Source organism: Erpetoichthys calabaricus, chromosome 6 (genome assembly GCF_900747795.2).
Source record: "Erpetoichthys calabaricus chromosome 6, fErpCal1.3, whole genome shotgun sequence".
NCBI classification, from domain to species: Eukaryota; Metazoa; Chordata; class Cladistia; order Polypteriformes; family Polypteridae; genus Erpetoichthys; species Erpetoichthys calabaricus.
The window spans coordinates 204,782,230-205,033,425 of NC_041399.2; the positions used below are offsets into that span (position 1 = coordinate 204,782,230).

Here is a 251,196-nt window from a genome sequence, read left to right on the forward strand (position 1 = left end):
AAGAGTTGCAGAAGAATGACTTAATGTACAAAGTACAGAAAGAACTGTACAGACATATAAAATGTACTAAAGAGTAGAAGGGAAAAAATGTAGACGGCAAAACACACGAAACATACAGTAGAATTACACATAAACCAGAAGTTCAGAACTGAGGAGAGTTCAGTGACTTTATGACCTGGAGGAGAAGCTGTCCCTGAAGAGGGTGGAGTGTGTGGTGAAGCTCCAGTAGTGCCCACCAGAAGGCAGAATTGAAAACAGGTGATGACCTGGATGGCTGTCCTTAGAGATGATGGATGCAGATCCTCCTCAGACATTGGGTGAAGTAGATGGTATGAAGCTGTGGAGGCTGAATCCCAGTGATTTTAGAAGCAGTATGGAATGTCCTTTGGAGCAACTTGCAATCCTAGGTTACCATACCACAGGATGGCTCTTGAATCCGGTCAGGATACTTTCAATGGTGCAGCAGTAGAGGTTCACCAGAATTTTGATACCCACCACAAAGCTCTTTGGCCTCCTTAGGTTAAAGAACCTTTGCTGAGCCGTTTTAAGGATGCAAGGTGGTATTTACAGACAGTTAAAGGAAATCAATGATCTGGATAGCCAGGAACCTGAAGCTGCTGTAACTGTCTGGACATAGGAGCCATTGATGTGCAATGGCGTGTGACTTTCTTTGTTCTTCCAGAAGTCAACAATGACAATGTCACTAATCCATATGGTCTTAATAGGATCTAGGCCCCCTTGACGTTCCTTTGGAATAAATAGTTCAGTAAATGGCTGTTTGACAGTGGCTTTTTGCTAGACCCAGACTCATTTGCATTGAAGAGGGTACATTAAGACACTCCAGAATTTCCACTTCAGTCTGAACCACAATGCAGGCACCACTCTACTGCCCTTGTAAAAAATAATTGACATTCAAATTGGTGTTAATGCTAAAGGGACAGTGTGTTTTATCTCTGTTCAGCCATCTCTCATTCACTGAACCCCATTAGTCCAATTTCAGGCTCAGGAGAAGGTAAAGCCTATCCCAGTAGATTCAGAGGCAAGACAGGTGGCAAAGCCTTGTATTATATTCTTACTAAAAATCGAAAAAGCATTTTTTTTCTTGCAAAGAATAGTACACAAAGCTTCCACAGAATCTGGTAGGAATTCATTAATGTTGTTCTAAAATAAGCCTGCATTTTTTTTAATATAGTATAAATATATGGCATAGTATAAATAGTATACAGACCCTTTAACTTTTTATACAGTACATTTTGTTATGTTGTAGTTTTATGCTAAAATCATGTCATTTTTTTTGTTATTAAACAGCACTCTGTATCTCAGAATAGCAAAGCAAAAACAGGATTTTAGAAATGTTTTTAAATATAGTATAAACTCGCTTTGCTTGCCAACCTAGGGTCTGCACTACATGCAAGCCACTTTGCATCTCTGGGGCTGAACACACCCCAAGGAGACGCGGTCACTCTTCTGAAAACCCCTCTTAAACGATGATACAATGGGAAACAAATAGTTTTTTTTTTTTTTTTACCTCCTCTTTGCTCGATCAGCTGGTGGCTTGCTGCTGCTGCTGCCGTGCTGTGTGATCTGCATCTCGCGCGGTGCTTCGAACATTTAAAAGCCTGTACAGCAGCTGTCCTACTCTTTGTCTTTTATTTCTGGCCCGGGGTGTGGTTAAATCTCTTGGCACAAAGTCTTGTCTTGCGGGATGTGAGTTCTTGATATTTTTTAGTTTATAATTTAAAATCGGAATAAGAATCTGACAATCTAACAACATCACATTAAAGTTTGATACATTCTGAAAAGAATGATACCAAACATATATATATGTAGGTTTTAAAATAAGCTCAATTTAAAGCGTGGACTTTCAGCACAGACAAAACAATCGACATCATCAGGAGTTAATAATTTTTTTTGCAAAGTAACCAATAAATGCATGTGAGATAAACCCTGTTTTTGAAATTCTCTGACTTAAACTTCAAAGCCTTACAATATTTACATACTTCTGACATATCACCTATGTCCATATATTCGATTTCTATTCGCTTTTTTGTTATTCCATCCATCCATTTTCCAACCCACTGAATCCGAACACAGGGTCATGGGGGTCTGCTGGAGCCAATCCCAGCCAACACAGGGCACAAGGCAGGAATCAATCCCGGGCAGGGTGCCAACCCACCGCAGCCTTTTTGTTATTTTTCCAAGTAGTAATTTCTCTTTGTTTGCACTAATGTGATGTTTACTTTCTTTGTTTTGACACTTTGGTTTTTTTCTGCTTTCATATTCTGTATCTTGCTCTGCATGTGTTTTGCACCTACTTTTTTTTTTTTTAATCTTTTGAATTTCAGTTTTCATGATCTCTAACCTGCTCTGCATGTGTTTGGCCCCCTTTGTTTTTTAACCTCTTTATGACGTTTCACTTTGTTTTCTACTCTTTGTCTTTTATTTCTGACCTCGCTTTGTCCTGCTTTTTTTCAATGACACCTGGTCCGTGGTGACTATTTTCCATTTTTCGAGTAATAATTTCCATTTGTTTGCGCTCCTGCGATCTTTACTTTCTTTTTTTTTATACTTTCTAATTTTCCTACTTTCATATTCTTTAACTTTCTCCACATGTGTATCGCGCCTTTTTTTTTTTGTTGAGCCTTTTGAATTCCACTGCTTTCATAATCTCTAACCTGCTCTGCATGTTGAATAGCGCCAACGTTTATGAACGTCTTTATGAAGTTCTACTTTGTCTTTTAATTCTGAGCCCGATTGGACGTGCTTTTTTTTTCAATTCCACTTGTTCCGGGCTGATAATTACTTTCCTTATTTTCTGAATTTGCACCTTGATTATTCTTTTTCTTTTTTGCTCCTTTTTCTCTCTAACCCTTTTGAGTCTCTTTTCTCCACACTGCTTTCTTCTTTGCTTAGTCATCGACGTTTCATCTATAACGTATGTCTTGCAAGAATCTCATGTTCTACATCATCGCGAGACGGTCCTGGGTCAATCTCTTGGCACAAAGTCTCATGTTTAAGGTCCCCGCAAGATGCTCCGTGGCCCATCTCTTTCGTCTCGCGGGTCTTTTTAGTGTCTTCCGTGATCTTAATATGAAGATCACATCTCGTCTCCTGTCTTTCTTTCCCAGGAATTTTTTTTATAATAGAGAGAAATAGAGATAATAGAAATATAATAGAGGGACCCCAGAAGTGACTTTAGTTCACATTGCTTTAAAACTTTAGGTGCCTACTCTATGAGATGTGTTTTTTAAAACCCCTATGTAGCTGCGGGTGCGTAAGGCAGGATCAAGCACAGGTAAAACGCGTGCTGAAGGAAATCTCTTAGTCCAAAAGTTAGTTTTAAAAGATTTAGTGAAAATTCAAAGCAATAATTCTACACAAGAATAAAGAAAAAGGTTGTTACACATGTAAAATAAAAGGCAAAAACTTTGAAAAAATGCATCTTCTCTAAACTTAGCTTTTCTTGTCAAACTTTAGTTGTTCCTATACTGAAAGATGCTTTACTTCTTTTTCATCATTATGCTTTAAACGTTGCACATTCAATAGAGCATGTTGTCTTTCATGTTACTTGGCACGCACGGCACGGTTTAAAACCGTGTGCCCTCAACACCTTACACATGGCAAGGGAGGCCACTAACTGAGTACAATGTGCAGTCAGAGAGGCTAGAAATAGTTAGAATATACGATTCAATTCAACTTATGGGGGTTGTAGGAACCTCCCATAGACTATGCACTAATATATAGGCAAACATTTAATATAACTTAAGTAACTAGCAAATGACTCTTACATCATACATGTAGTGGTTGAAGAAAATAACATTGATTACCCAGACCTCATTTCTGGCGACAAAGGGGCCCCCATAACAGTTGAAGCTTCAGGGCCCCAAAAATGAAGGTCTGCCATTGCTTGTGAGAGAACTGCAAGAGAAAATGTACTTGTATCACATACACCTGACAAACAGACTTGAACTTGAAAAAATCAAGTCCACTAGGGGGCAATATGCTCTGTTAGCATAAAGGATGCTCAAAAAGATGGAGTACATTTATAAACGGCAAGCAGATGTTCAGTGGATCTTTTTTAAGGACATTTGGAGGCTGCACACGATCTCTGATCATCTTGTCATCAAGTTTCCTCTCATTGTCATCTATACATATAAAAGGCAAAGCCCTCACTGACTCATCACTAATTCTCCCACTTTCCATATAGGTGGGAAGCTGAAATTTCACATGCTCATTCCTTGCAGTGTTCTTACAAAAGTTAGGGATGTTTCATGTCCTATTGCAACACCCAAGGGGGGGGGGGAAACGGTGTACCCCCTAAACCTTATATATAGATAGGGAAAACACCTCCTCACTATTTCTGCGACTTCCAATATACGTAGGAAACCCAGATTTCCCATGCTACATCCTTTACACTGTACTTACAAACGTTAAGTATGTTTCATTTTGTGCCGTACCCTGTAACAAACTTTCAAAAATAACATCTTATTTTTGATGGTTCTCACCATTATGCTGTAAGGAACTTTTGGAACTGACCTCTCCTTTTGGCAGTTTCATTCCTTATTTCTGTTAACAGACAATTTGTTTCATGGCAAAGATGCACAAGGGCTGCCCCCCGGTCCCCCTTCCTTTCTCCGCATGTCCACTGTGTGTGCATCTACCAATTGGTTGGCTATCTTCCTATATACATTAATGACATCCCGCACTCATGTGCCTCCTCACTCGCTTCCTTACTTTCCTCAGCTGTTCTTCATGCTCACTGCTCCCTTCTTCTTTACTCCACCGCTTCAAGCCTGTTATTGTTGGCCTTCCCTCACATCTTCCTGCTGGTGACTCCTGCCTTTTCGTTACAATCATCAAATTCACTCTCAATGCTAAAATAAGCCTACGACAGTTACATTGACAATCATGTTACGTTATTTTTAAAATGTTTCCTTTTCTTTTTCAAAACTTCTTTAACACACTACTTCTCCGCTGCGAAGTGCGGGTATTTTGCTAGTATGTTAACAAATGTGGACCGTTGCTGAGTTTGGCAATTTGTACTTCTACCATCCTCTTGAAGACCAGAAAAGACTTTACAATATGTTTCTAAAGTATTTCTTGCATGGTACCTTTTTGTTATTATATAATTCTATTTCCATCCATCCATCATCCAACCCGCTATATCCTAACTACAGCGTCACGGGGGTCTGCTGGAGCCAATCCCAGCCAACACAGGGCGGAAGGCAGGAAACAAATGAATGCTATTTTAAATTTTATTTTAAGCATTTTTTTTAAATGTTTTTTCCCCTAATCATGCCAAAGATGCACTGGAATACCATTAAGGGCTGGTTCCTGCCTTGCATCTAGTGTTCCAGGAATAGGTTCTGGCACCTGTAATCCTAAATTGAACAAATCAAATAAAGATACTGAATGGATGAATAGCTCTTTGCAAATTTGTACTGTCTTCTGAGCTTGCAAATGGGAATTTCATTATATACAGAAATAAAATAATTTGAATGAAAGTTGTTTTTGAGGCTTACATTTAAATCTTTATGTGTTGGGTAAAAATTACAGTCTTAACTCTAAAAAACATTTTTTTATCACAGACAGACTTAGTTGTCAATACAATGGACTGTTAACTTTTAAGCAAGCCACATGTCCAGCTACCCTTTCCATTGCAGAAGTGTGAACTGTGTAGTTTTGTATAAAAGTGTCAGCTACATAAATATATGTACACGAACTGAAGTCATTGGTGTGTGGTTTGCTACATTTTATCTCTTCCTCATGTTGTTTGTCTGGTCAAAGGTTTGTCTGCCACATCAGTCTGCTTTCTTCTATCTCTACTCCTTTGTTCCCTCTGCACCTCTTGCTTAAGTGACGTAGGCTTCTTATCACAGGCAGTGGCCCTGACTTGTTGATTCTGTGAAAGTATGTAATCTTTTTTTCTGTTAAAGGTTTCTGTATTTCCAGTTTTCTGGAATGTATAAAATCGTGTTTTTTCTTATCCCTTCTAACTTTTTTTGGTACCTACATTATTGACAAAGTCTTCCAATGGTAAAGTTCAAAGGTAGCTGGATTTGAAACCCCAAAAAACTCTGCAAGCTATATTGGACTGTTCAGGACAGGTGCCAGGCTGTAAGGGGTTCTGGCAGGGTGTGAGCAGGCGGTGAAATTCTTGTAGCCATACCAATGGAGGATCTATCTATCTATCTATCTATCTATCTATCTATCTATCTATCTATCTATCTATCTATCTATCTATCTATCTATCTATCTGCTTATTAAGGCACTTATCTGTCTATCTATCTATCTATCTATCTAGGCACGTTTCACAACACTACAAAGCCCATGATGCAACACTGAAGGGCGCACATCTTTTTCCGGGTTAGCGTTGTGTGGGCGAAAGCGAGGCCAGGAATCCCACAATACCGGGCGGAGGAGCGGCTTGTCTTGTGGGGCTGTGCTTGTTTCGCTCTCTCTCTCACTGACTGTGACTGAGCGTGTGTGTTAATCAAAGGGAAGGAGGAGAAGAAGAAATGTAGAGAGGGGATGTAAGATGGCAGAACTGCAAATGTTGTTAGAGGAGGAAATCCCAGCTGGAAAAAGAGCTCTGATCGAGAGCTATCAGAACCTGACGAGGGTAGCTGATTACTGTGAAAACAACTATGTCCAGGTAAGAAAACGAAAACGACGAAAAGGTTGAAGGAATTAAAGCGAGCGAGCCCCTTGGTTACTAGAGATGTGTTGGGGGGAATCCTTGCAGGAAATGTGAAGTCGTACGGGCTTGGCGGCGGTAAGGGGAATTATGAAGGAACGCGAAGGGTGAGCGAGACAGAGCGGCGCTCTGTGTCTTTGTGGACCCGCGAAGACAGCTTACTGGTTTCACTGGGAGAGGCTGCAGCCCGCCCAGCCCCCCTGTTCATTCATAGAATGTGTTGCCGTGTTGAGCTTACTACCGTTTATCTTGTACGAGGGCGTGTCTTTAGAGCGTTGGAGTGGGCCCCCCGCTCTTGTGTACACAACCGCCTGGTTATTGGGGGTGTAGGGGTAACCCCATATTTTGTAGGGGGGAAGGCGATATCGTTGTGCGGTTGGTGTGTTCAAACGTGGTATCTTTTTTTTTTTTTCGTCCGGTTTGGGCGGGGTACCGTTTGTTGCGTGTTTTGAGACAGCGGATGGGTGTGAGTGCTCGCTCGCTCCTACAGGGCGCTTGCTGGCATCGGTGGCAGGGCATCGCTAGGCTGTCACCCTCTGTGTGTGCGTATGGAGGCATAGTTTAACTCTCCTTTTGCTGTGTTCATTTCTGAATTGCCCGAATTTGTGTCCCCGCTATCCTCCCCACCCAGTGACTGAGTGTAGATTTCTCCGCTAACGTGTTGTGCCACATTAAGCCATATACCTGCACATACGTGTCAGCAATCCACCTCCTCTTGTGTGCCTTTAATGTTCACCCGCCAGGTGTGTAAATTGAAGCTCAGCTTGCATCCGAAACGTGTAATTAGATGATCGTTTAAAAGCGAAGCAAAGTGTGCTTTTGCCCGCATCGCAGTCAAATCGTGCTTTTCTAATCTTGTGCTTCTCAATCTCACAGAGTTCCTTCGATTCACAAAACAAGGTCAATTTTCAGTTTGAGAAATTCGTCCCTCTAGTATTTTTCAGAAGTCACGTTTTTCAATTATCAAGGGGCAGTGGATGCCAAATCCTAAACCAAACCCTGGGTCCGAACTCCGGTTCATACACTTCTCCTCGCAAATTTAGAGTCACAAATTAAGTTGACAGCATTTTTTGGACGGTGGGAAGGATCTCCTCTGTAACAATCGATGATCATTTTCAAGGATTGAAATGAATTGTTGAAATTTTTTGAAGGGGGTTTGCGTTGGCCCACTCCCCTCTGAAATTTAACAAGTTGAGCCTTCAGACTGGTGAGGGGGGTTGGTGGTCAAAAATCCACAGTTCAAAAATCACTTTGATAGCCAAATTCCTGGGGACCATGAAAGCAGTTGCAGGGTGACAGCAGCAGATACAAATATACACTACCAGTCAAAAGTTAGGATTCACTCTGAAATGATTGATGTTTAATTTATTTACATATACTTCCAAAGCCCTTTTTCAGCAGCCAGTCCTTTATCTCAACTCCATTCGCTTACCATTAATTAATTAGTCATTTTAAATACCCAGTGGTTATTAGAGAAACCTTTTTAATTGCATTAGCATCACTGACACCCATTATTTAGTTCACTTGGGATGCAAGATATATTTCTAAAGATCTATCTATCTATTACATAGTGCCTTTCTAATCTATCTTATCTATCATATAGTGTGTTTTGCATCTATCTGTCATATTTGAGGAATTATGTCGTTACTTATTCTTTCTGACATTTACAAAAGGTTATACAATTCTGAGTAGATAGTTACCATCCAGACTTTCATATAATTTATTTCCACAGTTTAACTTTACATGCAAAACGAAACAATTTTTTTATTTAATGATTTCCATTCATATTTAGCCAAAAAGCCAGGCTTGCCATGGAAAAATTGTCTCTTTAGAACAATACAAAACAATGTACAAAGTAGGGTGGCACGGTGGCGCAGTGGTAGCGCTGCTGCCTCGCAGTTAGGAGACCTGGGTTCGCTTCCCGGGTCGTCCCTGCGTGGAGTTTGCATGTTCTCCCCGTGTCTGCGTGAGTTTCCTCCCACAGTCCAAAACATGCAGGTTATGTCGATTGACGATTCTAAATTGGCACTAGTGTGTGCTTGTTGTGTGTGTGTGTGTGTCCTGTGGTGGGCTGGCGCCCAGCCCGGGACTGGTTCCCTGCCTTGCGCCCTGTGTTGGCTGGGATTGGCTCCAGCAGACCCTCGTGACCCCGTGTTTGGATTCAACAGGTTGAAAAATGGATAGATGGATGTACAAAGGGTAACACAAAATATGCTAAGGAAAATATTCCTGTTTTCCTGTCACAGTATACATTTCTGCAGCTTTAATACAGTTGAGTAGTCATTTGCCAGTAAATGTGAATGTAGTTAATTTATGAAATTTGACATACAGTGATCCCTCGCTATATCGCACTTCGCCTTTCACGGCTTCACTCCATCGCGGATTTTATATGTAAGCATATTTAAATATATATCGCGGTTTTTTTGCTGGTTCGCGGATTTCTGCAGACAATGGGTCTTTTAATTTCTGGTACATGCTTCCTCAGTTGGTTTGCCCAGTTGATTTCATACAAGGGACGCTATTGGCAGATGGCTGAGAAGCTAGATTGCTTACTCTTTGCTTACTCTTCTCTCTCTCTTGCGCTGACTTTCTGTGATCCTGACGTAGGGGGTGTGAGCAGGGGGGCTGTTCGCACACCTAGACAATAGGGACGCTTGTCTAAAAATGCTGAAAGATTATCTTCACGTTGCTATCTTTTGTGCAGCTGCTTCCTGAAACGACATGCTGCACGGTGCTTCGCATACTTAAAAGCTCGAAGAGCACGTATTGATTTTTGACTGAAAAACAAACTCTCTCTCTCTCTCTCTCTCTCTCTCTCTCTCTCTCTCTCTCTCTCTCTCTCTCTCTCTCTCTCTCTCTCTCTCTCTCTCTCTCTCTCTCTCTCTCTCTCTCTCTCTCTCTCTCTCTCTCTCTCTCTCTCTCTCTCTCTCTCTCTCTCTCTCTCTCTCTCTCTCTCTCTGCTCCTGACGGAGGGGGTGTGAGCTACCGCCTTCAACAGCTTTGTGCCGCCGGTGCTTCGCATACTTAAAAGCCAAACAGCCCTATTGATTTGTTTGCTACAGATTGTTTTCTCTATCTATGTGACATTTTCTGCTCCTGACATGCACTCCTTTGAAGAGGAAGATATGTTTGCATTCTTTTAATTGTGAGACAGAACTGTCACCTCTGTCTTGTCATGGAGCACAGTTTAAACTTTTGAAAAAGAGACAAATGTTTGTTTGCAGTGTTTGAATAACGTTCCTGTCTCTCTACAACCTCCTGTGTTTCTGCGCAAATCTGTGACCCAAGCATGACAATATAAAAATAACCATATAAACATATGGTTTCTACTTTGCGGATTTTCTTATTTCGCAGGTGGCTCTGGAACGCAACCCCCGCGATGGATGAGGGATTACTGTATTTAGTTGAAATGCAGTTAATGTATATGTAGCGTAGGTAGCACAGTAGTGCACAGTGATTAGCACCGCCACTTAACAGATCCAGCATACCAGGCTAAAATCCAGCACCTCATTTTCTGCTTAGAGTTTCCATGTTCTCCATGTGTCTCTGTGCGGTTCTTCTGGGTACTCCAGTTATCCTCCAGGTCTTTCTTTTCAGAGTTAGGTGGCTGCCTTAGTTGTTGGTCTGTCTAACCATTGATTTTCTTGAAAATTTATTCTAGACCTTTCTTCCTTATGTTTTTTTGTGTGTCACTGAATTTACTTTTCAGAATTTTCAAAATCATGACCATATGAAATCAGTTAACTTTACAAAGAGGAACTGTCTAATTGATGGTGTTGGTGAGAAAATGAAAACCAGTCAACATTACTGGAGAAAATAAATCCTAGAGCATGAGTTACGGTTTATTTATATATATATATATATATATATATATATATATATATATAAAGCTCAGGAATAAAATCTACTTTATGATACGTGATTCATTTTTTCTCCCTTTGTGGATCTCCAGCTGCAAATATGCAAACCGTATCACAGACCTTCTCTTCCATTCATATATATATATATATAATATAAAAAAAGGTTCCTAAGTGTGCTACCCATCTAAGACAGTTTGAAGTCTAAGTAATCAATATTGCCCTCAGGATTTAAATTTGCAATGCACTACAGGTTATATGCCACTTGGTATGGGATTTGCAAAAACAGTTTGTGATGCAATGGATTTGTTAACTAAAAATGTTTATGTTGGCACCATCTTTTGGAATGACAGAGACATAGGAACCGGACAGAGACACAGATAGACTGTCGCTTGTCCTTTTGTTAAAGTGGATGATTCTGATGAGCTGGGCCATCTGGCTACTTTTGTTGGAGTGATAATAAAATACAGTACTGGTACCAAAATAATACAAGAGCAAATAATGGATGTCAAATCCTCTGCTGCCACTCCCTGTTGCTTTGTCCCCCCAGCTGGAAAACATACACTACGCTCCGCTCAGAGTTTAGAGCGAACTGATATATGTGTATTATAATGAGGAGTTGGGGGACCCTCCCGTGAACTTCCTACAGATCTGATATTCACACGTGATAGAGCAAGGGAAAGGGGATGCAAATGCTTCGCCCTTTTGAAGTATATACATATATTATAGAGTGGGGGGGGGGGGGGCTTGGTGAGTGGGGAGTGTGAGGCGGCAGCACAAATATTTCCTTAAAAAAAATTATGTCTGGTACTTTAAGTACTGATGTATCACGTGTCACTAATGGGGTGTCTTCCTCCTTGGGTTATAATAGACTGAAGTAGTCAGTTTTTAGTGTGAGCTTAAATGGGGAGAATGAATTGGTATCTCTTACACAGCAGGCAGATCATTCCACAGTTTTGGGGTCCTTTAGCCTCGGGTCACGCGCAGTTGTTTTACTTAACCCGAAACCTTTCGTAGAGTGCCATCTTGAAATTGTAATGTATGCTCCAATATGGAAGCAATGATTTTTATAGATAAATAGGTCTCCATCCATCCATCTGTTATCCAACCCGCTATATCCTAACTACAGGGTCATGGGGGCCTGCTGGAGTCAATCCTAGCCACTAGGAAACTAAAACTAATGCTCTTCAAATAGGGCTTAAGTTGTACTAATGATCTTTGCAACTCCATTTTGAATTATCTGGAAGCAACAAATAAGATGATTTCAACCGCTTGAGACTATCAATTACAGCAGTCTCTTCTATTAGAAACTGATGCATGAATTCCCATCTTTGTAACCAGCATATTAAATAAACATCTTCATTTATCTGTACTTTTTTAGATTGGGGATTAGGGCTACATTTTCATCCAGGTTAGGCTTTTGCCTTTTCTTTAGTGCTGATTGTAGAAACACTGATTTGAAAGAAGTTCAGAAAAACAGACAAATGAGCAGCGGGTTATGTTACAAATGCACGGAGATTACATCTTAGTTTGATTCCCAGTTCACATGAATATTCTCCATGTTATGTGGATTTCCTCATGGTTTTTTATTTTTTTCCATTGTCTGTATTAATTGCTATCTTGAAACTGCCCCATTGTCCTAGAGTAAATTGCTGTTTGTGGTTCTTGAAGGTGCCCCATGTGACATCTAGGGTAGCTCCTTTCCTGGAACTTGATGTTACTGGGATAATCTATTGTGGTCTGTCTTGTTTTTCGGTTTATTCAGCACTTCATATATGAGGCACTGTCAGGTTGAAAGAAGTTAGAAAGCTCAAGGCCATTTTAATTACATTTGTATTATTTACTCCAATGCAGATGGTGAGCCAGTAAGCAGGCAATGAGGGTTTGATTAAGTGCCGATGGCTGCTGATGAGTTGCTAAAATACTTCCAGACACTTACAGCTTTCCTTTTGCAAAGGAATTGTGTTTAAAGACCCTTCACACACACACACACACACATATATATATATATTCATGGCATTCGTAGTCTGAATCACAATCTGATTGTATGGGTGGTTACCTGCCAGGTAAAGCTTGTGATTGGGCTGCCAGTCGGCAAACATCCGCCACGGTGCCCTCTTTCAGTTGCGAGAAGCAGATCATAGAATGGTTGAATAGTTTACTGTCAAGTAATGCAAATATAAATATATATGTATAATATATTGTATGGGTGGTTACCTACCAGGTAATCAGATTGTGATTGAGACTACGAATGCCATGAATGTAATTACCCCGATCAACATGCTGTCAAATGAACGAACCACACGCTGTGGCGCAATGTTAGGGCCTTCGCCTCTAGCGCTGACATCCGAGGTTCGATTCCCCGAGAGGGGGGTGCAGTGAGTGTGTACGCCTGATGAGCCCAGAATTAGGGTGAAACACGTGTCGCGTACTCTTTGCATTATTTGACAGTAAAACTATTTCAACCATTCTATGATCTGCTTCTCACAACTGAAAAAGGGCACCGTGGCAGATGTTAGCCGACTTGTTGACCAACCACAAGCGTTACCTGGTAGATAACCACCCATACAATCAGATTGTGATTTAGACTACGAATGCCTTGTGTATATGTATAGATATATATATATATATATATATATATATATATATATATAGAGATATTAATATAATATAAAATCCAATGTCTGTATATCTGTCCGCTTTTCACGAGAGAACTATTTAACAGATCGGCTTTTTTTCTATAATTTGCTTGAACATTCCGGTTGATTTTGCGACTTCTCTCATGGCATTAAGAATCATAGTTTGCTTGCAGGAGTGATATATTCGCGCTAATCCGAGACAGAGGCTGCGGGCCGAGGGGAGGGGAAAGTGTGACGTCAGGAGTAGGGAGCTGGGTATGCCCTCCTCATCATCCTGTTTCACTTCTATGTGGTTGGTGCCGCGGGACACAGCCAGTACAGTAAATTTATGACATAAAATCATTAGACTATGAACTGATTATGCATCATTATTCACAATTAGACAAATAATCGGTTTCAATATTACTGAGAGACGAGGAGTATTTTTTTTTTCTTTCTTTAACTCAACGATATAGCGCCCTCTTCTAAAGTATTCATCTGGCAGAGTTATCAATAATTAAAATGCCCTTACTTGAATCAATGGACACACAGTTCTGTATACTAAAACATGGATATGGTTTATTTATTTATTTTGATTTTATTACATTTTTTAGTTTCTAATGGAGGAGGTTATCCTTAAGTTTAGTGTATTCACTAAGGCAGCATTTCTAACCTTTGTGGTGTTTTGACCCTCTTTTTTTTTTTTTTTTTCCCATGGTAGTGTTTTCATGACCCGCCAAGGGGACATTGGGCCCCTTTGGTAATTCGAGCATGATCGTCAGAGTGGGCATGGGTTGTTGTTGTTGTTCCCTCTTGATGAATCGAGCATAAACATCAGAGTGGGAATCCAGCACAATTGTCAGAGCAGCAACCTAGTGCACAACCCACTCACGACTACTACCAATAAAAACAATAGTAACTCGCGATCCTCCAGCGGCTTTGGGTCGTGACCAAGTGGTTGAGAAACATTACTCTAAGGTACATTACAGGAATAATGTTTTAATATCTGCCATATTTTGAAATCTGACTCCTACCCATTTCCACATATGCTAAATATCGCAGCTTTTACTGTATATTGAAAAAGGCAAATTGTTTATACTTGAATCACTTAATATATTAAAGAACCAAGATTTAATGTGAATACAGACATTGTAAGTTGTAATGCCATAGTGGAAACTGAGAATTTCAGCAAGTAAATGTTAGTTTATAGAACATTATATAAATTTGGAAGAGAACAGGCCATTCAGCCAAACAAAGCTCGCTCCCCCTATCCAGAATAATATAAAGTTGAGTTTTGAAATTCCCTAAAGTCCTGCTTTCTACCATACTACTAACCTACCCTTAAAGTTGCTAACTGTGTCCCCATGGTCTTGCTGAATTCGTTTTAAAGTTATAGTCTTCCTTCATAAACACTTTGATATTGTCCCCTCTTAATCTTCTTTCTGGACTTTTTTTTTTTTTTTTTTTAAGCCCAAAATTGCACACATTACCCAAGATGAGGTCTAACCAGTGCATTGTAAAGCTTGAGCAGAACCTCCTGTGACTTGTACTCCACACATCAAGGCGCTACATAACCTGACATTCTGTTAGCCTTCTTAATGGCTTCTGAACACTGTCTGCCAGTTGATAGTGCCGAGTCCACTAGGACTCCTAAATTGTTATCATAAGATACAGTATACTTTCAGACATCAAATTGTGTTTTCAAATGTAACATTTTTACTTCCTGTGTGTAATACTTTACATTTACTGACATTAAATTTCATCTGCCACAAGGCTGCCCAAGCCTGTATGCTATCCAAGTCCTTCTGTAATGATGTAACGGATTCCAAATATTCTGCTAATCCACCTATCTTGGTATCACCTGCGAACTTAACTTAAAGTGAAGAGGTCTGAATACTTTCTAGCTGGGAACAAAATCTTGAAGCCTTTGTGGCCCTTCAGGACCAAACTTTAATGCTTCTGGTCTAGTGTAGGGAGTAGGGGAGAAACAATGAAGTTGTCTGGCATAAGGGTATGGTAAATTTCATCTGCCACAAATCTGTCCAAGACCCAGCATGCGTGTTATGAGTTTTTTTTTTTTTTATCCGCATGATGCAAATGCAATTTGTATTGTTGTCTTCATATGGTGATGGACAGGTTGACAGATGAGATTAGACAGGAGTCCCCTTGGACTATCATGTTTGCTGATGACATTGTGATCTGTAGTGAGAGCAGGGAGCAGGTTGAGGAGACAGACCCTGGTGAGGTAGAGATATGCTCTGGAGAGGAGAGGAATGAAGGTCAGTAGGAACAAGACGACAGAATACATTTGTGTGAATGGTGGAATGGTGAGGACGCAGGGAGTGGAGTTGGTGAAGGTGGATGAGTTTAAATACTTGATCAACAGTACAGAGTAATGGGGATTGTGGAAGAGAGGTGAAAAAGAGAGAGTGCAGGCAGGGTGGAGTGGGTGGAGAAGAGTGTCAGGAGTGATTTGTGACAGACGGGTATCAGCAAGAGTGAAAGGGAAGGTCTACAGGACGGTAGTGAGACCAGCTATGTTATATGGGTTGGAGACGTTGGCACTGACCAGAAAGCAGGAGACAGAGCTGGAGGTGGCAGAGTTAAAGATGCTAAGATTTGCATTGGGTGTAACGAGGATGGATAGGATTAGAAATGAGGACATTAGAGTGACAGGTCGGATTGGGAGATTGGATGGCAAAGTATGAAATGATTAATATGTCACACATTTTCTAGGCATTCTATGCAGTGCCAAAAGACAAACCAGAAAAGTATAAAATACTCCAGCTAATGACGTTTCTAATGTCACGTGGCAACAAGTAGGTTCATATTTTATTTTCTCATTTTCCTCAATAAGAAAGTCCTATACATTATTTTCTATTTCTCTCATTTTCATATACGTTTTTTCAATAAAAGCCTTTTCATGACTCTCTTTTAATACTTTGCCTAAATAGCATTTGTCATTCTATTATATATTCTATTCTATTTGTCATTCTATTCAATATTTGGGTGTTGGGGTGGAAAATTCTGTAGGGCTTGCATGTTGGCCTCATTTCGTCCATCCCTCATTTTATAAGCGTAGCAGCTCCATCGCTACACAAAGAAGTCGGGGTTTGCTAGATTGTTAATATTATAAATGCTGCACCCACTTAATTTATTGAGCTTAGGTTCAGAAATTGACCTGGAAAAAGACCTTATAGGTAGGCAGGTAGTGCCTCTGGTATTCTGGGTGAGCCCAAGGGGTGATTTAGCATTACCTTTGTGTTATTGGTCCTGGCAGCAGAACTGTGCATCTTGTAAGGGCACGTGCTGCCTACCAGTGAAAAGATGATGAAAAGCATTAGCTTTGCACAATATATACTGTAGTTGGTGACCATGGCTTGTATATTCCTGTGGGGTTCTTATCAGTTGTGCATTTATTTTTTTTTCTCTGACCTGTCACAGATGAGATTTGTGACTGCCATGTGGTGAATTTCCATTTTCTCTATCCGTTCAATACTAATAATTTTTACAATGTCATATATTTGTCTGACAATTAAGGAAGTTGCTGTCTGTTGACTGATTGAAAGCATTCATAAAAATTTGTGCTGAGCCATTTGGTGTAACTGAGGGAAGGGGGTGGGAGTGGTGATCAGAAGACCTTGACTTGTCCAAATATTTTATATTTAGACGCAGAAGTAAAATTCACCATGAAGTTTTTACATTTATTTTTAATTTCTGAAGCAGCTTGGTTTTTGGCAGTCTTTTCCTTTTTTGCAGCTGGAGAAAAGTTGCAAACCTGTATAACCATCTCTTTGGAGGCATGTATTCAAAATTAAAAGGAAATGTTTTATCCCACTAACATGTAAATACCAACATAGTGTTTTTATTTTTTTCTTTTTTCCTTCTTTATCTATAACCTCTTCATACACCTACTGTTAAGTAAACATATGAAGTATTTTCGTGGGAATGTCTCTCTTTCTCACTCTCACTCTGTATGTGTTTGTGTGTATGTGTACAGTGTGTGTGTGTGTGTGTGTGTGTGTATATATATATTTTGCATAGTTTACTGTCAAATAATGCAAAGAGTACCCACACAATTCAGGTCATCAAGACTCAAGTCTACGAATGCAATAAATGTATATATAATTTACCCTGATCTACATGCTGTCAAATGAACGAACCACACACTGTGGCGCAATGTTAGGGGCTTCGCCGCTAGCACTGACGTCCGAGGTTCGATTCCCGAGAGGGGATGCGGTGAATGTGTATGCCTGATGAGCCCAGAATTAGGGCGAAACATGTGTTGCGTACTCTTTGCATTATTTGACAGTAAAACTGTTTTCAACCATATATTATATATATATATATATATATATATATATATAATATATATATATATCTTAATACATAATTCGCCAGTCTCCTCACTCACTCACTCACGTCTGTCCGAAGCCTTCTGCGCAGTCGCCTTCTGCGCATGTCCGAAGCCGAATGCGCAGTCGCCTTCTGCGCAGCTGCCCGAAAAACCTTACGAAACCGACATCGTGGCAGGAGGTGGATTTACGGGCGCGAAAATTCAAAGAGAAAGGCGACTACAGCTGCGAAAATTCAAAGAGAAAGGCGACTTCGATTAAAGCTCTAGAGGCCTGAAAGGCGATTTCGACTACAGCTCAAGGCCTAATTACGCATTCATTCAATACACCTATATCAGGTTTGTGGTGCTTATACTTATTATATATTATACTATTCCACTCGTGCCTGTTTCATCTTACGTTGTCGAAACGGGCTCTTTGTCTAGTATATAATAATTTTTTTTTTCTTTCCCAAGATAAGCTGCATTTGAGGCACAATAAAACGATTAACATTTTTATAGAATGTACAGCTCTTGGAAAGCTTTTACAATGCTAGTAACTTTTCCAAGTTTCTTTTCGATTTAAAGATTAATTTCAAGAAACATAAGAAATTTGACAAATAAGAAGATGCCATTCAGTCCATCAAGACCGTTTGTTTAGCTAATAGCTAAGCTGTCCTTATACAGTCATATGAAAAAGTTTGGGAACCCCTCTTAGCCTGCATAATAATTGACTCTCCTTTCAACAAAAAAGATAACAGTTGTACGTCTTTCATTTCCTAGGAACATCTGAGTACTGTGGTGTTTTCCGAACAAAGATTTTTAGTGAAGCAGAATTTAGTTGTATGAAATTAAATCAAATGGGAAAAACTGACTGTGCAAAAATGTGGGTCCCCTCGTCAGTTTGATGATTTGAATGCCTGTCACTGCTCAATGCTGATTACCTGCAACACCAAATTGGTTGGATGAGCGCGTTAAGCCTTGAACTTCATAGACAGGTGTGTCCCATCATGAGATATATAAAGGTATGTAAGGAGGTCAATTGCAAGTTGTGCTTCCTTCCCTTTGACTCTCCTCTGAAGAGTGACAGCATGGGATCCTCAAAGCAACTCTCCAAAGATTTGAAAACAAAGATTGTTCAATCTCATGGTTTAGGGGAAGGCTACAAAAAGCTCTCTCAGAGGTTTAAACTGTCAGTTTCAACTGTAAGGAATGGAATCAGGAAATGGAAGGCCACAGGCACAGTTGTTGTTAAACCCAGCAGGTCTGGCAGGCCAAGAAAAATACAGGAGCGGCATATGCGCAGGATTGTGAGAATGGTGACAGACAACCCACAGATCACCTCCAAAGACCTGCAAGAACATCTTGCTGCAGATGGTGTATCTGTACATCGTTCTACAATTCAGCGCAATTTGCACAAAGAACATCTGTATGGCAGGGTGAAGAGAAAGAAGCCCTTTCTGCACTCACGCCACAAACAGAGTCGCTTGTCGAATGCCAATGCTCATTTAGACAAGCCAGATTCATTTTGGAACAAAGTGCTTTGGACTAATGAGACAAAAATTGAGTTATTTGGTCATAACAAAAAGCGTTTTGCATGGCGGAAGAACAACACCACATTCCAAGAAAAACACCTGCTACCTACTGTCAAATTTGATGGAGGTTCCATCATGCTGTGGGGCTGTGTGGCTAGTTCAGGGACTGGGGCCCTTGTTAAAGTCGAGGGTCGGATGAATTCAAATCAATATCAACAAATTCTTCACGATAATGTTCAGGCATCAGTCACAAAGTTGAAGTTACGCAGGGGTTGGATATTCCAACAAGACAATGACCCAAAACACAGTTGGAAATCTACAAAGGCATTCATGCAGAGGGAGAAGTACAATGTTCTGGAATGGCCGTCACAGTCCCCTGACTTGAATATCATTGAAAATCTATGGGATGATTTGAAGCAGGCTGTCCATGCTCGGCAGCCATCAAGTTGAACTGAACTGGAGAGATTTTGTATGAAGAATGGTCAGAAACACCTCCATCCAGAATCCAGACACTCATCAAAGACTATAGGAGGACAGCGTCTAGAGGGTGTTAGATTAGCAAAAGGAAACTCAATTAAGTATTGATGTAAATCTCTGTTGGGGTGCCCAAATTTATGCACCTGTCTAATTTTGTTATGATGCATATTGCATATTTTCTGTTAATCCAATAAACTTAATGTCACTGCTGAAATCCTACTGTTTCCATAAGGCATGTCAGATATTAAAAGGAAGTTGCTACATTGAAAGCTCGGCCAATGAGAAATAGAAATCCAAAGAATTAAGTGGGGTTCCCAAACTTTTTCATATGACTGTGTGTGTGTGTGTATATATATATATATATATATATATATATATATATATATATATATATATATATATATATATATATATATATATATATATATAATATGTGTGTGCGTGTGCATGTGCCCTGCAGTGGAGTCCAGTTTTGGTTTTTGCTATTTTGCGTGTCGCCGCTCAGGACTGAAGCTCTCCGGGCCCCACAATGGAAAAGATCTTCCAAAACTTGAATGTATGCTTGTACCAGCTTGTCTTAGGAATTCTTTGTCAATAGGGACATAGTGATAGAATAGAAATTTTTTAATTATTCTTTTATTTATTTTTAGGGCAGTCATATATTATGGAGCCAATTCACAAAAGCACTAAAGTATAAAGTTGTTATGCACTATATTTTGAATCCATATCCCACAAAAAAAAAAAAAACCTCTAAATTCACTTTGCAGCTGGAATTGTCATTATCTGTCAATATGTGTCATCTTATTTATGTGTTTTAGTAAGTCGACACTAACTGAAGCAATCAGCGTTATGACTCTATTCTTAGCATTTTTATTTTCCTCTGGGAAAATACAGCAAAAAGAAATCCTCATTCAGTAGGGAAAACAAACATTGAAGCAAAACTCTCTCGGGGGGATTAACATCTGTGCTAAGGAGGATTAACTTTTATATTCAGTCAGCAATATCAGTTTGGACAAACCAGCCTCACACGCGAAAAACGTGATGCGCGAGGGGGGCCTGGCTTCTGCTGTCTAAGATGCCAGCAGAAAAGCTCATTTCCTCTTTTCTAATCTCCACTTGACCAATCCTTTTTTAAATACCAGGAAATGTTGCATTCTGCGTTTTACTTTTGTTTTTCTTTTTCTTGCCCCATTAACTGTAAAGTTTTTAGTTTCAGGCTTCTCAAGGAGTGCTCTTTAAATCTCAAAGAGCAAAGTATAAAGATGGTGTTTATTACAGTAATTATCAAAGCATGTTTAGATGTATGACCATATATTCATTTTAGCCTTTTGATTCTAATATTTCTGTTTGAAATGATTAGCTGTAATGTATCTGGCCAGATTTGGCATTAAAAAAGGACCCAAACCTGAATTGGACAGCAGTCCATGTTAGGACACATTCACTCGTCTAAGAGCAAAGTCACTAGTTAACCTAACGGGTGGTTTTTTGAATGTAGGGCTAACCCAGAGAAACCCACTTGTCCACAGTGAGAACATCCAGACACCACACAGAAAGTAACTAGGACGACAACGCAGTATGGGCACCTCTAGCTGTGAGCCAGCAGTGTTGGCATCACCTATTTTTGTGTAGTAGCTTAGTATACATAATAGCAGATGTTAGTTTAACTTTTGTATTGTTATTAAAAGCATACTTTTTGTCATGCATTCACTAACTATTACTACAACAGCTACCACTGCTAAATGTATAAGATTGTGTAGCTGGGAAAATTAAATTCAGCAGTGAATAATGGCTGTTTCATTCACAACCAAATATTAAGTGTAGACCAGTGTGTGTTACAGTCTCTATATATGAAAATCAGGCAGGAGAGACAATACACTTGGCAATAATGATGATTCTTTGCATTTTTATAGTGCTTTTCAAACTACTCCACATGCTTTACATAGTGAGTAGGGAGCCACTTTAACCACCTCCAGTAGAGGATATGATGGCAGCTATATCGCGTCAGTATGCTTTCCAATAAAATTAGCTGTTAAGCAGTGAAAGGGTCAGAGATAGTTGGCCAGTTAGAAACGGGATGATTAGGGGGCCATAGTGACTGGGTTGTGGTGGGTAATTTAGCCTGGACATCGGGATACACCCTACTATTTATGAAGGATACCCAGGGATCTTTTATGACCGCAGAAAGTCAGGACCTCGGCTGTACATCTCATTCAAAGGACAGCACCATTTTTATAGCCCTATTGAGACCACAGGCTAGCTGGCCTTGCTAACGTCGCTTCCAGCTGCAACCAAAGCTTTTCCTGGTTGGTCTCCAATCCAAGGACTGGCCAGACCATAAACATGCTTAGTCTCGCATGGATTACCTGATCTGAAGTGCACATGGTATGGCTGCCGATTATCGTTGCTTAACCCACAATACATTTACGTATATTGTGAATTCATGCTTCACCATGTGTTAAATGATGCATCTTGTGATGTTACGTGGGGTCATAGGGTGTTTTGGGTCTTTTGAACATCATACACCCTGACGTGGGCAACCTAGTTGGGATGGATCAGGCCCCAAATTGTGTCTTAAGCGTGTTGTGCCGTGGTTCATTCTGCTTCTGTCTCCTCTGTGATATTTTTTGATGACTGTCTTCTTAAGAGTGTCTGTTGTGGACAGTTGACTCAAGGGCCATGCTGAGGGATAGCCCAGCAAACCCTCTGCATCCTAACTCTCTGTGATCATACCACCCCTTGAAGTGTCACTCTCCAACCAAGCCATGATACTTGACTCTCTTCCTTTCTTGCACCTCCTTCCATCCGGTCTTCCCAGGGAAATGTCTGAATAATAATGGTAGTAGAGGTCACAGAGATGATCTCAGAAAGTTTAAGCATTTTACTTAGGTGGTTGATCAGCTGCCAGTTTCTGGTAGTTCCCAGAATACCCAGCTGCTTCCATTGGTGATTATGTGCCTTCTCACTTGGTTTAACAAAGGACACGATTGTTCTGCATGGATGGGATTGCTTGCTTTGGGGTATGGCTATACAAATGGTGTCGGCTACTGTTCTGAGCATCTGGTTGTGGCGCCAATGATAACACCCCACTCTCAGGACCTTTTAGCAACATGTGAGAATGTGCTCCAGTAATCCTGGTCTTTGGCATAGTTGACAAGCTGATGATTCAATCATTCCGTAGAAAAAGAGGTTCAATGGCCTTGGAATATTCCTAAAATATGAAATTTTTACAAAAGAAATGTCATGGCTGTTAGTTATTATTAGGCATTCAGTAAACAGAATACTGCAAAAAAAATCAAATTGGTACACAAATACCCATAATTGTAAATATTAACATAAAATATTTGTACTACAGTAAAATAAGGTGTGTTGTATGTTGATTAGCACATCATCTACTTCCTTTTCATCTATTCCCGCACCAGTGTGGGGTTCATGTGCCTGATCAACCGTTTCCATGCAGCTCTGTCCCGCATCTCCTCCCCAGTTAGGCCCTTTTCCTTCAAATTTTGTTTTACTTTATCCATCCACCTCTGCTTTGGCCGCCCTCATTTTCTGTTCCATTTTAATCTGTCCTATTCATTGTATCTCCTCATCACATCACATGTCCATACCATTTCAACCTACTTTCCTGTACTATCTCTCCCATTTTTGTTGTACCCCTGATTGTCTCATTCCTAATTCTGTCCTTCTTTGTAACTTCACACTGTGACGATGCCGGTTCTCTCCACGCTCCCATCCAACTTCGGGGAGCTCTGAACCCGACAACATCGGTAATGTCACCGAGATTAGCTGACATATGAGGACAATTCTCTAATGAAGCCAGGGGATATTTCCAAAAGGTGCCAAAGTGCTTTTTATTAAAACCAACAAAACAGTGTCCAAAGTGCAGTGCATCAGGTTCAATAAATAAATCCATTAAAATCCGAGTTTAAAATGCAGTGTCTCTTATCCCGATCTCAGCACACCTTCTCCCCGGCTCCCCCATTGCACCTGCAGCTGGTGGAGCCCCAACAGCCACAAGCTCCTTTCAGCTGACCTCTGTCTTGGCTTCCATTAAGGACATCACTGCCAGACTGTCCGAGGTTGGCTCTCCTCCTTTCATCCTTCACGCTCATGCAGTCGCTCCTCAGATCCCTCGGGAGGACACCTGCTTTGCTCACCCCACTCCAATAGAACATTCAGTGGGGCGAACTAGCTCCTAGAGCTAGGTGTGACTCGCTCCAACTACCTCATGAACTCCCCGTGGTCGTGCAATCTCGCCCATGGAGAACGAGATGACTATACGAATTTTTTTTTTTTCAAGCCGTGGACCCGCTATACCACACACACATTCATCTCAAAACTTCTCATATGTGCCACATCCAACAACTTCTCCTGCACTCCCTTTACTGCCCGTGTCTCAACTTCATACATTATTGCTGGTTTTTTCACAGTCTTAAAAACCTTATTTTTAATCCCCACCTTTATTTGATTATCACACAATACTCCTGATGCTTTCTTCCAGTTGTTCCATCCATACTGAACTCTATAGGTTATCTTTGTATCCAGTTCTCATCTTGGGCTACCTCTGATCCTGAGTATTTAAACTCATCTAATTTGTTCAGTAACTCTCACTGCAGACTAACTTCTGAATCCTGATCATCGTTAAACCTCAACTATTTTGTGTTCTATTCATTTTCAGTCCCCTATTTTTCTTTTATTCGTCCAACTTCTCCTCCACTTCCGCCTTCCTTGTGCTATACAACACAATGTCATCAGCAGAGAAAACATACCCTGGGTGTTGGTCTTTTGTAATAACCGATGCCTTTTTCCAGACCGGCAACTACACTACCAAGACTTTTGCTTCGGCCAGCCTGAAGACTCTAAAGACGATAACAAGCCGCACTCCTTACAGATTGTCCTTTTTTTTTTTTTTTTTTTCTTTTTCCCCTGACACGACGAAATAACAAGCAAATAGTAGACAGAAATGTAAAATCAAATGTGGTGTCACGCACGAGCGATTAGGGAGCAGCTGAGCGACCCGGTTTGTTGCGTAAAACGTCCCACGAGGGAGCTACGGCAGTGTACTAACCTCTGCTTCTTTAATTCCTCAGAAAGACCGAGGCGGCGGAGCCGTAAAGAGCGCCCGGACATATCAAGAAAACGCACACTTCCGGGTGCATTTGTAAACACGGACGAGCCCTGATGACGTCAGACTCCCAGAAACCACCGCAACACTTCCCTATCATCCCTCACACATTATTTCCTGTCTGCCAATATAACATGTCCATCCTTCCCTGCTGTAATTGTCAAATTTTGAGTTGCTGAACTATTTTTGACCGGTATTTTGATTTACAGTATACGGGGCGTAAAAATCCCAACCCTTAATTTGTTCTTCGTGTGCTTATTTCACATTGGATATATTGTAAGTGATAAGTGTATATGCATACGAGAACAGACGAATATCCAATAATATGTAAGTGCACACAAACCACCACTATCCCAATGACACCTTTGAATATTTATATATATCTATATCTATATATTGATGATTGACCTCCAAGGTTATTCCTCTTTTTATTTTTATTTTATTTTATTATAGAATCAACTCTTGGCAGCGCGCAGTAGAGTGGCCATGCGGCACATGCGTATGGGCACCATTCTCATCCCTACCACCTTCGCCATCACTTCCTCTTCCTCTTCATATCTTAAATCATTGTTGAGGCAGATTGAAGACTTAAGTGCCAGCTTAAGTGAAAAATTAAGCTAAAACTTACTAAGAAATTGCAACACAAGCACTGAATAAATCGGTTTTAACACGAAAAGATGCCGATGAAAGAAGAGATGAAGCAGGCCACTAGGGTGGAGAAAAGAAGAGCTGCTCAGGAAGCAGCAAGCGCATCAACCTCTGAGCAAACGAATGGTAAACGTACAGAGAAAGAGGAGGAAAACTATAAGTCTATTCACTGTACGGTATTGTGCAGTACGCCGTTACTGGTATACAATATTCACAAGCGCACAGATATTCAACAATAATACTATTTACAAAAACCCTCCCTTGCCCCTAAACAAGAAACAAATTTTCACAGCACATAAACATGAACGCAGATTTATAATAAACAGCAGATGAAATGTATATGATAAGTAAGTCAAAAAGCTGTAAAAGTCCGGCGGATATTGATGACTGGCTGATGTGATACCTTGCTTCCTCCCGACAATACAAAAACGACTTCACCGTATATGTCCTCATCAATGGTTGATGTGAATCCAAATCCTGGGGTTTCTCTACACAGGTTGCCAAGCAAGTACTGGAATGGCACAATAAGTGGGATGATGGGTGGAAATGACTGTAAATAATGGCTCCTTCCTTCTCATGAGTGTATTGCTTAAATGTTACGTATACGTTAGTTATTATAAATTATAATATTGTTCTAACGAACTTTTGTCTAGCACACGTAGTGACTGCTGAAAACCATATGCTTTGTTATGAATTGGCTGCAAAGTACACACTTATTGAATTTTTACTCCATTTTTATTTATATATAGTACAGGTATATATAAGTTATAATTACAGTAATACATTGTTGTTATTAATAGTTTAGCATAGAAAAATGCTTATTTCAACATAAAAGTTGTCAAAAACCCATAAAAAATGATCACTATAAAACTGCAGATTTCCGTGATAGAAAATTAGATGTGTTCCACAGAAAAATCCGCGATATAGCAGGGGATCACTGTTTTCAGCAGAGTTCAAACAGACCAGTGAATGCAGTGATGCATTTATGAAACAATGTTGCAATTTACTACATTTGTCTGAGGGAACGACTTACTAAATTAAGTGTGTGTGTGTGCATGTGCACGCAAAAACATCCTGCAATCCTAGCCTACTTTAATATACAATGATGTCTTTGTTGTGTGCCGACTTCTTTCACCTTCACGTCATTTTACAGACACTGAATGGCAGTTCTACCAAATTTACATCAGCCTGAACAAAGATGTAACGTGCCAATCTGATGTTTAAATCCCCTGCTTTCAATGAAAGGTGTTTTCTTTTACCGTTGTGTTTCATTTCAGTCATGAGGGAATGTCATACACAAGATACACGATACAACGAGTGGCGAGAGTGGCAAGGAGATTGTGGGTTCGCTTCCCGGGTCCTCCCTGTGTGTAGAGCGCTTTGAGTAGTGAGAAAAGCGCTATATAAATGTAAAGAATTATTATTATTATTATTATTATTATTCTTGTTGAATTCAGTGGGTTTGATAATGGTTCATTTTGTTTAATGATGTTCTAATCACTTGCAATATTGGCATCAAACTAAAATAGATAGATAGATACTTTATTAATCCCAAAGGGAAATTCACATACTCCAGCAGCAGCATACTGATACAAAAAACAATATTGAATTAAAGATTGATAACAATGCAGGAAAAAACAGACAGTAACTTTTTATAATGTTAACGTTTACCCCCCCCCCGGGTGGAATTGAAAAGTCGTATAATGTGGAGGAGGAACGATCTTCTCAGTCTGTCAGTGGAGCAGGACATTGACAGCAGTCTGTCGCTGAAGCTGCTCTTCTGTCTGGAGATGACATTGTTTAGTGGATGCAGTGGATTCTCAATAATTGATAGGAGCCTGCTGAGCGCCCGTCGCTCTGCCATGGATGTCAGACTGTCCAGCTCCATGCCAACAATAGAGCCTGCCTTCCTCACCAGTTTGTCCAGGCGTGAGGCGTCTTTCTTCTTAATGTTGCCTCCCCAGCACACCAGCGCGTAGAAGAGGGCACTCGCCACAACCGTCTGATAGAACATCTGCAGCATCTTATTGCAGATGTTGAAGGACGCCAGCCTTCTAAGAAAGTATAACCGGCTCTGTCCTTTCTTACACAGAGCCTCAGTATTGGCAGTCCAGTCTAATTTATCATCCAGTTGCACTCCCAGATATTTATAGGTGCCATACAACTGACATTGTCATTGACATGCTATGTTATAGAGGTTAATTTTTTTTTTTTTTTTTTTATTCATACATCACTTCTGGGAATAGCTAATTCATATGTTTATTGGATAATAAAATATTGAGGATTACCACATCCATAAACCTTCTCTTAGGCCTTCCTCTTTTCCTCATACCTGCCAGCTCTATCCTTAGCATCCTTTTCCCAATATACTCGGCATCTCTTCTCTGCACATGTCCAAACCAACGCAATCTCACCTCTCTGGCTTTGTCTCCAAACCGTTCAACCTGAGCTGACCTATAGAAGATACTGAAAGCTGATGGCTGTGTTCTGTTGCTTACGTTTAAACAGGGGTCCATTTTTTTTTTTGTTTTTTTAACATTTCTATTGACAGTTTGATCTGCATTCCACAATAAGGAGTTTCGAGATCCTATCATTGCTTATGTGTATTCCAAGAACCTTTCCCCAGCTTCAGGGCAGGTAATTTAACACAACTTGTTCCTGCATGCATCCTCATATATGAGGATATTAGCTAATGTGTTGACCCAGAAAAGAATACTGCTCTGTCTAATTTATTAAAAGGTAAGTTAACCCAAAAGGAAAAAAAAATACAGTGCCCTTCATAATATTTGGGACAACAAAACATTTACCCCTCTGCTCCACAGTTTAAAATTACAAATCAGACGATTCGGATGTGATTAAAGTGTACATTGCAATGTCTTTGCATACATTTTGGTCACACCATATAGAAATTACAACACTTCTTCTACGTGGGCCCCCATTTCAGGGCACCATAATGTTTAAGACACAGCAATGGCAGGTATATTAAAACCATCATGTTTTGCACTTTGCATGCAAGGGATATACAACAATGACTGGTTGAAGAATGCAGTTCATAGACATCACCAGGTCCGAGTATCTTCTCTGGTGAAGCTCTGCCAAACCTCTCTTGCAGCCATCTTTCCCCCTGGGATTAATAAAGTATCTATCTATCTATCCATCTATCCATCCATCCATCCATCCATCCATCCATCCATCCATCCATCCATCCTGTTTGTTTCAAGAGCTTGTCCCATTGGGTTTTGTCTTCAGCATATTGAAGGCCTGCTTGATTGGATTTCAATTGGGTGACTGGCTTGGCTATTCAAGAAATTTCCATTTGTTAGCTTTGAACAGCTCCTGCGTGGCCTAACAGTATTTTTGGATCATTATCATGTTCTAGGATGAAGCGCCGCCCCAATGAGTTTGGAGGCATTTACTTGAACTTGAGCAGATGAGATGGCTCATTATACCTCTGAATCCATTGTGCAACTGCCGTCTGCAATTACAGTGAAGATAAGTGTGCCAGTACCCTTGGCAGCCGTATATGTATGCCCAAGCTAACACTCCAACCACCATGTTTAAGATATGAGGTGGTGTGCTTTAGATCTTGGCCAGTTCCTTGTCGTCTCCACTCTTTGCTCTTGCCATCACTCTGGTACAGGTTCATCTTCGTTTGTCTGTCCGCAAGACTTTTTTTCCAGAACTCTGAAGGCTCTTTGAAGTCCTTTTTTTTTTTTTTTTTTTCTCGAACTGTAATATGGCCATCTTGTTTTTGTGGCTAACGAGTGGTTTGCATCTTGCACTTTCACCTCTGTATTTCTGTTCATGAAGTCTTCTGTGGATAGTCGTCTCTGACACACCCACATCTGCTTCCTGAAGATTCTTTCTGTTCTGTCAGACAGGTGTTTCAGGCTTTTTCTTTGTCGTAGTGAGGATTCTTCTGTCATCGGCAGTGGCCTACCAGTCCATTTGCGATTACTGAGCTCACCAATAATAATAATTCTTTACATTTATATAGCACTTTTCTCATTACTCAAAGCGCTCTCCACATAGGGAGGACCCGGGATTCAAACCTATGATCTCCTTACAGTGCATTCGTTCTTCTTAATGATATTCTAGACACTTAATTTGGGTCAGCCCAAGGTTTTACTGAGGTCTCTGATGCTTTTATTCCTTTTTTCAGCCTCATAATGGCTTCTTTGATTTTCATTGGTACAGCTGTTGTCCTCGGGTTATACAGTGGCAACTACAGACTCCAAGGGTAGAAGCCATAAGAGATATCTTATAAAGCAAGGAATCAAACACCTGTGACGCCAAGTTTTTTTTGGGGGGGGTTTGGGGGTTAGACACCATGTACAAAAGGTGTTGTCATTTCTATATGTTGTGACCAAAATGTATGCAAATCCCCTTAAATGAAAGTCTGCAATGTGCACTTTAATCTGAATCGTTTGATTTGTAATTTTAAACTGTGGAGCATAGGAGTAAATCTAGGAAAAGCATGTCTTTGATCCAAGCCTTATGGAGGGCACTGTAGATGTGCAAGAGCAGATGGTATACACTCTGCTATTGTGAGGAAGACAGTTTTGACAGATAATTCTTCTGGTAAATTTTGTCATCGTTGTGTCTAATTGCAGCAGTCTATAATTGAGTATGGGGATGTTTGTTGAAAACTAAGATTTTCTATATGAACAGAGTGAGTGAGGCAGTTGAGTGTGAATATTTTCACCTAGTAGGTGGTGAGGTTTTAATTGTCCTCCATGTTTATTGTGGAATTCTTTCTCAAGAGAAACCTCTAAAAAAAAAAAAAAAATTAGACAATAAACCTTCAGAAAAACATTCCTGGTGTATACACTCTTCATTTGCACAGATGTCTTTGAATTGATTGGTTAATCTTTCTTCCCTTTTTTCTGCAGTTGTGTAACCAATTATTTTGGTCAAGGTTCTTTTATAACAGTCTCTGAAGACCTTGAAGATTATTTGTGTCTAATAAATGCATCTGAGCATATGAAAGTTAAGAGATCAAGGCAGCAAATGTTTATTCATATCCAGTGCGAGGCATAACCACATAACAGGCTGGAGGCAGCAAATTCCTTTTAGATGTACGTGAACTTTCAGAGATACAGTGCTGTGTGTAACTTGGTGAATTGTTATAGGCAGGTAGTATGGGGTACGGCCTAATGAATGCCTTGTACTTTAAAACATAAGACTGCTGGATTAATCTCCAGTTCCCTCTCACGGTGTTACCCTGGTCATGTCACTTAACTAGTCTCTGTTCTGTCCTTCTTTCCATCCATTCGTTTTCCATTCCCACTTATCAAGAGTGGGGTCACAGGGAAGGGCGGAGCCTGTCTTTGCAAGGACACACGGTAGGGATAATCCTTGAAACAGACGTTGGTTAATTGCAGGGTGTTTGTGCAGAAATAAATGAGGGTCATTTGATAAGTATGGTAAAAAAGAAAGTTAAACTTTCCATTTTTTTTTTGGGAAAAAATCACTTCAAACTTCTGTAGAACATAAACAGTGCATCACGTCTCTCTGAAATTTGGTCTGACCTAGTTTGAAGAGTGCTAGCCGTAAAGTAACCAAAATTAATTGTGGTGTCATCTCATTGTTAAATTTCTAACATATCAAACGATCCTTTTGTGTGTGTGTAATAAATATATATATATAATCTATCTATTTATTATTAAAAAAAAAAATCCTGGGAGAGAGAATGACTAGGGAGACGAGACGTGATCTTCACGTCAAGATCACGGAAGACACTTAAAAGACACGCGAGACGAAAAAGATTGGCCACAGAGCGTCTCGCGGGGACCTTAAACATGAGACTTTGTGCCAAGAGATTGTCCCAGGACCGTCTTGCGGGGACATAGAACATGAGATTCTTGCAAGACACACCCTACTTCATACGTGATTCCAATTTTTTGCTTCCAAATATGTAAATGTTCTTCGAGTTATGATTTTGGCTCTGATTACATTTAGTGTTACTGCATAAGTAACATCACAAATGCTGACATTCTCTTAGCACAGTTTGAGGGGGTCCACCTTTTAAGGGTGTCCAACCGTGTCATTCTAGCACGTTGATTCTGTGCTTCAAAAGGAATTCCCTTAGAATTCATTGCAGTGAGCACCTATTTAAATGGACAGCCCTTGGGGGGGCCTCACCCACTTCAGGGTCCAAGGCAATTGCCTGCCCTGTCACTGCACCTCTTGCCATGGAGCCCCTGGCAGTCACATTGCTTGCTTATGCCAGGAAACCGCTGTGTATTTACACATTTATGTTAAAGTATTTATTTTGTGTGACTCTGTTTATTTAATTTTACATAGTAAATCTCCCTTCTAACAGTTTTATACACATACATACACATTTATCTATATATGTATAATTCACTAAGCAGCCGACAGGGCACGCGAGACAATCATGGGATACGCACGACATAGACACGCCCGCCAACTCACAGAGCCCCGCCCACCAACTCTAAGACCATGGGACGAGAACGCCTGCTGGCCCGCCCTGTTCACCCATCAATACATAATTATGCGGCGTAGGTTGGCTAGTGTTAATATATTCTGCATTACTGTCTTTCTTACTTCTATACAATAAATCGCCTCTGTTACTTTATGTAACTGTTTACTTCAGTGATTCTCAACTATCAGTCCTCAGGGCCCTTTGGCTTCTGGTTTTTGTTCCAATCAATTTCTCAATCAGTCACCAATTGCTTCCTTTGATTGAACTAATTATTAAATTATTTGGCCCATTTTTTTTCCTTATATTTTGCATGGAGTTAAGATCTTGAACATTGAGACTTCTACATTAATTTGAGTGTTTTGTTAAATTGATGATTTGAGGACTTTCAGGAACTGATGATTGTTATTGTCCTAATATTGTATACGTGAGCCTCAGCAAATCAAATTACTTGCACAAGGCAATACGGAATTCCTTAATTCTAAAATTTGAAATAAATGCGAGAGGTGATGTTGAAATAAAAGGCAGTGAAAGATCTGGGGATGACTTATATCCCTAGAGGCATAAGTACAAGCAGGTAGAAATAAATTGTAGCAAGAAATAGTAGGAAGGCCTAAACTGGCAAGTCTGTTCTTAAGGAATTCCTTAATTCTAAAATTCTAAATAAATGTGAGAGGTGATGAAATAAAAGGCAGTGGGAGATCTGGAGAAGACTTACTATCCCTAGAAATAAAATCCAGCAAGAGATAGTAGGAAGGCATAAACTGGCAGGCCTGTTCTTAGTTCAACAAATAAAAAGGGGCTTTTCTATGTGAGTACCGTATATACTCACGTTTTGTAAGTTCACCCACGGATAAGAGGAGCTTGATTTTACTTTTATTATATAATGTCAGTCGTATAAGTAGAATGCGGAAAACTCGTGATATTGGTCCAAGAGATTGCGATATGCTAACGCCCACCTGAGAGAGTAACCATGGAGCACACTGCCTTTTTTTTTTTTCTTTTTCTATGTATTGTGCCTACGTGACCCACACGGTAATACCCGAACTATTCCGAAGCGACGTTTGCTCTGTTTTGTGTTTTTTTTTTTTTACATCTCACACTCTCATAGACCTTTATCATAAGAGCATCCCTTATCTATGATGGAGTGTTCAATCAGAAGAAAATATGAAGCTGGTTTTAAATTAAAAGATGTTGAAGTGGCAAAAGAAATTGGTAACTGCGCTGCTGCGACAAAATTTGATGTATCTGAGAAACTGGTGCAAGATTGGAGTAAGAAAGATGTTAAAAAAAAAAAAAAAAGTATTGCATTTTTGAATGGGCGTATAAGTCAGGGTCTGATTTTATGATCAATTTTTTTTGGGTTTCAAGACCTGACTTATACGCGAGCATATACGGTACATGTGGCAGTGCAAGAATAACGAAAATCAAGTGATTCATGTGAAATGATTTTTTGCTGTTCCTGTTTAAAGGTAGTAATAACAATAATGTAAATATCACATTTCATAATTAGAATGCAGTTCATTGTCCTTATGCAAAAATACCATGCATATGACCCTAAGATTTATTTTTAAAGATACACATATATATATATATATATATACTAGTAAGGTACAGTATTGAAGCTTATGAATTTCCAAAGTTAGATAACTGATAGTCCAAGGTCTTGGCAATTACAGACATGTAGTTCAAAATGCTGTCCTCTGTTAGACATTCAGTGCTGGAAGAACATTTCTTAGCACAGATGTAAAAGATAGTAAGATGTTTAGAAGATGACTTGGGAGTCGGCATGCAAGCAGGAAATAATATTGGGCTGCCATGGCACTGCAGTCTTCCATAGAGCCTCCTGAGACATTAATAGAGGGCCATGTTATGGCTGGAAAAAAGATAACGCTACAGTCTGTAAAAAAAAAAAAAAAAAAAAATAGCCAAGACCTTGCACACTATCTACATCAGCATTGGTTATATAGCAGGTGTTCTTTCTCCTGTGGCTTAGGCTTCTTTTATGCTAGCTTTTAAAGTTTCTTTGTATCTTGCATTTTTTAGCCCAGGAAATCAACTTGGATTGGTGCTTCATTGCATACTACGTCTTCTGAATGTGCTATTCTGGCTATGGTCTGTCTCTTCTCAATTTTTATATTGAATATTTATTTAAAGAGGCTTGCTAAGTTTCTGTTGACAGCCTGTCATGACTCTTTTTACGAATAAAAGGTGTAACTGTCAGCTGAATCAGTGTTTGAATTGTGTGTACGTTTCTCATGCTCATCATGGCTGCTTGTGTGTAATTTGTCTTGAAAGTGAAGTGATTATTCTGTGACTACTTTATATACAGTATGTACTCTTTTATATATGTACTTATTTACATATAGTTATGTATTTAGATTATACATGTTTTATATATGTAATTATAATTGAATTTAAATTACTTATTTGTCTTCCTTAGTTCCTTGACATCTTTTTTTGGGTCGCTCTAAATGTTGTCTGTCTCGATCTGTGATTTTGGAAATCTGGCAACTCTGTGTGAACTTCCCCTTGGGATTAATAAAGTATCCATCTATCCATCTATCTATCTAGGAACTGTTTCTGAACTCATTAGGTGATCTCATAAGTCAAGTCAAGAGTATTTATTGTCATTTCATCCATATACAATAGTACAGCATACAGTGAAACGAGACAACGTTCCTCCAGGACCATGGTGCTACATAAAACACAGGACAACGAAGAATCCACGACACATAACATAAAGACACATAATACATAACAAGGTGCATGTGAGTCAATTGTGCAACCATGTGCAACACTGCAGAACGGAACACATGAGCTGGATTGATATCTCATATATGAGTGTTCAAGAGTCTGACTGCTTGGGGGAAGAAACTGTTACACATTCTGGTGGTGAGGGCCCGAATGCTTCGGTACCTTTTTCCCAATGGTAGGAGTTGAATGTGAGGGGTGTGTTGGATCATTCACAATGCTAGTGGCTTTGCGGATGCAGCATGTGGTGTAAATGTCCATGATGGAGGGAAGAAAGACACAGATGATCTTTTCTGCTGTCTTCACTGTCTGTTGTAGGGCTTTGCGATCCCTGACTGTGCAATTTCCAAACCAGACAGTGATGCAGTTGCTCATAAACGTTAATATTTAACATTATACATAGTTATTGTCTGTTTTTTTCACCTGTATTGCTATCATTCTTTAATTTAATATTATTTATTGTATCAGTATGCTGCTGCTGAAGAATGTGAATTTCCCATTGGGATTAATAAAGTATCTATCTATCTATCTAGGATGCTCTTATGGTTTGTCTGTAGAATGTTGTTCGAGTAGCTGGTGGAAGATGGGCTTTCCTCAGCCTATGCAGGAAGTAGAGCCGCTGCTGGGCTTTCTTGGCTAAAGAGCTGGTGTTGTGGGGCCAAGTGAGGTTCTCTGCCAGGTGGACACTCAGGAATTTGGTGCTATTGACGACCTCCACAGTTGAGCTGTCAATGTTCAGTGGCAGTGCTGGGGCTGCTGCTGTTTTAATGTACATAAACATTCTGGATAAGGAAGTAAATGACATGCTGATGAAGTTTGCAGATGATGGTGGAATGGCTAATTAAAGTAGAGTCTGATTAATCATTATAGGCAGACCTGAAGAGAATGCAGTTTTGTGGCAGATGATATTTACTGTAATGTAATTAAATGAAAACTGTTACAAGATTGAAGTAAGATGGAAACTTAAATGTACTGTAAATCTTATGACTAGGATCAAGAAGTTTTAGTGGACTCTTACAATTTTTACCTCTTGCCAGTGTGCAGAAGTATTAAGGTGGCTAATAGGATGTTAGGTTATACAGCACCCCGTGTGTGTGTGTGTGGAGTACAACTCAAGAGAGTTATAAGTATGCATTGTAACACACTTATGAAGCCCTTTCTGCTGCACTGTGTCCAGTTTTGGTTCCCATTGTACAAAAAAGACATAACAGTAGAGAAAGTCCAGCGAGAAACAACTAGGCCGAGTCGAGGACTTGAGAGTTATGAGTAAAGATTGAAAGTGTTGACGCTTTTTAGCAAACAGAGATGAGGTAGTGACAAGATTGAACTATTAACAGTTACAAAGGAAATTAGTATGTTGAGTCCCAGAAGTTACTCTAAATGAATACCTCAATAAGAACATGGGGGCACAGATAGAAATTTGTTAAGGGTACATTTCATACAAATGTTAGTTTTTCTTCACACAGAGAACCATAGACTTATGAAATAAGTGACCAAGTAGTGCAGTAGACAGTAGTACTTTGGGGACCTTTAAAGCTCTGCTTGATGTCATTTGTTGAAATTAGGTGGGTAGGATCAATAGGCTGATTGGCTGAATGGCCCGTTCTTGTCAAAACTGTTCAAAAATGTGACAAGGTGAATTTTTGTTTTATCCAAAATGTGAGTTGAAAGAGTTATTTCCAGCATGAGAAAGTAATATTTACTGTGACAAGTAGTGGATGCCACCGTTCCCGTTAACCCCGGGACACAACTTCATGGCACAGTCCTGGGTTGAAACACAAGATGTTTTTATTTTAGAGCACCTTTACAGTCCTTCAAATCATTTTCCATGACGGTATGTTACAATAATGTTTTTTTTGTTTCCCTCCACACCTCCCGCCTAGTCTCATCCACTCTCCTCCCAACTCTGACTACTCTATAGTAGAAGACTCGCCTTTTTCTACTGGACCTGGGAGTACTCCGGGTGCCACAGCATTGCACCTTGGAAGCACTTGTGGGTCATTCTGAAGTCTTTCAAAGAATGGACAAGGTTCCCCGGTCCCTGTCAGGACTGTCCCACTTACTACAGTTCTTAACCTGCCATGCGGGTATTTGTGTGGTAGTTCCCCCAGTGGGATGCTTTCTGTTATCGGAATGACTGGGTAAAAAAACTGCAGCCCTTAGTTAAATACCAAAAATGAGGTAAAGTCATACAACACGACAAACACTAGGAAGCACTCGGTATTGTCACTGTCTGAAATCGGTTGTGTACTTAATGTTTATGGCACCTGCCTTGTAGAATTCAATGTCTAGCTTCTTATTAGATTAACAAAATCTCATTTTTGTGTGTCTGGTGCTTTTCATGGAGTCTTAAACTTTGCTAGGCTGATAATATATTAATTACACTTTCATTTATGTTCTACTAGTTGATTACCCAGTGGCTTCGCTCACTGAGTTCAAGGGAAAAAAATAAAATGTAGTCTATAAGTTATTAAACAGTAAAACATTAACATTTAAGAAGTAAAGATATATTGAGCACTACTGGAGTGGTTTAGGGTAAACTACATTTTAAAGGCGCTATAACACAACAGGTAAGTGGTACTAACAGCTAGAATGTATTTGGATTATCTCTCAGTAGTAGATCCCTTGTGAAAGGTGCTACACGACTGCTGTGGTATAGAAATTACATTTTCTATGTGATTGTCTAAATTTCTGCCTGACAACCTTGCACTACGTGCCTGTGATTTACTTGTTAAAATAATTCATCACAAAAGGAACTTTGAATGTTGCGGGGTTTTAGTGACCCAAACTCACTTTAAGGGACAGTAAGTAATAGTGCGGGGTAATTTACAAACAGAGTCCTGCTTCAATGGTGCCGATTACACTCATTCGCAAAGATTTCCACTCTTCCAGGAGCCAACAGGGCACTTGAAGTGTCACAAATAGTGCAAGAAGAGAGGACACTGCCCCGAAACTGCGAAGCTGTCGACCCCACGGAGCAGCCTGACATTCCGCGCCTCCCAGCGTCCACTTTGTTCTCACGCACATTGTTTACAGCTCGCCGCAGTTAAAAAGTAGAAAGGCGCAAAGCTGTTTTCCTCATCTCTTCTACTATCAAGTACTACCAACTAAAAAAAAGTTACAATGTGGCAGTTTCCGCAACAGTCACGTGGACGAATAAATAAAACTTCTGTCAGAACGCACCTGGCAGCGGACGGGTCAGCGCTGTAGTCCAGAGAGGAGGGCTGGGAGAGGACGACGCGGGGTGTACTTCTGTGGAATAGATCCGCGTGTTTGTGTTTACTTTTTTTCAATATCAGTAAAATAACTCTCACACAAATAATAACAATTCGTAAAGACAATATAAAAATGGTGCCCACAAACTAAGTGATTAGTTCCTGTATTATAATATGTTCTGTGGTCATACGTAATTTCCATATCACGTGGTCATACGTAATTTCCGTTTCAAATGCGAAAAGAATTTTATATATATAGATAGATAACATTGCTATGAATTTGTGGCAGTTGTGAAATGTGCTCTATTACAAAAAATAAGCTTTTTTATTTTAAACATTTCAAGTAGAACAGACTGGGAAGCTTTTAATAACCATATTAAAAATCATTACATTAATAATTCACCATGTTATATATATTCCTTTGAGCTACTTTTATTGAAACATTGCTGCTGTTTGCAAAACTGTATGACAAGTCCAAATATTTATGGGAAAAATGTGTTTAGGTAATTCAGTATAAATAATACATCTAAATCTTGGTGTATGTGTTTTTAATAAGTTGTAATTTCCAGCTACTAATGGAATATTCTTTTCTCAAAAATATAGATTTTTATGTTACCCTATGTGGTCTGAGGTGATAGCTGAGAAAAATTTTTCATCTCAAGTTTTTATGGATAACAAAGATAGCATTTCTGGTAGAATGGGGCCCTATGGTGATCAGTACTGGAGAACTGCAAACAATATCAAATCGTCAATGAAAAAATGTCACATTAGTGATGTCACACAATCTGCAGGTCTAGTCATCCAGTTGTATGCTCATAGCATGTAAGACACATGCATTTTTTACTAATATATTAATAAATAAATTCCTCTGAAAAGTGAAAATAGCCCATGATCAGTAAAGAATAAGATGTTTCAGTTCAGGCACCAAGTTATTAATGTGAATTTGGTCTATATTAATAATTTTTGTCTTTGTAATTTCAGTTTTCATTTTCTAGTGATTGTGAAAATAGTCCTGCCTCATTCTCACACTCTAGCAATGATCTCCATCAGCTTCTATAGAATTCCCTGGTGAATATGAGATTATCAATCCTTTGATGTGTCCAAAGGCCATATCTACTTAAACCAGTACAACTGGCTCTTCTCAGTCCCGAGGCCCACCAGGATCACTGAGCCTTCCACACTGTCACAAAGCGTAATGCTGCAATTCACTGGTTATGGGAATTTTTGTACTTACCACTGATGATGTCTCAACTTCCTACTTTCTTGTATTCACATTTATTTCCAGTCATTGCTTTAGGACAAATTCAAAGGAAGCTTTTAATTTGCTTCTTAAGCACAAAGAGCAAATAAGATTATCAGTACTATTTTATTTATTTATTTATTTATTTATTTACAAAAAAGAAATATAAATGCATTAAGCATTCATTACTTTGCTCAAATGCAGTGTTGTATTGAATTGGGTTAGTGTTTTCTCTCGTTTTCCCACTGGACGCTACCTCTTTAAAGGCCATTCACATAAAATTTTCCACTGGGACTTTCGTATTCAACTCCTGAATGTAGCATTTTTTTGTAGCAGTCTTGTGCAGGACTTCATTTCACTTTCTTCTAACTGATTTTATACGTGCAACCTTTACAGAAGTTTGTGGCCCAAGCCACCTCATCTGACTCCTCTCGATGCGGAGGAGCAGCGGCTGTACTCTGAGCCCCTCCTGGATGACTGAGCTTCTCATCCTATCTTTAAGGGTTAAAGATAGTAAATAGTAAGATAGTTACCCCATTAGTAAAGTTGTTTTATTTAATTAGCTTGCTGTTAACACAACTCTTTCTTTGTAAATACAAGGGGGCTCCGCCCCCTGCTCGCTTCGCTCGCTTACCCCCGGCGTTTTGAACCAGTGCCCACTGGGTATCCACGTGTGAGGATGACGCACGTTCAATACGGAGCGTTCGCTCGTGTCACTCTGGGGACCCCCACTGTTAATACGGAGCTCCGTCCGTACTATTATGCGGTGCATTGTGTACTACTGCGGACCCCGTAGTGTTTCCCGTTTCAGTTTGTATCTCGGTCAGTCGAGGTTTGGTTTTTGAAGCTTTTGAATTCCAGTCTTCATTATCAGTAACTTGCTGTTCATGTGTTTGGCCCCCTCGTTTAACCTGTTTATGACGTCTTACCTTGCTTTCTACTCTTGTCTTTCATTTCTGATCTCGCTTTATTCTGCTTTTGTTTCAATGACACCTGGTCCGTGGTGAATATAATTTCCCTTTTTCGAGTAAAAATTTTCATTTGTTTGCGATACTGTGATGTTTATCGTACTGTTAATAATACATCACTGTAATGTGATTCACCTATGCTGTATAGGTTAGATGTGTGAGGATGACGTATGTTTAATACGCAGCGTTCGCCCGTGTCACTCTGGGTCTCCCCACTGTTACTACGAAGCTCTTTCCGAACTATTATGCGGTGCATTGTGGAGCATTGCGGACTCTGCAGTGTTTCCCGTTTCACTTCGTATCTCGTTTAGTCGAGCTCTTTCTTTTTGGAGCATTGCCTGCCTGGTCTGCGGCATTTCAGACGCACGTTGTAGGCGCCTGTGTTCATTAATTATGTCCAGGCAGGCGCGTGTTTGTATCTCGGTCACTGGAGCTGTGTCGTGTTGAATCCGTGCCTGCTTTGCCTACGCAGTTTGAGACGCGCGTTGTAGGCGTCCACGTTCATTAGATCTGTCCACACGGGCTCAGTGTCGAAGCTGTGTCACTTGTCGAGCTGTTTGGTTTTGGAGTCGAGATAGTTTTGCTTCCGCGGTTTCAGACGCGTGTCCGTACCATCTCGGGTTTGATGTATGAACCTTTGTGGACTCCGTAGGGGGCGTTGTCTCCTCCTGCGATTTCACCACGCATTAGTGGCACTCACAATATGGCGGCGACGCCTGCACGTTCCGTAATAAGTCGGTTTTTACCATGCCGTGTACCTCCGCTGTGTGGTGTGGACGTTTAACTGTCGTTGTTTCTGTCTTTATATTCTGTATCTCGGTGTGCATGTGTTTCGTGCCTATGTTTTTTTGAAGCTGTTGCATTCCAGTTTTCATCATCTGTAACCCACTCTCAATGTGTTCGTCCCCGTTCTTTAATCCCTTTATAAAGTTTTACTTTGTTTCCTACTCTGTGTTTTATTTCTGACCTCGCTTTATCCTGCTTGCGGCATGTCAGACGGTTCGTAGTCTTTCTCGTTTTACTCTGGGCAGGGGGGCTTTGTGTGGCGCATGCGCACGTGCGTAGTCTCTCCCGTTTCATTCTGGGGGGGGGCTTTGTGTGGCTTTTGCGTCCACGGGCAGGTCCCTGCGTCCATATCCGGTTTACCTTTCTCGTTTAGTAATATGGAATATAGTATATAGCTGCCACAGCTTTTGAGGCAATACTGAGCAGTGGCTCTACTCTGAGCCCCTCCCGGATGAACACTTTTTCTACGCGGTCACCCCCATTTTAGGGCCCTATAATGTTTGGGACACAGCCATGTCAGGTCAGTTAAAGCTGTCATATTTAGCACTTTGTCGCATATCCCTTTCATGCAATGACTGCATTAAATCTAAGATGCGTAGCCGTCACCAGCTGCTGAGGATCTCTTCTCTGCCAATGCTCTGCCAAGCCCCTAATGCAGCCATCTTCGGCTCCTGCTTGTTTCTGGGGCTTGTCCCCTTAAGTTTTCTCTTCAGCATATATGCTGAATGCTCAACTGGATTTAAATTGAATGATTAACTTGGCCATTCAAGATTTTGTTTAGCTTTAAAAAAACTCCTTTGTTGCCTTAGAAGTATGTTTGGGATCATGATCTTGTTATTGCATGAAGCTCTATCCAGCGAGTTTGGAGGCATTTACTGATACTCGAGCTGATAAGATTTTTTTGTACACCTCAGAATTAATTTCACAACTGCCACAAGCCATGAAGGTAAGTGTGCCAGTAGCTGTGGCTACCATACATGCCCCAAGCCATAACACCCTCCCCACCATGTTTAACAGATGAGATGGAATGCTTTGGGTCTTGGGCGGTTCCCTTCAGTCTTCTCACTTTGATCTTGCTGTCACTCTGATTCAGGATTCATCTTAGTCTCATCTGTCCACAAGACCTTTTTCCAGAATTCTGCAGGCTATGTGAAGTCCTTTTTTTCAAACTGTAATCTGGCCATCCTCTCTTGGTGGCTAACTAGTGGTTTGCATCTCCCAGTGTGGCCTCGGTATTTCTGTTCGTGAAGTCTCTGACACACACACATCTGCCTCCTGAAGATGATTTCTGATCTCTTGGACAGGCTCTTGGGGCTTTTTCTTTACCATAGTGAGAATTCTTTTGTCATCAGAGGTGGAGGTCTTCCTTGGCCTACCAGTCCTTTTGTGATTATTGAACTCCTCAGTGTGTTCTTTCTTGTTAGTGATATTCCAGACAGTTAATTTAGGTCATCCTAAGGTGTTACCAATGTCTCTAATGATTTTATTCCTGTTTTTCATTGGCATATGTCTTGTCCTCATGTTGAACGATGGCAACTACAGACTCCAAAGGTGGTTTGTAGGTAGAGGCAAGTCGAGGTATCTGAGTGCCTGTGCTAATGAGCCAATGAAATGCATCTGAGTAATCACAGGCACCTATGATGCTTATGGTCCTAAACATTACGGACTGAAGCCAGGAAGCATTTCCTTATGCGAAGAGTTGTATGACTTTGGAACAAACTACTGAGAAATGTAGTTGAAGCAGAAACCTTGACATCTCTGGATGAGATATTAAAACAGCTTAGCTATTAGCTAAACAAATGAGCTTAATGGATGGAGTTTTGTCCTCTGGTTTGTCAAATTCCTTATGTTCTTATGAAGTTTTCACAGCAAAAACTACATTTACATGCTGATTACTATAGAAAAAGATCTTGGCAGCCTTGTTTTTGGTCTTTTCTGATGTTTTGTTGCTGTGAAGTGTTATGTCAGTAATGTTTTGTTTTCGTCATGCTGTGTTTTTAATGGGAGGTGAGGGTAAGGGGGGTTGCTGGGAGAGAGAGAAGCCACATCGGAACTACAGCAGGTGTAAACATTAAGACACCACAAAGAAGCTAATGTAAGTTCAGCTGTGCCGTCTGTTTCATCAAGAATAACAAAGACAAGGAGGCTATGGAGAAAAATGAAGAAATTGTGAAGCTTTGAATACCTATGCTATGGTTTACTTGAATTTATTGTGGGCTTTAAATGTGGTTATGTGCACTATATAATACAGGGTGTCCCAAAAGTCACTACACACTTTTAATAAATTCCTAAAAATTACACAAGAAACTGAGTTTATTAATATTTCTAGCATCAACAAAGGAGTCGTTGCAGTTTTACTTGCTAGGCTTGCCATCACGTTCCAATGCCTTGAAGACTAGTTGTATACCTCCACATGAGCGCCTCCATTTTCGACAACTTTCAGCCACCTTCGGACACCAGCCTGTCTGATGTTTTGCAGCATCTCTTCCCCGACCTCGCTGCAGGCCGTGCGGATTCTTTCCTCAAGCTGTGACAGGCACCTTGCTTTTGATGTAGCCCCACAAAAAAAAAAAGTCACAAGGTGTAAGGTCAGGGGAGCGTCGAGCCCATTCAAGGGGACCCCTTCGACCGATCCATCGGTCAGGAAATTTGATGTTCAGGAAATCTCGGACTAACCTGGCAAAGTGGGGAGGGGCTCCGTCTTGTCGAATGGTTAAGGGAATGATACGCTTACAAAAAATGCAAAGCCTAAGTTGTCATATGCTGATGGCTTAAGTCTCTCCGAATGACACCTGGAACGAAATAGAAAAAAGGAAGTGTATAGTGACTTTTGGGACACCCTGTACTGTATATAAAAACAGAACATAAGTTGAATTGTTACACCACTGCCTTTTTTTGCTCATGGTTTTTATGTGATGGGCTGCATGGTTAGTGATGCTGCTTTACATTTTTAAATCCTAATAAATAAATTAATCTGAGTGGGTTATAAATTGACTTATGAATTAAATGGAGAGTGGGACAGATTCATTAAATATTGTGCTCTGTACTATGTATCTGTCTCTCTGTTGGCCATCAGGGTTGTACGAATATTAGTGCTGTTGCTTAAAGTCCTGGATTCAAATCCTGGACCAGTCACTGTGGTTTTGATGAGGAGATGCTACATGATGATCCCACCCTCCCTCCCTTTTTTTATAGTCAAGTCCCTTATGTCATCAGCATTTTCAGATATTGCAATGTTGTTCCAATAGGATTAATATGTTTAGAGACAAACTCGTTTTGCTTTAAGTGCAATATTGTGCGTCATGGTTTCATAGACTAATTTCTCTAATCAATGTCAGTGTGAACTTGTTTCTGTGTTACTTCTTTTTCATGTGTGTTTTCCTGAGATACTTTGGCTTCATTCTGTGTCTGGAAGTAATGAACGTTAAGGTTGATTGTTGATTAGAAACTGCCCTGGTATGATGGTAGCCAGAATACCTGGGAGTTCCTCAGAAAACGCTGAAATCTGTAGCTGAGGACAGGGAAGTCTTCTTGCTTTGCTGCCATCACGATCCTCACCAGAAGAACCCGTTTCAGAGGGGGAGACTATTTTCATTTAGTGTCTGGAATTCCTGGCATTTTCATGGTTGATTTGTGTCTATTTTTAAATTAATTGCTTAGTGGGTGTGATGTTTATTACTAGTTTGTATATTCTTTGCTTTATTACATTTGCCTATGTTATGCTCCTTGTATTTTGTGTGTGGTTCCCCAAGAGGGAAGGCCACTTGTCCATCACCACAAGGGACTTCTGTCAGCGCTATGAAAGATGGGGAAAATCCACAGTTATGGTTTACTCTGAATGTGCTCGTGTTGGGGTGAGGTCTCTTGAGTTTTTTGAGTGCTTTATGATTTTACTAGATAGTTTGAACCGATTTTCTGTATTTGTGATTGAGACTTGTTTGTTGTTTCAGGCAACTACTTTGGCATCTTATGCTCTTTGAAATTTACTTTGTGGCTCAAGACATTTTTAAACGAATAAATCTTTTTATTTTTAGAGATTCTGGGTGGCCCTTTATGTGTCTAGCTGAGATTTGACAATAAATCTCAACATCACCCCCCTAGGATTTCAGGGAATGAATATTGAAAAGCACTAAGCGCAGCCTGAGAAATGGTTATGGATTTTCATTATTTACACAATTTTGTAGTAGCAGTGGCAGCCTGATGCTAAATTTTCAATCTACGGGAAACACTGAATGTCTTGTTGTCTGTGTGATATTTACACATTCTCCCCATGTCTGCATTTATCTTTAGACACTCGAGTTTTCCTCTTGCATCCTAAAGATGTCCTTGTCTTTGGTTTGCTGGCAACTTTTAAAATAGCAGTTTGTTGAGTGTGTGTGTGTGTGTGTGTGTGTGTGTGTGTGTGTGTGTGTGTGTGAGTGGGACCAATAGGGAACATCTGCTCCATCCAGGATTGGTTTCTTCCTTGCATTTAAAAGCTACAAAGATAGGCCTTTGCTTCACAAACTTTGAATCAGTCAGAAGATGCTATGATTATGCGTGGCTGGGTAGCATTGGAATAACTATTACTATTTATTACTGTAGAGGAATCTTCAAAATGTACTTTTAATTTCCCAAATATAAGAGGACATTTTATTATGACCCTGCTAATCTTGCTATTGGTATCTGAATTTTTCATATTGCTTAAAATTGTCAGTATCAATCTCTAGCTAAAGCCAGAGATATACTTTTCTTGCTGCCTAAGCATTTTGATAGTCGGACAAAGGAAATGACACATGCGTAATAAACTCTGACACAACTTATAGTATGCGGAAGGAAGTTGCAGAGTATGTAACTTCCATTCAGTCTTTTTTTTCCCCTGAAAATGCTGATCCACTACCAGAATTGGAATCTGTCCCGACAGCATCAAACCCGAGATGGACACCAGTGGATGGCACACCAGTCCATTGTAGGACACTTAAACACAAACACACGTTCAAATATGCTTCGACAGTATAGATAACATTTATTTATAGAGCACATTTTCATACAAACAATGTAGTTCAAAGTGCTTTACCTGATGAAGAAAGAGAAAAAAGACAAAATAAAAAATATCGGGAACACTAATTAACATAGAATAAAAGTAAGGTCTGATGTCCGGGGAGGACAGAAAAAACAAACAAATTCCCTGCTCTGCTCTCCAATAAATGAAAGTTATCGCAAATATACTAATAACTCAATTGTGCTTTACTCACTCAGAATATGGAACCAAATTAGAAAGCATTTTAAGATGGAAAATCTTTTATCAGTGGCACCTCTGCAAGAGAACCACCTCTTTCAACCTTCGCAAGTATATCCAGTTTTTAATACCTGGAAAAGTTTTGGGATTAAAATACTCAGAGATCTTTATATAGACAACATATTTACATCTTTTGAACAATTACGTTCAAAATTCAACCTCCCAGCTACACATTTCTTTTACTATCTTCAAATTAGAAATTTTGTTAAATAGAAATTGCCCGATTTCCCCCACCTTGCAGCCTCCACAATGCTGGAAAAAATACTGCTCAATTTCGAGGAAATAAACACTATTTCCGCAGTATATAAAATCTTATTAGAGTCCCTACCTTTCAAAGATCCAAGAGGACATTGGGAAGAAGATCTCTTAATCAATATATCAGAAAAGGAGTGGAAGGTAGCAAAGCAGAGAATTCACTCGAGTTCTATATGCGCAAAGCATAGAATTATTCAACTAAAAATTATATATCGAGCTCATCTGTCTCGCTTAAAACTGTCCAAAATGTTTCCAGGGCAGGATCCAACCTGCGAACGCTGCAACCAAGCTCCTGCCTCACTGGGTCACATGTTCTGGGCCTGCACCAAACTAACATCATTTTGGACAAAAATTTTTAAGTGCCTTTCAGACAGCCTTGGTATCACAATCCCTCCTAACCCATTAACAGCTGTGTTCGGTGTTCTTCCAGATGGATTTGAATTGGAGAAGGACAAGCAAACGGTGATTGCATTCACTACACTTTTGGCACGCAGACTTATCCTGTTAAATTGGAAGAATCCTAATTGCTCCTCTTATAAGTCAGTGGGAAACTGATGTTTTATATTATTTGAAATTGGAAAAAATCAAATTCTCAGTTAGAGGATCTGTACAAAATTTTTTCAAAACCTGGCAGGATTTAATCAATATTATTTTAGAATAAGAGAAATAACTATTACCGCATTTAACTCCCTTCTCCATCTCTTATTTACATAGATATTTACTTCTCCCTTTCTTTTGTTTAATGTTGCCTTATTAAAAAGCCTTAAGCAATTTTCCTTTAGCTAAGCTCTCCTTCTCAGGGGCAGGGTTTGATTTGTCTTCAATTTTGTTGGGTTATAAATTGATCTGTTTGTATGGAATGATTACAATAAAAATTAATAAAATAAAAATATAAAAAAAAAAAGAAAAAACAAACAAACAAAAAAACTCTAGATGGCTGGAGAAAAAAAAAATCAAATCTGTCGGGGTTCAGAGGCCACGAGACCATCCAGCCCACTCTAGGGATTCTACCTAACATCAATGACCTCAATCAGTCCTCATTGTATTCAGAGTTCTCATGGAAGAATTTGATGATGATGGTCATGTGGACTTCTGGTCTTTAATCCATCAATGTAGGGACATCACAGTGCTTGGATTAGGTGATTAATTGAATATACAGAGCATCAGAATTTAACTAAGATGAAGCTATGAGAAAGCCATGTTAAAGTAATGTGTTTTCAGCAGTGTTTTTAAAGGGCTCCACCATATTAGCCTGTCGAATTCCTATCGGTCAGCTATTCCAGATTTTAGGTGCCTAACAGCAGAAGGCCACCTCACCACTTCTTTTAAGTTTAGTTCTTGGAATTCTAAGTAGAAACTCATTTGAAGATCTAAGGTTACAATTTGGAGTGTAAGGTGTAAGACATTCCAAAATATAAGATGGAGCGAGATTATTTAAGGCTTTGTAATCCATAAGCAGTATTTTAACTCTTTTAGGGCTAATTTTTTTTTTGTTTCTTTTCTCCCAGGGCTGAATATTTTTCCAAAAACTAACATTTTTTAAAAAAGAACACAAAGCAATTGTTTAACATATCAAATCAACAAAAAATATTTACTTTTGACAAATGTTACTGTCTTGCATGTTGTATGAGCCTGAATTCTCTATGTGTTGTTTTGATGCCTATTTTTCAATTGTCTGTTGCTGCATTTTCTCACATATATTGTTAGTGTGTACTGTAGAGAGACAAGTCACCCATTTGCCATCGTGCCATGCCACTGCCACCAAGTTTTCTGCCTGCATGAAAACCGTATTGTCACCTCTTTTCATCTTCTGAAACTTTATGAACTTTATGTATGGCATTATAGCCTGGCTCACCCCATGGGATTTGCTTCTGTTTATTACAGAAGTGAATAAAACTTTGCAGCAGCACGTACCTAAGCCACCAGGGGACAAAACACGTTTGGACCAATGCTCCCTGAAGTTATCTCACCAGTTCTGTCCCATCTCTATTTGTAATGCCACAGCGCGCTTCATCTCGTCTTTCGTTGTGGGTTTCCACTTTGAATAACGAGAATGCGATGCAAACGCAGCCTGCGATTCAAAAAAAATCTCTGCCTACCTGTTTGTCTCGTCTGACAGTAGCTGAAAAGCAGCATCAGGAGAGAGCAGCCTGAAGTACAGCAGCTGGTGATCTGTCGTGTCCAAAAGCAAGCCATGCCGTCTTGTAAACTCCGGTAGCCATATCGGCTCTCAACGGATCAATGTATGTGTATTTATCCCATGCGAACCTTGCCGTAGATGCATCGGCTGCGCGAAGGCACTCAACTGGCAGCAGATCCGCTCGCGCGGCATCGGCTGGTGTCTGATCAGCTGATGCCTGCTTCTAACTCTCTTGCTCGATCTCCTGATCACTGCCAATAAAGTCCGATTCTGAAAAATCAAGAGTCCGACTCCGCGGTAATGCGCAAAACAACGTCTGCCAAGTGTTTTCTTTTCTGCACTTGCTTCGCTGCCTTTTCACATGTCGGTGCCATCTTGCCATTGTTTACATTTCGCAACTCACGCACACGCAATTTTTATTTGCCGAGTCAACGAGTCTAGCATTCCTCCAAGCACAGAGGGAATGCCTGTGACGTGACAGTGAGATTTGTCGCCATTAACAGCTGATTGTCGCCCTTTATCCCTGGATGTCGACTTTTGTCGACATTCGCCTTCAACCCCTCCTGTCGACAAAAGTCGACATCCGCCCTAAAAGAGTTAAAGTCAATTGTAAATGACACAGGTAACCAGTGTAGTGACGTCAAAACTGGGGTGATGTGCTCGGATTTTGTTTTTCTAGTTAAGATTCTAGCAGCTGCATTCTGCACTCGTTGCAATCGATTGATGTCTTTTTTTGGGTAGTCCTGAGAGGAGTGCGTTACAGTAATCTAGTCAACTGAAAACAAAAGCGTGAACTGATTTTTCAGCATCTTGCAATGTTATAAGAGGTCTAACTTTTGATATATTTAAGTGGAAAAAATGGGCGGCACGGTGGCGCAGTGGGTAGCGCTGCTGCCTCGCAGTTGGGAGACCTGGGGACCTGGGTTCGCTTCCCGGGTCCTCCCTGCGTGGAGTTTGCGTGTTCTCCCTGTGTCTGCGTGGGTTTCTTCCCACAGTCCAAAGACATGCAGGTTAGGTGGATTGGTGACTCTAAATTGGCCCTAGTGTGTGCTTGGTGTGTGGGTGTATTTGTGTGTGTCCTGCGGTGGGTTGGCAACCTGTCCAGGATTGATTCCTGCCTTGTGCCCAGTGTTGGCTGGGATTGGCTCCAGCAGACCCCCGTGACCCTGTGTTCGGATTCAGCGGGTTGGAAAATGGATGGATGGAAGTGGAAAAAATGTTGTCGTAGTAATCTGATTAATATGTGATTTAAAATAAAATAGATGTGCGAATCAAATGTAATGCTAATCAAGGAACATAAAAATCTTTGAGACTAAGTAGGTTTTAAATAACATTTTTTTTTTCTATTTTACCATTATGATTGGGTGATTTCTGTGGTATCCAAGCCAGAAGCAAATCATCCTCCCAGACGGCCAGTAGACTTATTATTATTTTGTTTATAAAGGCACACTAAATGTATGGTGATTAGATAAACAGTAATATAATATTCTCAAGCCTGTTTTAATCCAGTTCATAGTCGTGGCGGCCTAGAGCCTATTCTGGCGGATCTGGGTGCATATCTGTTGCAGGGCCCATTCATGTACACATCAACATTCACAACAGGGCTCAGTTTGTTTTTGCCAGTTAACTTTAATACACATGTATCCAGGCATATGAAACAAAAACTTAAAGTAGCCAGGGGAAACTCTACACAGGGACATCCTGCAATCTCCACATGGAACACACACAGGTACAGGTTTTGAGACTTAAATGCTGGATCTGTGAGGCTTCAGTGCTGTGCCAAAGTGTCTTCAGAGGAAAAAACTAGTGTAGCATCTGCACTAAATGTCAATATGGATTCTCCCTCTTTTACATGGGCCTTTTCGGTTCCTTGCTGTAATTTACACGATAATCACTGTTGTCCAACAATTTGGAATTTTATTTTGATTTTTACAGGCTCACCTGCAGCACGCGCTGAAGCTGCTTATTTCCATGATGGAATGCTAGCTCATAGTGATGGTGACTCATCTCCAGGATGATGCAACTTGTCAGTGCCGTTACATAGCTCTACCTTTTGAAGTTGTGTTCTCCAGCGACTACTTCCAGCTGCTTGATATGGTGCACAGACTCTTTGAAACAGCAAAGTAGTCTTTGTTTTCACAGTGGTCTTGCAGATCAGTTGGGAACTTGAACTTCGTTGTCAGATAGGTGTAGCAGGGACACTGAATTCTGTGTTTTTCTGTGGTGCAGCAGAGCAAGTAAGCAAGCAAACGTTTCTTGTGTGGAGTTTCATATGTATCTCTAGGCTGTCCTGTTTCACTGAACTGATACTGCAAACAGCGTCCCAAGTCCAGACCTCAGCAGTTGCTCTAAATGCTTCACACTGCTCACCACGGGTCGGGGCAACTCCGTCTGTCACACTTTTCAACATCTGTATGAGCCTGAAGCTCCGCCAGCGACCGCACACCCAGGGCAATGGATCATAGCAGATGGAGAAGCGGTGATGAAGTTGCAGAGGTAGCAGCCTCTCGACTGTCTTACTCTCTGTACTGGTGGCAGATGGCACTCTGGATTTGAGAACTTCTCATTGGGACTGTCCAGCAGAAGAGCCCTGAAAGTCCCATTTTAGGTTTCTGTGGCACTCTGCACTTGCTAAATTGGACAGCAGGTCTTAACCTCATCCCTCTGCTCTGACATCAGTGTAGAGCTGGTCCAGAGTGCAGTATGGACTCTGACTATTTTACATTGCTGTTTTAGGTAGCACACTATCCTTAAAAAGGACCATTTGCTGTTGCCACACACGTTGAAATTCTGTTGTCAACTTTCCTGGCTTTGCCATTTTTATAAGCTCCCTTGTAGCCGGCAGTGAAGATGCTTACTTACCTGATGGAATGCCAGCTCATACTGATGTTGACTCATCCCCAGGAAGACACAACTTGTCTGCGCCATTACAGCAGCAAAGCAAAATGCTTCTGTTTGACACCCATTTTCCTGTTTTCTAATACACCCACCTCTCTTCTACAACTGTGCTTGCACAACTTTCTGCCAGTTCAAATCTACAGGCAGCTTGCATTATTAAAAAGGTGAGGCACATTTGCCTAACCTAAGACGCAGTGAGCCTTCTTAAACATTCACTGACATATTGGCCAGACTACAATGGCATGATTTTGATCTTCTTTCTAGATGAGCAAGAGTTTAATAGTACTTATTAGAGACTGAAATATTCTCTTTATATCACATTAATCCATGATTGAACCTGAGATATTGAACAAACACAGTAATCCCTTGAAAAACCAAGGCAGTGACTGGGATGGAACTTTAACCCAGAATTGTGAAACTGAATGTCCTAAACCATAACCACAGTATCTCTGCCCTCTCATTGCATATCCATGAAGGTGAGACTATTACTTGTTTGCATTATTTGTCCCCTCTTCTGTAGGACTGAATTTTTACAGATTTTTCCACTATCTTTGCATTGTAGCTCACATGGTCATAATGTCCTTCAGGTATGTTTAAGTGGGTTGTCAAAAATGTTCACGCGATCAGATTTACTTTTTCCATCATTTAATTGCTTATAAACTAATAAAACATTTCCAGTTTCTTTTTTAATCTTGCTGCTCTTCTCAGCCATTCACTAAATTCTTAACCCTGAAGCATTACTGCTGCCCCTCCTCTCCTTGCAGAACAAAGAGTCGAGCAACAGCGATTTCAAAAGCAGTGGCAATCCATGGGGAAGAAATTTGTCATCGCATGGGCTTGTCTCATTTCTTGCATGTGAGCTGGCTGCAGTGTGGTTCATGGGTGGGGTTTGAAGCAGAAACCTTGAGGTCACTAGTATAGAAAAACAAGAGCGATGTGTATTTAAAAATATAGATATGTTACAAACCTTTATGGATTACATTTTTGTTAAAGGGCTAGCTCTACTTAAAATCAAGGTCTATAATCTGTCATTTCTCTTTATAGTCAAGATTTTGTTTAGACAGCAGTTAGTGTCTCGAACTTCAATAAATTTAACATAATATTCTTAAACTCACTTGATCCAGATCAGGGTTGTGGGGACAACCCCTATCCTGGCTTCATCAGGCAACAGGCCGACACCAACACTGGATTGGGTACCAGTGCCATAAAACCCACAGAAATGGAGATAATGATCAAAATCCACACGGAAGGCAAACTTTGAAATGGAGATCTCATTAAGTCTTCCCTAATAAATCAAAAGTTCAGGTTGCATGTATTGACTGAAAGCATTTGCTTATTATCTGAATCCCCTATTTTTTTCCCCATTGTACTGTTGAATGAAACTGGAGTAGAAATGGGTGTAAGGCAGTAGCAAACCTGAATAGGAATAACTAATGATTTTAATATGACAGCAGAGACTGGGAAATTATAGTATACCAGTAACGGCGCACTGCACAATACACTTGACTTAACTTGCCAACCTCAGCTCCTTAGGGACAAGCTGACAGAGATGTGACTAGATTCATACCTGGTGGCATGGATCGTGGACTGTCTTACAAACAGACCTCAGTATGTGCGTCTCGGGAACTGCAGGTCTGACATTGTGGTCAGCAACACAGGAGTGCCGCAGGGGACTGTACTTTTGTCCGGTCCTGTTCAGCCTATATACATCGGACTTCCAATATAACTCAGAGTCCTGCCATGTGCAAAAGTTCGCTGACGACACTGCTATCATGGGCTGCAGGAGGAGGACTTTGTTAAATGGTGCGACTCAAACCACCTACACCTGAACACCAGCAAAACCAAGGAGCTGGTGGTGGATTTTAGGAGGACCAGGCCCCTCCTGGACCCCGTGATCATCAGAGGTGACTGTGTGCAGAGGGTACAGACCTATAAGTACCTGGGAGTGCAGCTGGATGATAAATTAGACTGGACTGCCAATACTGATTCTCTGTGCAAGAGAGGACAGAGCCGGCTATACTTCCTTAGAAGGCTGGCGTCCTTCAACATCTGCAATAAGATGCTGCAGATGTTCTATCAGACGGTTGTGGCGAATACCCTCTTCTACTCCGTGGTGTGCTGGGGAGGCAGCATAAAGAAGGACGCCTCATGCCTGGATAAACTGGTGAGGAAGGCAGGCTTTATTGTAGACATGGAGCTGGACAGTTTGACATCCGTGGCAGAGCGACGGGCGCTGAGCAGACTCCTGTCAATCATGGAGAATCCACTGCATCCACTGAACAGGATCATCTCCAGACAGAGGAGCAGCTTCAGCGACAGACTGCTGTCAATGTCCTGCTCCACTGACAGACTGAGGAGATCGTTCCTCCTCCACACTATGTGACTCTTCATTTCCACCCTGGGGGGTAAACGTTAACATTATTCAAAGTTATTGTCTGTTTTTACCTACATTTTTATTACTCTTTAATATTGTTTTTTTTTTTTTGTTTTTTTGTATCCATATGCTGCTGCTGGAGTATGTGAATTTCCCCTTGGGATTAATAAAGTATCTATCTATCTTGACTTGAGCATTACTAGTTTTCATCCTCTTTCTCTGTACGTTTATCATTCGTTTGCTCAGAGGTTGACGCGCTTGCTGCTTTCTGAGCAGCTCTTCGTTTCTCCACCCTAGCGGCCCGCTTCTTCTCTTCTTCAGTTGGCATCTTTTCACGTTAAAACTGATTTAAGTCAGTGCTTGTGTTGCAATTACTTAATAATGTTTCCTTAATTTTTCACTTAAGCTGGCATTTAAGTCTTCAATCTGCCTCAAGAATGATTTAAGATATGAAGAGATAGAGGACGTGACAGTGAAGGTAGTAGGGCCGCTGCAGTTGATTCTACAATAAAATAAAATAAAACTAAAACCAGGAATAACTTTGGAGGTCAATCATCACCCTGAAAGCGGATAGTAGACGTCACGTAGTAAATGTGTACCAAATTTCAGGTCAATAGTTCAAACGGTTTGTGAGCTACAGGTGATTTTAAATCCTGGACTGACAAACGGACAGCCACGGTAGCGTATTACATAAGAAGATTACAGTATATTAGTAATTACAATATTATAGTATATTAGTACTATTAGACTTTAGTTTTTTTTTATTTAAGGGTGATTTTATGTTTTATATAAAATATTTCAACATAGAAATCACTTTCAGCTATTCTTGAGAGGAAAAAAAAACAAAATGAGAAGGTTAGTTCAATTCAAGGTTCAGATGTTATCTCACCAGCACTGAGCCCAAGACCCGTATTGGCCCTGGTTGGGATGACAGTCTATTGTAGGGAACTTAATTTTAGTGAAATTACCCTTCGTTCTATGAACAGAGTGTCACACTCCAGAGTCCTGTCAAGTCCTGTACTGGTTACAAAAGATGCATTTTGCTCATTTGCCTGGAACAATTACTAATCCATGTTCTGCATCTCGGTAGAAGAGTCGTGTACTGTGTTATGTCAGATTGGAAATCCCAGCAACCCTGGTAGCACTGCATCACTGGGCAGCTTCAGCGCTTGCCACAGGGGTTTGCTGGGTGAAAAATGAGGGCGCTGACTTTAAAAGTGAGCCATAACAACCCGGCAGGATCGTAATCGGCGAGTGTCTTTTTGTTTGAATGCTTCACTGCACAACTAGATTACAGTCGCACCCATCAGGGTTAGTTTTCTCCAGAATTATCTTCTTGTCCTGTTTGTGTGAATTTGTCTTGGGTGGGCTACCAGCTTCTACAAATCTTCACATATATCAGCATCATGGTAGGGAAAAACTTTGTATAACTTTCAGGAGGCTGTTCACATGGGATTTCATAACTACACCACTATCATCTGCATCTCGGAAAATGTGTCGTGAGTGCTTATCATTTTGCGCTTAGTGTTTTGTTGAATTTCTTTTGCATTAATCATTTTTGATGTTTACTACCATAAATGTACAGAAATGTATTATAAATTTTTACAGTATAGTATAAAGAACTGTACTTTGTCGAGGGGTCACCACATATCTTTGTCTTGGCAGCCAGTCTCACACACGTGATTTGGTTGAGCAGTGATTGTTCAATTCTGCGTTTCTTGCATCTTATCTAGTGCAGTAAACTTAGAATATACATTAATCATGAGTCTAAAATGTATTTGTGGTGGTCCTGCACCCCCAACCCCCACGAATCACAAGGGATTAATGTAGTTGTAAAGTAACCATACCAGCCTGTGTTGAACTTTTTTGCTTTATTTTTTATCTGTATGAAGAACTACTTTAGATGGGGCTCTCTTATCATGCAGTTCTCATAATAAACTGGTGGTAGAGAGCTGTGTTTAATGGATTGTCTTTGAACATTATTATAGATGGCATAGTTTAAATTGAATTATGTTGTTATTCCATTTTGTTCTTTAAATTAAAAAAGAAAATGAAAAATATGCAAGAATAGGCATTAAGATGCAAGCATAAAATGAAATGTTTGACTATCATATAGTTGACTTTAGCTCAGAATAATTTCTTTTGTTTTAAACAGTTTTTTTTATTGTTTATTCAATTAGCAGGAGCTTGTATTTATTTTCAGCTGTATAATTATTTACACCTTTGTACGAGTGATGCCCTGGCAAATTCCTGAAGATTACGCATTGAGTTGGCGGATGAATGGCAATAGTGTCAAGTCTAACACCATAGCTGCTACACAGCACTGGCAAAGAACACAGTATTTAGCTTCAGAGTGAAAGGTTCTTGAAAAAGGGGGGGCTGTATCTGTGAAGCCAGCAGGCAGAGAAAATTATTTTGTAATTATGTGTTTGCAAAAGCTGTCAATTCCATGCTCCCTTTTACCAATTTCTACGTCTAAAATGGAATGCTAATGTAGCAGAGTGCAAAGTTCTGTATTTCACCTTTTTAAGGTGAATAATATGCTATGCTAAGGATATTTTCTTGTTGTTTTTTCCTATTTTAATGGCGTATTCATTTAATTGCAAGGGGGAGTGGATAGTGGGGGCAACAAAAACTGATATCGGCTCCTTCTCATTTTCAGGCTGTGGTCCTGTAACTGACTGGATCCCTTTTTCAAACGATGGGCTCCTTGTTGGCTCACTCCTCTAGCTCAGCACAGTTTGTTTTCAGCTGGCAGTTGTGTGAATTATGAATAGCTTTTTTGAACTTGCTTGTATTTTCCTGCTTAGGTGAGCGTATTTAGTGGCTTTTGTTCAGACCAGGGTTGCCAGTTGAGGCGAAAACGGGGGCAAAACCAGAAGCGGCCCAAATAGCTCTGACCTATAATCCATTTTATTGCTTGTTTCATTATTAATTTAGCGCAGTAAATAGAATTGCTCAAAAGCTGCTCTCTGTGCCTACATTAGCAACCCCTGCAGAGAGCCCTGCAACCATGGCAGCTTTGATGATGACTAACTTTCTCCATCCGTTTCTTGTTCCTTTTGCCAAGTCTGTACACAATATACAGTATTTCATTGTATTTTTTTTTTTCTTCCTTTGAAGAAAGCGTACCTCTGTCCCGCACAAAATGCATGGATAAAGACTCCAGTCAGGCCTGAATGTGTTGAACAGCTTACAGTTAGTCAATTTCCCAGCATTACACTCTAGTACATCGACCTGTGGTCTAGCAGTGTGTGTCATAATTGAGCTGTAAAATTTTTAAAAGTATCCGCATTTTTGCTTTCAGCTCTGCTGGAGTGATTTTAAGCTACTGTTGTAAAATTTGCCAAATATTTGCTTATACAATCCTATTTTCTTCTAGTCATATAGGGCCATTTTTTTTTTTATTTTATTAAATTGTGTGATGTAAACTCACCCAGTAGACTTGAAGGATTCAGGAAAGCTATACTGTTCTTTAACATTCACTTCAGGAGCATTAATGAAATGGGCCTCTCAAAGGCTGATTAGTCATGTGACATTCTGGTCAGTCCTTAATCGATGGTTAAGCCATGTATGCAAAGTTTAAGTAAGGCCCTGTCGAAGCCCCCAGTTGCTTGGAGGTCTATTTTTAAAAACATCTTTTCCTCCTTTAAAACTCAGCTCAATGTAATTGCTGGCTAAAACTCTCATTTCTCATCCATGTTCTGGCACCTTTCTTCACATGTTCCTACACTTCTTCTTCTAAAGCTTTTCCCACATCCATGTGGAGTTGCTATATTGGACCAGCCTCCTTCACTGTCATCGATTTATATTATCCCTCGCCTGATACCCCTCCATCCACTTTCTTTTTGGTCGTCCTGTTCTCCTCTGACCCTGCACCTCCATATACATGATTTTTTTTTTTTTTGCCCACCTACTTTAGCGCTTTTTCTCTCATCACGTGCCCGTACCAGTTTAACCTTCTTTCCTGGATTTTCGTTGGAATTTTCTCAACTTTAACTCTACCTCAGGTTCTCTCATTCCTTATCTTATCAAGCTTTGCTACTCCACACATTCATCTCCACGTCTTATTTTCTGTAGAACCTATTTTCCTTTCATGCATCTTTTTAACTGCCCAGGTTTCTGATCCATACAACAATACTGTTTAGTACATTTCACCCTTCACTCTTGCACTGATTTTTCTGTCACATACTGTAACACTCCTAATACCTTTCAAGTCTCCTGCTGTCCTTATTACTATATTACAGGACTGCTCTACAACACTACAACTCCCAGCATGCCCTATGAGTGTCAACTGGTGTACCTGCCTCCCAGGTTGCTGCCACCTAGCATGTAGCTTCAATAATCCCACTTTCCTTTCCTTCAAGCTATCCTCCTGGCTGGGTAATTTTCCTCCATCTAGATAGATAGATAGATACTTTATTAATCCCAGGGGGAAATTCACAAACTTCCTGGGATACCAGAGTACCCATTCTTCAGATGGCACTCGAAGGCCAGAACCTTGTATAGGCAGGGAGTCTCCTGCCTGTTTCCATGTCTGATTTTATTCTTTGGTTTATTTCTAAATCTAGCTCTCCATCCTCTGTTATTGTTTACCCTAGATATTTAAGGTTTTCCATCATTTTAAGCCTTTCTCCCAGGAGATTAACTTCTTTGCCTAGTTCTTGTCCCTTAAATCTTAGATATGGGTAGATAGGGATCTGCACTGGCAATCGGAAGGTTGCCAGTTCGAATCCCGTAAATGCCAATAGGGATTCTGCTCGGTTGGGCCCTTGAGCAAGGCCCTTAACCTGCAATTGCTGAGCAGTGAGAAAGTGCTATATAAATGCAAAGAATTATTATTATTACAGTGTTCTTATTCTTGGTAATCTTATCTATATATTCCATGGCTTTCCTCAATATTCTTAGTGTTGTGACAACTGCAAATAGCATGTACCATGGGGCCTTATCTACTACAGTGGACCCTTGACTTACGAACTCAATTCGTTCGCGAGGGCTGGTTGTAACTCAAGTTGGTTGTAAGTCAAGACTATTTTTCCCATAAGAAATAATGGCAATGCCCTTAATGTGTTCCGAACCTCCCACAGCAACACTTAACTTTTTTTAATAAAAAAGGGTTGTATGATGTGCATAATTTACCAAAAACACCAATAATTTTTCTAATGTACTAACCAAAAAGTTATAAAAAGTGCCTAGCCTACCAGAAACAACAATTTCATACTGTACTCGCCATTTAAGTTGACATCTTTGGCTTGCAGGAAGGAAGTTAGGAGGAGAATGAAATGGAAGGTGGTTATTGCTTGGAAGGAACTTCCTTATACAAATCTTTTCTTTGTAAAATTGTCGAGATGGTGGATTTCGACATGCTGTACGTATTAGCGAGATCGGTCACACGAACGCCACTCTCATATTTCCACACATTTTCCTTCTTCATTTCGATTGTGATTGCTTTCTTTACCTTCATCACCATCTCTTCATTCCTTAGCAATTATCGAAATAAATTATATAAATCACTGCACTGACCGAAATTACGTCCACAAACACATGTATCTGGGCTCTGACTGACGCTTACGAACGCTCTCAGCTGTTTGTTTATAATCGCACAAGCGGATACACGTGACCGCATTCGGGTCATAACGCAAGACGTTGGTTGTAATTCAAAACAAAAATTTTGGTCGTAAAGCAAGTTGTTCGCATGTCAGGCCGGTCGTATATCAAGGGTCGACTGTATTGCCCTAGCAATGACATCCATAGAGTAAAGAAATAACGGTGATCCTTGATGCAACCCAACCTTAACTGCAAATCCATCTGTTGTTCCAACTCTGCTTATCACTTGTGTATAGGTACCTTCAGACTTATCCTTAACTATCCTTACATACTTCTCAGGTACTCCGTCCTCTCTTACATCTCCACATATATCTCCATATTTCTTGCCATGGGACTCTCTGGCAAGAAAGTGTAAATACCACATGCCGTCCTTTCGGTTTCTCCCTGTATTTTTTTCCATGAACTGTCTCAAGGTGAAAATCACATCTTCTGTTCCTTTTCCTGGCTTTAATTCAAGCTGTTTTTCCCCTATTGTCACATGTTCTTGCACTGTCCCTCAGTATATTCCTCTGACTCTTTTTCTGTTCTATTAATATTATCTTACATATGTGTTCTTTTGGATGACTCTGCTGTTCCACTTACTTCCCTCCAGCTGAGGGGGTTATCCCTGGGAATAATTGTTCTTCAGCTGTCTTTAACCTCTTGCTTGAAATCTCTGGTTCTGATTCTTTTTAATTTTTGGAAATTTAAATTAGCTCCAGTATCGATGGACAGTCAACAGTGGGGATTGGTTAGGACCTATGCAACCATAGTCAAGTGTTTCAACTCTTGATTCTTAATTTCTGATAAGCCATTTTTTATTGTGTATGTGCATGCGTGTTTTTTATTGTTCTGGGCCTGCTGTGTGTGCCATACATTCCTCTTCCTAGACTGCACAGTTACCTTTGGTGCTGGACAACCTGATGACCTCTTTTCACAAGGGGTTCATTATTCTTTTATAATAACAAAATGGACTGCATTTACTCCTGTTTTTTATTTGATCCTGATCAATATTTGACCACAACAAGGACTTGCAAAGCCTGCAACTGCTAAAGAGTCACCGATTTGCTAAGTTACGGACGCTGTTTTAAAAAGGTTGTGTATACTAAAAGCTTGCCTTTTTTTACTCAGAGATGGTTTTTATCACAAGATGGGTATTGTAAGATGATATTTACAACAAGTTAATGATTATTTTGCTTTGCTTTCCAGTTAGAGCGCATGGATCCATAAATTATAAGTTACAAATTGCAGGATCCTTTAACTTCAGAGTAACATAAGAGCAGTGAGCGGATCAGCCTCATGTAGTAGAGACATTGAGTTACCGTAGTTGCTCTTGTTGCCTTTGTTTTTTGACATTATGCCTCTTTGCCACCAGCTTTGGGTAAAGACCGTTGCAATGATTGGTACAAATCAGTGCACATAATGTATTACGTTCTAGCCATGTGACCTGTTGAAGGCAAATGACATAATAAATTTAAAAATCTTTGATTATCTCTTGCCCTAAGTGTACCTTCTGCACCTTTCCTCGGTATCCTTGTGTGTCTGAACCTGTCTTGACCGGCGCTTCTATTAGGTCTGCTGCTCAATCTCTGTCATTTCGAGGCACCTTGCTTGCCTATCATCTTTTATCTTATTCTTTTGGCTGCTCCCGTTAGGGGTTACCACAGCGGATCATCTTCTTCCATATCTTTCTGTCCTCTCCATCTTGTTATGTTACACCCATCACCTTCATGTCCTCTCTCACCACATCCATAAACCTCCTCTTAGGCCTTCCTCTTTTTCTCTTACTTGGCAGCTCTATCCCTAGCACCCTTCTCCCAATATACTCGGCATCTCTCCTCAGCACATGTCCAAACCAACGCAATCTCGCCCCTATGACTTTGTATCCAAACCATCCAACCTGAGCTGACCCTCTAATGTCCTCCTTTCTAATCCTGTCCATCATCGTCACACCCAATGCAAATCTTAATCTCTTTAACTCTGCCACCTCCAGCTCTGTCTCCTGCTTTCTGGTCAGTGCCACCATCTCCATACAACATAGCTGGTCTCACTACCGTCCTGTAGACCTTCCCTTTCACTCTTGCTGATACCCGTCTGTCACAAATCACTCCTGACACTCTTCTCCACCGACTCCACCCTGCCTGCACTCTCTCTTTTTCACCTCTCTTGCACAATCCCCATTACTCTGTACTATTGATCCCAAGTATTTAAACTCATCCACCGTCACCAACTCTACTCCCTGCATCCTCACCATTCCACTGACCTCCCTCTCATTCATACACTTGTATTCTGTCTTGTTCCTACAGACCTTCATTCCTCTCCTCTCTAGAGAATACCTCCACCTCTCCAGGGTCTCCTCAACCTGCCTTCCTACTCTCGCTACAGGATCACTGTCCACGAAAACTATAGTCAACAGGTTTCTCGGAGGAAATAAAAGTCATAACTCTGATGACCCTGAACATTACAGAATATCATAAGTACACTCTGAGAGTATAACAATTCCTGATAAATCTCAAGGCTTTTATACAAATGTAGTTTGCAGTTTTCCTAGTTTTGCCTAAAGAAATACATGAATACAGTAGTGGTTGTGATAATGTGGATTTCATAATGGAATTGGAAATATTACTTCTAATTAAGAAAATGACTAGAATGAAAAGATATGGAGAATTCTTGATTCATGGTAGTATAGTTTTGTGAGGCTGAAGTATTGAGTGAAGTTGTGGGCATTAATTTATAATCAAAATATACCTGTGTATGAACCTACAGGGAGTTGAGCCACTCCGCATAAATGAATATCAACTGGTATGAGGTTCATTTCTTTACACTGTTGATTTACAAGGAATTAGATGACAAGCAAAGATGAATCGCCTTACAGAAGAGAAGATTTGCATAAAGCAGGATGAAAGAGACTTAGTGACCTGCATACACTAGATTCAGAAAGAATGTATAGCTTGCAAAAATGTCTAAAATCCTGTGTTTGCTTTGTCATTCTGAGTTATTAAATGTTGCTTTATATGGGGAAATTTAAATTATTTTAGCACATGGCTGCAGCACAGCAACATGTGAAAGTAAAGGGGTCCGAATGCTTTCTTAATCCAATGTATGTTTTCCTCAATGAACATATGACTGAACCAAGGCGAAGTTTACAAGATTTAATGATGTCGTTCCTCTATATGAGATTAGAGAGTGTGTGGCAGATCTTGGGAGTTCCTAGTCATTATTTACTTTGGCAAAATTCATTTCCTATTCTAATAGCCCTTCAGAAGCTGAACCGTGCAAGATGTGATATTTGCTCGAGAAGAAAGTTTTCCATGGGCAGGAACACATTTCCTAATGATGTAAGGTACCCAAATCGGCAACATGAAGTGTTTGCCTGGTTTTGGAAGGGGGGTTAGGGGAGGAAATACAGGAGCTGTGCAGAAAACTGTGACAAAGTGAGAGTTTATTGCCCAGCACAACCAGACATCAGCAAAACATCAACTGAAAGTTTCTGTGCATTCTCTGCAGCATCATCTGCATTCCAGATGCGCAGTATTTGGACAAGCCAAGCCATTAAAGTAGTTTTGGATTGATATCTGCTGCACAAGTCTGTAACATGGATTTAGTCCCCATGAACATGATTTTAAAAAGCTTTCTTCTGTAATAAATAACAAACATGCAACATGCATTAGTTCTGTAATACATGCACTGCCTCTCAGTTACGTTCTGTGTTTACTCAAAAAAACTGATTCAGCTGTAGAAGACAATCATGATGGTCTATTACTTGTCAACCATTATATCTCTATTAATGTAAAAATAAATTTAAATAGAGTCATATGAAAAAGTTTGGGAACCCCTCTTAATTCTTTGGATTTTTGTTTATCATTGGCTGAGCTTTCAAAGTAGCAACTTCCTTTTAATATCTGACATGCCTTATAGAAACAGTAGCATTTCAGCACTGACATTAAGTTTATTGGATTAACAGAAAATATGAAATATGCATCATAACAAAATTAGACAGGTGCATAAATTTGGGCACCCCAACAGAGATATGACATCAATACTTAGTTGAGCGTCCTTTTGTAAATCTAACAGCCTCTAGACGCTGTCCTCCTATAGCCTTTGATGAGTGTCTGGATTCTGGATGGAGGTATTTCTGACCATTCTTCCATACAAAACCTCTCCAGTTCAGTTCAATTTGATGGCTGCCGAGCATGGACAGCCTGCTTCAAATCATCCCATAGATTTTCGATGATGTTCAAGTAAGGGAACTGTGACAGCCATTCCAGAACATTGTACTTCTCCCTCTGCATGAATGCCTTTGTAGATTTCAAACTGTGTTTTGGGTCATTGTCTTGTTGGAATATCCAACCCCTGCGTAACTTCAACTTTGTGTCTGATACTTGAACATTATCCTGAAGAATTTGTTGATATTGTGTTGAATTCATCTGACCCTCGACTTTAACAAGGGCCCCAGTCCCTGAACTAGCCACACAGCCCCACAGTATGATGGAACCTCCACCAAATTGGACAGTAGGTAGCAGGTGTTTTTCTTGGAATGCGGTGTTCTTTTTCTGCCATGCAAGCACTTTTTGTTATGACCAAATAACATTCCACAATGAATCTGGCCTGTCTAAAAGTGCATTTGCATACAACAAGCGACTGTCTGTGACATGAGTGCAGAAAGGGCTTCTTTCTCATCACCCTGCCATATAGATGTCCTTTGTACAAATTGTGCTGAATTGTAGAACGATGTACAGATACACCATCTGCAGCAAGATGTTCTGGCAGGTCTTTGGAGGTGATCTGTGGGTTATCTGTAACCATTCTCACAATATTGCGCATATGTCGCTCCTGAATTTTTCTTGGCCTGCCAGACCTGCTGGGTTTAACAGCAACTGTGCCTGTGGCCTTCCATTTCTTGATTCCAATCCTTACAGTTGAAACTGACAGTTTAAACCTCTGAGATAGCTTTTTTGTAGCCTTCCCCTAAACCATGAGACTGAACAATCTTTGTGTTCAGATCTTTTGAGAGTTGCTTTGAGGATCCCATTATATCACTCTTCAGAGGAGAGTCAAAGGGAAGCACAACTTGTAACTGGCCACCTTAAATACCTTTATATCTCATGATTGGACACACCTGTCTAGGAAGTTCAAGGCTTAATGAGCTCATCCAACCAATTTGGTGTTGCCAGTAATCAGAGTTGAGCAGTGACAGGCATTCAAATCAGCAAAACGACAAGGGGACCCACATTTGTGCTCAGCCATTTTTTCACATTTAATTTAATTTCATACGACTAAATACTGCTTCACTAAAAATCTTTGTTCGGAAAACACCGCAGTACTCAGATGTTCCTAGGAAATGAAAGACATACCACTGTTATCTTTTTTTGTTGAATGTAAATTATTATGCAGGCTGAGAGGGGTTCCCAAACTTTTTCATATGCCTGTATATTCTTAAGTCTTTACCACTGCACCACTATGTAATCCTTTATGTCTCACAGATCCTTCATCCTGGGTCCAAATCCCACTTGTGGCCACTGTCCATGTAGATTTTGTATGTTATACTCATATCTGCATAACCTTTAGTCTAGGAACTCCTGTTTCTCTCCCACATTTAGTGAGAAGTCAAGCAAAATGACAGCTTTTATTGGCTAACTAAAAAGATTACAATATGCAAGCTTTCGAGGCAACTCAGGCCCCTTCTTCCGGCATAATGTCATTTACAAAGGCGTCCAGGTTAGGTTAGATGAATTGGTAGGCTTAACCCTTGCAGTATCTTCAAATGCTGCCGTAATGTTGAGCCTTACAGGTCCTTTGTAACCTGATTCTGACACCCATTTTTAAAAGCCATGAACATCACATTTTTCACCTCAACGTTATTTTATATTGACTAATCATCTAAACCTGTTATATTAACAATCCTATCTTTTAATAATTTTAATAATTTTTAATTTTTTGCATTTATATAGCGCTTTTCTCACGACTCAAAGCGCTCAGCAATTGCAGGTTAAGGGCCTTGCTTAAGGGCCCAACAGAGCAGAGTCCCTATTGGCATTGACGGGATTCGAACCGGCAACCTTCCGATTGCCAGTGCAGATCTCTAGCCTCAGAGCCACCACTCCGCCAACAGAACAGATGGCATTTAGAATATTTGTATGGTTTGAACAGATGCCATTTAAGTAGCGTCTTCTGGTTTCAAGCACAAATCTGGGTTACATTTGTCCCAAAAATGTTGTAAAGGTTAAAGTGGTGTGAGTGTGGGTGTGTCACAGAATGGCACCCTGTTCAGAGCTGTTTCTTGTCTTCTATTAAGTGGACAACCTCCTAGTGTCCCTGAATTTGATTAATGTTGCATGGATACACTTGGACTGCCGTGTGCCTGAAGCTGTCAGGATAGATCTTGTATGGTCCTGTGAGATACAAAATAGACAGATGGATTATTTCACTTTTTTTTGTTAAATAAAAAAAAAAAAAAAAAGGTTCTTTTCTTATTGGCCTGCTTGTGATTTCAATCCAAATAATGCAGATTACATAATAAATAAAATACAATCGGAGAAATGGGACCACAAACTGGTACGGATGACTTGATAAGAATCGCACAGGAAGTGAAAACTGCTGGCTGCTTAAGTCATGAAAGCAATTTGCCATTAAAAAAGAAACTAAAAACACTGGGCGTTGCATTGTTTTTGGTAATAATAATATACAGATAAGATCAGACATCAGTTGGCCATGTCATGGACAGCTCCAGTGTATTTTTCCTCCTGCCCCAAACAAGGCATGCTGCCTTCCTAATGTAATCATACTACATTGTTTTTGCTAATAATAATAGTACACAGGTATACACAGATGTCATCAGTCGGCCATGTCATGGACAGATTCAGTATATTCATCTCTCGGACCCAGACAAGTCAAGCTGCCTTTCTAATGTTAGGCGGAGTGGTGGCTCTGAGGCTAGAGATCTGCACTGGCAATCGGAAGGTTGCCGGTTCGAATCCCGTAAATGCCAGTAGGGACTCTGCTCTGTTGGGCCCTTAAGCAAGGCTCTTAACCTGCAATTGCTGAGCGCTTTGAGTAGTGAGAAAAGCGCTATATAAATGCAAAAAATTATTATTAAAAAAATTAATGTTATCACATTTTCTAAGTGGATATATAATAGGGAGTGCACCTTGTGAATTGCCATAGTCTTTTTGCCAACTTTGCATTTTACTTTAGATTGCTGGACATCCGATCTTTTATATGTAAGCCGATTGCAGACAACCGACATAGTGGTACAGCTTTTCTTTGGAACAAGCTCATTTGTAAGAGAAGCAACACTACTTATATTCTTTGTGTTAAGGTTTTAACTGTACAAATGTGACTAGGGTGTATGCTCAACTGTTTAAATGTGCCATTTGGTAATAAAAAAAAAACACTTGCAATGTTCATGTTTGAATAACACTTTCAAGCAGCATTAATTCAACCTAAAAAATTTAATTGAAAAAATCACCCACCCTAAAAACCGGTGATACACTTTCTACTTGGTTGCACTAACTACAGGGGAAGCAAAATCTATCCAGCCATGCTTTCACCCATCAATCCAATTTTTTTAACCTGCTACATGCCATAGAGAGTTATGATGGGAAAAGACGCATTTTACCCAAAAAAGTAATCTTAAGAAGTGGCCAGAGTAGGAATCTGCTGGAAATGGTGATCAAGGCATTGGTGAGGACCATAGTGCTTTATGGGGCTGAAAGTATCAAAACATTTACAGGATATGATGACCACGGTCACATCATTAACGGAAGGCTCCTACATTGCAGAGCCGGCAACGAAGGGACCGCTTCGGGTCCACAGCTGGAGGGGGCCCACTGCGCCCACGGTATCAGTTTGCTTCATGCCCGAAATTGTCTAGGGCTGGCTCTGTACGGTTACGGTTGTCAGTGTCAAACGGAAATCGTCAAAAAGTGATGGTTGTAGATGCTGGGAAAACGCATTTCTGCAAATCAGAATGCAGGAAATCGCTTGGCGCCTGGGGCTCTGCCTCGGACCCCCTTAGCTGCAGGGGTCGGGCCCCTTCCGGGGCCCTCAGTATCAGTTTGCTTCGGGCCTGAAATTGTCTAGGGCCAGCTCTGTACATTGCACATATTGCTGCTAGGATAAGCTCCCAGTGGCCATAAATTTGGACTAAATGGATTGATATATGGCTTGAATGATAGTGAATGAAGGAGGATGAAGAATCGTTCAGACAAGTGAGGCAGAAATACCAGATTGTGCACCTACTATAAAGAGAGACTCGTTTTTTTGGAAATACCATAAATGATCCTCAGAGGTTCAAAAAGACAAATGTGAGATGGAGAGTGATGATGATGGTGCTCAAGGTCGAGAAATACGCAAACTTGACAAATGAGGAAATTAGGAATGTGCGTGCTGAGTAATTTTGATATTTGGGCATCCATAAGATTTTATGGATATTTGCTTAATTCCAAAAAAAAAAAAAGACTTTAGCCAGTAGGAAAGGCAACCACCAAACCTCACTAAACAACCCACCCCGCGAAAGAGTTTTTTTTTTAATTTTTTGTCCTGTGTGTAGTGTTTCGCTATTAGACGATAATGTTATTAATTAATGTTATTAATGTCCACACTTTTCCTCTGCAGTTTTATAATTTTTTTCACAATAACTTACACTGCTCTAGCTACAGAATTAGTACACACAGGCAGACTTGTTTAAACACACAGGAAAACAAAGTTGTTTGAAACTGGTAAGCATCAATGGAGCCCGGCACTGTCTGTCCATTAATTGTTGAACCATGGCATGTTGGAGATGGAGTAGTGGAAGACAAAGGTTTTTCCAGTCCATGGTTAAGATAGGTTTATTTATTGTGTGGATAGTTTTATGTTTTCTGTAAATGTATTAATAGAGAAATGCTGAGGTTTTAAATGCAGCTTTATTAATCTTGTAATTCAGTGGTTTCCAAGGTTATTCATAGGGCCCCACTGTGGCTATAGGTTTTTGGCTTTAACCAGATTCATAATCAGTGCCTCATTTTACCTCTGGCTGACCTCATTTTTTTTAAATTAGATGGTGTTTTTGTCCCTCTTATTCTGCATTTAGAAAAAGTTAGTGTGAAATGTACATTCCTAAAAATGTAAAATATTTGTGTTTTTGCTGTAATTTTTAAGTTTTTAACTCCCTTTTGTATTGTTGTCCTGAGGACATTAGAGGGTCAGCTCAGGTTGGACGGTTGGGAGACAAAAATCAGAGAGGCGAGATTGTAGTAGTCTGGACATGTGCAGAGGAGAGATACTCAGTATATTTTGAGAAGGGTGCTAAGGATAGAGCTGCCAAGGAAGAGGAAAAGAGGAAGGCCTAAGAGAAGGTACATGTATGTGCTGAGAGAGGACATGCAGGTGGTGGGTGTGACAGAGCAAGATGCCGAGGACACAAAGATATGGTAGAAGAAGATCGGCTGTGGCGACCCCTAACTGGAGCAGGTGAAAGAAGAAGAAGAAGAACTCCCTTTTGTCAATTTCCTATTCACTTTTTCTATGCAGTTTATACTCTTCAACATTAGATTGCCATTACAAGGATATAGTGGAAAACACAGAATGATGACAGGCTTGATACCAGAAATTTAAGCAAGGTTTTCAATAAATTCTATTGAAATGTAGCAAGCATTTATTTATGTTACCTGGAGAGAATTTATTTTCTTTTTTTAATCTTGGTTTTGAAGATTTCCATTACCCTCAGCATCATAATGATTTTTATTATGTTTTTTTCAAGTGATCTGGTTATTTAAACTGTTATTTACTAGTTGATCATGTCAGTGTGTCTTTCATTGATGTAGCTTGCAAGCCTTTGGCGTTTCAGTATCATTTGTCCCTTTGTTTACTTCACTCATTTTTACTTGTCATTATTCAAATATAATGAAAGCAAGAAAGTCTACAGAAAAAAGTGAATTAATAATAATTGTTTACATTTATATAGCGCTATTCCCTCTACTTAAAATGCTTTACATATTGAGTGGGGAGCCATTTCAACCACCACCAATGTGCACCACCTGGATGATGCGATGGCAGCTATTTTACACCAGTACACTCCCCACACATTTGCTGTTAGGTGGTTAAGGGATGAGTGATAGAATAGCCAGTTAGAGACAGGAGATGATTAGTGGGCTAAAGGCTGCGATGGACAATTTAGCTAGGACACTGGGATACACCCTGTTCTTTATGAAGGAAGCCCAGGGATCTTTTTATGACCACAGAGATTCAGGACCTTGATTTTACATCTCAACCGAAGGACAGCACCCTTTTTATAGCACAGGTGTCCCCGTTACTGCACTTGGGGCATTGGGATCCACCGGCTGACCTCACCAACACCTCCTCCAGCAGCATCCCAAGCTTTTCCTGCTTGGTCTCTTTTCTAACTACTGGCTGAGCTGGAACATGCTTAGGTTCAGAGGGATAACCTGTTCGGAAGTGCATGTGCTCCGGATGCTGGCTGTTAATAGGAAACATTATAGGGGCAGAATAGCAAAAGAGGGTTGTGTGTGACTGTCAAGTCAGAAATTTTATTTCTTTTTAAATTTTCTTACTACTAACCATTCTTTTATTTGAGTGTTCAGAACATATAATGTGTTTGTGTGTCTATCTGTCTATAATATCTATCTATCTATAATATCTATTTATGTGGTTTTATTTATTTAAAGAGCACTTGTAAAAAGCCAGATTTCCCCCTGAGGACAAATAACATTTTTAAATATTTAAAAATTAAAAATAAATCTCTCTACCTCTGTCTCTGTTTATCTAGTGCTTGGTTGGGCAAAGTCGTTCCTGGAGGGCCGCAGTGGCTGCAGGTTTTTGTTCCAACCCAGTTGCTTAATACGAAGCACTTATTGCTCAAGTAACACTTCTGCTTCACTTTAGTTGTCTCGCTTGTTAAGATTTTGAACATTTACTGCTTAATTTTAGTCTTAAACAGCCGTATTCTCATTTTTTAATTGCTCCTTATTAGCCATAAGATGCAAATGACAAAAGAAACCAGCAGTTCTCTGTTTAGCTTGTTTCCATTTACACCTGTGTGGATGTATTGTGCACTGTTTGGTTTAAATAAATACTTGGAAGGAAAGTGAAGAGAAAAAAGTGAAGGAGTGAGATTTACTCATCCATTTTAGCCTTCAAATCACTTGGATGATATCCTTACAAAGGAAAATGACTTGACATAACAGAGTTAAAGCACTTAAAAAGCCATGAAATTAAATTATTGGCAACAATTGTTTTCTAATTAAGCAATTGGGTTGGAACAAAAACCTGCAACCACTGCGGCCCTCCAGGAATGACTTTGCCCACCCCTGAGGTGCCTTTTATAACATATCTATTATATTATATAGCACCTTTATCTATGTATACGGTGCCTTTCGTAAGTCTCTGTCTCTCACACTAATGCTCTTTTCTAAATGCAGAATAACAGAAAAGGGAACAACCAGCTATTTAAAACTCTTTGAGGGCTGAATATTTTTTCTGAAGTTTTCTGAAAAGCGTGCAAAGCGAGGGTCTCACACATAAATCAGCATAAAACGTGCTGCTGCGTGAGACGCCTGTGTCTCTCGACGGCCAGCAGCGATGCACAGTGGGCCAGCTGCCTTGCTGTCTTTACGTGGATGGTGGGCAATGGTGGCAGTCGCAGTGAGACACAATCTGTCATTGTAAGAGGCTGTCCTGAAGGTGCATCAGCTACATGAAGGTGTTCAGCACCACGATGAGCTGGGGACCGATCAGCTGATGCTGGGACCCCTTTTTGTTTTCATTATCCATCTCCGGATCACTTGCATCAAAATCGATGATACTACGCAGTCGAGGTTTGGAGATTATTACACTTTGGTCGATGTCGTTATAGAGGCTGTTTTCTCCTTGCTATTCTTTTCACGCGCAGGGAATCGAGGTCAAGGCAATGAAGAGAACGTTCCTTCTGACAAAAAGGGTCCAACTAAAATGGTGAGTTTTGTCAAAGCTTACAGCTGAGTACTATCCTCTACCCTGACTTCCGGCCTGAAAGAGTTAAACAGTCGGATCAGTCAGTGATAAACTGATTCCTTGACTTGTTACAACAAAAACCTTACAGCCGGTGGGGTCCTCCAGGACTAAACGTCTAAGCCACTGGTGTAATTGTTTGTGTAGTTTTTCTGGAGTGGCACAGTGGTTAGTGCTGCTGTTTTGCAGTTTGAGTGGAGTGACTTTAAATCTGTCTTAGTTTCTGTAAAGTTCTAATTTTATAGGAATCTGCACAGTGTGCAGGCACAATGCCGTGACAAGCTCTCAGATGAAATGCAATTATAGACTTCACATAATGAGCATGTAAAGACACACCTAAATGGAGCTCATTGCTATGTATTTATCAATTAATTGTTGAATTCTGGCCAGTTGACAACAGAGTAGAGGAAAACAAAAACTCCAATCAGCAGCATCCATGGAGAAAATCTACCTCTGAAGGGCTATAATAGAGAAAGTTAAAGACAAAGTCAGTCACAGTCCTAGGGACCACGGCCAACTGGCTTCCCACCCACTGCTGGCCATTCTAGGATAGAGTCAACCCCGGGCTGTCTAATCTGACAGCAGAATCTTTGTCAGTTGATTCCAGGGCTCCCAGTATTCTCAGGTATCTTTTCCATCAGCAAGATAACAGCTTGGGAGCAGAGCAGTGGCACCAAGTATCATAGCTGAATACTGAGAAAAAGAACAGAAAACAGGAGGGATGTTAATGATTCATAATTATTGTAACGCTTTTATTTTTGTAGCAATGACTAACATACAGGGATGCAGTATGAACATACTTTGCCGAGGTTGAGTGTTTTTTTTTTCTTTGGTAAATATTTCCCTGTAACTACTCCAACTTTCCTCCCGTATTTCAAGAATATGTCTTTTAGGTTAATTGGTGGCTCTAAATGGCCTTGTTGCTATTGAATCCTCTCTACAGTGGGCTGAAGTCCCATCCAGATGGATGTTTTGCATTTCAGCTTCTCACATTTAGAGAATTTTCTCTAGTAATTGACAAAAATAGACTATCAAAGTACAGCCTACGTTCACTGTTAAAGTAAATATGTGTAGGACACTGTAATTTAGAAATGATATTATTGAATTATGACAAAAATAGCTCCTCATTCTCTCCTATTTGTAATTGTGATATGATTACTATGTACTACATTTGTACCACAAGCATATCCTTTAACCAGCGGTACAAACAGAGAGGCATGGTTTGTGATCCACACCCACTTCTTCCTGCCATGCAGGCAATGACTTTTCCAATGTGAAGCTTTTTCGGTTTGTTTGTTTTTCTTTTTTTCAACTTCAAGATGTTTGAAAGGTTGGATTGCATAAAACACCCTTTTACGCTAATCTCCTTGAAATGTTTGTTTTTCCTTGGGTTTGTTGTGCAGACAGGCAGCTCTTTACTGGCTGATGGGGTGAACTAGAAACCACAAGGTTAGTAAATCCAGTGCCAGCTTTGGTATACTGCATGAGTCTGAGCAAGTTGCTTAATCTGTTTATGCTTACATTTGTTTTGTGATTAGATTTTTATAATTATAGCCTATATATAGCTGGAAAGAAACCTATGTTTTTCAAAAATATATATTGTAAATAAGAATATAATAAACTTTCCACCAATGCCCATTCCCCGCACCTACCCTGTGATGAACAGTGTGGTAAGAAGGAGACGTTACATTTTTATAATGCTTTTCTCACTATTCAATATGCTTTACATAGAGAGTGGGAAGCCACTTCAACCATCACTAATGTGCATTATCCACCTGAATGATGCGACCGCAGTCATAATTTTCTCGGTACGCTCACCACACATTAGCTATTAGGTGATGAAATGATGAGAGAGATAGTGAGACAATTAGGGTGCCAGAATGACCAGGCTGTGGTGGGCAATATAGCCAGGACATAAGGAAACACCCTAATCTTTTCAAAAGATGTCCAGGGGTCTTTTATGACCGTAGAAGTCTGGGGTTTGGTTTTACGTCTCATCCAAAGTATGGCATCATTTTTTGCAGCACAGTGTCCCCATCACTGCACTGGGGCATTAGGATCCACATGCAGACCATTGGGTAAGCATCCCCTGCTAGCTTCATCAGTACCTCTTCCAGCGGCAACCCAAGCTTTTTTCCTAGATGGTCTCCCATCAAAATACTGGCCGGGCACAAACATGCTTAGCCTCGGGTGGATTACCTGTTCAGAAATGCAAGTGTTACGGATGCTGGCCTTACTGGGAAAGATGATGGAATTCTAGAGAGCCTGACCAGCTCTAAGAGGGGGCATTGGCTCACAATAAAATAACAAAACAGTTAAAACAAATAAGGAGCTTGGACTTTTGTCAACACTGATCCCTGGACATCCACATACTTGGTAATGATTAACAATTTCTTGATACTGAAACTGGCTAAGCTGTTTATCTACATGTGGTGATAAAGAGTCACTGACATGGTGAAAAGGGTGTAAGGCCTTCTGAAATATTCACAAAGCAGGCCAGGAATTTCTCTAGGCTTGTTTAGAAATGTCCCTACCCCAGGCAGTAAGGCCCAACTACTTCAGGCAGGCTGTGACCTACACAGGCCCAAAAATGGGGAGCTGGATTTAAAAGTTCAAAAATGCCTTTTGATAGAGATGGGCAGTAAAATTTGCTGGCTCAGTGAATCAAGTCCCACAAAGAATCTAGGAGTCGAGATTTCATTTGAATTAAAATGAGAAAGCACAAATATAGCCAAGGCAAAGTAGGACAAGTAGGAGTTGCCGAAGTCCCAATATGTTATCCAGAAAACAGTACGTTATCTCAAAAACAGAATCAACGGTGTCACCTCATATAGTTTCCAGCAAATATTTTCTCTTAACACCAATGAGTGAGGAAAGACTAAAAACACATTGCGATACATTAAGCTACTTCTTCTTCTTTCGGCAACTCCCGTTAGGGGTTGCCACAGCAGGTCGTACAAAATTGTTGTCCACATATTGATTTGGCAAAATTTTGCACCAGCTAAATATAGGAGAAAATAGGGTGAAATTACACCTTTTATTGGCTAACTAAATAGATTACAAATGCAAGCTTTCGAGGCAGCTAAGGCCCCTTCATCAGGCAAGGTGTAACAAAGAAACTGAAAAATACTCTTGCTTATATTGGAACAGCAAAGTGATTTTTTTCTTTCATCGTAACAACCTTTTTTGTTCAAATGTTCAAGAGGCCTTTTTTTGCATTTGGTCAAGAAGAAGATATCGCTGTCCAAGTGGGCTAGCTTCTTCCATTGGGTTTTCAGTTCCATGTCAATATGACATAATAGTCATTGTGAGATGCAATTGCTGTTAATAACTTTGTTTATTTAGGTTAATCAGTATTGTAATGTTGCATAGTTTAATCTGTATAGATTTTGGTAATGTGTTTGGCTATAATGCCAATGTTACTCTCAGATTCAAACAAAAGTCGCCATTTATTAATGTAACCCTGTGTGGCCATTCTGCCTCAATTCTGGACTTGAATGGTGGTTTCCTCCTCTGCTTACAGCTCCTCCAAAACAACAGCATAAATACTTCTATCCACCAAGCTAAAACTTTCAAACCATTTATCCAAAATCCAAATTATTTCCCAGCTTCCAAAATCAGTTTGTCTTCATAAGATAAGACTACTTAAGATTTCCAGGTCGTATGCAGAAATTGTGATAAGAATCTCATTTCTTTTCCTGTTATTTAGACATTTTTTTTTTTTGGAAGAGCTAAAATCACCCTCACCCTCTCGGCAGAGTTCTTGCCACAAGGCTCATACTGTGCTCTTACTTTGAAACAAACGGAAAGCAGCTGTGCCCTATTCTGTCACACAAAGAAGGAGACAAAGAAGAGCTAGACGAATCACGTTGCTGCTTTGTGCTGAAGTGCTGTGCAAACAGACACAGGCACACAGCAGAGGCAGCTGAATGTGTCTGGGTTTTTCTGAGATTTTTTTTTAAATCCATATAATCGTCCATATTCCAGCTTTTTCATGCAGTTTAACCCTGGATAGGGTGTAGCAGCTCATCCAGATTTTTTTTGTTTGTTTAACTAATGCAGTGGTTCTCAAACTGTGGGGTGAAGTAACAAAAAAGGGGGCGCGAAGATGTGAAAAAAAGAAAACAAGAATCGAAAATATGAAAAATACATCTATTGAAACCAAACCAAATTAACTTAAACTACAAACAAATAAGGAGCTTGGAGTTAGATAAATGTCGATAAAAGTTAAGTAGGTATAATAAAATATGCATCTATGATATATCATTAATTAAAAAAGAACAAATTGGTATTAGTGGGCTCCTTTCAAAAAAAAAAGTTAGGGGGGGGGCGCGATTAAAACTGTTATGAAAACTTGGGTTGCAAATAGTTAAAGGTTGAGAAACGCTGAACTAATGTAATAATAGTTGGGCAACTACAAATTGGTGAAGTGTTACATTTGTATTGTATTAAAATTTTGCATATAATAGTCCTACATGTACTTACATGAGTGGTGTAACTGATAATTAACACTGAGCCCTAGTCACAATAGTTCAAGTTTGTAGTTATGTCCTCACAGTACAGTGAAATTAATGACATTAGCATAGATACAGTAATTAGAGGTGCACAATTATAATTGACAGTTAGTGCCTGTGATATTAGAATTGCTATTAATTTTGATTACTACTGCAGTGATATATATATATATATATATGTAATGTTGCTAGCTCCATGTACTGTATTCTGTGTACATACAGTACAATAGAACCTCCATTTAGCAGGGAACCATTTAAAAATTGTTAATGTAAAATTATGAAATGCTGGATTTGTTGAGACATTAAAAATGTAGTGTTCATAATACTCTTATTTACAATAAAGATACAGCACACTTTTTAAAATACTTGTGCCACTCTTTTTGTAATACAGTAAATGCAGTAAATTACTGATGTTCAAATAATTCTCAATAAAAGTGAGATTTGGGTATAACACAAATATTGCTTTATTTCCAAATTTTACTTTCAAAATAGAAAAATAGAACTTGTGTTTCTCCCTAGGTATAAATTTTAGGTATTTACAAAAGCTCTTTAAATAAATAAATACACACACAATGTTTTGAACACACACCAGAATGTCGAAAAAGAATTTAAAAAGAAGGAAAACATCTGTCAGTTATAGTAAGGCACTATACAGGTTTATTGCGGATGACATTGTGATCTGTAGCGATAGTAGGGAGCAGGTTGAGAAGATCCTGGAGAGGTGGAGATCTGCTCTAGAGAGGAGAGGAATGAAGCTCATTAGGAACACACAAACAGAATACATGTGTGTGAATGAGAGGGAGCTCAGTGGAATGGTGAGGATGCAAGGAGTAGAGTTGGCGAAGGTGGATAAGTTTAAATACTTGGGATCAACAGTACAGATTAATGGGGATTGTGGAAGAGAGGTGAAGAAGAGAGTGCAGGCAGGGTGGAGTGGGTGGAGAAGAGTGTCAGGAGTGATTTGTGACAGACGGGTATCAGCAAGAGTGAAAGAGAAGGTCTACAAGACGGTAGTGAGACCAGCCATGTTATGTGGGTTGGAGACGGTGGCACTGACCAGAAAGCAGGAGACAGAGCTGGAGGTGGCAGAGTTAAAGATGCTAAGGTTTGCATTGGGTGTGATGAGGACGGACAGGATTAGAAATGAGGACGTTAGAGGGTCAGCTCAAGTTGGGCGGTTGGGAGACAAAGTCAGAGAGGCGAGATTGCATTGGTTTGGACATGTGCAGAGGAGAGATGCTGGGTATATTGGGAGAAGGATGCTAAGGATAGATCTGCCAGGGAAGAGGAAGGCCTAAAAGAAGGTTTATGGATGTGGTGAGAGAGGACATGCAGGTGATGGGTCTAAAAGAACAAGTTACAGAGGACTGAAAGATATGGAAAAAGATGAACTGCTGTGGCGACCCCTAACGGGAGCAGCTGAAAGAAGACGACGACTATACTGGTTTATTGCTGTTGCTGTAAATGTATGAAAGTGCTAAATATGGGTTTGTTAAATTGGGCTCTGATGTATTAAATCACATGTGTATGTACAGTCAAATAACAGATAATACTGTTTTAAATGACAGGAATGTAAGATTGAAACGTATTGCGTACAGATATATAAAATCAATAACAATATATAGCCAGCTCAAAAAGTATTGTAGATAGAGGCATTGTTACATGCTGCTGTCTTTGTATTATCTATGTAATGGGCTAGAAAATAAACACAGCACTATGAAATGCAAAGATAATATTGCTGTCAAAATACTTTTTCAAGTCAAATGTGTGCTTACATGGTATTTTTACATTATCAGGCAAGCATCTGTTATCTATAAGATTTGTCATTATTGTTACATAGCCATAGGATATGTCATAGGATATTCAGTAATTACTACGTTCAGCCAATGAACAAAGCTCTGGAGTCTGGTCCAGTCTTTGATAGCAGCAGTGTTCGCTGTGTCTCCCCCACAATTATCTGTAATCATGCAAACTTGCTGCTCCTCCTGCAAGCACCAGTTGACCAGTGCGACACTTGGTCCTTTTGTGCGTTTGGTTGTTCTTAAGGAAATTTTGCTGTTCGTAAGCACCTGCTTTTCAGTGTAAATTCTTCATCTATAGTTCTTAATGTCAAATCAGTTGTTTAAGATCCTTTTTAATTTCTGTCCGACATTTGGCATAAAGTAAAGGAAGTGCAACTTCAGGAAAACAACTTGTGAGAGAGGATGACTTATCTCTTACAAAGAGTGCTGGATCATTTTTTTAAAACATTATTTATGCACATTCGTTGACTTTTGATAAATAAAACATGATGACTATTGTTATCTTATTTTGCTTTTAAAGCCCTAGTATAAGCAGGTCATGGCTATCTGGGTCATGAAATCTAATGTTATTGGGCTTGGTATGTATTCCTCTGTTTTTATTCACGTAATGAACTATGTGGTTGAACAGTTTTCACAGTATGCATTTTTGATCAACATCATTGCAATTGAAAACTAAATGATGCCAAATTGTAGGCAGTTCTTTTATTGTGGTAGTAAAACATTTAAACAGTGTAAAGTTATTTAGGGTCATCATTGCTTTTGCTTGTCAGGAGGCTGTTACAAATGCAAGAGAGAGAACAATTCACAATTTTTAAAAATGTGTTCAAAGTATCTCCTGTCTATCTGTCTATCTATCTCTATCTATCTATCAATCACTCGCCTGTAATTGGTCATCTGATTTGCCAATGTGCTGGTGCTTTAGGAGTTCTATCTGGGGTTGCTTACAACACTCCTTTGCTGTTTAGAGAAGTTTGTAACTTGGAAAGCTGAACCTCTGACGGAGGGTGAGAACTGAATGGAATGTAATATTCCCCATTTTTCGTGATTAGCACACCGGGGCAGCTGCAAGTGTAATCATGATTAATTGTGCAGCCCTACATCTAATTCATCAGACAGTGAGTACAAAGCCATTTATTTAATACAGCATCAGATGGCAGACATAGGAAACACACCTCATCTGCACCTCTTAACTGTTCTTAGTATCACTGAGTAGCCTTGTGACTGGAGGATAAAAGATGTCTCTGAATCTAGTTGACCGCACGTTAATAGTCCTGAATAGAAGAAAGAGAAAAATGACGGTGCAGGATGGCTGAGGTCTTTAATATAATAAAGCTGTTTCCTTTCTAAAGAAGCACGTGTTTTATATATACAGTATGTCTGGGACAAAAGGGAATTGTGTACCAGTAATACTCGGTGTTACCTTTACCCAACAGTGTAACACTTGGCTATTCTGAGCTGAGTAGGTGTTCTCCCAGTCCTGTGAATTCAGATGGATGGAACTGGCTGCAAAAAAGAGACATACTCACTGTCTGTCACAAGGGCCACCCAGTTACTCACATGAGCCATTTTGAGTTCTCCTTTAGAACAAATGGCTAAGATGGTTGGTTTCTACACGTCATGCAGGGTTTGGATCCAAATTTGTGTTGCTGAAGACCAGGGTGGGATCTTAATGAAAGGAATGCTGTCTGAGTGAAAAGACCTGGGAACACTAGGATGTTCTGTGCCTAGCGAAGCATTTGTAGAAGTTGAGGAGCATAGATAGAAACTACTGAGCTTTCTGCCAATATCCAAGAAAGTACATTGAAGGCTTCTTATTGTGTTTTAGTTTGGGGAAAACAAACATGCCCATTGGAACCCTGTCTTTCCCTAAACTTAAGTTTATTCAAATCTTGATCCGAAAATTGTCAGTGTGGAGTTTGCACTGAATTCCCATGTCTGTGTGGGGTTGTCTTTTCTCTTCCTCCCACAGAATGTGATTATTAGGTGCTTTTAATACATCTTGCATGAGCATGTCATGCTGTGAACTGGCCTTGGATTCAGGGTTGGTGTCCATTTTTCACTGCCAGCATGAATAAATACAACATATACACAGTGGGAAGTTCAGTTCCAAGATGGGATGCCTACTTCATTCACTATAGTTTTATTAAAAATTTGAAAACAGTTGTATATCAGTAGAGGCCTTGTGTCGTATAATATGAGAAATTGTGTACAGTTAGGCACTTTATTGAATTATTCATCATGACTTGCAAGATGGATGAGCATCGAATCATAATATATTTTTTTGGCATGCAGGCAAAGTGGAAATGGACTTCTAAGCAGTTCATCGCAGACCAATAAGGTTTGGTAAAAATGTGGAAGAATGGTAATTTCCATTAGAATCTTGGTGAGCAGCAATAAATAAGAAAACAGAACAAAATGGGAGCACATAGCTTGCTGTGACCCTTTGACTTTATCCTTCTGGCAGGAAACAGAGGTTTCCTGCCCTTCCTGTTGCCCATATAAGTGACCCATGAGATGCAAATTATACTGACAGATGAAACTCTGTGAGGTGAAATGAGAGTGCTTTCCTTTAACAGCAGAAATAAATGTTTTGACACTTATAATTTAGGTTAAAAAATGTGAAAAACAGTTTACATTTATTCAGTGACTCATCATGCATTGATTGCTTATTGTGGTTTAGCTTGTAAGTTGCTCAGTTTTAAAATTTTTCTAGTATGAGAACTGCATAAAGGCATTTTTTTCCAGAAAGTTGTGATATGAGTGTAGTCTTGTGTGGCTTTAACAATTTTCTAAAGTACAGATAACAATGTAAAGTGCGTTCTGGAGTTCTCGTAAATGTGATAAAATGTAATTTTAAAGTAAAGTTAATGTGCTATGACAACACAGTAAGGGTTTAAAAATCAATTTAGTGACGGAGCCCAATGAACAGTGCAGAATAAAACTGGCCTGTAGGTAACAATAATTGTAGACCCCTGTCTTAATGCCTTCAACATTTAGCAGACTACAAAAAATGTTTTATTTTAAAGAAATAAAAAAACAGACATGTCAACTCTGCTTCAAACTCAACAGTTTAGAGGCTTATACTGATTAATATTTCCATAATTTAGAAATACAAGGCCTGTCTTTTGAAATTATTTGTTTTGACTCGTGTGTCAGTCCTTCAAGTGTTTGGCTAAATTGATTGTGTTAGCACTTTTAATTGTGTGGCAGCAAATCTTATGTAAAAGCTTGCATGTGTTTTTTTTTTTTTTTTTTTGGTCCCCAATTGGCATAAAACCGAAGTATTTCCAGGTTCCACTCTGGCTACCCTGTTTGTCACTTAAGCGTGCTGGTGAAGGGTCCTATGCCAGAGCAAGCTGGAAGTGCATTTTTAATGTAGTCTTTAGACTCAATACCATGAAAAATGAGTGTGGAAACAATTTAAAAAATGTTACAATTAATACTTATTAATAAATAGGGGGCTTCACTCGCCAACCCCTGGGTTTGGTTAACCGGATATATAATTTAAAGAGATTGTTATTTTCATGGGAATTATTACATATGCATTATTATCACTTTTACTTTAAAACGTCAGTTAAAACAAAATTTGTAATTAACTTTTCTTCAAGATCGCATTGAATTTTGATTCCTTGTTCGGATTTACATTGTGACAACACAACGTATAACTGTCTGTGTGTGAATATCGTTTCTTTCTCTCTAATAAATAAACCGACTTTTTCGAATGTTTGTCCCTGTGATTTGTTTGTCATAGAAAGCTATTCAAACAAGAAACTGTAAACATTTTAATACGAATGGCATATCAAGATCTCCTTTGGTGTCTAATATTGTTTACGGAATATGTACTACATTACCTTTCTTGTCGCCTTTTAAAATTTTACATGTTTGAATTGTTCAACCAATTTTTAATACAACTAATCTTATTCCATTGCATAGTTCATCACTCATACATTAATTATGCAATAACATTACAATACATCATTCTTTCAACAGTAATTCGGCCGCTGAAAGATCAGATGATGTTAACGCTTGTAGATATTCTATGGGATATTGTAAATTGATGTTTTCATCTTCCGCACGATCACCACCAACTGCTTCTGTATAGTTTATTGATACGCATTTAATCAATTTGCCATGTAACCGATCGACAATTTTCGCGTTAATTCGTTTGACTTCATCGTTTCTCGCTGCCATATTTAGATGAATGGGTGATTCTAAACTGGATCTTCGTAAGTGTGTGTGTGTGTGTGTGTGTTTGTGTGTATGTGTGTGTTCACAAGTAAGCTCTTTAATGGATTGGTGTCTGTCCAGGTTAACTGCCGGAATGCACCTGATGACCATTGTCTTGTTTGAAAATAGTTATAAGTAGGGCATGACTTGAAAGAATCTCATGGTAAAAGTCTTTGTCTCATGGGGTCTTCCTTCCCTTCAAAAAGGATTAGTCTCGTCTCGTCCTGTCCCAAGATTTTTTTATTATAATAGAGAGATTTGATACTTTTAACAACTCTAGTCATATTATGGTAAGTTGCAAAAAGGCTGCATTTCAGGGAATTTTCTTTTTTTAACACATAAAACCAGTTCCACATACACCTTTGGTGTATCTGTTTGTGGGCACAATTAATTTACAACTTCTTCTTAATCTGGTCAGACATCACAGAGGATTTATTTTGCATTCCATGTATTTTAAAATGGATGCACATTTGCTTACACAAGCAGACTACTTAGTAAAATTTTGACGTTCCCTTGATGGTTATTAAGCACCCAAAACAGCAGACCCTTGATAAGATGGTAAGCTATCCAAAAAATCGGGAGTGATCTCCCCTAGACTTTCTCGTATACAGGGATGGATATTTGAGGAGTTAACCGCAAGACAATTATATTTTTATACTATGTACATTAAAGAATCACCAACAACAAATCAAATCAAATTCATAATCTATTGAACAATTATTATATAAGTAGAATAAATTGGACTCTGCAGCTGCATGAGTAAAAGGTAATGTACCTCTTCCAGTTAATGGAAATAGGCCAAAAGTTGATAGAAATCTACATTATGTACCTAATACTTGTATGCAAAATTTGGTTGACCTAAGTGAAAGCGTACTCAAGTTGTCGTATTTACATACATACACACACAGACAGACATAATTCCTAAAATGATATTTTCAGACTCGGGGAGGTCTAAAACATCGAGATTCATCAAAATCTCGTCATCGAATCTTTGAATGATTACAAAGTATAGGGAAAGTATTGTATACGAGAAAGTAAAAATTGCCAAAATGTCATGGAGTTTTGCAGTTTATTCTAATTACCTGCCCTATGGAAAGGCTGTCAATGTATAGACACTCCACAGTGATACTAGGTGGACCATTATCATCAACTTTCTAGAACCAGATCATTTTCTTTTTCCTTTTTTTTTCCCCACGTTAGTGTATAATTATTTTCATATCTGCACCAAATTTATATTTTATAAGAATTTGCAAGCTAATGTGAAAATTGAACGCTTCAGAACATTTTGTAAATGCGGTATCCTCAGATTTAAGTTTACAGCTAAAATGTACATAAGCTGAACTTCTTGTAATAATGAACACTGCATCTTTTGTTAACAGCCACATTTACACAGCCATCAAAATTTATGTTGTTCTACGTTAGTGTCAACCACAAAGGTCACTCACACACAAATATTATTAGTTATTATTATTATTATTGTTTGTAGTAGTAATGTTAATTATTTTTGTTGTTGTATCACTTCACAAGTGATACTGTTGGCTTTATCAAGTAACAGAGTAACGACCACTGTTAACCTGGACCACTAATATTTATTATTATTATGATTACACTTTTGTTTTTTTAATAATTTTATTGATTTTATTGAAATCACACAACATTCCATACAAATAGATCAATTTTTACAAAAATAGGATCGATCCTATTTATAATTACTCATATTATTATTATAACAACTGCTAGTTAGGGCTTTGTTTATTAAGGAAACAAATCAATTGGTATATCATTCCTATGAAATACCAATGAACTCCAAATCTATGGGCTGCCCTCCAGATTGAGGCATACCTTACTAGTTTTTCAAAATGTAAGCTCATCACGACATACTTGAGGTCATCAATGGCACAAGAACAAATAAGTAGCTTGGCTGTCATCCACATCAACTCAGACCTGGCACAGAAGCTGTCATGTGATGACCCAATAGAGAACTTTGCCATCAGAAAACGTAGCCATGATCTGTTATGATATATAACAAAGAGACTTAAGGAACCTTTAAACATTCACTTTCAAATTTTGACTATTAAAAAAAAATAAAAATTTTTAGTTAAGTTTGTAATGTGTGCTTCTTTGTTTATTTCTTATTTATTTATATATCCATTGTTCAGATTAACAAATTAAATTCAAATCAAAAACAATACTAATGTGGTGGATTCAGATTCTACTTATAGGCCCCATTTTGGCCCAGGAGGCATTGCTTACGCCCATTGCTGCTGGAATAGACTGTGTTCTCCTACAGCGGTGAATTAAATGAGGCTGTTTTGAGGCTGCTATAGCACAAGGCAAATGATCCGTAGGCAAGAACGATTATGTATGTAATATGAAGTGATAAAGAGTAGCCCAGTAAGTGAAATAAAATATATTCTGTTCCTAGTGAGCATTAATCTTTTTAAATTACTGTATCGCTCTTTCCTCTGTTTTTTTATGTTCTTAAATTGTAATGCATGTGGTTAGTTGAATTTCTCATCTGGGGACTCTAAAATTTGCCATGACCTTGCCTTTTTACTGTGCACCCAATGTACAAATAAGTAGTAAGTAATTTATTTGTGCACTTCAAATGTGTTTAATGTTAAAATCACTGGCATACATAATATTTTGAAGCACTTCTTACTTCTTAATGGAAGCACTTGACAGTTTATGCGTAATTGGTCTATTTGCCAATTTAACAAACAGGCACAAGGTACATATTTAAAATTAATGTCAAAATAATTATTAATCCAGGCAGGGAAGCTCTAAATTTTTCAAGAGTCTCTTAATGCAGAGTTTTTTTTTTGGCCTGTAACCTCCATGCCACTCTTAGGCAGTCATTGTAATTAATTCGGGTTGCTATTTATTATTTTTATTTCTATACACATCAAGCAGACTAAATCACGGGAGATTATGGTAAACCTAAATGAACATATCAGCACCCCTGCTGTGATGTCAATTGGTTAACAGCTGTTTTGTTTTGTTTTCCCTCTTTAACCGGCTGCCAGAAATCTGTCATTCTGTTTCATTACTTATTGTAGGCAGTGACCACATGCCACAAGGCAAATGATCCGTAGGTAATAACAATGATGAAGGCTCTCAGTGATATATTGCTCAATATTTTAAGTAATTGCATTAGATGGATGCTTTTGCCCCATTTTAATTTATGCACTAATTTAACATGGTAGACCACACATTGTTTATTTTTACAACTTAATTTGTCAGTGGATATTATGTGCATTATACTATGGGAGTCAATCCAGAAGAGGGCATGCTAACCCGTGTAGGGCCAGTATAGTGTAATCAGCCACCCTAAGATTATGTCTTTGGTGTTATAGGTTTATTGGGTTAGTATTGTCACATGTACACCATACAGTGAAATTCTTACTTGCATGTGCCAATCAACATGCCAACACGTGAAAACACTCTGGTTTTAAGATTAGTCGGAATTACTACCTTACATGGAATCTGTGGTCTTCTTTACCTGAAAATGCTAATCCTAATTTGTATCTCTCTATTATTTAAAAAAATCTTGGGTTGAGATGTGATTTTCTCAGAGACACTTTAACGTCCAGAGAGACAAGGAGGACAGCCGCTGTACAGGCTTTTAATTGTTCAAAGTGTTGCGTGACATGCAGATCACGCAGCATGGCACAAGCAGCAGCAGCAGCAAGCCAGCTGATCGAGCATAGAGGAGGTGAAAAAAACTGTATTTGTTTCCCATTGTATCACCGTTTAAGAGGAGGTTTTGGAGGAGCGATTGTATCTCCTTGACGTGTGTTCAGCCCTCCTCTTCATAGTGTGAGAGGCAGAGATGTGAAGTGGCTGGTGCATAGCGCGCCCTGGGGGGAGGGGTGGGCAAGTGAAGCGAGCAGGGGGCAAAGCCCCCTAGTGTATTTAAAATCTGTCTGCGTGTATGTCTATCCGCTTTTCACGAGAGAACTACTTAACGGATTAATGGATTTAGATCAGGTTTTTTCCTATAATTTGCTTGAACATTTCGGTTGATTTTGCGACCTCTCTCATCATAGTTCGTTTTGCTGTACCAATTTATTTGTGCAAATTAAGCTTTTGATTCCTCCTTCTGTAGAACATTTTTCTATAAGACTGAAATGTATCTAATCAAAGTATTTTATTTCATTCATTTTTTGTGATAGCCATGCGACAAGTGCGTGTTCCATAACTCTTGTTCCTTTCCCTCATCTAAGTTAAATTTTACACTGAATGGGCAGTTAAGGCCATAGTTGAAAACATAAGTCTGTTGACCACATTTATGTGTGCTTCTTGTTAGTGGCAGCTAGCTGCAGGGTTCTCCTTTGACCAAAGAGAAACAGCTAGAAAGGAACAGTCTGCAGTGTTAGTTCTGGTCGCTGCAACTGTCCACTTTGTTTCTTCCTTGTGGAAACAGATGCAATGTTATGTAATGTGAATACTTGATGTATGTGTTTTAAAAAAAATAAATAAGTGGGATCGTGCAAACTTTACTGGTAGTGTCCTTGAATGTATTATCAATTTTTTTGGCAAGGGATAAAGTAGACTTATATGATGTAGATTGTGGTGGGGTGTTCATATGTAATGCCTTGTCCTTCCAGAGATGTACAGATGTGGACAGTTTGTTGGTTCTGTTACAGCTCATTGAAAAAGTGGTGTGTGCCGCCTGAAAAGGGAATAAATTAAAAGCAATTGTGCCATGTATACTTTCAAGCCTTTGATATGTCATTGCGTGAAGCAAAACAAGTGTGAGAAGAGAATCAAGTATTGCTTGTTCTACAAAGATCTTCTAAAATGGCCTTGACACATTTGTTGGTGCCCCTAGAAAAGATCTTAAATAACTGGATTAAAGTGATTTTTCAAACTTTTTTTGAATTCATATCACATATGTCTCCAAATATGCAATCGGTCATTCAGCCAATTTAAACTGAGAAAAGTTGTCACACTGCTGTTTGGTGTCATAGTGTGTCCCACACTAAACATGGACCAGAGAAAGCAAAAGATAGTTGTGTGAGGAGACGAGAAAGAAAATGATAGACAAGCATGTGAAAGGCAAAGACTAGAAGACCATTTCCAAGCAGCTTGATGTTTCTGTGACAATATTATTAAGAAGTTTAAGGTCCCGGAGACCGCAGCTAACCTCCCTAAGAGCGGCCGCAAGAGGAAAATTGACCTTAGAATGGATAGAAGGATAGTGAGACTCATAGACAAAACACCAAGGACATCTTCCAAAGAGACACAAGCTGAACTCCAAGGTCAAGATCCAACAGTGTCTGATCGCACCATCTGTCACGTTTTGAGTGACTGTGGGCTCAATGGAAGAAGAACCAGGAGGACTCCATATAACAAAGCCAGACAGGAATTCGTTAAAATGTATAATGACAAGTCACAATACATCAGGGAGAATGTCCTTTGGACATGCAAGACAAAACTGCAACTTTTTTGTAAGTCATGTCAATTCTGTATCCACAGACAAAAAATGAAGCTTTCAAGTAAAAAAACACCATACGTACTGTGAAACATCAAGGAGGCTCGGGTATGTTTTGGGGCTGCTGTGCCGCACAGGGTACCTTGATGTATAGGGAACAATGAAATCTCAAAACTATCAAGACATTCTGAAGCAAAATGTACTACCCAGTGTAAGAAAGCTCTGTCTGAGTCACAGACCCAAACCACACAGCTAAAAGCAACCAAGAATGGATGTGAACAAAACATTGGATTATTCTGAGTGTCCATCTATGAATCCTGATTTGAATCCTATCAAACATCTATATGGGAACTAAAATATGCAGTCTGGAGAAGACCCCCTTCAAACTTGACACAGCTGGAGCGGTTTGCTTGGAAAGATTTAGCTGAACTACCTGTAGACAAGTGTAGAAGTCTCATGGAGAGCTTCAGGAATTACTTGCTTACAGTAACAGCTTCTAAAGCAGGCGTATTCAGCTAAAATCTAAAGAGGTCCAATTAGAGAAAAATTCTTGAAGCAATGGTCCGGAAGATCATGTTGTCTAACTATGTTCGCTGTCCACTCTCCTTTTTTTTGGAGAGCACCATTTGTTCCTTATTTTTCTGTCTCTTTCTCCGTCTCACCCGTCTTTTTTTCTTTTTCCAGCGCAGTCGTCAGTATCTCTCACTTTCTTCCACCTAGAATCCACAGATTTGATTGGCTGAGTGGTATCACGTGAAATGGTTTAACACGCATACAATTGGTCTGTGCATTTCCTCATCCACTAAAACATTACCGTAAAGACTACAAAAGCTGTGCCGGCTAAAATAGAAGCGCCCCGTCAGGTTTTAAATCATAACCTTCTGTTTTGGCTGTAAGTCTGGGTCCGTATGAGACAGCTTCCGGACCGCGGTCCGCCTGTTAGTGACCTCTGCTCTAAAGGATATGCACAAAATATGAGGTTAAGGGTCCCATCATTTTTGTCCATGCCATTTTCATTTGTTATTTTTTTTTAAATATTCTGTTGAAACAAATAAATATGGAATAAACTAATGGGTGCCAATTACTTTTGTCAGTATCAAGTTATTTCAGAGACAGTTGTGTGTGTTTTTTTTTTTTTTTCACTGAGTGGTACCAAGAAATTTGTCCACATCTGTATGTGTAAACAACAGAAATTTCTTCACTATTAGGAGTGGTGTGACACAGTTTTTGTGACAGTATTGGTTATACATGATGTGGAAATAAAATAGGATTGGAAATTGTAGATGCATGTTATAATTGAGTCGCTTGGTAACCATTGTAATTTCAGTTTTGCAATATTCTTCTGATCTTAGCCCTATTGTGAACAAAACAGGTATTGAGTGCATCAAAAATATGTTTCTGTCTCAAATATATAAAGCTTTACTTGCTTACTTGCATTTGTGTAATGAAACTTGAAGATGCCAAATGCCTATGTCAGTGACGGCCAGCTAGTGCATTTAATTTTGAATGGGTCATGCTGATAGCAGTCTTGCTTCCGTAGAAACTGCAGATCTTCAGCTGTCAAATACAGCCCAATTTCCGGTGACATTCATAGCACGTGATCCAGATATGTGTGGAAGCATAGATGCCACTTTTGAGCTGATTTTATTTTCCTGTAATGGTCCACCATTTAAACACTATAGAATTAGACCCCTGTGTGAGCCTGACCTGGAATAATCAGGTTTAATAATGGATGAATGGATAGTTCATATTTATTTAGACTCGTGTCACCTCCCACTGAAATCTAAAACAGATTACCTGAAATTATTAAAGTATTCATTCTGTCAAACGTTTGATCTAGCCGTATGCCAAATGCAGCTGCCTCAAACAGTGTAGAATTAATTAAGCTTTTTGAAAATTGACCAGTCAATGGACGATATATGCAGTGGATTCTGTAAGTATTCAAGCCCCTTCAATTTCTGCACACTTCATTGTTTTGTACATTTAATTTTAAGTGGGTATGTTTACCATTTTTGCTCATCATTCTACTCTCAATAACACATAATGACAAAGTGAAAACATGTTTTCAGAAGGGTTTGCAAATTTATTAAAAATTAAAACCTGAAAGCTCTTCTTCTTTGCTGTGTCATCTGCTTGAAAGTTAGTGTTATTTTAAGATTGCTGACTGCACACCTTATATGAAGTCTGGCTGCTTACCACCAAATAATCGAAAATTGCTGCACAAAAAGACTGATCAAGTAATTAAGGTGGTGTAACTCCTTGTATGTGTGTGTGGAGTTTGCACTTCTTCCCTGCATCAGTGCGATTTTATCCTGCCACTGCAGTTTTTCCTTCATGTCTCAAAGGTGTTTAGGTTGATTGGCAGCTTGGCATTCTGTGTGATAAGCTGGCATCGTGTCCAGGGTTGGTTTTTGCCTCCTTGCAACTTTGTTATGGAAAATCTGGTTCAGAATAATGGAGGTATGTTCCTCCAAAGAGCTTACCAGCAAGTTTTGTATTTTACTAACTTACTGCCATTTGCTAGTTACATATTATCTCTTAAATATCCTAAATGATAAACAATGACCGATGTTCTGATATATTAGCCAACTGCATTAGCACATAGATGACCTAATTCTAAATACTGACATTTGAAGTTAATCTGTTAATGGTTTACATAAATTTGTAACAGCTGGAGATTGTGTTTTGGCTTTGCACCACTTCAAATGCAAATTTCATTTTGGAAGTTAAAGTTAAAATTAAGCCCAGATTTTCCTTTCTGCAGCTTCAGAGCTGATGTTAAATGACACTAAAAGCATATGAAAGATGTACTGTCGAAGAATAAAAGACATTTACTTAGAGTAGTCGGACAAATAGAGGTGTTTAGGATGTAACATTAGAAAAGAACCAATCTGAAGTGAAAGGGAGTATAAAGAGAGACACGAGAGTGACGGAAAAGAGGCAGAGAAAAGGATGACGATGTTGGATATATAAGAAAAATAAGTAGACAGAAGCAAAGTAGGTACAGTGGAACCTCGGTTCACGACCATAATTCGTTCCAAACCTCTGGTCGTAAACCGAATTGGTCGTGAACCGAAGCAATTTCCCCCATAGGATTGTATGTAAATACAATTAATCCGTTCCAGACCGTACGAACTGTATGTAAATATATTTTTTTAAATATTGTTAAGCACAAATATAGTTAATTACACCATAGAATGCACAGTGTAATAGTAAACTAATGTAAAAACATTGAATAACACATACAAACACCCAGGCTCCCTGCTCAGCTGCATGTACAGGCTCGCTCTCAGCTGCATGCGCGCTCTCTCTCTCTCTCTCTCTCTCTCTCTCTCTCTCTCTCTCTCGCACACGAGCCTGCCTGCTTTCTCTCTCTCTCTCTCTCTTACATTGCAGCAGTTCACGTCTGACCGAGAACAATGCAACACGTGCGGAAATCATCAGCGCGCACATACCGAAAGGGAAAGTTGCTTGTTCGTATACCGAGTGTGTGGTCGTGAACCGAGACAAAAGTTTGGCGAACTTTTTGGTCGTGTACCGAGGCGTTTGTGAACCGAGGTCCGACTGTACAATATATGGCAAAACATTGGAGTTTGTTGGACGCCACATTCCAAATCCATTGCCATTAATAGGGAGTTATCAACCCCTCACTTTGTGGCTAAGATTCCCTCTTTGGGGAGGCTTTCCATAAAATTTTGTAGTGTGCCTATGGGAATTTATTCCCATTGAGCAAAAAAGAGCATTTTTGTGGTTATGTGCTAATATTTGACAAAAAGTCCTAGATCACAGTCAATTAATTTCAGTAATGTCCATTATGTTTGTGACACTCCAGTGGCCTGTACAAAGACCTGACCTCGGAGACAGTCATGCTGAAACAGAAAAGGTACTTCCCTAAAACTATTGCCACAAAGTTTGAAGCACACAATTATCTAAAATGTCTTTGTATGTTTAAACATTAACAGCACACGTCACTGGAACCAAACCCTGCCAGTATCCCTTCTCCACCAAACTCTGTAGTAGGCACTGTGTAGCTCAGAAACTGTTGTTTCCCTGGTTTCTGCCAAACCCAGAATCTCCCATCAGACTTCCAGATAGTGAAGCATGATTTGTCACTCCAAAAACTATCTTCTGTATTTAATAAATAAAAAAAATAACCAGCCCTGTATCGTATTTTATTTAATTTTAATTAATTAAATTTAATTTAATTTAAGAAGGAAATAAAGAAAATGCAAACCATTGTTGTGAGATTCAGCCAGTTCACTTTGCAACTCGTCTTCTTCCACGGCACCCTTTAACCCCAGGAGCGTGGAGTAAACTTGGAAAGTCATTGCTTGATATCAGATATGAATTATTGCCTCTGTTCTATAGACAACTAGACATTAATAACGGAGAAACGTCACACTTAGGATCGCTTGTATTCGTCCCCTATGTAGAGGATTGTTTTGTTATTTTCCAAAGATATTGCTAGCTGCTGCTAGACAGATCATTTTCAATTGTTCTTTGATAATATTGTGCACACGCTTAGCATGCAATTAAGTTATGAGCAGAACATACATTATCCACAAACATCCACCTTTCTAACCTGCTTCTCCAGGGCAGGGTCACAAGGTAGCTGGACCCAATCCCAGCAAGCATCAGGTGCAAGGCAGAGAGAATCCTTAAATGGAGGTACTAGTCTATTGCGGGGTGAACACACAGACACACACACATGCGTGTGTCAATTTAGTAATGCCAGTTTAATCAGATTGCAGTTTACTTACAAGTATTTTAGCATAGACAGAGTGGTAGCACAGAGCTGTCATTTCTGTCTCGTAGCACCACGGTCTGTGCTGTAAAAGTTGCTTCCATCCTTCGGTTAAGATTTATACCAGAGTTTTTGACTCTCTGTGGTCATGAAAGATCCCTGGGCCTAACTCGGCCTAGTCATTCTGGTCTCCTGACTATCCCCCGTCTCTAACTGGCTAACTACTGTATGTCTGTCACCTCTCATTACCACCTAACAGCTAATGTGTGGTTAGTATACTGACACAAAATGTCTGACGTCACATCATCCATTGGTGGTGGTTGAAATGGCTCTGCACTCTCTATGTAAAGTGCTCTGAGTAGTGAGAAAAAAACGTTATATGAATGTAAAGAATTATTATTATTACAGTAATCCCTCGTTATATCTTGAAAGATGCAGTGTTCATTATTATAAGAAGTTCAGTTTATGTACTTTTTAGCTGTAACCTTAAATCTGAGGATACCGCATTTGCAAAATGTTTTGAAGCGTTCAGTTTTCACATTAGCTTGCAGATTCTTATAAAATATAAATTTGGTGCAGATATGAAAATAATTATACACTAACGGGAAAAAAAAGGAAAAAGAAAATGATCTTGTTCTAGAAAGTTGATGATAATGGTCCACCTAGTATCACTGTGGAGTGTCTATACAGTAATCCCTCGCTATATCGCGCTTCGATTTTGGCGGCTTCACTCTATCACGGATTTTATATGTAAGCATATTTAAATATATATCGCGGATTTTTCGCTGGTTCATGGGTTTCAGTGGACACTGGGTCTTTTAATTTCTGGTACATGTTTCCTCAGTTGGTTTGCCCAGTTGATTTCATACAAGGGACGCTATTGGCAGATGGCTGAGAAGCTACCCAATCAGAGTACGTATTACGTATTAAATAAAACTCCTCAAATATATTGTGAGCACGGGGCTGTTCGCACCCCTAGAGGATACGGACCCTCATCTAAAAAATGCTGAAAGACTACCTTCACATTGCTCCCTTCCTTGCTGGGTTTCCTTGCAGCTGCTTTATCAAGCGATATGCTTCCCGCACGGCGCTTCACATACTTAAAAGCTTGAATGGCACCTATCGGTTTTTGATTGTTTGCTTTTTTTCTCTCTCTGACATTCTCTGCTCCTGATGCGCAGTCCTTTGAAGAGGAAGATATGTTTGCATTCTTTTAATTGTGAGACGGAACTGTCATCTCTGTTTTGTCATGGAGCACGTTTAAACTTTTGAAAAAGAGACAAATGTTTGTTGGCAGTGTTTGAATAAAGTTCCTGTCTCTCTACAAACTCCTGTGTTTCTGTGCAAATCTGTGACCCAAGCATGACAATATAAAAATAATCATACAAACATATGGTTTCTAGTTCGTGTATTTTCACCTTTCGCGGGGGGGGGGGGGTTCTGGAACGCAACCCCCATGATCGAAGAGGGATCACTGTATAGGCTATGTAGTGAGAAGTCAAGCAAAATGACCCCTTTTATTGGCTAACTAAAAAGATTACAATATGCAAGCTTTCGAGGCAACTCAGGCCCCTTCTTCAGGCAAGATGTAAACTTTTTAGTTAGCCAATAAAAGGTGTCATTTTGCTTGACTTTTCACTACATTCATAATGGCTAACACAGTACAACACTCTAGTACTACTGATAGGCTATGTAAAATAATAACATGGAATATAACAGATGAAAAGCTGGTGCCATTTAGGAAAAAAATCATATGATTTGAATGTTCATCTATCATTTATTACAAGACATGGCAGAACATAACTGCTGAAGAAACAGAATTGCAATAGCAAAAACGGTGATATGCAGAATTTAGTTTGGTGAGGGTGACGGTGACCTGTGAGGGGATTGTCATAACTCTATCCAGGACGTGTGCTGCTAGCAGACATGCAAGCAAGAAACAAATCCTGTTGACTATAGTACCAAGAATCTCTGATGAAATGTATTTTTTTACAGTTTAGTTTTGTTGTCACAAGAGTGTCTCAGAAACATGGAAGGTATATTTTCTTAAGTCAAAACCTTTGCTGTTTGAAAGTAAGCTGCATTTTAAAATTCAAGAATGGATTAGGTGCTTTTCAAAATTAAAATATGCTTCACTTCAGAATGCAGTTTCATGTGGCAAATTAACTTGTACTTTTATTTTTTGGGGAAAAAATAACTTGAAAATGATTTACAAGTGCACATTTGAGTCATTTTTTGTTTGTTTTTTGATAGTAACATTCAACAAAGCCTTTGAATATATATCTGAGTTGTCAGAGTTGATATTGTATTGTGTTACTGTATGTAAATCCTTGCTTGAAAAGCAACTGAGTTGGCCAATAGTTAATTTTTCACTTTTTTTTAATTTTCCAGGCACAAGATAAAAGGAAAGCTCTTGAAGAAACCAAAGCCTACACAACCCAGTCTCTTGCTAGTGTTGCCTACCAGATCAATGCATTGGCCAATAATGTGCTCCAGCTGCTGGATATCCAAGCATCCCAACTGCGGAGAATGGAATCTTCCATCAACCACATCTCACAGGTATTGTCTGAGTTTCTTTCTCTAAAATTTTTAAATAGTCCATAACATTGCTGCTGTCCCCAGTGATTAGGTCAAACATAGTTCTAGTTTCCATATTTAGGCCATATTTTCCTTCATTACTCAAAAGCTGTTTTTTTAAATAAAATAGTTTAATCTGAAAATTTTTATTTTTAGTAATGAGATAGTTTGGGATTGTCCTGCGGTGGGTTGGCACCCTGCCCAGGATTGGTTCCTGCCTTGTGCCCTGTGTTGGCTGGGATTGGCTCCAGCAGACCCCCGTGACCCTGTGTTCGGATTCAGCGGGTTAGAAAATGGATGGATGGATAGTTTGGGATTATATTTGGATAGGGGATTGTAGAATTGGGCAATCTTCACATGTTGTGACTCAAATCCAATCATTATTATTTTTGTTTTTGCCTTAACTAGGGGGCTTTGCCCCCTGCTCGCTTTGCTTAATAACCCCCCCACCCTGTGCTATGTGCCAGCCACTTCGCATCTCTGCCACTTGCGTATGTGGATTTCACTTTCACCAAAGAACAAATCTTTTAATTCTCGCGGATACGTCTCTTCATTGGGAAGAAACACTACTTTTCCCTGATGGCAACACGAATTAGATGATCTACAAGACTCCAACTTAAAGTTTAAATCCGAACAATATATTCGATCTCTTTCCGCTGTTCCATTATTTCACAGAGTAATAATTTCCGTTTGTTTGCGCTAATGCGATCCTTACTATCATTTTTTTTGAGACTTTCGAATTTTAGTACTTTCATTATCACTAACCTGCTCTGCATGTATATTGCGCCAATGTTTTTGAGTTCTTTACAATGTTCTACTTTGTCAACTACTGTCTTTTATTTTCGGCACCGGGTGTGGTTTAATCTCTTAGCACAAAGTCTCGTCTCTTGGTATGTGAAAGTATCTCTCTGAAAAAGTCTTGTCATGTCCCAGGATTTTTTTTTTTTTATTATAATAGAGAGAGATGACGAAATATCTTTTTTCAGAGCTATGTGGAGACAGAAATCCAGTCTTTTCAAATCAGATTTCAGTTACTTTCGTATGAGGTCCTAGACTGGATGAGTATCCAATTCATGGCTATGCAATAGGAATGAGAATGGTCAGATTGAAATTCATGCAGAATTCATTGCCTCTACACATGGGTTGAGCACTGCTATCATCAGCCAGCATCGGCAGCACAGCAAAACAATAGTTATAGTCCAATTGCTGGCTCATTTGTTTTGTACCGACTCATCTCTTGGTGCAGCAGTGCTAGCAAAAGCTAGCCATCTGGCTTTTTGTTGCCTTCTGCACCTAATCATGTACAGCTTATGAACTGTTTGCCGTCCTCCAGAATAAAATGTGATTCATTCACTATCTACTAGCGCATTTATTTTGTTGGTTTTAATACCACGAGTAGTCTCTCAAATACAAAACTTTTTTTGTTGGTGATGCAGATGACTTGTGCACAAACTTATCAGTATGCACATGTGCCATTATGGACGACAGATTTGTTCCCATTACAGTTAGATAAAGGTCAATTGTGCTTGTGACTGTGAACAGTCAAGATAGACAAATCTTTGAGCAAAAAATTGGAATTGAGCACCGAGGCATGTAATGTGAATGTGGCCTTGATGTACTGACAGTATACATGCATTGTAATTGATGGAAGTAATAAAGATGGAAAAGCTTTAGGTTTATCACTTAACCTCTGTAGTTGTTGCTGGCTTTAAATATTGACCAAAAGAGAGAAGTTTGTGGATACAAGTGGCTGACTTATGGTTTCCTTTCTGGTCTCATTCTGTGTGTCAGGGAGTACTTTGACATAAAATTTCTACTTCTCATTTCCAGTTGAGATCATTTGTACATCTAGTGAGAATTATCCTTCCCATAGCAGCTTATTGGGCAGGGCTAATTGGCAGGGGGTCTAAGACAGACCTAAGGCATTGTTTAGAGATTACATGTTTTGACTGGCCTAGTTGTTTCTTGAAGCCTCCCAAAACAACCAGAATCCACAAAAGTCCTTTGGATAGGGAAGTGTGAGCAAACCAACTTACAGAAGATATTAAAATGAAACGAGAAACATGCCGTACATATGTGGTTATTATTGTGTTATTCATGCTGTCTAATAAATAGAATATAGATATTCCTGACCATCTTTTGGTATGTGCGATCATGAGTTTGAGTTATTACACTGACAATGCTACAAGTGGAAGCTTTTTGATTTCTTCTGTAACATAATTATTTTTATTTAGTTATTCAGAGGCCGCCTGTTGCTTAAAGTGATTATTTTGTCATAATGCAGCTGCAGCTAATTTTCATATTAACCACAACAAATCCTTCTCTCTCCCTAAATACCATTTAAAAAAAAAAAAAAAAAAAAAAAGTTGTAGAAATAAAAAAGCTAGGTAAGGGAGTTGTCAGTGTCTTCATTATGTTGTCATTTAGCATCAATTGTACATTTATTTATTTCTTCATTTCGCCGTACTAGACTGTAAGTGAGGTATAAGAACCTCAAAGGTAAATTGATATTTCAGGAGGAGCTGTGTAAGCCCCAAGTAAGCCCTTAAGTAAGTGAACTTTTCTTTACTTTCAGTGTTAAAAACATGTCAAAGTATGGTGTTACTTCTCAGTATCTGTAAGTCAAGTCAAGTTGGGGAGCTTTTCAAAGACTGGTGGATTGGTGCTGGTTGCCCTCTAGTAATTTAATCTTTAAGTTGCTTTCTCTGCCTGCCTTTCAGTATGCCAGCTTAGTCTTTTTTACTAGCTATGTAGCTGTGAACCAACGCCCATTCCTCTTTTGTGGCTGTCAGATGAAACAGCTGGACTATGCCTGTGCTTGCAAACATTGTACAAGGAGCAACTGATACCAAGACTAGCAGATGGTAAACTCTATTTAAGGAAGTATGTGGTTCTTGCAACAGGGTGTGCCCTCCCAGAGCCTCCTTATTTCTCTGTATACAAAATACCTTTCTTATCTTTATATATTGTGTTATGTTTCAGTATTATGCTTTATATTGTGAAACGTTTAGACACCCTGTACTTGTAGTTGTTGCATAGCACATTGGGCTCTTATGTGGAAGTGTGTTAACTCTTTCAGGGCTGATGCCGACTTTTGTCAAAAGGAGGAGTTGACGATGGTAATCGACTGTAAACTATGACAAAACCAACTTGTTATGTTTTAGTTGGACTCTCGTTGCTAGAAGGAAAGTTAGATTCATTAGTTTGACCGAGATTTCCTGCACTCGTGTGAGTAGCAAGGCGCAAAAATGGCTCTGACATCTGGCAAACAGATCAAAACACAAGCAAAACACTCTGTGGATGACGTTTTGCCTATTATCTCTGAACTGGACTATGACTTGTCGGACTCCGATTTTGATACAAGTGATTGAAAACGAATGTGAGGTTCCAGCTTCAGCTGATTGGTCCCCAGCTAATCGTTGTGCTGACAATGTTCGCCAGGGAGGACTGCCACGTAACAATGAGAAGAGGTAGAAACCAGATTGCAACGCACTGTGACTTTGTTCCAGCCACGCAAAGACAGCCTGGCAGCAAGCCTGCCGCATAATCTTAGGAAACTGGCAGCCACAGCATGCAGCAACAGACGTTTTATGTTGATTTCTGTGTGAAACCCATTGCTTTTCAGAAACTATGTTTTTTGGAAAAATTATTCAGCCCTCAAAGAGTTAATTAAGAATACATTGAATTAAATTTATATGAATTTATAGCAGTCACAGTGTAAAGGATAGCCCAGCCACAGACAGACACGACAACGCAATGTCCACTACAAACACATTTTATTTACCCAAATATTATATTTACAATTATTTACAGTTCAGTCCTTGGTTCTTTTGGCCGCCTCCACTCCTACCACGCAAGCTCCGTCCTTCTTCCACCCGACTCCGGCTCTCTGATTGGAGCGAGGCGGCCCCTTTTATCTCGTCCCCAATGTGCCTGACGATGTACTTCCGGCAGCACTCCCCAGTGTGGCGGAAGTGCTGCCCTTGCACCCGGAAGCACTCTGGGCATGAACCATCCCTGGTCTGTCAGCACTTCCTGGTGTCCCAGAAGTGCTGTCCCCCAGGGAGCAAGGACTGGCCGAGTGCCCAGAGAAAAGAAGCGCCACTCTCCTGGTTCCTCCTTCCTCCAGGCATCACGGCGGGGCAGGGTTCCTGGTCATCTCTCACAATAGTTACATTTTTTTTCACCCTACTCTAAACCGCTCACTGTGCCTAGAAAGAAACACTTGCCACTTCATTGAGCATCACCACACAAATTTGGCTTCTGGTAACATTTTTTGCAAACCTATCATTTTACTTACGCATGCCTTTGTGCAATTCATTTTGACTAATGCTATAAGAAAATCTAACAGGGTCTACTACTCTGAATTAAATCAGAATTTCAGCGGTAAAAGAGTGTAGCATGTCTGTCTCAGATCCCTTTAGCGAAATTTGTAGTGATAGGTCTTTCCTTTGGTGCTTTAGAGAATTTCTTCCACATTGGTATCGATATCCTCGCACCTTCCCTGGCAGAACCCAGCAGGGCAGACTCATGAGACAACAACTCCCATGCTGCCCTGAATGCATCCATACTGGGAGCTTGCCAAAAAGGATGTTGCCACCCAGTGTACTGGGGGACACTCTGCCCATAGCAGGCAGTCTGCCACTGTGCTGATCTTCCAGGTTCCCAAGTCCGTTTGCTCAGTGGTTGTTAGGATGCCACTCCAGCTCTAGCCGTTGTAATGTCCTTCCACTTCCGGGTGCTGACATGGAAAGAAGATATTAATGCTCCCTCCCTGACCTTCCATTATCAAGACCTCCTGGCCAGGTAAGGCAGCAGTGTCCATACTGGCTAAGATGCCTGTTTGCCCGTCACAAAATATAAGCTTACTACAAAGAAATATAGCAGTAAACAGTTATGGTGAGACATTAGTTCAAACATACTACACATAAAAATTAAACCAACAATTTAGGCTTGCCTAATGATTGATGCAAACTATAACTGTTCCTCATGAGTTAAGCCTGTAGATGTTTCTTAAAGTTGAATTTGTTTAGAATAGTAGCAGTTGGGATAAAGGGTATTTGAACTGGTTGCTTTTTGCTCTTGATACCACAAACCTGTGACCTGATGACAACAGCTGAAATTGAGAATATAGTGGGTGAGTCCTGTCTGACAGAATACACAAGAGCATTCCATATTACTTGCTTATTAAAGAGGTCTGTGAAGTTTGACAGTTGCGACCCTGCAATTTTACTGCTTCATTATACAGTTTGATTTGGTTTTGTTGCTGACATTTGGATTTCCAAACAAGGTCAGCAGAGCATAAGTAAAGACTCTGTACATACAAGATTTATAATAGATTGGCATAATGGTGGGACGCAACACTAAAAAGACTCCGCTTTCTTATATGGTGTGAGATGCTGCTGCCCCTTCTATATTTTCACTAAAAATCAGCTTTTCAGTATCTGGTTAACCCCAGATAGTTATAACTGTCTACAGTCTCCACTGCTTAGTTTTTGATGACTGTTAATTGTGGTTGAATGGTGTTTCTTCTAAAATCGTTAATTAGTTCCTTAGTTTTTGTTAATGTTTAGGTGTGGAAAAGACTCATCACACCAGTTAACAAAATTCTACCACTGGGCTGTGACTGGTTTCATTTTGATTCAGTAGGCTCACAATCACGGAGTCATTGGCAGATTTTAAGATGAACTGTGACAACTATTAGTATATGTACAGAAGACATGGAAGAACACACCTCTGAGGGCTCTGTGCATGGGGATCGCATGTCTGATAGACAAATGTTTACTTTCAATCAGCCACCCTACCAAATTGAAGTCCAAATTAAAATCTTTTATAAATCTTTCTGCAAGTAGGTGGGGCTGGATGGCATTAGATAGATGGATAGTTAGATAGATACTTTTTTAATCCCAAGGGGAAATTTTCATACTCCAGCAGCAGCATACTGATAAAAAAAATTATTAAATTAAAGAGAGATAAAAATGCAGGTATACAGACAGACAATAACTTTATATAATGTTAACGTTTACCCCCCTGAGTGGAATTGAAGAGTCGCATAGTGTGGGGGAGGAACGATCTCCTCAGTCTGTCAGTGGAGCAGGACGGTGACAACAGTCTGTCGCTGAAGCTGCTCCTCTGTCTGGAGATGATCCTGTTCAGTGGATGCAGTGGACTCTCCATGATTGACAGGAGCCTGCTCAGTGCCCGTCACTCCGCCACAGATGTCAAACTGTCCAGCTCCATGCCTATAATAGAGCCTGCCTTCCCCACCAGTTTGTCCAGGCGTGAGGCGACCCTCTTCTTTATGCTGCCTCCCCAGCACACCACCGCGTAGAGGAGGGCGCTCGCCACAACCGTCTGATAGAACATCTTCAGCATCTTATTGCAGATGTTGAAGGACGCCAGCCTTCTAAGGAAGTATAGTCAGCTCAGTCCTCTCTTGAACAGAGCATCAGTATTGGCAGTCCAGTCCAGTTTATCATCCAGCTGCACTCCCAGGTATTTATAGGTCTGCACCCTCTGCACACAGTCACCTCTGATGATCACGGGGTCCATGAGGGGCCTGGTCCTCCTAAAATCCACCACCAGCTCCTTGGTTTTGCTGGTGTTCAGTTTTAGGTGGTTTGAGTCTCACCATTTAACAAAGTCTTTGATTAGGTTCCTATACTCCTCCTCCTGTATTAGAAGCTGATGAGAAATCTACAAATGAAGACCTCACATCAGACTTCATGACTTCCAAGTCAATATGTAAAAGATAAAACAAAGTGATAATGGTGTCCTCTGTGCCTCCATTGGACTGTTAGGCAAATTGAAATGGACCTAAAACACCCCTGAGTTTTCTGTCTCAGCTTCCTGTTTATAAGTTTTTCAGATGGTTTCATAACTAGTTATGTGAGAGCCACTGGTCAATATGTATATATCAACAAAACGATCACCAGTGCTATGTGTTGACAAGTGGCATATCGTTGTGAACCATGTAATACGAAATGCTAAACTTTAAATGAAAAATTTTTTAAAGGTAGTATATCAATATGGTACTGGATGTGTATGTAATTCTTTAGGTATACAATTAACTTCTTTGTATTACTGTTTCGTAATGTAAAAAAAAAAAAAAAAAAAGGTAAAAACTACATAAAAATGCCGCCCTGACCAAAGCACAGCCTGAGGTGTTTGCCTTGTTGCCAGCCCTGGAAGTGACCATATATTTTAATACATTACACGGGCTACATTAATTACAAAAATTCTCAAGCCTAACGTTTGTGTGTGTGTGTACAATCCAATACAATTTATTTTTGTATAGCTCAAAATCACACAAGAAGTGCCGCAGTGGGCTTTAACAGGCCCTGCCTCTTGACAGTCCCCCAGCCTTGACTCTCTAAGAAGACAAGGAAAAACTTCCAAAAAAACCCTTGTAGGGAAAAAAATAGAAGAAACCTCAGGAAAGGTAGTTCAAAAAGAGACCCCTTTCCAGGTCATTTGGGTGTGCAGTGGGTGTCAAAAAGAAGGGGGTCAATACAACACAATACGCAGAACAGAACAAATCCTCAATACAGTATAAAAATAAAAATTTTACAAGTATGGAACAGAATTTAACAGTAGATGATATCACATAATATGATTTGGATTTGTTCAGAGTCCTGGAGACCTCATCCATCAAGCTGCCTCCCCCTATTGGCCATTACACAGCTGAGTCAGCGCTGGGCCAGCCGATCTAATGAAAGGACCCCTCTACCCCACAATTCCTGCGATCCTCCATCAGGGATGACTTTACGTTAGGCAGGCAAAACAACTTGGCAGGTGGGCCGTGGCACCAAGTGCCACATTTGAGTACCGAGAAGAGAAACAGAATAGGTGTGTAGAGACAATAGATTTAGACAGATAGATGTAGAGATATGGATTTAGAGAGATACACACACAAAGGGATGGAGAAAAGTAGGTTTATAGTTGTGAGTATACAAAACACAGTTTATTCTTGTATTATTTGTTTGATATTCATAACCTGTATCTTAACATTGTGACATTCTTTTGAGTTAATAAAGCTATTGTAATAATCATAACCTGCATGTCTTTTTCCATACGGACAACTGTAAACCTATTTTTGCCCACCCCTGTATATGTGCGTGTGTTAGTGTATATACATCCATACTTACCGTATATGCTCTTGTTAACAGGTTAGGGACCCTCTTGTGGATTTAGATATTATATGCCCTTAGCTATTCTTTTGAACAAACCTGCTTCATCAAGACTGCATGAAATGAACGAACCATCCTTTTCCTGACCCTTGTTTATAGTGGCCCACAGTTATATGAACAGAAACGGTTGTACTTCATTTTTACTCTTTGACCTCACTGAGTTTGGAAGATCTCTCTGGAACTCCCTTGTGGGAAATGTTCTTTTCCAGACACTTCCATCCCTCTCCCGATTATAAAAGAGAACGTATTTGAGGCCTCTGAAGTTTCTGGCCTCCCTACTTTTTTGATTTGCTCCTCATAGAAAGCCGAACTGTGGTGCTGTAAAATATATAGTTTTTATATGCATAAATAGTATGAGTGTATGTGTGTATATTAAGTTTTTCATTTTGTTTTTCCTATTTTCAAGTTCACACCCTACATTTACATAATTGTAACCCACTGTGTACACTTGATAGTAGAAGGCAGAGATTTAGGTCGCAAGCTGTTGAACTCTCATGCATTTTTGTTTTTCCAGTCTACAGTTGCACTGCTCTTCATTTTTTAGCTCCTTACATTTTTCATTTCCCCCTGATCATCTGCACCTGCAGTGCCTCACATTTTCATTTAGATATATAGCTTGTTTGTGCATGTTTTGAAGTGTGATTGTTTGTTCTTATTTACGTAGCTATGGTAATGGGCCCTGAATGGTGACAAAAGTTTATTTAACGCTGTGCACATTTCTGTTAAGCTAAGAAAATGCTTTATGCAATGTTTGTCTATCGTCAAAAAAGTATTGTTAAACATTACCTTTTGTTGATATTTAATGTTAGAAATTATCAACTTTAGAAAACCTCACTGTGCAGTCATTTGCTGTATATGTGTTTTATGGATTTGCTACAACAGGTTGAATAACTTGTAATGAAAACTGAAATTAGTTTAAAATAGTGTGTATATCATCACATTTATTTTAAGCAAATAAACGTTTCTTTATTTTGGATGCTGCAGTGCTGTACACCCAAAACCTTTCAGGTAACGGGCAGAGTAATGCTTAAATATAAACTGTTTGTTTGTGTATCTAGGCATGACAACCTTGAAAAGTTGTTCGTTTGTGGTCACGAAATTTTTAGCAGCTTCCTTTGATTTTGACAGCTTTTGTTATGCTCAAGAAAAATCGCACAGACACAGCGTCATAGTTTGAACTTTCTTGGTTTCCATCTGCAGGCAGCATTTCTGTCTTTGTACCTAACAGAATTGAATTTTGTAAAGTAAAAGATTTCTGACTGTCTTATGTGACAATTTAATTATCAATTAGAAAATTATGGCTGTAACAAAAAGTTAAGTGAACTGGATTTCTGAATGCATGTCTTCTAAAATGTCAACAATTCTTCACCTCATCCATATTTCCATCCATTATTCAACCCGCTATATCCTAACTACAGGGTCACAGGGGTCAGCTGGAGCCAATACCAGCCAACACAGGGCGCAAGGCAGGAACAAATCCAGGTCACACACACACACGCACACACTAGGGACAATTTAGGATCGCCAGTGCACCTAACCTGCATGTCTTTGGACTGTGGGAGGAAACCCACGCAGACACGGGGAGAACATGCAAACTCCACGCAGGGAGGACCCGGGAAGCGAACCTCAGGTCTCCCTACTGTGAGGCAGCACCGTGCCACCGCCTTCACCTCAGCTGTAGTTTATTCAACAGGAATGCAGTAGTTACCACTTTATTAACTTTTCAATGTATTCCTATAGAAATTCAGTTTCGGAAGAAAAGATTGAGGAGGGTCAAGGCAGTGGCACAGTGCTGTTTTATAGCTGGAAGAACCAGAGTCCGCTTGCCAGATTATTGCTAGTAGAGAGGGGCGTATATTCTGCTTGTGCTCGTGATGAGTTTCCCTGGGAGTGCTGATTAACTCCCATGTGCCAATGATGTGCATTTTATTTTGCTTGCTAACTTTGCTATACATTTTGGGTGTGTTTTGATCTCCATATTACAAAAAAGACATCCCAGCAGAAGAGAACACTCAGAGAAGAGCAACTAGGCTCATTCCAGGACTGAGTGGTTATTAGCTAAAGTATGATGAGGCTAAACCTGTTTAGTTTAAGTAAACCGAGATTAAGAGATGATTGAATTGTTTAAAATGAAGAGCAGAATTAGTATGGTAGATCCTAACTGTTACTTTAAAAGGAGTTCTTCAACAAGAACACAGAGGCACAGTGGGCAACAATAGTGAAAAATGGAAAGATTTTCTTCACACAGTGAAATGCTAGACACATAGGATAAATTACCAAGGAGTGTGGTAGAGAGGAGGACGTAAGGGACTGTCAAAACTTGATAGTTTGGAGAAATTAGGTGAATAGGACTGTCGTGCTTGTTGGGCTAAATAGTTCATTTTTTTTTTTAAATATTCATCTGTTGTTCTAATGATTAACTGGCCTCCGTTTTGGATGGATGTTAGAGACAAGTCATTGCGTCTTTCTTTACCAGCATGACGTTCACGTTTGCAACCATGTGAACACACAGTCTGTAAAAAGTTACTAACATGAGTGATTCAGACAGTACTAAAATTACAGTGATCTTCTTGTAATAAATGTTTTACCCCACTTCCTGGAGTAAAACTTATCTCATCCTAATATAAATGGAAATAGCTGTTCATAGTTTCAGCCAGTAAAGAATATCCATCCATACATCCATCCATCCATTATCCAACCCTCCATATCCTAACCACAGGGTCACGGGGGTCTGCTGGAACCAGTCCCAGCCAACACAGGGTGCAAGGCAGGAAACAAACCCCGGGCAGGGTGCCAGTCCACCGCAGGGCAGTAAAGAATATAGAAATGCAAAATTACACAGAGTAGTATCAAAAAAATTGTGCATTCAGCGGCTTGGATTTGATGTGTGACAGATACGGGTGATTTCCCCACAAAGTAACAACAAATGAGGGGATTTTAATTGCTGGGGGTGGTGTGGGGATTTTACTGGGTTGAGTGGATATCAGTGTAGAATATACAGTGTAAGAAGACGCTGTATAGCACCTGACCCGGCACAGATTGACACGGAGGCACGTGTACAATAAAATAAACTTTTATTTTCTTCCCCTGTGGGTACACGTCTTCCCCGTGACCCACAGGTAATACACAGTCCCAGTACTAGTCACACCAGTACAACAAGCACTTTTCCTCTCCTTGGCACCACCACTCCTCCCAAGCAGCCTTGTCCTCCTCAACCCAACTCTGGCCACTGAGTAGTGGTTGCTGGCTCCTTTTATAGTTCACCCAGAAGTGCTCCAGGTGCTTGATCACCGAGTTCCGGCTGCACTTCTGGGTGTGATGAATCTGCTGCCCACATGGGCTCAGGAGTCCCAAACACAGCACCCCCTGGCGGTGCCTGCGGGACCCAACAGGGCTGCACCCAACTCCAATCCCTAGGGAGCCCTGTGGGAAACAGAGGCACTGTTCCACCCCAGTGGGGCGGCCATCTAGCGTCCAGGGGGAGGTATTGCACTGTCCAGGGCTGCTCCCCCTGAATATTGTGTGCAGGGGCGTCCTGGCTGGGCATGGACCCCAGCCTACAGCCACAACATTTAGGTGCAGAAGTATTTGGACAGTGACACAATTTTCAGAATTTTGGCTCTACAATGGATTTGAAGTGAAGAAATAATTACATGATTGAAGTGTAGGCATTCAGCATTAATTCAAAGGGTTCAACAGAAATATGGTATGAGCTGTTAAGAATGACAGCCAGTTTTAGATATGGTCCCCCCATTTTCAGGGGCTCAAAAGTATTTGGACAGTTGACTGAGAAGCTGTTCTGTAGCCAGGTGTAAGCAGGTCCCTCATTATTTCATAAACAATTAAGCATGTAGAAGGTCTGGAGTTGATTCCAAGTGTAGAATTTACTTTTGGAAATTGTTGCTGTGAACTCTTGGTATGAGATTCAAAGAGCTGTCCATGCAAGTGAAAAGAGTCCATCGTTAGGCAGAGAAAACAACACAGACCCAGTCGAGAGATAGCAGAAACACTAGGAGTGGTCAAGTCAACCCTCTGGTACATTCTTAAAGAGAAAGAACACAGTAGCGAGTTCAGCAACACCAGAAGGCCTGGACAGCCATGGAAGTCAACTGTGCTAGATGGGCGCAGAATTCTTTTTCTTTTTCTTTTCTTGGTGAAGAAAAACCAATTCATGACATTTAGCCAAACCAAGAACACTCTCTGGGAGTTAGGCCTATCATTGCCAAAGTCTAGAATCAAGAGAAGACTTCACGAAAGTAAATGCAGGGGGTTTACCACAAGGTACAAACCATTGGTAATCCTCAAGCATAGGAATAACAGATTAGACTTTTCCAGAAATTTTTTTTTTTTTTTTTTTAAAGTTTTCTTTTGACAAATTAAATTAAGATTAATATGTACCAGAATGATGGATAGAGAAGGAATGGCTCATGATCTGTAGAATACCACATCATTTGTAAAACATGGTGGAGGCAGTGTTAAGGCAGGAGTATGTGTGACTGCCTCCAAGTGGGTCACTGATATGACTGCTGACTGAGCAGACAGTATAGCCTTATACACTTAAATTCAGACAAATGCTGCAAAACTGATAGGATGACAATTCACAGTGAAGATGGACAATGAGCCAAAACATATTGCGACAGCAAAACAAATGCTTTTCAAGGCAAAGAAATGCAATATTCTTCAATGGCCAAGTCAATCAACTGATCTCAACCCAACTGGACATGTATCTCACTTACTGGAAGGCAGAAAGTCCAGCAAACAAGCAGCACCTGAAGACCGCTGCAGTAAAGGCCTGGCAAAGCATCACTAGGGTGGAAACCCAGCACTTGAAGAAGGCAATGGGTTCCAGACTTCGGGCATTCATTTACTATAAAGGATTTTCAACCAAGTATTGAAAATGATTGTTCTATTCGTGATTATGTTAGTTTGCCCAAATGCTTTTGAGCCCCTGAAAATGGGGGAATCATGAAGAAAAATGTGTGTCTTTTCTAAATGGCTCTAAATGTAAATTTCTTACCATATATATTCGTGGATAAGTCGGGGCTTGATTTTACCGTATTATTTCCAGTATTTTATAATGTCGGTTGTATAAGTCGAATGCAGAAAACTCCTGCTATTGGTCCAAGAAATTACGATATGCTAATGCCCACCTGAGAGCATAATCACGGAGCACTCTGCCTTTTTTTCTATGTATTGTTCCTATGTGAACGCATGGTAATACCCGAACTATTCCGAAGCAACCTTTGCACCGTTTTGTTTTTTTTGTACCTCACCCCCTCATACACCTTTATCATAAGAGCATCCCTTATCTACGATGGAGCGTTCGATCAGAAGAGAATATGAAGCTGGTTTTAAATTAAACGTCGTTTAAGTAACAAAAGAAATTGGTAACTGCACTGCTGCAACAAAATTCTAGTCTGTGAAACTGGTGTGAGATTGGAAGAAACAAGAAGATGTCAAACAAAAAAAATGTAAGGGTCGCATTTTTGAAAAGGCGTATAAGTCCGGGTCTTATTTTATCGATTTTTCGTGTTTTAAGACCTGACTTATACATCAGTATACAGTAGACCCCTGTGAAGATGTGGTTTAGGGTTCGCGGCCTCAGTCGTTTGCGGATTTTTTCTTAGAACCTCACTAATAATTGTTAGCGGAAACTGCAAATGTCCACCGCAATTTCTTATGGCTTTTTTCGTGGCAATACTACATTGTAGAGAGAACAGGAAGCAACTGTAGAGGAAAACGCGGCTTGGGATGGTGAAAGTAGCCAATCTGAGAGTTTTTTTCTCAACTAGAATTTGAAACACTAACTCCCAGCAGTCCCTGCAGTGGCTCTGATTGGTCTTCTGCTGAGGGTGCAGGGGCTGTTGGGGTCAAAGGATGTCCGCGTGGCTTTTAAAAAGGGGGCCGGTGACCAAAAGAAGAAACAGTTTTTGTAATCTTGTGTTTCAAGTTCCTGTCTCTCTGCCTGCCTTCTGTTGGGTTACCTGTACTTATTCGTTTTGTCCTGGATCGTTTCGTGTTTGGGGTCTGGATTGTCTGCCATCTGCATGTGTACATGAGGACTGTAAGTGGATTCATGGCCATCCTGCTAAGAAAGGAGCGCTCCTGAACCCATCCACCCATCTTTACCATTTCAGGAACTACCAGTAGGACTATCTTTACATTCCCCTTTTACATACGGATCTCTGGACTATCTATTTTCATCATTACGTTTCATCCGTTGCCGTTTTTCATGGCCTACACCATAAAAATAAATAAATCACTGTCTTCTCAACGGTGTGAATCTTAGCGGCACTGGACTGCTACAGCTTTATTCATTTCTCCTTGCTGCTGATTGACGCATCCCCAGCTGAGTGTTTTCGTGTTTTCCGTTTTGTTGTTCTTAATCTTTAAACCGCCACAACCGTCTATAGTCGTTTCCCAGTGCCATTAGCCAGCACGTAGGAGCCGAGTATATTCGGTGATGTACATTCATTGAATGCCGCAACCGGCTATTGTCGGTTCCCAATGCAATTTACCAGTTTGCTGGAGCTGATCAGTCAGTGCCGTACATTCGTTGAGCAGCCAGCTCATGACCACTGCCGGCCCCTGCAGCACTGCAGCCTCACTGTCTCTGGGATTGAGCCGCTGCACTAGAATAGCCTGCCAGCGTTCGCGTTGGCCTCTGTGTGCTTGTGTGCAGCCAGTTCAAGCGCAGTTGGCTCTGTGATTTACTGAATTTCATCAATGGCGTCAGTTACACCTTGTACATATTGTTCCAGTAGTTTTTTTAAAATAGTTTTTACAGTTCATTAGCAGTGTGTAAAATGATCAGTGTTGCAGTAATTGTGATGCTCTTTGCATGAAAAAAAATGTGTTCCATTAAAATTTCACTTTTCCTTTCTGAATTGTGATGTTTACTTAAAAAGTACAGCAAAAAAGTATTTGGCATTAACCCCCAAGTATGTGGCAGTTTAAGGGTTAAAGCCCCAAGATGCCGTCAAAACGCCCTGCACCATCTAATGCTTCTGACAATGAAAATGCGCTTGCATAAATTACAGTACATATAGCGGTAACATCAGTATTTTACATTCTCACACTGCAGGTGACATATCAGTACAGTGCTGTACAGTATACGGGTTTACCTTTACATTTTTTTTTTGGTAATGTATTAAGCTGAGGTTGAAATGAAATTAAAGTGTTTTGGGGGCATATTTAGGGTTTAAACTATAAAAATAGGCATTTTCTTAACCACATCCACACATTTCACACATCACAATTCGCAAGTGCTCTAGGAACGTAACCCCTGCCAAATTCAGGGGCGTACTGTATACGGTAAATTAAAACTGCAAGTCTACACTTCAGTCACATCTTAATGCTTCATTTCAAATCCATTGTGGTGGTGCACAGAGCCAAAATTATGTAAATTTTATCACTGTCCAAATACTTATGGACCTAACTGTTTAAAGAATAATATGATTATCATGGACTTCTTGATTTATATTAACATATGCACATGCTAAATGCACTCACTGACATGTTCTCTCCAGTAACTGAAAAATCAATACCAAAAATAAAGCTTCAAACATTATTATATCATTACTCATGAATTACTGCATATCAAGATAAATAATAATGTCTTCATTTACACAAATTCATTTGTAATAATATGCTTTTCATAGCATGTTTGTTGAGTTTTATGCTTAGATCAGTACAGTATATGGAGAAGACATTAGCTGTTTAATCAGATGTATGAAGATCAATATTTTCTCAACAATTAAATCATATAGCAAATGTCACACACCTGATGATTTAGTTTTTGAAATCTTTTTTTGTATTTGATTTTGTGTTTGATTTGTCCAAGCTTTAAGGCTACCTGTGAAGTAAAACTTACACACTTTAAACTATATAAATGTTAATTTAAGTTTATAATGTAATAACTCTTAGAAATTTTATTCAGTTTTTTAATCTGCTTTACCCAACTAAGCAGATTTTGCTATTGCTTATGTCTCTATACATTAAATAAAATTGCAGTACCGGTATATCTGTCGTAGCATCGAGTGAGGTTTGTAATTAAAACAGCTAAGTAGTGAGCAACTGTTTGCTAAATTATTTTATCACTGCACAAAATTGGTAAATCATCAACTTTGTATTTTAGGTAGCTGGTAGTTACTAGATAGGAAGTTGTAGAGCCTTCCCTTGCATGGAGATACCCTGTTAAGCTTTTGGATGAATAAGTCACAACCTTAGTATTCCAAAAAGTCCCCTTTTGTCTTTGAGATGAGAAACATCTACAGGAAATGGGTGGTTCTATGATTGTATTATTTATGTCTATTGTAATGTATTTGGCAGTTTGCCCTCTTGCCTCCTAGCAACGGTATGTGACTTAGAAAATATACCATTTTGAACATGAAAAGTTAGCATTTTCATATATTTAAATAGGACCATTTGAGCAATGAACTTAGAAAATCCTACTTATCAATGTGAAAGGTTAGTTCTTCTGAAAAATGTATGCAGCTTTCCTAGTTGAAGATATTAAATCATCTTGCTGTGGAATGCAGTCTGTGTCTGAGTGTATGTTGAAGCAAACTCTCTGTTTCAGTTATTTTATGAGTAGAGTTGTAAAGAAGGGACTGAAATGAAATGCATTTCCAAAAACACTGTTAAATACTGTTTAAATTGCCTTGCATGGTTTTGTGCATGGTCCACCCTGCATGGAGTTTGCATGTTCTCCCCGTGTCTGCGTGGGTTTCCTCCCACAGTCCAAAGACATGCAGGTTAGGTGGATTGGTGATTCTCAATTGGCCCTAGTGTGTGCTTGGTGTGTGGGTGTGTTTGTGTGTGTCCTGCGGTGGGTTGGCACCCTGCTCAGGATTGGTTCCCTGCCTTGTGCCCTGTGTTGGCTGGGATTGGCTCCAGCAGACCCCCGTGACCCTGTGTTCGGATTCAGCGGGTTGGAAAATGGATGGATGGATGGATGGTTTTGTGCATGATGATATAAACTAACTTTATAAACAAACTTTATAAAGTGAGCTAATGAAAGTGACTCTTGCTGCAGCCAGGACATTTGCTCTTGTGCTCCTGGAACACACTTTATCAGTGTAGCACAATAAATAACTGCACGGCTATGAAAGTAATATTTGGAGTGAGGGTGGGGAGAAAAGCAAAAATAAACATATCCCGATATTTTTAGATATTGCCACAATGTGTGTCGCAGTGTTTTGAATTTCATTTTTCGAAGGTTTCCTGGTTCTCCCTGCTTGGAGTTTGCATGTTCTCCCCATGTCTGTGTGGGTTTTGTCCCATAGTCCAGTGACATGCAGGTTGGGTTGATTGGCAGCAGTAAATTGGCCCTTTTGGAGTGTGTTTGCCCTCTGATGGACTGGCACTTTGTCCAGGGATTCTTTCCTTATGATTACTGGCATAGACCTTAGCCCCATGTGACCCTGCTCAGGATTAAACAGGCTTAGAAAATGTTATCTTCTTATATAATACTCTACCGTGGCTGTCCGTTTGTCTGTCCAGGATTTCAAATCACCTGTAGCTTGCAAACCGCTTGACCTATTGACCTGAAATTTGGTACACATATACTACGTGACGTTCTGTTCACTTTCAGGGTGATGATTGACCTCCAAGGTTATACCTCTTTTTATTTTTATTTTATTTTATTGTAGAATCAACTCTCGGCAGCGGCCGTGTGGCGCATGCGTACGGGCACCGTTCTCATTCCCTACCACCTTCGCTGTCACTTCCTCTATCTCTTCATATCTTAAATCATTCTTGAGGCAGGTTGAAGACTTAAGTGCCGGCTTAAGTGAATAATTAAAGAAAACATACTAAGTAATTGCAACACAAACACTGACTTAATCAGTTTTAACTCAAAAAGATGTCGACAAAAGAAGAAAAGAAGTGGGCCGCTAGGGTGGAGAAAAGAAGAGCAAGCGCATCAACCTCTGAGCAAACGAATGATAAACGTACAGAGAGAGTCTAGCTTGCGAGTTCCAGAACAGATTTAATCCAGATGACAATAAAGTAATGTCACATTGGGAAAAGGTGACCAAACCAGCAAATAAAGGCTTTAGAAGCTAGAAAGTAGTATTTTTAAAATATTTACACTGTGTGGAACGAGCCTCGGACACAGACAGGCAGACATGTTTTACTCACCACTACATGTTTATTTACACTACTAATATTTACAGTTCTGTGCCACACAAACCCTAATCTCCCCCAAAGTCCAGGCCAACTACACTATGCCTTCTTCGGACCGCCTCCTTCTCTTTCTCTTCACTGACCTCGTCCGTTTTCCACCCAACTCCAGCCATGGAATGAAGGGAGGCGGCCCCTTTTATCTGCACCCGGATGTGCTCCGGCAATCTCCCACGAACATGCCCCAGTGTGGCGGAAGTGCCAGCTGCGTACCCGGAAGCACTCCGGGTGTCCCCACTCGTCTTCCCCCCAGCACTTCCTGGTGTGGCGGAAGTACTGGGGTCCAGGGTTCTCCAGGGATGGTGGCTCCCCCTAGCGGCGACCACGGGCCCCTACAGTGTTGAGCTTCCCAGCTCTGTACACGTGGCCCCCAAAGGAACCAGGGCGGTCGCCGCCTTGTGGCCTGGAGGAGGCATGAGCTCTCCTCCTGTCTTCCTGGGCGTCCCGGCTGGATGCCACCCCCCGCCCGCATGCCACAACTGTTACAAGAGAAGAAGATCCTATGAGCATTAAGCTATACTCTTTATTTGTATGTGTTGTATGTATAGCATCTCAAATTCTAAGCAAGTGGTTTAAAAAAAAAAAAAAATAAAGCATTCTAATAAAGTCTGTCTCCAGTAGTGACAAAATCTCTCAATTAGTCAAAAGTCCTATAAAATTATTCTTACCCTACCATAAATAGAGAAAATGCAATTTATTAGCCAATGAGTTCTGTCTGACAACACTTTCTGACTTGAGCAATATTGTCATCAGTACTAAATGGCATTTCTAGAGGAGCACTTGCACAAGTACATTTTTGTAAAGTTTAAAGAGTTACCAGGAGCCAAAAAAAAAAAAAATGTCATTTTTGTTTCTTATCTGTGTGGTCAAATTTGCTTTCCCCACTGTAAATGATCGAAAAAATGTTTTAAATTGTAGCTTTAATTTCTGAATTTGAGGCTGTATCTGAGTGGACTTTGTGAACTGCACTTGTCCACCTACGTGTATTCATTCATTTTACTTTGTGAATACCTTTCTCTTTTCTTTAACAGTTTAATCGAATTCTGAGAACCTATATTTTCTATTGCTGAATGGGTTTCATCAACTGCCCTTGCCCACCACCTCTTATTCATAGTCTTTTCTTTTTACACTTTTCTGCATATTGTTCTTATAATCTTTTGTGATTCTGAGAGTCTTTAAGCTATTCTAAACATAAACCTTTCTAACAGTGTTGTATCACATTGGGAACACATTTTGAGTTTTTAGTTTCACGTGCAAATAGACATTTTAATTTTCTGTAACTAATTAATTCTTAAATGACAATTTACAGACAGGTATTTAAATATTAAACAATAATTTGCATTACAGTGGTATAAGCACAGAACTAAATGACATAAGGAATGCCTTCTTGCCCCCTATTCTTGCTGTTCTCTCACAGTAGGACAATGTGCTTAGAGGCCAATCATCAGATACATACTGTAGACGGTAGTTATTCGTTCACTCCATTATTCATTTATTCATCCATTTTCAGAGTCGTCCTGGTAACAGTGTAACTGTCAGCCAAAACCCTTCTGAAAATGCTGGGCACAGACCAGGAGAAAAACAAAACATCGTTTGGCATAGATGGCATCCAAAAGAGTGGTGTAGCATACAGTATATGTCTTTACATAGAGTACACGTTTTGAAAGGTTTTACATAAGCTGCATAATTTACTGAAAAACTAGAAGAAGTGTTAGTGTCTACATAACTAGAATGACCGAACAGTGCTGGAGAAAGCTCAGAGAAGAGCTCCTTTGGAACAGAAGTGTTTGAGGTCAATATTTACTACCGAAACAAAAAAATAACTAAAGGTAAATATACAGTTCCTCCATAATGTTTGGGACAAAGACACATTTTTTTCCTTGGTTTACGGTCTGCTCCACAGTTTAAAATTACAAATTAAACAATTCAGATGTGATATTTGCATACATTTCGGTCACACCGTGTAGAAATGACAACACTTTTTGTTGTACAGCTGTGATGGAAGTGTTTAAAATTTTAATTGGCGGGGGGAAAAAAAACTGAACCTGAAGGAAGCAACATGTTCAAATGCTATATATTTGATTTTATTGCTAGTATTACTGAGATACAGTATGTATTCATATAAATCCATAATTGCTACAAGTTAAAATGGACAAAAACATTAAGTATAAATTAGCACATTTTTATATAATACAGTATAGCAAATATTAATATGCCGTTCCTTCAAAGGTATAAACCGTCTTTAAAACATTCACATTATTGGGATGTAATTCATTGTGTGTTTATATTATATATACAGTGAATATATGTATAGAAAAAAAATTCTTGTAAAAATAATAAAAGTACAACAATGAATGGAATGAGAGTTCACTCCCCTTAATATTTGACAGTGGCAGCTTTTGCTTGAATTACTTTCTTCATTCTATTTACTCAGGTCTGAAAAACACACAGATTTAGCTGTGTTTGCCTGCTCTTGCTAAAGAATTACTCAGTTGATTAGTAATTCAAGTCATTCCACGGATATTCACTAGGATTTAGGTCAGCTCTGACTGTCCCACTCTGTGACATTTGCCTTATTTGTTCTTTAACCAATACCCTGTCGCTTTGGCTGTGTAGTTGTCATCATCATGTTGAGGGGTCCACTTCTTTCATAATTTCAACCTTGATGCAACTAGATTTTTTTTTTTTTTGTTGCTTTTTTTAATTATCCAAATTCCTGCTCCTGAACACAACCTCCAATGTAAAATGCTGCCTCCATCATGCTTTAAAGTATTTACAGTATTGCACCTTTAATGTGCTATAATGTATATGTGCTAAATATAAACTTTTAAATTTAAACATTTAAATGTGCCCAGTAATTTACTGGCATACCCTCCAAAGTTTGTTCATGCACTGTGTCCAAAATTGTCTGGAATGAGGCGCTATAATGGAGAAAGTGATTTCAGAAAATGTATACCAGGGATGCAAATATCATAGTCTAGAGTTGGGCTCCTTTGATCAATTAATAACAATTAATTTTACATGATAATTCAGAAACTAATGCAAGAGTGCATTTCTGCTGAAAGGTTTTATTTGTGCATACAGTAAGTAATATACATGAAGAGGTTGTTTTAACCACTCGCATAGCAGTGAAACAGGACAAATTTTAAAAATCTGTAAACAAATAGGTATCGCTAGCTAAGCGGAGGCAAGGTAAGCTCCATAACGTGGACAGAGGTAGACCGATTCAAACCGAGGCTGACACGTGAGTGAGGAGGGTCCTGCCCAGCTCCCCACTCCTGACGTCACTCTTCCTCCTCCCCTCGGCTCGCAGCCTCTGTCTTGGATTAGCGCAAATATATTACTCCTGCAAGCAAACTATGATACTTAGCACGGTTAGAGAAGTCGCAAAATCAACGGGATAGTTCAAGCAAATTACAGAAAAAAACCTGATCTAAATCCGTTAAGCAGTTCTCTCATGAAAAGCGGACAGACAGACATATATTGGATTTTCTGTTTGTATGTATGTATATATATGTGTGTATATATATATATATATATATATATATATATAGATAGATAGATAGGGTGGTCCAGATCTATCTAACTATGCAACTTTTAATGCAATGTAATAATTGCATAATTAGAACTGGACCACCCTATGTGTGTGTATGTATATATAGTGTGTGTGTGTGTATATATATATATATATATATATATATATATATATATATATATATATATATATATATATATATATATATATACTGTGTATATATATACTGTATATATATATATATATATATATATATATATATATATATATATATATATATACTGTATATATATACTGTATATATAATGAGAGAGAGAGAGATGTGTTACAGACTGTCCCTTTACATTACTGAAATGCATTTTATTAGGAACAGATCCATCTTTATATTTTGGATTCAGCCACATTTTTAGGCTGTTACAATTCATGCAGGTATCAGAGAGTAGCCATTAATAGCACTGATAATCAGATGTATGCTTATATAGACTCTCACACCAGTAAAAATAATATTAAATCTTTCGTTTACTGCAGCTTACACTACCAAGGACCGGTTCACAGTATGGGTAAATTACCAGCCATGGTGTTCAATGAATTATCATGAACACCTGTCTGTAAATACACAGTGAACAGAGGTTAGATAGATAGATAGATACTTTATTAATCCCAAGGGGAAATTCACATACTCCAGCAGCACCTTACTGATACAAAAAACAATATTAAATTAAAGATTGATAATAATGCATGTAAAAACAGACAATAACTTTATATAATATTAAAGTTTGCCCCCCCCCCCGGGTGGAATTGAAAAGTCGCATAGTTTGGGGGAGGAACGATCTCCTCAGTCTGTCAGTGGAGTCTGTCTAGAGATGACACTGTTTAGTGAATGCAGTGGATTTTCAATAATTGATAGGAGCCTGCTGAGCGCCCGTCTCTCTGCCACAGATGTCAAACTGTCCAGCTCCATGCCAACAATAGAGCCTGCCCTCCTCACCAGTTTGTCCAGGCGTGAGGCGTCTTTCTTCTTAATGCTGCCTCCCCAGCACACCACCGCGTAGTAGAGGGCACTCGCCACAACCGTCTGATAGAACATCTGCAGCATCTTATTGCAGATGTTGAAGGACACCAGCCTTCTAAGGAAGTATAACCGGCTCTGTCCTTTCTTACACAGAGCATCAGTATTGGCAGTCCAGTCCAATTTATAATCCAGATGCACTCCCAGGCATTTATAGGTCTGCACCCTCTGCACACAGTCACCTCTGATGATCACGGGGTCCATGAGGGGTCTGGGCCTCCTAAAATCCACCACCAGCTCCTTGGTTTTGCTGGTGTTCAGGTGTAGGTGGTTTGAGTCGCACCATTTAACAAAGTCATTGATTAGGTCCCTATACTCCTCCTCCTGCCCACTCCTGATGCAGCCCACGATAGCAGTGTCATCAGCGAACTTTTGCATATGGCAGGAGTCCGAGTTGTATTAGAAGTCCGATGTATATAGGCTGAACAGGACCGGAGAAAGTACAGTCCCTTGTGGCGCTCCTGTGTTGCTGACCACAATGTCAGACGTGCAGTTCCCAAGACGCACATACTCAGGTTAGCTTCTCAGCAAGACTGTCAAATATGTGTATAGCTGGCACATGTTTGTAATGCCACTGCAATCATTTGTTATGTATTTATATACGGTATGTAATGAATGGCTTGTTATTATGATAGAACTCTTGGTTATTAGCATAGTCCAAAAGTCAGTTTTGGGGGCAAGCTTATCGACGGGATACCTGGGATAATGGCTGTTACATTTTTTTTTTTTTTTTTTTTTAAATAATATATGACTTGTAATGGTGCCTCTAAATGGAATGTAGTACCTTGGGTCAAGACTGTACATTAGCTACTACAAACCTTCCCTGTCCATCAAATTGATTGGTATTATTGTGTACACCCTCTATGTAATATCATTTGACTGCTGGTCATTATATTTTTCCTTGCTTTGTGCTGCTAATTAAATAAGTTGCTACAGTCTAACCTTGAGATTGGCAGGCTTGTTTTGTATGTTATAACACATGATAGATATGCAGTTTTTGTATTTTAGTATATTATTACAGTGGCAGTGAAATTTAGCACAACTTTACTGAAAATTCTTCCAAACCAAACTATATTTAGCACACTTTTTTGCTGTGGGCTTCTGTTCTGCTTCCAAGTGTGAAACAATCTGATTTGTTGCCTTAATACTCCCCTCATGCATATCTTTAAAAGGACAACATGCTTCAAGTAAGTCTGAATCAGGAATCAGCAAGACCATTAAACTAACACAAGTTTAACCTAATGGTACAGTTGATAGGATTTGATTTAAACTCTTAACATTAACTGCAAAATTAACACTGATCTTCACTGACACATTTGTGTAGAATCCCATATTGTGCAGCATTGCACACTTTATTGCACAGATGATAACTTGGTTCTTCATTTCTATCCTCCTGTTAATGTTTGCTGCAAGGGTTAATTCTATGGCCGGTTTTCTCTTGTTAACCTACTTGAGTCCTCAACCATGAAGAGAACCAGCTTGCTCTTACAGTTTAGATTTTGTTTGTCAAGCTCACTTCCCTGTGCTGCAAAGACATATCCTCTTATGTTTTGTTTTTTTTAGGAGCAGAGTTAATTTTCTTTCTTTTTTTTTTTTTTCTTTTAGTTTAAAAGTTCATTGTATCACCACACACTTCGTAAAGGCATATATGCAGAATTGAGAATGTAGTTCTGAAAGCTTGTGGAGAATGTTAAACTCTTGATACTCTGTTAGGAAATCATATCATTTCAGACTTGACTCCATACCATCCTTCATACTTTTTGGAAATAAAACTGTAATGCTAAAGAGGCCAGGGGGCTTTCTACGTTTATTTAGCTGAATGCTTATGCTTGTAAGCTGAGTTTAGGAAGGTCTTCACTGGGAAAGATAGTGGATTAAAGTAAAAATAGCAAGCAGTCATGTGAAAAAGTAAGTACAGGGGGTCCTCGGGTTACAACGTCTTGACATACGACGTTTCGAGTTTACAACGCTCACTCCCATAAAAACTTGAAAAAAAATTGAGACATGAGTGTTTCAGCTTATGCCGTTAGCATCATATTTACAGACTATGTGGGCGAACTAGTTTCGATGCGTGCAGCAGAAGAATACGCAGTAACGCGGCGTATGAGTGAGGGAGTAGGCAAAAAAGTTTGATTGCGCACAGAGGAAATGTTCCGTTTGTGTTGCTTTGTTTGGCAACTTTTTGGCCCTTACCATGGCTCCTAAACGAAAGTCAGAGTCTTCAGATGGTAGTGCTTCAAAGAAGAGGAAAGCCATCACGATGGGAGTGAAATTAGACAATGTAAAGAGATCAGAAGGAATAAAGGTAAGGAATTTTTTATACTCATTTTTTGGTATTTCATCTGTTACTACAGTACAATGTACACTACAGTATAGTATATTTATGCCCCTTTCCTTTTTCTGTGGCTTACTTGTGTTTTTATGTTCTAGATTATGATTTTGCAAATATGTTAGGATAGGTAAGTGACTTAGGTTAGGGTGTGTTTCGACTTACACCAAAATTCAGGTTTCATCACTGCTGTAGGAACGAAACTGTGTCGTAACCTGAGGACCCCCTGTATACTGCCTAGATATATAATGCAAATTTCACATGTGGAAGATGTCCACCCCTACATTTATCACTACTTTAAATTAGACACCATTGCACCAGATCGGGTACAAATGTGTAGAAAGAACATCAGGTGATCTTGTCTGAGCCTGTTCTCTTATTTATTTATTTATTTAAAGGTATTTTATAGATTTTTATTAAAATCAAATAACATTCCATATAAGCAAGTCAAGTTTAACAAAACTAGGTTTGAAACAAATCAACCCCCAGCCATGAGAAAGAGAGCTAGGCCAGCAGAGTAAAACTTTAAACTAGTAAAAAATAAGTAAACAGATAAATTAATAAATAAAAATAAATAGAATTATAAAAGAGGGGAGAGAATCCACTTCCTCAATTTAAATGCTTATTGTAAAATGTTATTTGTCAGATCCGGCCAGGTTTTGAGAAATTTTTGTACAGATCCCATAAGTGATAATTAGATTTTTTCCAATTTTAGATAACATATAACATCAGTTACCTACTGACTTAAAATGGCTGAGTTAGGATTCTTCCAGTTGAGCAAGATAAGTCTCTTATTTTAACCTCAAACATTTACTTTGCTTTGTTCTTTGTTGTTGAAGTGTGTCTTATCACCATGCCTGATCAAACTAGCTCTCTAAGGCCTTCAGAAATGTTACAGATACCTATGAGTCTGGGAAGAGACTTGAAAGATTTTCAAACAATTGGAAATCAAACTTTCCACCTCCCAGAAGATAATCCACAAGTGGAGAAAATGTTTTCAAACAACTGCCAACTTCAACCTCAGCAAGCCTTGTAACATGACAAAGACCCTAAACATACCAGTAAATCCACCAAGGATTGGCTGAACAGAAAAAAATGGAGGGTTCTGGAATGACCAAGTCAAAGTCTGATTCTGAATCCCATTGAGCTGCTTTGTGGAGGGATTTAAAATGGACTGTACACGCAAGACACCCCTCAAACATCACATAGCTGAGTGGGAAAAACTTTCTCCCAATCAATCTGAGAGACTGCTAGACAAAACAAAACGCTTACTTGAGGAGTCTGTACCAGCTATTAGAGCCAAAGGATGACTTCTTTTCTCCACAGATGGAAAATCCATATTTGTTAATTTTTCTGTTGAATAAACTGTTGCAGAGTCAAAATTTCACCCCAAAAATGCTCCCCCAACCCAATCCCCAATTACATACTGTAACCTCTATTTAAAGACACTTTTTAAATAAAGTGCAAATATTGATATGCCTACATATGTTGGAAAAGAGAAAAGATTTTCTGGTTTTTACTTACTTTTTCATGTGACTGAAATTTGGAATTAACGTTTTATTTCCTAATAAGCTGTGTCATATCTATTCTATTGGAAAGAACATTTAGCGCTGTAGCTGCATTTGAGATCACTGTGGCACATAGTGCTTTGAGCTGGAGACTGGTTACTTTGGCAGTGTCTCTCAAGCACTGTAACCAGATGGCAGTGTCCTTTGGGCAGTTAATGTTGTGGAAAGATTAGACACTGAATTTATAATAGTTCACCTCTTGGGGTCTTAGAGTGACAAACCCAATGGTTAGCACAGAAAGAGCAATGAGATAATAATTACAGTAGCATTTACGGCTTCTTTGGTGAACTGTAGCTCTCATACCTATCACATATAACTAATTTTGGAAATGTAACTTACAGTGACATCTTTACTGCCTCACTAACAGAATCAAAGGCTCCAATGTGCTTTCAAAAGTACAACAAGAAAACAGAAGTAAATTATCTCACTGTTAACCAACCATTGGAACTCCCTCCTGTTGTGATGACATGCTTTATGAAAATGGTGCTGGTAGACATTAAACAGAATATACTAGATACTTTTATACCACCTCCTCTTTGCATATCGTGATCACTGGTGCACAGAGGATGCCATATTCCTTACACATTATTGCATCCTGGCATACCTGCATAATAAAATTTGCTCCACTGTATATAATCTATATCTCGGCATTTAATACTGCATTACTGTGAGAAGTGCACCCAAACCGCTAAACCCCTGGGACTTAGTTACTCTGTGGATTTTGAACTCTGTGACTGGAAAATCACCTGTATGTGGAATTGACAGAGGATATCGGAGCATTATTTGCTACAAATATGGCTTGGCAGCTGACAGACCAACTGAGTATGACTCTTATTCATGCAGAATAAGAAGGTGTAGTTAGAGTACACAAAGAAACAGACCTAATGGATGCCAGGCATTACCTGCTCTAATGAATCCTGTTTCTTAGTGACTCATTTCTAGTAGGAGGAACATGATATGGGAAAAAAACCCACCAGTCTGTTAAGTGTTAAGAATGAAAGCTGAATGTTGTACCAGTGTTAATGGTATGCAGTAAATGTTCATGACATGACCAATAATGATTTTATATAGCACCTTTCCCATGCTTAAAGCACCATGCCAAGTTTTGATATAATATTATAGAAATTAAAGCACAGAGAAAGATCACATGAAAAACAAAGGACACAAACTAAAACAATAAATACAAAATAATAAATACATGAAAAACTAAGTTCCAAATGAGTATAAGAAACAATAAACAGGTAAAAAAATTGAAGAAAGTCATTAACAAATAACATTAGGTGGATTGGCGGTTCTAAGTTGTCCAAAGTGTGTAGGTGAGTGTGTGTTTGCCCTGCGATAGACTGGCGCCCTGTCCAGAATTTGTTCCTGCATTGCTGCCTATGCTAGCTGGGATTGGGTCCAGCAGCCCTTGCAACCCTATTGAAAAATAAACGGATTAGAAAATGACAGACTAACAACATGTGTAATGTTACATGTAGGAATATAAATGTAGATGTTACAATCATCTACAACAATTAAGACTTATGATTAGGATAAGACCATATTTTATCAGATTTAGAGCCAAACTCTTAAAGGTCATTTTCTGTATTTTCTTATAGATTTCTCCATTTTTAATTTGTACCTCTGATACTCTCATTTCTGATCTTATCAAGCTTTGTTATTCCATTTATTCCTGTCAATATTCTCGTTTTGGTAGCTTCCAAATTCATTTCGTGCACCTTTTTAACTTGCAAGGTGTCTGATTCATAAAATAATTCTGCTCAGACCACTGTTTTATACCCTGTACATGTTCTATACAGACAACGGATCCACCATAATTATGGCATGCATTGGAACCAACAAAAATGACTAAATATTTAATATGTCAATTTTTGTAAGACTTACTACTACACTCTTAAAGGATTGAAGATTATACTGATTTTCACTCCATACAGTAGACTCCTAGAAAAATCAGTTGATTTTTGTTGAATAAAGTTATTTTTTTCATTGTTAGCATATCTAATGAAATTCAGTACTCTGAGACAGGGTTGTGTGGTATATATATTTTTACTAGAAAAGTACCATAAAACCCCAAATTTTAAACGGTATGGTACCAGCATTTTGGGATTTTCAGTACCCAAAGTAAACATCAGCTTTCCTTTCAATCTACTGCCCTCCCACAGCTCACCATTGCAGTTGTGGAAGAACATCCGTTTTGTAGACTTCATGAAATGAAACTGTGTGCTTCAGTGCAATCGGAACGTCATGGAGGATATTGTCTTGACGCAGTCAGGACTTCTTGGAGGATTCCCCCTTCACCCCAACCCCCCCAAATTACTTTGATGTAATCGGGGCTTCAGGGCTATCAAGAGAGAAGCAATGCTTATTGTGGTGCGTACCACACTCTTGTGGGAGCAATCGTGTGGCTCACCAGGGAGGATAGAATGAGACTTGGGGATTTGGGTTTGGAGTTATGTTAATTGCTTTGAAAAAGCTACCGGTACTAAGGATTGAAATCTGGTATCTGTACCAAAGTCAAACTTTTAGTACTGATCCAACACTACTCTGAGATTGTACATAGTAAAAGTATTGTTTAAGTTGGTGTTTCCCAACCTCGGTCCTGTGGCTGCAGGTTTTTGTTCCAACCAGCTTCTGTTTGTAATTGGACTCCTGGGCTAATTAAGTGATGTGTTATTTCCCAAGTTCTGTGTTTTGGGAACAATATAGAAATTAGAAAACTAAGTTTGGTAAAATATATATATACCAAGCAGTTACATGGGAATAATTTATTTTTTTCTTTTTAACAAGATTGTCTTCTGAGAAGATCACGTCTGGTCTCCCTTCCAAGATTTTTTTTTTTAAGAGAGATTTTCATCTTGATTTTCATTCTACTTTTCTAGGTGTTCTAATTGTTTAATTTATTAATTATTTACTAATTAGTGGGTCTGATGCTAAAGTACTTGCAGACTTGATTATTCAGTGTTGTTTGCCAGCGTGTCTGCTCTGCTCATTTTTAATTGTCATTAATAAGATACAACGAAGGGGAAAAACTGCACAGAGAAAGGGCAAAATATAATGAAATCAACAAAAGAGAGTTAAGCATTTAAATCTATAGCAAATGCAGAAATATTTCTAAATGTCTTATAAATGTAAAAATCATTTCGCTGTGCTTTTCTGAATGTAGAATAAAAGAAAAATAATACCAGCTAATTAAATTAGATCAGCGTTATCAGGTGTTGTCACTGATTAGGAATCTGGTTGGAACAAAAACCTGCAGCCACAGGGGCTCCCCAGGACCGATGTTGGGAAACACTGGTTTAAGTATAAATTAAATTAAATGAAGGATTTGCAAATATACTGCTTTGTTGAGCTTTGTTTTTTTTGAATGCAATAGATATTAGGCAGAATTTAGCCAAAGCTACAAGTGTGTTGACATTTCTTTTACCTTGTGTAGCATGAATAGGGAATGTATAAAGTAGTAAGGATGAAGGTGCATGAGCATATCTCAACTAATAAGCAGAAGTTGTCATTTGCTCAAGAGTTTAAGTCAAATGTTGTGGAGATCCTTAAATAGATACTGTAGGTGGGCTAGTAGGGAGAGCCAGGTGATGGTCTCTTTCATCCGTTCACCATCTAATAGCTAATGTGTGATGAGTGTACTGGTGCCAGAATGGCTACCATTGTATCTTTCAGGTGGATGCTACACAATGATGGTGGTTAAAGTGGTTCCCCACTGCCTATTTCAAGTGCTTTGAGTGGGTTAGAAAGTACTATGTAAATGTACCTAATTATCATTACGATTATTATAGTTATTCTGGATTTGCTAACTTTCCAATTTTTGGAGAGATTAGAGAAACAGGTAAGCATGACACCACCTGCACGCTTTGAGTGTTGGTGTGTGAGAGTTTATCACGTGATGAACTGGTTCCTGCCTTGATCTCCAAACCTGTCAGGATTGACTCCAGTTTTCTGCAGCCTTGACACGGTTGAGTGGTTTTGAGAATATTATGTTTCACTTCAGTGCACATATACTTGTATTTATTTTTATTCTGTATCTTATTTTGTAGAGCTGCTAGGCATATTAAAAATCTCTAACTTGTTTGTTCAATGACATGAATATATTATACTATAATAAGATGGTTATGCTTCATGATGCACGGAAGCTTGACAGTAATAAGATTAGCACTTTTCTCAAATATGAACCTCAAAGCAGGAATTTTCTTGTAAAAGGATGAATTTTAGAATGTCCTCCCAATCAGGAAGGGCCATTATCAACTAATTGCATAATTATAGTGGAGAACATTTGGGGCAAATGCAAAGTGTTTTCTCATATTGCATTTTAATATTTATTTTAATTGGTAAAACATTTTCACAGATTGTGCCTTTTTCAATTACTTTATTCCACTAAAAAAGTGATTTTTTTTTCCAGCAAGCAATAAACTTTGTTTTAATCTCCTTAAAATGATTTAGTACATGTGCAAACAAAACACAGTGTTCTGTAAACAGTCCTCTTACTATTAAAGTACAGCAATAATAAAAATGGAGGAAAATTATATTTACATATATTACATATTTATATTTTTTATTTGCTTGTTTCAGAGGGTCAACATCCGGGACACATACCGGATTCCAAACTCTCCACAAGATCCCCTAGTAGTTTGTAACCAAGATGGGCACAGTGGCGAGTGAAAAACAATAAGTAGGTTCACAGAGCCAAACTGCATAGTTATTACATCTCCAAATACTAAAGTGCAGAGCACAAGTCAATAAATTGTCCAGTTAAAAATCAGTGCTCTTGAGGAGTTTAAAAATGAACAGTAAATACTTTAAAATTACAAAGCAAAATGTTTCAAGGCATCAGGTTGTGCTCCTCTGCAAGTCTGTCGTGACTTTCTCTTCCTCCATGTTCCCAGCTAATCCAAGTGCGTTTCCTGGCTGGCACCAACCTTGTTAGCTGCAGTTGCCATCAGGGCTGTGGAGTCGGAGACAATTTTGTGTACCTGGGGTCGGATTCGGCAAAAATGTAATGACTCCGACTCCTAATAAATTTAAATTGTAATAAAAATAAAATACATCAAGTTCAAATGTCCCATTTCACAGACAATAGTCATAATTAAGCCCTTCTCTGATGTATGAATAAAGCCCAGTGTACAGTTGTGTTACTACTAGTGTGAAGTTCAGCTGAGCTATTATACAACCTGCCATTCACATATTGTTATCTGGATTATGGTATTTTACAAAGTCTTTTCATTTTATTTCAGATATAATGTGTTTAACAAGTTAATTTGAGTTTAAACACGTGTAATGATGTAGGTGGAGGTGTGTGCTATGGCCTAATGTGTGTTCAGGGGTTCTTGTCTTTTGTTTAAAAACTGGCCAATATGGTGGAGAGTCAGCTTCCTAGCCAGTAGTTCTGTGGTTAAATGACGTGTATGTTGCCTTCCTTCAATCAACATGGAAAATACATTAACAAATTAAATACTGGGGAGTCGGAGACTATTTTGGGTACCTGGAGTCGGGGCCGGAGTCAGCAAAAATGTACCGACTCCAACTCCTAATAAATTTAAATTGTAATGTAAAAAAATACAGCAAGTTCAAATGCCCCATTTCATAAACAATAGTCCTAATTAAAAATAAATTTCCCCTTGGGATTAATAAAGTATCTATCTATCTATCTATCTATCTAGCTATCTAGCTAGCTAGCTAGCTAGCTACCCTTTCATATCTCTCTCTCTCTCTGATGTAAGAATAAAGTTCACTGCATACTTGTATGTATTATACAACCTGACATTCACATATTGTAATCTGGATTATGGCACATTACAAAAAGTGTTATCATTTTACTTCAGATATAATATGTTTAACAAGTTGATTTGAGTGTAAACAAGTGTAATGATGTAGGTGGAGGTGTGTGCTATGGCCTGATGTGTGTTCAGGCGTTCTTGTCTTTTGTTTAAAAACTGGCCAATACGGTAGAGAGTCAGCTTCCTAGCCAGTAGTTCTGTGGTTAAATGACGTGTATGTTGCCTTCCTTCAATCGACAATGAAAATACATTAGCAAATTAAATACTGGGGAGTCGGAGTCAGATGTACCGGAAACTAAGGAGTCTGAGTCATCTACCAACTCCACAGCCCTGGTTGCCATCACTGACTCCTGTCCTGCCTGCCCTTTTTCGGCTTCTGCCAGGATGCACCTAGCTTGCCCTCCGTCTTCCCATATGGTACACTGTGCTTCCTGGATCCATGGGAGGGTCAATCCAAGTCTCCACACCTATAGAACTGTTGTTGATGAGATATCTCATCCAGGCAATAATGTCCCATATGTGAAGTTTCCTCTAATGCACATTAGACAGTAATCTTGCTCATCATCAGACATTTGCCAACTACTATAATCTGGACATGACACATTCACCGTCCTCAGTGTCCCTGTCTACATCAATAATTATCCACCAACCATAGATAGTTCTGTATTCTGTACAGCTGTTGGAGAAGCACGTTTAATCAACTGTAAAGAAGTTTCTTTCTGCTTGGATAAACCTCTCACTGTTCTTTTCTTGAAGTGGACTGTAGAGAATAACTGTAGTAGTTTTTAATAGTAGACCAAACAGTGGAAGGAAGATGCAGGAATATTCCATGCAAGAAATGTTGATACGTGCTCTGTTTACAACTCTCCAATTCTGGGAGCCAAGAAGTGCAGCGAATGGCAGACTCTTACAAGCTAGAAGTGGGGGATAATGACAGAGCATTCTTTCTTCTATGATTTAAAGTGTGAAAAAGCCATACGTGTTTCAATGTAGATAATTTATATCATAAGGATATGGTGCACAGTGTGAAAAGAAGATTCAGTCCTCGCATATTTGAATTCCAAGGCTGCTGTTTTCTCTGGTGTTACTTCTAATGGGTAGAAGTTGTTTTTAAAGTTCATTGTCATGTGTACTTGACAGTCTAAAGATAGCACGAAGTCCCAAAACAGGAAACCAAGAAGAGAAACAGTATAGAGAAAGGTCAGTAACGGTTCATACGATTGTGCTGCTTCAGTTATTTTGCGCAAATAACCAACAATCAAAACTTCAGTGTTAACACTTGATTCAGCTGCTGTAATCCGGGCATGCTAAACTAAAGTGGCGAACCTTTGGATCTCTTAGAAAACCACCACCTTTAGGTTCAGAATGTATACTCCAGTATGGACCCATTGATGCATTCTGTTAAGTAAGTTGTGTCTAAGGTGATTAAAGCTTTTCTGGAAAGCCAGCCCCTGGACACAGACAGACAGACACCAGAATGTCCAAAAGCACACTCCTTTATTACGTTAAGCACCACAATGCCTTATCCCAGCAACTCTTCTTTCTCTCTCTGTCTCTCTTTCTCTTCCTTGGACCTCCACTCCCCTCCTCACAAGCTCCGTCTCCTTCCTCCCAACTCCGGCTCCTCTACTGGAGGGAGGCGGCCCCTTTTACAATGACCCGGATGAGCTCCAGGTGCTCTGTCTGACGACACTTCCTGCTGTGGCGGAAGTGTCGGGAGAGCACCCGGATGCACTCCGGGTGCCCCTGGGATTTCTTCCGGCAGCACTTCCTGGTGTGGCGGAAGTGCTGCCATACAGGGTTCCATCACCATGCTGGGCGCCCCCTGGCAGTGGCCACGTCCTTCCATAGGGATGCGCTTCCCAGCTCCGTTCCAGTGTCCCCCAAGCAGACCCGGGCGGCTGCCCTCTCGTGGCCCAGGGGAGGTATTGTCCCTCTCGTGGACCGTCCAGGCGTCCCGGGTGGGTAGGGTCCCCAGCCGTCTGGCACAGCCTTGTATATAAAGAAGCAGAATTTTTTAAATTAGGCCTGAATTTAACTGGAAGCCAGTGTAAAGGCTTAAGAGCAGGGGTTTTGCGGTTATTGTTCCTAATTTTCCCAATGATCTTTGCAGAAGCTTTTGGAATTTCCTGGAACCTACAAATTCAAGAGCTTCAGCAGCCTCTGAATTATACATTACTATCATGAATATCCCTAGGTATTAATACAGGAAGTGCATCTTTGTATCCTGCATGCTTACAAAACATTGAGTTGCAAATAATTGCTATTATTGTTACACAGCATTGTTTTTTATAGATATTTTAGTCTCGATTAGACAATGTTAACACACAGTGCACCAGTAACATAACTTTCTCATGGCAGCTTAATCTAATGAAGAGTTAAGAGGGGCTGAAGCTGGTTTCAGAAGAAAGGCACAAACCAACACTTGGAACCACTGACACACACACACACACACACACAGTTCCACTAGCCAGTTTAGAGTCCTCAATTAACCTAAAACACACAACTTTGTAATTTTGGAGAAAAACTACAAGTGAAAAGATGATGCAGACACGAGGAAAATGTGTAAGTTCCCCACAAATGCTGAAGATCCATGGGATTTGAGCTCAGGACATTGGATCAGTAAGGCAGTTTTGTCATGCTCTACACTATCATGCCATCCTTATTAGGTGTCCATTTTAAAATAATAAAGGTTTAAAGCTGGTGTTACATCGCACAAATAGTCAAAGGTAATGTGAAACTTGATAACGGCAGTTGCTGATCTCTTCTCCTGAGGATGTCTAATTACACGACTAGGGATCTCTGGGGATGACAAATTACATCAGCTCTTGATATCTTCCCAGCACAGTTTCAAAATGGTAAGCTCGCCCCATTTTTTTCTGTTTGCCAGTAACATGTTTTCTGACTGTGCCAAGTATGGTTAGTGCAGCTTCTATATCTGCACACAACCCTATTTTTTAATTATTATATATTTTTTTTCCCCATTCTGTCATGGTGCATAAAACACGAGACATCAGATAGATAGATAGATAGACCAGCCCCTCTTTTGTTTGTGAGGTCCAAAACACGCTCTTCCTGGTGAGCACAAATTGGTGCTTACAGAAAGCTCGTCCCTACAACAAAATCAAATGTCAGGGGTGAGACATAAACTGTTTGGACTGTCTGTCTCTGGAGATGTCAGACTGAATGACTGATGGTCACGAAAGCACTGTGATTGCCCCCAACTCTCTACGATTATGTAAATAAGCTCTTCAATTGAAAACTATTGGAAAAAGTATGGAGTTTGATGTGTTTTTTTGGATTAGTTTGGTGCCAATCTGTACAATCAGGCCCTTTTATATTTTATAGTACCTTTCACAGTACAGGCATTTTTAGATCAGTCTGAACAGCTTTAAGCTTAAGCATTTTTAATAAAGCCTTTTTATTTTAACTGAATATCTTAGATTATGTAATTCCTTTTCAGATAGTTTTGGTCCCTACATGCTGCATTTCTAGAGATTGATACAATCATTTCCTAATCTCTCTTCCCTTCTAATCAAGTTTTAATCCTCCTGTAAAGGAAATTAAAAGTAGCTTTGATTAGAAATGATTAAGTCTCTTGAGGGTTGGGGGTGGGGGGGGGGCTGGGGGAACTTTCATGCTTACAAAGAATGGCAGATTAATCTTTGAAAGGATTGCAAATTGTTTTATGAAAAAAAAAGTTTTATCCTTGAATTAAGTGTTTCAGAAATTTCTGGGGTAAATTTAGAACAAAGAGTGACAACTCGCTAATTTCTCTGTACACCAAAAGCAGAAAAAGGTTATTTAAAAGAATAGGAGGATTATGTAAATGTTTTGAAAAGCGGTTGGTGCAGAAGCATCACATTTGCTTCTTATCAGCTTTGCTGAACCTTTCATCATTATCTCATCCATATACTTTTAAAAACTACACTACACTGTATTTTCCCCCACTACCCTTTATGTCTGCTGTTTAGCTAATAATAATTTTATTCAAAGTAATTTTCAAGTGAAATAACTTTCAAATGGTATACTGAACTGGTGTTAGACTCACTCAGGATCACAGCATTATTCAATATTCCTATTGTTTAAGAAAATCCCTGCCTCATTATCTAGGGTCTCATCTTGTGGTTTACATTACCTGTCTGATCATTTATCACATTTTGCTAAAAGTCCGTTCTAATAATTCATATTCATTTAATAGCTCAAATGGGACATACCCTGTCCAATAAGCAATCTATTGTGATATGTTGCACTGTAATGCTTAGCATACCATCTTGTCTCACTCAGCTAGCAGTATCATAACACACCCTGTATTACAATTAACAAGGGGTCATCCAAATGTTTTCTAGAACTCAACAACCATTTTATCAGTATTTCAGCAAGAAGATAAATGGGGATGGCCTGAGGAAAGGCATCCAGCCATAAAAATCACAGTAAACGTTAAAATTATACAAAGTTATTGTCTGTCTGTTATACCTGCATTGTTAATACTGTTTAATTTAATATTGTTCTTTATCAGTATGCTGCTTCTGGAGTATGTGAATTTCCCCTATCTATCTCTCTATCTCTCTATCTCTCTATCTCTCTCTATCTCTCTCTCTATCTCTCACTAGGGTGAGTTCTGATAGGGAAGATCTGATAAATTCATCATTAATGACCAAAATAAACTGTCAGGACTGAAAAGACCAAAGTGAATGAAGCAAGGTCCATGTATTCAAAAACTACAAATATTTGAAAGCACAAGTTAAATGACCACTTTGTACTGCTACCGTGTTTCCCTGAAAATAACACCAGGTCTTCTATTAATTTTTGATCCAAAAGATGCACTAGGGCTTATTTTCAGGGGATGTCTTATATTTATTCATGTACAACAATATACATTTATCCAAATACAGTCATGTCATCTTCTTCTGCAATATCGTCATAACTCTCCACATTCAAACCCTGAATTCCAGCCTGAATTTCTTGCTACTCCAGCCGCTTTGCAGATTGATGTGAGCGCTTCGATGTTTGATGAATGGTTCGATGTGGTGAAGCAAAATGCCAACATACAAATGTATTCATGTTGCCTTTATATTCAAGCATCGCATATTCCCCAAAGTAACGACACAATATATTTTAAAAGTCTCGCATACCATCTTCTGTGCCGTCATTTTTTTTTTTTTTGTACCGTATTTTGAGCCACAGAGGAATAAAAAATAAGGACATAATGAAAATGTCTATTTTGTGAATAGCTTTAAACTCGAAATTTCCACTTTAATCCCGTAGTTTACTTTATCATTAAAACAGACCGTCGTAAACGTCATCTTAAAACCGACCCAGTTGTTAATCGCAACGCACTTCTGGGGCTTCCTCCTGGCCTGACAGCAGCAATAGATCACCCCACAGAACACATTACATTTATGATATTCCAGCTCTCTGCAGTTGAAGTGCACACTTTCAGCTTTAATTCAGTTGGGTGAACAAAACGATTGCATAAAAATGTGAGGCAACTAAAGCATTTTTTTAACACAATCCGTTCATTTCAGGGGCTCAAAAGTATCTGAGTTGCATCTGAGTTGTTTCATTTAAAATACATTGTGGTAACGTTCTGAACCAAAATTAGAAAAAAGTTGTCTCTGTCCAAATATTTATGGACCTAACTGTAGTACTGTATATGCACAAACACTATAGTCTTAATACACACAGAATTTCATTCACTCGCGTTCAGTTTAAATATGTGTTGTGTTGCCTTTTGCTACACTTGTCACATTTTAGGCTTACTACTAATGAGCATTCCTTTGAGTTTGAAAACCCAGCAAATTTTTATCCGATTTGTTTTCAGTATCTGAGTATGCTGTTTTTGCAGCCCTGCTGAATGCTCATCTCTGTGATTGTGTGTCTGTTAACGCATTACAAGTTGCATGATTGGAGAGATTTGCTTTGTGTTTTTAATGCTTGATTTTAATGCTGAATGGACCCCTTATTTGTAAAATTTCTTATGTTCTGTATATGGTACTGTATTAAAAGTGATTAAATTTACTATAATTTCTGACTCTTTAATTCATGTACAAGAAGCTACAAGTTAAAATGATTCATAGCTGATTGGTCACATCATTGTACTCTTAAAGTATTTTAATTTTTTAATTTTAATTTTTCTAATTTGAAAAATGGAGTAATGTTGGCAATATTTTTTTTATCTTGGAAGAGCAGTGGAAGATTTTCCCCTCTTTATTATACAGTATTTAACCATTCTGGGTTTTGAAGTAGTGGTCAATCCCACAATCCTGTACTTAATTCAATCCCGAAATGCTGTAATCTGTGAAACTATACAGTAAGGACCCTAGTATAATATTTTTAGTTTCTTTTTCCAGCCTTTAACCAGTCACCCAAAGTTTCAAAGCAAAATAAATGAGATTCATGTCAAGTGCAGCAAAAACACATTCCACATTTAGTGTTAGCAAAGCTCAGTTAAAACTAAACAACTTTCTAAGATTAAGACCCAAGAGCATTAAGAATCTTCAACTTGAGTCCATTAAGTGTTACAGTGCTTCATTTTGTTGCCATTAAAAATGAAATGTAATACTTTGGGACTGTAAAATGACAAAACAGCTGGGAAGTTGGCTGAAGTCAAACTGCAGTACTTTTTCTGTTCTAAAAATAAGTCTTGGAAAAGTAATGTTTGGTTTTGCAGTCATAAAACGTTTCTCCATTATGTTTTTCCTTACTACTTAAATGGGCATATTGGGATTTAATGCAGTTGCCTGTCACAACTCTGCCTTCACATTATTTTGTTGAATTATACACAAATGAAAAGCCACTTCCATCTCATCCTGACATTTAATGCTATTGAATATCATGGGATTTGAAGAAAGGAAAGCAAAATAATAAAGTAAAAGAAACTGTAAATCTGCAGATGGTTTAGAAACCTTTCTAGTGTTCAGACCATGTCCAAGTTAATGGGTTGTTTGATGAGAATTTTTAAGTGTTGGTGAACCCTGCCATCTTGCTATACTGCGGGAAAAGGTAATCAATATTGTTAAGTGATGGGTATAGTAATTTTTTTTTTTTTGGTGATTTAAGTTCCTTATTGTTCTGTTGTTGTTGTTAAAACATGTGCGTTACAACAACAGGAGAATCCAAATTGGCCTAGTATGACTGGGTGTGAGTATGTGAATGAGTGACACTGCCATTGACTATGTCCACACTACTGAGTTTTCATTTAAAAAGTTTTTTTTTTTTTTTTTTTTATTAAATGAAAATGGTCTCCGTCCACACTTAAACATCTGAAAACATTTAAAACATAGTTGTTCACTTACAGTGGGCATGTGCACGTCTGTGAAAACGGGAGAAAGGAAATGTTCTCATTGAAGGGAAGGTTATGCCAGTCTGAGTGTCATTAGTCTATGTTTTCAAAACTCTCAATTTTCACCCATCCAAAATGTAATACTGAGTCAACATTTTTAGGAATATACTGGTCTGGAGAACATTTTCAGAAGTTAAAACAATCTGGGTATAGTGTGGACAAAAGGTGAAAATGAGACTAATGTCTACAGATTTAATAGAAAGCATAGTAGTGTGGACTTCATGAATAGTCTGGCGTTTCATTCAACCCTTCCACGAGGTTGTGGCTCCCACTTTGGACCAAGAATTGGGCTAAGTTAGTTTATTTTTTATTTTTTTGATGTTATTGAAATCACACAACGTTCCATACAAATAGGTCAAATTTTTACAAACATAGGATCGAAAACAAATCAATCCCCACCTCTGAGAAAAAGAGCATGGCCGGCAGAGTAAAGCTTAAAGCTAGTAAAAATAAGTAGATAAATTAATATGTGAATAAGGATAAATGGAGAAGAAAAAGGAAAGAGGAGAGAATCTGCTTTCTCAGTGCTTTAAAAGCTTATTCTAAAATGTTATTGATTAGATCCTGCCAGGTTTTGAAAAAGTTCTGCACAGATCCTCTAAGTGTAAATTTGAGTTTTTACAATTTCAAATAATATATAACATCAGTTACCCATTGACTTAAAAGAGGTGAGTTAGGATTCTTCCAGTTGAGCAAGATAAGTCTACGTGCCAATAGTGTAGTAAAGGCGATTACTGTTTGTTTGTCCTTCTCCACTTCAAGCCCATCTGGAAGTCCGCCAAACACAGCTGTTAGTGGGTTAGGAGGGATTGTGACACCATGGCTGTCTGAAAGACATTTAAAAACTTTGGTCCAGAAAGATGTTAATTTGTTGCAGGCCTAAAAACATGTGACCCAGTGAGGCTGGAACTTGATTGCAACGTTCGCAGGTTGGCTCTTGCCCTGGAAATGTTTTGGACAATTTTAAACGAGAGAGATGTGCTCGATTATATAATTTTGAGTTGAATAATTGTATGCTTTGCACATATGGAGCTCGAGTGAATTCTCTGCATCTACCTTCCACTCCTTTTCTGAGATATTGAGTGAGAGATCCTTTTTCCCACTGTCCTCTTGGATCTTTGAAAGGAACGGACTGTAAAATAGTTTTATATATTACAGAAATGCTGTCTTGAGTCCTCAAGACTGAGCAATGTTTTTCCCAGGGGCTAAGTGAGTTTAGTATCTCCATTTACAGTAAAATGACTGAAAACCCATGTGACATAGCAGTTTGCCTACACTGGGCATAGATAGATAGATAGATAGATAGATAGATAGATAGATAGATAGATAGATAGATACACACACACACACACACACACACACACACACACACACACATACATACATACATACATACATACATACATACATAATCCCAAGGGGAAATTCACGCACTCTAGCAGCAGCATACTGATAAGGAAACAATATTACATTAAACAGTGATTTAAAAAAAAGCAGGTAAAAACACACAATAACTTTGTATTATGTTAACGTTTACCCCTCCGGGTGGAATTGAAGAGTCGCATAGTGTGGGGGAGGAACGATCTCCTCAGTCTGTCAGTGGAGCAGGATGGTGACAGCAGTCTTTCGCTGAAGCTGCTCCTCTGTCTGGAGATGATACTGTTCAGTGGATGCAGTGGATTCTCCTTTTTTTTTTTTTTTTTTTTTTCCGTTGGTGAAAACAAGAAGAGAAAGCATCCTCCTTGACGGAATGGTTATGCCGCCGGCAGCAGGATTTATTGCACACTGAACGTTAGTAAATTATTTTCCTTTTGTGTATGTATGCAAGATTCAAACTGTACAAAAGAGCAATTTAAGTGCATTCAGTTAAATAACATGACAAGCCCCACGGAAAGCTTGATGTTATTTTGGAAAGATTATGTGGATACGACTGATGAGCTGTATTGGGCTGAGTGAACTGCTCAGCGTATTCTAATATTCTAAAATGCAACTCCTCTATATCTGCTATGTTTGAATTTGGTTGTCTTCTGAGTAGGGTGTCAAATAAGGAAATGAACTGTTGTAATAAGCAGGGTCCAATCAGGTAAGGGCCACATAATAAGCACAAACCAATCAGAGCATGATTAGAGCCTGCATTTTCAAAACTCGTTATTTTTCAGCCACTTGTTTTCAGAAATTCATGGCACTGGAGAGTGCTTTCAAAAGTCTCTGTTTCTGGGGGTTTAAAATGCTGAGGTAGTGTGTGTATCAATGGCAAAAACAGAGTTTAATGTTTGCATTTTTAAAAGAAAATATTGTGGGGAGGACATATCTGTAGTCAACTACCTCATCCAACCTCTCCACAAGGTACAGCTTCCTGTAACCCAAGAACTGGACTAAGTAAGCTTAGTAAATACATGGGTGTCTTCAACATAAGCACCACTTTACACAAAGAGATGTAATGAATTTAAACCACAAATCCTCACAAATGTAAATCTGTATGAGAGATTGAGACAACATAGTTATTCCAAGTAGCTTGTCAGAAGGCCTTGATGGGTTGAATGGTCCCTTGCTTATAAAAATTAGTTTCTTCTTGACATCCGTTTTTGGGAAATGTTCTGGGCTTTTTTAAGACTTGGCTCTGGCACTGGTTGTGGCTTTCTCGTCATCAGTAAACTCGCTGCCAAAAAAGTTCCTTGTCAGTAGTGTTTGGGGGATTGCGCCGCCTGAAATATGTACCCACAAGTGACTTTATTTATTTATTTTTTTTGTAACCGCAGCCATCCTCTTGGAAATCAAAGACAAATCCTTCACATTCACTTGGATCCAAAGCAGGTGTTTGGCAGGAATGAATATGCTGGAAACGGCTTTTTAGAATTAAGAGACTGTCGTTTTATTAAGCAGTTTGCTTTTAGGTTATACATTTTCTTGAATGCTTTCAGCCGCATTCCTTTTATGGTGGCACACACAGAGTGCCGTGATTGAACTTGGCAGTCAACACCAGTTCGCTTTTATGTATTGGAAAATTATTCATCTCTTTATACATTATAAAATGTGATAGAAATTGGCACAGTCCAGCAAGATGAAGAATAGAAGACGATCTGAGAAATGAAGTGCAAAAGCATCAGTTCTTTAACTCCCCCAGACATTTAAATAAAATGCTTTAACTGATACTTGACAGCAACACCCATCCAAATCAAATTAATTGTTATTGGGTATTAAAGACTATCCTGGCAGCATTTAGAGCAAAATGGGGCCTAACCGTGAATGGATTGTCAGTTCATCACAGGGCACACTGACTCAGAAATGGCCAGTTTGGTGTCACGAGTTAACCGAACACACACCTCTTTGTGATATAGGTGGATAAATGGGAGTACCTTGAGAAAATACTCATGCAGGCACGAGAAGAACATGCACTCTGCACAGATGGAGACAGAATTTGCAATACTTTTAACAGTAGTTTCTAGAAAAAAAAATGGGATATTCCTGAGTTCACAGACAACCACAGATCTGACACTTGTATGTATGCATAATGTTCCCAGTGTCATCTGTCATGCACTGTTTATATCCTGTTTTCTTAAATATTTCACAAATCGTTTTCTGTGTTCCATGTGGTGTTTGTATATTTCCTCCATCATTTCTGTATTTTCTTTCCTCATGGTACTCCTGTTTTCCTCCCACATTCCCAAAGTTATACAGGTTACGTTAATTAGAGATTCTGTATTGGCCATATGTTAGTGTGAGTGTGGCTGTGTGACTGTTAGTAAGCTCCTTGATGAACTGGCACTGTGTTCATTGGTGATCCTGCCTTGTACCCAATGCTGCCAGGATCTATTTCTGATGCCCAGTGATACTGAATTGGATTGGATTGGATTGAATTGGATAATAGTTGCATTAAGATAAAGACAACATCCCAGAGGCTTGCAGGTTAGGTTAATTAGTGAATTTAAATTCCCTTTAAGTGTTGAGAATGCCCTGCAATGGATCAGCAGTCATCCAGGGCTGGTTCCTACCTTCTATCGGTTTAGGCTCAGCAGTACTGAATTGGATTAGGTCGGATAGAAAAAAAAAATGATGCATTAAATTGCAATAATATGTTTATGGAGCGCCTGTCTTACAGATGTGGCTAAAAATATCGCTACCTTTAACCTAATATTTTGTACCACAGCCTGTGGAGACTGCAACTGCCATCAGGTGCTTTCTGTTGCTCTCACTGAGGTCTCTCCGCTTCTCGGCTGCCTGTTTGGCCCACTCTTCTGCTCTTCTCTCAGATTTGATGAGCACCACCTGCCACCTGCAATTTTTTGGCTTTTTCCAAGGTTGTTCAATGGGATTAAGAGTAGAACTCCTAGCAGGCTTTTCAGAACGGTTCAATATTTCCTGCACCTCTTTTTGTTGGTGCTTTTCGAAGTAGGTTTTGTGTCCATGACCTGTAGTATACTAGGGTGTTGTACCATGTTAGCCATTATGAATGTAGTGAGAAGTCAAGCAAAATGACACCTTTTATTGGCTAACTAAAAAGATTACAATATGCAAATTTTCGAAATCTTTTTAGTTAGCCAATAAAAGGGGTCATTTTGCTCGACTGTCCATGACTTGTGACTGAGATAGTTTTCTGACACTGGGATGTTTGTTTCACCCCAAAATGCCTTGATAGTCTTCTGATTTTTATTGTGTCCTGCACAAATTTAAAGAGGCAGCAATATTGGTTGGATAAAGGGATAAAATGTACTGTATTTTGTACATATACTGTACTTTTTAGAACTCACTCTGTTTATGTACAGTAATCCCTCGCTATATCGCGCTTCGCCTTTCGCGGCTTCACTCCATCGTGGATTTTATATGTAAGCATATTTAAATATATATCGCGGATTTTTTGCTGGTTCGCGGATTTCTGCGGACAATGGGTCTTTTAATTTCTGGTACATGCTTCCTCAGTTGGTTTGCCCAGTTGATTTCATACAAGGGACGCTATTGGCAGATGGCTGAGAAGCTACCCAACTCACTTTTCTCTCTCTCTTGCGCTGACTTTCTCTGATCCTGACGTAGGGGGATTGAGCAGGGGGGCTGTTTGCACACCTAGACGATACGGATGCTCGTCTAAAAATGCTGAAAGATTATCTTCACGTTGCTACCTTCTGTGCAGCTGCTTCCTGAAGCGACATGCTGCACGGTGCTTCGCATACTTAAAAGCTCGAAGGGTACGTATTGATTTTTGATTGAAAAACAAACTCTCTCTCTCTCTCTCTCTCTCTCTCTCTCTCTCTCTCTCTCTCTCTCTCTCTCTCTCTCTCTCTCTCTCTCTCTCTCTCTCTCTCTCTCTCTCTCTCTCTCTCTCTCTCTCTCTCTCTCTCTCTCTACTCCTGACCAACATGCTGATTTAGCTTTGTTAAATAATGTAAATCATCAGTCTTTCAGAATTGGGTGAAATATATGAACATTTTATACACCGAGTCCAGACCCCAGGTGCCTAAGGTTGTGATGCCAACTTAGCTCTCACCAAAAGCCTTAACATCTCTTTTGCATTTTTGGCAATTCCAAACCACTATTGAGTGTTTCCTATGGTAGACTCTTGCATTGATTTTATAAATGCATTTGTTTCTAACTTTATCTTGGATTATAATCAAAAAAATGTTTGGGTCTAGAGCAGGAGTGCCCAACTCCAGTCCTGGAGGGCCGCAGTGGCTGCTGGTTTTCATTCTAACCCTTTTCTTAATTAGTGATCTGTTTTTGATGCTAATTAACTTCTTTTGAATTAATGACTTGGTTTTTAAGAAATTCTTCATTGTTCCTCTGAATTGCTTCATTTCTTTCCTTAAATGGCACCCAAACAGAAGTGAAATATGAAGTGAGTGAGCCAGCAGAAGACCAACTAAGTCAGGGCCTCAAACTCCAAACCAATTTCACTCCAACCAGTTACTTAATGAGGCGCTGAGTCTTGTCGTTAATTAAACCCGGTCATTAATTCCATGGCTTGTTGCTGCTCTCATTGTGCAATAGCAGACATTTCCAAAATTGTGGATTTTCTCTTTTTTAAGAGCAGATCAGCATTCCCGAGACCTTCACCTTTCTTTCTTTTCAGATATTGTATGATGGTCACAGTTTGCTGGTCCTGTTTTGGCTCATTTTGTATCTCGCTATTGTTTGGCTGCTAATTAAGGAAAAATAAACAACTGAGTGGTCTGTGTCTTCAAGAGCAAGTCAAATAAAATGAATTCAAAAGAAGTTAATTAGCAGCAGAAACAGGTCACTAATTAAGAAAAGGGTTAGAATGAAAACCTGCAGCCACTGCGGCCCTCCAGGACTGGAGTTGGGCACCCCTGGTCTAGAGTAAAGGACCTTTTGCTTTTGGTTTCTTAAGCTGATAAATTTTGTGTAAAGTTATGCATGTTATCTTTTTATTGAGATGCCAGGAATGTATCCTGGCAACTTCAGGCACAAGTCAAAAGTGAACCCTACTTGTGGTGCCTGTCCATTACAGGATATACAGTCACATATTGATGACTGAAGATTAATAGCATAAAATGATTATACACATGTACAGGAGGGCTATGGTAGCAGAGGGTCTTTTCTGTGTAGTGCTAAACTATAAGCACCGTCTGTAGATGTGTTTCTGTATTTTAACATGAAGTTCTGGGGAGGCAGCACATTTGCATAGTAAAGAGTGCTGCTACACAACACATCTACCTTCCTGGTGTTGACTTCCATGTGGAGCTTTGCTGGTGTTCCCTTCAGAACTCCAGTTTTGTGTGTTTTGGATTTTTTTGACAATTTCAAATTAGTCCTGTGTCTGTATCCATTTGTGTATTGTGCCTTACGAGGACTAGCTCTGCATCCAAGGTTGGTGGTTCTTGTTTTGTTATGCTATGCTGCTCCCCACAGCCCTCAAATGAATTAAGGAGGTTTGAGAATGTTATGAATTCAGTCAAAATTAGCTTTGATACAAACAGTAAGTGTGACTGTGGGCGTTATGCTTTCTAGTGAGCTGCCCTGCCTGCTTTCGTGTTAATCTATTAGGAAATGTTTGCTGCAGTCCGGCTCAGTTGCACACCGTGTAAAATCTGCAGAGCAGAAGACGGGAAATGCAACAAGCAAACTGAGTGGGTGGCTTGTACAGTTAATAAAAAGATGAAATGGAGCCTTTTTTCTAAGTATTGTTTGAATGGGAGCTGTTATTCAGGGAAATGGTGTTGCTGTTAGGGTTCAAATCTCGACTGTTGTGGTGTTTGTATGATCCCGTTGTGTCCGTGTATGTTTGCTATCTTGATGTTCCCACGTTCAAATCAAATGAAGTTGAGGTTAATTAACAACTCAAAATTGGCTGTGCATTGGGCGTAAACGGATGAAGCATTAAGTTTAACAGAATTGTACAATTATATCTTTGACTGAAATGTGCTTTAATATTTGTGTTGTGTCCTTTCAATAAAGTATATAAACCAAATAAATAAAATGACTACATGTGAGTGAGTGTGTCCAGCCTTGAGCCTGATGTTTCCGGGGTATTCTCAGGCCCTTATGGCTCTAAACTAAAATAGTCAGGTTTGACAAAGGTGTGTTATTTTCCTGGATCTTTGTGGTATTGGCCATTTTCTTAGTTCATTTTGCCTTAATGCTATTCATTTTATAAGTTAATGAAGTGTGCTTTCTTTCTGGCATGTCCTGCCTGTTTCTGGCATTATGCCATTCAAATACAGTAAATTGATGAAAACTTAAATTAGCCAGATGTCTCTGTTCAGAAACAGAAAAGCCACTAGACCAAGAACAGGGCCCTAATACCCTGAAATGATGATGCAGTAGTGGTTGTTCATCCACTGTTCCACTGAAAGCGAAAATTAAACGTTATAAATAGTGAAAACTGACGGTCAGTGTTCAGGGAGTCTAAAGGGAAGTGGTGCACTGCTACAAATATCTGGGGGTTTGGAGTCCACAATGGTGACAGGCTGGACTGGTCTTTGTAAAATAGAGCAAAGGGCTGAGCAGACTCTTTTTATCCTTTGGAGACTACTTTCCTTTCATGTGGGCACTGAGCACCCTTTACATAATGTACAACAGGGTGATTTTTATTTGCTGTACAGTACTGGGCCAGTAACATTGCTTTAAGAGAAGCCCACCAAATTAACAAGCTGATTAAGAAAGTAGACTTAATTATGGGATACGCTCTGGACCCACTGGTGGTAGTGATGGAGGAGAGAATGAAGATAACACTGGTGAACATTATGAACAAACCTGCATGTAGTGCTGGGAAGTATACCGGTTAATACCGAAAACCGTATTTTATTTTTGTTATGATATGGATTTTTCTTATACCACAATACTGACGGCGCAGTGGGAAACTGTTTAAGGGGGGACTTTTTCACTGCTACACCGCTAAACATGCATGCCATGGCCTACATGTGTTGGTGGAGGTATTGAGCAGTGAAAATTGACTGAGAACATTCTGAAACTGAAGCTGTAGCAGACGATAAAGTTGAACATGATGACACAGAAGACGTTTTGCCGAAAAAAGGAGCCGCGTCTGTTGTATGGAGATTTTGGTTTTAAAAGGTCGGATGTGGACCAAACAACTATTTACTGCAAATGCTGTGGAGCTAAAGTTGTCGCCAGAGGCGGTAACACGAGCAATTTGTTGCACCACCTTAGCCGCAAACATGCTTTGGAGTACCATGAATATATGGAACTAAGATTGGCACCCTCCACGTCCTCAGGAAAAACTGAAAAAGCTAAAGGACACTCGAGTCAGACATCACTTGTAGACACATTTGCTAGAGGACTGCCTACGACAAAAAAAGCAAGCGGTGGATCGAGATAACCAACGCCATTACAATCCATATAGCTAACGTGTCAGTGGACAGAGATTGATAACATTAACGGAAAGTGTAGTTGGTTTACAAAAAATATTTACTCTTTATTCCGTTTCTAAGACATGTTCGGTGCAATACAACTTTTGACGAGCACCTCTGTATATTTTACTAAGTCTAAATGCCTCTTTGGATGGTTGAAAATATGTTGTCAAAATTTGTTAGTTTAAGTTGTTTGCAAAATTTGTTCAGTATTTTGACTGCAACTGTAATGCAATGTGATTCCTTTTCTTCATTAGTGCCACCCCCTTGAAAACTATCACTTTATGGGGCCATGCAAACCTGTATTAATACTTGTGTGCACATTAAAATATTTTCTTGTACAATTCTCATGACAGTGGAATAGGATATTCTTAGCCAGTCTACTGCAGTAATTGCAGTGGAAAATGTGGTTAACATCCACTCATGCATGGGGAAAAAAATACCATTGAATACCGTGAAACCGGTATAATTTTGAAAAAATACCATCCATCCATCCATCCATTTTCCAACCCACTGAATCCGAACACAGGGTCACGGGGGTCTGCTGGAGCCAATCCCAGCCAACACAGGGCGCAGCCCTACCTGCATGTCCTCTCGGTGACACTCAAACACAGTACTTTTCAGCCATCAAATTATTCAGCAGAAATGTATCAAGAAACGCGACAGCGGCTTCTTTATACCAATGGCAATATGACTGTATAGTGCCTCACTATGACTGTGACTTAGCCATGTCAGACATTTTTCTTTCTTTTCAGTAATTTATGTTATTGTTAATAATATTTATGTATGAGATTAAATCAAAAAGTAAAGGCAATTTGAAAATTGTGCTGTATCCTCAATGGATAGGAACTGTCGCAGTACAACGTGTTCAAGATGGCTTAGCAAAAACATATGTAATCGCATATATTCTTTAATTAGCCAAAATATAGTCACAAATAAAATAGTACATAATGTAAGATATTAAATGCAGCAATGGCTTTCCATATGCTTGTCTATATATATATCTTTAAAAATGTTAATCCAGTTTAAGAACTTGATTCCTATTTTAATAAAGAGCTGCTTTGTTAATTCTGTGTCTCCTAACAATATGTTGAACGTCCCCAAAAATATCATTTTTATTCATCTTGATATTTGACTTATTTGTTTTACACACAGGACTAGCACAGATCTGCTAGCACTTGTAAACTTTTCATCTTACTAGTCCTTCAGAATGATATAGATTGTGTTTTTTCATTAAACAGTTAAAAAATCTCATTAAGTAAATAATTACGAGGCTAAATAGAAGAGTGAAGGGAATTTGAAAATTACACGGTAACTGCAATGGATGGAAGCCGAGACAATACAGAATATTCACGATGGTGTATGAGTAGCTCAGACATGTGCAGTGCGAAGCCAAGGCCAAATGAACCTGGATGCTGCGCTGCAGGATTGCATCACTGTTGGAAAGATGAGCTGTAGTGCAGAGGGAGTGAAACCTGCTCACCCTCCTGGCTTATTGTGTGACCCAGAACAAATCACTTAACCAGAGTCTGGCATAATAATGTGAATATCTCATTTGTTGTTCTGAGACATTGCTTGTATTTCTTGTTTGTGCTTAAGGGAATAAATTCTGCTTCTGCTTAACATTTTTAGGTGCATCAAATTTTTCAACTTTCAGAAGTCGTAACTTTGTGTGGTAGAATTGGGTCTGATGAGTGTGCACACATTTCCCACGTCTGTGTAGGTTTTTCTCAAAGTTGTACAAGTTAAGTTAAATTCCAGATTGTCCTAATGAAATTATAGGCATGAATCTTATTGGGTCTTACAATAGACCGGCATCTGTTCAGGTTGATTTCTACCTTGGATCTGCTTGTATAGGCTCCCATCCCCATGACCCTGGATTTGATTTAGCTGGATTGAGGGTATCATGTCATAACTTTATGCTAATTACAACTTTTTATTTTATTTATTTATTTATTTTTTTTATAAGTAAGAGTCTTCTTCTTTTTTCCTTTATAGACTGTCGATATACATAAAGAAAAAGTAGCCAGAAGAGAAATTGGCATTTTGACAACCAACAAGAACACATCGAGGACTCATAAAATAATAGCACCAGCCAACATGGAAAGGCCAGTGAGGTACATTCGGAAACCAATAGATTACACAGTACTGGATGATGTGGGCCATGGTGTTAAGGTAAGGAAATAGAATATTTGTTTACATTTGTTTCTTAATTCTAGACACAATCAAATTAAAACATTGTTCTCAGTCATGTCACATGTAGCCCAAAGGTTTTTGGTGGTTACCACTGCAAAGATCTCTGGAGATTTTAAAGATAGAACTATAAGATAAATTAACGGTTCACAAAGTTTTTATTGAATGAAAGTTATCCACATGTTTTGTGTTTTCTGTTTACTTTTGATTATTGGTCTTGTAGTACAATATTGGTGATATTTACTGTGTGGAGTTTAATACACGTTTCCCAGCCATCACATATTAAGCAGTTGTGTCCCACAAAATTCACGGTTTATCTCTGCCTTAAATGGTAGTATCTTCTTCAAATTTCATGTCTTCAGTTTATTTTCTGTTAAGAGTACATCTCGTCTCATGTTTATAATTTTCAAAAAATGAAATATAATGGCACATCTGAGGCTTTGTCTGTATCTAGTCTATAATTTGTGGATGATATAGCCCTTGGCCTTGTCATATTTTAGCGAGTCCAGGATGATAGTCAGCATCTTTAAAATCTTAAGGAGAAGCAGCTGCCTCAAGTGGATTAATTCAAGTATGTCAAGATCTTGTTTGTTAGTGGGGGTAGAGGTGATAATGGGATTGAGCAATGAATATGCACAGTAGCAATAAAAAAAAAAAGAGAGTGGCAGTGCAAGAGCCCAAAATTAGGTTCCAGTGCATGGCTCCTCATCTTACTTTCCTTAATAAAGAGCAAAAACAAGTCAAGTCAAGTTGATGCATGCCGCACCCACTAAACAACAAAACAACTCAGGATCCTGGTTGGCAACCCCCAAGGCAGACATGCGGTCCAGTCCCACCCTCCGGAAATGACCCTCTATCTGTCACAGCCAGTTGTTACGTGGGCGACCCCTTGGTCTGGTCCAGCCACTTGGGTCCCCAACAGTGACGATCTTACAAGCTGGATCACCCTCGGGAAAACGCGCCACATGGCCGTAGTGCCGTAACTGACGCTCCCTCACAATGTGCCCCATTCGGGACTCCATGAGCAACACAAAGTCAAACCTATGGTACCCAAGGATTTTCCAGAGAAACACAGTACCAAAGGAGTCCAGTCTTCGTCTCAGGTCACTGGATAGCATCCGTGTCTTGCAATCATATAGCAAGACAGGAAGCACCAGGACTCTAAAGACTTGGACCTTCGTCCTTTTGCACAGATGTCGGGAGCGCCACACACCCCTTTCCAGCGACCTCATGACCCCCCATGCTCTCCCAATCCGTCCACTGACTTCATAGGAAGAGTCACCAGAGACGTGAATGTCACTGCCAAGGTAAGTAAACCTCTTGACAAGGTCGACACTCTCTCCGCAGACACACACACTGCTGATGGCTGTGCCCAAGAGGTCATTAAAGGCCTGGTTTTTGGTTTTTATCCAGGACACTCGCAAGCCCAGACACTCAGACCCCTCGCTCAGTCTCTCGAGCGCCCCGATCAGAGCCTCCATTGACTCCGCGAAGATCACAGCATCGGCAGCAAAGTCAAGATCCGTGAACCTTTCTTCACCAACAGATGCCCCACAGCCGCTGGACTCCACGACCTTGCCCAACACCCTGTCCATACAAGCACTGAACAGAGTAGGAGCAAAAACACACCCCTGATGAACCCCAGAATCAACTGGGAAAAACAAAGAGGTCCTGCCTCCACTCTGCACAGCACTCACAGTACCAGTGTACAGGCCAGCCATGATATCCAGCAACCTTGAGGGGATCCCGTGAACCCGCAGGATGCCCCACAGGGCAGCTTGATCAACTGAGTTGAATGCTTTGCGAAAATCGACAAAGGCTGCAAAGAAACACTGCCGATATTCGCGTTTGTGCTGCATGAGAACACTTAGTGCCAGGATGTGGTCGATGGTAGACTTCTTAGGCATAAAACCAGACTGTTCCGGTCGCTGGCAGGTGAGCAAGTGATTAAGGATCCTATTGAGGACAACCCTAACAAGGACCTTACCCGGCACCGAGAGCAGTGTTATCCCCCTGTAGTTGCTGCAATCCAGGCGATCACTCTTCCCTTTCCAGATAGGGACGACAAGTCCCGTTTTCCAGTCAGTTGGGATGATGCCAGTCTCCCAAATGGAAGCAAAGATTGCTTGCAATGCCAGGAGGACTGCCTTACCACCAGCCGGGAGAAGTTCACCCTGGATACCACAGATCCCTGCAGCCTTCCCCCCAGCTGGTTCACCACCTGTGCAATCTCAGTGAGATTGGGTGGTTCACAGCTAATTGGAGGATCAGCCTCAAGAACCGTGGACCCAGAGATATCCAGCATCCTAGCCAGAGGATCAGCTTTGAACAACTGCTCAAAGTAGCCAGCTTAGCGGGTCACAACTGCAGTGTCATCCATGACTTACTTTCCTTAATAAAGAGCAAAAACAGAAGGTAAAGAACTTAGAACTGTAGCTTCATAAGGAGCCAGATGATGTGGAATGGATAGGGATGTCATAGAAACTGTACCATTTATTGGCCAATGTCATTTTGCTTGACTTCTCACTACATTCATAATGGCTAACATGGTACAACACCCTAGCACTACTGGTCCATGGAAATAAAACCTATAATGATCTGCACTTTTTCCCTCCAAAAGAATAGCCTAAAAGTATGTATGGAGTGCACAGCTTGATCTGTTTATAATGTCACTGTGACCTTCAATCATTGTTCATCTACTTGTTCTGGTGAACATACACGTTAAAGTCAGATCTGTAAATAGTCCTTTAATTTGGATTCTTCAGTTGCTGTTGCCTGTAAGAAAAATTCAAGTGATTTTTTTTTTAATTCTATGGAGGAACTGGACAACAGCAAGATCCCATTTTATATTTAAAGCTAGCGTTTATGCCAAAGCTAATATGAAGAAATGTTACAAAATCTTAATCTCTAGTTTAAACCATACCTTGTGATTCATGTTATTTAGTATTTGTATGCAAATATTACCCAAAATTACGATGTATGGCTCACCGCATTCTTATGGTTGTTTTCGTATTTTTTTGCCATTGATCATTGTGCAAGTCCTTGGCCAAAATTACATTAGTTCACTGCAGTTTTATTCATCCAGTCAATGGCAGCCATTAATTTTCAAAACCCACTTGTTACAGATGAGGGATGTGGGGGGCCATAACTTATTTCAGCTGTGTTGGGTATAAGGTAGGAACCAACATAAGGTAACTATAACAATATTGCACTGAAATATAGAGAGAGGATTTTAATTTATGTTTAGACACAAAAGTATTTTAATGAGAAAAAGAATTAATTGCTATTTGTATTTTGAATCCTTTATATATACACTGGGCACACAATATATAACATTTTTGGGAATGGTAGATAAATTGCACCTTTAGTTCAAGGCCTGTTTTTATAATAGTGTAATAATTTGAAAGGCTTGGTTTAAGCATTTGTTATCCTCCTAAGTTAAAGCATTTCAAAATTATTTCTGGAATCATGTCCAATTCATCTCTCTGGATGTGTATGTTAGGATCAAAAAAAATGATGCTTCTGAATTTTCTGCAGGGAAATTGCATCTGGGAAGATAACTTGATTTCTTTCAACATTATCACCAGGCCACTTCAAAATTCCATGGGTGCAGGTGTGAATATATAATTCTGTATTTCTTCAATGTGGAAAAACATGAATCCATCCAACCAGCAGCTGTCAGATTACAGCTATTCTTATTAATAAAGAAAGCAATTCATAATTGTGTAATGGAAACTATTAAATATTTTTCCATTTAAAAAAAAAATCCCCTTTTCTCCATTTTCATGACAATAACAGTTTGAAGTACATTTCCCTCATACAGTGAAAGATAATAAAATCAAAAAGTGCCGTCAGAATTAGAGGGATCTTAAAATGCTTACGCAACTATATGAAGAGCACTCGGTTCTCAGATGTGTTCATTCATCACTCAGTCTCTGTAGCCAGCCTTATTGAATTAGTTTCTGATTTATTGTTTGCCATTCATTCTTTTTTGAGAGTAATAAGTAACAATAAAACCGGGTAAAAGCCATTCTGTCACATTTCATTTTACTCTCTGTAAATCATTTAGCTATACATTACAGATCAGGAGGGTCATCTGACATCTAATGGATGGTACAGTTTTGCAAAGTATGAAATATTAAAATCTTGCTTTCATAATTGATATTGTAGAGTTTGTTTTGCTGAAGTATTGCTTATTGTCTATGAGTGAATTGATTACTTTCTTAATATGATTAGTGGATAATGTTTTGCCAAAATAATTATGAGCCTTAGAGAAAACCTTGATTTATTCTTTTCACTTCCCAGCTATTTACATTTATTTAAATTAATTGATAAGTCCACATAAATTAATAATAAAGTAAAATAAAGATAATCTTTCATAAATTTTAAATTTCTTTTTCAAAAAATACTTCTGTACTGTTTTGTCTTGGTAGAGTAATATATTGCTCTACTTTCCCCTATTGTATTATTAATAAGTAGCCTTTGTCAGAATGCCTAATCCCACAGACTTACCACAGTTTATAAGGTATTGTACATTATAACTTATCCCCACCTTCTCTTCTATCTCTATAACCTCAGGCAATTAGGTGTAGTAAAAAGACAATCAGGAGTTAAGTTACACATAAAACAATGTATTATTGATAATATTCATAAATAATAACAATATGTAAAGTATATTTGAATATTGGCAACCATACAACCTGATTAAATGGTGATGTATAGTTTCAGGCGGCACACAGACTTGTAGTTATTTAAAATGTCTGTAGTTAAGGCATCATTGGTGCTCAACTTTCTTAAGAACAGGCCACAAGCCTGTTCAAATATGGCTGCCAAGCTGTGCTCTTCATTGTGTTGTCTTCATCATCAGAGGTTAGTAAGAGATGCTTCTTTCAGATGTTGGTAAGAGAGAGAGAATGTGGTTGAGCATGCAGATTTATAGATTCTCTGTCCAACCCCTAGAGCCAATAGGACATCATAGTACTTAAAAGCTTCTGATCCAAGCCAATTCCAAACAGCCATACTTCAGACCAATGGGGGAATACAACATCTTAAAACCTGCCACCCCCCCAAGACCATATGTTAAAGTAACCTGGCTTCCTTGCGGGGGTTGAAAGACTTTAGCAGTGAAACACCTGCCAAACTGGTTTAAAGTACACACCCCCAACTCTGTCGTAAAAGGGGGGGGCAAACACGAATGCCTCTCACCAAAGTAACACTAGCACTTTTTTATCTTAAATCATTCTTGAGGCAGGTTGAAGACTTAAGTGCCAGCTTAAGTGGAAAATTAAAGTAAACGTACTAATTGCAACACAAACACTGCCTTAATCAGTTTTAATGCGAAGAGATGCCGACGAAAGAAGAGAAGAAGCGGGCTGCTAAGGGTAGAGAAAAGAAGAGCAGCTCAGAAAGCAGCAAGCGCATCAACCAATGAGCAAATGTATGCTAAACTTATAGAGTAAGAGTTTGAAAACTAGGCATGCTCAAGTCAAGTGTATTCGCTGCACGTTATCGTGCAGTGCGCCATTACTGGTATTTAATAAAAGGTGATTTTTGTTTCTTCAAATTCTTGTGTGATAGTCAATTTGAAATTATAATTGTGTTCAGCTTGAAGCTGTCTATCATAATCATCCAAAGGTTTTTAGACAGTGGAACTTTTTCTGAAAGAAATTGTTGTCCAGTGTTACCTTTCTTTGAAAGCCCACTCTTCAAAGAACAACAAACTAAATGAAACCAGCAGTAGAAAGCAAGTGAGGTTGGTTATTTTAATTTGTTTTAAGTAGAATACCATTTATTTTTACATTCATTTTGGCAATAATCAATTTAAATTTATCCAGATAATATTTTTACATCGTCTTAATCAAAATTGTTTGGGTTTGAGTTTGGGGACATCATTAGGTTTCACAACACTTGAATCAGTAAATGACTGCTAGTATTCAGCAGCCTTATCCAGTAAGTCTTCCTATTTAGTGTGGTAATTTAATTTTAAAAATCAAACTTTATTTTTAGTTTAAGGTTTTGTAGTTGGTGCAAAATAATGGCAACATTGTTAATGCTACTGCCTCACAGATCTGAAGTCCAGGATCTGAATCGTGAATCAGGCAAGTACTGCTTCTGTGGAGTTTGCTGGACACGTTTTCTTAAATTTCCTCTCTTGTTCCAAAAAGCATATAGATTGGGTTGATTGGTGACTCCAAAATTGACTCAGTAAGAGAAAGGGTACTCTGTGCTGGACTGGTGACACACAGACAATGGATTCCTGCCTTGTCTCTGATACCACCAGTATAGGCTCTGGCATCCCATAACCTTTTGTTAGAGTAAGGAGTTTTGGAAAACAAATAATGAATTGGGGAGAAAAATAAAAACTGATCAGTTTAACATGAATCTCAGTCACAAAAACTATTGTCCTGCACATCTATCTTGTAGAGAATGTGAATACAGTAACTACAATGCCAAAATGCTTCATATTCATTTATAGTATTGTATATCATCCCCATTGCTACACTTATTGTTCCATTAGTTTGCAAGGTTTGCCTCCTGATTAACTGTTTTGATGAAAAGTTCTTTATGCAATTTTTTTTTTTAACTGAATTTATGATAAATGCTTTCTGTAATATTTTTTGGATATGATGTACATACTCTGCAAGGTAAGTTTGTGCTCTTTGTTAATGATTTGTGTCTAAGAGTTAATATAAATAATCTTTAGGTGTTCTTTTTCAAGTCTCAGTCCTGTTAGAACTCATGTCACTGAGTGCATTTATGCTGACATTGCGTTGTCTGCCGTAATCACATTCCGGATGTTAATTTTCTTGGGAGTGTTGCTATTCTAGGAATAGCACACTTGCTTCAGTGTTCTTCCTAATGAAATGTTTGTTTGCAAAAGAGCTCCAACTCAAAATGACCTTTTTATAAAGCTATATATTTCCTGTTTGGAGATTTAGACAACTTCTCGTCTTCATAAACATAAGCTACTGCTTTATTTACATTCACTTAAAGCCTCTCCCAGTTGTGGGAGGGAAGACATGCCAGTTAAATTCATTGTCCTTTACACCGTGGAAATCTTTGTTAGATGATTAATGTGCATTAATGTTGTAGGGTCATCCAACATCTGATGGATTTAGTGCAGTGTTGCAAAGTATAAAATGTGTTATGACTGTGTGTCATCAAGATATATTTGCAAAGTGCTTAACCGAAAATGTTGTGTGGCTGACCTGCACTTTTCTTCTCTTTTTCTTTTGTGCACTCATTAAGTGGCTAAAAGCCAAGGTAAGAGGAGTCCTTTTTTTCTGTCTCTTGTCACTTTAAGGCTGCATCCTCAAAAGCAGCTGCTTGAACTCTGCTGAAAATGATATCCATTGCTCATTCACCTTTGTGTAGGAAACCTTTTCAAAATGTGAATATATTAATGTTAGCATTTTAATAAAACAAACTTCAGCTATTCATTTTAGGCTTGTGCCACATGAGAAATTTGTTAACTCGGTCCCCTGTGTCCAATTATGAAACTGAGCACAATGAATATACAGATCGGTAATAGCCGATTAAAAATGTGCCATAAAGTCGATATTTCTGCTGTGTGTTTTTTCTTTGTCTGGGTTATGCATTCATTTCACTTCTAATCTGTCAATTTAAAGTGAATGTCCCTGTCCATCACCTCATTGATGGTTGTAGACTTGCTCTCTGAAGTAGGTTCATATCTAACGGGTCTAGGCTTGTGTTTTCGTATTTTATTTCCTTTGTACATTGACTAAATCCTATTCACCCCCTCAAGGTCTCTCTCCTTTCATTCATTCATTCATTCATTTATTGATTTACTATCTGGAATTTTAATTTTTTTTTTCTGTTTAAATGCGTTATTTAAGAAGTTATTTCTTCACAAACATGGTATATATGCATTTACCATGCAAAGTTGTGTTCTAAAGTTAACTGTTTTCTTTAAAAAATTCATAGCCAATCCTAAATATGTATCGGTTTTAGGCTTCAAATAATTTAGATGATATCCCTGGACAGGGAAAAAATCTACAATGTGAGAATGACCTGACAATGCAGAATTAATACGCTAACAAGCCATAAAATTAATTAAGATCTGTTATTGTAAGGATTGGTTTCCAGTTAAACAACTGGGTTGGAACAAAAACCTGTAGCCACTGTGGCCCTCCAGCGCCAACTTTGCTCACCACTACAGTAGTACACGTCATCACCCCTTATGTTTGTGCGTATAAAAAGCGTTCAACATCTGGGAAGTTTTTATATTTTATTGTTGTACAACTTTAAATCACAATGGATTTAATTTGGCTTTTTTGACGCCGATCAACAGAAAAAAAAGACTCTTTCCTGTCAAAGCAAAAACAGACTTCTGCAAAGTGGTCTAAATGAATTACAAATATAAAACACCAAATGATTTACTGCATAAGTATTCACCCCCTTCAAGTCCGTATTTAGTAGCTGCACATTTGTCAGCCTTGATAGCCCCTGAGTCTGTGTGCACAGTTTGCTAGCCCTATTCACCTTCCACATTTAGACACTGCAGTTTTTATCCTATTTTTCATTTCCAAACTGCTGTTCAGATTGCATTAGATGTGAGATCCTAAGCTCTAGTGTATCACTAATGATAAAAAATAGCCTTTGTTTTGCATGATTTGCACTGGGCTTTCTGTTACTTCCTGCAGTGAATGTACAAATGAATGTTTAAATTACATCATGTGTAATAAAGTATACTAAAAGTAATTAGGAAGCTCTGATGCATCTTTGAGTGCTTGTAAACTAAATTAATGGTTCCCTTAATTTAATTTGGAGTGTTGGCTCTTCTAGTAGCTTCCCTTTTACTATTTGTATCTCTGTAGTAGTTTATTAGAAAGCCATCAACTCCCTTAATAGATGTCTAGAAGCTGTATACTCTAATGATATGTGTAAACTTGCTCATAATACTAAAGATAAAGCAATTGTGTAACTGATATTTATCTTTAGTGCTTTTAATGGCTTCGGAAAATAGGCTTTAATTTGAAGAAATGGAGAGCTTGCATTTTCACCATGCTTTCAACTTGAGATGACCACTTATTTGTAGAAACAAAGAAGTGTAGTAAAAGCCAATATTATGTGTATCAATGTCAAAGTTAAGGGAAACGAGAGACTATATCACCAACATTGGTATTAGGTGGAAACTAAGCTTGGAAAGTCTTAACAGTGAATTGAAGGGCCACTTATAGTAGAAGTGAAGCAGCCATAAATCCAAATCACAGTATACTATGATTTAAAATTGACAATTGCAGTAGATACTGGAACAGTGTGTACAGTATGTATATACTTTTATGTGCTGAAACACACACACAAACACATATATACAGTCATATGAAAAGGTTTGGGACCCCCTCTTAATTCTTTGGATTTTTCTTTATCATTGGCTGAGCTTTCAAAGTATCAACTTCCTTTTAATATCTGACATGCCTTATGGAAACAGTAGGATTTCAGCAGTGCCATTAAGTTTATTGGATTAACAGAAAATATGCATCATAACAAAATTAGACAGGTGCATAAATTTGGGTACCCCAACAAAGATATGACATCAATACTTAGTTGAGCCTCCTTTTGCTAATATAACAGCCTCTAGACGCTGTCCTCCTATAGCCTTTGATGAGTGTCTGGAGTCTGGATGGCGGTATTTCTGACCATTCTTCATACAAAATCTCTCCAGTTCAGTTCAATTTGATGGCTGCCGAACATGGACAGCCTGCTTCAAATCATCCCATAGATTTTCGATGATATTCAAGTCAGGGGACTGTGACGGCCATTCCAGAACATTGTACTTCTCCCTCTGCATGAATGTCTTTGTAGATTTTGAACTGTGTTTTGGGTCATTGTCTTTTTGGAATAATCAACCTCTGCATAACTTCAACTTTGTGACTGATGTTTGAACATTATCCTGAAGAATTTGTTGATATTGGGTTGAATTCATCTGACCCTCGACTTTAACAAGGGCCCAGTTCCTGAACTGGCCACACAGCCCCACAGCATGATTGAACCTCCACCAAATTTGACAGTAGGTAGCAAGTGTTTTTCTTGGAATACGGTGTTCTTCTTCTGCCATGCAAACTGCTTTTTGTTATGACCAAATAACTCAATTTTTGTCTCATCAGTCCAAAGCACTTTGTTCCAAAATGAATCTGGCTTGTCTAAATGAGCATTTGCATACAACAAGCGACTCTGTTTGTGGCGTGAGTGCAGAAAGGGCTTCTTTCTCCTCACCCTGCCATACAGATGTTCTTTGTGCAAATTGCGCTGAATTGTAGAACGATGTACAGATACACCATCTGCAGCAAGATGTTCTTGCAGGTGTTTGGAGGTGGTCTTTGGGTTGTCTGTCACCATTCTCACAATCCTGCGCATATGCTGCTCCTGTATTTTTCTTGTCCTGCCAGACCTGCTGGGTTTAACAGCAACTGCGCCTGTGGCCTTCCATTTCCTGATTCCATTCCTTACAATTGAAACTGACAGTTTAAACCTCTGAGAGCTTTTTGTAGCCTTCCCCTAAACCATGATACTCAACAACCTTTGTTTTCAGATCTCTTGAGAGTTGCTTTGAGGATCCCATGCTGTCACTCTTCAGAGGAGAGTCAAAGGAAAGCACAACTTGTAATTGACCACCTTAAATACCTTTATATCTCATGATTGGACACACCTGTCTAGGAAGTTGAAGGCTTAACGAGCTCATCCAACCAATTTGGTGTTGCAAGTAATCAGCATTGAGCAGTGACAGGCATACAAATCAGAAAAATGACAAGGGGACCCACATTTTTGTACAGCCAGTTTTTCACATTTGATTTAATTTCATACAACTAAATACTGCTTCACTAAAAATCTTTGTTTCGGAAAACACCGCAGATATTCCTAGGAAATGAAAGACATACCATTGTTATCTTTTTTGTTGAAAGGAGAGTCAATTATTATGCAGGCTGAGAGGGGTTCCCAAACTTATTCATATGACTGTATATGCATGTATATCTGTGAGATAGATGTGGCAAAGAGATTAGGTTTGGCACGAGCAGTATTTGTTAAGTTAATAAAAGACGACTTTGGAGGCGCAGAGACATCAAAATGTGAACAAAATAACATTCTATAATGCACTAATGCTGCCAGTAGCCTTGTATGGAGCTGAAGGCTGGATATTTAGCCAAGCAATTAATAGAAGACAGGATGTGTTTGGCCGAAGATGCTTAAGACAGATTATGGGAATAAGAAGGCCAAGAACAATTAGTAATGATGATTTAAAAAATGGAGCTGAGTGAAACAGGAGTATCGAGAATGAGAAAATGGGCAAGACATGTATGGCGCATGGATGACTCAAGGACAGCAAGAAGAGTGGAAAGATGGTTTCCAGAAGGAAGGAGAAGAGCAGGAAGACAGTGAAAGAAGTGGAAAGATATTGTGTCAGAGGAGCAAGTAGAAGAAACTGGGGGAAAGTGGTACAGGATAGAGAGAAGTGGATGAACATAGACAAGGCACAGAACAAAAAAAAAACTGGTAACCAGAAAATAACAAGAAAAATTGCTAAAGTTTTTTTTTTTCCTTTGGGAGAATCGTCAAAATCGACGCTCATCAATTGCACAACACTTATCTTTAAACATTTGTGTTGATGACATTACAGGGTGGTCCAGATCTAACTATGCAACTTCTAATGCAATGCAATAATTGCATAGTTAGATCTGGACCACCCTATACATATTGCACCCTCTCTATTGTGTTGCCTGCTAACTAACAGCATAGCAGCCATTTCAACAGAAATTGAAGCACCAATAAGAAAATGATACAGTGCTGCTGGAAAATGTAATTCATTTTCCACATCTTTAAAAATGCATTGTGCAACAAAAACAAAAAAAAATTGAATATAATCGATGGATTCCTTCTTTGCTAAAACCCTGGAGACAGCGCTTTAAAAAATGTCAAAGACTGCTGAGCAGTCAGAAAAAATTCAAGCCATCAGTCAAATCATGACACAAGCATGTGTTAATGGCATATATTAACTTTAAAACCAGTTGCTTTGAGAAATTATTTAATTAGAAAACTTTTTATTAAAAGCTATTACGAGCAATTTTAAAGTGAAGTGATTTCACTATGACATTGTTTTAGTCAAGAACATGAAACTACTTGCTTCAACACAGACTGTCAACGTAACTGAATTTCAGGACATCACAGCAATTCATTACAAAGTTTTTCGTCTGTTGGTAAGCGTCTGGGGCGGCACGGTGGCGCAGTGGGTAGCGCTGCTGCCTCGCAGTTGGGAGACCTGGGGACCTGGGTTCACTTCCCGGGTCCTCCCTGCGTGGAGTTTGCATGTTCTCCCCGTGTCTGCGTGGGTTTCCTCCGGGTGCTCCGGTTTCCTCCCACAGTCCAAAGACATGCAGGTTAGGTGGATTGGCGATTCTAAATTGGCCCTAGTGTGTGCTTGGTGTGTGGGTGTGTTTGTGTGTGTCCTGCGGTGGGTTGGCACCCTGCCCAGGATTGTTTCCTGCCTTGTGCCCTGTGTTGGCTGGGATTGGCTCCAGCAGACCCCCATGACCCTGTGTTCGGATTCAGCGGGTTGGATAATGGATGGATGGACGGATGGGTAAGTGTCTGTATTTGCTTTTAATAAGTTTCTTTTGCGAAAAGATCTGCTCACGACCATATGTGCTACCCAAAGATAGGATGCATGTGCACAGCAGGCTTTGCAGAGCCTTGGAAACAAATCCTGTGCTAACATATTTTAAGCTCACAGTTGCACTGTACAACAACAACATCTTTCTTATATAGCCCACAATCATACAAGGAATACATCAGTGGGTTTTAACAGGCCCTGTTTCTTGACAGCTCCCCAGCCTTGACTCCCTAAGAAGACAAGCAGAATGTCTAAACACTGGAGTTCAGTTACTTTCAGCTTCAAGATTTGTAGATCATTGACCACATTAATGACAAAAGAAGATGAAAAAAATCACAAAATCTTTCTCGGACAATCTTGAAAGTGAGATTCAAATTCACGACTAATGATGGCAAACTGAGCTGAATGCGTATTTGAAGGTGTCCTCACTTCTGTCTGAACATGATTCCTTAAAATTGAGAAAGTGGACAGGTTTTGCTTGTTGTAGTTGACTCAGATTAATGTAACGTTCAAAGAATGACGACAGAAGGATAAATTAACAGTGCTGTAGCAAAATTGAAATGATCACCCCTAGAAAGCCGTTAGCTATCATCCTTTTCTGACTTGAAGATGAACCGTCTGACAAACACACAAATTGCCTGAAAGCACAGTCATGTCATGGTGATGCTCCCGATAGCAGTGTTTTAAACCTCGTTTCATCAAACACATGTGCTGATGTACAGGAATATTCCATTTTGGTCGATCTGCTACCAGAAAACTGTTCGCCAGTTAAGTCTTGGAACCACCTCTTCACTGAGTGTCTGCTGGCAATAATCGTTGCGCAGCAAATTTAATCTTTTTGTAGATTTTGAGTGTAATTCAGAGACATTTAATTCAGATTTTTAGTTTTGTTTTCATTTTGGGAATTTTTAAGTAAGGGAATTTTATTAAAAAAAAAAAAAACTAAAACTTTTTTTTTTTGTTTTTCCAGCATGGGAACAATCAACCAGTGCGAGCTGGTACACTGTCGAGGACCAATCCACCAACACAGAAGCCCCCAAGCCCTCCGACTTCTGGACGTGGGACTTTGGGGTATGTTTGTGTTTTACGAAAATGTCCTCAGATTTTGATTTCAGTTGAATAATAAGTCATGGAGAAAAGATGTGTTGGCTTTGTCTTTTTCAAATTAAATGTCAGTTCCAAAGTACTGTTGTATGAAAAAGTAAGTGCACCCATCAAATGCTTTTACTTTTTTTAATATATGTGAACATTTCATGATTTAATCGTTATTTCAACAGTATCTTTGGATAAGGGTGATATAACTCTGTGTGTGTGAAAATTTGACTTTGCAGTAATTTATTCAATGACAAATAAATACACACGTCATTTCTGTCTGTGGAAAAAGTAAGTCCACCCAAACCCCCTCTAATAGTTGGTATTGCCTCCTCAAGTCACAGTTTCCTAAAATTATCTAGCACCCTTGACATCAACTGGAAGAAAGTTTTTCCTTTTCCTTCGTACATCATTTTTTCCACTGTGTGGTGTTTGAAGGTTGTCTTGTGTGCACAGCCCATTTCATATTCTTGATGGGAATCTGATTTTGCCTTTGACTTGGCCATTTCTTTTTTTTTTTTTAAGACATTCCTTAGTGGATTTACTGATATGTTTAGGGTCATTGTCATGGTGCAGAAGTCTCATGGAGAGCTCCAGGAATCTATTGTTTGTGTGATTGCCTCTAAAGATTGTGCAACAAAATATGAGGCTAAGGGCCCCATCGTTTTTGCCCAGGCCATTTCATTTGTGTCATTACTGAAAATACTCTGTTGAGTCAAAACTCTAAAACACGGTCTGATTTTTATTAAATATGGAATAAACAATGATGGGTGCCAATTACTTTTGTCAGTTTTAAGTCATGTTAGGGGCAATTGTGGGCCCTTATTTTTTTCCATGGAGTGGTACCAGCAAATATTTCCATGTCTGTCTATATATGTTAAAAAAGAAAGAAAACCTTAATGGGCTGTTTTTACTTTTACGCATGAAACCGCTATTGTGTTACTTTCCTTGATTTGTGAAGTACTTGAAATACTGAACATAATGATTCTGCTGCCTTTATTTATTTATTTTTACTGTCACTTAGTCAATATGATCACTTTTACTACACTCTTTGGACTTTGTGAGGCCTTAAATAATGGCATGGTGTAAGACTTTAGCCTGTAGCTAATATATTGGAGAAAGGGCCTCTCACATTTCTTGATGTGGATTGACTCGCTTGTTCTTTAATTATCTTACTAAGGTGGATAGATTTATAGTTTTCAATTCCTATTGAATGCATCAGTACTTTTAAAATTCATAGAATACTTGGATTTAAACTTTTTCTTTCGGAAAACGTAGGTGCAGTTTTGGACACAAAAGCATTTAGTAATAAATATAACATATGAAGGACTAGAGAAATGATTCACTTGCTTTGAATCAGTACTATATTCTCTAATTTCCCTTTTTAATTATTTGTTTCTATTAGTTTTTTTTTTATGTTATAGTAATTCTAAAAAATATACATATTATTCTGCTACTCATTCATTTGGGAGATCTATGAAACATACAGGATGGTCAGTGTTCAGCTTCAAACACATAATAATTTATGGAAACCCTTGGTTGCTGAGAGACAAGCTGGCTTGTTAAAGTAATCCCACCCATGGATTCATAGAGTTAGCTGGGCAGTCTTACAATCCCGTAAGTGACAACAGCTGCTGGTGTTATCCGTCGACATCCTTAAACCCCCATGTCCTTTGGATACCCGTGACTTCACAGCTGTTCATTATTCGTAATGGCTTCATCATTTATTGGGATGTAATGAACCAGAACTTAACTTGGCAAGAGAGGAGGCCTCAAGTACTACCAACTCACTCACACACTGTTTGCCCATTGTGGCCAACAAGGAGACACTTAACGTTTTGTTATAGGAGATCACTTTTGAGTATCAGGTTATTTGGCATTCTATTTTGGGAAGTGTTAGGTTTTTTTTCATTAATTAATCATGAATTTTATAAAAACAGATAAAATTATAAACCATATTAACGCTTAGTGGTGTTGAATAAAATTCTGAAACTCATAGGGACAGTAATAATGATAACGTTTATATTCTGTGTGGCAAAGCAGTTGGGATATCATTTTTCTAATATGACAGCAGAAGGCTTAAATATTTTTGGATATTTTTTATTCAAAATGTATTTTTTCTGTTTCATTTTTAGTGTAATGTATGATGCTGTTATGGATTTGTATCAATTTATATATTTAAGTTGACACTGTGCTATGTGTAAATACAAAATACTGGAACAGCCCTACAGCACCTCACGTGTTGCATCGAGCACCAATAAGAAACTGATACTTGTCATACAAACAATTGAAATTGGTGTTTCTGAGCCCTTTCTTATTTGCAATGTTGATGGACAGGTTGACAGATGAGATTAGACAGGAGTCCCCATGGACTATGATGTTTGCTGATGACATTATGATCTGTAGAAAGAGTAGGGAGCAGGTTGAGAAGACCCTGGAGAGGTGGAGATATGCTATGGAGAGGAGAGGAATGAAGATCAGTTGGAACAAGACAGAATACATGTGTGTGAATGAGGGGGAGGTCAGTCGAGTGTTGAGGATGCAAGGAGTAGAGTTGGTGAAGGTGGATGAGTTTAAATACTTGGGATTAACAGTACAGAGTAATGGAGATTGTGGAAGAGAGGTGAAACAGAGAGTGCAGGCAGGGTGGAATGGATGGAGAAGAGTGTCAGGAGTGATTTGTGACAGACAGATATCAGCAAGACTGAAAGGGAAGGTCTACAGGACGGTAGTGAGACCAGCTGTGTTATATGGGTTGGCGACGGTGGCACTTATCAGAACGCTGGAGATGGTTTTGGAGGTGGCAGAGTTAAAGATGTTAAGATTTGCATTGGATGTGACGAGTACGGACAGGATTAGAAATGAGGACATTAGAGGGTCAGCTCAAGTTGGATGGTTGGGAGACAAAGTCAGAGAGGTGAGATTGTGTTGGTTTGGACATGTGCAGAGGAGAGATGCTGGGTATATTGGGAGAAGGATGTTAAGGATAGAGCTGCCGGCAAGAGAAAAAGAGGAAGGTCTAAGAGAAGGTTTATGGATATGGTGAGAGAGGACATGCAGGTGATGGGTGTAACAGAACAAGATGACGAGGACAGAAAGATATGGAAGAAGATGATCCGCTGTAGCGACCCCTAACGGGAACAGCCGAAAGAATAAAAAGAAGTTTCTTCTGCTTAGTCTTTTTAGGTTGTAGTTTACTAAAAATTATGGTGACAATAAATATTGACTAATGCTTGAATAACAATATTGGCACAGTAGGAACTAGAAGATTGGATTAAAATCTTAACTTGGAATGCTGTCTGTGTGCAGTTTGAATGTTGTTTTTCAGGTATTCTGGTTTTCTCTCAAATCATTTAGTTGCAAATGGAAAGTTTAAACAGGACGAGTGCCAATAATTGTACCTGAGATGGAATTGCTTCCCATCCAGAATTACTGCCTACCTTGCATCCAGTGCTGTTGCTATATCCTTATATCGAAATTAGTTTGTTTTGGAAAATAAGTAAATGAAAAAGTTTAAAAAGAAAATGTTTTTGTTTGTTCAATATTTTTCTTTTCCAAAATTTTCAGTCGAAATACACCTTACAAAACTTTGGAACCTGTCAAACCACCTGTGGTTCCCAATGACTACATGACCAGCCCAGCCAGACTAGGTAGCCAACACAGTCCTGGAAGAACAGCTTCTCTCAACCAAAGACCAAGAACTCACAGGTAAGTCCGAATATTACATTGTTCTGAACCAGCAAAACTACTTTATAACTTATTAATTAGGAAGTCTAGATTTCATTAATCTGTTTGACTTTTTCTGAACATCCATCCATCCATCCACACACGCACGCACGCACACTAGTTATGTAAGCCTGGGGTCCTAGAAACTATTAAAATCGTCAGGAAAAAAAATTGAAATGTAGAGGTGTCAGGTAATTGAAAGGAACTCCTCTGGGCATCTCTCTTCTAGGAGGATTTGTTTTGCCAACGTGCTCGCATCGCTTGTGCTTTAGCGGCAGAAGGAAAAGTAAAAGGGATACCGTTTTGCCAATGTTAGTGACTGACTGACTTTGTCATTCTTCTGAAGTTTTGTTTGGCTGACGTGCTGGCATCACTTGTGTTATTAGTGGTTAAGCAAGTTTTCTGTTTCCTCAGAGGCTGGGTCCTTACCCCAACTCCACCTCTCACTTCCGGGCCAGACAGACACACACACACACTTCCACACACAGACGTTTAAATATAAGAAATATATGAGGTGTAACAGTTTAATTCCCAGAATGCACCATTAAAAATACTGCATACTAGTGGCTACTGTTGCCTTCAAAGTACTCCCCTTGTGCATCTATATACTGACTTAAACAGCGTTCCCATTTCTGGAAGCAGGCGTAGAGCTCATTTTCCAGAATACTGTTGAGCAACTGTCTCACATTCTGTTGAATATCAGTTATATTAGAAAATCTTCATTCTTTCAGCGCAGCTTTTAATTTTAGAAATAGCTAGAAATCACAGGGAGCTAAGTCAGGTGAATAGGCAGGGTGATTTAATTGAGTAATCACTTTTTTGGACAGAAATTCTCTCACAGTGAGCGCAGTGTGACTTGGCGCATTGTCATGATGAACGATCCACTTGTCAGGCCACAATTCAGGTCTTTTTCTTCTAACAGGTTCTTGTAATCTCTTCTGTACCTCTAAATAGCATTGTTGGTTGAATGTTTGTCCCTGGTGGACTATTCCCTTGTGATCGAAGAAACACACCAGCATGGTCTTAAAAAGTGAGTGCGACATTCATGCTTTTTTTAGGACGCTGTGAACCCAGGGATTTCCAATACATGCTCTGTCACATCTTCTCGCCCATCTTTTAACCTTTTATGCCACTCACACACTCGACTTTTTCATAGCATCTTCACCATATGCCACTTGCAACAGTTTCAGTAGCGCATTTACAGATTTTCACACAAAATTTAATATTAATACATTGCTCTAAATTTCGATCACCCATTTTTACGCCAAAGTATACACGCAGATATCTATTAACCTTCCCAATAGCTAACTAACAACTGGCTTGATCAACTTGCAATTTACGCACATAATTAGTTCAAACATGTTCAAACACGAATACTTATGTGATTTCAATACAATTATGTCACGGGTGACACTAAGCGGTCATTCCAGGAATTAAATTTTCACATCTCATATATATGTATGTAGATACACACAGTATATTATATATGTGTGTGTATACTAGGATACCTGCAGACCTCCAATCCTAAAATAATGGTGTTTTACCATTTTGGCAAAGCAGTTTCTTGATTTCACCATGAAAATGTAAAGCCTCACAGGGAACACATTGGCAATGTGACTTTCCAAAGTAGTGCTCATTTGTCTGCTTACATTCCTCTACAGTTTATGTTCTTGCATTCTGTATCCTCTATGATTGCCTATTATGGATTTCTCTGTTATGATTTATGATCAATAAACGCAATACTTTCAGCTGATTATGAATTCTGAACACATACATTTTTGTGCCCTGGGGGATTATCAGTGGATGGGTTTGCGGAGACTGAGCTTTTATATCACAATAAGTGTTTCCGTCCATCAATTAGACGCTCGGTAGATGGTGCCACTCTTACTTTCTACCTATGATATTGTTCTTCATCATGTCAGTGGCTCCTGCCGTTTGCTTCATGCTCTGCAGATGTTGCTGCTATTCTTTTCCTTTCTGCCATGTCACTTTCTCGAGTAGTTAACGGCCCTGGAATGGGGGATTAACTATATAGAAAAAGTGTTTTAATTTCTACTTGGAGAGACTGAAATGTATGCAAATACCTTTAAATTAAAGTCTACACTGTGCAGTTTAATCACATCTAAATTATTTGGGTAGTAATTTTAAACTGTGGAGCAGAGGGGGTGTGAATCCAGAAAAAAACGTGTCTTTCTTCCAAGCATTATGGAGGGCACCGTATGTAATTGTATATTCCTTGGTCATTCCTGCTTGCCTCTAACAATTCTTCTTTTGCTCTTCAATACCTTCCCACTACCACCATCTTTCTCTGACTTTTGCACTACTGAATATGCCGACAAAATATAATCACTTAAATATTATGATTGTACTGAGAACAGCACTGGTAAAGAACTTTACACTGACCTCCATGAATCGTCTCTTTTCTAGAACTCCAGTACAGTTCAGATATTCATTGAATATGAATGTATTTACTTACTTAAAATGGAGCAGTACAGGTGGGGAACAGTGAAAGTGTTATTACTTTCTGCTTGTTTTATCGGTGGCAAATGAATTTGAACAAATGCCTCTCTTCTTATATGGACTGTGTGCTAAAAGAGAGTGGGTCCCTCAATTTGGATGCAGTGCTTCATTATTGGAGTTCCCAGTGAAAGTGCTAATTGTGCTGCAGACTGTGCCGTTCTGTTTGCTTTGCCATTGATTGTCGTTTTATTTATTTATTTTCTTTAGCGGCAGCAGTGGTGGAAGTGGTAGCCGAGAAAACAGTGGCAGCAGCAGTATTGGCATTCCTATCGCTGTGCCTACACCTTCTCCTCCTGTGATGGCGCCAGGTAGTCCTACAGTTTTTATTCTTTTTTTCCTTGTGAAATATGATAAATTGAGTATTGATTGAGTCTTGCTAAACACCTACAAGATATCTGCTTTCCTTCCACAGTAATACATTTACAGCTTGCTTCCAAAATGAAGTTAAAATTCTGCCCTGTTAAAGGTTTCTTGATTTGTGCTATAATTATAGTCAACAGATTTACATTACAGTATGTGTGGCAGAGCCCTGTGACATTTATAGATGATCAAATCCTGCGTGGAGACCACAATATTGATGACCATCAGCATGTTTATTAAATGATGCCTTGTGTTTTTTTTTTTGAACAGGAATCTGAGAAATTCTTAACATGTTTCAGCAGGTGATGTGAACTGTTACTTCTCACTGTTGCTCATCAAATCTTTTTTTAGCTCCTATCTCGCCTGTCATGTTGCAGCTTGAAACTGTAGTGACAGCTGTAGATAAATTGAAATCAAGGATTTTTATTGAGCCGAGATGGTGTTGTGGCTTTTAAAATTACCATGCACTTTTCAAGATACTTTTTTAAGTGATCATTTAGGAGCTGAATAGTTTATTTTTTCAGTATGTTTTCATTACAATGTCAACATTTTAATATTTTGAAAGTACCCTACAACTCTGAATTGATTAAGGCAGACTTGAAAATGTTTATTTTTAATTTAATAGGTTTTATTAATTATGCACCTAAAAACAATGACCAGGACAGGCAGTGGAAGCAAAGGGGATGATGGCATCATGGCTAGTGCTGCTCGTTCTCTCCATAACACATTGCCCAGGAACAACTTCTGCCACTGGCTCATACCACCATAGTGTGCTACTGTGCTTCAGACTGCATAATGCCTCTTCTTATCATGCTAGTCTTCACTATAGCCAGTTTAAAGGTAAAAAAGACAAGCACACATATGCTAGAAAAATGTTTCTAAAGGGGCACAGTACTTTAGATCTATGAATATTCTTTGATAGGTCTGAGACTAGTGCTTGACTATAGACTTACATTTTGTTGTAATTTTGTATGTTCTGTTCTCAGTTTTCTCTTAGGATCAGTAAAGTATGCCATATCAATCATCAAAATCAATCATAAAATCAAACCCTGACTTATACGCCCATTCAAAAATACGACACTTACATTTATTTATTTATTTTTTTAACATCTTCTTGCTTCCTCCAGTCTTGCACCAGTTTCTCAGACACATTGAATTTTGTTGCAGCAGCGCAGTTACCAATTTCTTTTGCCACTTCAACAACTTTTAATTTAAAACCAGCTTCATATTTTCTTCTGATCGAACGCTCCATCATAGATAAAGGTGTATGAGGTTGTGAGATACAAAATACACAAAACAGTGCAAACATTGCTTCAGAATAGTTCAGGTATTACCATGTGGTCATGTAGGCACAATACATAGAAAAAAAAAGGCAGTGTGCTCCGTGGTTACTCTCTCAGGTGGGCGTTAGCATATTGTAATCTCTTGGAGCAATAGTGTGAGTTCTCTACATTCGACTTATACAACCGACATTGTGAAATACCGGAAATTATATGGTAAAATCGAGCAACGACTTATCTGCGGGAGAACTTAAACGCAAGTATATACGGTAATTATTTGTCTCTGAAACATTACATAATTAATAGAAAATGGATTATGAGAACTTACTCTAACATAAGATGAGCTATTTATAGTCTGACCAGACATCCTGGATTTCCTGAGAGTGTCCTGTATTTCTTGTGCAATTTTGGTGTCCCAACTTATTCTTTTTAAAAAAAAAAATTCTCATTTCTCCCATATTTTAAACACAACTCATTTCTCAGTTCAGCAATTCATGGGACAGCATGCGTAACATTTCAGAAAGAGCACATTGCTGGGTACGTACTTAACACCGTATCCTTACGGTTCAAAACAGACAATATCACACCAATCGGTATTACAGTATTATACTGTATTTACAGTATTCTGTATTTATGAACTTATGTTTACGACCTGGGACACTCACACATGCAAGATCAAGGAGCTTATTTCAGCCTTGTGCTTTATATGATTTCGCATTTGTGAACATCTACTGAAGAACTTCAGAGAGAATTTAAATTTCTAGCAAAAGGTATGATTCTGAGAACCGCAAACTGATACATGGAGTTGCATTTTCTATTTCTCGTGGACAATGTAGCAATATTATGCATCATATCAATACCGAAAAACAAAGATGCTGAAATAAGTCTTCTACTCCAGGATTTGAAAAGTTTTATGTCAATAAAGAAAATTCAGGAACAGACAGAAAATTATGTAAGTGAAGGGCTGTTCTCTTATCGGCAGCATAAATTAAATAACCCTTCATGATCTAAATGGCTGTGTAGAGATTTGTAATTCTGTTGTGTGCAGACCATGTCAAAGAGGTCATAGCTGGCATTGTAACATAACAAAATGCCCCTAGCATGTACATAACAAACACATAATAATAAAATTCCTTATCAAATAAGCATCTTTGAAGGCAATATTAATTTTTTTTGTTTAAACTATTATATGATGGAATAGTGTAAACTTATTTGTATACAGCATTGTAACAGAATGATGCACCCCATCATTCTCTGCTTCCTGTGTCCATCTTGTATTATTTCGGGGAGAATCTTGCCACCCCATTTAAGAACTTACTTCTAACAGGAAGACATTTCTGTGTACTTTGACAACATCAAATCTATTTATCCATCTTTTTTTTTTTTTTTTTTTTACTCAATTAATCTGTATATATAAAAGCCAAATACCACTGACTCACTCATCAGTAGTTTCCCCTTGGTCCATAGGTGCTCACTAAGAAACGGTTTTAAAAATTTCATGGACCAAGCACGAAATTTCTTAGTTTTTTAGACCCGTTTGTATATCTGTCCCCTCTTCATGGGAGAACTACTTAATGGATTTAGATCGGGTTTTTTCTATAATTCGCTTGAACATTCCATTGATTTTGCGACTTTCTCATCGCATTAAGTATCATAGTTTGCTTGTGGTAGTGATTTATTAGCGCAAATCCAAGAGACACTCATTGGGGGAGGGGCGGGGCCCTCCTCACTCACGCGTCTGCCTCGGGGCGTAACCTTAACTCCACCTAGTTAGCGAATGAGAGAACTACTTAACAGATTTAGATCTTCTTTTTTTCTAGAATTTGCTTGAACATTCTGGTTGATTTTGCGACTTCTCTCATTGTGCTAAGAATCATAGTTCACTTGCAGGAGCGATATATTTGCACTAAGGGGCCCTCCTCACTGTCCTGTTTCACTAATACGTGGGCGAAGCTGCAGGGGATGGCTAGTTCAAGTATAAGGTTCCAGTGGGATGGAAGCCTACCTCACCAACAACAATGTGAGGCATAAACAAACTCTGGAAGTAGTACAAGTCTGTTGTAGGGTTCATTATATAACACACCTGCTTACAAATGGCACCACTGTAGAGCAGAGTTTCTTAAACACTGCTGTATTTATTGTTAATGGGTCGCTTATGTTTTTTGTGATGATCATCAAGAAATGGGTCTCGAAGAAACTTAAAATTAAGCCTCCCTGCTCTAGAGTATCCATTTACCTTAACCTGTGTGTCCTTTGATTTCTCTGTGAGGAAAAAACAGAGGATGAAAACAAACACAATATGGGGAAAATATGTAAACTTACTTCACATTGATACACAAACTCGGTCTTCTGGACCTGAGAGCTAAACGCCACAGCCTGGCTTCAGGTCTTAAGCAGGTTACTCCGCTGAATAGTTTGACTTGAGCTTAAATTCTGATTTTTCTTTTTTTTTTTTGCTGCATTCTAGATCTTTGATTTCAGGCTACAGTTTATAACATATTTAATAACTGAACTCTTCTCCTATGCGATTGATAGATTGTGGGAATTTTTGGTCACCTTTTGTAATTTTGTCTTTATAAAATAATAATAATACATTATTTACACGTATAGAGCTTTTCTCATTGCTCAAAATACGTTTCCCAGTGAGTGGGGAGCCACTTCACCCACCTCTAATGTGTAGCTTCCACCTAGATGATGCAATGTCAGCTATTATTCCGCCACTATTCTCACCACATATTGGCTATTAGGTGGCGAAGTGCTGTGAGAGAGAGAGAGAGACTCCCACAATTAGAAATGGGGGATGATTAATGGGCCAGAATGACTAGGACATGGAGGGCAATTTATGATCTCCGAGAGTCAAGACCTCTACTTACGTCTTACGTGAAGGATGGTACCATTTTTATAGCACAGTGTCCCTATAACTCCACTGGGGCATTGGGATCCACACACAGCCCAAAAGGGTTAGTGCTTCCTGCTTCCCTCACCAACACCTCTTCCAGCAGCAATCCAAGCTTTTCCTAGATGGTCATTTTACCTTGTCCTGTATTGTCACTGCATTTTTCTGCACCAGTGGGATGAGCAACAGATACACTTCACTGTACTGGAAGGTACATTTAAAGTCAACTTCATTAAATTGGGCTTGAGAACCCCAAACTTATGTTGTAGGTTTTCATCATGCATGAACTTAATGTTTTATGTGTTTCTGTTAAAAGATCTTCTGCTGTTTAATGTGGACATAAAACACCAGTAAACCTTTGATGTCATAACCACTACACACTGGCCTTTGGTTTAAAACATTCTAATTTGTTATATTGTTGCCTGTTTTCTGCTTTTGTTAATGAGCAAATACGTTAATACTGGATTTGGCTTGTTGTTTTTTGTTTTTTTTCTTTAGGATTGTTTTTGATTTTCTCACTACAGTGGATTCAGAAAGTATACAGACACCTTCACAGTTTTTGATTTTTTAATAAATTTGAAGACCTTTCTGAAAACATGTGTTTCAGTTTGTCATTATGGATTAATAAGTGTAGAACGATTAGCAAAAATGGCAAGTTGTTTTCATTTAAAATTACATTTACAACAGAATAAAGTGTGCAGAAAGTTAAGGGGTCTGAATACTTTATTAATTCCAACTTTATTGTAATAGGAAATTTTAATGATTGTTAAAATAACGCTTTTCTTGCATCATTGGTCATATTTATGCTTTTTTTCTACTTTTCAGTTTTCCTGTCTATTGTGGTTACGTCAGCAGTAAACATTAAATTCAAATATGGGGGAAAAAACAACTAACTGTACTGCATATCCATCCATCCATTATCCAACCCGCTGAATCCGAACACAGGGTCACGGGGGTCTGCTGGAGCCAATCCCAGCCAACACAGGGCACAAGGCAGGAACCAATCCTGGGCAGGGTGCCAACCCACCGCAGGACTGTACTGCATATGCATAACGAAAATCTAAATTTATTTTGCAATTCTGAGTGGTGGCTCTGAGGCTAAGGATCTGCGCTGGTATCCCAAAGGTTGCCGGTTTGAATCCCCGTCACTGCCAAAAGAGATCCTACTCTGCTGGGCCCTTAACCTTCATTTGCTCCAGGGGTGCTGTACAATGGCTGACCCAAGGGGTATGCGAAAAACCAAGTAATTTACTACGAGATTAATAAAGTATAATAAAAATAAATAAATAAATAATACCAGCATATTTTATTTGCACCTTCCACCAGAGAGAATTAGCAGTTGAGCAGTGAACTAAGTGAAGAAAATTACAGAATTAGTAAATTCTACAGCTGTTTGAAGGGATGCAGGAAAAGAACAAAGACATTTATTTACTGCAATGTAGTTCATCCCCCACTTTGCACTCTGGGTAAATTGGTTGTTAGCTCTTCATACTTTGATGGGGAAACATCAGATATTTTAATGAGATTATCCTATAGTTAGTGACTTCCTTGTTCCCATCATGTATGAATGGTTTTAGAAGCTAGCCTCATGGGTTTTGTAATGTGTTAAGGCTACGACGTTGAGCACTTTCTGTTCTTTTGTGTTTGCACTTAATATGTCTTAAGCTTGAAGCATATATTTCTGTTCCTTTTGCCTTTCCTACTTGTCATTATTAAAAAATAAACCTCTTTCTTTGCTCTGTTCGAGATCATGCAATATTAATTGAATTCAATAACCTGTAATATTCATGATGGTAAAAAAGAAAGTTGTGCTTTCTTGTGCAGGAATAACTAGACTTGATACAGAAATTGCTCATAAAGAAATAAAGTGCTCAGTTTGGGTTTTGTTAACTTCAGACTTCCTTTCGCAGAATGCAGCTTGCATCAATCAATGTGGAAAATGTGAGAAGTAATTAATGAGAGAACACATTGTGCTCTGCCAAATTGGCGGTGCTAAAGGAGCTGAGAATGAAAGAGTCATTCAGCTGACAATGCTCAGTAAACATGACACTGACCAATTAATGGGTTTCTTCAAAATGAATTAAAAATGAATGCACTTTTCTTCTAGGGAAGCAACTTCTGAAAAGAAATACAAAAACTAGTAATGCTCCCAAGTGTTTTTTTTTTCAGACAGATCTACTACAACAACCTTAAACAGGTTTGTGTTTGGAAGATGTAGTGATGTAACATGTCTTGGTTTGTCCTGACCAGCTGTATTCCCCCTTATTTCAGCATCGCCTATTCCTCCTCCTCCTGGAGCCCCGGCTCCTCCCCCACCACCACCGCCACCTCCACCCTTGACCCAGTCTTTTGGCCCAGGCCATTTGTTGATGTCGACATCTGTAGGTGAGACCTCCACTTGCTCAAGGGCACACTTTCCTAATTATATTTTATTAATATGGCTCTGGTGCACAGGTATTTATTTACTTACAGGGGATGCTGGTGTACAAAAATTAGTTTCATTTTTAATTTTGTCTATTGACCACAAGTGTCCTAGAAAAAGCCTCCTGTTAAATTTGGATAAGGTGAAACAAAGCTTTAACGTTAAAAACAAACCAGATGATCATGTGTTTGTGGTGTGTACTGTTAATTTTGGCTAGTACATTTCACATCTTATTAACTACATGCCAGTGTTGCATATACATTAGTGTTAATGCAAAAGTAGTCAATTTGTGTGGAAAGCTAACACTGCGCCAGAGCACATGCTGCCAAGAGGATCATATCTACTACACTGTTCTTGAAGTATAGACGTGGATTGAAAGTAGCATATACCTCAGCAAATGATGGCCCAGAATCCTACCAATTTAGAGAAAAATATTATCTTTATATCTGTAAATATGTATTAGTATATTAAAAGAAATTGTTAGAAAGAGGCTTTGCGCACGTGACTAAGAAAATTCAAACCGTCTGTCCGATTTAAACAATTGCAAGTACTACAGATGGAATCAGCATCTGGCGTAACTGCTTGGGGCCACTTGAGTAACCTTACTTAATTACTAGTTTCAGAGATTATTATGTTGCTGTTTTTGTAATAAATGTCAAAAAGTGGAAATTGTTCCAGTCCTTGGCTTCTCTAGGTTATCCGAGTTGGGGCAGTTTCTACATCTCTCTATTATAAAAAAAAAATCTTCGAAGGCTTGGAAGGAGACATGACGTGATTTTCTGGGAGACACTTTTTAATGTCCCACGAGACAACACGCCTTTAAATGTTTGAAGCGCTGCGCGACATGCAGATCACGCAGCACGGCAGAAGCCGCAGCAGCTGATCGAACATAGAGGAGGTAAAAATAATGTTGTTTTTCCCATTGTAATACTGTTTAAGAGGGGGTTTCGGAGGAGCGACCGCATCTCCTTACCGTGCGTTCAGCCCCTCTCTTCACAATGCGAGAGGCAGAGATGCAAAGTGGCTGGCGCGTAGAGCGCCCCCTGGGGGGAAGGGGGTGAGTGAGCGAAGTGAGCAGGGGGCAAAGCCCCTTAGTTTAGATATCTAAATAACCAAGTGCCATTAAAGCAAGTCAAGCAGGATTGTGCCCAGGAGTAGAGTCCCCCCTCTTCCTAATCCAAAAATTATTCCTATGAGGTGTGATTGTGAACTGCCAACCTTCCTTGGAGTAATTCTTCTAAAGAAATTCAGAGTCATGTGACAGGAAAGAGCAGTCCTCAATTTTAATGTTGCCTTCTTGGACTTGCGTCTACTTTCCGAAACATGACTGTTTGCAGATGCAGCGGTTCCCACCTGAGAAGACGGCGGTAAATTCTTTCAGGCATATACAGTGGATTTTGTTATGTTGCAGCCTTGTGCTAAAATTGTTTAAATTAATTTCTTCCATCATCATACAACACTCAATACATCAGAATGACAAATTGAAAGCAGGATTTTTGTAATTTTTGCAAATTTCTTAAAAATTAAAAACCTGAAATATCACAAGTATTCAGACCCTTAGCTGTTACACTTGAAATTTGTGTCGTGTGCATCCCGCTGTGTTGATCATCACGGAACTGTTTCTACACCTTGTTTGGAGTCTATCTGTGGTCAAGTCAATTGATTGGGCCAATTAGAAGTGTACAAATCTTGTCTCTAAGAAGGTCCCACAGGTGAGCAAAAGTCAAGTCATGAGGTCGAAGAAATTACCTGCAGAACTTAAGAGACATAATTGTTTCAAGGCACAGATCAGGGGAAGGCTACAAAAATTATTGTGGCATTAAAGGTTCCCATGAATGCAGTAGCCTCCATAATTCTTTAAAAGAAGAAGTTTGAAACAACCTCAACTCTTTTTAGAGATGTCTACCAATCCAAACTTGCCAATGTAAGGGAGAAAGGCCTTGGTAAGGGAGGTGACCAAGAACCTGATGGTCACTCTGGATTAGCTTCAGAGAACCTGTGTGGAGGTGGAAAAAACTCCCAGAAGGACGACAACAACAACCTCAAAACTCCACCGATCTGGGCTTTATTACAGTGTGGCCAGATTTAAGGCTTTCATCAGTAAAAGACATGGTTGAACTTTGCACAAAGGTACCTAAAAGAATCTCAGAATGTGGGAAATGAGATTCTTTGGTCTGATTAATCAAAATATTTATGTCATATCTGGAGTATACCAGGCACCACCCATCACCTGCTCAATACCATTCCAATGGGGAAGCATGGTTGTGGCAGCATCATGCTGTGGGGTTGTGGCATGAGTGGCAGTTACTGGTAGCCTGGTGTGTATGTGGGAGGGGGATTGAGGGAAAGCTGAACGGAGAAAAGTTCAAAGATATCCTAAATGGAAACCTGCTCCAGAGCATTCTGCACCTCAGCCTGGGCTGAAGGCTCACCTTTCAACAGGACAATGCGAAGACCATACTGGAGCTGCTTAGGGACAACATGGGATATATGCTTGATTTGTCCAGCCAGAACCTAGATTTCAACCCAGTCGAATGTCTCTCCAGAGAGGTTTCCATCCAGAGGATCTGCAGAGAAGAATGGCAGAAAATCCCCAAATATTGGTGTGTGTAGATTGTTGGGTGAATTTGAAGATGACTTTAGGGTAGAATCGCTGTCAAAGGGTCTTCAACTAAGGACTTGATCTGAATACTTGTATCAATGGGATATTCCAGTTTTTCTAATAGAAATTGCAAACATTTCTAAAACCTTGCTTTTATTTGTCATTGTTGGGTTGGGAGTGTTGCTTGATGAGGGGAATAAATTAATTGAAGTGATATTAGCTTTAGAGCTGCAATGGAGCAAAATATGAAAAAAGGCGAAGGACTCTGAATACTCTCTGAAGGCAGTGTGGATTTTCTTGTCACATCCTTTGTAGTTTTTAGAGTTTGTGTCTCTACTTAAAGGCAGCATGAAGCTTGTAGAAAAGAATGATGAGAGATATATTTAGAAAAGAATGTGAACTATATCGAAAAGTAATATTCTTTTCTAAATGTAATTCCCTTCATTAAACTAAACATTTTTGCAGTTACTTTTTGATGTGCATGTACACATGGAGAAGGGCAGTATATGGTGCATGTAAAGGATGTACTGCCTCTCCATTCACCTTAATAAAAGGATAAGTGTCTGTCTGTTTGTCAGTCCAGTTGCTATGTCCCTGTCATTCCAAAAGGTGCCACATCACAAACCTTTGTAATAACAAGCTGCACTCTATTGTCATTCCAACAGATGATGCATCACAAACAATAACACTGCTTTGATGAATCCCATACCAAATGGAATATAAGAGGGACGTATGCATTGCATGGTGAACTGCAGATGTTCATGCTGAAATCAGCATTGATTACTTGGATTTCAAACCATCAAAGATGATCAGCGCAGCTAGTAGATTGTAAAGGATACAGACTCTTTAAAGAGTGCTGTCTTTGAACATAATCATTTTCTACTGTTATATAACAAAGGCTGCAATATTGTGAAAATATACCATTGCCGTTGCAGAAGTTGCTTTTGTAATTTTCCGCTTACACCCTGGAGCCATTCTTGATGTTTGTGTTTGCTCAGGCAGTAAGTCTATTTCATTTATATAGGCCACAATAAAAATGTTGTTAGCCTTGATAACAATAATTAATACTAGTATATTGAACATAAGATATGAAAATGTGTGTTTTTGGAGGCTTTTTCTAAGACTGCATTTCATTTGCATATTTTTCCAGAAAGGTAAGGCATATCTAAAAATCCATCCATTCGTTTCAAAACTTGATTATTCAGGGCTAGTTTACAGGGAAGCTGGAGCCTATCCCAGCGAGCATTGAATACAAGAAGATGTTACATTTATATTATGCTTTTCAAGACACCCAAAGCACTTTACACAGAAAATGGGGAGCCACCACCAATGTGCAGGGTCCGCCTGGATGAAGCGACGGCAGCCATTTTGTTCACCAGTCATTGGTTTTCAGGAGGTAAAGTGGTGAAAGAGATAGGTAGCCTTTTACGTACAGGAGATGATTAGGGGCCAGAATGACCAGACAGTGGCGAACAATTTAATCTGGACATTGGAAAACACCTGACCCTTTATGAAGGATGCCCAGAGATCTTTTTTGACCACAGAGAAGCAGGACTTTGGTTTTATGTTTCAACCAGAGGATGGCACCAGTTGTTTACAGCACAATGTCCCCATCACTGCACTGAGGCATTGGGCTCTGCACGCAAATCACAGGGTAAGTGTCCCCCGCTGGCCTCACCAACCCCTTTTACAGCAGCAACCCAAGCCTTTTCCTAGATGGTCTCTCGTCCAACTTCTGGTCGGACCCAAACATGTTTAGCTTCAGGTGGATGAATTGCGGGTGGTATGGCTGCTAGCTAGTTGGGTGAACATACACACACACACACATCAGGGATCAATTTAGCATCACCAGTTAACCTCACCTGCTTATCTTGGGACACATCTTTGGGGGATCTGCCATTGAAATAATTTTCTGAGCCCATTTCCCTTCATTACAGAGTTTTGGGAAGCCATAGCCTATAGCAGCACTGATTTCAGCCTTCTTATATAGAACATTTAGATAGTGTTTGATAGCAAAAGCAAGATTAAAAAAAAATGAAACCAATTTTACTGACACAATTTCTGAAATTCCATCTGTTAAAGCTTAGTGCACCGTATGTAGCTGCAATCATTCAAAAGCAATTAAAGCCAAGACACTGTCACTTTGCGAGACATGGGATCACAGCCAATGGCACCAGTAAGTGTCAAGTCTTTCCCTGGGAAAGTATGCAAATGTTTAAACTGCATTTGGGTTTAAAATTTTAATCAAGCATGAAATGACAAAGCCATCTAACTGGTTTGCTTTGGTGAAGGTGGTTTTTACTTTTCAGGTCACTGGCTGGAAATCCTGAAAGCCTCAGATTTTGCAGGTTATAACTTCTTTACAGCTCAATGCTCTCTTCAGTGACTGCAAAAAAAAAAAATATTGGAGATAAAACACTTATTTGACCTGAATGATGTGCAATTTACCTATAAGGAAATAGCGTGTTTTTTTTAGAAAGCAAATACAAATAAAGGCATAACTTCTCTTTTCAGTCTGCAGAAGCTAATGCATTTATACGTGACCAGAGAGGGGATTTTTTTTGTTTGTTTAGTATAAATGTTCCTAATTTTTCAGTACTTTTGTATAATGTTTGAGTCACAATTTTGCAGAGTGCAGAATGAAGAAAATTTTGCTTGGATTCTGGGTTCAAACTGTATATGAAATAATTTTTTTATTTGATGATGTGGTGTAAATTATTATGTATCAAAATGTGGTGCTGTCCCATTTATCTTACTTGATTTACTTTGTAACAGGGATCTGCTGTTCCAGTTTTGGATTGGAAGAGTGGATACAGAATTTCAATTTCCAGAAAATGTTTTAACTAGTGGCACATTTTTTTGTTTTTCATGAAGTGTTATGTCTTGTTAGTTTTCTTTTCCTGCCTATTCAGACATTTCTAAGGCTGCAGATTTTGCATTTCTGGGGACAACATCTAAATGTGTTGTAGAACAGAACAGATTGTTAATTAATTATTGATTGACTAACTCTGGGACATGTTGTGGTAATTAAATGGAAGTGCATGGAAGCTCTTCTTCACGTAAAGTGTTATGGGAACTGAGAACACTTTAATGAATTGTATAGTTGAATTGAAAAACAACTTTAAAAAGTATATGGAATACATATTGGGAAAATGTAGCCCTTAACTAAGCAAATGGGCTCAGTGGATGGAATGGTCTTCTCTCATGTGTCACACGTCTTATGGTCTTGGTGTCTCACTTTTGCTGTTGATCACATCTCATTTTCTGAAACCACTTTTCCTGGTGGGTTACTCTTTATTTCCTTCCAAATGTTTTATTAAAACTGTCTGTTTATAATTGCTGCACACGTTTATAAATTGGACCAATCTAGCTGATGAGGTTTTGTTTTCCATTTCATTTGCATCTCAAAGAGTGCGTTTACATGCACACACAAAACTCGGACAAATTGAGTAACCCGGTTAAGGCAGGAACCTACATTCTTAAAAATCTCTGGTTACAGGCTTGAGTCCACTTATGGAGTGGTCCTTTAGCAAGTTGCTCTGATATAATTAAGCTGCACAAAAAAATGGGCAGCCGTCAGTCTGAAAACAAGCATGGAGCCTAAGCAATGTGGGGGACATTACTTACAAGCATGTCTCCTGATCAGTATGGGGGACATTACTTTTAAAAGTAACTTAAGTACATTACTCGTTACTTAAAAAATAAAACATTTTTTTTATATAATGCTTATTATCAAGTGCAATACGTTACAACCAGTGCATAACTTGTTTTTTTCTTCTTTTCTATGAAAAACTATACATTTCACTGGCCAAAATTTGTTAATAAATCCTAAGCCCATATATGAAAGTACAGCTAAATGGGATGCTTTTCTGGTATTTTTGAAATAGGTTTAGTCCTTCATTAGAACAATCTAGACAAGAACAGGCCCAACAAATCATGCCCGTCCAATCCACGTAAGTCTTCTAAAATAACAGCAAGTCAAGTTTTGAAGGTCTCAAACGTCCTATTGTCTTCCACACTACTTGGTTAACTTATTCATTCAGTAAGTTAAACAAAGCTAGCTGATAAGCTCTTGGTTTCTTTCCTTTTGCATCTCATGTACATACAGTGTGCCTGTGGTTCTCGGTGCAAAGAGAAATTTTGTAACGCTTGTGTGAAGTTTACCCGTTAAGTTTCCAACTGTGTCCCTATTTTCTTGATGAACTCGTTTTAACGCTAAGGAGGTTAAAGTCAGTCTCAATCCAATGTACTAATTCCCTTCATAATTTTAAACACTTCAGTCAGGTCTCCTCCTAATCTTCTTTTGTTTAAATTGTAAAGGTTCAGCTCTTTTAATCTTTTCTCATGACTCATCCCCTGTACCCCTGGAATCGGCCTAGTGGCTCTTCTCTGGACTTTTTCTAGCCCTGAGACGAAAACTGCAGACAAACTCCAGATGAGGCCACACCAGTGAGTTGTAAAGCTTCATTGGCTGTGAAGTAAATCACACCCATCCTCTTATTACATCCCAGGCTGTTTCAGCATACTTCTAGTACTTCAATAATTTAAATATTGCATTAACTTAAGGAATAATCCGACTACGTAACTCATGTCACTTGTAACACATTACCCCCAGCACCTCTCCCGAGGTCATGCTGCTGCACTTAGCCCATGTATGTTTAGCTCATCAACATAAATTTAGAGGTTTCTAAAATACTGAGATGGTTTATTTCAACCAGGAGATGGAATACTGAGATCATCCATGTGTCTGCCTCAGGACATTTCTCTTTGTGAATGCTTACACCATTTTCTACCCATGGCTACGTGAATCTAACACATTCACCCGCTGCCAGAGTGCAATGGACTTGCAGACTATAAAACCTTATGTATAACCTGTTTATATGACCGGGTTACTAGTAGAGAAATCTACAGTGGTGTGAAAAACTATTTGCCCCCTTCCTGATTTCTTATTCTTTTGCATGTTTGTCACACAAAATGTTTCTGATCATCAAACACATTTAACCATTAGTCAAATATAACACAAGTAAACACAAAATGCAGTTTGTAAATGGTGGTTTTTATTATTTAGGGAGAAAAAAAAATCCAAACCTACATGGCCCTGTGTGAAAAAGTAATTGCCCCCTGAACCTAATAACTGGTTGGGCCACCCTTAGCAGCAATAACTGCAATCAAGCGTTTGCGATAACTTGCAATGAGTCTTTTACAGCGCTCTGGAGGAATTTTGGCCCACTCATCTTTGCAAAATTGTTGTAATTCAGCTTTATTTGAGGGTTTTCTAGCATGAACCGCCTTTTTAAGGTCATGCCATAGCATCTCAATTGGATTCAGGTCAGGACTTTGACTAGGCCACTCCAAAGTCTTCATTTTGTTTTTCTTCAGCCATTCAGAGGTGGATTTGCTGGTGTGTTTTGGGTCATTGTCCTGTTGCAGCACCCAAGATCGCTTCAGCTTGAGTTGACGAACAGATGGCCGGACATTCTCCTTCAGGATTTTTTGGTAGACAGTAGAATTCATGGTTCCATCTATCACAGCAAGCCTTCCAGGTCCTGAAGCAGCAAAACAACCCCAGACCATCACACTACCACCACCATATTTTACTGTTGGTATGATGTTCTTTTTCTGAAATGCTGTGATCCTTTTACGCCAGATGTAACGGGACATTTGCCTTCCAAAAAGTTCAACTTTTGTCTCATCAGTCCACAAGGTATTTTCCCAAAAGTCTTAGCAATCATTGAGATGTTTCTTAGCAAAATTGAGACGAGCCCTAATGTTCTTTTTGCTTAACAGTGGTTTGCATCTTGGAAATCTGCCATGCAGGCCGTTTTTGCCCAGTCTCTTTCTTATGGTGGAGTCGTGAACACTGACCTTAATTGAGGCAAGTGAGGCCTGCAGTTCTTTAGACGTTGTCCTGGGGTCTTTTGTGACCTCTCGGATGAGTCGTCTCTGCGCTCTTGGGGTAATTTTGGTCGGCCGGCCACTCCTGGGAAGGTTCACCACTGTTCCATGTTTTTGCCATTTGTGGATAATGGCTCTCACTGTGGTTCGCTGGAGTCCCAGAGCTTTAGAAATGGCTTTATAACCTTTACCAGACTGATAGATCTCAGTTACTTCTGTTCTCATTTGTTCCTGAATTTCTTTGGATCTTGGCATGATGTCTAGCTTTTGAGGTGCTTTTGGTCTACTTCTCTGTGTCAGGCAGCTCCTATTTACGTGATTTCTTGATTGAAACAGGTGTGGCAGTAATCAGGCCTGGGGGTGGCTACGGAAATTGAACTCAGGTGTGATACACCACAGTTAGGTTATTTTTTAACAAGGGGGCAATTACTTTTTCACACAGGGCCATGTAGGTTTGGATTTTTTTTCTCCCTAAATAATAAACACCATCATTTAAAAACTGCATTTTGTGTTTACTTGTGTTATATTTGACTAATGGTTAAATGTGTTTGATGATCAGAAACATTTTGTGTGACAAACATGCAAAAGAATAAGAAATCAGGAAGGGGGCAAATAGTTTTTCACACCACTGTATGTTAACCCGGTTTTTCTAGCCGAGAAAAAGGCATAATTGCCATTTTAGTAACTGTTTTTCTGTGAATAACCGGGTTATTAATGTGCATGTAAACACACTCACTGTTAATTTCCTTCTAGTTCAGAATATAACAAGTTAAAATTGTGAAATTACTCAAGGGAATTAAATATTGTAAATCATACCAAGCATGTTAACAAAAAAATAAGACAAAAAAAGTGTATTATTAGTGGACATACCTGTGATTGAGTTGAGACCTGCAGGTTTTAATATTAGGCAGTTTCTTAAGACTGAGGACACCTGCTTTATAAAAGGAAGACAAGACAATGAATGCAATGTAGTACAACTTAGATAAAAGTGGAGATAACAGGAACATCTCAAAGCTAACCTTTTTCTTACTGATGACAGAATTTGTTTGACATTCCATTTCATTTCCGGTGCTCAAGTGTTTCTCTTCAGAAGTAAAGCTCTGCTTGATTTCATTTGGAACGGTAAAATGAATGCCTTCCAATTGATGCCTATTAACAAAATGTGTTTTTCTCTCCGATTTCAATCTGTGTTTCTGGTGGTCTGTGGATTTCCTTCAATAACTGAATAACTGCTCTGCTGCCTTAACATACCTGGGTTGCTTACGTTTCATTCTCCTCTCCTCCTTCCCCTCTGCTTTCATCCCTGGGTCTGTTCTTTCAACACTCGTGGTGGCAGCTCCTGTTCCGGGTCCAGCTCCTGTTTCCGGTCCTGTTCCTGGTTCTCAGTTTGGCACGATGACCCGCCAGATCTCCCGGCACAATTCCACCACCTCTTCAGGGTCTTCAACAGGCTACAGGCGAACTCCTTCAGTTGCTTCCCAGTTTTCTGTGCAGCCCCATCTTAATGGTGGGCCTCTGTACCCTCCAAACCCAAGTAAGGTTCTCTAAAGCTCTCCTATTGCCTGTTTTTGTTCTCACTGCTGCTCAGATGCATGAGAGTAGCAGGTTTGATCCAGGGGTGAATCACGTCTTTCACAAGTTGCTCACAAGCATGAATGGCATAAAATGATTTTGTGTTTTGGCACACACTGAGCACTGAGTAGTATAAGGGTAAAAGTTCTGTCTTGACACAAATGCAAGCTTTACAGCTTCATCACTTTATGGGATATACAGCATATCTTATGATGTTTTATGTTCTGGTGGTGTGTGAGTTTTATTATCCTACTAGGGACCTACTATATTAGGACGTTCTGGTGAGGGTGTCAGCTGAATTATTACCAAACTGACTACTTGCACTATTGTTAGTAGTCTGATGGCAATTATTGTTTTATTATTACATGTAGCAAACTGTGTGTAGGTTTAAAGGCTGATTTTAAGAATTATTTTAGTAGTGTTTCAATTCATAGCACTCTGTCAAGTGATTTCCCTGAGTAAATACAGAGCAATTAATCATTGTTGCCATATATTTGTTTTTATCAGATATGTCCGGGTGGGGGTAATTATTTCTAATTAAATTATTCCATACCTGTAGGTGGGCTTCAGTCACACAGTACACAGTGGCATGAAAAAGTCTGTGAACCCTTTGGAATGATTTAGCTCATGAAATGTGGTCTGATCTTCATCTAAGTCACAAGTGTTTCTTAGTCTTAGATCCTCCCATGCTACATAGCATATCGGGCAGCAAGTGTCCTCCAGCATTTTCTGTCTTTGGTAAACATCTCAGCTTCGTCCCAACTGATGTTCAGCAACTTCAGGCCTTGTACCAATGTTCTTCTCCAAATGTTCCATGGGCATACTTTAGGTCATTTGGCATCAGAAGGTACTGTACACATTTCATTGCCGTCTTTGTCTGTACTTTTCTATACTTTCCCAAACACAATATGGTTACACTAGTAACACACATATAATTATAGTCTTTCATGTGTTTACTGAAACATTCACAGTGTGTTGTGAAAAAATGTCCGCGACCCCTTAGATTAAATAGCTGGTCAAACTTTCCTTGGCAAGAATCACTTCTATCAAGTGCTTCTCTTAGCTATGGGTCAGACTTAAACAACGTTTAGCTGGAATTTTGGACCATTCTTCCTGACAAAACTGTTTCAGCTCAGTCATACTCCAGTGTGGTTCTGTGGTGTTACCCATTGCATGGCTTCACTTGGGTCCTAATCTAGGATCCTGAGGTGGTGTCATGTGGTGGGTGCGGCAATGTGCTGTATCAGCGCATGCTCCTAACCTCTCTCCTCTCCTTCCTGTCTCTCTCTCTCATATTCTTAAAATGTCTGGTATGGATGGCTCTTTTGAGGTCATTCTACGGCATCTCCATTGGGTTATTGTTTTGTCTTGGTAGAGTAATATTTTACTCTACTTTCCCCTTTTGTATTATTAATATGTAGCCTTTGTCTGAATGCCTCAAATCTCACAGACTTACCACTGTTTATAAGGTATTATAGTATATAACTTCTCCCTACCTTCCCTTCTACATGTATAATCTCAGGCAATTAGGTGTAGTAAAAGACAAGCAGGAGTTAAGTTACACTTTAAATAATGTATTATTGATAATATTCATAAATAATAACAAATATGCAAAGTACATTTGAATATTGGCAACCATACAGCCTGATAAATGGTGATGTGTAGTTTCAGGTGGCACACGGACTTGTTAGTTACTTAGAATGTTTCTAGTTAAGTCCTCATTTTTGGTCAGCTCTCTTCAGAGCAGGCCGCATGCCTGTCACAATATGGCTGCCAAGCTGTGCTCTTCATTGTGTTGTCCTTTTCAGTTCATGGTGTGAGTCTTTCATCACTTGGTCAGAGAGAGGGGGTGAGGTAAAGCAAGCAGATGTATAGGTTTTCTGTCCAACCCCTAGAGCCAATAGGGCGTTGTGGTACTTGAAGGCTTTTTGATACAAGCCAGTTCCAAACACCCATACTTCATACCAATGGAGGGATAGAACACCTTCACACCTGCCCTCCAGACCATATGTTAAGGTACAGCTTGGCAGTTAGGCAGCCTGGCTTTCCTGTGGGGGTTGACTGAGAGACTTCAGCAGAGAAATATTGGTCAAACCTGTTTGAGGCACTTCCCCCAACCCTGTTGTAAAATTACAAAGAGACTCGGTCCTATAGGGGGAGTAAACATGAATGCTTCTCACTAATGTAACACTAATATTACATTGCTTTGCCTAAAATTTCACATCACAACAGTTATGGTCTGGGCCACTCCAAAAAGTAATTTCTGTGGTACTGTGATGTTTAGGGTCATTGTCCTGTTGCATCACCCAGCATCTAGTGAGCTTCAGGTTGTAGACAACCACGCTGACATTGTACTGTAGGATCACTTGATAAACAAAATTAATTTGTCTCTTGATATTGGCAAGCTGTCCATGCCCCGAGGCGGAAAAGCAGCCCCAAGTAATGTTGGGTATTCCCAGTATACTTCACCATTGCAATAACGTTTTCATGTTGTAATGTGGTGCCCTTTTTACACCATTTGTAATGCTGTGTATTCTTATGAAACAAATCAACTTTAGGTAAAATAGTGCACAGAACATTTTCCCCTGTAGTGTTGTGGAATGTCAGGGTGGTTCTTGGCAAACTTTTTTTTTTTTGGCGATTGCCCTTGAGTCCTAATCTGGTGGTTTGTCATGTGGTGGATGCAGCAACATGCTATATCAGTGCATGCTCCGAACCTTAACCTTCGGGGGGAATTGGCTTCCTTCTTGGTTTCCTGCCATGGACACCATGCCTGTTCAGTGTTTTATGTATTATAGCCTCATGAACCTGCTGCACAAACGTTCTTTAAGCATGTAGTTGTTACTCAGGGGTTATTGTTTACCTCATTCAGTATTCTGCATTGTGCCTTTCCAGTCCTCTTGGGTGGGCACCCTCTTCTAAGTAGGGTAGCCACAGTACAAAAATTGTCTGTGAACTGCTGAATGTCTAAACCAGGGGTCCTCAATCACAGTCCTGGAGGGCCGCAGTGGCTGCAGGTTTTTGTTCTAACCCGGTTGCTTAATTAGAAAGCATTTCTTGCCAATAATTTAATTTCATGGCTTGTTAGTTGCTTTAACTCTGCCATGTCAGGTAATTCTCATATCTTAGATTTTCTTCCCCTTTCTAAGGATATCATCCAAAGGATTTGAAGGCTAAAATGAATGAGAAGTTCTCAGTCCTTCACTTTTTTCTCTCTTCACTTTCCTTCCAAGTATTTAATTAAACCCAATAGTGCATGACAAATACACAGAGGTGTAAATGGTAACAAGCTAAATGGAGAAATGCTGGACTATTTTGTCATTTGCATCTTATTGCTAATTAGGCGCAATTATAAACCAAGAATACAGCTATTTAAGACTAAATTAAGCAATAAGGGTTTAAAATCTTAACGAGCGAGACATCTAAAGTGAAGCAGAAGTGTTACTGGAGCAATAAGTGCTTCTTATTAAGCAATTGGGTTGGAGTAAAAACCTGCAGCCGCTGCGGCCTTCCAGGACTGTGATTGAGGACCCCTGGTCTAAACTCAACAAATCAACATTTCTTGATCATAGCTCTTCTGAGATCTCTTTTTTGTAATGAATGCTTCACATCAACAGATGCTTCTTGTGAATAGCAAGCTCAAAATGTTTGAATCTCTTTTTTTTTTTTTTTTTTTTTTTTTATTGGTCAAAGTAACTAAGCCACACCCCCACTCTTGTTCCATTGATTAGACTCCAGGTTTGCTGACTCCTGACTCCAGTTAGCTTTTGCTGAAGTCATCAGCCTAAAGGTTCACAGACTTTTTCCAGCCAACACTGTGAATGTTGGAGTGACGCAATCAATGTGTATAGGAGCAATACAATAAATTGCGAGTTGTTCATTATTATAACCAAATGTATACATAAATGCAGTTATTTCCAAAAGGCTCACATGTTTTTTCTTGCCACTGTATATGGCAGCAGAGTATAGCTTTACCTACACAAGTAATACAAAGTTATTTCTCTAGAACTAAACTGGAGTAAGTGTAAAATAAAATGTTTCTGATATTTCCTCTGTGATATTCTGCCTGAATGAGACCGACCCCAGATACCTAATTTACGAAGGCTACACTGCATGTTCTTTTTCCCTTTTTGTGTTTTTTGGAGAATACATCTTTGTAACCAGGACCCAGGAGAAGCCCCGAAAAAAATGGTCTCATTTTCAGGATTTGTGCTACATCTGTACAGAAGATGTTATGTTTTACTTATTTCTCCTTTGTGGTCTCCTACAAATGGCACAATGTCTGTTTTTATTGTTTTTACTTTATTGTAATATCACCTGAAAGGAAAATGCAATGCCTGGTACTTTGTTTAGCTGCCTGTCATTGAGGTTTCGTAGTGGGTCAGGGAATAGTTGCCAGTGTAGCGACAGTTCACACTTAATTTTCATAAACAATATTTTACTCCGGGTTGGATGGTTCAACATTATGCATTTATTTTCCTATTGTAACATTTCCTCCTTAGTTCTAACTAAAAACACACTTATTAAAATTTGATTTTGGATATCATTGATTGGCTTAATTTTTGAGATGTTTAAAATGTAGTTTGCTGCTTATTTTAGGTTTCTATGCAGAATCTATAAAATAGACTCCACGCAAAATTATATTTATAGACTATTGGAAATTCCAGAAATGTGTTTACAAAAAAAAAATAGTGTGTGCCCCATTTAGATATTAGTCAGGGTTCATTACTGACTGTCACGGGTGTAGGGTCGGTACACAAAACCTCAGTTTATCGTACCACCGACTGCTACTCCTCGCTTTTTCCATATTTCTGAAATCTGACCCTTCAGTGCATCATACCTCCAACTCCCGACTCTGGCTATTCTTTTTGTAATTAGACCAATATATTTACCATGTCACAAGCACCTTAACATGTTAAAGGCTGTAGCAAAGCCATGGTGCTCTTCTTATATTATTAGTTAAAGAAGTATCATGCTTGTTTAATCCAGTCCAGGGTTGATAGTGAACAAATTGAGAAAATTGCATATTATTTCTGCTCTCTCTAGGAGTAGTTGTCCATCACAACTACTTCTAATACTTAAGAGTCATTGTTAAGGATCAGCAGACTCCTTTTGCTTCGGCCAATGTCTATTCCAGTGTTTCTCAACCTGTGTGTCGCACCATTACAGGTAGGCCGTGGCCGACTCCAAATGATCATGTTCAATTCACTGCAGCAGCATCACAAATGGATCACGGCCAATCCTGAACAACCTCCTCAACCCCCATTTTGACGATTATGCCTGATTTACCAAGAAGGAAAAGCATTGGTTGTGCTTGATTCATCTAACATTTTGACACTCTGGTGATCGTTCAAGAAACCCTTAACCCCCAAACCCCCACCCCTCCACTTTGACAATCATGCTCACTGAGGAGGAAAAGGAGTGGCAATCGTGCCTGATTCATCCAATGCTCCGATGATCATGCGGGACACCAAACACTTTGATGACCACCTCACTCACCCCACTCAGGCGATTGCGCTAAATTCACAGAAGGGTTTGCGAACACAATAGCATATGAAAAATTGTGTCATGACACCACAAAGGTTGGGAAACACTAGTCTGTTCATTAGGCCATTATAAGTAAACCACTGGATTGTGGTGATATGCATCAGAGGACATCACAGAAGAAATTACTGATTTACAAAAAAAACTTTGGCCTTAGGTACGGTAAATATAAAAATATTTGGTCACTTGCTTAAATTCCTTTTGTAAGGACCTGCTTGACAGTCTGTTGATATTTGAGGTCAAATTAATGGATTAATTCAGGTCCTTTTAAATCCTTCACAGATGCTTGTTATTTATCCATTAGGCATTGCCACCAAGAGTTTGAGAGCTGCTTTTACGAAAGCTTTGCTGTGGCATGTCTGTATAATAATAATGGCGTTAAACCACAATAACACTTCTGGTTGAAGTAACATGTTAGGGGAAAAAACAGGCCACACTATTAATGATTTCTGCAATGAAAACTGCAGTTTTGTTTTCATGTTGTGCCATGGCCTAAACATTTACACTTTATTAATAGTTGCCTCACAGTTGGCTTTTGTGGACCCTTTACAACCTTGATTGTGTCAGAATGGTTTTCTTTTATAATCAAGTTGTTCTGGGGTCTTCCAGCTGCCCAAGGACTTACATAGTTTCACTTGTTTAATGACTCTAAATTAGAAGGATATGAGTGAAGGTAGATTGGTGTTCGCCGTGACCTGGGGCTGAAACAAAATGAACGCATGCATATTTCCTTTTCAGTGGAAAAGCCTCATACTGTCAAAAGACACTTTTGATTTACATTAAGTAAAATTTTCAAATTCTATTCCGACAAAACATCAGTGTTTGTAGAAGACAAGCATGCCAGCCGGGCTTGGATGGGTCAGCACCTCGTTATAATACAATTAGAGTAGCAGTCTGTCAGACCAGCAGTTTTGTCCCCAGTTTATTTTGCAATGTGCTCATCAGGCAGGCATTCTGAGATTTTGTGTCTGTGTGCGTGTTCTTCACTTATTTGTTGTGTGCTTTATTTAATGTATTAAGAGTCAATTGTTTCTTTAAGGTTTGCTGCATCAATTTGCTTCAGAATTGTTTTGTGATTTGTGAGTCTAGGTCAAAAAAAAAAAAAAAAGTTGCCACCTCGGTTGTTTGTCAAAGCCATGCTGATTAGCTGAAGGCACTGAGGGAGAGGCCTGGGCATCTGTGCATCACCCTGGAAAGATCATTAGTTACAAATGGAGAGTCTGTGTTGGTCAGGATTGTAGTGGAATCAATCGAGTCACCGATGTGACCTTAAAAAATCTGAACATTTCTGGCTTTTCTGGACTAACTGAAAGCTCTCTCTTGTTTTTAAATCATTTTATTAGTTGTTTTCTAACAGAAGATTTTTTGAGAGAAGTCAGTGAGATAACGGTGTGGGATAAACTAATCCAAGGCAAAAACACACAAATGTAAATAGTGTAAAAAAAAATGGTTAAGAAAAATAAAAAAAGGAAAATCAGTTTTCAAAAATGATCCAAAAAAGAAGTGGATCTTGAAGGTTAGACTTGAACACAATAAACAGTCGAGCCTCGTGACCAGACGTCATCAGACCTCCAGGTTAGCATTCAGTGTAAGCAAGTGAGAAGTCCCATCAGTTTAAAGACCACGTTTGTCTCAGATTTCCACAAGTATCTATGCCCAGTAAGTGTTTCAGGAGTAGATGTGGAAGGGGTGCACTGCTACACATACTTACAGGTCCACATCAATCACCAGTCTAGACTGGTCTTGCAACAAAGAGGAACCATAGAAGAAGGGGCAGAACAGGCTCCTCTTTCTTAGAAGACTGTATTCCAACTCTCAGATACACACCAGAATGATTTAATGACTTAAAGGAAACAAAACTGGAAAGGGAGAAAAATTTCTGAGTGACCTTAAAGATAAAAAGGGCAGACCTAGTCACACTGAGACACTATAAAGACACATTGCTGTTTGTATGAAGGAGCCCCCATAGCTTTACACGACACATGTTTTCTATCGAGTAATTCGTTGGTTGAAAGTCCTTGGTGCCAATGTGTCTAGGGAGAAGATGGGTAGCATTGTTCATAATGGCATTTGGTTTGACTGGAGTGCCAGTCATGAGAGGTTCAGACACCTGCGGGATATGTTATGATAAGATATGTGCGTGGCAAATATCTTTATAGTACATTTATTATATTTTCTGTCTTTGAAGTTGTTCATAATGACATTTGGCTTCCATTGCTACCTCCAGCAGGTCCAAAAGGTGTCCTATAACTTATCCTGCCTTCTTAATTAGCTTGTTGATTCTGTGGGCCTACCTTGAAATGATTTTTACAAGCCTGGGTCACCATGCTAGCTATCACAAAGTTGTAGAATACGTAAGGAATGTCAGTACCAACATTAAAGGGGGTGCAGTCTCCTAAAAGCAGAGCCCACTCACTCTGGCCTTTGTCCTGTAGGTCCTCTGTGTTACAAGACCAGTCCAGCCAGTCACTTATGTGGACTCCCACGCGTAGAGACTCTTTGTTGGGGCAAAAGTCCATCACCCAGTTTTTTGGTTTTACTGATGATGTGTTACAGACAGTTCCCTTGTCAAAACACCCCATTAGTGCAGAATTCCAGGATGTGAGAATTTGTGCAAGTAACATTACCAGCTGTTAACATTTATAGCCCATGTTTTTCTGACAATCTGGTGTGGTAGACTAGTATAGTTTGGTAATGAAGAGGTCTTAAGAGGCAGAAGCATACAACACTATATTTGTTTGGAAAGAATTTATAGTGGATATTACCGTGATAAATAGAAATTTCCAACATACACACAACTCTGCTAGGGCACCCACATCTTCAGATGTGAAAAATGAAAACGAAGCAGGGGTTTTTAAATTCACGTTCACTGCAGATAATTTCTGAAAAGTCATATCAAGCAGTTTCTTCACCTTTCTGACTTTCCTGAGATGTTTATTCAGGCAAATTGTAAACCTGCTTTCAAATCACAATGGTGGTGGGAATAACACCTGAGACTTGAGACCCCTAGGTGTGTACATCAAACTGAGTGCTACAAATTCAGTGAGAGATGCGAAGTCCTGAAGGTGTCAGACGCGAGTGGCTGTTCGGTTGAATTCATGGATGCCTTTGTTCCCTGTGACTGACCTCTGCTTCCGTTTGTCTCCTCCTGTCTCTTCCCTGCCCGTTTTGTGTTGCTGCTTTCAAGTGTCTGTTGCCCCTCCTCCCCCACCAATGCCTCAGCTGACTCCACAGATCCCTCTGACAGGCTTTGTGGCCAGGGTGCAAGAAAACAGTAAGTCTAAAAACGTGCCTTGAGAGTGAGTAGCATGCTTCCTTCTTCGTGTCATGGTGTCTTCTTGTCCACTTAATTTTTATAGCTAGTTCTTAACTTAGTTCTTCTGACGCTGCTTGTAGTTCATCTCTTGCTTCTTAGAAATCTCCTGGTGAATGTGTTTAATTTTTATTTACTTTTATTATGTACCATTTATTATTCTTATGGAACTACTGATCCACCTTCTGAACAAGTGGACACCTGTTAGTAGCAGAATGGGATGCTTGTTAATGGCGGAGGCCAATTGAACTTGGTCAATGAGGAAGGACCCTCAAACGTTTTTGTCGCCACAGTCCTTTCACTTATCAGTTATCAACTTTGTTTCCATGAAATATTTTAGTTCTGTTAAGAGCATTGCAAAGATAGCCGTATACATACCTGAGGGTAAGTTAAAAATGATACAGAAACAATATAGAATTTACTTGAGTAAGGTTTAGCAAAGTAAGTAGCGCCCATTTGCCTTTTGGAATAATCCATTAAAAAATTGCACTTCTATATATATAATAATAATATACAGTAATCCCTCCTCCATCGCGGGGGTTGCGTTCCAGAGCCACCCGCGAAATAAGAAAATCCGCAAAGTAGAAACCATATGTTTATATGGTTATTTTTATATTGTCATGCTTGGGTCACAGATTTGCGCAGAAACACAGGAGGTTGTAGAGAGACAGGAACGTTATTCAAACACTGCAAACAAACATTGGTCTCTTTTTCAAAAGTTTAAACTGTGCTCCATGACAAGACAGAGATGACAGTTCTGTCTCACAAATAAAAGAATGCAAACATACCTTCCTCTTCAAAGAAGTGCGCGTCAGGAGCACAGACTGTCAGAAAGAGAGAGGAAAGCAAACAAGTCAATAGGGCTGTTTGACTTTTAAGTATGCGAAGCACTGCCGCCGCCGGTACAAAGCTGTTGAAGGCACACCCCCTCCGTCAGGAGCAGAGAGAGAGACAGAGAAAAACAAACAATCAAAAATCAATATGTGCCCTTCGAGCTTTTAAGTATGTGAAGCACCGTGCAGCATGTCGCTTCACGAAGCAGCTGCACAGAAGGTAGCAACGTGAAGATAATCTTTCAGCATTTTTAGACGAGCGTCCGTATCGTCTAGGTGTGCGAACAGCCCCCCTGCTCAATCCCCCTACGTCAGGATCAGAGAAAGTCAGTGCAAGAGAGAGAGAAAAGTAAGTTGGGTAGCTTCTCAGCCATCTGCCAATAGCGTCCCTTGTATGAAATCAACTGGGCAAACCAACTGAGGAAGCATGTACCAGAAATTAAAAGACCCATTGTCCGCAGAAATCCACGAACCAGCAAAAAATCTGCGATATATATTTAAATATGCTTACATATAAAATCCGCGATAGAGTGAAGCCGCGAAAGGCGAAGCGCGATATAGCGAGGGATTACTGTATAATAATATATATTGCATAGTTTTACTATCAAATAATGCAGAGTACGCGACATGTGTTTCGCCCTCATTTGGGCTCATCAGGCATACACACTCTACTGCTCCCCTCTCGGGGATCGAACCTTGGATGTCGGAGACAAAGCCCCTTTACACTGCACCACGGCGTGTGGTTTGTTTATTTGACAGCCTGTAGATCCGGAGTAATTACATTCATTGCATTCGTAGTCTGAGTTCCGACCTGAATTGTGTGGGTGGTTACCTACCAGGTAATGCTTGTGGTTGGTCTGCCATTCGGCAAACATCCACTACGGTGCATAGTTTACTGTCAAATAATGCAAAGAGTACGCGACACGTGTTTCACCCTCATTTGGGCTCATCAGGCGTACACACTCTATTGCTCCCCTCTCGGGGATTGAACCTCGGACGTTAGCGTCAGATATATATATATATATATATATATATATATATATATATATATATATATATATATACACACACACACACATTACTTACCTCATGCAGTTTGTAGCGTTGCTTAAGAAAAATGTTTTAATTTTTATGTTTTCATGGAGAAAGAACATAGTTTCTGATCGAATGGCACGTAATGGCGCACTAAAAATATTAAACTGTATCAAAAATGTCCATGAAAAAGTCACCCGTTGCGCATGTCGTATAATCCATGCACCAAGTCATCCAGTTTGATGCTCACAACATGTAAAAATGTGTACTTTTTTGCTTACATTTTGTTAAATAACTCCAAAAATGAAAGTAGTCCACAAAAAGGAAGCCCCTTCACATTTGGCTTTGCGGTTTTAAATTAAAAACAAGACTTTTGACCAAAGAATGAGGGGGAAAGGCGGATTATCAATTTCATAGTGAGAATAGTGTAAGATTTTCTTTCTCAGATGTCTTATATTGTTTATCATTGTCCAATGCTGGTCGCCATTGGGTTCTTGAAGCACCAGCACCCCACAGAACCACAAATGACGGCATGCTGCCCTTGTGTATTGCAAACAGAAAGGGGACGGCTATACTTATGATGACTTAACATCCCAACGCTTTCCCACATTAGTTTGAACAGAGAAACAAAGCTCACACACAAACACGTGTAACTTCCATTGCAGTCTACGGTTTTAAAAATGTACAGAGGGGGAAATAAGTATTTGTTCCCCTGCTGCGTTTGTAAGTTTGCTCACTTACAAAGAATTGAAAAGTAGTGTGTACTACTTTTATGGTAGTTTCATTTTAATGGAGAGAGACAGAATATCGACCAAAACTCCAGAAAAAACACATTACATTAAAGTTATAAATTGATTTGCATGTCATTGAGAGAAATAAGTATTTGATCCCCTAAAACCCAGCCGGAATTCTGGCTCCCACAGATTGACTGTGGGCCCACACGGCACACAGATTACAATCAATCGATCAATTACAGATATTCCTGATCTCAACTCGTTATGTGTATAAAGCACACATACAGGCCTGTCTTAAGTTTGCCAGTGAACATCCGGGCCTGAACATGTGCATTGTTGAGCTGGGGTACCTTGTGGGCGCTGCAAGATGTCAATCCATTACAGCGTAGTGTGTTCTTGGTGACTGTGGTGGTCCCAACTACCTTCAGATCATTAACAATTTCCTCCCGTGTAGTTTTGGACTGATCCTTCACCTTTCTCATTCCATCAAATGATGGTCATTTTGTATTTCTCCCATTTCCAAATAATCACACAGACAGTTGTCACCTTCTCACCAAGCTTCTTGCTGGTGGTCTTGTAACCCATCCCAGCCTTGTGCAGGTCTTGTCCCTGACGTCCTTTGACAGCTCTTTGGTCTTGCCCATGGTGCTGTAGAGGTTGGAATGGAAGAAATTGATTCTGTGGACAGGTGTGCTTTATACACATAAAAAAAATATTATTGTGGTTACATTTTGGCTTACCGTTGTGTATAACTTGCAACTGAAAGAAAACTGATTGAAACCACGAAGATCACGAAATTTAGCAACTCCTACTGCTTAAAATATGCCATTAAGCCCATAATATTTGCCTTTTCGTATTCCAGGTTATAATACAACACAGTCCTTTTTGAAAATTACAAAACTTTAAGTTTGATATCAATTCATTAAACCCTTAAAGCTTAATAAATAGGTGTACTTATTTTATATAGGGTGGTACTATGCAACTTTTAATGCAATGCAATAATTGCAGAATTAGATCTGGACCATCATGTAGATTTGTACTGCTATGCCGCATTTTGTCCTCCGCTGCATTGTACCATTTCACTTCAAACTCCAACAACTGTATAAACGTAACTCCGTCCCATTACCTCTTCTGTGACATCAGGGAGTTTATCAATTAGTTTATCATTCAACTACAGCTGGCACCATACCACACAATTTGTGTTGGACATGATGACATACACAATGACTGCAGTTGCTGGACTTTGACATGAGTTTGTCAGATTACATGACTAGAAATTGTAGGAGATGACAGGTTACATGAGACCCTCATGACTGCTCAGCACAGTTTCAAGCTTTCCTGTTGTGGCTCTAATATTCAATGGAGTCTAGCTGCACACCTCTGGAGCTCTCTTCTGTTAATAATAATAATAATAATACATTTTATTTAATAGGCGCCTTTCTTAGCACTCAAGGTCACCTTCTGTTGGTGAGCCATTTAAATTGTAGACATCCAGTGATGTTTAGTGGCCTATGCATTAAACATTTGTGATGTTGTACAATCCGCACAGTCATTTACGTCTTTCTCAATGCGCCCATCTCAGGACATATGGTTAAGGTTAGAGTTGTGGGAGTGTCATCTATCTTAGGAGTAAAGAAAAGTATTGAGGAGGCGTGTCTTACAGTGGGTGTGCCTTGTAGTGTTGCGGGCCTCAGCCAGACCCTTCTGGGAGTTTCCACCATGTAAATCATGTGACATTAGCATGCAATTTGATTTGCTGTTAAGCAGAGTTCTGGGAGTCTGCAGCTAGTCCCACCCCCAAAATTTGGGCTGGCAGTCATCTTGGAGCACACCAGCATAGGTACTGACACACCGCTGAAAAATAAACAACACTGGGGACAGCCAGGTAGTAGTTGCTGCTCCTGCTGCTGTTGTCTGTACATTCCTTTGAGATAAGGATGGAACAGAAGAGCATATGTTAGAGACCTCCATTTGTTTGGTTGGTACACCATAGGGTTGTATGCACTGTACTTTCAACTGAGCGCTTATTGGTTTCAGCTCTCGTACCACTTTAGTTTTGTCATGACTAGTCACAGAGTGCTATGACTGTCTCTTTGGGATGTCACACAGAATGACTGATGGACTTGGCTGCACACCACAGCTGTCTTTGGTGCACTAAGACCATGTAAGCGAAGGCTACAGCAGAAGGTTGCTGAAAAGTCTGGTAGCATGATGGGGGGTTTAAAAGATACTCATCAGAACAGAACTGTCATTTCTTGTGAGGCAAATACAGTTAGGTCCATAAGTATTTGGACATTAATGAAATGTTTGTAAATTTCTCTATGTATACCAGTGGTTCTCAAACTGTGGGGCGGGCCACCATAGGGGGACATGAAGTAACAAAAAGGGGGGTGTGAAGATGTGAAAAAAAGAAAACAAGAATCGAAAATATGAAAAAAAGATCTATTGAAACCAAAACAAATTAACATAAACTACATTCTGATACTAGAAAAATTAATATAGAGTTAGATAAATGTCGATTAAAGTTAAGTAGGTATAATAAAATATTCATCTATGATATATCATTAATTAAAAAAGAACAAATTGGTATTAGTGGGCTCCTTTCAAAAAAAACGTTAGGGGGGTGCAAATAAAACTGTAATGAAAACTCGGGTCGCAGATACTTAAAGGTTGAGAAACGCTGATGTATACCATAACATTGGATTTGAAATTAAGCAATCAAGATATGACAGAAGTATAGACGACTTTCAGCTTTAACTTAAGGGGTTTAACAAAGGTATTGCATTAAGCTCTCAGAAATTACAGCCATTTTTCACCAAGTCCCTCCATTTTCAGAGGAGAATGACTGAAATACGTACTGTCACCAAAACAGTCATCTCGATGTGTATTCTGAAAATGGGGACAACTCGTAAAAATCTTGGTAAAGGACAACAGCGAAATCAGACTCTCAAAAAAGCTGTTCCTTCTTTTTTTAAAAAGCCCACCCCAATTTCCTCCAGTCCATGCACTGTAAACGTTGGTAGTGGTGGTTATGACTATAAATCCAACGATGGGAGGCACGTCTACAATTTTGAGCGATTCAGCGAGCCCATTTTTGTTCACGGGAGTGTTTTCAGTAGGCGTTTCGTTTACAAATATTTTACCAAAAATGCATGCGATTATGTGACACGAGTAACGTGAAGATTATTTTCATGGATGATGTTTGCTTGTTAATGTCCAGCCTTTGTCACCTTAGACTCCCATTCTGTTATTATCTCTGATCTCCATGGAAATGAGATTAAAACATTTTCTGAGTCATCACTAGAAATCACACAGGGTAAGTAACATAGCAAGGCTACGTCCACCTTAATACGTTTTCGTGTTTAAAAAAAAAAAAAAAACGGTGTTTTTTAAATGAAGACGATCTTCCTTCACACTAGCGGTTTCATGTTGTTCACGAATGTGTATCTGCGTATGTTAAAACAACCGACAATGGTTTTCTTTCGTGAAGGGCCACGTAATGAGCAGGATCCAATCAGAGAGCAATTAGTGTGTGTTCTTCTCTGGACTTTCTCTTGTGCTGCTATGTCCATTTTGTAGCCTGGAGACCAAAACTGCACACAGTAATCGAGAGGAGGCCTCACCAGTGTGTCATAAAGCTTCAGCATAACCTTCTTGGACTTTCAACCATCCACACTGCAACACCAAGTTGGCGTTTCAGAAAGATAGAGTGCGGCTCTGCGGAGCCTCCATTTTCAGACATTGAGGACACTGGGGTAGTGTGGACCAAAGGTGAAAACGGAGATGAATGTCTGTGTTTTTAAATGGAACCGTACTAGTGTGGACACAGCCCAAGATGTGTCTTGCTTGTTTGAACTTCTCACGTTTATAACGAGTCATTCCGTTGGACTGTGCACTTGGACTTCATGACGTGGATGTTCACGGTGGGCTCTTCAGACTAGAAGTAAACGTCCTCTTCCAGCTGAACTATAAGCTGCCGGTGAAGAACATCGTGACACAAAGCAGGGATCAAGTTAGACAAGCTCTGCTATTCCCTACTAGCATCTTATTGGGTGGATTGAAGATTTTCTTGCCGTCGGGGTGTCCTATTGAATTTCTGGACTTTTCACAGCATGTATTCTAATGAACTGTACCCGAGTTAAGTACGATAGTTTTACTAACCAGCATCCAGCCGTAGACTAGTTGCTTTCTCTCTCTTACTGCATGGTGAACTTAATGGCTGTCTATGGTGCATGTAGAGCACACAGGTTTGGCTTTTTTATTCCATATCTGTGGGTCTCCACTTGGTGCTGGGCCACCTAGCCCTTTTGATTTAAAATTGTATTTATTTTTTAATTGTTTCAGTTGCCGACAGCCCGACACCTCCACCGCCGCCACCCCCTGAGGACATGCCAATGTTTGATGACTCGCCACCCCCGCCGCCACCACCCCCCATTGACTACGATGATGAGGAGGCGGCTGTGGTCCAGTACAATGACCCCTATGCTGATGGTGATCCCTCCTGGGCACCCAAGACTTACATTGAGAAAGGTGAGTACGACTGGGCGGAGGGGACAAATAGAGAAACGGACAATTACAGGATACACTCACGGGAGCAATACGGCAGGACGGTCTTTTTATTCAGTTTATCAACGCATGCAGGCTAAAAATAAAACCCACAATCTCCACACTTGTATCCGAGGGGTACGCCTGGAAAAATTAGATTCCTTATACAGTTGTGCTTGAAAGTTTGTGAACCCTTTAGAATTTTCTATATTTCTGCATATACACAGTGGAACCTCGGTTCACGACCATAATTTGAACCGAAGCAATTTCCCCCATAGGATTGTATGTAAATACAATTAATCCGTTCCAGACCATACGAACTGTATGTACATATATATATTTTTTTAAGTTTTTAAGCACAAATACAGTTAATTACACCATAGAATGCACAGCGTAATAGTAAACTAAATGTAAAAACATTGGATAACACTGAGAAAACCTTGAACAACAGAGAAAATTAACACTGCAATAGTTTGCGCTATAGCGCTACCAACCGCTGGCTAAAAACACTTTTTTTTTTAATGAGTTTTAAGCACAGGGAAAAAAATTAACATTTGAAAAAATCCGTAATTTAATAAACCACCAAGAAAAGTAACATTGCAACAATGCAGGCTACGAACCGATCGCTGTAAACAGAAATGAAAACAAAATCAAGCCCAGTGCATTCTTTAACTGCCTTCCTAACTTATGCGTCCAGCTCTCTCTCGCGCTGCCTGTGTGTGTGTGTGTTTGTGTCGCGCTGTCTCTTGCTTGCTGCACAGGGAGAGACTGAACATTTACAAACCGAAAGGGAAACTGGCTTGTTCGTATACCGAGTGTGTGGTCGTGAACCGAGGCAAAAGTTTGGCGAACTTTTTAGTCGTAACTCGATTTGTACGTGTACCGAGACGTTCGTGAACCGAGGTTCCACAGTATGACCTAAAACATCATCAGATTTTCAATCAAGTCCTAAAAGTAGATAAAGAGAAACCAGTTAAACAAATGAGACAAAAATATTATACTTGGTCATTTATTTATTGAGGAAAATGATCGAATATTACATATTTGTGAGTGGCAAAAGTATGTGAACCTTTGCTTTCAGTATCTGGTGTGACCCCCCTTTGCAGCAATAACTGCAACTAAACATTTCCGGTAACTGTTGATCAGTCCTGAATTTTAGCCCATTCCTCCGTACAGAACAGCTTCAACTCTGGGATGTTGGTGGTTTCCTCACATTAACTTCTCTCTTCAGGTCCTTCCACAACATTTTGATTGGATTAAGGTCAGGACTTTGACTTGGCCATTCCAAAACATTAACTTTATTCTTCTTTAACCATTCTTTGGTAGAACAACTTGTGTGCTTAGAGTCGTTGTCTTGCTGCATGACCCACCTTCTCTTGAGATTCAATTCATGGACAGATGGGCCTGACATTTTCCTTTAGAATTCCCTGATATAATTCAGAATTCATTGTTCCATCAATAAAGGCAAGCCGTCCTGGCCCAGATGCAGCAAAACAGGCCCAAACCATGATACTACCACCACCATGTTTCACAGATGGGATAAGGTTCTTATGCTGGAATGCAGTGTTTTCCTTTCTCCAAACATAACGCTTTTCATTTAAACCAAAAAGTTCTATTTTGGTCTCATCCATCCACAAAACATTCCTCCAATAGCCTTCTGGTTTGTCCACGTGATCTTTAGCAAACTGAAGACGAGCAGCAATGTTTTTTTTGTAGAACAGTGGCTTTCTCCTTGCAACCCTGCCATGCACACCATTGTTGTTCAGTGTTCTCCTGATGGTGGACTCATGAACATGAACATTAGTCAATGTGGGAGAGGCATTCGGTTGCTTAGAAGTTACCCTGGGGTCCTTTGTGACCTCGCTGACTATTACACGCCTTGCTGTTGGAGTGATCTTTGTTGGTCGACCACTCCTGGGGAGGGTAACAATGGTCTTGAATTTCCTTCATTTGTACACAATCTGTCAGACTGTGGACTGGTGGAGTCCAAACTCTTTAGAGATGGTTTTGTAACCTTTTCCAGCCTGATGAGCATCAACAACTCTTTTGTGAGGTCCTCAGAAATCTCCTTTGTTCGTGCCATGATACACTTCCACAAACATGTGTTGTGAACAGCAGACTTTGACAGATCCCTGTTCTTTCAATAACACAGGGTGCCCACTCACACCTGATTGTCATCCCATTGATTGAAAACACCGGAACTCGATTTTCACCTTCAAACTAACTGCTAATCCTCGAGGTTCACATACTTTTGCCACTCACCAGTATGTAATATTCGATCATTTTCTTCAATAAATAAATGACCAAGTATAAAATTTTTGTCTTGCTTGTTTAACTGGTTTCTCTTTATCTACTTTTAGGACTTGAGTGAAAATCTGATGATGTTTTAGGTCATATTTATGCAGAAATATAGAAAATTCTAAAGGGTTCACAAACTTTCAAGCACAACTGTACATGTCTGAATCACCCCGTTTGAAATTTCATAAAAATTAATGGCTGTTTATTTATTTTTATTCTTGAGGTGCCACTAAATTGATTTAAAAATACTGCCAAGACATTACTAGTGCTGCTGGTGGCTATTAAAGCTTGAAGTGGCTGATTTTTAATATATTACTTCAGAAATGACTGCCCCATTAGCAGTAGCTACTACTCCACTATCCTAATGATGAACTCTTTTAGCTCCCCCATAAATGCTAATTGGTTAAATTAGATCAATTTTATTAATTCCAAGGGGAAAATTCAGTTACTAGAGAAACCTTTGTGGCATTGTTGGCACCGCTGAAAACTGTGATTCTGTTCACTTGGAGTGCCGTTCCTAAAATGCAATGCCGAGTTTCAGAAATGGGCAAAGCAAAACAACGTTCTCAGGAAACACAGCAGGCTCTTCTTTTAGGACAACCTGGACGAGAACAGGCCCAACAGAGCTCCCCAGTCCTAGGCACTTAATTCATCTAAAATAACAAGTCGAGTTTTGAAGGTACCCTAAACTCCTGCTGTGTCTGTGGTTCTCTGTGTGATGAAATACGTCCAAATGTTTGTGCAAAAATTTCCCCTTAAAGTTTCCAGCTCCCCCATCCCCCCCCAGTGTTGTTGATGAAATCCTTTTAAAGTCACCGTCTCGATCCACTGAACTGCGGGTGTGGAGTGGCCATATTGCAAAAAAAAAAAAGACATAGCAGCACTTGAGAGAGTCCGGATGTGAGCGACTAGGGCTGAATCCTGGGCTGAGAGGTCTGAGCTATGAGAAGAGACTGAAGGATTTGAACCTTTTCAGTTTAAGCGGGGGGGGGGGGGGGGGTACATGATTGAAGTGGTTAAAATTACAAAGGGAATTAGAAGAGAAGATCGCAGCTGTTACGTTAAAATAAATTCTTCAACAAGGACCTGGGGACACAGTTGGAAACATAAGGGCAGAATTTGCACAGATCTTAGTGTCTCTCAATGCAAAGTACTATAGCCACACACAATGTGTCCAGCATGGTGGAGAGTAGGACTTTAGCAACCTTCAAATCTTGACGTGATGTTATTTTGGATCAGGGGTGGGCAATGTTGGTCCTGGAGGGCCGCAGTGGCTGCAGGTTTTCATTCCAACCCAATTGCTTAAGACCTTATTTCATTTTATGGCTTGTTAGCCTGCAATGTAAGGTTCTTACATCGTAGATTTTTTTTCGTTTCCAAGGATATTATCCAAATGATATGAAGCCCAAAACACATAATTTTCTGTCTCTCACATTTTTCTATTAAGTGTTTTAATAAATCAAAACAGTCCATGATGAACACACAGAGATGTAAATCGAAGTAAGCTAGATGGTGAACTGCTGACTGCTGTGTCATTTACATCTTACTGCTAATAAGGAGCCATTAAACAGTGAATGCAGCTGTTTAAGATTGAAATAAATAAGTAAGGGTGGGGAACCTTAACAAGCGAGACCACTAAAATGAAGCATCAAAATGTCACTTAACTCTTAAATGTTTTCTGAACAGCACACCATGCACTGGTTTCACACATAAATCAACATAAAACATCTGTCGCTACGTGGCTGTTGGCACCTGTTTGGCATCTCTGGCAGCAGTGACTGCGCAGGGGTGGCTCGACGGCCAGCAGGAATGCACGGTGGGCCGGCTACCTCTCTGGTCTTCGCACAGCAGGTGGGTGACAGTGGCAGTTGCAGTGTGACGTAATATGGTTTGTAGTTCGTCATCATAATTTGTGGTCCTCCTAGGCAAACGCTGCTGTAAGCATATCAGCTACACGAACGTGTTCAGCATCATGATCAACTGGGGACCAATAGGCTGATGCTGGTACGTCACTTTTGTTTTCGATATCCATCTCCAGATCACTTGCATCAAACTGAGTCCGAAAAGTCAGAGTGCAATTCAGCGATGATACAGAAAGCGTCCATGGAGTATTTTGCTCTAGTCTCACCAGATGTTGACGCCATTTCAGAGGATGTTTGCTCTTCACTACTCATGAGGTCAAATCAGCAAAGCTTCGAAACTTTAAGCAAAGAGGGTCGAACTAAAAAGTAAGAGCCAGTTTTGTCGCAGTTTACCATCCTCTACCCTTGAATTTCGACAAAAGTTAACATCAGCCCTTGAAAGAGTTAGGCAATAATTGACTTCTCATTAAGAAACTGGGTGGGAACAAAAACCTGCAGCCCTCCAGGACCGACATTGCCCACCCGTTTTGGACAATCGAGGTGACTACAATGGAAATGCATGTCGGGTTGAATGCTCTCTTCTCGACACTTTTGTAACATTTTAAAACCCTGAAGTGTGTCAAGCCAGATTGAGATGAATACTAAAAAACAGGTATGGAACAATTTAAAAGTGAAAAGTAATTACTGGTGTGTAGGTGTGTTTGCTGACCGAATTTGAAATTTTGTCTCCATTATCCAGTTGTTGCCATTTATGACTACTCAAAGGACAAGGATGACGAGCTGTCCTTCATGGAAGGTGCAATCATATACATCATCAAGAAGAACGACGACGGCTGGTATGAGGGAGTCTGCAATGGAGTGACTGGCTTGTTCCCTGGAAATTACGTCGAAACCATCATGCATTACGCAGATTAAGGTGGTTTTCTAGTGGGACTTTATTTATTCAGTCATATCTATAAATGAAAATGGAATAAATAAAAAGCTTAGCTACAGTAAGTGAATTAGGATATGACAGAATGTTCATTTTAAATTTGCAAATAAAGCATCTACTTATTTTTGGGAGGGTTTGGGGGAACACGTGGTATGATTCCGTATCGGTAAACCTCGCTTACTTCAAACGTGTCCCAATGGTTTCAAACCAGGGGTCGTCATCATAATCCACTGCTGTACACCTTAGGAGCAGCTACTGTCAATGGTGTGTTTCTTTGGAGCGCGTCTTACAAATCATGATGAGCTAGGTCATAAGTGCATACCGTATGTAAAGTTGGGATGTGTTTTATAAATCAGGTTTTAAATTCTTTTTTTTTGTTCTGCCTTCTTTCCAGTGTACACTGGTAACCGGCTGCTCGACTAATGGCGCTGGAGGAGCCAGCCGTTACTTCAGAAATATACTTATAGCATGCATACAGATGAGAAATTATTGTAATCTGTCCTAGTTGGGGTTTTTTTTTTGTTTTTTTTTGGTCGTTTCTTTTTAAATTCTCAGTTTTTTTTTTTTGGTTTGTTGTAATATATAAAGTGACTGCTCGCACTAGATTATTATTTTTTTGTTTTTCTATTTTGTTTTTTCTCTTTCCGAAAATGACATGTATAAAGCATTTAAGTGGACTTGTTTAACTGTCTTCAATTAAAAGGCCTCTTCATATTTGAAATCATCACATTTAGCAAAATGAATGTTGCGTCTGTGGTTACACACATTCAGTTTGCCTTTAACAAAGATTTGGATTTTTCTGAAAAGTTAACTCTGCTGCTGCTAATGTTTAGAAGAAAAAGAAGAAAAAAAAAAAAAGGGGGCAAAAATGACAGAACTAATGTGTTTATCCGTGTAATTCGTTTACTAAGTGTCCGATCAAGTTTGATAGGCTGATTCAAAGCATGTTTGACACATCATCACAGTTACGGACCACAAATGAGGAGAGTCATCCCCCCCACCACTCCCCAAACCCTAAAAAAAGCCAAACGTTTGCTCTGCCTCGTCTTAACCGATCACATTTGACTTTTTCCACCATCGACTTTTGCGTTTGCGGTAGTGTTGGGTCGAGAAACGGCTGACCAAAATGTTAAAACGTAAATTAACAACACTCTTGCACCGGAAGCATTTATTGGGTTGTGCCAAAATTAGGGTCAGAGGGGGCCAAAACAAACAAAAACAAACAATTTTGTATTGTTTTTATATATATATATATATATATATATATATATTTTTTTTTTTTTTTTTTTATTTTTCAGGGTGGAGTTTAAAGTTGAAAATGCCAAATGATGTTCACGACATGATTTGATCATGCTGCAAAAAAATAACAATTTGGTATTCTGAATGGTCAGGCTGTGTTGATCCAACACACCCCCCCCCCTTAATTTGCAATCAAAGCCCACCACTCCGTGAAGCTCACTGAATGACCACTAATGTTATCATCGCTGGGTATTGAAGCTAACGATGCCTTGATCCAGTACTTTGTCTGCTTTGTTACAATGTCTATTGATCTGTATCGGTTTTCGTCACAATAATGAAATTTCTCTATCTTTAATTTGTATATAACCTGTTAATTGAAATTTATGTACAGTCTTTTATAATAAATCATTCTCCTACAGTCGATTTGTACCACTGTTGTGATTAAAGACAAGAATTCTTTTTATTTTCTTGCAAATTTTATTTAGTTTTTTTTTTATACAAAGTTTTCCTCCTGGATCCACCGTCCACATTTTTATAGAAAAGTACGAGGCCTACTGAAATTACAAAAATATCCAGCAGCGAGGACGGCTCTTAAATAATGTAAACAGTCCAGCTGACTTTGAGCGGGCTGGACAACGCGAGAGGCTACATGATTCAGCCAGCAGAGTGGATTTTCCGTTCAAGCACACGTTCCATAATCGATACTTATATTAGACATTTCCTCCACTGAACGCTCGCTCCACCAAGGTACTGTATAGCTGCCTTTAACAGGAGAGTCTGTGCGGACGTCACTTGTTCCGTGTTAGGATGGTCTCTGTTAGCTGTACAAGAGCGTCTCTCTCCGGGGAAGGGCATAGTTGGCTGATCTGCCGTATGGCTTCTTGGCAATAGTGCTGGGCAAGGTAGCTCGTCTGCTGGACTCCGTCACTCTAAATTGGGGGGAAATGAACACAAGTAATCAAAACAAATGTTTGGCAGAATTACAAGAGCACATTATATATGATAACAGAAAGACGTCTGTGTGCCACTACTTGGACGGGAGAATCTGGGAGTGTAGGATTGGCGAACTCGTTGGAATGAATGGCCTGTTCTGGTTCTAACTGTTCTGAGGTGTACATAACAACTTTTGTTAAAGAGTGTGCGTATGATTCAAGTGTAAAAATTATAGATAACCAGTTTCTTCTTCAGCTTTTCCCACTTCTTTGTGGAGTCCAAAATAGCTCGGCCCTGCACCTCCTCTTTAGTCGGACCCTCTTCCTTCAGACCTTCTTTTACTTTATCCATCCACCTCCGTGTTGGCCTTCCTCACTTTCTCTTTTGTCCACATATTCCTTGTCTCTCCTCACCACACGTCCACACCACTTCAGCTTCCTTTCTTAGACGTCTCTCCCACTTTTGTTGTTCCTCTGATTGTCTCATTTCTTATTTTGTCCTTTTTTTGTGACTCCACACATCCAACTTCTTTTCCAGTTGCCCTCCCTTTACTGCCCAAGTCTCAGCTCCATACATCACTGCTGGTCTTAACCACTGTCTTCAAAACCTGACCTTGAACCTTTGCTTGAATTCTTCCATCACACAAAATATTCCCGATACCCTCTGCCAATTGTTCCATCCATGCTGCACTGCACTCTGGGGATTATCTCTGCATCTAATTGTCTATCATAGGATGCCACTGATCCTACTTATTTAAACTTATCCACTCTTTCCAATAGCTCTCATCTGTCTGCAGTATGTGACCCTCTAAACAATGGACATGGCATGGGGCAAGGAGGACTTCAGCATGAAAGTCGTTCATTTTTATTTTTGTTCTTTATTTCGCCTTATTGTATTAGGAATTTGTTAGTTTTTGCATAGCACAGGGTCAGCCATTGTACAGCACCCCTGGAGCAATTACAGGTTAAGGGTCTTGCTCAAGGGCCCAGCAATTACAGGTTAAGGGTCTTGCTCAAGGGCCCAGCAGAGTAGGATCTCTTTTGGCAGTGACGGGGATTGGAACTGTCCTGCGGTGGTTTGGCACCCTGCCCAGGATTGGTTCCTGCCTTGTGCCCTGTGTTGGCTGGGATTGGCTCCAGCAGACCCCCGTGACCCTGTGTTCGGATTCAGCGGGTTGGATAATGGATGGATGGACGGGGATTAGAACCGGCAACCTTCTGGATACCAGCGCAGATCCTTAGCCTCAGAGCCACCACTCCGCCCCATTAATCAATGCTAATAATAATTACGTTTATAGAGCACTTTTCTGGCTACTCAAGCTGCTTTACGTAGACAACAGGGGAACCACTTCAACCACCATCAGTGTGTAGCACCCACCATGATGATGTGCCAGTATGCTCACCACACATTACTTAGACGGTGAAGGAGTAAGAGAGCGCCAACTAGAGGCAGGAGGCCAGAACAGAAAAGGCCATGAAGGGCAGTTTAGCCAGGACACCAGGGAACACCCTACTCTTTCCAAACGGATGCCTGTGGGTCTTTTATGACCACACTGAGTTAGGACCTCAGTTTTGCATCTCATTGGAAGGATGGTGACAATTTTTACAGTACAGTGTCCCCTGGGGCATTGGGATCTGCACACAGACCACAGGGTGGTCACCACCTCTACCAGCAGCAGCCCAAACTTTCCTGGTTTGTCTGCCATCCAAAGATCTGGCCATTAAATAAATTATTAGCTGACATCCCTTCATTGTATAGGTAGACAGAACTTTATTTGCACCCAGGCATGATATTAGTTATTTCAAGAGCTTCTGTAGTACTAGGGTGTTGTACCGTGTTAGCCATTATGAATGTAGAGAAAAGCCAAGCAAAATGACCCCTTTTATTGGCTAACTAGAAAGATTACAATATGCAAGCTTTTGAGGCAACTCAGGCCCCTTCTTCAGGCAAGATATTGTAATCTTTTTAGTTAGCCAATAAAAGGGGTCATTTTGCTTGGCTTTTCTCTACAAGAGCTTCTGTAAAAAGCCAAGTAAATGCAGTCTGAACATGAACACGCACACCCCAGAATGACTAAAAGGGAAGAAAAGAAAATTTTGACTGGACAGTCCCAGTGAGGTGTTCATTATATGGGCTGTAGCCGCCGAAGCGTAAGGTGAGATCAAGCACGGGTAAAACGCGAATCGAAAGAAATCTCTCAGTCCAAAAATTCGTTTTAAAAATATTTAGTGAAAGTTAAAAGCAAATAATCCACACAAGAATAAAAGAAAAAAGTTACACACGTAGAATAAAAGGCAAAAAAAGTGAAAAATGTATCTTCTCTAAACTTCGCTTTTCTTGAGAAACTTTAGTTATTTCTATACTTAAAGGTTCTTAATTTCTTCTTCTGTACGCCTTAAGCATACGGTACAGTATTTAAATAAGCACTGTTTTCTTAAAGAGTTATTTCACACACTCAAAAGGCCCGTAGGCCCTCAGGCACGGTCACGGTTTAAAACCGTATGCCGCTACACCTTACACATGGCAAGGCTGTCACTAACTGAAGAATAATGTTTAGTCAGAGCTGTTAGAAATGGCAAGAATATACCAATTTAATTTTACTTATGAGGGTTATAGGAACCTCCTGTAGATTATGCATTGTCATCTAGTAAGATATTTATGAATCTTATATAACTAGGAAAACGGCTCTTACACAGGCGTATTGCCGTTCGTATAATGGAGCCCACGTATACATTTCACTCTAAAATCCCTGATCCGAGCCAAACAAATGTGACACTGAGAAGATAATGTGCCATGTTGCCTAACGCAGATGAATCAATTCCCATCACCGGCTTCTTTTACGTTTTTAACAAAAAAAAAAGCATCAAAATAAATGCGAGCCCACCACAGCTTAGTATTTAAGTGCATCAGTGAATTCTCAGCTACTAACCTGCATCACGTACTGCCAAGCACGCTCCACATCTCCAGCCGAACTGAAGCGCCTCATTATCATTGCATGCAACTCTGGAAACTTGGAAGTTTTAAAGAGAAAGTAGGTTAGGCTCGACTTTGCTTTTTAGATTATCCTCTGTACATAAAATAGTCAGATAACATTAAAGGCCCACTTCTCCCTGCAAAATTGTTAATCACTCACATCATCTTATTGAGAAGAGCGTTTAAAACTAAAAACAAGAAACACGTCTTTATGCACGTAGAATCGAAAAGCTTTGCTTAAGTATCGGTAATTGTGTGTAAATGATTTTGGAGTGTGTGGTGCCTATAAAAATGTGTTCACTTCTTTGAAAGTTTTCACCTTTTATCGTTTTATAAAACACTAAACCCCAGCGGATTTAATTTTGGCTTTTTTTTTGGACACCGATTAACAAGAGAAAAAGGCTCTGTAATGTCAAACAGATATCTTCAGTGTTTGAAAACATTTACAGACGGTCTTATTCCGTTGATCAGTGTCAAAAAAAAAAATTGGACATGAGCGTCATTAGGCTTTGCGCCCTTAGAACCAAGATCACCTGAACTATTCTATAACAGTTCAGTAATTATTTACTGCTCTGATGCTGGTCTTTCTGATCATAAAATCTTATATAGGGGGTCCTCGGGTTATGACACAGTTCCGTTCCTACAACAGTGATGTAACCCGAATTTTGGTGCAAGTCGAAAAACACACCCTTAGCCTAAGTCACTTACCTATCCTAACACATTTGCAAAATCATAATCTAGAACATAAAAACACAACTAAGTCACAGAAAAAAAGAAAAGGACATAAATATATTGTACTGTACACTGTACTGTAGTAACAGAAAATTGTAAAAAAAATCCTTATCTGTATTCCTTCTCACGTCTCAATTTTTTAAAGTTTTTATGGGAGTGAGCATTTTAAACTCGAAACGTATGTTGAGACGTTGTAACCCGAGGACCCCCCTGTATGTGTGTGTATGTATATAATATATACTGTATATATGAAGCAGACTGTAACTATCCTGCAGTCTTGTATGTATATCATCATCCGGTTCACACTTAGTAACCACAAGAGGGCGACAGAGAGCCCCAGATACAGTAATACAGTCCACAATATAAGAATATCAATACAATAAAGAGTTTTTATTCCACAAAGCACCTTCCAATGAACACCTCTCCAACAATCAGCCACAGTCTTACGGTCTTGTATGTATCTTATCATCCAGTTGATGCTCAGAACATTTCTGGTGTGCTCCGTAAAAGCAACCAACAGTTTTATCGTCAAAAATCCATAGTATTATTTGTTTGTTGTTTAATGCTTGTTTTTGTTAACTATATTTTCATCTTGCATTATTCTTATTGTAACAATGGAGTGGTAATAGAATTAAATCAACCTAATAATTATTAGGGTACAAGCAGAATTTTTGACGACGAAAAAAAGTCAATTAAATTAATATTTAAATATTAATTGACTTTTTTTTCCCATCGTCATAAATTCTGCTTGTGAAAACGTATTACTACACCACAAAACAAAAATGAATCTGTCAAGTTGTGTTTTTTAAATTTTATTTTTCTCAAGCAATTAAAAAAAAAAAAAAAAAAACTAATTTTCCTCCCCGGGCAATGCCAGGTATTTCTGCTAGTAGGTCATAAAATTGACGAGAAGAATTCATAATCAAGTGCAGAATTACAGCACTTGAGGGATCCTTTTGAGTGTCTCTTTCTATTGCACAGTTTGGCTCAAAAAAGTAACCTGCACATCGTCATCTCATAACAGGCTGAAGTTCCAAGTTTGGTATTTTTCCTTCCAGCCATTTTAGCTCGAGACCGTTCTTAAGAAACTGTGACACACAGATCATCAAGATATTGATGTTTTCGGTATCCGGGGACTCTAAAATGTCAACATCCGTTGAAAACCAGAGATCAAAATTTTTGACAAATCTAAAGCTTTCGCAACCATAGACAATCGGTCACAAAGCAAAAAAGCCCAAAATAAATCCAAGGTGATTCAATGTTGTATTACGTTAAAACGTGAAAACATCCAATGAATACTTATGGTGTCAAACAAAAGTTGTGTTGATTGTGCGGTGTTGCTAATAAGAAATGCTGCAGGCCTTCCACGTTGATTTGCTACGCTTTTCAGTTTAATAGGAGATAAAACAGGAATAATGAACAGCTAGCCTTTTGTTACATGTGAAGACGCTGATTGTGGCAGCGAGTCCATTGGTAAATTCCAAGACTCGATTTCATGTTCTGTCTGCTTTCCGTTGAAGCTCAGCGGTTATATATCCACTTGGCTACAGCGACATTGAAATCCTAAGAATGCTTTATCAATTTAGCATTCTTAGGATTTCAATGTCGCTGTAGCCAAGTGGATATATAACCGCTGAGCTTCAACGGAAAGCAGACAGAACATGAAATCGAGTCTTGGAATTTACCAATGGACTCGCTGCCACAATCAGCGTCTCACGTATTTATATTTTACGTATAATGACTGAGTTGTGTAGTAGTGGTCAACAGGTAGTATGGCAGATGCGGCTTGCTTAAAGAAACACCACGGAGTATGGTTATGATTGTTGAAATGTGTGTCAGAGGTACTCTGTGGGCAAAAGCTTGTGGACACCTGACCATGATGAGCTTGTTGAACATCCCATTTCTAAACCATGAGCATTAATTCTTTCCACAAGATTTGAGTGTATGTTGCCATTTGTGAGGTGCTGGATGAGAACACTTGGCTCTCAATTGGCTTTCCGAAGGCATTCAGTAGGGTTGAGGTCAGGGGCCTCTGCAGGCCACTCAAGTTCCTCCATGTCTTTACGGAGCTGACTTTATGCACAGTCAAGCTGGAACCCAAATGGGCCTTCAGCCATCTGTTTTCACGTAGTTGGAATTGTCTGAAATGTCTTAGTATGCTGTACTAGTAATGGCACCGTTCACTGGCGCCAAGGGGCCTAGCCCAGGCTCTGCCAATATCCCTCCTCCACTGGACTTTACAGTAGTCACGTTGCAGGCCAGAGGGTCGCGTTCTCCTGGCATCTGCCAATCCCAGATTCTTCCATCAGCCTGCCAGATGGTGAAGTGTGTTTCGCCACTCCAGCCAGCACATTTCCACTACTCCAGAGTCCAATGGCGGCCTGCTTTACACCACTCCAGCCAACGCTGGGCGTTGCACATAGCGATCTAAGGATTAGAAGGGCATGTCATGAAGCTCCCAAAGCGCGGTTCTTCTGCTGATGTTGCTTGCTGTTTTGACTGATGCGGCAGAGGATTGGCCATTTTTACAAGCCACATGCTTCAGCACTTGCTGGCCTCGCTCTCCGAGTTTAGGTGGTCTCCCACTTTGTGGCTCCTTGACGCTTCCACTTCACATGAATAGCACACACAGTTGATCAGTGCAGATCTAGCACAGCATAAATTTCAAGTACTCACTTGTGGCAAAGGTGGCATCCTATGACAGTGTGATGTTTAAAGCCCCTGAGCTCCTCAGTGCTGCCAATGGAGAGCGTATGGCGATGTGTTTGAGTTTATGCACCGGTTAGCAATGAACCACCTGAACTCGATCATTTGGAGGGGAGGCCACATTGTGTTACTAAATGTTTGACTGCAGCAGTTCATCCTGCACCAGGGCAGCCGTCCACCCCACAGTGTATCGTGTTGTCTGGAATTCAGCTCATGTCTCTTGGATATAACTAGTGCTGGGAGGTATACCGGTTCATACCGAAAACCGTTTTTTATTTTTGTTATGATATGGATTTTTCTTATACCGCAATACCGGTTTAAATAGCCTAAACAGTGTTGGGAACGTGGCGCAGCGGGAAACTGTTTAAGGGGGTACCGTTTTCACTTCTACCCTGCTAAGCACGCATGCAACGGAGTACATGCGTTAATGGAGCTTTTGAGCGGTGAAAATGGACAGAGAACATTCCGAAGCTGAAGCAGACGATAAAGTTGAACATGATGACACAGAAGAACTTTTGCTGAAAAAAGGAGCCGCGTCTGTTGTCTGGAGATTTTGGTTTTAAAAGGTCGGATGTGGACCAAACAACTATTTACTGCAAATGCTGTTGAGCTAAAGTTGTCACCAGAGGCGGCATCGCAAGCAATTGTCTGCACCACCTTAGCCGCAAACATGCTTTGGAGTACCATGAATGTATGGAACTAAGATTGGCATCCTCCACGTCCTCAGGTAAAACTGATAAAGCTAAAGGACACTCAAGTCAGACGTCACTTGTAGACGCGTTTACTAGAGGACTGCCTACGACAAAAAAAGCAAGCGGTGGATCGAGATAACCAACGCCATTACAATCCATATAGCTAACGTGTCAGTGGACAGAGATTGATAACATTAACGGAAAGTGTAGTTGGTTTACAAAAAATATTTACTATTTATTCCTTTTCTAAGACATGTTCAGTGCAATACAACTTTTGACGAGCACCTCTGGATATTTTACTAAGTCTAAATAGCTCTTTGGATGGTTGAAAATATGTTGTCAAAATTATAGTTTTAAGTTGTTTGCAAAGTTTGTTCAATAAAAAGGTTCTACATTTTGACTGCAACTATCATGCAGTGTGATTCCTTCTCTTCATTGGTGCCACCCCCTTGAAAACGTATCACTTTATGGGGCCAAGCCAACCTGTATTAATACTTGTGTGCACATTAAAATGTTTTTTTGTACAATTGTAATGACCGTGGAATAGGTTATTCTGAGCCAGTCTACTGCAGTAATTGCGGTGGAAAATGTGGTTAACATCCACTCATGTATGGGGAAAAAATACAGTCGAATACCGTGAAACAGAATTTTGGTCATACTGCCCAGCACTAGATATAACAATATTCTCATTTTTGGTTTTCCTATTGCCACAACTGAACAGTCTGCAGGCAGACTTGTACTTCGCTTTCAGATTTTTACATTTTTTCTTATTCCCTCTATTACTTTGTTCCACATATGATGAATTTCCTGACTGTTAACAGTGGACACGTGATGTAACCCTTAACAAGAGCAGCACCGTCTAGCTGACTGTTTGGGCTGCAGAGCTGATGATGAAAGTTTACAAAAAAAAAAATTAAAATTGCCGGCAGTAAGTCGAACCCGTTTCCAGTGAGAGTTGGACTCCGCCAGGGCTGCCCTTTGTCACCGATTCTGTTCATAACTTTTATGGACAGAATTTTTAGGCGCAGCCAGGGTGTTGAGGGGGTCTGGTTTGGTGGACTCAGGATTGGGTCACTGCTTTTTGCAGATGATGTTGTCCTGTTTGCTTCATCAGGCCATGGTCTTCAGCTCTCTCTAGATCAGTTCGCAGCTGAGTGTGAAGCGGCTGGGGTGGGAATCAGCACCTCCAAATCCGAGACTATGGTCCTCAGCTGGAAAAGGGTGGAGTGCCCTCTCAGGGTTGGGAGCGAGATCCTGCCCCAAGTGGAGGAGTTCAAGTATCTTGGGGTCTTGTTCACGAGTGAGGAAAGAGTGGAGCGTGAGATCGACAGGCGGATCGGTGCGGCGTCCGCAGTGATGCGGGCTCTGCATCGGTCTGTCGTGGTGAAAAAGGAGCTGAGCCGTAAGGCAAAGCTCTCAATTTACCAGTTGGATCTATGTTCCTACCCTCACCTATGGTCATGAGCTATGGGTAGTGACCGAAAGAACGAGATCGCAAATACAAGCGGCCGAAATGAGTTTTCTCCGTAGGGTGTCTGGGCTCTCCCTTAAAGACAGGGTGAGAAGCTCAGTCATCCGGGAGGGGCTCAGAGTAGAGCCGCTGCTCCTCCACATCGAGAGGAGTCAGATGAGGTGGCATCTGATCAGGATGCCTCCTGGACACCTCCCTGGTGAGGTGTTCTGGGCACATCCAACCGGGAGGAGGCCCCGGGGAAGACCCAGGACACGCTGGAGGGACTATGTCTCCTGGCTGGCCTGGGAACGCCTCGGCATTCTCCCGGAAGATCTAGAAGAAGTGGCCGGGGAGAGGGAAGTCTGGGCATCTCTGCTCAAGATGCTGCCCCCACGACCCGACCTCGGATAAGCAGAAAAGGATGGATGGATGAAAATCAAACATCCACATTGCTCAGATGCCAGGAAAAGAGTGAAGTGGCAGCCACTGTTACGCCCTGACTGGCTAAAACAGGACAAAACAAAAGTGCGAACACTACAGGATTACTTTTTATCTACACATTGTGTTTCTATACTGTGACAATACAGCCAAAGTTACACTATGAATTACAATGTCAAATACGTGATGAAATGTAACAAATGCGTTTGGCTCCTCCATTAAAGTGACAAACCAGTGTATGCAAACAACTGCAGAACAACACAAAGTTGGCTTAATTACAAAACGTGAAAGAACAACCTGATGAATTTTACATCAGAATGAACATTATTAATTCATATCATTTTTGCCTTTTTATATACAGTTGGAAACTATGGAAAGTGACAGCTGATTTAACTACTCTGGTGAACAGAACAATCTTTATTTCCAACAACTCCACTGTAATGAATTAAAACTAGAGGGCCACAAAAGGATGAAATGATTAAAACGCTAGTAGGCATCACTAGACGCTTACCTGCTGACACGCGAATAGCACCGGCCCAGTGGCTAAACCGAGACGAAGGTCCGCTGCTGAAGGTTTTCCCAACTGGTTAGCAGAAGACGTAAAGTCCAACATGTCATCTACAAGCTAAAAATCCAGAGGCTGTTTTAATTTTCCTTTCATATATTCATTTTACAGATGTTTAACAGAAATAAGTTCTAAATTTCACTATCCCACCCTAAAATGAATTTGTTTTTTTAACCACCAATGTGAGGCCACGCCAAGGGGATGCCCACCTAACACCTGGCTGCAGCAGGCAGAGGGTCATTTTTAGAGGGTGGGACTGGACCGCGTGTCTGCCTGGGGGGAATCCTGAGATGTTTCACTGTGCAGCAATGTGCTGTACAAGTGCCTGCTCCCCAACCTGACTTGAATGTTCCTTCACTCACTGCAGAAAACGTTTATATGGTGGTCCAGACCTAATTATGCAGTTTTCATTACGCTATAACTTTAAGTTTATTACATAGAGAATTCACAGCACCTGCCCTGCACATAAAGATTTCACTTAAAATTCTTTTTGTTGCCGATAGATGGCAGCACCTGCCCAGCATTCCAAAATGGCGGGGAGACGGTTGTCAGTCAAACAGTGGCATAATTAGATCTGGACCACCCTGTATTATTAAACATTACAGCTATTAGTCCAAAAAAAAAAAAAGGGGTACACTGATGCATAACGCTAGAGATCATCTATTAATCACCTCTATAGAACTTCTAAATATCCTAATTCTTAAAAGCTGTTAGTTATTGGGGAGCAAAGGTGAACATTTCACCACTCTGCACAACAGCATATTTTTTACCTTGTAAATCTTATCTAGAAATGATAATCCGTCCATCTATTTAAGGGCCTACATAATCCAGTTTATGGTCACAGGTGCCATGGCCTACAAGAGGACCTTTGGGTGCAAAGTACAGTCGTGGCCAAAAGTTTGCGAATGACCCAAGTGTTGGTTTTCAAAAAGTTTGCTGCCTCAGTGTTTTTAGATCTTTTTGTCAGATGTTTCTATGATACACTGAAGTAATTACAAGCATTTCAGAAGTTTCAATGGCTTTTATTGACAATGACATTAAGTTTTTGCGCAGAGTCAATATTTGCAGTGTTGACCCTTCTTTCTTTTTCAAGACCTCTGCAATTCCCCCTGGCTAGGCTGGCAATCTACTTCTGGACCAAAACCTGACTGATGGCAGCCCATTCTTGCATCATCAATGCTTGGAGTTTGTTAGAATTGGTGGGTTTGTGTTTGTCCACCCACCACCTCTGGAGGATTGACCACAAGTTCTCAATGGGATTAAGGTCTGGGGAGTTTCCTGGCCATGGACCCCAAATTTCAATGTTTTGTTCCCCGAGCCACTTAGTTCTTACTGGTTGGGAGAAGTTGCTCTCAGAGGATGTTTTGGTCCCATTCTTTATTCATGGCTGTGTTATCAGGCAACATTGTGAGTGAGCCCAGTGCCTTAGCTGAGAAGCAACCCCACATGACATAAATGGTCTCAGGATGCTTTACTGTTGACGTGACACAGGACTGATGGTAACACTCTTCACGTTTTCTTTGTTCTGGATGCCCCAAACAATCGGAAAGGGGATTCATCAGAGACAATGACTTGACCCCAGCAGTCCTCAGAAGTCCAATCCCAGAATATCAGTCTGTCCCTGATGTTTTTCTTGGCTTCTTTCTTGATATGCACCAGGCCATCCTCCAAAAGTCTTCACCTCACTCACATCTGCCTGCTGCCATTCCTGAGTGAGCTCTGCACTGGTGGTGCCCCCCCAATCCCAAGCCCTGAATAAAGAATGGGACCAAAACATCCTCCGAGAGCAACTTCTCCCAACCATCCAAGAACAGATTGGTGACTAGCATGATGGAGCACCGGGCCTGAAGGCAAAAGTGAGAACTAAGTGGCTAGGGGAAGAAAACATCGAAATTTGGGGTCCATGGCCAGGAAACTCCCCAGACCTTAATCCCATTGAGAACTTGTGGTCAATCCTCCAGAGGTGGCAGGTGGACAAACAAAAAAAACCCAAATTCTGACAAACTCCAAGCATTGATGATGCAAGAATGGGCTGTCATCAGTCAGGATTTGGCCCAGAAGTTGATTGCCAGCCTGCCAGGGAGAATTGCAGAGGTCTTGAAAAAGAAAGAAAGGACAACACTGCAAATATTGACTCTGCGCATAAACTTAATGTCATTGTCAATAAAAGCCATTGATACTTATGAAATGCTTGTAGTTGTACTTCAGTGTACCACAGAAACATCTGACAAAAAGTTCTAAAAATACTGTAGCAGCAAACTTTGTGAAAAGCAACACTTGTGTCCTTCTCAAGGCCACGACTGTAGGAACAAACCTTAAACTGCAGGCCAGTTGACTGAAAGGGACCTTCAGGTTTAAGTTTGCTGTCATGTGTACACAGTACAATGATATTCTTAAACTCAAAAACGATTGTGTTATTTCACAGAGACGTTGCCTGCCGGACTTGGTAATGACGTCATCCACGTGTGTGCTCTGGCAGTGACAGCTCATGAGGGAGACACGTCAATGTTTTTATATACAGCATACGCTGAATTGTATATAATGGCGGAAAAAACAAACAAAAAAAAATACCTGGAATGCAATCCCAACATTTCTTCCATACTGAAACGCAATCTCATGAATTTCAGGATCCGAATTTACAAGTATCGAGACCTTCATAGATAAACATAAAAATAAAGTTCACTCAACAGGGTTTCTAAATATGCACGTACATCGACAGTAAAATCACAAATTTAAAGAACTTTTAAGACAACGTACATACTGCTTTACAACTGTTTGCTATCAGACTTGCGGTCTTCTTAAATGTTTTTTCGAGGTAGTGTTTAAATCGCTCATTCTCGTTTTCTTTGGATCCCAACTGCATAAATTCACCTGTAAAGAAGACAAAGGCTGTGGCCAGAAGACACTTCGTGAGGCCCAAGGTAAAGGAATGAATGTGATTGCTTACCCCGTACTAAATCTTCAATGACCTGAGATAAGACGGATACCACCGAGTTGTTACCGATTCGAGCCAACGCCATCGAAGCCACAGACAGGATGAAATCGCCAGCAAGGATTGCCTGTGAACAGGATTGGAAAAGTGAGGTTGTGTTTTACTTTTATAGTTTTATTTGGAAAACCCCATTGATTTCTATAACTAACGAAGAAAAATATCTTAACTCAAAAGATCTTAGAAAATGGAATTTACTGCCTTTTTGCACTTTTAGTGAGTTACTTTAAGAAGGATTACAAAATAATCCTCTCAAGCGTACCTTAATAGGAACAATAATTCTTTACATTAATAGTGCACTTTTCTTGCTGCACAAAGTGAATGAGGAGCCACGTCAACTACCACCTGGGTGATGTGATGGCAGCCATTTTGCACCAGTATGCTCACCACAGATGAGCTGTTAGATGGTGACAGAATTAGAGACAGGGGGCCAGAACGACCGGGCAATTTAGCTGGGATGTCGGGATACACTCTGCTCCTTATGAAGGATGTGCAGGGATGTTATGTGACCACTGAGAGTCAGGACCGAATTTTTTCGTGTCATCCAAAGGACGGTGCCATTTCTACAACACAGTGTCCCGGTCACTGGACTGGGGCATTGAGATTCACATTCAGACCACCCGGTAGGTGCCCCCTGCTGGCTTCACCAACACCTCTTCCAGCAGCAACCCAAGATTTTCGTGGTTGGCTTCCATCCAAGTACTGGCTGGGCCCGAACACACTTAGCTTCATGTGGCGTTCTGAAGTGCATGTGCTATGGCTGCTTTCCATTCTTCGCTCAAAAGTTTACTTTCCTCAGATACAAAACGATTGCCAGATATAAAGCTGCACTTCTAAAACAACTTTCACCAAAAACTGTCATTTCCTTTAAAATTGCTTCTTTTAAGGTAAGTAAAGAGTGATTAAATATTCCACTCATGAAAACCTAGAAATGGCCTAGAAAGTTGCTGACAAGCTTGGTGGGTAGCCAAATAATTTTAATTGTAAGTGTCACCACATTAAGAAATGTGAAGTGGGAAATTTGTTATTGATAAAATACATATGATTTAAATTTCCTTGAAGTAAGATTCAACAATTCGACAAACTCTTCCTAGTGACAAAGAGCGCCTAGAAAGCATTTCAATTAATAAGTCATACAGTGAGTGTGTGCCTTTTGTCATTAGAATATACAGCGTCTGTACAAAATATTCACTCCCTTGGAAGTTCTCGTTATACCACATTGAATCCCAGTGGATTTGTCTTTTAGGACACTGATCGTCAGAAGAAGACTGCAGTGATATGTTTTTGCTTTGACATTAAATAAAGTGGCCTAAATTGGATAAAAGAATATAAAACACAAAATAATTAATTGCATTTGAATTCATGTCCATATTTAGTAGAAGTGCGTTTGGCTTCCATGACAGCCTTGACTCTGGGCGCAGGTCTCTCTCGGTCTTCTGGACTTTGACTTTTCCCAAACTGCTCAAGCTCTGTCAGAGGATCTCATGGAGTTTGGAAGTGAGCAGCCATTTTCAAGTCCAGCCTCAAATTCTCAGTTGAATTGAGATCTGGCCACTCCAAGACTTTAACATTGCTGTTTTGAGGCCATTTCTGTGTTGTTCTGGCTTTCTGCTTTAGGGTCGTTCTCTTCCTGGAAAACAAATGTTCTCCCAAGGTGTCAGGGTTTCCTCCAGGCTTTCACTTCACCTTCTTGCAAACCTTCTGGTGCCTGCTGCAGAGAAGCATCCCAACAGCATGATGCTGCCATGACTGGGCTTCACATTGGGGATGGTCATTTTCTGACAATGTGCAGTGTAACATGGTGTTTAGAGCTACTGGCAAAAAGCTGAATTTCACTCACATCAGACCTTAGATTCTTCTTCCAGCTGACTTTAGAGTCTTCCTTGTGCCTTCTGGCAGACTCTAGCCAAGATGTCATTTGTGTTTCTTTAAAAATGGTTCTCTCTTTGCTACTCTCCTATAGACCTAGGATTGGTAACACATCCATGCAAGTTGTTGCCTGCACTTTCTCTCCAGTCGCAGCTCTGTGCTGGCCTCCCTCATTCATCTCCTTGTTGCACAATCACTCAGTTTTTGTGAAGCAGACACACAGCCGTGCCACACTCTGTTTCTTAACGTCTGGATATTCACTGACTTTGGGTACTTGTTGTCTCAGTCGCTTGTAAGTGCCATATGGGATTGGCTGGCAGCCCGTCCAGGAAGAAGGGAGGCCATAGTGGAGGGACCACAATGGACTGGCATCCCGACCAGGTTGGGAACTGATCCCTTGGAAGAATCAGGGGAGTTGGCCTTTTTTTGTTTATTTCACCTTATACAATTTCTTGTATTAGGAATTTGTTAGTTTTCGCATACCCCTTGGGGTCAGAGCGCAGGGTCAGCCATCGTATAGCACCCCTGGAGCAATTGCAGGTGAAGGGCCAGCAGAATAGGATCCCTTTTGGCAGTAACAGGAATTCAAACCAGCAACCTTCCGGATACCGGCACAGATCCTTAGCCTCAGCATAAATTCCCTCGACACACTACAGGGCAGCATCCATGTGTTGCTGCTCCCATTTTCCAGACCACTGGGCAGGCTGGGAATCATAGTCCTGGGGGTGTCATGGATGTTGCTTAAGGATGGCCCAGGCCTACTTTATGAGACTTCCGCCTGACCCGGAAGTACCTCCTCCAGACTTTGCCCAAACACCACAATTCCTTAAAAAGAGCCCACTGCCTCACCTCGGGGAACTGCAGTTGGGAGGCAGAGGAGATGAAGAAAGAGAAGTAAGGATTCACCATCCATGTATATCGAGTGTTATGTTTGAACTGTGACTGTGTTCATGTCTGCTCTATCCAGGGATTGGGGTTCGCACACACCCGACTCGTGCTTTTCAATGACCTTTTCCTTGCAGTGTTCCTTTTGTCTTCACTGCGTAGGTTAACCCACCATACTGACTCACCACAAGTTGGCCCTTCCATATTCCAGTGCATTTATATGACAATCAACCCAAACCTCAGACTGGTGATCTCCACTGAACCGATTCTGTGACTGGCTACACCAGTGAGGGTTAAGGGATGTCCTATTAAAGGGGGTGAAATCTTCTAAAATCAATGACTTGGTGTTTTTATATCTAATTTATTTGGACTACTTTGCTGAGATGTGTAGTCACGTTGACTTTAAAGAGTCTTTTTCTTGACTCTTGATCAATGCTAAAGAAGCCCATTTAAATCCACTGCGACTGAATGATGGATTTCAATAAAATGGGTAACCTTCTAAGAGGTGAATACTTTTTGTAGGCACTGTATATTTAGTTAGGAGTTGCAAATGTAAACATATTTAAGTATGCAAAGATGTATTTCCTAAGTTCATCTAGAATGATGAAAGACGGCAGTACAAAGTACTGGACTCCTGCAGAATGTCTATTCACCCCGAGTGTGAACTTCTTATTAGCTTTAAGAATCGCCTACCTTTCTTTCTCCCCAGATTTCGTTCACAGTTGTCTTCCCTCTGCGAGTACTGGAGCCATCAATCACATCATCATGAACAAGGCTGGCAGTGTGGATCATTTCAGAGATCATAGCTATTGATCGCTGGCCTGGTAGCAGCTCTCTTCAAAAGACACAAATGACTGCTTAGTACGGAACAGAACGCTCAGAAAGTGAATTGCTTTTAAATGCACTATTCATCCAAATGGAGAGACAGTTTTTTTAACTGATGAATTTGGAAGCAACAAATAGCAAGCTGATTCACAGTAAAAAAAATGCTAAGAATGAAGTTTATAATTTGTATTCCATGACTGAATGAACGAATGAATGTCACATTATATTGCATTCTTTTTCTTTCGGCTGTTCCAGTTAGGGATCTCCACAGTGGATCATCTTCTTCCATATCTTTCTGTCCTCGTCATCTTGTTCTGTTACACCCATCAACTGCATGTCCTCTCTCACCACAGCCATAAACCTTCTCTTAGGCCTTCCTCTTTTCCTCTTACCTGGCAGCTCTATCCTTAGCATCCTTCTCCCAATATACCCAGCATCTCTCCTCTGCACATGTCCAAACCAACACAATCTCACCTCTCTGACTTTGTCTTCCAAGCATCCAACTTGAGCTGACCCTCTAATGTCCTCATTTCTAATCCTGTCCATCCTCGTCACACCCAGTGCAAATCTTCACATCTTTAACTCTGCCACCTCCAGCTCTGTCTCCTGCTTTCTGGTCAGTGCCACCGTCTCCAACCCATATACCATAGCTGGTCTCACTACCGTCCTGCAGACCTTCCCTTTCACTCTTGTTGATACCCGTCTGTCACCAATCACTCCTGACACACTTCTCCACCCTGCCTGCACTCTCTTCTTCACCTCTCTTCCACACTCCCCATTACTCTGTACTGTTGATCCCAAGTATTTAAACTCATCCACCTTCGCCAACTCTACTCCCTGCATCCTTACCATTCCACTGACCTCCCCCTCATTCACACACATGTATTCTGTCCTGTTCCTACTGACCTTCATTCCTCCCCTCTCTAGAGCATATCTCCACCTCTCAAGGGTCTCCTCAACCTGATCCCTACTATTGCTACAGATCACAATGTCATCAGCAAACATCATAGTCCACGGGGACTCCTGTCTAATCTCGTCTGTCAACCTGTCCATCACCACTGTAAATAAGAAAGGGCTCAGAGCCGATCCCTGATGTAATCCCACCTCCATCTTGAATACATCCGTCACTCCTACCACAGACCTCACCACTGACACACTTCCCTCATACATATCCTGTACAACTCTTACATACTTCTCTGCCACTCCCGACTTCCTCATACAATATCACAGCTCCTCTCGAGGCACCCTGTCATATATTTTCTCCAGGTCCACAAAGATGCAATGCAGCTCCTTCTGGCCTTCTCTAAACTTCTTCATCAACATTCTCCATCCCTGGCTCTGAGGCTTGGGATCTGCACTGGTAATCAGAAGGTTGCCGGTTCGAATCCCGTAAATGCCAATAGGGACTCTGCTCTGTTGGGCCCTTGAGCAAGGCCCTTAACCTGCAATTGCTGAGCGCTCTGAGTAGTGAGAAAAGCGCTATATAAATGCAAAGAATAAATTATTATCTGTGGTGCTCTTTCTTGGTATGAAAACTTACTGCTGCTCACTAATCATGACCTCACTTCTTAATTGAGCTTCCACTACTCTTTCCCATAACTTCATGCTGTGGCTCATCAATTTTATCCCCCTGTAGTTACTACAGTTACTACATCCTCCTTATTCTAAAAAATCGGCACCAGTACAATTCTTCTCCTCTCCTCATGGAATCCTCTCACTTTCCAAGATTCCATTTAAACAACTGGTTAAAAACTCCACTGCCATCTTTCCTAAACACCTCCATGCTTCCACAGGTATGTCATCTGGACCACATTATACTGCATTGATCCACATAAATCACGGACACAATTTTGCATTATTCACTCATTAAAAACTACAATTAAAGAAACAGAACACACTGTTCAAGAGAATATTTAAGAAAGAACTAAACAGAAGCACAGAATTACAATATTCACAAGTTTTTTTTTTTTAATAAACTGATAGGTATGAGGAATATAAAAGCAATATAGAAGTTTCTATTTTGGATGTAAGTTCACTGCATTTCTAACTGAAGAGAAGGCCTCATCTATATTTTGCACTTTGGAGAAAACGTCTGTCATGCTAAGCAAATATACTAAATGCGTCACTTGGATATTGTGAATTGATGATCTTTTCTGCAATAAAATGAAGCCCTCTGCTTTGCCTTTGCTAGAATAAATTATAGCCCTGTAATCAGGTAACTGCTTTTCAATACCAATACTGTTAGCTGAATGCTGAAATGTGAATTTGCAACTATGTGTGCACATAAGTGATGGCCTCCTATAGACATCTGGGATACTAAACCCCTTTACTAATTTAATAAAAGTGAAGCTACTGCCCCCTGCCAGTTAGTTTAAGGATTTTTCCCATGCATTTTCAGGAGGAAAAATTGCCAACCTTAATTTAATGTGCAGTAGTGCTGAATGCTGCGGTGGGTTGGCACCCTGCCCAGGATTGGTTCCTGCCTTGTGCCCTGTGTTGGCTGGGATTGGCTCCAGCAGACCCCCGTGACCCTGTGTTTGGATTCAGCGGGTTGGAAAATGGATGGATAGTGCTGAATGTCTATAAGATGCAAAGCCTTGTCGGCACTGTCCTGAACTTCCAAATATCCTGACAGACATGAATTACTGTAATGTTTAACGCAAAAAAAAAAAAAAAAACCTGTTAGCGCAAGTAAATGATGATTTTGTCATTGGTGAGTTAAGCTGTCCTATAAGATACTTTGCACAGTTTATCCTTCACTATTTTTTTATACTTATTTGTGAGTACCATTTAATAACATGCTCCCAGAGACCCCATAAAACAGACTTTGTTACTGATTCTGACGACTCTTATGCGTGAAGGAGTGCTTACTAAACTCACAAAGTCGTACTTCATGTTGAACAATGTTTATTTATTTATTTTTTATTTACTTTAACTTTTGTTGTTTACTCATGGAGCGCTGATTCGGCTCAGGCCAGCCAGAGTTTCATGTAGCACAGATGCACTCTGGGTAATCAGAACTGGAAAAACAAACATCTGTGAACACTGTAGCTGAAATTACTTTTCAATATGATACTGCTAATGTTAGTGGTGCGCCCCGATTAGAATTTAAAATCAATGTATGCAAATAGCAATAAAACGGGCACTTGCATACAGCTGGGAAATTAAACCGTTAATAGTATTTACCATGCTGTATAAAATAAAATAGTCAGTTTTTACAGATCTGCTTATTACAGTTATTGTAATAATGTACTGTGATGACTTGATGTCAATAACATCTGGTATTGAACTTCGTAGTTAAACACACACATAAAAAATATATCTAATATAAACCTGCATCTGCACAAGTTGGAAACACCTAAAGGAGGATATTTCTATATAATACGCTACTGTGGCTGTCCGTTTTGTCTGTCCAGGATTTTAAATCACCTGTAGCTCGCAAACTGTTTGAGCTATTGACCTGACATTTGGTACACGTATACTACGAGACGTCTACTGTCCGCTTTCAGGGTGATGATTGACCTCCAAAATTATTCCTCTTTTTATTTTTGTTTTATTTTATTGTAAAATCACCTCTCAGCAGCGTCCAGCAGGGCGGCTGTGCGGTGCATGCATATGGGTGCCGTTCTCATCCCTGCCACCTTCACAGTCACTTCCTCTACCTCATCATATCTTAAATCATTCTTGAGGCAGATTGAAGACTTGAGTGCCAGCTTAAGTGAAAAATTAAAGAAAAACGTACTAAGTAACTGCAACACAAGCACTGACTTAAATCAGTTTTAATGAGAAAAGATGGCGACGAAAGAAGAGAAGAAGCGGATGGAAAAAAGAAGAGCTGCTCATGAAGTGGCAAGTGCATTAACCTCTGAGCAAACGAATACTAAACGTACAGAGAAAGAGTATGAAAACTAGGAATGCTCACGTCAAGTGTATTCGCAGTGCACCGTTACTGGTATTAAATAATATTAAGGGATTTCTTTTGTATGCATTTTAGTCCTTTACCATAAAATGGTTCATACTGCCTCCGTTTCAACATATTTTAACAATTACCGTATTTACTTGCGGATTAGTTCTCCTGCGGATAACTCGAGGCTTGATTTTCCCATATAATATAATATTTTCCCCATATAATTTCCGGTATTTTATAATGTCGTTCGTATAAGTCAAATGCGGAAAACTCGTGCTATTGGTCCAAGAGATTACGATATGCTAATGCCCACCTGAGAGAGTAACCACGGGGCACACGGCCTTTATTTTCTCTGTGTATTGTGCCTATGTGACCACACGGTGATACCCGAACTATTCCAAAGCAACATTTGCACTGATTTGTGTTTTTTTTTTTTTTTGTGTCTCACACCCTCATACACCTTTATTGTAAGAACATCCCTTATCTATGATGGAGCGTTCGATCAGAAGAAAATATGAAGCTGGTGTTAAAAGTCGTTGAAGTGGCGAAAGAAATTGGTAACTGTGCTGCTGCAAGAAAATTCAATGTGTCTGAGAAACTGGTTCGAGATTGGAGGAGGCAAGAAGATAAAAAAAAAAAAACTGTATTTTTTGAACGTGCATATAAGTCAGGGTCTGATTTTATGATCAATTTTTCGGGTTTCAAGACCCGACTTATATGCGAGTATATATAGTAACTGTGAAATACCATTAAGTTAGTCAATTAGCAACATTAATGCTAATCAACTAGGCATACAGGGATTGATAACAGGGTAGAACTAAAATGTAATGTTCCCATATTTAAACCAGTGCCAACCTTGGGGACCAGAGTTCCCATTTGGCAGCAGGAGTGCAGTAGAGCGGATGGAGGAAACGGTCATCAGCACATACAAAATTTCCCACTGGCCAAAGCGGAATCCAAGAGACTACAGGTACGTACAGCATTTTCTTTTCATTTAACCTGGACAACAGAGTCTGTGTCTTGCTGTAGTACAGCTTTTGTTTACGAGTATGTCTTTTTATCTCATCGTGGGCTGCATTTAATTATGTTTTATTTCCAAAAGAGAGTTTTTTTTCCTCCCATTTATTTAAACTAACAACACTGGGTACTTTGGCTAGTCTTCTCATATTTTCTTCACTTACTTTCCCTTTTTCTCCTTTCATCTGCCCAGGCTTTGTTTCCTCATTCCCGTTCTATACAAGTTACCTGCTCATCCCTTTCCAGCAGCACACCTGTTTGTGAGGTACAGTGGAACCTCGGTTCAGGAACGTCTCGGTACACGTACAAATCGGTTTACGACCAAAAAGTTCGCCAAACTCTTGCCTCGGTTCACGAACAAGCCAGTTTCCCTTTCGGTTTGTACATGTTCAGTCTCTCCCTGTGCAGCGAGCAAGAAACAGAGAGCGAGAGAGCACGACACACACACACACACACACACAGGCAGCGCGAGAGAGAGAGAGCTGGACGCATATTGTAAGAAGGCAGTTAAAGAATGCACTGGGCTTGATTTTGTTTTCACTTCTGTTTACAGCAATCGGTTCGTAGCGTGCATTGTTGCAATGTTACTTTTCTTGGTGGTTTATTAAATTACGGATTTTTTCAAATGTTCATTTTTTCCCTGTGCTTAAAACTCATTAAAAAAAAAAAAAAAAGTGTTTTTATTCAGCGGTTAGTAGCGCTATAGCGTGAACTATTGCAGTGTTAGTTTTCTCTGTTGTTCAAAGTTTTCTCAGTGTTATTCAATGTTTTTACATTGAATTTTCTATTACACTGTGCATTCTATGGTTTAACTATAGTTGTGCTTAAAAACTTAAAATATATATATATATATTTACATACAGTTAATCCGTTCCAGACCAAAAGAACTGTATTTACATACAATCCTATGGGGGAAATTGCTTCGGTTCACGACCAAATCGGTTTACGACCAGAGTTTTGGAACGAATTAAGGTTGTGAACTGAGGTTCCACTGTACAGTCAAAATGTTGCACCTTTAACCTTCTTTCCTTTTCAGCATGTAAATAACTTTTTCTTTGTCACATTTATGTCTAAAAATCCTTGTGCCTTGACATTTTCACTCTTTACAAAGACTAATGACAATCTACTTTCCTCCTATACCTGTAATGTCCATAGTTACCCAAATACCCAGGTGTCTAAGAATACAATAAATTACTGCAGAACAAGGGTTGCCTAAATTGACATATAATAATAACAGTGATAATTCTTTACATTTATATAGCGCCTTTCTCACCACTCAAAGTGCTTCAGTGAGTGGGGAGCCACTGCAACCACCACTTTTCCAAGATAGCCTCCCATCCAAGTACTGGCCAGGCCTGAATGTGCTTAGCTGTCAGGTGGATGACCTGTTCTTCAGTGTGGGTGCTAAGGCTGCCGGGAGGGAAACTACTGCTGTGAAGATGCAATCTCTAATTTTGGTGCTAATATATAATCGTACTTCATTAATATAAACAAACATCCTCTAATAAGGCAACCACAAAAAGTTACAAATTTACAGACTGGCAAATATATAGTTAAGTACCATTTGGAAATTTAAAATATATCGGCTACAATTGCTAATACTATAAAGCACCTACCTTGTTTTGTTGCTGTGAAAATTGCAGGCTCGGGCCATTAGCACCACAATCATTGGTCGCAAAGCTTTTCCTTTTCCATCGAAATAGTAGTCACATAAGCATTTAAGCTCAGCTTTTGACACAAAAAGCTCCTAGAGGAGAGATGAACAAAACAGTACCTGAAACAATAATTCTTTGCATTTATATAGCGCTTTTCTCACTACTCAAAGCGCTCATCAATTGCAGGGTAAGGGCCTTGCTCAAGGGCCCAACAGAGCAGAGTCCCTTTTGGCATTTACGGGATTCGAACCGGCAACCTTCCGATTGCCAGTGCAGATCCCTAGCCTCAGAGCCACCACTCCGCCTAGTAGCTGGATTTGTATATTAAGACCAGATTTGTTTCCAAATAAGTTAATAGGCCTCTTTTTACATTGTCTCTCTATACTTAATTGCTCTTGCTTTAACTGTAGGCATAAAGACCCATTTAATTAAAAAAAACACTTTTGCATAGAAAACAAGGAGTATTTGAAAATTGTTTGCTATGAATCCATATTATAACACAGCATTCTCAGTTTGATATAATTCAGGTATGCAGCGCAGAGTACCCGGCACAATGCAGGAAGCAGCCATGGGCAACGCACCAGTCCAAGGCAAGGCCTAATTACACATGGCCAATTTGGAATTGCCAAACAAAGTCCTAGGGAATATGTGAGGTCATCAGGCGTACCTGAAAGAAAACCTACAAGGTCAAAGAAGGAACGTGCAGACTCCAACTGGACAACCCTCTGGTGTGGCATCTGAATTTGGAATGCTAGGTCTGTGATTTGCCAGGGCTAATCACTGTGCCACCATGCTGCCCTAAATCAATAAATACTGATGAACAAAACTTCATGATTTGCCAGAATCAAAGTAAATACTCATAGTTTTACTATTGTATGAATGTGTTTTCTCCTTCACTACAGGTTAATTGAAAACACAAAACGAGATGATTTAGGGATGTCCGTTAACTGAATGTGCATATCCTGGGTATATGGGATGAACCAAGAAGAAAACCCACGTGTATAATATTTAGGAATTCATTTCTCAGAATTTTACTTACCACCAAACCGCCTTTTTATCACTAATAAAATTAGTATATGTATAGGTAATTAAAAGCACATTTAAAAAAAGTCATACAAGTTGGTGTACATCTCTAATTTTCAATGCATTGTGGAGGTCTGCTTTGACTAAAAAACACTGTTCTGATATTGAAACAGAGCATTTGAGAATGTTACTGCTTATACTGCTCAATTAACTTATATTAAGAGTTCATACAGAACAGCCTTTACAATTACATGACTATAAATTTGTGTTAGGAATTTTTAATGAATTGCTGCCTTGTGATGCCCAATTAGCACTTACAGTCATCTGAAAAAGTTTGGGAACCCCTCTTAATTCTTTGGATTTTTGTTTCTCATTGGCTGAGCTTTCAAAGTATCAACTTCCTTTTAATATCTGACATGCCTTATGGAAACAGTAGTATTTCAGCAGTGACATCAAGTTTATTGGATTAGCAGAAAATATGCATCATAACAAAATTAGACAGGTGCATAAATGTGGGCACCCCAACAGAGATATGACATCAATACTTAGTTGAGCCTCCTTTTGCTAATCTAACAGCCTCTAGACGCTGTCCTCCTATAGCCTTTGATGAGTGTCTGGATTCTGGATGGAGGTATTGTTGACCATTCTTCATACAAGATCTCTCCAGTTCAATTTGATTGCATGGACAGCCTGCTTCAAATCATCCCAAAGATTTACGATGATATTCAAGTCAGGGGACTGTGACGGCCATTCCAGAACATTGTACTTCTCCCTCTGCCTGAATGCCATTGTAGATTTCCAACTGTGTTTTGGGTCATTGTCTTGTTGGAATATCCAACCCCTGTGTAACTTCAACTTTGTGACTTGTGCTTGAACATTATCCTGAAGAATTTGTTGATATTGGGTTGAATTCATCTGACCCTCAACTTTAACAAGGGCCCCAGTCCCTGAACTAGCCACACAGCATGATGGAACCTCCACCAAATTTGACAGTAGGCAGCAGGTGTTTTTCTTGGAATGCGGTGTTCTTCTTCCGCCATGCAAAGCGCTTTTTGTTATGACAAGATAACTCAATTTTTGTCTCATCAGTCCAAAGCACTTTGTTCCAAAATGAATCTGGCTTGTCTAAATGAGCACTGGCATACAACAAGCGACTCTGTTTGTGGCGTGAGTGCAGAAAGGGCTTCTTTCTCATCACCCTGCCATACAGATGTTCTTTGTGCAAATTGCGCTGAATTGTAGAACGATGTACAGATACACCATCTGCAGCCAGATGTTCTTGCAGGTCTTTGGAGGTGATATGTGGATTGTCTGTCACCATTCTCACAATCCTGCGCATATGACGCTCCTGTATTTTTCTTGGCCTGCCAGACCTGCTGGGTTTAACAGCAACTATGACTGTGGCCTTCCATTTCCTGATTCCATTCCTTACAGTTGAAACTGACAGTTTAAACCTCTGAGATGGCTTTTTGTAGCCTTCCCCTAAACTATGAGACTTAACAATCTTTGTTTTCAGATCTATGGAGAGTTGCTTTGAGGATCACATGCTGTCACTCTTCAGAGGACAGTCAAAGGGAAGGAAGCACAACTTGCATATATCTCTTGACCGGACACACCTGTCTATGAAGTTCAAGGCTTAATGTGCTAATCCAACCAATTTGGTGTTGCCAGTAATCAGCATTGAGCAGTGACAGACATTCAAATCAGCACAATGACAAGGGGACCCACATTTTTGCACAGCCAGTTTTTCACATTTGATTTAATTTCATACAACTAAATACTGCGTCACTAAAAGTCTTTGTTCGTAAAACACCGCAGTACTCAGATGTTCTAGGAAATGAAAGACATACCACTGTTATCTTTTTTTGTTGTAAGGAGAGTCAATTATTATGCAGGCTGAGAGGGGTTCCCAAACTTTTTCATATAACTAAGACACATTGCTGTTTATTTAATTAGGCACAAGAGGGCAGCATTTATGCTAAATGTCAGATTTCTAGAATTACAACAGAGGTTTTTAAGGGAAAGGAAATGTGCCAATAGCTCCGTTTCAGAGCACTTCAAGCAAAAAGGACAGACGTTTGCTGCAAACTGTATAATACTGTGAAATACAAAATCAGTACATCTATAAAACATTACCACATATAATACAAGCATGCAGCCTGAAATCCACTATATCAAGACATATGTTGGATGTGTACAATGATGCAAAAAGTTCAGGATTCCTTATCAATCATCATGACCTATGACAAATGCCTTCAGCAGTCAGAGCCAGGTTGCCATATTTTATCTAAAGTTGGTGTCACCAGCCATTTATAAAACATTTTACTAGGAAGACACACACAGACAGCATGCAAAATATCAATGTTTTCATAGAATCTGAACTTACATTTGCCTTGGGGTTTTGACCCACACCAAACTCCATTAACACAAAAGTAAAATTAAAAAAAGCTTTAAATTAAAACGTAACACAGATACTAGGATGTGGTCAATAGTAGACTTCTTAGGCCTTAAAAAAAAAAGTCTACCATCGACTGCATCCTGGGCATCTGCCTTACTGGCACAGAGGGTTCTCATGAAGCACAAATGCAAATATTGACAGAGGTTCTTTGCAGCCTTTGTCAATTTTCATAAAGCACTCAACTCGGTTGATCAAGATGCCCTGTGGGACATCCTGAGACTTTGCTGGATCTTCCTGAAGTTGCTGGATACCATGGCCGGCCTGTGTTTTTGCTCCTACTCTGTTCGATGCTTACATGGACTGTGGGTGTTGGTCAGGGTCGTGGGATACAGCAGCTGTGGGGTGAAGAAAAATTCACGGATCTTGACTTTGCTGACGATGCTGTGATCTTCGCGGAGTCAATGGAGGGTCTGATCGGGGCTCTCGAGAGACTGAGTGAAGAGTCTGAGTGTCTGGGCTTGCAAGTGTCCTGATAAAAAAAAAACATCTAGGACTTTAATGACCTCTTGGGCACGGCCATCAGCAGTGTGTCTGTCTGTGGAGAGAGTGTCAACCTCATCAAGAGGTTTACTTACCTTGGCAGTGACATTCATGTCTCTGGTGACTCTTCCTATGAAGTCAGTGGACAGATTGGGAGAGCATGGGGGGTCATGAGGTCGCTGAATACTGTTGACACTCCTGGTATCTCTGCAAAAGGACGAAGGTCCAAGTCTTTAGCGTCCTGGTGCTTCCTGTTTTGCTATATGGTTGCAAGACGAGGACTGGACTCCTTCGGTACTGTATCTCTTCAGAGAATCCTTGGGAACTGCTGGTTTGATTTTTTTCTCAAATGAGCGGTTGCTCGCGGAGTCCCTCACATTACCTTCATTGTGAGGGAACATCAGTTACGGCACTATGACCATGTAGCGCGATTCCCCGAGGGTGATCCGGCTCACAGGATCCTTATTGTTAAGTCAGCTGGACCAGGCCAAGGGGAAGCCCACGTAACACCTGGCTGCGGCAGATAGATGGTCATTTCCAGGAAAGGTGTTTGAACCATGTCTGCCTGGGGAGTTGCCAGCCAGGAACCTAAGCTGTTTTGCCATGTGGTGGATGCAGCAATGTGCTGTACCAGTGCAAGCTCCCCAACCTGACCTGACCTGGCAGATGCTACTGCATTTCTTTTTTTGTTAACCAGGTATATCAATTATCTGAATGACAAACTGTTACACATCATTTGCCCCGTTATTGAAGTTTTGTTAAACTTGCAGCACCAAACAGTGCAATCTGTCCGCCTAATTTGTGTGTTCACTTCTGAAATCAAACTTTAGATCTGTATAAATGTGTTTCTCACACACACACACACACCATAAAACAACAGATTAGACAGAGAAGAACAAAGATGGAATAGCACTTGCTTACTTTTTTGATATCCTCGTAAAGATCCTTGAGATCCTTCTGGGCCAGTTTAAACGGATCTGGCTTTTGTTTTTCATCATGTACTTTATTGTAGCAGCATGCATTTGGTGTAGTGAGTAACGATCTGAATTGAAACAAAAAGTACAAGGATTACAATTGATAAAGATCAAGAGTCTGCCATTTGTACAAAATAAACATTTATTGCGATAAATGTTTAATACAGTTTTCTAATTTTTAATGAAGCAGGACAGACCGAATAAGCACTAAAAAGCAGCCCAATCAGTTAACGTTTAAGCCTTTAATAAGTGCTTTAAAATGGAATGAGGCTCAAATTGTATCGATTGTTTTGATTACTAATTCTGTTAAGCGGAACTCTACAGAAAAGAACAGCAACAACGTACGGAAACGTATTACCGCCACTCAAAAAATGTTTTTAATTGCATTTTTCTGTAATAGAATTTTACAATAATTACTGTATTGTTTCCATGAGCCTTACAAAGGACCAGTGTGCCATCCACCATGGTAGGTTTCTGCCTTACACCCAGTGCATCTGGGATAATCACTGGCTCCCTGTGACTCTAAACTGGAGGATTAAAATTTACTCTTCAGCACATCATCATGAAAAGTACCTATAATGTCTGTTCAATTCTTGTCACCTGACTGCACATGCACACACGCTTAGTTTCAGTAATCTTAATCGGTAACTTGATGACTGGAGCACACACATGCACATTAGCACCAATGGCAGCAGGCAATACCTTTGCAAAATCTTTTTTTTTTTGAGTAGCGGGAATAAGCTTCCATAACAAAGAACACAGACATCAAGAAATTTAAAAATCCTCTTATTTTAACTTCCTTAGTGTTAGCCCAGAGTGTGAGTCAGGCTCAGAATTCTACGTAATGACGGTTAAACCTGAGTCAGACTTGGGGTGATGGTAATGATCTACTTGCACACTGTTAAGTCTGAATTAGTAGTACAGTAATCCCTCGCTATATCGCGCTTCGACTTTCGCAGCTTCACTCCATTGCAGATTTTATATGTAAGCATATTTAAATATATATCGCGGATTTTTTGCTGGTTCGCGGATTTCTGCGGACAATGGGTCTTTTAATTTCTGGTACACGCTTCCTCAGTTGGTTTGTCCAGTTGATTTCATACAAGGGATGCTATTGGCAGATGGCTGAGAAGCTACCCAACCACAGCGCGTATTATGTATTAAACTCCTCAAATATATTGTGAGCACGGGGGCTGTTCGCACCCCTAGAGGACATGGCCGCTCCTCAAAAAACACTGAAAGATTACCTTCACAGTGCTCCCTTCTTTGCTGGGCTTACATGTGGCTGCTTTGCAAGCGATATGCTTCTCGCACGGTGCTTTGCATACTTAAAAGATCAAACAGCACGTATTGATTTTTGATTGTTTGCTTTCCTCTCTGTCTCGCTCTGACATTCTCTGCTCCTGACAGGAGGGGGTGTGAGCAGAGGGGATGTTCGCACACTGGCCTAGAGGATACGGACGCTCCTCTAAAAAATGCTGAAAAATGCTTGCTCCCTTCCTTGCAGCTACTTTGTCTGGCGGTGCTTCGCATACTTAAAAGCCAAACAGCCCTATTGATTTTTGACTGTTTGCTTTTCTCTCTCTCTCTCTGACGCGCACTCCTTTGAAGAGGAAGATATGTTTGCATTCTTTTAATTGTGAGACGGAACTGTCACCTCTGTCTTGTCATGGAGCACAGTTTAAACTTTTGAAAAGGAGACAAATGTTTGTTTGCAGTGTTTGAATAACGTTCCTGTCTCTCTACAACCTCCTGTGTTTCTGTGCAAATCTGTGACCCAAGCATGACAATATAACAATAACCATATAAACATATGGTTTCTACTTCGCGGATTTTCACCTTTCGCGGGGGGGTCTGGAACGCAACCCCCGCGATGGAGGAGGGATTACTGTAGTAGTTTATTTATATACACTGCCTGGCCAAAAAAAAAGTCGCCACCTGGATTTAACTGAGCAAATAGTTACGAGCCTCCTATTGGATAATTACTGCATGGGCGATTATCTTTCAGCTGGCAACAAGTTATTTAACCCCAACTGGTGCAATGAGTTGCTTCTCATTTCTTAAACAACCATGTTGAAAGACACATCTCATGGTCGTGGAAAAGATGTTAGTCTGTTTGAGAAGGGTCAAATCATTGGCATGCATCAAGCAGAGAAAACATCTAAGGAGATTGCAGAAACTACTAAAATTGGGTTAAGAACTGTCCAACACATGATTAAAAACTGGAAGGATAGTGGGGACCCATCGTCTTTGAGGAAGAAATGTGGCTGGAAAAAAATCCTGAATGATCGTGATCGGCGATCACTTAAACGTTTGGTGAAATCAAATCGAAGAAAAACAACAGTAGAACTCAGGTCTATGTTTAATAGTGAAAGTAAGAGCATTTCCACACAGACAATGCGAAGGGAACTCAAGGGATTGGGACTGAACAGCTGTGTAGCCGTAAGAAAACCACTAATCAGTGAGGCAAACCGGAAAAAAAGGCTTGACTCCTAAATAACTGACTGGAGTTTATAACCATGGGCCACCTCATTCTATCAACCTCACACAACTGTATTTGACTTGTCCATCACGCACCTACCTGCACATTACACTTCATACTTCTATTCTGTTTTTATACTTTATGCTGCCTCTGTTACTTATTATCTATCTACTACTTATTATTTATGTTCATCTTTATACGTTGGTTTTGTCATTTGGTGTGGACAGCAAAGAAAGAATTTCATTGTACAGGGAAATGTGTTTCCTTACTGTGCACATGACAATAAACTTTGAATTTGAACTAAAGGATGAGTACTAAATGTGCATCAGTGAGGAGTGAACATGCCTTTCCTGCTGTATTTATGTTGATGTTTTATTATTTACAGGTTTCTGCTGCACATAATATTCTTGTTTAAAAAAAAATTCAATATTGTTGACTTGCTTTTGCTTTTTTTATATGGGTTGGAGACGGTGGCACTGACCAAAACACAGGAGACAGCTGGAGGTGGCAGAGTTAAAGATGCTAAGATTTGCATTGGGTGTGACGACCGATGGACAGGATTAGAAATGTGGACATTAGAGGGTCAGCTCAGGTGGGAGACAAAGTCAGAGAGGCGAGATTGTGTTGGTTTGGACATGTGCAGAGGAGAGATGCTGGGTACATTAGGAGAAGGATGCTAAGGATAGAGCTGCCAGGGAAGAGGAAAAGAGGAAGGCCTAAGAGAAGGTTTATGGATGTGGTGAGAGAGGACATGCAGGTGATGGGTGTAACAGAACAAGATGGAGAGGACACAAAGATATGGAAGAAGATGATCCGCTGTGGAGACCCCTAACAGGAGCAGCCAAAAGAAGAAGACAATTGTTGACTTGCTTTAAAGGAGGTTAAACAGCTGCAGATCTTGTGTGTAAATGTAAATATTAGTATAGTACAGCAGGGGGCACTACTGGATATCATATTGTGGCTACCATTATGTTACATATCCTCAGGGTAAGCAATGTTTTGTTTTTTTTTCTGCCATTTTAAAATGGCATTTTTTTAAAAGATTCTGAATAGTTGAATCTTTTATGTTTTTATTTCTATTTTCTTACTGTTTCAGCTTTTTTGTGGATCTTGGCTGCTTCACCAATGCAGTTCCCAACTGGTTCAGTACTGTATTATGGGCACCTCATTTAGATTAACATGTCGATAGCATGTGAGGAATTGAAAGTCCTGCTCCCGTCAACTTCTGCTATTTTATCAAAGGTCAATAAGCAGAAAATGCATTATCGAATATAATTCATGTAAGTAGAAGCAAATGATTTTTGGAATATTTCACTTAACACTGGGAGAAGAAATATCTATAACAACTAGACTCACAACACACGTATTTGTTTTTTGTAATCTCATATTCATTTTTAAAAGGATGAAAAAGAATACAATCAGTACTGAATGAGGGCAAAAAGCATAAAAAAAAAAAGGAAATTTAAGAGAATGTCACAATTGGGAAGCAATGACTCATTTTTAAATGACGTTTTAATAGACATTAACGGCTGCAAATTATCATGTCCATAGTATAAAAGGAATTCGACTTATTCCTTTAAAGTATTCTTCACTTGCTGCAAATGACAAGCCAGAGACACTTTTATATGAAAGCTTATTTCCGGCATGCAAAAAAAAAAAAAAAAACATTTGCTTTTTTTCCCCCCTTAATAATTATGTTATTTTGCAAAGATATTGCCTATCTCTGCTGGTATCATTGTATACTGTGTCAGACGGCCGAGACACCTTGATTATGGAAGGACCGGGGCAGAGAGAACTTCCAGGAATGTTTCTCCCCTGGACTGACAGAGGGGCCACGGGTCATGAGCATGGGAGCTTAACCCAGCTGCAGCCTGTGGCCACCGCCGGGAGAGTTTGCATGGACGCTTTCAGGGCCTTACCTGGTCACTGGAAGAAGCTCGTGGGGCACCTGGAGTCCTTCTGGGTGCCGTATAAAAAAGTGCCAGTTACCACCACTCGATGGCCAGAGTTGGGAGGAAGAGGACAAAGCCTGAAGAGGAGTCGAGTAGGAAGGGAATGTGTTGGGCTGTAAGCCTTGTGTGCTTTATATACTGTGCTGTGGGGAGCAGGGTGAAACACTCCCCAATTGTAAATAAACTGTGTGCTGGGTACTAAACCTGTCTGTGTCAGGGTTATGGTGGCTGTACGCACCCTGGGTTTTTACAGCACATATGCACTGTGGTCACCTAGTGACAGCTTTTGAAGGAGAGATTAAGCACATGTGGTGCTTACAATCAAGTGACAAGAACAGAATAGTCGTTAAAGTTACACATTTAATCTTGCATGTGCTGGAAGGTAAACTCAATCCACCCAGTTTAGGGTCAAAGGGAACATCCGAGTATCCCACCACCAGTGGTTTTAGGGCAAGAAGTAACCGTGGTGGACGGTAAGCCGGCCCTTTGCACGGCTCAATCGCATAGCCAGTCACAGAACAATGTGCAAGCCAGTAAGAGAAACCCATTAGTGAAATATGTTTAGCTTTAATTCAGTTATTTGCTATAGATATTATGAAACAGACTAGACAGTAATGGCAGTGAATCCACTTGACTTGAGCATTCCTAGTTTTCATCCTCTTTCTCTATACATTTATCATTCGTTTGCTCAGAGGTTGATGTGCTTGCTGCTTCCTGAGCAGCTCTTCTTTTCTCCACCCTAGCGGCCTACTTCTTCTCTTCTTTCGTCGGCATCTTTTCGTGTCAAAACTGATTAAGTCAGTGTTTGTGTTGCAATTACTTAGTACGTTTTCCTTAATTTTTCACTTAGGCTGGCACTTGAGGCATATTGAAGACTTACGAATGATTTAACTCTTTGAGGGCTGAACATTTTTTCCAAAAAAGGATGGTTTCACACAGAAACCAACATAAAACATCTGTTGCTGCATGCTGTGGCTGCTAGTTTGCCAAGAATGAGTGGCAAGCTTGCTGCCAGGCTGTCTTTCCATGGCTGGGACAACAGCAACGGCGGTCATGGTCACAGTGCATTACAATCTGGTTTGTAGCTCTTATCATTGTTAAGTGGCAGTCCACCCTGGCAAACATTGTCAGTACCACGACTAGCTGGGGACCGATCAGCTGAAGCTGGAACCTCACATTCGTTTTCGATCGCTTGTATCAAATCTGACAAGTCCTGGTCCAGTTCAGAGATAATAGACAAGACGTCATCCATGGAGTATTTTGCTTTTCGCATTCACTTTGATCTCTCACCAGATGTCAGTGCCATTTTTGCTGTTGTGTGCGCCTTGCTACTCACGTGAGCGTCTTGGTCAAATCTAGTGTTCCTTCTAGCAATGAGAGTTCAATGTAACGGTTGGTTTTGTCACACTTTACAGTTGATTACCATCGTCAACTCCTCCTTTTGACAAAAGTCGACATCAGCCCTGAAAAAGTTAAGATATGAAGAGGTACGGAATGAGAACGGCACCTGTACGTATGCACTGCACGGCCGCCCTGCCGAGAGTTGATTCTAGAATAAAATAAAAAGTGGAATAAGGTTGGAGGTCAATCATCACCCCGAAAGCAGATAGTAGCGGTCACGTAGTATATGTGTACCAAATTTCAGGTCAATAGCTCAGGCAGTTTGTGAGCAACAGGTGATTTAAAATCCTGGACACACAAACGGACAGCCACGATCGCGTATTATACAAGGTGGTCCAGATCTAATTATGCAATTTTCATTAAGCTATAACTTAAGTTTATTGCTTAGAGAATTCACAAAATAATATTTTTGTTGCCGATAGATGGCAGCACCTGCCCTGCATTCGTTTATTGCAAGATATTTCAAACAATTCTTTTGTCTTGCATTATTTTCCTGCATTGCATTAAAAGTTGCATAGTTAGATCTGGACTACGCTATATAAGAAGATTTAACTATTGGCGCAGCGACTAGTGTTCAAACCTTCGGGTCTTTAGGGTTTCAGGTTAGGGATGGAAAAACGGGATGGATGTTATTTGCTTCTCAACACATGAAGGACTAAACGGTTTTTGGTAACTGAGAAGTGTTACGGACACATTTCCAGTATTCATAGTTATAACAAGCAATCAAAGTTAAGGACACTCACCGCTACCAATCACTCCACAAATGCTCGGAGAGAACATCCAAACCTCATGCGGACCCTGGCATTGTGAGGTAGGAATGTAAGCTCTGCACTAACAACTCTGCTTATGTGAAAACAGCTGTACTAAATTTACTAAACTTTAACCCGATTAAAACTAAATGTATACTTGTAATGTCTGTTCAGTTCTTGTCAGTTGATTTCATGCTACATGGGTGCTTAATCTCTCCAGAAACAGATGTCACCCAACGTCCAGTGCGTGGTGTATGTTGTTACCAGCAGCAGGCAATATCTTTGTGAAAGAATGCAATAACTAATTTTTTGAGTGGTGGGATTAATCTTCCATACTTTTCTCTTAATTAGTAATCCCCCCCCCCCCCCCCCACTTTAACACTGACTTTCAGTACTCACATACTCTAATGTCTGAATTATTGCTCAAGAAAAGTGGCACAAACTAAATTAAGATGTACAACTCTTAGAAGGTGTACTCCCTAAAATGCAACACTAAACATTCTACATTAGACACCCCAGTGTAATTAACAGCAACTTAATGTTCAATGAAATCAGTCAAAATAAAGAGCCCATCACCATTTGTTGAAATGTCTTGGCAAAACCGTTTTTTAAATACGATAAGTAAAGCTCACCTGTAATAAAAGTAAGGCTTCCTGAAGAAAAGTGAATCTGGAGTCATCTGTGTTTTCCGTGATATAACCTTCAATATGAAAATAAAATTAAAAATGTTTGTCTAACACACACACACACATATCACGTAACTTTAAACACTGCATCAGCACCCATCAGAGGTTTCTAAATAAGATTCAACTGGGAGGCTCATAAAATCACAGCAACGTACTAAGCGTGCACTAATGTATTACTTGATGTAATACACGGTTTCGTTTAATTGTTATTAAAGCATTAATCGAAAGCTTTATGAAGTGATCTGCCTTGTAGTCTGTACTGCATTCTCAGGAAGATAATGAATTGGACTCAACACAACGCTAAATCACGACTGACATTGCTCGTCTTTACTGCAAATATTAAAACTGCACAAAATATCTAAACGGTGCACTATAGCTCCGTACTTTGTAAAGCTTCTTTGGGATGAAGTTCACAACAGAAAGAGGCTACTAAACGAAGGCTTAAGTAATGAAGTGTCTTAACATTGTGCTGAGTGAAAGAAGCTATACGGAAATAAAATTTAAAAAAAGGTAACGTGGCCGAGATTAGTAATATTTCGCGATTTCGTTTCATTATCCCAAAAATAACCGCATCACAGCCGCCAGCTGTCTGTCTACAGACTACCAAGTTAAAGGATGTGCCCCGCCCCACATGGAGAAGCCTCCTTGCCCTGCAGTACAATCTCCGTGACAGACCAGTTTGACCTTCCGCAATGTAAAAAAAACTGGTGGGCGAGGTTCGTCCGCACCCCCCAGCCACAAATCAGGCTGCTGTATGACCCAGCTTCATCCGACTTTAAGGAGTCCAGTGCCCGACTCAGTTTTCCAGCAGATGCTCCTGCGCACGTTTGACCTTCCTAAAGTTCAATAGATTTCTTCTTATTTTCTCTTTTGTACCCTTACCTGACAGGTCGACAAGCTTTGGGCAGTCGCTGAAAGACTCGGCCACCTCGGCGAGACAGCGGCACTTCCAGCCAACCGGGAGAACTGCGCACATAAAGCAGTGAGTAGTGTAACCCCATGATTACCCGCTCTGCACAGTCCACACTGCCTTACCGGTACCGCCATGTTCTCCCAGAAGCGCCAAGGCGCGGGCAGCGAAATAGCGGAACTACGTCATTGGCAGCCAAAAGGGGCGGGGTCAATACTAACGGCATTTCAGATACAGAAGGCGACTTTATTGTCAGCCGCACGTACGCAAAGGAAGGCATGGCGCTGCTGTATCGCAGCTCTGGGAGACTGAGATTTGAATCCGTGCAAGATCAGAGTCTTTGGAATTAGAATGTCCACAGTCTGTGCGAAATTTTCAGACCTTCTTCACATCCAGACGTGCGTGAATGAAGTGTGTGACTGTGTCCTTAGTTGGACTTTTGCCCTAACCTTGTTAAATGAGCTGCTAGATAATCGACGGATATTCATATAGTGACATTTATTTACTACTGGAAGTAAACGGGCTGACTGAAGGGTACTGCTTTATTGATAAATGGATGCCTTTTAAGAAGAAAAAGAATGCTCACGAGGGAGTAAGTAAGAAACTGAGCAAATGAAGTCAGAAGAAGTTGACTATAACGGGATATCATTAAGGATCTTTCTAAATGTTATGCAGAAGTAAGACCCATGCTATAAGTAATATCTGAGATTGCAGAACTGATGCTTTTGAGCACTATTACAGGATTGCTTCATTTTATTTTTCTATCTACTGTATATATTATTTTTGAAAGCTAGAACATTACAATGGCATACAACTCAAACATATAATAATAACATAGCAGATAAAATCACTTACTTTAAAAGGAGTACAGAGGAAACAAAGAACATTAAAACATTAGAACAGTCTAGATGAGAACGGGCCATTCAGCCTAACAACGCTTGCCAGTCCTATCAATTTAATTCTGGGGGAATAGAAGAGCAAAGAAAACAAGGGGGATCATTAGAAAGGCCCATAGCAAACCATTTATAGGGGTGATTAACAGGTGAAGCACACATTTAATGACCTCTTTGGGCACAGCCATCAGCAGTGTGTCTGTTTGTGGAGAGAGGGTCGACCTCGTCGAGAGGTTTACTTACCTTGGCAGTGACATTCATGTCTCTGGTGACTCTTCCTATGAAGTCAGTAGATGGATCATGAGGTCGCTGGAAAGGGGTGTGTGGCGCTCCCGATATCTCTGCAAAAGGACGAAGGTCCAAGTCTTTAGAGTCCTGGTGCTTCTTGTCTTGCTATATGGTTGCGAGACATGGACGCTATCCAGTGACCTGAGATGAAGACTGGACTCCATCGGTACTGTGTCTTCCTTGTGTCCTGCTGGTCTGACTTTGTGTCGAATGAGCGGTTGCTCACGGAGTCTCGAATGAGGTACATTACCTGCACTACAGCTATGCAGCGCGATTCCCCGAGGGTGATCTTGCTTGCAGGACCCTAATTGTTGAGGACCCAAGTGGCTGGACCAGGCCAAGGAGATGCCCACATAACACTCCACTGCGGCAGATAGAAGGTTATTTCAGGGGGTGGGACTGGGCCGTGTGTCTGCCTGGGGGGGTTGCCAACCTGCATCCCGAGCTGTTTTGTCATGTGGTGGGTGTGGCAACGAGCTGTACCAGTGCAGGCTCCCCAACCTGCCCTGACCTGCACACATTTGAATGATAAATGATGGTGATTACAATTTCGAGAACAAACATCATGTTCTTAAAAATCAGGATCCAATCAAGAGGAGCAGACAGTGACAGATCACGTTACCATATGAAATTTGAGATAATAGAGACGTTTGCTTACCAACTGAGATATAGTGAGAAGTCAAGCAAAATTACATCTTTTATTGGCTAACTAAAAAGATTACAATATGCAAGCTTTCAAGGCAACTCAGGCCCCTTCTTCAGGCAAGATGTAATAGAATTTGTGGTCGGATTCTTCCTGTTGAGCAAGATACATAAGTCTGTGTGCTAGTAGTGTGATATTGGGTCTTACAGCTGATTTATCCCAGTGCACTTTAACCCCATCTGGGAATTCACTGTTAATAATTAGGGGTGGTTGTAACACTGAGGCTCTCTAAGAAGTACGTAAAGATCTGTGTCCAAAATTATGTACATTTTGAGTATTCTCAAAACATATAATTTAGTGATGTTGGATCTAGATGGCAATGTGTGCAGGCTGGGGTGTGTCCTGGGTCCATTTTGGACAATTTTAAATGAAGGACATTTAATTAAGTTATGGAATGCTTGGCACATTTAGAACTAGAGTGTTTTCAGTGTGTGGCTGCGTTCCACTCCACTGATATGCTGATTATGTTGGATTAAGTAAACTTTATTAATCCTAATTCCCAAGGGGAAATTCAGAAAGGTTCAATTGAAAGGTCCCTTTCCCACTCTTCCCATGGGATCTTTGAAGGGCAGATTCTTTGAAATATATTTATATATTTTCAAAATGCTGTCGATCCATTCTGTTTTCTATATCTTTATCCAACTTGACACCCACACACTTGTGCTTTCTTATACCACACCAAATGTATTTCCCAAAACTGAGATTATTTATGCACGCTTCTGAGTTGGGTGCTGGCCTGCATCTAATGCCCCTGCTTTCTGTTACTCTGTATTAGTTATGTGTGCTTGCAAAATGGTCTGATGTGTGGTATACCTTGATAACATCTGCTATTCCATATACTGAAATAAACTGTCCTGTTTCAGGATTTGAAGAAACCAAAGCCACTCCTGCCCTGTCCATCATTGAGCACATCGCTGAGCGTTAATGTAATGCTTCTCTGCTACCATGGAACCAACCCTGAAAGGGGTGCCAGGCCATCACAGACTCACTAAAGCATTATGCTGACAAACATATCTTTGGGAAATAGGAGAAGTATACAGACAAAACTAGCAGAAGACATAAAAGAACAGCTGCACACTTCATAGGCCAGAGTTTGGACCCACTCATCTTGTGGTTGGGGATTCAGTGGAAATTTTTTTCTTCTGTTTTAATTGCTACCTTGACTGGGAAGCATTACAAGTGGGGTCATATGTGACATGATCCAGGAAATTCTGCATTTATAGAACTTTAGGCTTTATACAGATAGATAGATATGAAAGCCATATAGAGTGAACCCTCGTTTATCACGGTTAATCCGTTCCAGACTCTACCGTGATAAATGAATTTTCGCGAAGTAGGATTCTTTATTTATAAATCGAATATTTTTGTAGTTAGAGTATAGAAAACCTGTTTACGACCTTCTAAATATGTTTTTTAACATTATTAGAGCCCTCTAGACATGAAATAACACCCTTTAGTCACCATTACACTCGTATTACCCAATATATTAGAGAAAATAAGACATATTAGATGTTACAAATATCATATTATTATTATTGTACTGTGCATTTAATTACACACACACACAGATTTCTTACACACAACCACTAACCTATGAAGGCACGACCTCAGTAGGAGAGTCTTCAGGTGGTGCAGTATCTTCAGCAGGTGCGTCGTTGTCTTCTTCTGCTGAAGGAGTACTAGGAATAGGCAGTGGGTGTCTGGGTGTGCGGCTGAAGAACATCTTGATAGGCAGTTGCTGGCGCTGTCTTTTCATATGCGTGATGAGGCATTTGTAGGGTATTGCCATCTTTGATCATATCCAAGAGTTTCACCTTCTCCTGGATAGTAAGCATCTTCATCCGGCGCTTAGTTTCATTGTCAGAAGGCTTAGAAAAAGCAGCACGTTTAGGAGCCATCGTGGGGCTTAGATAAAAGTTCTCAGTGCATGCGTAGTGACGTAAGCGTGTATGAGAAAAAATCGCGATAGAGTGAAGCTGCGAAAGTCGAAGCGTGATATAGCGAGGGATCACTGTATAATGGATGGATAGATAGATAGATAGATATTAAAGGCACTATATAATAGAAATGAAGAGCACTATATAATAGATAGATAGATGTGAAAGGCACTTTATAATAGATAGATAGATATGAAAGGCACTATATGATAGATAGATAGATATGAAAGGCACTACATAATAGATAGAAATGAAGGGCACTATATAATAGATAGATAGATAGATAGATAGATAGATAGATAGATAGATAGATAGATAGATAGATAGATAGATAGATAGATAGATAGATAGATAGATAGATATGAAAGTTACTATATAATGGATGGATGGATAGATAGATAGATATTAAAGGCACTATATAATAGAAATGAAGAGCACTATATAATAGATAGATAGATGTGAAAGGCACTTTATAATAGATAGATAGATATGAAAGGCACTATATGATAGATAGATAGATAGATAGATAGATAGATATGAAAGGCACTACATAATAGATAGAAATGAAGGGCACTATATAATAGATAGATAGATAGATAGATAGATAGATAGATAGATAGATAGATAGATAGATAGATATGAAAGTTACTATATAATGGATGGATGGATAGATAGATAGATATTAAAGGCACTATATAATAGAAATGAAGGGCACTATCTAATAGATAGATAGATCTTTAAGGCACTCTATAATAAGTATATAGATATGAAAGGCACTATATAATAGATAGGTAGATAGATATTAAAGGCACTATATAATAGATAGAAATGAAGGGCACTATATAATAGATAGATAGATATGAAAGGTACTATATAATGGATGGATGGATAGAGAGAGAGATCTAATAGAAATGAAAGGCACTATATATTTGAGAGATAGATAGATAAATGTGAAAGGCACTATATAATAGATAGATGTGAAAGGCACTATATAATTGAAGAGCTGAAAAAGTTGAATAAATTGGACTCTGCAGCTGCGTGAATAAAAGGTAAAGTACCACTTCCAGTTAGTGGAAATAGCCCAAAAGCTGATAGAAATCAACGTTTCGTACCTAATACTTGTATGCAACATTTCGTTGACCTAAGTGAAAGCGTACTTGAGTTATCATGTTTACACACACACACACACACACAATTCCAAAAATGTTATTTTCGGACTCAGGGAGGTCTAAAACATGTAGCCTCATCAAAATTTTGAAATGGAATTTCTGGACAATTCCAATACTTTCCCTACACTTATACAAGAAAGTAAAAATAGAAAAAATTATGACATGGTATTACATCCATCCATCCATTTTCCAACCCGGTGAATCCGAACACAGCTTTACGAGGGTCTGCTGGAGCCAATCCCAGCCAACACAGGGCACAAGGCAGGAACCAATCTCGGGCAGGGTACCAACCCATGGCAGCATGTTATTACAGTTTGTCAAATTTATTGTCATATTTTTTGAACATACTTTTTGTTTTTTATACAGAACTAGAGTTTATTGTATTGTTGTTTGGCTAACTGTATATTGAACAATTACTATTTAACTTTTATTTGTTTCTTTTTTGAGGAAGCAAGTGCAAATCATCACTGCGTTGTATTAGCTACATTTGGAAAATAAATACTGTAGCTAAAAATAAGGTTGCTAATTAATAGAATTTGAACTGAAAAAATGACTTCTTTACGCAGTCACATTAGCCACTCCAGCCCAGCAGGTGGCAGCAGGATTCCATAGGTTGTGACTCTACCAAATGGACACACAATAACAATAAAGTCTGTACAATGCAAAAAAAAGAAAAAAGAAAGAAAGAAAACAAAGAAGTGAAGGAAATGGAATAACAGCACATAGAAGGTATGAATCATCGAAAATTAATGACATTGTTTGAAACTTAACTTTAAACTTCAGTTATGATTGGTATCTTTATTGTTCTTTCTGAGCAGATTTTGCTGTGAATAATTTTAGTTTTTTTTGTTCCACAGAATGAAATTCTGGCATTGTTTTCTTTCTGTAATGTTTATTTTTTAGTAGTTATGAATATTTGCGTTCTTTTTTGCACATCATCTTGATTTTCACGCACACCGCCATTCTGTGAGTCGCATTGCTAGAATGGCCTTGGAGCTGTGATGGCTCACACCAATGGATGTGACGAGTTAACAGGTCACTTGTGAAGCCCGTTCCTTATCTGAGTGTGTGGATACTCAAATTAAAAACAAAAAGTCTTCCTGCCTGCATTAGCTTTGCTATTTAGAATTCCTGGTTCCCAAATTTTGCTTTGATATTTCTCTGTACAATTTTTGCTTCACAGTTTGTCTTGGTTGACAAGAGAGGACGACTTTTCTGGTGCCCAATTTCTGCTCGTGTTACGTTTCCTCTCCTGATGTCCGCTTTAACTCTAATACCCACCTTTACAACAGTATTGATGCATTATTGTATATTGGTATACAAATTATACTCTGCATTTGTAAAATTCTTCATTAGTCTCATCATTTTGATATATTTTCCATTTTCTATGCAGGTTTATTTTTGTAATTTTGCCCAGAGATCTGCTCTGGAGAGGAGAGGAATGAAGGTCAGTAGGACCACCAAGACAGAACACATGTGTGTGAATGAGAGGGAGGTCAGTGGAATGGTGAGGATGAGGAGAGTAGAGTTGGTGAAGATGGATGAGTTTACTTGGGATCAACAGTAAGGAGTAATGGGGAGTGTGGAAGAGAAGTGAAGAAGAGAGTGCAGGCAGGGCGGAGTGGGTGGAGAAGAGTGTCAGGAGTGATTTGTGACAGACGGGTATCAGCAAGAGTGAAAGGGAAGGTCTACAGGATGGTAGTGAAACCAGCTATGTTATATGGGCTGGAGACGGTGGCACTGACCAGAAAGCAGGAGACAGAGCTGGAGGTGGCAGAGTTAAAGATGTTAAGATTTGCATTGGGTGTGACGAGGATGGACAGGATTAGAAATGAGGACATTAGAGGGTCAGTTCAGGTTGAGAGACAAAGTCAGAGAGACAAGATTGCGTTGGTTTGGACATGTGCAGAGGAGAGATGCCGGGGATATTGAGAGAAGGGTGCTAAGGATAGAGCTGCCAGGGAAGAGGAGAAGAGGAAGGCCTAAGTGAAGGTTTATGGGTGTGGTGAGAGAGATAGATAGGTAGATACTTTATTAATCCCAATGGGAAATTCACAAGAGGACATGCAGGTGATGGGTGTAACAGAGAACAGAAAGATATGGAAGAAGATGATCTGCTGTGGCAACACCTAACGGGAGCAGCCAAAAGAAGAAGATATTCAATTGAAGGCATCTTAACACTATCATTATTTTAATGACCATATAACATGTAGCTTCATTTATAAAATAGATCAGTGGCCAAGGTGGCACAGTGCTAGTGCTGCTGCCTCGCAGTAAGGAGAACAGGGTTCGAGTCACAGGTCATCTCTGTGTGGAGTTTGTATGCTTTTCCTGTGTCTTTGTGGGTTTCCTTCCACAGTCCAAAGGTTGTCAATGCTAAATAGTCCCGTGTGTGTGTGTGTGTGTGGTCACCCTACGATGGACTGGCACCCTTTCCAGGGGTTTGTTCCTGCCTTGTGCCCTGTGATGGCTGTGATAGGCTCCACCCCCCCCCCCCCCCCCCCCCCCCCCCCCCCCCAAAAAAAAACAGGTCAGGATTAAATGGACTTAGAAAATGGTGTGGTATGGTAGAAAACATATATTGTAGTATAAGACATAAAGAGTTATCAAAAACACTGAACCTTAGAAAGAAAGGTCTGTAGTTTTTCAAAGACATAAAAATAATTTAAGAGTTACAGATTTACCAGCTGTCGCCAGTTATAACAACGTGTTTTGATTTTGAACATTGATTGCCTGACCCTTACCTGTTACATTATGACATGATTCAGCGTCACATCTCAAGTGCTTGCGTAATGTTTACTTATTATATCCATCCATCCATTTTCCAACCCTCTGAATCCGGACACAGGGTCACGGGGGTCTGCTGGAGCCAATCCCAGCCAACACAGGGCACAAGGCAGGAACCAATCCTGGGCAGGGTGCCAACCCACCACAGGACACACACAACTTATTATATAGTTGATATATTATTATATTATTATAGTGTATGTTGTACAGTGGTGTGAAAAACTATTTGCCCCCTTCCTGATTTCTTATTCTTTTGCATGTTTGTCACACAAAATGTTTCTGATCATCAAACACATTTAACCATTAGTCAAATATAACACAAGTAAACACAAAATGCAGTTTGTAAATGGTGGTTTTTATTATTTAGGGAGAAAAAAAAATCAAAACCTACATGGCCCTGTGTGAAAAAGTAATTGCCCCCTGAACCTAATAACTGGTTGGGCCACCCTTAGCAGCAATAACTGCAATCAAGCGTTTGCGATAACTTGCAATGAGTCTTTTACAGCGCTCTGGAGGAATTTTGGCCCACTCATCTTTGCAAAATTGTTGTAATTCAGCTTTATTTGAGGGTTTTCTAGCATGAACCGCCTTTTTAAGGTCATGCCATAGCATCTCAATTGGATTCAGGTCAGGACTTTGACTAGGCCACTCCAAAATCTTCATTTTGTTTTTCTTCAGCCATTCAGAGGTGGATTTGCTGGTGTGTTTTGGGTCATTGTCCTGTTGCAGCACCCAAGATCGCTTCAGCTTGAGTTGACGAACAGATGGCCGGACATTCTCCTTCAGGATTTTTTGGTAGACAGTAGAATTCATGGTTCCATCTATCACAGCAAGCCTTCCAGGTCCTGAAGCAGCAAAACAACCCCAGACCATCACACTACCACCACCATATTTTACTGTTGGTATGATGTTCTTTTTCTGAAATGCTGTGTTCCTTTTACGCCAGATGTAACGGGACATTTGCCTTTCAAGAAGTTCAACTTTTGACTCATCAGTCCACAAGGTATTTTCCCAAAAGTCTTGGCAATCATTGAGATGTTTCTTAGCAAAATTGAGACGAGCCCTAATGTTCTTTTTGCTTAACAGTGGTTTGCGTCTTGGAAATCTGCCATGCAGGCCGTTTTTGCCCAGTCTCTCTCTTATGGTGGAGTCGTGAACACTGACCTTAATTGAGGCAAGTGAGGCCTGCAGTTCTTTAGACGTTGTCCTGGGGTCTTTTGTGACTTCTCGGATGAGTCGTCTCTGCGCTCTTGGGGTAATTTTGGTTGGCCGGCCACTCCTGGGAAGGTTCACCACTGTTCCATGTTTTTGCCATTTGTGGATAATGGCTCTCACTGTGGTTCGCTGGAGTCCCAAAGCTTTAGAAATGGCTTTATAACCTTTACCAGACTGATAGATCTCAATTACTTCTGTTCTCATTTGTTCCTGAATTTCTTTGGATCTTGGCATGATGTCTAGCTTTTGAGGTGCTTTTGGTCTACTTCTCTGTGTCAGGCAGCTCCTATTTAAGTGATTTCTTGATTGAAACAGGTGTGGCAGTAATCAGGCCTGGGGGTGGCTACGGAAATTGAACTCAGGTGTGATACACCACAGTTAGGTTATTTTTTAACAAGGGGGCAATTACTTTTTCACACAGGGCCATGTAGGTTTGGATTTTTTTTCTCCCTAAATAATAAAAACCATCATTTAAAAACGGCATTTTGTGTTTACTTGTGTTATATTTGACTAATGGTTAAATGTGTTTGATGATCAGAAACATTTTGTGTGACAAACATGCAAAAGAATAAGAAATCAGGAAGGGGGCAAAT

At 39.7% G+C, this 251,196-nt stretch overlaps 2 protein-coding genes across 9 annotated transcripts; one reads left to right on the plus strand and one right to left on the minus strand.

The window, feature by feature from the left end:
* The first annotated feature begins 6,409 nt into the window (after nucleotides 1–6,409).
* abi1a (abl-interactor 1a) lies at nucleotides 6,410–205,320 on the plus strand. 8 transcript variants are annotated; one of them, XM_051928991.1, is made up of 12 exons: nucleotides 6,417–6,655; nucleotides 94,333–94,500; nucleotides 145,342–145,518; nucleotides 152,785–152,799; nucleotides 159,132–159,232; nucleotides 162,821–162,961; nucleotides 165,707–165,807; nucleotides 172,307–172,420; nucleotides 182,291–182,488; nucleotides 191,258–191,344; nucleotides 198,327–198,512; nucleotides 203,427–205,320. In XM_051928991.1, exons 1-12 carry the CDS (start codon nucleotides 6,539–6,541, stop codon nucleotides 203,600–203,602), a joined length of 1,581 nt encoding a protein of 526 aa, XP_051784951.1. In that variant the 5' UTR covers nucleotides 6,417–6,538; the 3' UTR covers nucleotides 203,603–205,320. The 8 variants fall into 8 exon arrangements, with proteins under 8 accessions (XP_051784956.1, XP_051784953.1, XP_028660189.1 ...); XM_051928993.1 differs by lacking the exon at nucleotides 191,258–191,344 and having other exon boundaries at nucleotides 6,411–6,655; XM_051928995.1 differs by lacking the exon at nucleotides 182,291–182,488 and having other exon boundaries at nucleotides 6,416–6,655.
* Nucleotides 205,321–205,366: 46 nt separating this feature from the next.
* On the minus strand, nucleotides 205,367–241,777 carry pdss1 (prenyl (decaprenyl) diphosphate synthase, subunit 1). Its single transcript, XM_028804360.2, has 11 exons — nucleotides 241,584–241,777; nucleotides 240,648–240,715; nucleotides 233,379–233,499; nucleotides 228,458–228,588; nucleotides 221,786–221,927; nucleotides 218,297–218,408; nucleotides 218,111–218,220; nucleotides 217,921–218,001; nucleotides 215,296–215,409; nucleotides 208,720–208,800; nucleotides 205,367–205,786 (listed from the first exon to the last, which is right to left on the minus strand). Exons 1-11 carry the CDS (start codon nucleotides 241,746–241,748, stop codon nucleotides 205,646–205,648), a joined length of 1,266 nt encoding a protein of 421 aa, XP_028660193.1. The 5' UTR covers nucleotides 241,749–241,777; the 3' UTR covers nucleotides 205,367–205,645.
* Nucleotides 241,778–251,196: the final 9,419 nt, after the last annotated feature.

Excerpts from the sequence above, each read along its gene's own strand:
- abi1a (XM_051928991.1), top strand. The coding sequence starts at position 6,539 with ATGGCAGAACTGCAAATGTTGTTAGAGGAGGAAATCCCAGCTGGAAAA. Across the intron at positions 94,501-145,341 it reads CCATCAACCACATCTCACAG|ACTGTCGATATACATAAAGA; the intron begins GTATTGTCTGAG and ends TTTCCTTTATAG. Across the intron at positions 165,808-172,306 it reads TCCTCCTGTGATGGCGCCAG|CATCGCCTATTCCTCCTCCT; the intron begins GTAGTCCTACAG and ends CCCTTATTTCAG.
- pdss1 (XM_028804360.2), bottom strand. The coding sequence starts at position 241,748 with ATGGCGGTACCGGTAAGGCAGTGTGGACTGTGCAGAGCGGGTAATCAT. Across the intron at positions 240,716-241,583 it reads AAAGCTTGTCGACCTGTCAG|GTTATATCACGGAAAACACA; the intron begins GTAAGGGTACAA and ends TTCATATTGAAG. Across the intron at positions 221,928-228,457 it reads TTTCACAGCAACAAAACAAG|AGAGCTGCTACCAGGCCAGC; the intron begins GTAGGTGCTTTA and ends TGTCTTTTGAAG.